The 288,358-nt window shown below is 42.0% G+C and overlaps 2 protein-coding genes and 2 pseudogenes across 5 annotated transcripts; 3 read left to right on the forward strand and 1 right to left on the reverse strand.

Annotated features, from left to right (window-relative positions):
* Positions 1 to 4,475: 4,475 nt before the first annotated feature.
* Positions 4,476 to 134,371, reverse strand: ADGRG2 (adhesion G protein-coupled receptor G2). Of its 4 annotated transcripts, XM_025438016.2 has the most exons (29): positions 134,228 to 134,371; positions 87,891 to 87,938; positions 73,906 to 74,024; positions 50,398 to 50,433; positions 47,384 to 47,422; positions 47,245 to 47,268; positions 45,793 to 45,831; positions 43,851 to 43,892; positions 41,598 to 41,651; positions 38,052 to 38,104; positions 37,130 to 37,185; positions 33,947 to 33,986; positions 33,416 to 33,453; positions 31,898 to 31,992; positions 31,293 to 31,359; positions 26,603 to 26,994; positions 23,884 to 24,055; positions 23,531 to 23,687; positions 22,307 to 22,450; positions 21,461 to 21,583; positions 20,766 to 20,811; positions 20,522 to 20,625; positions 19,487 to 19,608; positions 17,959 to 18,227; positions 14,316 to 14,415; positions 13,236 to 13,519; positions 10,744 to 10,845; positions 9,388 to 9,540; positions 4,476 to 6,221 (listed from the first exon to the last, which is right to left on the reverse strand). In XM_025438016.2, exons 3-29 carry the CDS (start codon positions 74,021 to 74,023, stop codon positions 6,037 to 6,039), a joined length of 3,054 nt encoding a protein of 1,017 aa, XP_025293801.1. In that variant the 5' UTR covers position 74,024; positions 87,891 to 87,938; positions 134,228 to 134,371; the 3' UTR covers positions 4,476 to 6,036. The 4 variants fall into 4 exon arrangements, with proteins under 4 accessions (XP_025293801.1, XP_025293807.1, XP_025293812.1 ...); XM_025438022.3 differs by lacking the exon at positions 43,851 to 43,892; XM_025438027.3 differs by lacking the exons at positions 47,245 to 47,268; positions 47,384 to 47,422.
* On the forward strand, positions 130,912 to 134,674 carry LOC112655253 (translation initiation factor IF-2-like). Its single transcript, XM_025440267.1, has 3 exons — positions 130,912 to 130,982; positions 133,603 to 133,822; positions 133,856 to 134,674. The coding sequence occupies exons 1-3, from the start codon at positions 130,912 to 130,914 to the stop codon at positions 134,672 to 134,674; spliced, it is 1,110 nt and encodes a 369-aa protein (XP_025296052.1).
* A 56,393-nt stretch (positions 134,675 to 191,067) lies between these two features.
* Positions 191,068 to 191,167, forward strand: LOC112656020 (U6 spliceosomal RNA; annotated as a pseudogene).
* A 28,162-nt stretch (positions 191,168 to 219,329) lies between these two features.
* On the forward strand, positions 219,330 to 221,544 carry LOC125754671 (40S ribosomal protein S2-like; annotated as a pseudogene).
* Positions 221,545 to 288,358: the final 66,814 nt, after the last annotated feature.

Raw genomic sequence — 288,358 nt, forward strand, 5'->3', positions numbered from 1 at the left:
TCTTTCAAAGAACCAACTCCTGGTTCTGTTGATCTGTTCCACAGTTCTTCTGGTCTCGATTTCATTGAGTTCTGCTCGAATCTTTATTAACTCCCTTCTTCTCTTGGGTGTAGGATCTATTTGCTGTTTTTTCTCTAGCTCCTTTATGTGTAAGGTTAGCTTTTGTATTTGAGTTCTTTCCAGTTTTTGAATGGATGCTTGTATTGCGATGTATTTCCCCCTTAGGACTGCTTTTGCTGCATCCCAAAGATTTTGAACGGTTGTATCTTCATTCTCATTAGTTTCCATGAATCTTTTTAATTCTTCCTTAATTTCCTGGTTGACCCTTTTATCTTTTAGCAGGATGGTCCTTAACCTCCATGTGTTTGAGGTCCTTCCAAACTTCTTGTTGTGATTTAGTTCTAATTTCAAGGCATTATGGTCCGAGAATATGCAGGGGACAATCCCAATCTTTTGGTATCGGTTCAGACCCGATTTGTGACCCAATATGTGGTCTATTCTGGAGAAAGTTCCATGTGCGCTTGAGAAGAATGTGTATTCGGTTGAGTTTGGATGTAAAGTTCTGTAGATATCTGTGAAATCCATCTGGTCCAGTGTATCATTTAAAGCTCTCGTTTCTTTGGAGATGTTTTGCTTAGAAGACCTATCGAGTATAGAAAGAGCTAGATTGAAGTCACCAAGTATAAGTGTATTATTATCTAAGTATTTCTTCACTTTGGTTAATAATTGATTTATATATTTTGAAGCCTATACTTTAAGGGCCAACTCAGTTCTTCACTCCTAAAAGCCCTCCCCATTCTCTGTATTTCCATACAATTTGTTTGTAAGAACTTAGGTTTCGGATTCCAATCAGGGTTCTGCCACTGACAAGTGTTGTGAGCGTTAGCATGTCATCACAGCTGTTTGAAATTCAATCTCATCTGTAAAATGGGGATAATAGCACCTACCTCCTAGGGTGGCTAACATCAAGGGGATGAATGTAAAGCACTTAGCATCATGCCTGGCTCATAAAAAAAGATCATAAATCATAGCTGTTTTCATTTAACATCGGACAGTGTTGTTATTTTTGTTTTCAGATGAAGCATGCTTTTCTAACTGGATTGTATACTCATTCAGTCTTTGAGGGGCGCCTGGGTGCCTCAGTCAGTTAGGGGCTGAGATTGACTCTAGGTTTCTGCTCCAGTGGTGATCTCAGGGTGGTGATGAGGGACCAAAAGGCTAGCTGAAGACAAACCACAATCTGACACCCTGCAAACCACCACCCCCTCCCAGGTGGGATACGCCTGGCTTCCTCCAGGAAGCTCCCAATTGTCTTAATGCCTTGCTACAGGGAAAAATAACCTTCACTTGTCCATGGCAAGGCCTCCAATATCTTGTCCTCTTTAGCATATGAAAGTTCTTTTGAAAACCTCCCCTTTTCCTTACCTTCCCCAACTCCGGAAGTATACAATCAGCCATACCTCACAACCCTCCTGCTGTGTCTGGAACAGTGTTGAACATATAGTTGTAACTCAGTGTCAAATGAATGAAAGAAAATCAGTCTTGCTAACTGGGTCCCCTTAACCGAATTCACTTTATAAATTCCATACCATAAATCTATGTCACTCAACTAAAGCACCAAACCCTTTATCATCTCACATACTTTTTTCTTACTCTTGGCTCCTAAATAATGTAGCAATCCATGTGATGTGCCTGCATGCAGAATTTGCAATGGTCTAGGGGTAAATAAAATTAGACAATAAGTTATCACCATTAAGTCTCTTTTGGAATCAGAATATGTACTCTTATTAGAGCTCATATACTCTGCATCAAAAAGCTGGGATCATTGCTTCATTACTGTTTTTGTTCACCCTGAATGCTTCTTCAAGAATGTATTTTGCAACCAGAGTGGGAAATAACTGATAACCTTTGCTCATTACCTGGCATTTCCATTCAGTATAGAAACATTTTCAGTTTATCTCATTCTTAGTGAATTCTTCTATCCAACATACACCTCTGTTGGTGTATAGCTAGCCCACATTCTTAAGCTTTGGTCTATGCTTTAATAAATATTATCAAATAAGCTATATTTTTTTCCATAAGCTTGAAATTCAAGGATAAAACCAAGAATGAAAGCTACTACTTTTTAGCTTTTAAATTTCCATGCAAATTTTGGTCCATAAGCTGTGCTATATAAAAGTCAGACTCCTATCTTAGTGGCCTATGTCCCTAAGATACAAAACTTCCGTATCTTGGTTTCCATATCCATGAAGCCTTTCTCTGGCTGTGATCCAATAGAAACCTGTCTCCAAGTCATTTCTCAAATATTTGTCAAGAATCAGATATGGGGGGCACCTGGGTGGCTCAGTGGTTGAGTGTCTGCCTTTGGCTTAGGTCATGATCCCAGGGTCCTGGGATAGAGTCCCACGTCAGGCTCCCTGCAGGGAACCTGCTCCTCCCTCTGCCTATGCCTCTGCCTCTCTGTCTCTCTTGTATAAATACATAAAACCTTAAAAAAAAAATTCAGATATGGAACATGATGGGATATGTTATTGTTTCTGAAACCAATTCATGATCTTTGTAAACATGAAAGCCCAAAACTGGACTCCAGGGTAGTACCACCCACATAAGACTCCTCTGACCTCATCCAGAGGGTCTGCCTCATTGTCCTACCACAGGGGCTTAGGCCAATGAAGTTTTCCCAGAGAGCCACATGTCTGTGTCCAAGGTAGAAACCATCCAGTGTTTCTTCTGGAAGGCTCAATTTTTTTACTCTAAATAAAAGCATTCCATCTCTGATACAAAGGAGATGGTCCATTCTGAATGAATTTTCTGAAAAGAACCAATTTGCCAAATTTTGTTATTTCCATGACAAATCTTTGTGGACCAGAGATAATTTTCATTGCAATATTTTAAAGAATGTACAATTTGTCTCTGTTCCAGATTCCTGTAGCTGGTTTGAGACTAAGAGGTAAAGAGTAGAGATACCAGGAAATGTAAGATTTCTTCTCAGTGAAGAATCTATAGATATATTTAAAAGAACATGTTCTGGAAGAATGTATTCAATTTTGTGTGCCCCAACATTTTGATGCTGTACCTAGAAAAAAGAAAAAGAATCTACTGACAAGAATTCTGCCCATTAAAGATTATGTTTTTATGTCCATCTGGTCTTTCCTTCTTCCTGTCCTTCAGACTCTAACAGCATCAGTTGGAGCTGAGGCAGAGACAAACTGAATAGTCCTTAAAATGGAGAAATGGAGAAAAAAATGATTACACACTTGTCCATTCAGTAAATTGTTCATTCAGTAAATTAGCCCTTTGCCAAAATGGCCTTCAAACTAATCTGCTTTCTAGGTGACCTCATTAGATACAACCCAGTATCCCAAATGAAGCCATTTCACCATTTTTGCTGAGAACAGTCCTGATGCTGCTCACTGAAGCTCAGAGTTACTCTGTGGGATTAATGATTTCAGTGTGTTTTTGGGAAAAACTTCTCAAATGTTCTGAGAAAATTCTTCGTCAAATACTGGTCACTGCTGTGATGCTCCTTGCCTCCTCATACTAGCATTTCTGTCTCCTTCAGTGGAGTCTCAGATTGTGAGACCAATTGTTTTTTTAAAGAGTTCATTTATTTATTCATGAGAGACACAGGCAGAGAGAGAAGCAGGCTCCATGCAGGGAGCCTGATGCGGGACTCGGTATGGGGACTCCAGGATCACACTCTGGGCTGAAAGCAGGTGCTAAACCGCTGAGCCACCCATGGATCCCCTGTGAGACCAATTTTAAACTCAAAGAAGGATGCTTCTCAGGAACATTCTCTCTGTCCTGCCCCTTATCTGCAAGAAGTGAAAAAAACAGACGAGAATTTGGCTTAAGGACCACAGCCCTCAAAAAAAAAAAAAAAAAAGGTACCGGAGCCCAGACACAAAACACAATAGGACAAATGAGAGGGCATGGACAGGATCTAAACAACACTGGACACTGTGCATCCTTTGGGGTACACTTTGACTACATCATCTCCAGGAGTCTTGGTCTCTGAGATCTCATACCCAAATCTCAAGTATCTCACCCCCTTCCTCATCAATTTAATCCTCAAGATCTCTGAGGCAGCTGAGCATAACATCTCAGAGACCTCTTACAAATCAAGGCCAGCTTCCCCAAGTTGGGCCTCCCCCATAATAATCAGCTCCCCCAGAAAGTCCTAATCCTTTCCTGAGGACACAGAGACATGGAGGGGGGAATGCAAATGTGGGGCTGTGTAGGCCAATGGCAACATGTGTTAATAAAGAGGGAATCTTGGAAGAGTGTAAGGGGAAAATGAGGAAGAGATCTCAGAAACTGATCTCTTGAGGAGGCACCTTGCTCTAGCCTCACAGTCACTGTGTGTCTGCTGTCTGTCAGAAGATGTCACCATCACATTCATCTTAATCAGGCCACTCCCATGCCACGCCCCCAGGGAAAGATCACAGGCGCCTTTTCAGTGAAAACTTTCAAACTCAAAGGACTGAACTACAAATTTATTTTGGTGATTTGAACATTTTTGTTGATTTTTAACATAAATACAAGAAAATTAAATAAATCAGAAGAAATATTGCAAAGGCAAATCAGCACTCACAGAGGTGTATTATATTATTACTGTGGTTAGTCGGGGATACAACATTCACTTGAAATATATGCAAGGGAACCATCGTGAAAGACCTAACTACAGGGTTTTGCAAGGTTCCTATTCAGGACACACTTGAGGCATTGCTCAGGCAGCAATAGGTGGGAAGCAAGATAAACCCTTTACAACTAGGAGCAGTCAGGGTTTGATACATATGGCAACAATAGCATTGCAGGATAGTTCCCAGCAGCTGCTCCCCCTTGTCACTACACATTCTTCAAGACTTGACACCTTTTAAAAAATAATTATAGCTCTGGCTGGGCCAGAATGTACCAGTCATAGCAACTAATGTACTATGCAGTTGCCCTTTAAAGAACAGCAATATGATTTTTTTTAACCTCATATACATCTCCTTTAAAAATGAATCCTACTCTATTCCCCTTTTCTGAAAGGCTCTGGGGATCTGAGAAGTGGCAGTGTATGTATCTCGTCCACATTCACAATTTTCTTGACAGATGGTCTAGATTACAGTTCTATCCCTCTCCGGGGCCAAGGTACTAAGTTAATCATCTTGGTGCAGATTTCATAATCTGGTGATCAGGGATGAGGTCAGGAGAGGGGTATTGGTATTGGATGCTGTGCGTGGTTGTACACATGGTGCCCTGCATGAGGGTGTACCCAAGTGATGAATGGAGCTAAAATATGGCCCCCACTTTGTCTGCCAAACCATAAACCCTCGGAGCCTTGTCTGCCCAGTGGAGGGCACCTCTTTCCAACTCGCTCAAGGCCCCATATGAGCTCACTGTGGCACTGTCTGCTTACATTTCTCCAGTCTGGCTGGCATCGTTATTTCTTGATTTCAGTGAAGCATCTATATTTCACATCCCATATAATCTCCAAAAGGAGCTGTAGAATTCACTGAACCAGCAAGGATTTTCTGAATTATCACATTAGACGCAATAACACAACCACGATTCCACAAAGAAATCAATTTACACAGTAGAAAATAAATACAAAAAATGTAGAAGGCATCTGACATGTGCGTCACTAAAATTTAGCTTATTTACAACAAAGGCAGGCACAACTAAACTCACCAACAGGCTGAAGTCAACAGTTACCTTATAGGACGTAATCAAATATGACTTAGCCTCTTTAAAATGCGGCTAGAAGTGAACTACTTTGATTTTTAAATGAGACTTATTCTTACTGTGTTGTTTAAACCCAATCTACTTTTTAAATGAAGGATAAAAAAACCAAATGGCAAATGTCTAAAAACCATGTATAATGTCTTGGTTTCCTCTTCTAATAACCATTGCCCTCAATCAGCATAGGCTCCTCCAGAGGTTGCTGAGTATAAAATTAGTTGATTTTCATACATCTCACATTGTGTAAAAGGTAAAATTGGACATTTTCACACCGTCAAGCATCATGCTTTGATTTTTAGAAAAAAGGAATCACATTTGCTCAATAAAGTGTAAGCTTCCCCGCTTTGAAGTCCTTCTGAGAGCGATACGGCTTTTACCATGGCAGGAATCTTCTTTCTCATTAAACATGTGCTGCTTTCCAGTGAAATCATGAAGGCACACATCTCCATTCTGAACAATGAAAGAAACACCATTCTTCTCGGTAGAAGCATTCCCTGTATAAGGAAAGACAAACTTGGTGTCATGGAGTATCCACAGAAAGCAATCAAATAAATCAACAGTTAAACATCATTTTATTCTGAAGTAGGTTCACGCAGTACATGTTTTTTAATATAGTTATGATATATTGTCATGTTTTACTTTTCATTCCTTCCCTAAAGCTGCTCAAAGTAAGCAAAACAAACTGGAGAATGTACCAGAAACCAGTTCTCTATGGCAAATTTTTTAATGAAATGATCAAAATATGAAGCAAAACAATATATTTGATTTGAAAAGGCCCACTTCCTAACTCTAGTTGATTGTATTATCGAGTAGCAGCTTATGTGTAGTATAACCCAATATAATATTCTGGTCTCCCCCAAAAGATTAAGCTTAACAGAGATCCCCAATATGTTCCCTTACCAGGTTTTTGGTTCCTTAAGAATCCTATAAAATAAGACTTTGTACCAGACAAACCCAGAGCAACAACAGTCATGGCCAAGAAAAAAACGTCTCCGGTAGACTAAATCGGCCCCTCTGACTAAATCAGGACAGGAATGACACCCACAAGGAAACCACCAATTACAACCTCAGAGCCCAGGCCAGGTGGAGCTGGGCATTCTAGAGACATCAAAGTTTGGACCTAGGCCTTCCACACCACAAACAGGCCCTGAACTGTGTGTATGCCAGTAGGATGGAGCCACAGCTGCTGAGACCCTCTGGCTACTTGGCACCATCCTCCTGGCCATCATACAACTGGAAGGCAATCTAGAATGCTGACTAACAGGGTGCCTGGGTGGTGTCATCGATTGAGTGACCAACTCTCCGTTTTGACTCTTAGTTCTCGACCCATGATCTCAGAGTCATGAGATGGGGCCCTGTGTCAGGCTCCACACTCAGTGCAGAGTTGGCTTGAGATTCTCTCTCCCTCTCTCTGTCCCTCCCACTTATGCACACTTCCTCTCTGTTTAAAACAAATCTTTAAAAAAGAAAGCTGAATAATAAGCCCATTTTTTCAGTTGATGCTATAATCAAAGGAATAATGATTAACAGTACTGAGAACATTATAAGTACTATCTCATTTATTATACTACTTGTTGAGTGCTATTATTATCCCCATTTCACAGACGATGAAACTAAGTTTTCAGAAATCAAGTGCTTTGTACAAAGTTATGCAGCTCAGAACTGATGGAGTCAATATGTGACATTTCTTTCAGACTGTGAGTTTGTGGCCCCATGAGCCAAGTGAGATGGCTGCTGGCACCCAAGCCTCCAAGGCATAACCAAATATGTAGCGTTCACACCAACTAGGTGATGGATATGGTTAACACAGCCCAAATAGGACATATGACTGAGACAGCTGTCCTGATTTAGGCATTTTGGTTTAAGGACATTTTGGTGCAGGGACAATTTGACCTGGTATAATAAAACACTAAACTTCCAGCTTCTTTATTGGAATTGCCTAGCCCATCCCTCATCCATCCCAGATCCTAAGTGTGCAGCCTGAGGAGTTGGGGATGTCTATCTGATGAGCATGTATTTAAAACTTGGCCATTTGGGTGGCCGAAAATGTACCCCCACCCTTACTGTCGGCCATCAAAATCAGCTATGTCAAATCAGCCATGTCAAACAGCTGTGCAAAATGTTGCTTCAGAAAAGAAAAGTGTTGCCTCAGTCAAATATGATTCCCCAAAGCATGGCAACACAGGCTAGGCAAGGGAGGCTTCATCTCTGAGTTGTTTCTAGAATATGGAAAAATCTGGCTTTAAGAGCTCCAAACATTTCTGTCCAAGCCAACAGGCTTTCTGATATGTTGTGATTCTGAGGATTCACAGTGGCTTACCTCACACCTCTGATGTGAAATCAGCTTGCTTTCTCATGTTAACTTCTCAACCAGTCTTGATTGCTACTACCTCTACTCTGTTTCCTTACATTGAGTGATTCTCGATAGAGCCATTTGTCCTAGAACCCAGAGCTCTTATCCTGGCATCTACGGTAAGGAGCTAAAGCCAGATAGTAGGTGTTTCTCATCTTCTACAGCAATGGTTCTCAATGAAGGGGAGATGGGTGATTTTAGCCCTCAGGGGACATTTCACAATGTCTAAAGACAATTTTTGGTTGTTACAACTGGGGGCAGAGTGGGTAGATGCTACTGGTATCTAGTTGGTGGAAACTAGGGATGTTGCTAAATGTCCCCAACTGCACAGGACAGCTACCCCACCCCACCACAAAGAATAGCCTAGCTCCAAGTGTCAATTGTGCCGAGGTTGAGAAACTTCGATTTGGAGGCATTCTATTGTATTTTTACATTCTGTATAAACCAGCAGGACCTTCCATCTTTAGGAGGTTGGAAAACTATTTGACAGGTATATGAACCTTCTCACAAATTTATTTGAATTCATCATGAAAATAACCAATATCCTAAAATGACGAATAAAGGCAAATTCTCCGGGAAGGAGAAAGTAGAGGAGCAGAAATGTAAGCTTTTATGAAAATGCAAAAGATGTATTAAGAAGCCAAAGAACAATGAAACACATAAGCTTTTATGAGTAATGGACAGCCTAATTGTATGAAAGAAAGAAAATGTAATGGATGTTTTAGCTGGAAATGTCAGAATTAGCATAAGAAGGCGCTGCAGCAATAATCTGTTCACCTATTGGTGACATACATGGTCACCAGTAATGGTCACAATTCATCTTGGCAGTATTTAACATAATAATGGGGATCTGGGCACTGCCACAAGGCAGCCATGCTATGGAAAAGAATGAACAAACATGACAAACAAAAAATAGGAAGGTTTAAAAGTATTGAAAATATGTATGATTGTAGATGTATTAAAAAATCAATATGGTCTTAACTATTTTAGGTTCTGCTTGCACAGCAGGAGGACAGCACTAAGGTGTTTGGGCAGTACTTAAATCAGGATTAGCAACGTGAACACTTTTAGGTCATCATTAAGTTCCATCGTGAAAAAGCTAAATCTTAAAAAAAAAAGTTCTGTTATTTGCTCTAAAATGAATAAATTTGGATTAATAAGCTTTCTCTTCTATAAGGGAGCCACATTTTGATCCACTAGTCATATGTAATTTTTCCCCTTTGCTTAGCAAAAATGCGATGAAAGGATAAAACTACTTTAGTACAATAAACACTAGCTTGAGAAGTGCTATGTTGAGAGATACGTACCATTCCCGCTCGCAAGGCCTGAGCAATCGCTATTCACCAGCAGCGTGGTGGAGTGCGTGGAATTACTGTTTGACTGTAAGGAATTCGAAGAGCTGGACACTCCTTGGTTTACAGTCTGCTTCTTTAAACCATTAGTAGCAGTTTTACTCCAGTCTACAGCAGAATAAGCATTTCAGAAAAACAGGGCGGAATGTTGAAGCTCAATGCAAGAGACAGATCACAGTGGAACTCGTTCTGGCAACTGCTTCCAGATCCCACTTCCACTTCTTACAAAAGAAGTCACACATTTCACACATTGGTGCGAGAAAATGTCTTTTCATTTAACACTACATATATTTTGTCCTTTAAAGGAACACTGGGTTAAAAGTAACCTATATTCTCTTGGATTAAAGGCCATGCTCGTTTGATTGTGTCTATAAATACCCACTGAGTTAGGCAGTACTCCAGAGCCAAGGGCTGTCTTAACAAGAACAAGACAACTGTGTTGTGGTGACTGGTGGTTCTTAAATGACTTTAAACGACTGAACTATAATATAGGTACTGCCATTTTCTGAGTGAATATCTCAGGCAACCAGATCTTTGCCATACTGCAAAGGCTGTATTCAGGGGTGGTATTCATGGAAGAGGAATTAATGTTTTCAAACAGTACTTCATTTTTCTTATTTTCTTGAAAATCAGCAATTTGCTCTACAACTCAGCAGGGCACACCTGAAAATAACTTCAAAATAACGAAAGGTATGCTGAAGCTTATATACAAAGTCTGGCCCAGTAACAAATAGCAGCAGACAATCAGGACCTATGGTAAAAAGGTTGAGCCAAGACTTTTTTAAATAAGAATTAATGTTTTATTAAAGAATTCTAGAATTTTAAAATTGTTTTTATTTTAATTACAATTAGTTAACAGTGTACTATGAGTATCAGGTGTGCACCATAGGGATTCAGTACGTCCACACAACACCTGGTGCTCATCACAGCACGTGCTCTCCATAATCCCAGCATCTCTTTCACCCCTACCCCTACCCCTCAGGTCAAGACAAGTCTCAAGAGGTCATGAAGGCAAATATGAAAAATTATTCCAGGCAAATGGAAAACCTTAGCTCAAAAGGAAAGAAATTCTAAAATTTCATTCTTGTTTCATTTAAACAGCAATGAGCCCGTTAATCCTCTTGGCTCACAAAGTTCCCAGATATGAGCAATTATTTTTTATTTCACTAGGTGTCCCCCCCCCCCAACATTTACAATTGGGATCCATTCACTGATTTCCAGATGGGACAGCCTTTTGGCATTGATTGCTTTAGATCTTAACTTTGTGTCTTTCCCTCAAGATTTAAAGAGGAGAAAAAGGTAACTCTTTACCAGAATTTTCAGCCAGCCGTAACTTTCCACAACAAAGATACCGTCTCCATTGCTTTCTGACGTTCTCTTTTGCTACACAGTAAAAGACGAATATGAAAAAACCTACAGAGGAAAGAAAAATCCGTAACATAGTTAGTTCCAAACTAAGACCTGAATGTCATGAGCTTCCTTTGCACAAAAGATAAAATCTTTGGCAGCTATAGTGCACAAAAGATAAAATCTTTGGCAGCTATAGGCAAAGGTAAATTTTGCAAATTGAAAAAAAAAAAAAAACTAAAGTCCTACGAAAGTTGGCTATTGAAAGGCACCCTGAAGGGACTCTCTTTGTAAGATTAAAAAAAAACAAACACTTATAAAAGGATTGATAACTCCCTATTTCCAAAATTAAACTGTCTCTCCTCTCACTTCCCATCCTTGGCACTCCCTATCTTTGGAAGTACAAGCCATCCACTCAGGATGCCAGCTCAGATCTAGACTCCTACTTCCCCACCCTTCCATATATTTATGATCCATTTTCATGTTCTGTCAAGTGCCACATCCTCTTCTGTCTCAGATTCCTGGCTCCTCCTCTCCAGCCCATGGCAGAGTCCCTTGCCTGGGCCCTTCCCTCTTCCTCCCAAGCCTGGTACCCCGCAGTGATGTCCTTGCCTGCCTTCCAGCCTCCCTCTAATCTGTTCGAGGAAATTCTCCACGAAGAGAGTAACACACAGACCTGAGGAGGCACTTGGGTTCTGCCTCCCACCCACAGTCTTCCTGGTCGTGCGGCACAGGGCCCCTCAAGGCATTTGCCAATAACTATTTGCTGAATGAATGAATTTCTGAATTCTCCCTCTCCTGAAACCCCAATGGATCTACTTTAAAATCTTCCTTTTAAATATTAGGTTTGCTTCTAGTACAGTACAATGTCCTAAAAACTGCTCTCCTGACTACTATACACCTTTGTTTATTTGCCACCCTTGGGTAGCCCCCCTTGGTTGCATACGGGGAGAAACGACAAGTATGCAGGAGATCAAAATGGGCCTAAGTCCCAAATCAGAACCTAAACCCATCTTTCCTTTACTCAACCCTAAAGCCCTGAGAATTAGGCATTAGTTCCTTTTTATAGATGAAATAGTGCATTCCTTTCATTTATTCATATTCTAATGAGAATACATTCTGGGGAAATGAAGGCAGAGAGGCAGGTTTGGTTTCCACAATAAATATATGAGGATAGGTACCTTGCTTTTGTGTTTGTGATTACTGTGATTTAGGCATATTATTTTTTTCTCTTTTAGCATGCTATTATGGCAAATAAAACTTTTCTACTTAATGCTATGTAGTATTAACACCTGGATATACCACATCAGGAACTGATACATTGTAAGTTAAAATTAACAAGGGCGCCTGGATGGCTCAGTTGGTTAAGCATTGACTCTTGATTTCAGCTCAGGCCTTGATCTCAGGGTTGAGATGGAGCCTGCATCGGGCTCCACTTCTCTTCTCTCTCATCCCCTGCACCCCTACCTACTCTCAAATAATAAATCAATAAATCTCTAAATAAATAAAATCTTTTTAAAAAAACTTAACAAACTGCATGTGACCAGCAAGCGTATTGACTGGCTTCCTCCAAATAAGAACAGAGAGCTAAAATTCAGTCTCAGGTTAGGATTTCTTTGAAAACCAGCAAAATGATCTACCACCTGACAGAACTATGGGAGGACTCTAGGGGAGTTGAAAGCAACAGGAAGAAAAAGATGAAAACAAGCAGAATGAATTAAAAAGGGAGGCATCCCAACAAAGGATTTGAAATAAAAGGAAACCAAGGGACATGAATTATCGTTCACCCACTTAGCATTTAATGTCAAAGTACTTCCAATACAAATTAATTGCAGCTGACAAGTCTTTTATAACGCTGATCTTTAGTAATTTGCTTTTCTAAACAACATAACTTGATGGGTTGGGAAATGACTGCAGCTAGGCTTGGAGAACAAATGGAAAACAGTGAAGAGGCTGCACAGAGCCCGCCCCCGCCCCGCCCCCATCCCACGGGTTTGCCCAGCACAGTAACTTCTCGGGGTGAGCCGCTGGGCCAGGCTGTGGCCACTTGGCTGTTTGATGTGAAGATGATGGTAAATGTGAAGTCAACAAACAGACCTAGAAGGTGGGCGTGGCCAGACATCACAGGGACCTTTATGGTTAGGTTCACTTTTCAGTATGCACTTTCTACCTCAGTAAGATTTACAACCAAAAAGAGGGGCAGGGAACCAAGTGAAGGAAGACTGACTCCCATAACGAGCTCCTGGCAGGTCCCCTTCAATATGTTCTCTCTGAGGAGACAATATGGATAAGGAGGAAAAAAAGCACCCATTTCTTCCAAGGCTTTCAAAGGTGAATTGGGTTGTCAACAAGTAAGTCTGAAGCTACAAAATAGGCCACTTTGCAGATACTCTAACTTCCAGACATTTTTAGTTCCACTGGGATCATTGGTCCATGGATCGTGCTGTAGAGCTTACCTTGCAATGTGTTAAAGATTGCAAAGAGATACATGAAAGTGACGTTAACTGGTCCCCAGGCAAAGAAGGCAAAACCCCAAGTAATGCCCAGTAAAAATGTAAGGCCGGCAACGCTCCTGAGGTCTTGAATACTGGTTTTCCGCTGGGCTCCCAGTTGTTTCTTCTTTTTAATTCGACAGAGCTGAACCAGGACCACAATGAACATGCTGACATTCAGCAAAAAGATCACACAGAAATATCCCACAACTGTAATATAGAATACAGCATTGCTGTTGATCCAGCAACTGGAATGTGGGGGGAAAACAATGGGGAACATATTACAGTGCTGAAATATGGTTCAAAATGATACAATGAATCTATATCGTTTTACTGAAACATTTCCTAAAAGTACAAGAGATATAAAAAAATATAAAACCAGCTGTTCTCCAATACCCACTTAAGGTTCTAAGGGGAGAAAAAAACCTAAGAGTTTATTTTAGGACACTTGGTGATTAGAAGTACTTTAAAAATATTCCTTGAAAACAATCAGGACTAAAAAAAAGAAGGAAAGAAAGAAAACAAAACATTCAGGATTTTATCCCCTTAAAATCCTATCTATGAGTCTTTACTAATATAATGTAGCTGGCATTTCATGTTTATCAGACACTTAAAAAATATTTTCAAAATACCTCCAATTACTTTTTTTAATACTTAAGTAGTTGTGTGATGGAGCACCTGGGTGGCTCGGTGTGAGCATCTGCCTTTGTCTCAAGTCGTGATACCAGGGTCCTGGGATCGAGTCCTGCATCAGGCTCCCCACAGGGAGCCTGCTTCTCCCTCTGCCTATGTCTCTGCCTCTCTCTCTCTCTCTCTCTGTCTTTCATGAATAAATAAATGAATAAATCTTTAACAAGAAAAGTAATAGCGTGGCATTTCCAACTAGCTTATCTCATTACATACATAATTGCGAAGACTGCTGTAAATGTGACTGGATTTTATTAGGATGAGAGTCAGAGTCGATATGCTGATTACATACTCCACTTTGTTGGATTATTCTGTTTTCCAGTTCACTTAACATTCCCTCAGGGGCTTTGTACTCACAAGTCATCAGGTGAGCCATTGGGGAATTTCCCATAGGATCCAAGGCCATAGTTATTCGGGGATATAGCCAGGACGATGGTCACAACCACAGCGGGTACCCCTGGAAGATGGGAAACATCAGTCACACAGAGCTCTAATAACCAAGGTCGGTGAGAAGAAAGACTAGAGATTACATTCTATTTTCTTCTGGGAGCAAACTGCTGAGCTGTTCACCAAACCCAGTTTCTCTTTCTCCTTGGCACATGGCTGGACCTCTCCCAGCCTGCTTTGCAGCTAGGTGTGTGTGGGCACAAAACTAGGTCTTGGTCAATGGGATATGGACAGAATTGATTTGCTCTACCTTTAGGCTGGTCCCATAAAAACTTTCTATGAGGGATCCCTGGGTGGCGCAGCGGTTTGGCGCCTGCCTTTGGCCCAGGGCGCGATCCTGGAGACCCGGGATCGAATCCCACATCAGGCTCCCGGTGCATGGAGCCTGCTTCTCCCTCTGCCTGTGTCTCTCTGCCTCTCTCTCTCTCTGTGACTATCATGAATAAATAAATAAAATCTAAAAAAAAAAAAAAAAAAAAAAAAAAAAACTTTCTATGAGATCCTCTGCTCTTTTTTCTCCCAAATTCAGGGCAACTTTAGAAATCCAGTCTTGAGACCACAGACCTCTACACTCCTGCTAACTGGACTGTGCATGAGAAATTATCGTCTCCTGAGATTTTTGTCGCCTACAGCAGCTAGAGTTACCCTTAATTTATACACATCTGGAATGGAATTTTGAGGCTCAGGTGGCAGGCAAAGTGAAGGACTCCCAAAATGTAAACCAAATAATCAACATATTAAGATTATCAGCAACTCCTAGCAAATCTTTCATTATGAACCCCAAATCCTCAACTGATTAGCTGGAAGCCACTGATGGATTGAGGAGCAGACCTGGTTGATCTAGGGGTGTTGACTGCCATTATACTGGCTCTCTCAAGGGCCTACTGGCACTTCCACTAAAAAGCACAATGACAAGGCTCTTCCCAGGTCAAAATGGCGTCTGGCTGGGAAGGAGTCCCTCTCATCCCCCACCATGCCATCACCCCTCACCCCACTCCATGTGGGCATCTCACACCCTGAGCACGCAGACCCGCCTCACATCCATCTCAAGGCTCTGGTAAATAAAAAACAATTCCTCCTCATAGCTGGGGTATCTGGTACAATCTAAAATAATATTTCGTTTAATTCTTTTTTTCTTTGTACCTTACAGAGACACTGACATATGATGGCTTCCTAAGTGAAATACTTTCCTAAAAATAAAATATTAGGGTTGTGGAGCTTGTCCAGGACAAAGAACGTGACCTTGGGTATTCCAGAAAGACAGAATCCATGCTCAATGTCAGAAGCAATGATTTATTTTTTCTAGGAAGAAGTGACTCATCTTTCTGGAAAGGTGTTCTGTTATTCTTTTTTTTTCTTTTTAATTTTATTTATTTATGATAGGCACACAGTGAGAGAGAGAGAGAGAGAGGCAGAGACATAGGCAGAGGGAGAAGCAGGCTCCATGCACCGGGAGCCTGACGTGGGATTCGATCCCGGGTCTCCAGGATCGCGCCCTGGGCCAAAGGCAGGCGCTAAACCGCTGTGCCACCCAGGGATCCCTGTTCTGTTATTCTTGACAAAGATATAATGACAGGTGGGGTGACAGGGGTGGTAAAGGGTCTGCAGTACTATTGTGTAGGGAATATCTGAGGGAATATTTAGCCTGAAAAAGAGGATAGGGAAGGATGGCGGCTGTAATTCAGTGGGAAATATACACATGAGAAATCAGAAAGCCAGGCTGGGCTTTTCTCAAATTGAGTGAATTGGGTAAATCAATGTCATCATTTTGAGCTGGTTTCTTTCCCTGGTGCTAGCAATAACTGCCTTGTGCTAACCTCATTGGCTTGTCTTTCATGGGGTTACTTATGTGAAAATACACTGAAAAAGGGTGTTTATCTTAATGTTATATATTACTTGTAGATTATCTAAAGGGCTCTCTGGCAGAGAGGTGTTAGCTTATTATTTTTTTAACTTAGAGAGCAAAAACAATACCACTGGGTAAGTGCCACCAGAGAGCTAAGTGAACTTAATGGGAAATCAGAACTGCAGGGCTTTAGAACATGGTTATTGGCTGCCTTGTAAGGTATTAAAAACGAGACAACAGGCCTAAAATTGAGTCACTTATGCTAAGCCCCAGGTCATGAAACTGAGACTTGACTTAATTACAATTTCAGCTCTCCCAGAAATGGAATCTTAAACCAGTCAATCAGGAATCACATTATTAGCACTAGTTAGGTAATCTGCCTGATAGACTCCTCTGTTGAGTCCCCTAAAGGAGGATAACCTTGCAATAAGGAACCCACTATTTTGCCTAGCGTAACTTGCTTATTCCTGTTCCCTTCTACCTATAAACATCTCTCATTTTGTTTTTTTTATTAAATATTTTTATTTATTTATTCATGAGAGAGAGGCAGAGACACAGGCAGAGGGAGAAGCAGGCTCCATGCAGGGAGCCCAATGTGGGACTCGATCCCAGGTCTCCAGGATCTGGCTCTGGGCTGAAGGCTGCACTAAACCGCTGAGCCATCCAGGCTGCCCAACATCTCTCATTTTGTACAGCTCCTTTCTATCTGTGAGACTGGATGTTGCTGATTCATGAATCACTGAATAGAGCCAATAAGGTCTTTAAAATTTAGTCAGTTGAGTGCTCGCTTCAGCAGCACATATACTAAAATTTAGTCCGTTGAATTTTGTTTTTTTTTTTTTTAACAAAGATAATGAGCTCCCTAATAATAGAAGTGTTCAAGCAGAGGTTAGATTATCTCAGCCAAAGCTAAGTTCAGTCAAGTTGATGGGGCTCCTACATTTGGTGGAGAGTTGAATGCAGGAACCTTCATGTGTGATGTCTCAGACTTTGTGACATGTGTGGTGTCTAAGACTTTGTGACCCACCACCAACAGGTGACATGATCTGAAAATTGTGTCAGTGAGGCAATGAAGTCACAACAGGTTTCAACTGTATGTTCATCTCACTCTGCTATTCTTAGCCCAGTGTTGAGTGTGTGTATGATATCTGAGAGATCTAGAACCAGTGAGGCTAGCTGGGAGGTCAGGGATGGAAAGCTTGGCCTCATTATCACCAAGCTCACATCTTCAATTTACTGAGCACCTTCTGTGTGCCAGCCCTAAGTCTAGTTATTGCAGATACAGAGAATATTCATAGCCCTAACCTCAAAGAGTTTAATGTTCATAACCAATATACAGGTATTCTAGAAAGAGACTAGACATGGTTGGGGTGCCTGGGTGGTGCACGTGGTTAAGCGTCCACCTCTTGGTGTTGGCTTAAGTTGTGATTTCAGGGTTGAGATCGAGTCCCCCACACCCCCGATTCGGGGTCTGCACTCAACACGGAGTCTGCTTAAGATTCTCTCTCCCTCTGCCCACCCCTATAAAATAAATAAATAACTCTTTAAAAAAAGAGAAACTGGACAAGGGTAAGGACAATATAGCTGTTTTAGAAACCTGCCAAGTATGACCTGCTTTATCATCATCTGTATCTGATTAAAGACCAAAATACTGGAGAAAAAGCTTTGGAGAAAGCCTAGGCCATGTGCAAGCAAGATTATACATACCCCAACCGACAATGCAGAATTTAAGGATGTATTTCCGGATATAAGTATTAAACACTTTCACGAGGGCCAGATACATATGAAATGCTTCCAGGCCCATCCATGTGAATGAGACCAACAGAAAATAATGCAGAAATACAGCCACTGAGATGCAGAGGCCTCGCATGTTATACAGGGCTATCCAAGAATCCAGGAGGAATACCACGTTCAGCAGGAGAAGAGCTGCACACAGCTGGATGAGGATTTTCGAAGGGTAATCCCTCCGAACCTTTCTAAAAGGAAAGGACAAGAAAAGAATTAGCATCACATTCTGACAACCCTTATGTGAGCATATCTAAGAAATTTATTGTTATTCTTTGGTAAATGTCTATATGCATAAATTTCTTCTCTGTGTGTGTGCACCAGGGGCAGGCATTAAAATCAACAACCATAACAACAACAAAGGAAAAATCAAAGCAGAATATCCTCTGTCATAACAATATGGAAAATTTATATTTACATTTCTGTGGAACTTTTTATATGCTGACGGCTGACTCACCCTTTTGAATAATTTGTAGTGGAATCGATGGAGCACCCACCCTCATTTCTCCCAAACTACTTCTAGGAGCACTGCTGTTGCTTCTCATACAATAGGCTCCTATATTCAGATCTTCAACACAGAGCTGGTCCCATATTATGTTATTAGTTAAAATGAGATCATGGAAAGAAGAGTTTAAACTATAGCTAAGTGAAACATGCAGAGGAAATTAGAGCTCATTGATGACATGTGCAAGTCTACATGTGTGAGATTAGACCTGGTGAAATCATTCTGAGTAATGGCTGGCCTGATGGTAATTTAGTCTCATTAATCCTATTTCCAAAGGTCAACTAGAAGATCTGTAGTGACAGCTAAACTCTGAGTTTGGCACTGCAAGGAAATTTGTGCATTTCCTGATCAGTGTCCAAAATCTAAACCCCAGACCTTACATACTGTTTGATTTACTTAATGTAATAAAAGTGCCTATATTGCTTTATTTCCAACAGAATTTATTGGAATCCCTCCCACTCCCCAAAGTGGCCCCTCAGGTAAACCAAGAAGGAGATGCTATCATTTAGAATGTCATTCTTGCTGCACTTGTGGAATATTTATCTTTTTCAGTGAGGCTTTACACCTTTTCTTCATCCTCATCCCCATACCTGCTATTGTTTTTAATCTTTTGTGTTTGCCCTGTGTAACTTCGAAACTTAGTAACTTAAGCATAGCTCATTTGCTGTACATGAAGCCATGGTCTAAATCAGATTATAAGCTCTTAGCTTTCAAGGTCCTGCATCAATCTTTCATTTCACACTTAATGTCAGCTAGGTAGCAGGTATCATTCTAGGGTAAAAAGATGATTAAGACACAAAAAGTCCCATGAAGTTTTGCATATAGGTGGCACCATTATATGGTATGTAGCATAAAGTAGGCCAAGGAGCACACTTAGTTAATACATTTTGGCAACAGAGGTGAGTACAGCATCCTATAATCCAAGTTTCCAGTGTGGATACTCACTCAAAGGCTAAGTAGGTGACCAGAGTAACCGAAAGAAAAATTGATGAAAGCCCACAACCAATATATGTGATAAATGTCAAAGCCATCATCTGAGCAGGTGGCAAGGATGTTCGAGATAGGTCCTGGAAAATAAAATACTGCTTTCAAGACCAAGTATTTTAAATAAATAAAAGAGCTATGATTTACATTTATTGAATGTTCTAAGTGCCCAACCATGGCTCATTCAACAAACATACGAGGTAGACACAATTATTATCATCAAGTCAAAATATGAAAGGGAAGGTTAACCAGAGATGTTAAATAATTTGCCCAAGGTCACTTAAGTATGAAATGGAGGAGCTGGGATCCAAATTCTGGTCTGGCTGACTCTAAAGCCCATGTCCATGATCAGTACAGATGATTTCATTTGGCTTCCCATCTTTAACAAAGCAGCCATCTGATCACCAGCATCCTCTGCCACCTGTCAGTATTGGGAAGCGTATCCTATCAGCAAGGCCTTGGCATTATGATGCACTGGAAAAGCACTGGGCTAGGAGCCTAAAGAGCTGAATTTGGCTTCAGACTCTTCTATTTCTTAGTTCTATGACTGTGGACAATGGTCTAACAAGTCTTAATTCTAACTTCTTTTTTTTTTTAATTCTAACTTCTTAAAATGACAATAGTAACACCCCATTCCACCTATCTTGTAGGACGTTGAAGAGACTACATAAGATAACTTAGGACAGAGCATTTTATGAAAACTTTAAAGTACAAAGTAAACAATTTTTCTTACACATTTTAATCTGAATTCCGTAGGCCATGCTATTTAAAAGAGGAAAACTTATGTATAAAAATACACTGGGGATAAAAAAACTTCCATGTTCAAGTATTTTCTTTCAACTACATTTGCTCATTGGAAGAGTAATTTCATTGATCTCTAACTTTGCCACAATATCACACCTGCTAATCAGTCATCCATCACATTAGACATCATGGTGTGACACCCAGCTACCCTTCAGACCCAGAATCTAAAGCCAGGTAGTGTGGGGTTATTACCAGCAAGACACCAAAGCTTGTAAGGTGGCTGCAGGTACAGATGGTTTCATTCAGCTTCCTGTCTTTAACAGAGCAGCCGTCTGAAGACCAGCCTCCTCTGCCACCTGTGGGTATTAGAAAGAGTATCTGTCCTATCAGCAAGGCCATGGCATCAATGATTGCCCCTTCCTCCTCTGTCCTCCTCCTCCCTCTGCCCCTGCCCCTGCCCACTCAGGACTGAAAAAAGGTAACGACCAGAACCTACCATTTCTGCCCAAGTCCCAAAATACACATCTCACTGTTAAGTCTTCCTGCAGCGGAAAGATAAGTGACAAATAATTAATTTATTGAAATGAAGAAACTGATAAGCAATCAGAAAAAAATTATGAAATTTTTTATTTCAGAATATCACTCTTGATTTTTGGAGAATTCTTATTTTATTCTAGTCCCTAGAAGCAAGCAAGTCTCATATAGGTCAGCATTTCTTAAACTCAGCAATTGTGCATAGAAATCACCTTGAGGCTTTGCTAAAATGCACATTCTGATTCAGGGGGTCAGCGTGGGGCCTAAGAGTCAGCATTTCTATCAAGCTCCCAGATGATGCTGAAAGTACAGGTCTGCAGGCCACATATGAGTAGTAAAGTCATAGATAATGCTCAGTCTTAACTGAAATGAGAGATGTCTTCTCTTTGGGGGTGAGAATCAGACCTGTAGCCACAGACCTAAATGCACTAAAATTGGGGGATTGATGATAGCTGGCTTTTGCACTGCACTTTGTTAGAAATTAGGTGGTCAGTTATTAGGCATGCTAAGATCCCACAGACAATATGATCCTAGTCTCACACACTGCCTTAACTGAATTTGGGATTCGGCTGGATATCCTTTCCTTAGGCCAAGTCTGACAGATGTGCTTTGTGCAAGTGTATCCGGTCATGAATAGACCAGACAGGTCTCTCCCACCTGGCTCGGGTTGATGTGCTTTAATGTAATCGTCACATTTCTTGTCAAGTTCTTAACGGTCAGGTTTGCAACACTGGACGATATGACGTAGCTGATCAGAGAGAAGTTCTCCAGGGAAGGGTCCTAGCACACCAAAGAATCAACAAGATGGCAAGGGTAAAAATGAGATGTCATCAGAGAACTTTAGAGCTGGAAGGGACCCCAAAGACCATTAAGTCCACACCATTGATTTTATAATCTAGGTGAGAAATCAAGAGTCACAAAGTGACTTTTCCAAGGACTACAATTAGAAACAGAGCTTACTCTACTATACAGTGCTTTAAATACAGACTTAAATTTCACAAACTGACACAACAGGACCCTCATGAACTGTAAAGGGAATAGAACATTACGCCACTTACACTGTGTATTCTTGAGCAAGTTAACCTTTCTGCACTCCCTCTCTCTCTGTGTGTCTCTTATGAATAAATAAATAAAAATTTTAAAAATTAAAAAGAAACTGCAGGGGAACCTGGGTGGTATAATTGGTTCAGCATCTGAGTCTTGGTTTCAGCTCAGGCCATGATCATGAGGTCGTGAGATCGAGCCCCATGTTGGGCTCTGTCCTTATCGGGGAGTCTGCTTAGAGTTTCTCTCTCTCTCCCCCTGCCCCTCCACACTACTCTCTCCCAAATAAATAAATTAATTAATTAATAAATCTTTCAAATAAATACATAAAAATAAACTGCAAAAAATTATAAATAAATAAAAACAAACTGCAGCTTTCATGTGAAAAAAAAACAAACAAACGAAACCGCCCCACTCCAAAATAAAACTTAAACAAAAAGCAGTGCTAATTAACTTTACCTGAAACAGGGCAGGTGTTTCAAAGAAGTTGAACTGAACCCTGGAAGCAAGCTCCACATCATTAGCTGGTAAATTACTCATCAGTGATGAAGGCAGAGTAATAATTCCGATACTGTTCTCAGGAGCCTGAGTTTCCAGAGAAACCTGAAAATCAAGGAAAAGATAATAAAAATGCCTGGGGCTAGTATAATGAAGAGATGGAAAACACAAGAACTAATTAAGATGGAGGATCCTATAAAAGCATTTATTTGTGGTACCTCTGTAAAATTGGTTCTTATTTCTCTGATGCTATGAAATTGGAAAGGATGTATAATAGGGAGATGAGGCCTCAGAGCAGGAAAGGGAACATTTTAAAGCTACACAGAGGGATCCCTGGGTGGCACAGCGGTTTGGCGCCTGCCTTTGGCCCAGGGCGCGATCCTGGAGACCCGGGATCGAATCCCACATCGGGCTCCCAGTGCATGGAGCTTGCTTCTCCCTCTGCCTGTGTCTCTGCCTCTCTCTCTCTCTCTCTCTCTCTCTCTGTGACTATCATAAATAAATAAAAAATTTAAAAAAAATAAAAAAAATAAAGCTACACAGAAACTATCAGAAAGTGTAGGATGCTATATGTCAATTATAGCTCAACAAAACTGGGGGAGGGGGAGGTGCAGGGCAACTGCAAACACCAACTCGGCCACCTGTTAGGACAAAGTCTTCATAGAACCACATGCACTAAACTCATAAAGGGAAGACTATAAAAATTAAATTAAAAGGCAAGAAAGGCATGATTTGGTCTGATTTGGGCATTTCCAACCCCTAATCCCTCTAATAGGTGGATAGAAAACACTAGAAGCAGGATTGATACACCACTACTGACAGCAACGCAGTCGAAACACTTGTTAAAATGTTGCAATGCCTTGATAAGTAGCTGATGTCCCCACTGTCTTGCAACTGCCTAGAACCCTCCACTGGACACTTCTTCCCACCTGAGCCCCCTACTTCCCCACAAAACTTCTACAATATAGCTGCTAGAGGGTTAACACTGGGCACAAGGACCTCTCAGATCTTGCTCCCGCTAAGATCAATGTCCTGTTTCTGATTTTGTGGTGCCTCACTGTTCTAGATGTTAAATATTTTGAGTATCACCCTTGACTATAAGCAGTACCTGCCTCCATCATGAAGTACATGGAGACTACAATCATATACAAGGAAAGGTTTTTACCACAATAGATTAGGATGTACCTGAAGATTTGCTGGGTCTTGGGCAGCAAAGGTAGTTGTGTTGAAATTACTAGCATTGACTCTGATCACCGCCAGAGCCAAAGAAGGGGAGGTTAGAGTTATGGTCTTGGTTGAAAAATTCAGTTGTAAACCGATGTCATCCACTATTTTTAGCAATCTGTAAAGATAAGTGGTAGCTCAAATTCAGCACTCTCACTTCTCCATTCTAAGCAGAATATGCAGTAGCAATTGAGCCAGTCATCATGAACCTCTTACGTGGAAGAAAAACACTTGGCTATAATTAATCCTGATAAGAAGTATCGTTATCATTAGAGGGTCCCCTCTCCCGACCACATCAGTTTGCTAAGTCATACCTTTGGGCCAGAGGAGCCAGCAAGGCAGGTGGAGAATGAAGGAGTTTACTGACATGATTTATCATTTCTCCCGCGAAGTTAGGCTCCAAGCTGCCCAAGGATAGAGCCTTCTCCATTTGGGACACTTGGTTCTCAAGATCAGAATCACTGATGCTGCTGGTATGAACAATTTCTATAATAGAGAACAAAATAATTTTATGAACACATAATGGAAAAACCACTAATAAAGAGACACAACATAAGACTCTATGACCTGGCCAACCTACTCTTGGGTATTTGCCCCAGGGAAATGAAAACATGTCTCAAGAAAACTTGTTTGTGAATGTTTATAGACGCCCTTTTCGTAATAGTCCCAAACTGGAAACAACCCAAATGTCTATCAACTGAAGAATGGATAAACAAACTGTGATCCATCTATATAATGGACTATTTATTACTCAGTAATTAATAGGAGCCGCTGATACCTGCAACAACATAGATGGATCTCCAATTCTCCAATGTATTATGTTAACTGAAAGAAGCCAGTCTCAAAAGGCTGCATATGATTCTCTTTAGATGACATTTTAGAAAAATTGAAAGTATTGGAAAACAAAACAGATCAGTGGTGGCCAGGAGCTGGGGTCTTAGATAGGAGTTGACTACCAAAGAACATAAAGGAACTTTGGGGGTGGTGGAAATGTTATACATCATGATGGCAGTTATGTGACTATGGGTGTTTAATCCAAACTAATGGAACCATAAACATTTCATCTATCCATAGATCTGGATGAATTTTACCACATGTAAATTATACTTCAAGAAACCTAACTGTGGCTCCTGGCTAGCTCAATGTGAAGAGCATGTGACTCTTGATCTCAGGGTCATGAGTTCGCACCTCATGTTGAGTGTAGAGATTATGTAAAAATAAAATCTTAGAAAGAAAAAAAAGAGAGACACCTAACTGAAAAAAATGTAAAAGCATATCAGTGTATTTAGTGTGTATTTATATAAGTATAAATATACTTCTATCTAATTTATATCATGTGTACAGGATTTCACATGGTTAACAAGTGGCTCTTTTTGTGAAAAAGAAAGTATCATGAAATTAATAGCTCTATGACCACCTGTAAAATGGTTTTCAATAGTGTTTTTAATTGGGAAACAATGCTACAAACCTGTCTAGCAACAAGAAAGTCTCTTAATTCCACCACCTAACACCCTATTTCTTATTTTGCATGTTCCCTTCTAATCTTCATCCATGTGTTATACTGCTATAAACATAGTGTATGAACTATTTATTGTTGCATTTTCATTTCACTCAAGACTGTAAAGATGCCCCCCCCCCCGCCCCGAGTTTAGAGTTTCGTCTAGCTGTTCTTATGCCTGGCTGCGAACAGTTATCCTGCTAAGGTGGCTTACAGTACCTCTTTAGTCCTCTCTTGTGGAACTGTTAGTTTGTATCTACTTTTTAGCCATCAGGTAATACTCTCACATCTTTTGTATGTATGTCACTTTTGTCCTGTTGTCTCATTGGCTAACGAACTTCAATTTTACTTTATTCACCATCAGTCATTAAATTTTCTCTAAACTGAAGCCCCAATGATTTTATAACGTGGCCTAAAATGTCCGTATGTATAAAGAAAATTGAGAGAGCAGTGCAGATTCAAAGAACTATCAAGTCATTTGACAGCCACTCTCAGCCTCCTGGGGATGCTCCGGGGGAGGAGGCAGAGACCACACCCTGAGCTCTAATCTGTCACCAAGAACTTGGTTTTGTCTCCCACTCCCCCAATAGAGGAAGGTCTGCTCCTTACTCACTAAATTGAACCTTCACTGCATCCAGAATTCTGTTGCATCTTCTGCTTCTTGTCTTTATCTCTTTACCTCCAAGACTACTTTGTGTGTGGGAGCCCTCTGCAGGTTCCATGGCATTCTCCTATAGACCATCCTTCTAAACCTAGTGCAGCTAGTGTGACTATTTCCATCTTAAAGTCATGGAAGCTGAAGTCAGGAAGAGCTAACTGGCTTATCCCAGATCATTGCCAGTGAGGACTCAAAGCTAGGTCTTCTGAATGTTTCTCCCCCACTCACAGCAACCTGGGCTCAGTCCCACCTCTGTCACTCTGCGATGAACCTTTTCTCAAGAATGCTAAGTTTTTCTTTTGTCATCTTTCTAAATGGAATTACTGTATTTAATAGTACAAAAGTTTTGGGGGGCTCCCAGGTGGCTCAGTTGGTTAAGCATCCAATTCTTGGTTTCGGCTCAGGTCATGACCTCAGGGTCCTGGGATTGAGCCCCGCACTGGGCTCCACACTCAGCAGGGAGTCTACTTGAGATTCTCTTGTCCTCTCTCTCTCTGTCCCTCCCCCCACCACGCTCTCTCTCTATCTCTCCCTCTCTCTAAATAAATCAATCTTTAAAAAAAAAGTTCAAAAGTTTCCTATTCAGAATGTTGAAAACAGTGACCTAATAATCTTTTGTAGGAGAAAGAAACCTATAAATAAATAATAAAATGAGATATGCCTCAGCTATTTCTCCACTCTCTTGGTCAAAGCAATCAAACTCCGCTATATCTATGTTCTATGAAAATCTTCAGGAAATCTCTCGAAATCAAGCAGACATCACAAAAAGAAAGTTTGACATGGTCTTATTACAGATATCTTGATTTGGCAGGCTGGCATCTGCATTTCAGGAAGCCAGATTATAACAAACAGCAGCAGCGTGGCTCCTCATATTTACCTGTCTTGTCAGGAGGTGTGCTGGTCGTGATGACATTCACAGGGGCAGACGTGGTAAGAGAGGAAAGTGAGGATTTCATAGGTGGTAGTGTGTAGGAAAGATCAGTTTGGTTCATAGAAGAAGAGACTGTTCCAGAATTGGGTGGCATGTCAATGGCAGGGCTGGAAGATAGGGAAGCTGAAGGCTGGGGAGAAGGAAGCTGAATCACTCGTGTTGGAGAGGGAGGGCTCAGGGTTACAGGTGGAGGATTTAGAGGCTCAGCAAAAGAGAAGGTACTGGAGACCTGGGATAGAATAGTGGTCTGGGGAGCAGCTGGGATGGAATTTCTAGAAGAAGAAAATGGTGAGCCATCTGGATGACCAGCAAGACATACAACAGGATCCTGCAGGTCGCTAAAGGAAAGAATCAGAGAGATGCATGTGAGATACGAATGGGTCACAGAGAGGCTAATCTCCTCCTCTGGCAACCATCTGACACCACCAAGGTGACTTGGCTCCATCAGGGACCTGCCACTACTCCCAGCCTCTGCCCCTGCGTGCCCTCTGTGCCCTTGCCACCAGCCCCTGGACCTGCCCACTTCTACGACCTGGGAGAAGATTATGCAGGCGAGAGGCTCTTCTATGAACTGCCAGTTCTGGTTCACTCACTCACCACTGCTCTTGGGCTCTTGTGCCTTATCATTTATCACTCAGTTGCCGAGATCCTGGAACATTTCTACGTGCTTCTGGAGGAGGGGAGCTGTTAAATGCTGCTACCCACCTGGTTGGTTTTCATATATTAGGGCTCTGTCTCATATGTTTGCTTTAGATTTTACAAAATGTATTCTCAAAAAAAGGTAGAATCTCATGCCCAAACTGTTCCTAACATACTGTAAAGTTCTCTAGAAATTTAAATACCAAAATATAATTTTTCTTTAATGTTCAAATCCACATTAACAAAACCAGCTCATCATTTTCAGAACAACTGATTTGACTTTGAAGCCAAAGCATATCCATTTCAAAACTATATTTGCACAGAATAGATTCATAAACTCTAAGTCAACTCAGTATTAACATGAGGTACAAAAGGGTATGGCATAAATTTTAAAAGCGGCCTTAAATATACCAATAACAATAAACTGTTCTTCAGGTTTTTCCTGTAGCTTTTGCAAAGCACACAATTCAGTCAATTTCATTTACAATCTTCTGTGTATTGATCCATATTAGAAAAATGTGCAAAAATCATTATTAATGACTTGGAGAATGGAATTTTTTATTTTGGCAAATACTCATACTGGTCTTAGTGAGTCACAGGTAAGCCTTTCCTTTCCATGAAACCTCAAATTTAGCTCACTCACATGCAGTGTAATATTGGCTGGGAAAGGTAGTTCACACTGCCTTTTTTTTTTCTTTGATGTACTGAATTTTGTTTCAAGAAAATCTTGAACTGAGGTCAATAACACATAAACTTCTGTGAAATTGATGAACGTAGGAATCTGTCTAATTAATTTTAGACTGCAATAGCCCAGGATGATGCTAACTGGCACAGAGTCTAACTGGCACATAGTAAGTGACCAGGAAATGTTCATTGAATGAAATAATGAATTAAGCTGGGGCCAAAGGGGTCCCCAGTTTGTAAACCAGCTATGCCCCCAATGTTGCTTTAGCCCAGTGGTTCTCAACCTAGGCTGCACATGAGAAAACCCAGAGGACTTTAAAAATATAGAGAGATTTCTGTGGCCTACTCCCCAGCATCTGTTTTGGTTGGTCTTGGTGCAGCGGTGAGGTTCCCAGGGCCATATATTTTCACAGCATGGAAGGTTGAGAAGAACTCATCTACTATCAAGATCTACCAGTCTTGGGGTTAGGGGAAGAGCAAGCAGAGGGGGGCAAAAAATTATTACCTAGGGAAGCCTCTCATGGGTCCAGTTTTATACGGTGATCTAAGAGCACCAACTAGAATGTGTCTTTAGAGCTTCTCTTGGGTGAGAGGACCTAGGAATATTAGGTTGAGGAATTCAAGGCAGGTCATGCCCATAAAAAGAAATGCTGGCTCAGTCTAGTCTGGCCAGACAACTGCCAGAAGCCTCGCTACACAGCCTGAGGTTCAGGACAGCAGTGCGGACGAAGGCGTGCCAGACAGTCAGAAAGCTGATGAGTCAAGGAGCCTTGCCTGAGGCTCCAGATCTCCTTAGTCTTCTAGGAAATCACCCAACTGCTCTGAGACTCATTCTTTGAATTGTATATGGTAGCAACTCATCAGGCCAAGTCATGGCAAAGGTGCTTTGCAAAGTATAAATTAAATTTCCTTCTTGCATCTGGGGTCCTACAGCAACCAAATCCCCCAGCATAAGGGTTCCCATTCACTGGGCTCCAGCATGAAGAGGCTACCCTCTCTCTAATGCTCTTGGCATTTCTGCTACTCAGAGCCCCCCATCTGTTGGTAGAGGCACACCGGGAGAGGCCGAACAGTGGTGGGCAATGGCAACCATACATTAGAAACCTCAGAGCAAGGACGCCTGGGTGGCCCAGCGGTTAAGTGTCTGCCTTCGGTTCAGGGAGTGATCCTGGAATCCCAGGATCAAGTCCTACATTGGGCTCCCTGCATGAAGCCTGCTTCTCCCTCTGCCTGTGTCTGTCTGTCTCTCTGTCTCTCATGAATAAATAAAAAAAAAAAAAGAAACCTCAGAGTGCTTTAGCACAGGTGCAAGGGCTCCCACTCCAAACCAACCAAACTGTTCTCTGGGGTGGGTGCAGGCATCCACATTGGTTTTAATATGCTTCTTCACCCAAGTCCAGCCTACATACAGTAGACTGTACTGATCTTATATTTAGAGCTTGAGGATTTGTATACATGTATACACCTATATCATCACCACCCAGATCAACACCAAAAAGGCCACTCTGACGTATCAGTAGGTTTTAAAAGGGCCTGACAGGGTATCTGGGTGGCTCAGTCTGTTAGGCATCTGTTTTACACTCAGGTCGTGATCTCAGGGTCCTGGGATAGAGCCCCACGTCAGAGGGGACTCTACTTCTCCCTCTCCCTCTGCCCTTCCCCCTGCCCGTGCACTCTCTCTCTCTCTCTCAAATAAATAAAATCTTTAAAAAATTTTAAAAATAGGGCACCTGGGTGGCTCAATCGGTTAAGTGTCTGCCTTCAGCTCAGGTCATGATCTCAGGGTCCTGGGTTTGAGCACCACATTGGGCTCCCTGCTCAGCGGGGAGTCGCTTCTCCCTCTGCCTCTGATCCTCCCCTTTCTCGCTCTTTATCTGTCTCTCTCTCTCTCTCTAATAAATTAAATCTTTTAAAATTAATTAATTAATTAAAATAAAAGGGCCTGAGGTATTTGCAATGTGCAGCCAATCTTAAAAACCAATGTATTATAAACACCCTGAGCCATCACCTAATTCTAGCCTAGTGGTTCTCATATTTAGTTGCACATTAGAATTACCCCACCCAGGGGGCTCCTGGGTGGCTCAGTCAGTTAAGTGTCTGACTCTTGATTTCAGCTCGGGTGATGATCTCAGAATCATGAGATTAAGCCCCACATCAGGCTCTGTGTTCAGTGGGGAGTCTGCCCCTCCCTCTGCTCGTAGTCTCACTCTTTCTCTCAAATAAAGAAATAAATAAAATATTTTTTTAAGAAGTCACCCCACCCAGGAATCCTGAAAAATCTGGAAGCCTGGGCTGTACCCCAGACCAATGACATCACCATTTCTGAGGGTGGGAGGCAGGCCTTGGTGCTTTTAAAACTCCCCAGATGATTCCAATGTGCATCCAGGGTTGAGAACCACTGCTGTATGATCTAGACCCACTACTCAAAGTGGGGTCCATGAACCAGCAGCCCTGGCTTCACCTGGGAACTTGTTTGAAATTCAGAATCTCAGGTCTTTCCCAGACATGCTGGATTAGAATTTTAACAAGATCCTCTGTGACTAATACACTCAGCAACTCCTGAGAAGTGCTGATAGGGCTCACTTCCTTATTTTACAGAGGAGGAAAATATATATATTTTCCTGAGACTATATAAAGGACTCTTAAAAACTGATCAGGGGCTCAGTTGGCTAAGCATAGGACTCTTGATTTTGGCTCAGGTCATGATCTCGGGTCATGAGATCTAGTCCTGCTTTGGGCTCTGTGCTCAGTGTTGAGTCTGCGGGAGATTCTCTGTCTCTCCCTCTGTTCCTCCCCCTGCTCTCTCTCTCTCTCAAACAAAGAAACAAACAAATAAAATCCTAAAAAAAAAAAACCCAACTGATCAGATATTCAGTAGAAAAAAGTGGGAAAGACACGAACAATTAACAAGAAAGATATAAAAAATGACCCCCAAATACATGAAAAATGTTCAAATAGTCCTCATAAGAGAAGTGCAAATTAAAATACCACTGAGATACCCTTTCTCAACTACCACACTGAAAAAATATGATGGCATTTGGTTAGTGAGGCTGGGTGAGGGGCAGGGGCCAGAATATTTGTAATACTCCCCAGGTGATTTTAATGTGCAACCAAGATTGCAAACCATTATTTCAAGGTAATGGTCCAAATAGAAACTTGATACAACAAAAAACTGCATTTCCCCTAAAACTGAAAGCCCTTCTTCGCTGTTAAAATTCCAAACTTCCTTAGCCAGCAGGGTGATTAAATATTATTATTATTAATTATAATAATTAATAATTTTAGGAAAAAAGTCAGCATGTTTGCTACATACCACTGCAGTTTTCCCAACTCTTCCGGGGAGGAAGGGCAGGGTGTCCTGACAGAACAGCAGCACTGCTCTGGAGACAACAGAAAAGAAAAGAAGAAAATACATGGTCAAGAGTAAGGCAAGACAGATGCTCAGATCCACCAAATATTATGGTTCCTACACTGGCTGTATTTTATAGTGCATTTGTCTAAAACAGATGATAAAATAAAACTGGATACTATTATATTGACAATCATACATACATAATAAGTGCTCAAAAATATTTTTTGAGTAAATACTTTGGGGGAGGTTATATACATGCAATATCAGTTGCTCTTCAGCAGCTCCTTAGAAGAATTTCGAAGTAAATAGAACCAGTAGCAATCTATCAAACACTCCAAACAGAGGTCTCCCTCTCTCAGTAGGGTTTTTTCTATCATGTTTCAAATACAGTATACTGAAACTTTATTGAAAAAGTGTGAAAAATCACTTTTTAGAGCTCTCCAAAAACTGAGAGTCAAAACAGAAAGCTGTAACATACTTAAGTTTATCGATTGTATTTTCAGTTTTAAAAAGAACACATAAAAGTCATGTGAAAACAAACAGCAATAAAGGCAGAGACAACTTACCCATTGGTTGGATCTTTACTTTTTTCAAAGCAACCATTATAGCACATATGTTCATTGTTTTATTCATTTTTATTGTGAATGTACAATTTAATGTGCTGTAAAGAGAAATACATATAACCAGAATGTTACTAAACTGGAAACCTACCTACATATTTGTAAATGCTTTTTCAAGTTTGGGAATGAGGAAAGGAGACACTGATGCTGTGAACTTGCAACGTCAGCCCAATAAGCCTGTGAACACCCACGACTCTCAACCATGAGACATTTATAGAGGTTTCCAGTTGCAGAGGTTGCAAACCAGAGACCCTCTGACCACACAACTACTGAAACATTTTGCCTGCAGGAACTATGATCTGGCAGGGGTGTAACTTGTTTGCAAAGACAAGCATCTCAACATCTAGAGTGTTACCCTCAGCTAGCTACTCACCTGGTATCTATCTGTAGGCATTTGAATTTCCATCATGGAAGCCCTGTCATATACCAGCCTAGGTGAACGTTGAGGTCTCTTAAATCCAAAATCTCTCTGGCAATTCAATCTAGATTATCAGATAACTAGCAATTTAAGACATTACTGATTTGTTTTGTTTTACTTTAGTCTTGATTTATGTGAAAAATTACTAATGTTGCAAATAACAAAAAGTGGTAAGTGAAATAAACTAAATATGTATAGTGGATAAGGATTCAATCTATAGTTTCATGAATAATTGCCACTATTTGTACCAAAGAATAGCCTCATGAGCAGAAGCTGTAATTTTCTAGGTCCTGCACTCTGATAGGTCGCCCAGGATTCAAGGGGCAAGATTACTGATTTATATAAGTCATTCGCTTATGCAGCCAAGACAGCCGATGGACACAATTTATAAATGATCATCTGTGCAATTTAAATAATTGTTGGGTAATCTCTGATTCACCTTGCACACTTTTCAATCTATTCCTCTCTCTCCTTCTTCTCCCAAGCACCATTATTATACTGCTTCTTCTCTGTCTGGCCTTCACTAGGCTGGACCCCTGGGAAACATTTCTTGGTTATATCGGCAGCCCTTGGGGCTAAGGACACTGATAATCCTTAGCATCGCCACACCAGAGGCAATGGCCCAATCCCACCCACCCCTCTGTGAGTTATAAAAAAATGAGAAGATGGGGACACCTAGGTGGCTCAGTGGTTGAGCGTCTGCCTTCAGCCCAGGGCATGATCCTGGAGTCCCAGGATTGAGTCCCACATCGGGCTCCCTGTGAGGAGCCGGTTTCTCTCTCTCCCTGTGTCTCTACTCCCCCGCCCCCGCTCTGTGTCCCTCATGAATGGATAAATAATTCTTTTTAAAAAAAAAAAGAAAGAAAGAAATGGGAAGATAGATGTGACAATGATGTGTTTCAAAGAATAAAACCATATATCCAAAATGTCATGAATATGTATTTATTTTAGAGGAAAATATTTGAATTTGCAACCTAAGACCCCTCAATACTTTATTTCTCATGAATAGAGAACTAATACGGATAAAAGTATTAAAAATGACTGACCTCTGGGCCTCTGCTGTAGCACACACTATAAAGTAAGTCTGAAACAAATAAAAAATATACTGGTTACTTTGACAGTTGAGAATGTCAGACAAACAACCCAGGACTTATCACAGCATCATAGAATCTTAGACTCACAAGAACCCCTAGGGATCATCCAATTCACATTGCTATCAGATTCCTGTTGTATCGTCAAAGCTACTTGGAACAAACAGGCTCTGCTTGCATCCTGCTACTGTCGAGGAACTTGCTACCACACAAAGGAGCTCATTCTGGAGCCCTCATTTTAAGAAGCTTTAGGTTTTACATGAAGTAAAATCTATCACCATATAATATCCATCTATTGTGATTTCCAGTTCTGATTCTGGATCCCTCCCATTCTGATTTCTGGAGTATGGCACTAGTCTATTCAATCTTTAATAGGACAGATTTGGGAAAGTTTGAATACATCTCTCCTCAGGAACACAGAACTCCGTGCCTTCCCCCAAACAGAAACAGTAATTATAAACAAAGTATAGGATGTACTATGATTACCTCACTTAAGGTTTGCAGGGTTTTGTTGAGCTCTGATCGTCTGTTAATAAAACGAGAGAAATTGACATGAAGGAGATCACTGGTGATGTTAAATTCAAAACAAGTTAGATTTTTAGCAATTAAATTAAGCCTATGGCATTTATTGCTTCCAGTGTTCACTTTGAAGAAAACACTGGGTATACTAAGCGATTCCCACGTGAGAAAAATAAATTATTTATATGACAAGGGAAACTAACCAGTCAGAAGCTGTATAGTTCCAGCCAACAGCAAGATATAAATTATGGTTGAACAATCTTGTTATTCATTAGGCTCGGGCAACCCCCCAGGCAGCTTCTTCTGGCAGAGGGCCCTGGGAAGAGCTGGCCAGAGGTGAAATTTCTGAAAGGGGCCCACCACTCAACGTGGGGCCCTGCACCCCTGATTTCTTCCTCACTCCCTCTCCACCTGCCCTCTCCTGTCCTCTATCTAACGCTCTCCAGTCCCTGATCCCCTCCTCACCACTCCTCTTTAAGACCTTTCCTCATTCCTCTCCTCCAATCCCACTCCCAGTAACACTTGTAAACACTTCTTTTTAAGATTTTATTTATTTGAGAGAGTTCACAAGCTGGGGGGAGGGGCAGAGGGAGAGGGAGAAGCAGACTCCCCACTGAGCAGGGAGCCCCACGTGGGGCTCCATCTCCAGACCCCGAGATCATGACCCAAACCAAAGGCAGATTCTTAACTGACTGAGCCACCCAGGCACCACCCCTCCAACAACACTTTTATTTCTTCTATGTAGAAGAGCTTCACAGGAAGTTAGGATAAAAGAAATCATTAAAGAATTCACTCTAAGAAAATCCCTATTGGGCAGCCCAGGTGGCTCAGTAGTTTAGTGCAGCCTTCAGCCCAGGGCCTGATCCTGGAGACCCGGGATCGAGTCCCACATCGGGCTCCCTGCATGGAGCTTGCTTCTCCCTCTACCTGTGTCTCTGCCTCTGCCTCTCTCTCTCTCTGTCTCTCATGAATAAATAAATAAAATCTTAAAAAAAAAAAAAAAGAATTCACTCTAGAGGAGCCGGGGGCGGGGGGGGGGGGGGCGGGGTGCTCAGCAGGTTAAGAATCTGCCTTTGGCTCTGATCATGATCAAGATCTAGGAGTCCTGGGGTCAGCTGTGTCTGGCTTCCTGCTTAGTGCGGAGCCTGCCTTTCTCTCTTCCTCTGCCCCTCCCCTCGCTTGTGCTTTCCTCTCTCAAATAAATAAAATCTTTTTAAAAAGAAGACAAAGAATTTACTCTAAGGCAATTGTTCTCAACTGGGGGGAGGGGGGCATGCAGGGACAGACTCTGCCCCTCAAGGGACATTGGGCAACATCTGGAGAGGTTTTTGATTGTCACAATTGGGGGCTGGGTGTTACTGGCGTCTAGTGGATAGAGGTTAGGAATCTGTCACACCACATAATAGAGAGCTGTCAGCTCCAAAATGTCAATAGTGCCAAGGCTGACAAGCCCAGCTCCAAGGAATGCACAAAAGTTCTAGATGGTTCCAGGGAAGGTCTGAAGGAAAAAAGAGAAGGACTGTGGCAACAGTAGGTAGTCACCCGGCTTTTCTAGCCAGCAGAAGCCACCTTTCTGAGGGTCTCCCTGGCCCCTGCAATCAAGTCCCACCGCTCTTCTTGCTCTATATTTAGATACACAGAACATCCTTTGGTACCCTGGATATGTCATGTTCACTGGAGGGATTGTACTGTATTGTTATTTGTTTGTATCCTATGTCTGTCCTGCCAGACTCTAGACTCCTGGTTCTAAAAATTGGCCTCATGCTGAAACTGCCAGGGGGCATTCAAAAATACCAACATCCGTGTCCCAGCCCCTGAATACTGATCTAATTGTTACAGATTGTGCCTGGACACCAGGACTTTTAAAAGCTCCCTAGGTGATTTTAATATGCAGCCAGGGTAGAGAACCCTTGTTCTAGAATGTTTTCCATCCTGAGCGTTGGGTTTATCCCCAAGGCCAAACACATAGTAGGTGCTCAACAAATGCACCGTGGCTTTAAATAACTCCTCTGTGTTTCAAGTCTAGTCATTAAGTTGTGTTCTATTTAGAAGTTTTAAAAATGTTATCCTATTAATATTATTTCCTGTCTAAAGTTTAAGATACTTTTAGGACATTGATATCTCCTGCTCTTTATTTCACACATATACTTTGAATAGCTAGGGAAGCTACATTTTTATCAGGAGTTCATAAAATAAGTGGAAAGGACAGAAATACCACTCCAGTCCATCCCAGTTATCACTAGTTTAACTGTTTGCCGCTACACATTCAGGGGAGCCCTTGAGATGTTTGACATCCATCAGGCGGAGTCCTAAGGGTCCTCTCCACCTATGCATTGCTGACTCATCATTGCTGACTCATTGCTGACTCAGTGGAAGCAGTCAAGTCAAATGCTAATTGAAAAGATGACCCTTAAAAAAAAAAAGAAAAGAAAAGATGACCCTTTAGAAGAGTTTTGTTTTGTTTTGTTTTGTTTTGACCTAGGAAAGGTTTTTTTTTTCTTCCATGTCATCATAGATACTCCCAAAAGCTTTTGGATTTGGTTCAAAAGTTGAGGAGACACTCGTTTGAGAGGTAGTAGCAAGGTTGAGAGTAGATGGATTTTATCTAGGATCCTATGCTGCTTCCCTGCACAAGGGTGAAGACATAATGTTTCCCCTTCCACTGACACTCAGGTAAGATGGTCTCCAGGCCTAGACTGACATTTTGACCTTGTGTCTGACCAGGAGCATCTATATTTGTAATGTATTTCTCTCACTGTCCGTGCTTGTCCCTGGAAGCTGGTACCTACTTCATGAAGAACCCCCTCTGATTTTTGAATGACTGATACTTCATGAACACCTGAACAAATGGAATACATGGCATCCTACCTCAAACTCTTCTTCCAACCTTTCTGGCTACCAAATCATACTGCAGCTCAATAACCAGTGAAAATGGACCTCCTACATACCTTCAGAGCATCAAAGAGAACAGCCTCATGGGGCTATTACTTGATGACAAGTGACCACCGTCTATTTGCTAAGAACTTGAGAACTAATTCTTTATAACTTTTGGGTCTATTTCCTATTCTCAGTTCCCAAGAGGAAGATAGCTCAACAAATATCTTTCCATTGTTGATGCCATAACTTTAAATCAAGCAGCAGATTACTCACTTTGATTCCCTTAGAGATGGGATTCCAGATAAGGTGCCATTAGCCATATTTTGATTCTGTTAGGAACACAAAATCATTAAGAATACAACAAATATTGTCATGTGTTTTTTATATTCTCTAACAAGAAGTTGTTCTTCAATTTCATTGATCACCCAAAAAAATACACCTCAAAGACTGAATACTAATTGCATGGAGTATTTATTGTCTAGCTAATGATGAAATACATATTGACTGCGCTAGTTTTTGTTTTTACATTTCCTATAAAAAATATTCTGAATCAGCAAGTCTAATGTGCTAATTAATTTCATTATTCCAAGGGTTCCCCCAAAAGAATCCGATTAAAACTCTCCCCATGAAAAGCCCTGGACTTAAGTACAAGATCCCAATGTAAAGAGGGAACTTGGTAGCAGCCTTCACTGCATTTTCTAGCACCCTCAATCCTTGCCTGGCACATCGTAGGTGCTCAGGAAATAGTCACTGAAAGAACAAACCATATTTAGCTGGGATCCTCTGAACCAATCTAGGTCATGGGAAGTCTGATACTAATGCATCTGAATCCCCCATGGGGTGAAAAAGGATGAGATTCATAAGACTACTCTTAGATTCAATATATTACTTATTGGTAATACCAAGTTTCTCATATAATTTAAAAATTTTAAAGGCCATAGGGTTCCATCGTGTAAACATTCAGCAGCAAGCTTAGTAAAAACTGAAATAGGCTGATTAACAAAGCACCATGATTATTATGAAGTCAAACCCTCTTGACAAAGTCAGTGATTCAACAACACATATTTTATTTAAATTTTGTCATAAAAGTAAATATGCTGAATACCATGAATAATCTGAACCTTAAAACAAATCTTTAAATTCACAAGCACTTGCTTTTTAAGATTGCAGTAAAAAAAAAATCTTTAAAACCTACCTGAGTAACATTGCTTTCTTCATATTGAAACATTATCTCACCTCTAAAAAATGCTAAAAATAAATTTGCAAAACAAAGTTTGAGATTTGCATCCTTAGAGCTTAAGGATTAATACAACACAGGAAAAGATTATCAGATTATTTTATAAACAGTTTCATCAAATTCTTTGCAGGGACTCACATTGACTGTCTTTCCTATTAGAATGTTACTCAATGACCATCAATATAATTTTCAGAAAATGTGAACCATAAATTCTATGCAGGAATGCAGAAAGAGAAAAAACCTGTCTCCTTGTCTAGAAATTTTAATCCTACATGCTGCTCATCAGAGCTTGGCTTCCCATAAAGATGCTAACTTGGGGAATTGTGGCTCTGACATTAAAAATCTTTTTGGGTTGTTCTAGTTACAGTTACATACAAAAAGGCAGGAGGGAAAAAGTGTTTCTCAGAAATTAAGTAGCCTTAGGAGAGTCTATTTATTCCTTGCTGCTTGTGCTTTTTTTTTTTTTTTTTTCCTTTTTAAATATAGCTACCAAATGCAATCTCTTCCCTAGGAACAAAGTTGAGATTTTTGCATTGGATTTTGCATACCTGAATGGTATGCAGGGAGAATCCTTTCTTCAGCTGAACAACTCATTGTGGCTTTCATCCCAGAAATGCCAGAAAATCCTGTTCTTAAAATGCTCACTTGGGAAAAACAGAACTCAATTTCAGTCAACCTATTTTCTACAGGGTAGACTTGGAGGGGCTCCGACTTGATCAGAAAAAAAGAAAATACAGAGTCCTTAACAGAAGTACACTGTGTGCACTTCATAATCTACAGAGACAGAAAACTGGCCTCTTGAGCAGAAGGGCAAAGAGGTCATACAAACTGGTGCAGGTGTCAACCATCTTTTTGGTATCAGATCAGATATTTGAGGTCTGGTGGGCCATCTGTTCTATCAGAACTAATCAACTTTGCAGTTGTAGCATGAAAGCAGCCAAGCAATATGTACATGAATGGCATGGCTATATTCCAATAAAACTTTATTTACAAAAACAGGTGGCAGGCATTATTTAGACTATGGGCAGTTGTTTGTCAACACCTGAGCTGCAGGGCTGAATGCCTTCTCAGCTCATCTTTTATAGCAACCCAAGGTACAACTGATTCCCACAGCCAAGTACCCAATGGTCCACTTCTACTTAAAATAGCCGACAAAGCCACTGGCCCAGTGATTAAGGGGATTTATCTATTTTGGCGACTCTTCTACTGAGGACCTCAACTTCTGCAGATGGATACTGAAATCTCAATTTATGCAGGATATAATTATTAAAAGTAAAGATACCTGAGATATACATAGATTATACATAGATATACATAGCTATTAAAGATTTATTCAGTGTGTCCATGCATGTGTGCGCATGCCGACACCTACAATCCCTCTCCCCCATCTGCCCGTTCTCCGAGTTCATCCCTCAGGATGGGGATGGACTGCATGCTGAATTTCATAAATGTGCTGGGAGCACAGTGGTAGCAGAGCAACTGGGAAGCTTTTGACCCTCAGCCTAACTCTGCCTGGTCCGCTCCCAGTTTTTTCACCAGCCTCCACTTCCCTTAAAGGAACTCAGATTGGAACCTGCGAGGAGTGAAGGTTTCTAGTTTCTGGCAGGATACCATGGAATTTCTGGTGCCAAAAGAATTGGTTCCCTGATGAGGTTGTTTTCACCAGACACTAAAACAAATGGTCAATTCAGTCGCTTAATTGGGGAAAACATTACTCCAGCCAGCTTCCTGGCATCTGTTATTCAAGATGACGGCTTTTTTTTTTTTTTTTTTTTTTTTTTTACTAAATGTTCAATTTTCAAAGTTATCAAACACCATGTAGACACACCACTAAACTAGACATTAGTCACCAGTCCAAAACGCAGATGAAGCGTAAAAATAATGAAATTATAGAGATTTCAATGAGAGAAGGGTAAGGGAAGAAGGAGGGAAGGGGAGTTACACAATGTATGAAAGTGAAATGTATCTAACAAGTGGTTTTTTTTTTTTTTCCCTTCAATCAAAGCCAGCTAGTACCTTCCTACTAAATTCTACCTGGTGGGGATGCCTGGGTGGCTCAGCAGTTGAGGGCCTGTCTTTGGCCCAGGGTGTGATCCTGGGGTCTCGGGATTGAGTCCCACATCGGGCTCCCTGCATGGAACTTGCCTCTTTCTTTGCCTGTGTCTCTGCCTCTTTCTCTCTGTGTCTCTCATGAATAAATATAAAATAATTAAAATAAAATAAAATAAAATAAAATAAAATAAAATAAAATAAAATAAAATAAAATAAAATAAAATAAAATAAAATAAATTCTACCTGATGCAGCCTATCAGCAGAATGCTCATATACATAAAGCTCACATTAACACAACAGAAAATGTTTGTGGACCATTCCTTGAACACAAAGTTTTCTTGTTTTCTAATACTACCCAACTTTAACTTATTTTACTTGAAATTGTTTCCTATGTTTTTCAAACAAATTATTAAAGGAAACAGAACAGAAGGAACAGAAGAAAAGGAAAACACTCCTATAAGGATTGTTTTTTAAGATTGCAATATTACAAAATACTTTGTTACCTTCCTCTTCTCTCTTCCCATGATCCAGTTCTTCCCTGCCACACCATGTTTTTATGTTTTTCACATCTGCTTTCATTGGTTTTAATAAGGGAGCCCAGGGAGCCAACTCGACATGGCAAAAATGGTTGTTTCATTCCTTCTGGCCCATGGCAGAAGGGAAAATATTCCCATTTCAAAAATAGCGTGTTCTCAAGAGATTTCCATCTTAAATTTAAAAATTAGTGGACAGGGCAGCCCTGGTGGTGCAGCAGTTTGGCGCCGCCTGCAGCCCAGGGTATGATCCTGGAGACCTGGGATCGAGTCCCGCATCGGGCTCCCTGTATGGAGCCTGCTTCTCCCTCTGCCTGTGTCTCTGCCTCTCCCTCTCTCTCTCTGTCTCTATGAATAGATAAATAAAATCTTTTAAAAAATAGTGGACAGTCCGGCTTAAAGATGGCAAAATGCACTCTGGGCACTCCTGGAATTAGCATCCAGTTAAACTACGTGTACATGAGGTTTTCAACAATCTAGTAGAGCAGCTCATTTTACTTTTAGTAAAAGACAACATCCTATTTCTAAGCTATAATACTTCAGGTCCTATGGAAAAGCTTGAGGGATTTACATACCAGAAGTGGATTTCAATAATTAAGGACATTGCTAGTTATATCCATGAATCAATTCTAAAGGTATTAGTTATGGATTTAAAGCTATGGTGGAAAATATTTAGTGTAGAGCTTCATGTTCTCATATTAAGGAAGTTAATCCATCATCTCACTAAAGCAATGGGAAGATAATTTCAGGCAGGTCTAAAATTTGCTTTTGTTTTCATTTGGGACCTCTTAGTAGCCAGGCGATATGAAAAGAGACAGATCAGAGAGATACACATCACATGTTCAACAGGAGAAAAACAAACCTTTTCTCTCTATGGAGCTCATTTATCTGGTAATGTGTAATGTACACAAGAACTAACCTGAGTCATTGCAAATAGATGACAAATTGCAGATATTTCTCTGGGGTTTGACTCCTGCAAAGAAAATAACCCAGCCGGTTAAACATGTCAACACCTACACTTATCTCCTACATTGTCAAGAGAATTCACAAATTCAGGCATCAAATGTGGACCAAAAATATTATAAGTTGGATATAATTGGCTGGATGAATTCCACAAAGACTAAAGGAATAAGAGTGTTTTCATTTTTTAGTTGGTCAGCTATAGAACTTGATTCTTTACTATTCTTTAGTATGTCACTGTCTGATCCCTTACTCCTCCCTCAAAATTTTTGTTGTCCCATGTCCAATCAATCCCTCTTCTGTCCAACATAAAAAGAACAGTGTGATTGCAAATTGAGCATAGAGACTTTAAATGCAATAGCCCTTACTGATAGATCCTCTTTCCTTCTCTGGGCACGGGAGTCCATGAACCCTCTAATGCTGGTCTTATTTCCTTATGCAAATGTATGTAAAAAATAATATTGATATCATGATGTCATCACACATAGGCAAAAACCACAAAATTTAAAAACTATTTGCTCAACAACTACCATATTCTACAGACTTTGGAAGGTTCCAGATACAGACCCTGCTCTCAATGAACATGCAATATAGTAAGTTATAATAAGGGCAAAATGGAGTGACAGCCAGGACAACAGACCACATAGGCGTACAGAGGAAGCAGAGATGAATGGGAGATGAGATAAAGCCATGTTAGAACAAAAAACTTCATACATATTCACCTAAAAGGCACTTTCTCCTTTGGTAAAAGGAGAAGTACGTATCTTCTTTGATTTGAAAAGAGCCCAAGGTTTACTCCCCTAAAAATCTTGCCTTCATTAATTTCATCCTTTTGGTGAAGTATAAGAAATCTATAGTAAATGTGAGAGGCAAATGCTGATAATGTATTAAGCAAAGTGCCAAGGAGAAAAGGTTGTTATATTAAGGGATATTTTGCTGTCCTTGTTAGGTCTGGTTTGGTCAGAATTATGAATGCAATGCCTGATTGCTATTTTATTTCTGTTGTACTTTATGAGTGCTTAATTATTCTTAAGAGAACAAGTTCGGACACAAACTAAAATTACAACTTGTGTTCATGTACATGAAATGGTTTCTGCCAGAATGACCTAGGTGACATTTGTGGTATAGGCATCATGCTTCAACTAAGAGTTTTGATTCTGTGAGCAAACTGAATTTGGCTCCCCAAAGTTACCTGACATGTTTCACAGCAATGTTAATCACACCTGAAGAGGCAGATTTCATTTTAAATATACTTGCTTTAGATGGTGAGTAGTAATGCTTTAAGTGTTCTCTACAACCATTGGTCTATTATTGTTCACTAAGTGTTATATGCCATCATCTCATCTTTCTCTAAGTTTTAGGGGTGCCTTTGTTTCCAGTGATATGTGTCTTTTGGCTATTCATTAATCCTGAGAATTTTTTTTTCCTATTGCTAGGACTGTTATCTGTCATTTCCCCCAAGTACATGGCCACAGGTCATCCTTTAAGTCATGAGTAAGAAAACTTTGTAAAGGGTCAAAAAGTAAATATTTTAGGCTTTGTGGACCATATAGTGGGCCACAACTACTCAACTCTCCTGTTCATTGTATTGGAAAAGTAGCCATAGATTAACATGTAAACAAATGGACACGGCAGTGTTCCAATAAAACTTTATTTACAAAAATAGATAGTGGGCCATATTTGCCCCCCAGGCCACAGTCTGCCAATCCCTGCTTTTCATCAACCAGAAGCCTTTGTTAAAAATATCACATATTCCTACTCTTGCACTAGGTACTTAAAACTACATCCCTTTTTTTTATTTCAAGAGTCTGAGGTTCACTCCTCTAAGACTCTTTCCCTCATAAATTACATCCCAATGATAACCACTAGCACCAGCCTTTTAATCTCCCATGCTTCTTAACCATCTCAGAAACACTTGTGTAATAATTTCCTTTTATCTGCATACATGCTCATGTCAGTTATCTCTTTGTTTGCCTTATCTCTCCCCAAACTAGAAGATTCTTAAGGGTGGGCACTGTACCTGATCATGACTACATAGCCCCAAACACTTAGAACAACTTCAGGTACCCAGTGCATAAACATTTATTCATTAAGAACAGATTTCATTTTTAAAAAGTAGGAAAAAAGAGAAAGAAAACATAAATACCAGCCATTTGTTTGATTTTACTTTAGTTATAAAAAACAAATTCTTGATATTGATAGTAAGTCATACCTGATGCATTGAAGGTTTTTACTATAGTGATTTTAGTTTTTTCTGCAAAGAAGCAATTTAAATATTAGAGCAGAACTGTTCCTTGTTTTTAAAAAACAATTTTCCACGAGTACCATTTTAGTGAACTGCTAAGAAGATCATACTGTTGACATCTTTCAGACTCTACTGGTCATCCCAGCAGCAGAATAAACGGGAAGAGCATACACAGATCATATAGCATTGGAATAAGGTGGGTCTGGGATTTGGATTCCCATGTTTGCTGAGTTATATTACACCCATCACACACCCCGCTGCTTGTGTAATTCTACTGCAGTTTCCATGCGCTGCTGATAGACAAATTAACGTGGACTTACACATCAAATATGTAGAATTAAGTCACTATCAGAACCTTCACGTGACAAGTTGTAAAGAAAAGCTGATTCAGAATAAGACTTAATGGAAACACAATACGTAAAATACTGTATACTCTACAATCAAGAAAGTGTCCTGCTATTTTCTTTAGGAGCTAATACAATATTATCACCATTATATGGGTAGATAAAATTATTCTCAAAGAGGTTAAAACCACTCAACTACAGTCATGCAGTGAGCTCACAGCAGAACCAAGATGGAACTGTTCAAACCACAGGCAAATATTAATATACTCTGAAGCAGCAAACCTTAGATATATCTTCCCAACACACCCTGGGGACAAAGCCCATGGTTCATTTCTCAGATAATGGAGAACCAGGTTCAGAAATCCATGCTTTAAGGTGGCCAGTTGGAAGAGGCTGTATTCAGGGCACAGATTTGCAAAGATCTATCTACTAGGGTGAGTGGCAAATTCTGAAGAAAACACAAAGCTCAGATCTTGGAGAAGCACTTAAGCATGATGACATTACACCAACAGTTTCTGGAACCTCATTTGTGTTATGTGTTATTGGTGAATTTATGTTTCAATGTGGGCCTGACTCATGGGTAATGGCTGGTGGTAATTATAAAGGCTGATGGTATTTTGCATTATCATTAAGAATCTTTTAAGTATATTATTTGGGTTGCTCTGATACTTTTCTTCCCAGAACAAACAAAACACATCTGTGAAATGAACTTCTGGTTCTAGTAACATAAGTGCTTTTGGGGAAAAATGTTCAACATCACCAATCAAGAATATAAAATAGAACCAAAGGAATTGAAAGATCTAATAATATATGATATAGTCTCAGCTCTTAGCAAAGGTATAGTGACACATTCTCATTCACTGCTGGCAAGAATGTTGCTGGGTACAAGCTTTCAAGAAGGTAACTGGGCAATAGGTAGATCAAGGACCTAACCTATTAAATTCAATCCTTAGAACGCATCCTACAGAAATCAGGAATGAATGCAAAATGTTGGCACAAGTATGTTCATTGCAACAATTTCTATTAAAAAAGTAAAAACAGCTTTAATAATGCTCAACATATGGTACACAATGGAATACTATCAAGTCATTAATAGTAATGGACGATGGAAAATGCTTATAACTTAATATGAAGTCAAAAGGGCAAGACATAAAAATATATGCTATGACTATTGTTTAAAAGATTATATATGATCCTGAATGGAAATATACCAAATTATTAATAGGAATAGTCTTAGGAAAGTAACATTAAGAGATGATTTCTATTTTTTCATTGTATTTTTCTATATTCTCCATTTGTTATGAGCTAAGATATATTACTATTACACGATTTTTTTAAATGTTATTTTAAACGGAGTGCTATGGCCGTTAACAGTTTGGAAGTTCAGCAATGAGGTAACACCAGAATGTCAATATCAAAGTAAAAGGAGTAGTAAATCAACAACTGAAGGCACAGGAAGTAGGCAAGGAGACAACCTTTAGCAACCCAGAAGACTGACCACACAAGGGAGAACCCAAGAAGACACAGAAGACAAGCTAGTATATTTAGAAAGAACTTGATATTACCTGTTTTGTTTAAAGTAGATAATACGCTTGAAGTAGCATCTGAAATAAAATAATAAAAATTAAACCTAAGTATTGACATGATTAACAAACACATGTATCTTCTAGGTTCCTTAAACATTTCACTTTTCCCCAATCCCAGGGAAGCTAGAGTTTTGCAAAAGCCAACTGACACTACCATGTATTTGCTGCCCACCCCACCACATACTAGCCATTCTTCAACCCTCAGACACAATTCCTGAGCGACTATTCATTTAAAATGTGCTTCCTGAACATAGGTTGTGTCTAAAACATAGCAACATTCCTGTAATTATTAGACTTAAACCCATTTATGTCACTTCATATTTTGTTCCTTTTTACTCCATTATAATGCAAGTCCCTAAGGAATATGTTTCTAGTTAATACCAACTTTATAGCCCTGTGGATGCTTAATGGTACACTCTTCTAAAGCAATCTTTAAGTAATTCTAGTTTTAAATTGAAATTCTTGAACATTGCATTTAACTAACTTTTTGAAAAATCTCATTTTGATTCGTTTCCCTTAAAATCCAATTGAAACTCTATTCTAATTGCTATTTCTTTAAATAAATATCATTCTGTAATTTATTATTCTGGATGAAACATTAGGAGCGAAAAACACATATTACATTACCACACTTATAAAACCACATACAATAAATCCAAAAACTACTGCCAAAGCTATTTTGAAGATTTTCTTGCAGTGTAAAAAGTCATTAATCATAAAAACAATAATACCTTCTCCTTCCCATTGGACCAAATATGAATTTAAACCAGTTTTGATCAGTCTGAACTCCATCTATGATTGTTTAGCAACTTAACCACTAACCACATGGTGAGATTTTTATTTTAATTAAGTAAGGGAGTGTGAAAAGTGTTGGGGTTTGCCTGCACAGAGATAAAAGCAGTCTACTCACAAAGGGGAGGGCACAGAATGGGTTGACCTGTCCACCTCCCTCAAACACAGCCTCTTTCTCCATCATGATGAAGCAGCCAGGTTTGTTTTTGATCATGTCATACTACTTAAAAATTGATAAAATTATCTGTAAAAGGGCTGTCTTTAAAAACTCTGTGCCTCCAAATTCATGCTGAATCATACTGAAGTCACTGGATGTGCTTTCCACATTTAAACAATCTGCCATATAAAATGTACTGGCACTGTGTTGAAGCAAGAGAAATAGGGTACTCAAAATGTGATCAGTATTTCTTCTCTTTTACAGAACAGTTAGCGTGGTTAGGGGCTGGCCTCCCTCCGTGATAAGAAGAATGTTTTCATTTAACCTAAAAGTATGGCATGCTCTGCAGGGTTGACAGTTTGTGGGTTTATTTGATTTGGTGGGATTTTTTTTTTTTGTTATTTGAATATGAAAACCTTCAATACCATTCATTATATCTATAATTCATATTAAATTTTCACTTGCTTCAGAAAAATTCTTACCATTTAGGCTTGTAGTTTCAACCTCTTTGGCCCCGGGAAGGGGGGGGAGGGGAACAATAGAAAGGTATAATTAAATCCAAAGCTTAACAAATTGGGCTAAATCTAGGTTTGAATTTTTTCAAAATCTTGCCTGGAGTACCATTGGAGTAGGGGACAAAACCAACAAAAGATGATTCAACTGTAAGAGGAAAAAACAACAAAATTTTCAAATTAATATTTTGAAACAATTATTGATTGAATTCTAAGGAGTTAAAACTTTTGAGATAGAATTATGAAAAGAAGTAGACAACATGCTTTCAGACCAATATGAATCCGCAAGCCCCATAATCACTCAGAGAATATACACTTAGCCAGAGAATTATGGAGAAAGAACCCAAGAAATGAAATGAGTGCAGCTGTCTCATTTTACAGATGAAGAACTTGAGACATCCCTCAAAGCCTGCTCCTACCTATGCAATATTATGGAAATAACTTTAGAAACCACAGAAAAATATGTGACATACCACTTTCAATTTTTTTCAGCCAGAGAATTCTCAAAAACATTCTATATTTTATATTTTAAAATATTGCCAAACTACAATTATAAAACGTATAAGCACATTGGCTCCATTTTGTCATACTAACACCTGGCAACACTTCCCATTGTGAATTGAGGATTAAAAACACAAAACAACAACTCTGCTACCATTCAGTACAGTACCACCTAACACAATTTCCTGGTAAGTTATTTTAAAATATGGCTGCTATTGGGATGCCTGGGTGGCACACTGTTAAACGTCTTCCTTTGGCTCAGGTCATGATCCCAGGGTCCTGGGATCGAGCCCGGCATTGGGCTCCCTGCTCAACAGGGAACCTGCTTCTCCCTCTGCTTCTCCCCCTGCTTGTGCACTCCCTCTCTCTCTCTGTCAAATAAATAAATAATAAAATCTTTAAAAATAAAATATGGCTGCCATTAAGGCAATCAATCAAGTTATAAATTTCCCATGGAGTAAATCCACTAAGCTAAGAGGTCAATCTACTACACACATTTTGCATGTTTAAATATTTAAAAGATCCCATGGCTTGACTTCTATGTATACACAGGAAAAGTAAACAAACATTTTACAAGACATACAAGCTTTGTAGTAGGCAGCCTGATATTCAGTGGGTAAGGACAACATTTGGGTGTGTCAAGGCGCTTGGCTGGCCGGTGTGTTTTAGACCACTCATGCGTTGGCTGAAACACACACACCCTGTCTGTCCTACATTATTGCTTCCATATGTTGTCAGTTACTACATTTTTTTTAATTACCAAGGATATTTCTTAAGAAATATGACAGTTCCTGAGCAATAAGATTCAAAGTGTGGATATGGAATCCTTTGGGGAATCTTTTGGGGGAATCTTGGAGCAAAACAAAATAATTGGCCAAAGCTGGTTGTTAATGAACGAGTATTAATTCCTCTGAAAGGTGATGAATGGTAAGAAGAAGCCTGTGTACACAATCCCCTGCAAGTCCCTGAATGTGCACAGGGTCTTACATTCCAGTTAGTGCAGGGCACCCAGAACCCAGGCTTTGACTGGACCCAGTGTGTGCCTTCAAATCTCCATAACCCATATTTCCATGCAAACAAGATTTGGCTATGATAGCACCATGATGAAGTCTGAGGATGGTAACTGTACTAGGAGAAAAATACAGTGGTTCATTTTACCCTAGGAGCTTAACAGCAAGGGGGCAAATTGGCATAGTCAAAAAAGCTTAGGCTTTGAAGCCTTGCAGCCCTGGCTTGAATCTTTGCCCCATTACTTAATCACTCATAATAATGATCGTTATTACCTATTAAAGGCTTACCCTGGGTCAGGTGCATATGTTATCTCATTTCATTTTCACAACTACTCTATGAAGCAGGTACTATTACATTACCCTATTCATAGATGAAAGGACTGAGGCACAGAAAGGTGAAGAAACTTGCCCAAAGCCACACAGCTAGCAATGGGGTAGGAAGGTGGTGGCCAAGTCAAATACAAGTAGTGGCTCCACAGAATATGTGAACGTGAGCAAGTTTTATCCTCTCTGACCCTCAGCTTTCCTTGTCTAGGAATATAATAATTCCTATACTGTGGGACACCTGGGTGGCTTAGTGATTAAGCATCTGCCTTCGGCTTGGGTCGTGGTCCCGGGGTCCTGGGATTGAGTCCCATATCGGGCTCCCCACAGGGAGCCTGCTTCTCCCTCTGCCTGTGTCTCTGCCTCTCTCTCTCTCTGTCTCCCATGGATAAATAAATAGAATCTTTAAAATAATAATAATAATAATTCCTATACCATAAGACTGGAAGCTGAATGAGAGGTCTGAAGACTTCCAAGCATGTAGTATGTGCATAAGAAGTAATCTATCATTATTAATTTTATTTAAATGAATTAACAACAGAAGCTCATTTTGATACAACTAAGGATAGCATGTGAGTGGACTCACTCCTTACCATAAAGGATTGTTCTACAATATATGGTATACCAGAAAGAATGCAGGAGGCAGAAAAGCCATTTGCTGCCTGTGCATAACGGGGCCAGGAAGCTGTGTGACCTTAGGTAAGTTACTCGGGCTTCACTATCTTGTCACCTCTCACCATACAGGGCTGGACCATTTTATCACTGAGTTCCAGTTCCGGTCTGGCTAGCAGTCTCAAATGTGGGTTCTACTGGTTCCTGCCAACAGGATCCTAGTTAAAACTCTCTCTTTATTTGCCTTCCCATTCTCTGGGGACTAAGCCCTCAGAAGTCCTTTGAAAAGTGTTTGTTCAAAAGCGACTGAGGAAGTATATTTAAGAGAACATCTCATCCCTCAAATATGCAGGAACATTCGGCAGGTTTACATTCTTGATACTCTTCAGGAGACCTGTGAACTAGACTAAAAATAATGTTGAAGAACTTAAGCAGGCCTCCAAATGAAAACCCAGAATTTATTCCTCAGCTTTGTCCATAAATGTGGGGGGACCAAGATGTCTGTCCTCTTGTCTATGTGTGCTATTGACTTTTCAGTTGTAGGTTTCATGACAGAATTGAATCAACCTGCATGGAAAAAAGCAATTTTGCTGTATCTGACTACATGCCATACTGCATGGAGAACTTTTGAAATATTTTCCTGAAATTCCCCAAAGCCATGAAAAAATAGTCTTACCAGATGGTGATAACAAACTGGAATTATCAGCATTCTCTGTTGAGGAAAAAGGTTATTTAAAGTTAGTTTGTGCATGAATTTGTAGATGAACATCTTTAACAGGACTGATGTAAAATGAGTTCCAAATGGCTACCAAAAGAGGGCAGTGTATTAATTTACTATTATCTTCAACCGCCTCATCAGTACTTCTCGACTCAATTCTCTACAGACACATCTCTGGTGAAGCAATTCTTCCAATTTAAATGGTGACGGTGCTCTCTCTATTCTGTTATATAATCACAAATATAAGTGTATTTGAACTTAAAATGATGACTAAGAACTTCAATTGTCAGCTAATATTCATTAGAATTTGTAAAAGTAAATGGGTGCCTGGGTGGTTCAGTGGGTGAAGCGTCGGACTCCGTTTCCACTCAGGTCATGATCTCAGGGTAGTGGGATCAAGCCCAACCCCCTCAGCAGGGAGTCTGCTTGAGATTCTCTCTCCCTCTAAAATAAATAAATAAAAATCTTTAAGAAAAAGAAAAGAATTTGTAAAAATAAAGGTATACATCTGCATAAACTAAACTTTCATTAACCGTGCTTCCTTATTAGCACAGCCTTTACGGTATACCTAGTAAGCCACTACTTCTTTCTTAGGAGTTAAACCAGCTCAGATGCCTCTGGGTTTATAACAAGTTTACAAGAACTGCTGATATTTACTTTCCGAGGATGCTCAGATTCCTTAAAAGGGATTCTATTTTTTTCTCTCTAAAAAACAACACACACTTACGGGAGCAACTACAGATAAATTACTGATAAACAAAAAAGAAAATTAAAACCACCTATAATTTCACCACCCAGATATAAATGACATTAACATTTTGGCATATATTCTTTGCTCACTCTCTTTCTCTATGTTTATATGTCTATGTGTATGATATGTATTTATACGTGTGAGAAAGATCATATTACATAATTTGTAACCTGATTTTTCTCATGACAGTATATCTTGAACATTGTTCTATATCATTAAGCAACTTACCACAATAACACTTGTGATCACTGTATAACATTTCATTGACTGGATATACCATTAATTTACACAACAAATTTCACTTTAATGCATACAATTTTTCATGATTATAAACAATGTTGCAATAAATTTGGCTAAATTTTTGCAATACATACTTGGCTGCTTCCTTCAGAAATTCCATGATTTTGATTGCCAAAATGCCCTACAGAAAACAAACCAATTTATACAACCCTCTGCAGCACATGAGTGTTACTTTCCCAAACTCTCACCCATGTGAGGTATTATTTTAAAATTTAAAAAAATGTAATTACAAAGGAATGATTATTTCTATAGTGGGTATCTTAAAACACAATTTTAGAAAAAGAATATGTATGGAGGTGCCAGGGTGGCTCGGCTGACTGGGTGTTGGGACTCTTCATTTCACCTTGGGTTGTGATCTCAGGGGTTGTGGGATCAAGCCCCATGTCAGGCTCCCTGCTGGGCAGGGGAGTCTGCTTGAGATTCTCTCTCTCTCTGCCTCTCTCAAGAGTGCTCTCTCGCTCTCTCTCTAAACTAAATAAATCTTTCTCTTTTTTTGAAGATTTTTTAAAATTTATTTGACAGAGAGAGAGAAAGAACACAAGCTGGGGGAGGGCCATAGGGAGGAGAAGCAGATTCCCCACTGAGAAGGGAGCCCAATGCGGGGCTCAATTCCAGGACTCCGGGATCATGACCTGAGCTGAAGGCAGATACTTAACTGACTGAGCCACGCAGGTGCCCCAATAAATCCATCCTTTAAAAAAATATGCATATTTGGAAATTAAAATTGCACAGTGAAACATAGCTGGTAGGCTCCAGGAGCCCATTTTCCTGAAGTGGTGGTAGGGTACTGATTATTTTCTGGGATCATTAAAATACAATTCTGCTTGAAAACAAGACTGAATGAGTGCTCAAGTTCCCAATTACTCCACAGCCAACAAGGCAAATGTATGCACAATGGTTAGTGCCTTGATGCTTCAATTTAATTGGAGTTGCCTCCTCTTAGTCTCTGTCCTCCAATATCTCTCTCGGGCTACTTTAACATTCCACCAGTTAAAGTGTCTGTTAATGGCTTAATTTTTAAAATACTCTTAGGAGCACCAAGGGAAAATCAGTCATACACACCTTAGTATGAATTACCTCTAACCAGCTGAATTTTTCTGATCATGTAGTAAAGACCTACCATACTGCACCATGTTGAAAAGTACTGGGAAGAATCAATATTCAGTATGGGCTACTCTGAGAATGGCACTTGTCAGTGTGGGTAGGTGAGGTGGAGTGGGCCAGGACTGTGGCACAGGCAGAGAAGAGCATGAAGGCCTGAGGAAGAGTTGCATACCAGGAAAGAGGGGTGGAGAGTGATGTTCAAGGTCAACAGAGGCTTATACTGCTGCCTCTACAAATTTACCAGTGGCTGACCATAGCCGCCAATAGTTCCAACCTCCTACACTGCTAAATCCTCTGACCCCATAGGCAGAGCTGGCCTCTTCCATCTTGGAACCTTGCAGGGCTCCCAGCAACAATCTACACTGATGAAGGGAGGAAATCTGGTTAATAAAAGCCAGAGATTCTCAAATTGTTATTGTCCACTTTTTTTCTTTTGGCATTTTTTTTTTCTTCTAGGGGCCTGATTGCTTAGTGACTAACATTTTATTCATTTTTTTCTGTCTCTCATTATAATACTCCACATCACTCCTCCTGGTCCAAAACAGAGATGTTCCCATAGGCCTTACATTTTCCTGACTATCAGCCTGTTTCTCTTGGGTGCTCTCCTAATTCACTTCCCATTTCTTACAACCAAAGAGGTGGTCGTCATTTCCACTGAGTCATATAGTTGAGCTCCATGCCATTCTTAGGAGACAAAACATTTCCATTGTTACAAGGATTCATAAACAAAGAAAGGAAAAACATTTAAATTTTTCAGATTTTCCTTTGGAAACCTACAAAGAGCACATTTTAAAGCATTATTCATTTATTGAAGTCTCCATTTAAGTCAATAAATAAAATTATTCGGGGTGCCCGGGTGGCTCGAGCATCCAACTCCTGGTTTCACCTCAGGTCATGATCTCAGGGTTGTGGGACTGAGCCCCGAGTCGGGGCTCCATACTCAGTGGGGAGTCTGCTTGAGTTTCTCCCTCCCTCTCCCTTTGCTCCTCCCCACCCTGCTCCCTCTTCTTTTTCTCTCTCTAAAATAAATAAATCTTTTAAAAAATTAATACATAAATAAAATTCTTATGGTCTGTCTATAAAATTTACCCAGTTATGACTCTAGTGATTTTTTTAAAACAAAGTCCATATATTCCAATTATGATGAGCAGGAGTTTGGCATGCATATGCTTAGAATGAAAGCCAAAGACAGCAACTGGAAACTCAAGACACCAGCCTCTCAACAGAGTCTCTTCTCCTCCGTCACCTTCCTGGCACTTTCTTTCAGCTATTGTCACCACCTCCTCAACTCCAATCCCATGCGGCTAAGTGTGGTCTAAGCACTGCCATGTGAACGCCTTGCTGTGTTTGCCTCTCCAATTCCATATATCCCAGAACTCCTCGCTCACCACCTCTCCTCATTTCCATACCTGCTGACTTCTCGAATTTGATAGTGTTGCTGATAACATCAGCCAAATAATTTAAGGTGGAAATCTCAGTATATTAGCTCCCTGCTGCTGCTATAACATATTACCTCCACTGAACTTAGCAGTTTAAGACAAGACGAATGTATGATGCTAGAGTTCTAGGTCAGGAGTCCAATACTGGTCTCACCAGATTAAAATCAGGGTGTCAACAGGCTACATTCTTTTCTGGAAGCTCTAGGGGAGAATCTGTGTCCTGCTTATCTGGGTTACTACAGGATTCAGTTCCTTGCAGTTGTAGGACCAACATACTCATTTGCTTCCTGGCTATAAATTAAGAGCCATTCCCAGTCTAGAAGCTACTCACATTTCTCCGTTCATGCCTCATTCCTCCATCTTCAAAGACAGCAGCAGTGGGATGGAATGGGAGGGGGACTCCTTCACCTGGGGCATCCTTCTCACTCACTCTTCTGCCTTCCTCTTCCACTTTTAAGAACTCCCACGATTAGACTGGGCCCACCCAGGTAATCCGTGATAATCTCCCCATCTCAACAGTCCTTAACTTCAATCACACTTGCAAAGTCCCTTTTTTTTTTATTTATTTATGATAGTCACAGAGAGAGAGAGAGAGAGAGAGAGAGAGGCAGAGACACAGGCAGAGGGAGAAGCAGGCTCCATGCACCGGGAGCCTGATGTGGGATTCGATCCTGGATCTCCAGGATCGCGCCCTGGGCCAAAGGCAGGCGCTAAACCGCTGCGCCACCCAGGGATCCCGTAAAGTCCCTTTTGTTATATAAGGTAACATATTTGCAGATCCCAGGTATTAGGACAGGGACACGTCTTTGAGGAGCCATTATTCTTCCTACCATACTCAGAAATCCAGTTTTTTTAAACTATAGAAAATAGGAGTTGCAAGGAACCACCCTCAATGGAAAAAATAAATCCCACAGGGGTTAAGTAAAGGGCGTGGAAACCCAGAGTTTGTTTCAGCAGGAGAGCTGAGTGTACAAACCAAATGTTCACTCTTTGACTGTTACCTCTGACCCCTCCCTTTCCCCCACCCCCTACCTCTATGTCCAGGCATCCTTCCCATGCATTCTTCTCCCCATAACATGGGGCTATTGCAAGGATTAAAGAGAGATGATGTATGTGTGATACATAGAAAACAGTAGTTGATGCTTCCCGTGAGCCAGGCTTAACCCTTATATGCAATATATTATTTAAGCAGCCAACAACTCCATGAGATATGTGAATTCATTAGCATCAATCCATTTTAGTGCTTGAGAAACAGTCCGGGTAAGGTGTACTGGGCCCCACCAGTAATTCACTGTACAGCTGACATTTGAACTCAGGCAGTCCAACTTCAGAGCCTACCCTCTGAGCCTCCATTCTGTCCTGCTTCCAATGACAAACTCTGTAGACCATAAACTAGTATATAAATGTAGGGTATTATTATTAATATTCCCTAATTTCTCCCTCATCTGTCCCTTCTTTCCATGCCCACTGCCAACTTCCAAGCCCAGGTTTTGATCACCTCATATGTGACTGAAATATTAGATCCCCAGAATCTTCTCATTGGAAAGGATCTTAATGTTCTTTACATTTTGACTTCTTGCCCATTGCACAAAGCCCTTCAACAAAAGCATACCATTAGCTCTCAATCCCAATTCGGCTCCCAGGCAAGTTCAATCTTGCCCACATAGTGAGAATCACACCGGAAGTTTTTGAAAGTTTGAATAACTAACCAACATTTAGAAATCAGGTGATTTCAAATGGAATTCCATATTTTCACCCTTTCAAAATTGGGAGTTTTAGAAGATGACCTGTTTGGGTCAGCTCTCTGACCCTCTAAAGCATGCTCTGGCTACAAAAGCCAGTGGAGGTGGCTTTGTCCTCTCTTTATCCTAAAGTTTATTCCTTGACTACACCATCCACTTGCTGTTTGTGGGACATACACTACTGGGCACTTTACTTAACTTTTCTACTGTAGGTCTCAAGTTCTTCCCAACTAGATGTGAAGCTGCTCGATGCTTTATTATTCTCTGGGAATCCAATGCAGTGCCCTGCATCTGGTAGATGTTCAGAAATATTTGGGGACTGACTGATGACATCACTAAGGAGTCTCCATCAGTCAAGGATGAGTCTGGAACCCAGGAATGGTAGTTGAAGAGCAGGAACTTAACACAAATAGTGCAAGGAGGCAGGACCCTAGGATACAAGGCACAGAAGGGGAAAGATAGGGAATGGAGCGGAGAGTAGTGAGACAGAGCCTATGAAGGAAAGACTTCAGAGTATTTCTTGGATAGTTATTATCCAGAATCTGAAGTTTGTCGTAACTGCCAAACACAGCAGACAGATTGCTTAGCAGACCGTACAAATGTGTGCTAAAACGGCCCTTCAAATACGTGTCACGAACAACATAAAAAAATGCAATGATGCTGAGCCTTCACTGCCTACAGCAGTGACCTCAGTAACAGATCCTTTATTGGCTTTTTCATTTTTCCTAATGCTCTCTTCCTGTTCCCTCACTCCTGATTCCTGAAATCCCCTCCCCAACAAACTACCTGCATGCAAGTCAGGAGAGGTCACGGCTGACCGTTTCTGACATTTTCATTTTGCTGCCCATTCTCTGATGCCAGGGGGGTTGATGCTTATTATATCTCAAACCCGTGACTGTTAGAGCACGAATGAGGATTTCCTTCCAACACACGTGCCCCAAGTTGAATGGGAAAGTTAAAGGCTTAATCTTTGAGGAGTGGATCTAAATAAAACATACGACTAGCCCCCCCTTGCATAAATATTTTAGACGCAGCTGAAACTTGTAATCTGGTGGCCGTCCTCCTCTGGATTGAATTACTATTCCATAGAGAGATGATTCAAAACTAGGCGCCACGCCTAGGCACTCATATATGGGAACCCCAAACAAAACAATATTGTTTTGTTATTACATTGGCTCTTCAGGGCCCGGAACAACAGATATTATTCCAAAAAAACGTATTTTCAGATTTTACTACATAACCAACCAAATGAATGAAAACAATTCTCCTTGGCACAGCCAAAGAAAAGTGTTTACTTGAGCTGTGACCATTTCACGTCACACTGCTCAGTAAGTACTCTGACATAACATTTTTATTAAATGATTAATAATGACATCATTAGAGAAAACTTCAGCTGTGAGCTAATGGAACTTCCCAAACAATCGGCAATTCTAGGTGGGCCTTGGTCTTTATTGAACACTTCAGTGAACACTGGCTTTTATTGAACACTTACTAGACTGCCTTACTTCTACATGGAAACACCCCACATACTCATGACACAGAGGACGTTCTAGCCAGACCTCTTCTCCTACTCTCCCCTCACTCAGCCATACAGGTCTCCCTGCTAGTCTTCCAACACAAGGGCCATATTCACCCTTTGCACTTGCTGTTCCCTCTGCCTGGAACACTGTTCCTCCCAAGAGCCCCTTGGTTTATGCCCTGGGCACCTCTTTGAAATTTTGCTCAAATGTCACCTTTGCTGAGAAGCTAATCCAGACCACTCTATTTAAAATCGAACATTTGCCCTCTTTGCCTGACCCTTTCCATCCCTTTATCTCCTTCCATCGAATGCATATGTACATATTTATGCAAGTGTATAATTTTGTAGGTGTGCACACTCATATGCGGTGCTAAGAGTGGGCATCTCCTAACACTTTGTGCCCTAGACCCTTCACTTGCTTCATCTTAGTCCCAGCCCTGTATAATTGGTAAGACTTTTTTTGCCTCCAAAAGCCAATGTTCGCTCCTGTGGGGGCAATATTTCTCCTGGAGAGAATGCATGCTCTAGGTTTATCTCTACTTATTTTCAGAAGAGATGTGGCTTAAGAAAAGCAACTTTTGCTTGGCCGCCCCTCTCCTCCCCAATTCCCACTCCTGTCTAGGATAATTCTGCTGTGAGTTAGGTGACATAGTCTTCCATGCCAAAGCACCTGTAATTTATGGGGTAGCCAGAGTTTCTTCTGATAGTTTTAAGTGCAGAAGCACCTGGAAACATAGAGGTGGGGGCTCTAGAAGTTAGGGTACAGAGAGTTTTCTAGTCTCTTTCAGTTCTTACCACTCTTTGCCATCTCATAGTCGAGCAGCGACCCCCTTGGCATCTTAGTTTAGGTTGTCTGGGGGTGCAGAGCCCAAGATAATGACTTGGATGCAAAATAGTCTCCCCACTCTCCCCAGCCCCAGCACAGAACAGTATGTATTGTTTTATATAGCTCCAAAATACATGAGGCAGCCAGAGAGGAGGCTGCTGCAGTAGACTGGCCAAGACACGCTGAGAACTTGAATCTGTGCTTGGGAAACTGCCATGAAAAGAGGTTCAACAGACACTCTAAGGTAAGATGAGAGGATGGGGGGATCCCCTGGGAAGTTGGGGTGTGGAGGAAACAGGCATCAGCCTCAACAGTCCATGTGACGTTGCCCTGAATCCCTCAAGCGGTAAACAGGTCAAGAAGCTAGTCTATGAAGCCCAGATAGCCTAGGTCCAAATCCAAGACTTATTAATTCTGGACAACTTCTGTAATCTGCCACTAGGTAACTGGACAACTTCCTTACACCACCTGCACTGCAGTTTCCCATCCAGAAAACAGGGATGAAGATAATCACAGTAGGACAAACTTCATAGGTACCATTAGAGCACCAAGGAGCACACACAGGAAACCCTGCTCCCATCCATAATGAACACAATCATGCCCTCTGTTCCTCGTCTTCCACGACCTTCCTAAAACTGAGTTCTCCCTTCTATTGAACAAACCCTCCACTTCACTTTCTTTCCATTTCCTTTTAGTTGCTTCTGTTTTTCAAACACCCTCGGGATCACTTTGGAAATATGAGTAGGAAGTCAAAGAAAGGGTTTCAGGAGATCTGGTGACTCTAATTTCTGTTTCTCAAGCTCTTGCACAAAGTCAAGACCCAGCAAAGTTTCAGAGCAAAAGTGAAAGGCGCAGCCAATCGTGATGTTATTAGGGTGCCCTCTAGTGGGGTGCACAGTCTCCCCAGGGGTCACTGGCTAGCTTCTAAAAATTAACGCTAGTTTCTTTTCTAATTCTAATAATGTGCGTGTATGTAGTGAAAATTCGAAACCACAGAAAAGTAGAAAGAAAAACTTTCAAAAACTACTCATAATCCTTCTGCTCAAAGATAATGTTGGCTGGCTGCAAGGATCTTCAGAACATCTTCGGGCCAGCTGCAGAACAGAAACAATTAAGTAGAGCCTTGGGAGATGTTAGCATCATGTTTTATTTAGAAATATTAACAGATACAAAATTGAGCTCGTTAGCATTCCAGGATGTGTGGTGTCTTGGTGATGTAGTATCACGGTGAGCCAAAGCTGGATTTCCCAAAAAAAAAAAAGAAAAAAAAAAAAAAAAAAAAAAGCTGGATTTCCCAGAATTCCCTTTTCTGTATGTTTCTGGATTGTGTGGGACACGAGAGCTTCGTGTGGGAGATGTGGACAGAAGCAGAGCAGTAGCTGCCTCCCCTCGTTAATGTGAGGGGGCTGGGGCCCCTGAGTGGCTCAGTGGTTGAGCCTTCAGCTCAGTATGTGATCCCGGGGTCCTAGGATCGAGTCCCACATCGGGCCCGAGTCCCACATCGGGCTCCCTGCTTCTCCCTCTGCCTGTGTCTCTGCCTCTCTCTCTCTCTCATGAATAAATAAATATATTTAATTAAAAAATAATAAATGAATTCAAGTTAAATAAAACGAAAATCCAGTTCCTCAGTCACGTTTCAAGTGCTCAATAGCCACATGTGCTTGGTGGCTACTGTATAGGGCAGCACAGATACAGAATACTCCCATTATTGAAAAAAAATCTCTCACTGGCTGGTCTCTAGTGATAATAGCCATTTTTAATAGAGTTCTTACAATGTGTCAGATGCCTTACAGGCATCTCTTCATGGGTTAATTCATTTAATCTGCGTGTGGTTCTGTGAGAGATACTGCTACTTTACAGATAAGGAGATTGAACCACAATGACTCAATACCTTGATATAGTCAGAGTTAATAAATGGCAAAGTTAAGATGCCCAGAAAGCCCACAGCCTATAGTCTTCACCGTATGTCAAACTGTGAAGGTCTGAGTGGCCGGGGCTGGCACAGAGGGAACGAATGGCTCTAGTGGGCCTTCTGCACTTGAAGACTCTCTCCTGATCAGATGAGAAGCATCTCAGTACGGACCATAATAGACTCCCCCAGCTTGGACTGTATGAACCTGGGTTCTTATATGATCTCAAGAAGGAAGAGATGCCTACCTCACCCCACCCCCCTTCCAATGGCAGAATGGGAGAGATGTACCAACAACCCTGGTCCAAAGGGTCATAGATGTATTAGTTAACGTAAGACAAATTGCTCACCAATTAAATCCTAAAATTTCAGGAGCTTAAAAAATAGAAGTTTCTTTTCCATACGTAAAGTGCAATCAGTGGTCTAGAGTGGAGAGTAGGGTGGGGCAGAGAGAGGGGCATCTGCTCCATGCAGTCGCTGAGGGGCCCAGGAGGACAGAGGCACTGTCATGTTTAAAACGGAGAGCAACATCCAGCAGGCAAACAGGGAATGAGAGAGAGTGAGGGGAATCAGGCAGGAGATTTGTAATGGCTAAGCCTGGAAGGGGCCAACATTGTTTCTACCCACATCGGTTAGCCAGAACTCAGTCACATAGCCACTCCTAATGGCAAGGAAGACTGGGTAACAGAGTCTAGCTGTATGACAAGGAAGAAAAAAATTAAAGTTTGGTGAGGTGCCAGCCAGTCTCTGCCCCACTGATTTAATTTGAGTGCCATGGAGTAATTAATATCCATTAAACTAATGATGGGGCAAAATTAATGCTAAAATTACTCTGTCCAACCACTACTTTCTCTCTTTTTCTTTGTCATGATATTGACAAGATCAAAAGTCAAGGAATCAATAGGAATTGGAGGTGGAGTCCCTGCCACTTTGAGGCTAAATATATGAATTCCCCTTCTTTGTGACTCCCCTCCCTAGTTTTTTGCTCCCAGCAAACATTCATATTATGATTTTTTCATGACCCTCAAGAGCAGGACTCCCATATGACAAACCACTTCTATAAACAGCTACATACTGGTAAAAGCCACTAACAAAGGCTGAAAGTACGGATATTCCTGTTGTAGCCTACTTAGTTGGAAAAGCTGTATTTTGGGGACGCCAGGGTGGCTTAGTTGGTAGAGCTTATGACATGATCTCCAGATGGTGAGTTCAAGCCTCACATTGGGCAAAGATTACTTAAGGAAATTTTAAAAATTAAAGAAAAAAAAGGAAAAGTTGTATTTTTGAGTTACCTCTATTTTGAGGCCATATCCTTTGCTTAGCTCTTCTGGATAGAAAACCACTAGCAGGGCAGCCCGGGTGGCTCAGGGGTTTAGTGCCGCCTTTGGCCCAGGGTGTGATCCTGGAGACCTGGGATCAAGTCCCACGTCGGGCTCCCTGCATGGAGCCTGCTTCTCCCTCTGCCTCTCTCTCTCTCTCTTTCTCTCTCTCTGTATTCTCATGAATAAATAAAATCTTAAAAAAAAAAAAAGAAAACCACTAGCAGGCCTTTTGGCCTTTGTATATTAGTGGCTCATGTTCTAATGTCTTCACCTTGTATTGTCTTTGGTTTGTCATGAGCATTGAAAGATTGATCTGGAGGTGATCTCCCTATGAATAAAGTACCCAGGTCCATTTATTTCCGATGGATGAATGAGCATGCCTCTTTAACCAAGCTTTAAGTGTGATTAAGAGACTGGGCTCCTGAGGTAGACTTACTTGGGTTCAAATCCTGACTCTGCCTTGAGTAAGTTCCTAACATTTCCCTGCTTATATTTGTGCATCTGTAAAATGTGGGTGATTACTTTGCATAAAATTATATTACATTTATGAAGTATTTTATCACAGTTCCAGCGATAAATTGTAATTGTTATTAATAACAGATTATGATTCTGTGCTTTTGGATAAAGTTCACTTTTAGGTAATAATCTAGTTTTTTTTTTCTTAATGCAAACAACAGATCAGTAACTCATAGAGTGGCATTTAAAAAATCATGAAGCTGGAGCACCAGGGTGGCTCAGTTGGTTGAGTCTCCGACTCTTGATTTCAGCCCAGGTCATGATCTCAGGGTCATGGGATGGAGCCCCGGGTCGGGCTCTGCTCAGCTCAGGGTCTGCTTAACCCTCTCCATCTGTTCCTCCTCCCACTCTCTCCCAATCTCTCTCTCTCAAATAAATAAAATCTAAACAAAAATCATGAAGCTAGTTTCTTTCCAAAATTTGCATGTATATGATTTCCATCTAACCATAAAACATTCTTATCATTCATTAATGATTGATTAGTGGGACTCTCTATTACAACGCTGTTTGTCTAATTCAAATTTCCGTAGCTAGGATGAGAGGAAGGCATCTCCCAGAAAGATCATGGGGTTCCATCTCTGCATTACACGTCATGAAACTGAAGTTCATAGAAATTCATTTCAGAGGTTAAGGAGACTTGAAGATGACCAAGCACAATTTTTTAAATCTAGAAAATTGTTCAAGGTAGTCACTTGGACTAGATATCATTATTTCAAAGTATTTATTTATCCAAATAGGCTGCATGAGAAAATTAGAGTGTGATTTTTTAAAAAAATTATATTTATATTAGTTGTCTATTGCTGATCACAAAAACTGGATACAGTTAAATAGCTCTTTGTTCAACACAAAAATAAGGAAAATTTTTTTCTTAAAAAATTCATTTGAAAGATAGTATCTTTTAGGACTTGGGAGCTCACTGGAAGAAATGAATTACAAAATAGGTCATGGGTAGGGAAAAGACTAGAGGCCAAACTAGTCATCACCCTCAGGCTGTAAGTGAGGAAGCAAACTCAGAACCATGAAGGGATTTGCCCAAAGTTTACTCGTTTCTTACAACTTTTTAAAAAAGATTTGTTTACTGGGCAGCTCAGGTGGCTCAGCGGTTTAGCGCCACCTTCAGCCCAGGGCCTGATCCCAGAGATCCGGGATCGAGTCCCATGTCAGGCTCCCTGCATGGAGCCTGCTTCTCCCTCTGCCTGTGTCTCTGCCTCTCTCTCTCTCTCTCTCTGTACCTCTCATGAATAAATAAATACAATCTTTTAAAAATAAAAATAAAAAATAAAGATTTATTTACTTTATTTGAGAGAAAGAGAGCATCAGTGGGAAGGGCAGAGTCAGTCTTAATAGACTACACGCTGAGGATGGAGCCCAACACGGGGCTTGATCTCAAAATCCTGAGATCATGACCTGAGCTGAAACCCAGAGTCCAATGCCTAACTGTGCCACCCAAGTGCCCCTATTTGTTACAATTTTTTAAGGCCTATTATGTATGCCACAGATTGGAATTATATCCTGGCCTCAAACTCTATGTTTACATTCTAGTGATATTATGCAGGTCACTTGAAAGTTTTAAAATTCTACTTCTAGGGTGCCTGGGTGGCTCAGTCAGTTAAGCATCTGCCTTCAAGTCAAGTTGTGATCCCATGGTCCTAGAACTGAGTCCTGTGACAGGCTCCCCACTCAGTGGGGAGTCTGCTTCTTCCTCTCCTTCTGCCCCTCCTCTTGCTCATGCGTGCTCTCTCTCAAATAAATAAAATCTTTCTAAAAAGGAAAATAAAATTCTACTTCAAAAATATCCCATAACTGAACATTTTTCACTAAGTCAAACCCATCCCTTCCTGCCTGTCCACTAAAACCCAGAATGTTAGACTTTACTGTGGATCTGAATCAGTGTAATAACAAAACATATATCAGGAGCAAGACAAAAAAAGACTATGCAGTTGAAATACAACAGAGTATAAGAATTATGTGTTCAGTTCTTATTCCTCCAATTAATGAGATAATTGTAAGCAATTCTAATTTATTCATCAAAGCAAGACTATAGCCCATTTCATAGTTTTCATTTCTTCTTTAACAAAATTCTATACTATAATGAATACTACAGCAACAAGGAAGTAACTTTTCCTTCAAGTCAGGTGTATTCCTAAAAGAAACTAACACAACTGCCCCAGACATCACTGCAAAAGCATCCTTGACTTATAATGGTGTTTGTTTACAGCACTGTGATCTTATGAACACAAGACTTTTTACCAAGATCAATGTGTTTCTCATTATCTGCTTGAAGTAAGAATACACCTGCATCAAGGTACATTTCAATAGCATGTTCTCTTGGAGTATCAACTTTCTCTCTAATAGATTAGAACAGTGGAACTATTGCTTTTATTCTTTAGATCTCCCTCAATCTTTATCTGGTCCTCTAGGGGTACAAACTCATCTCAGGATGAATGAATATGGCTAAGTTTCAGTCAAAGTCGTATGAAAACCATTTTCAACTGAAAACCATTTTCAACTGCTTTCAACTAAACACTGAAAAAATGGTTAAGGACACAAGTTCTAGAATCCCACTGCCTCCACTTTCTAGCTGTGTGAACTTGGAAGTGACTCAAACTGTCCAAGTCTCAGTTCCCTCATCTAAGAAACAAGGGATTAACATCTGATTGTCACTATTGTCAGGAAACATATGAAGCATTTAAAATGATGTGACATGTAGCATGACCCTTGAACAGCATGGTTTTGAACTGCATGGGTCCACTGACACACAGATTTTTTCAATAAATACAGGCCAGTACTGCAAATGTATTTTCTCTTCCTTATTATTTTTCTTTCTCTTTCTTTCTCTTTCTTTCTTTCTTTCTTTTCTTTTCTTTTCTTTTCTTTTCTTTTCTTAAGATTTTCTTTATTTATTTAAGAGAGAGAAAGCACGAGTGGTAGGGAGGGGCAGAAGGAGAGGGAAAAGCAGGCTCCCTGCTGAGCAGGGAACCTGATGTGGGGCTCAATCCCAGGACCCCGGGATCATGACCTGAGCTGAAGGCAGGTGCTTAACTGACTGAGCCACCCAGGAGCCCCTCCTTATGATTTTCTTAATAACACTTTCCTTTCTCTAGCTTACTTTATCATAAAAATATAATGTATAATGCATATAACATACAAAATATGCATTAATTGACTGTGTATGTTATCAGTAAGGCTTCCAGTCAACAGTAGGCTATTAGTAGTTAAGCTTCTGGGAAGTCAAAGTTATATGCGAATTTTTGGCTGTACAGGGGTCAGGCACCCCTAACCCTCATGTTGTTGTTGTTTTTCAAGAGTTAACTATAAACCTTTGTAAAGTTAACTCTTTTCTTTTTTTTGAAAGAAAAATATTTTTTTATTTTAAGAAAGATAGACTATCTTTTTTTTAAAAAAAAATAAATTTATTTTTTATTGGTGTTCAATTTGTCAACATACAGAATAACACCCAGTGCTCATCCTGTCAAGTACACTCATATTCATTAGAATGCTTTCAGGGGCAAGTCACAGAATACCCGATTAAAAGTACCATAAACACTAAGGACATTCAGTGAGCCCACTTAACAAGAAACCCAAAAGCAGACAGTTCCAGGGTTGGTCCTGCAGCTGAGGGAGACCCAGGTCCTTTCCATCCTTCTGTTCTTTCATCCTCAGCATGCTGTTCATTCAGGGACTCAACGTCTTCAAAATCTCAGGTCACCCACATTTTCCACTGGCACTTGCTACCTCCTCTCAATGTTCTGAAGACAGCTACCACTGTTTCAGATATCAAATCCAGACACAAAATTGTCTGGATACAGCACTATCCAGCAGAACTTGATGATGGAAGTATTCTGCACCTGCACTGTCCAGCCCAGCAACCTCTAGCCCCCTGTGACTACGGAGCACTTAAAATGTGGTTAGTGTGACTGAAGAACTGAATTTTTAATTTCATTCAATTTTAATTAATTTATATTTAACAGCCACATGTGCTGCCTACTGGCGATCATATTGGACAGTGTGGGTCATGAGGAAGAACTATTTCTCCTCGAGTCTCAACTGAAGAGTGGGGAAATTTCTCCCAGCAGATTTTTCCCATTTGTCTTATTGGTCAAAAGGGAGTCACATGCCCACTCCTAAATCAAACACTGACAAGGAACAGTATTTCCACAGTTGGCTTAGAACAAATAGGATTTACTCCTGAGTGATGTGGAAAGAGGTGAGTACCCTATGAAGCCAGGGCTCTGCCAACAAGTAAAAAGCAAGGAATGGGGGTGCCTGGGTGGCTCAGTTGAATGGACACCTGCCTTCAACTCAGGTCATGATCCCAGAATCCTGGGACTGAGTCCCAGGTTGGCCTCCCTGCTCAGCAGGGAGCCTACTTCTCCCTCTCTCTGCCTCTGCCTCTTCCCCATGCTAGTGTACTTGTGTTCTTTCTCTCTCTCTCTCTCCCAAATAAATAAATAAACTCTTAAAAAAAAAAAAGCAAGGGATGGTTGTCATATAAATGATGGTATGTACTACACCACTTCTGCTTGTTTTAGAGATCAGGGATGTGTAAACTACAGCCCACGGTCCAAAGCCCGCCCACCAACTGTGTCTGTAATAAAAGTTTTATTGGTGCAAAGCCACGCCTATTTACATATTGCCTATGGCTGCTTTGCCTACATCAACAGAGTTGAGTAGTTGCCACAGAGACTGTGTATGGCCCAATATTCCAAAAATATTATCTGGCTCTTCATAGAAAAGGTCTGCCAATCCCTGGTCTAAAAGGACATTCCTTATGATTAAAATCACCACTGTTAAGGATCTTGGCTACAGCATAGTCATATGGCCAAAAGCAAGCTCTCTGTGCATGCTGGGGTAGAGGACAGAGTTCTGGAGAACTGCTTTCAGAACTTTGATACTATTTCTTGCTGAATAACTTTGAAATTTACCCATTGCTTTAAGCTTCAATCTTCTCATCAGCTGAGGGAGGATAATGCAATGCTCTTGGCCTATGTCATTGGGGACATGGCGAGATGATGTATGCCCAGGTGCTCTGTAAACCATGAAGACTTACACAAATATCCAGTTGGGTTGCAGCTGCTGCTCATATTTTTCATGTTCAGTATTAGGAGCTGTTGCTACTGGATCCTACCATGAGATATTGGGACTTTTCCATGAAGGGCAAGGCAAGGCTAGCACTGGCAACTGGCTGATTTACCAGTCAGGAAAAACCACTTCTGGAGCTTTTATCAATTTAAAAATCAAGAGATACATTGGCTTCATTATAACTTGAAGAGCCTTTGAAACTACTTTATGTAAAAACAATGTGGTTTAAAAAATATTTTTAATTGTTTCCAATTTCACATTAAGATTTTTGAATAGGAGGGGCACCCTGGTGGCTCAGTTGGTTAAGTGTCTGATGATTTCAGCTCAGGCCAGGATCTCAGGGTCCTGGGAGCAAGCCCTGCATCAGGCTCTGCTCTCAGCGAGGAGTCAGTTTGAGGGTCTCTCTCTCCTCTCTCTTCCTCCTCCTCTAAAATAAATAAATATATTTTTAAAGAGTTTTGAATAGAAGAGCAGCCTTAAAATGAGATGGCCAAGGGATGCCTGGGTGGCTCAGCGGTTGAGCATCTGCCTTCAGCTCAGTGCGCGATCCTGGGATCCGGGATCCAGTCCCACATCAGGCCCCTTGCGGGGGGTCTGCTTCCCCCTCTGCCTGTGTCTCTGCCTCTCTCTCTTCTCTCATGAATAGATAAATAAATAAAAATCTTTATTTATTATTATTATTTTTTAAATAAAAATCTTTTTTAAAAAATGAGATAGCCGAGATGAGTGGTTCTCAGTTCGAAGCAGACTCCAAGGATCCATGGTAACCCAGGACAATGTATTAGGAATCTGAAGACCGTCCCTACCGGGTAATTGAACTCACAGAATGTGAAGAGTGTGAAGGAATCCTAACGTGCAATCAGCTGACCCTCTTTATCATATGGAGGAAAGGAAACCATTCTGCAAGGGTAATTCTAGCCAACGGACAGCCACTTCATTGAGGTCTATGCAAAACATTAGAGGAGTAACCTATGTTGTACAGGAACTCATTAGGTTTAGATGAGGGTAATGCTGGTGCTGTAAGTTAAAGGGAGAGGCCCGTGTTTTAGAGTATCTCTAGGCTTTAGACGAGAGTCACAAATCAAAACCAAACAACCAGAAATTATTGAGCACTTACTATGTGCTAGACTATGGAGGATACAGAAAGGAAAAAGTTGCCACCCTTACCCTCAAGGACCTCACTAAATATTTCTTCATACCTGAAAAGATAAAACCAGAAGGAGGAGCAGAATTCAGGATATGATGATCACCTTCAAAATCCATAGCAGAGTATCCTAACACATCTTAAGTGTTTAAAATGTATTCATTTTAGAGTTAGTTTAAAATTCATAAATAGAGTTTAGATGTACAAACAATAGCAACAATAAACAAACACAGACACACAAAAAAATGTTCCTGAGCTTCCTTTAATGTCTAAGATACCTCCATTCCAGAGGTATAAGAAAGGGATCCTTAAACCTGATTATTTAAGGTAGCTTTCTCTCTTTTGCTCTACAATGATCTCCAGTTAAATTAATGTCTTTTAGATAAATGCACAATTTTTGTTTAGCCTCCTCTTCCTTCTGGCAATCAAGATGGCTTCCAGATTGGGAATGGGGTGCTAGTGTCCTTCTGGCAGCAGGGAGAGGGCGCCCAGGTCTGTGAGACCACTCCGTGTTGAGCACTGGATTCTCAATGGCCTCTCCAGAGATCTCCCTCACCCTGTGGGGTCCCTGAGTATCCAGTTGGCATCCACCACTGAAGGCTGTGTCCACTGCACCCATGGTCTATCCTCTCAGTAGCCCACCCTGGCCAGGGGTGGGGGGGCCCTCTCTTGCTGACCCAGGTCCCCTCAGGTCTCACCTCTGAGTGTCTGTCACATTCTTCATCTGGACCCTGGTCTAAATTGTCCACACCATCACTTTCACAGCCCTGTCCCTGCACCTGGTTCACAACACAGCTACCCACAAGGAACATGAGGGCCATTTAGAATCTCTACCCTGCCCACAAGAGACAAGAAAGACTTGAAAGAGACACTGTCTCCAGCCTTCTCTCTACCTAAAGACACTATGTCACCATCTCTCATCTCTACCATGGGCCCCATGTTGATGTACAGGCTGCTATGAGCTCTGACGAGGAGTTCTAAGTGGAGAGTGGGACACAATGGCCTCTACTTTCAGTTTCCCCCTCAACCAATCCAGAGCCTTTACTGTTCCCTGTTACCACTTCTACCTGCCAGGGAAAGAGTCAGGGCCTACCAGAAGTGGCCCAGTGCCCATGTGGGGGTAGTGGGAATGTGGGAGGCTGTAAGGTTGGCTGGACATCAGATCAATGCCATGGTATTTATCATCTCATTTGCACAGAGTTGAGAGAGGAGTACAGCACCCGGTCTGGTACTGGAGGACTAAGCCAAACAAGACAGGTTCCTTGCCTTTTAGGAGCATGATAGTCTACCCTCCCATAGCTTTACCATGTGCTGCCTAAGTTAGAACAAAGACTTGGATGGACAAAACATGAGAAGGTAAGAGGAAACAAGATAGTGAGGTTTTAGAAGAGGGGAATTATAAAGGAACCTATCACTGGAAATGCCTGCAGCATAGAAAGATCTAGGCCCAGACCAGAGAGAGAAAGTTGGGGATTATAGCTCATGAGCTCACCAAACTGGCTCAAATGTGTAATTGTTTCCAAATGGGGAAGACAATTCTGCAAGGATGAAATTATAACCATCTTCCACTATTATGTCATCTCATCCTCTGGAAAATAGTTGTACCTAAAAGAAGACCTCCTTCAAAGACAAAAAAAGAAAAAAGAAAAAAAGGCACTGGCACAGCCCAGGAGAACTGGAGGCTAGAGAAGTATAGTTACCTATCAAAGCTCATGTGGGCCTCGGGTAGACCAGGGATGATTCCCTCACACATCACCAAATTACACAACTGAGAGATTAAGGTCTAAGGATTCTCTCTGTTGGCCAGCGGCCTAACAAGAGAGTGTCAGACCTACCTCTTCTTATTGTCAAGATCTACTGAGTCATGTCTCAGGCTTCCAGGGTGAAGCTACTGTGTTTGTAGTCCAGATCCCCCAGAGCCAGGGTAAATGGCTGCTCTCCGGCAGCTTACCCCGGCTCTCTCTCCATCTTCCCTCCACACCTCAGTGACACGTATATTCAGGCTTCAGACACTTTCAAGGCAGCCTCGTGGAGTATGAACAGTACCAGCTACAGAGTCTAATGGGGAATCCTCTGAGCTAGGAGTCCCTATGCAAATTACTTAATCTCTCTGACACTCAGTTTCTTCATCTGCAAACTGAGACTAAAAGTTATCCATGATGAGTGTTTGTGAGGATTAAATGAGATGATATACATAAAGTATCCACCAGGGCCTGGCCCAGAGCAAGTCCTCCATCCTCATTACATTTCCTCCCATTCATTTCCCACCCGCCCCACCAAAACCTCCTCTTCCTCTCTCACCTGGCACTGACAATGCAAGAAAAGGACTCGTGATGCAAAGGACGTACCTAATGCTGTAATATAAGTGAAAAGTATGAAAAGATATGGCTAAAGAGAAAAAGAAGCACTAGAGAGAGAGATTTAATTCTTCTGAAGAGATCAGGGCAGGTTTTATAGAGGTAGGACACAATCCAACAATCTACTAGGTGTGTAGCACACAGCTCAGCATCATCTCAGCAAGGGACAAGGAAGCTGGCACAGGTCAACACCAACTCTCATCCCTCACTAATTTGGAGGGTTAGCTCCCTGGCACTTCTGGCTTGTTCCACGCACTGTCATATAGGCATAGATCCTTCTTGGTCAGAGAGACATGGGGAGCCCTCGGCATGCATGCACTTTCCTACTCACCTTACCTGCCTCATTTTAATCACTTTTACATACACTTTTTCAAAAAGACTTATTTCTACCAAGCCGCTCTGGTTTTGATGACTGTTTTCCCCTTATGTTTCACTTTCCTTCCTCATCTACCCCTGTGGTGGAAAAACCACTGAAATGTGAGACTGAAGATCTAGTATCTAGTCTGGCTCCACCACTTCTCAACCAATCACATCCCTGGGGACATTTACTCATCAGTAGAGTGGGGACATTGGACTTCTGCTCTGCCAATCCCACAGTGATGTTTTAATGCTCCCAAGAAGATGATGTGCGAGCATAGTTTACATGGACATCACAATACCACAACAGAATTTGCACCCCGTGATATTTATCTGGAGGAGTTTGCTCTGCTTGCTTACGTCTTTGAGGACCACAGGCAGTCTTCCTCAAAGGGTAGTCTCTGAACCAATCACATCAACATCACCTGGGAGCTTGTTAGAAATGTCAATTCTCAGGTCCGGCCCTATACCTACTGAATCAAAGACGCTGGGGGAGGGACCCAGAAATCTATGTTTTAACAAATACTCCAGGGGATTCTGATATTTTAAGAACTGATGTTTTCAGAGTTTGAGAACTCTGGTTTTCTGATTATGAGCACAAAATTCAGAGCTGGCCACAAATCTCAGTCAGCCACTTCCTCGAACAACTTACTATCTCTCTGAGACTCAGTTTCTTGATTTGGGAAATGGGGCTAACACTAGGATCTCTCCTTCATAGATGTGGTTGAGAAGCTAAAGAGAGTGAGTAGGTATAAAGCACGGCGGGGGGCGGGGGGCGGGGGAGACACAGGATCCAGAACATTGTAAGCAGTCAGTATACGTTTAGCTCTTACTGTTTCTTTTTGTAAAGTATTGTGGCTTTTTGACATGTCCCAGGGCCTGCTTTTTGAAGTATTGTCAATTGTGTTTTAGCCTGTTGGGAGGTTTACCATTTAGTTTGCGTGTGTGTATGCTGTGTAGGTGTTTTGTTTACATGTCAGTGTTTGCTGCTCGTAGATACTTGCTTTCTCCAATGAAGATTCCTTGATCCTGCCCCTCTCCTCTGAGTAAGAAAGGTATTTCTCTGTGTGCCCTTAATAATTCTTTTTAATAACATTCCTGGGGCACCTGGGTGGCTCAGTCAGTTAAACATCTGTATTCAGCTCAGATCATGATCCCAGAGTCCTGGGATGGAGCCCCAAGTCAGGCTCCCTGCTCAGCAGGGAGTCTGATTTTCCCTCTGCTCCTCCCCCTGCTTCTGCTTGTGCGCTCTCTCTCTCTCAAATAAATAAATAAAATCTTTATAAAAAATTGCTGGCAAGAATTCTATTTACATAGCATTGTATTTTCTGGGCTGTGGTACCTACAGATGCTGCATCCAGGATTTCTGACCTTTTTGCTGCCTTCCTTAGGTAACGTTTCTCCTGGTTTCATTCTAAAGACCCTCTCTTCTGAAAACCATGATGCTTCATTTGGCTGATTCTCTACCTCCTTTAACATTTCCATGCAGAAGTGCCTTCAAGTATATACTTCTAAAAACGAACACCAAAAAATAGACCCTCACATATGTGGTCAATTGATTTCTGACAAAGGTGCCAAGACCATCCATCCAAAGGGGAAAGACAGTCCTTTCAACAAATAACACTGTGAAAAGCAGATGTCAACACACAAAAGAATGATGCTGGGTCCTTGCCTCACACATATACAAAAATGAACTAAAAACAGATCAAAGCACCTAAACACAAGAGCTAAAAGTCTAGAATTCTGAAGAAAATGTAGGAGAAATCTTCATGACATCAGATTTGGCAGTGATTTCTTGGATAAGACAGCAAAAGCACAGGCAAAAAAGTAAAAACAGATAAATTGGATTTCATCAAAAATAAAAACTTTGGTGCATCAAAGCACACTATTAAGAGAATGAAAAGACAATACAGAATTGGAGACAATATTTGCAAATCATATTATCTGGTAAAGAATTTAATATCCAGAATATATAAAGAACTCTTAAACTCAACAACAACAAAAACACCCAAACAACCCAATTCAAAAATGGGCCAAAGGTTTGAATAAACATTTCTCTAAAAAACAGACATTGTGTCCAATAAGCCCATGAAAAATGTTCCACATCACTAATAATTAAAGAAATGCAAATCGAAACCACAATGAGGTACCCTTTCATGCCCATTATCAAAATAACAGAAAATCATAGTGCTGGGGAGGAGAGAGAAACTGGAATCCTTTTTTTTTAATTTTTATTTATTTATGATAGTCACAGAGAGAGAGAGAGGCAGAGACACAGGCAGAGGGAGAAGCAGGCTCCATGCACCAGGAGCCCGATGTGGGATTCGATCCCGGGTCTCCAGGATCGCGCCCTGGGCCAAAGGCAGGCGCCAAACCACTGCACCACCCAGGGATCCCAGAAACTGGAATCCTTGTGCTCTGCTGGTAGGATGTAAAATGGTGCTGCCACTGTGGGAAACAGTGTGGCAGATCCTCAAGAAGTTATCATCTAGCAATTCCACTCCCAGGTATATGTACCCAAAAGAACTGAAAGCATGAACTCAAACTTGTACACCAATATCCATAGCAGCATTATTTACAATAGCTGAAAGGTGGAGATACCCCAAATGTCTATCAACACTGAATAGATAAACAAAATGTGGTATATATACACAATGGATTATTATTAAGCCTTAAAAGGAGTGGAATGCTAATACATACTATATACCATGGATGAACCTTGAAAGCAATCTAAGTGAAAGAAGCCAGGCACAAAATGACAAATACTTTATGATTCTACTTATCTGAGGTACCTGGAAGGGCAAATTTATAGAACTAGAAAGAATGGAGAGTACCAGGGACTGGGAAGGGGCAGGAATGGGGAGCTACTGTTTAAGATGTATAGAGTTTCTATTTGAGATGATGCAAAAGTTCTAAACATGGATAGTGGTGATGGGTGCACAAAATTGGGAATATATTTAATGCCAGGGGTTCAATGGTTAAAATGGTAAACTTTATGTTATGTTTATTTTATCGTAAAAAAAATCGTAAATGAATACACATACACAGAGATAAAATAGGGAAAAAAATGAAAAAAAAAAAAAACCCAGGCACCTTACCTTCCAAGGATGCAACCAGAACAACATGAAGACAAATGATAATTAGAAATATCTTGAACATCAGTAAAATTTCTTCAAGTCTGCCAACATGGCCCCACTGCCTGCCAGAGAAAAACATCCTGGAATAAAGTAAGGGGAAAACATATCATCAGAGCATGCCATAATCACAACACAGCAATGCCCAAGAGATCAGTTACTTAACCAAGGCAACCTGCAATCCTGCTTCCTTTAAATTACTCTGGTTCCAGAGAACTGGCAATCCCAGATGGGGCACTGGCTACTAAAAGCAAAACCTATGTTTATTATGGAAGGACCACCCAGTGGGATATCATATTACATTAAAAGCTATTTTAAAAAAACAACAACCAGAAACAGACTCATAAATACAAACAACAAACTAGTGGTTGCCAGAGGGGACAGGCAAAATAGGTGAAGAGGATTAAGAAGGACAAACTTCCAATTATAAAATAAACAAGTCACGGGGATGAGAAGTGCAGTATAAAAAATACAGTCAGTAAAGGACAAACATTATATGGTCTCATTCATTTGGGGAATATAAAAATTAGTGAAAGGGAATAAAGGGAAGGAGAGAAAATGAGTGAAAATTTCAGTGAGGGTGACAAAACATGAGACTCCTAACTCTGGGAAACAAACAAGGGGTAGTGGAAGGGGAAGTGGGCGGGGGGTTGTGGTGACTGGGTGACGGACACTGAGGGGGGCACTTGGCGGGATGAGCACTGGGTGTTATGCTATATGTTGGCAAATTGAACTCCAATAAAAAAATTTAAAAAAATACAGTAATATTGTAATAAACTTGTATGATGTCAAATGGTAACTACACTTAGTGTGGTGAGCATTTGGTAATGTACAGAATGGTCAAATTACTTTGTTGTACACCTGAAACTAATATAATATTGTATGTCAACTATACTTCACTTAAAATTTTTTAAAAAGATAAGCAAGGTGGTCCCTTGGTTATTGAAAACATCAATACATGCAAACTATCAAGAGAAGAAATTTAAAACGCAAATCGCCGCATATATAATTATCACCACTATATAAAGCCTGGTTGAAAACTATGCTAAGAATCAGAAGGGATGGGACGCCTGGGTGGCTCAGCGGTTTGACTCAGGGCGTGATCCCGGGGTCCCAGGATCAAGTCCCACGTCAGGCTCCCTGCATGGAGCCTGCTTCTCCCTCTGCCTGTGTCTCTGCCTCTCTCTCTCTCTCTGTGTCTCTCATGAATAGATAAATAAAATCTTTTAAAAAAATTCAGAAGGGGTCAGAGAATCCTGTTTTCTTCTATTTATGTCTTATACTGTAAAAGGATTTCCTCTTTATTACATACAAGTTCATCATCATTGCTTGCATCTTTAGTAATCAGGACAGAGTTAACATTTTTTAAAAAGCAAAGTTCGTATCAAAACTGAATTTAAGGGCAGCCCGGGTGGCTCAGCAGTTTAGCACCGCCTTCAGCCCAGGGCGTGATCCTGGAGTCCCAGGATCGAGTCCCGCGTCGGGCTCCCTGCCTGGAGCCTGCTTCTCTCTCTGCCTGTGTCTCTCACGAATTAATAATAATAAAAAAAATCTTTAAAAACAAAAGACAAACTGAATCTCTAAGAGCCTCATTTACCATTCGCGGATTCATTCACTCAGCAAATATTTACTGAGGGGCAATTAAGGAAATTTCTGGAGGGGGCCTGGCACGCAGCAAGACTCGCAAATCCTGTGCTGGGCTGCGTCTCGCACGATGAGGGGCTGACGGGGAAGCCGGGCAGGCAGCGGGCGGCGGGCGGCGGGCGGCGGGCGGCGGGCGGCGGGCGGCGGGCGGGCAGCACCAGCAGCCGAGGCGAGGCGGGCGCGGGGTGCTGAGGCGGAAGAGGCCCGCCGGAAGTCGCAGCCTGCGCGGGCTCGGGCACGGGCTCGGGGAAGTGAGAGCCCCCCGCCAGGCTGCCTGCGCAGGGCGCGGGGCAAGGGCCGGGACCCAGCGGACGGCACTCGCTCCCACAGCGCGCCCGGGAGCCCGGCCGCCACCGCAGCTTCCGGCGGCCTCGGGTCCAGGCGCCCACCGCCGGCGGGGAACGCTAAAGGGCGCGAGATCCAAGGCTGTGGCTCTGGCCTGCGACGTCTGAGGGACTCTGGGCAGGTTACTCTCCGGGGCCAGGCTTCCCCATCTAGCAAACTGCGACCACGGCGCCAGCCCCGCTGTGTCGCTGCGCTAAGGAAGCCCCGTGAGGCCGCTAAGAATGATATTCCTCAGCCATTAGAAACGACGAATGCCCACCATCTGCGTCGACGTGGATGGAACTGGAGGGTATGATGCTGAGTGAAGTAAGTCAGTCGGAGAAGGACAAACATTATATGTTCTCATTCATTTGGGGAATATAAAAAATAGTGAAAGGGAATAAAGGGGAAAAGAGAAAAAAATGAGCAGGAACTATCAGAGAGGGAGACAGAACATGACAGACTCCTAACTCTGGGAAACGAACTAGGGGTGGGGGAAGGGGAGGAGGGCGGGGGGTGGGGGTGACTGGGTGACGGACACTGAGGGGGGCACTTGGCGGGATGAGCACTGCGTGTTATGCTATATGTTGGCAAATTGAACTCCAATTTAAAAAAAAATGCTAGCGGGCCTCCTCACTCATTCGGCCGGCAGGGGCCTACTTTGCACCTAGCTCGTGCAGGGTAAAACAGGGCAGGGTTACGGAGACGAGGGCATGGAAAGACGGGGGTAAAAAACAATTTCTCAGCCTCAGGGAAAAGCTGGCAACCTTTTTTTTTTCTTTAAGATTTTATTTATTAATTTGACAGGGGAAAAGAGAAAGAGAGAGAGAGAGCACGCGCGCATGAGCAGGAAGGGGAAAGGGAGAGGGAGAAGCAGACTCCCCACTGAGCAAAGAGCCCTATGCAGAGCAATGCAATGCAGATGCAGAGCGATGCAGATCTCAATGCAAAACTCAATCTCAGGACCTCAGGACCATGACCTGACCCAAAGGCAGATGCTTGACTGACTGAGCCACCCAGGTACCCAAAGCTGTAATCTTTAAGGATCCTGTAACTTCATAGCCATCACCAGAACCAGGGAGGTAATTCTTTCCTTGGAAATGGCATGATAAGGCCTTAGACAAGAGGCAAGTCCTTCTCCTTTCAAAGAGGACTCACATTTTTTTAAATCAATAAACTATATTATCCATTAATAATACACTGTGTTAATAAGTTGTAAAATGCCTCTGGTTTGACTCTCCACTTCAGCACTTTTATCCTCTGTTCATAATGGCATATTATTGACCCTCCCAAATGAGTCACTCAAACCAGAATGCAAAGATGTAGCAATGTCTCTCTAGAGGAAAATGTAAGTGTCTGCTACAGCTACACACAATATTGATGAATCTCAGAGATATAAAGTTAGATTAAAAAGCCTGACATGAAAGAATGCATATTGTACAGAATTCCATTCATATGAGATACAAAAGCAGGCAAAACTAATCGATGGAGCAAAGAGCAGGTAGGGTGGTTATCCTTGAAGGGGATGCGGGTAATAATAATTAGAAGTGGGCATGAAGGGGTTTCTGAGGTACAGGTAAATTCTGTGTGCTGATTACATGGGTGTGTTCAGTTCCTGAAACTCATTGACATGTACACTTAAGCGTGTGTCACAAAAAGTTTCATTTAAAAGTTTAAAAATAAAAAATTTATAAAAATAAAATAAAAGTTTAAAAATTAATCTGTTTTTTTATTTCTCAACTCAGTTCCCCCTCCAAAAGCACTGCTATTATTATTTTTTTAATCTATAGTTTGTGAATCAAACCTCTACCAAAAAATTCTCTCCTATACAAATGCCTTGGCTCAATTCTACCTAGAATTTGTAAAACAGACTTAGAAGATATACTATGCAAGTACCTAATTTTCGTTCTGGAAAGAGTATCAGGGCAGTTTTATTTTTGGAAAGGAATTCAGAATTCACCTAGCCTCATACACTTATTCTACATATGAAGGAAGAAGCCCAATATGCTCTGGGAGATGGGTCAAGGCCATGTGGCTATTTGGTGGGACTCCTACTCTTTCTACCAGGCCACAGTACTGGCCTCCTGAGAAGGTATCTCCTTGGAAGTAAACTTCTGAGTCCATCAGGTGAAATGAATCGACAAATTCAAAATTCTGTTATATAATTTCAAAATTTCTGCAAACTCATTCTTGAGCTTTGCCAACTCCTAGGGCAGGACCTCCTAAGTAGTATATAAGATAGGGTCAAAGTTAAATTAGTCATGGTACACAGTGACTGGTTATTATGTGCTGTAACTTGGGCCTCTGATCAAAATAAAGGCGTGAGCCTTTTCACTGAAGAGAGCTTGTACTCAACTCTCAGATGAGAGCAGGAAAGGCCAGAATGAGGGGTGATTCCAGCAACCATCTTGAAAAAAGAGTATGGATCAAGGACTTAATACAGACCAGACACCACTGAAAAAACTGCTTTCAATGGTCAAGCCTGAAATATCTTTCCTCAAGACTGAATATACATTTCCTAATAGAAGTTCTATGGTATTTAAAATAATGCAGCTCCTACTGCCTTCTTATAAGCTAGAGAACACCCTGTTAAGCCATAAAGTCCTAGGATCATTGATCAAAGAGGGAAATCTATGGATTTTGAAAGCCTTATTCATCATATGTGAAAGTCATTTCTATCTTTTTGAGCTAGAACTTTTCTTCAGCTTGTGGTTTAAGTTGGGTTTGCTCGGATCCCTGGGTGGTGCAGCAGTTTAGCGCCTGCCTTTGGCTCAGGGTGCGATCCTGGAGACCCGGGATCGAATCCCACATCGGGCTCCCGGTGCATGGAGCCTGCTTCTCCCTCTGCCTGTGTCTCTGCCTCTCTCTCTCTGTGTGACTATCATAAACTAATTAATTAATTAATTAAAAAAAATTTTAAGTTGGGTTAGCTCAATGCTATCCGGATCACCAAGAAAGATGATTTAAACAGCCACTGATGCTTAGCAAATTTTCATGGTGCTAAAGATGGCTGGTAAGATCACATCAATTGCAAAGAAAACTATCTGCTGGCATTTAAATGGTAAAATCTAGACCTTGCCACTAGACAATCACTCATAAAAGATTATCCAAGCTTCACCTTGGTCCCAGGCCCCCTTTAATGGTTGTGGAAACTGATGTGAATGGCAGCCCCTGGGGTTGTACGGTACACAAGCAACATGACTGGTATACCATGGCCCTGCTTGTAATCCTCCAAGAAATTCTTCTAGATCTCTTCAATTTCTTTAAAAATACTATCACTCATCATATTTTCAAAGACATATTTTAAAGTATGTCATCAGTGTAACCCTGAATGGCAATAAATGATAAATTTATCTATCTAATTGAAGAAGAAGATTTAAAAGTGTGTGTGTGGGGTAATAGCTTGATACCACCTTAGGGTAGGTCTGGGTAAGGGGAATACTCTATTACCTCTGGTTGACTGGTATACCATGGTATATTTGATTATACCATGGTGGCTATGATATATGCAATGAGCAATATTTTTGACCTAAGTAACAAGAGGTGTGGTAATTATTCCCTGAGTCTCCTAGAAGACTTTGTGCCTTTGACATATTTACAGAGTTATAAGTATTGGTTAACCAGACTTGTACAAGGGGAAATTTAAAAGGGAGGTACTGAAGAGGATCTCAGTGCAATTAAAGCCATTGACTTGGATCATTTAACTGTCAACAAAGTCAGAGATCTCAAGGTTGCTTTTTTTTATTCCCTGGAGTCTCTGGTTATATGCTTAACTACTCTAAAAAAGGCACCAAGAAACTGTTAGTAAAAGCATAATTAGGGGATCCCTGGATGGCTCAGCGGTTTAGCACCTGCCTTCGGCTCAGGGTGTGATCCTGGAGTCCCGGGATCGAGTCCCACATCGGGCTTCCTGTTTGGAGCCTGCTTCTCCCTCTGCCTGTGTCTCTGCCTCTCTCCCTGCCTCTCTCTCCCCCCCCCTCTCTCTGTCTCTCATGAATAAATAAATAAAATCTTTAAAAAGAAAAAATAGCATAATTAAATTTTATTTGAACTCTTCTAAAAGACCCTGATACAGCAAATACCTCAGAAAAAAAAATTTCTTCCATGTTCCAAGAATATGTTGGGTTCAGTTATTTAGACCAAACATTCTGCTGAAGACAATAAAAAATTACAAATGAAATATTAAGATCATTTTCTTAAATAAATCAAAGAGCTGACAAGATAGAAAAGAATCCCCAGGCCAAAGGTGAAGTGAAAACAGGAACTCAGAGAGGTAATAGAAACAAACCATTTATGCCAGAGGTTATGGGCAAACCTGAGTTCCAGATATGAAATACAAAAGTTCAGAGACATGGAGAAAAAAAATGCAAGGTCTAACATACACTTAAAATTCAAAAAAGAGTTGGTTAAACATCTGCCTTTAGCTTGGGTCATGATCCCAGGGGCTGGGATGGAGCCCTGCATCAGGCTCCCTGCTCAGTGGGTTGCCTGCTTCTACCTCTCCCATTACCCCCTGCTTGTGCTCTCTCTCTCTCTCCATCAAATAATAAAATATTTTTATTAAAAATTCAAAAAGGAGGGTAAAGTCAATGTTTGAAACTATAATGATTGAATGACCCCAAACTGGTGAAAAACATCCATCCACAGATTCAAGAAGTCTAAAGAATCTTTACAAGAAATAAAAGGAAATCTACACCTAGACACAAAATAGCGAAACTAAAGAAAACCAAAGACGAAGAAAAAACCTTATAAGTGGCCAGAGAAAACGAGGCAGTTAGCCTTCAAAGGAGCATGTAATCTTTTCAGAAGAAATAATGGAAGTCAGAAGCCAGACAGAAACTAGGATATTGTTCACTACCTGCAAATACTCCCTGAAACAAATCCTGAAAGATGCACTCAGGCAAAAGATGTAAGATCTGAGATGCAACAAGGAATGAAGAACACAGAAAATGGTTAGCATATGAGTAGGCCCATTCTGAACACTTGTGATAAACAGGTCAAGAGTTTAAAAGGAGGTCGAGGGGTGCCTGGCTGGCTCAGTCAGTGGAGCATGTGACTCTAGATCTTGAGGTTGTTGAGTTCAAGCCCCACATTGTGCGTAGAGCTTACTTTTAAAAAAGTTTTTGAAATTAAATAAATAAATAAAAGAAGGTCCAATTTGCCCTTATTCTTCCACTAAGGCTCCATCTCAAAATATAAGAGGTTTGTGCACATGTATGTGGACACCCCAGCCTGTACATCCAAACTCCTCTCTCTCCCTGTAAGCAGCTACCCCTTGGTCATCCCTTAAGTCTAAAGGTATGGACATCTGCAACATGACTTGCCCAGGAGAAGAGGCCTGCTTGGGTCCTGGAAATAGGCACACAATGACTGGATAGGGAATTCCAGGGTCCCAGGTTCCCACAGCAAGATCTAGGAACATGGGTTGGGGGAAGAGTAAGGCAGGTTCCAGGTGGGCATCATTTCTTTATGTCACACACTTCTCACCCTTGGAGTGAGGGGTATGATTAGGGAAGGGCCAGAGAGGGCACTTCTAAAGCATGAGACAGAGGCCAGAGGCCCCAGGTGCCCAAAGCCAAGGGTGGCACTATATACTGGTAAATCCAAATGAATGGGTTTTTTAAAATTATCTTATTTTATTAAAATTCAATTAACATAGTGTCTTACAGGTTTCAGATATAGAGTTCAGTTATTTATCAGTTGCATGTAACACCCAGTGCTCATTACATCATATGCCTTAATGTCCATCACTCACGTACCCCATCCCCCCACCCACTGCCCCTCCAGCAACCCCAGTTTGTTTTCTATAGTTAATAGTCTCTTAAGGTTTGTCTCCCTCTCTGATTTTGTCTTATTTTATTTTTCCCTCTGTTCCTCTATGATCCTTTGTTTTGTTTCTTAAATTTCACATATGAGTTAAACCATATAATGATCTTTCTCTGATTGATTTGTTTAGCTTAGCATAACAAATGAAGGTTAACTATATAAAACATTAATAATAATATCTTGCAGGGATAAGTGAAACGTGATAGCATAAAAATGACTATATTATTTACATATACATTACATAATATAGGAGATATATATCTCAATTAGGAGATAAAAAATGAAATTAATGAATTAAAATCTTGGGACATCTGGATGGCTCAGTGGTTGAGTGTCTGCCTTTGGTTCAGGTTGTGACCCCAGGGTCATGGGATCAAGGCCCACATCAGGCTCCTTGTGGGGAGTCTGCTTCTTCCTCTGCCTATATCTCTACTCTCTCTGTGTGTCTTGCATGAATAAATAAATAAAATCTTTTAAAATAAAACAAAGAAGAGAAATTAAAATCTTCTAAGATCCTTATATTAGAGGAGGCTAAAGGTATGGATTATCTTCAGACAGTGAAAAAGTTGGGTAGATGCTGTGATTTTTATAGCAGCTACTAAAAAATAGAGATGGGGTACATAACTTCCTAACAAGTGGATGGTGGGGAGGGCTTTAGAATATTCAGTCAATTTGAAAAAAGGCTCCAAAAGGGAGCAAAAGAAACAAAGAATGATTAGGAAAAATAGAAGATGGTAAATGTAAACACACATACATAGACACACACACACGAATCAATGATTCATTAAATATAAATGGACTAAATGATTCAATGAAAAGGCAACAATCATCAGACTGGAAAAAAAACAAAATCCAAATATGCTATTTATAAGGACACAACTATAACATAATGATACAACATGTTTGAAAATAAAAGAATGGGAAAGATATGTAATGCTAATACTAATCAAAAGAAAATACATTTATACTAATATCAGACAAATTATATTTTAAAGCAAAAAGCTGTACCTGTAAATAAAATGGTTCATTCATAAAAGGTTTGATTCAATAAATAGAAAGATGACAAATTTACATCTCTATCATTATTTGGTAAAATTCAAATAAGTCATTAAGGATATAGAATATTGAATGACAAATTTAACCAATCTGACTTAAAGACCATGTATGAACCCTCTACTACACTTGGGAGTATTTATGAAAACCAAGTCATATATGAAGTCTCAGGGGTGGCCTGGATGGCTGAGTCGTTAAGTGTCTGCCTTCAGCTCATGTCATGATCCCAGTGTCCTGGGAACAAGCCCCTCATCGAGCCCCTCATCGGGCTCCTTGCTCAGCAGGGGGTCTGCTTCTCCCTCTCCCTCTGCTGTTCCCTCTGCTTGTGTTCTCTGGCGCTCGCTCTCTCTCTCTCTCTGTCAAATAAATAAAATCTTAAAAAAAAAAAAAGAAGTCTCAAAAATGTTTTACAGAATTGGAGAAGGGAAAAGGAGCATGTTCTCTGACCATAAGACAATTAAACCATAATAAAAAGATAAATTGTTGGAACGCCTGGGTGGCTCAGTGGTTGAGCCTCTGCCTTCAGGTCAGGGTCTGATCCCAGGGTCTGGGATTGAGTCCCACATCGGGTTCCCTGCAAGGAGCCTGCTTCTCCCTCTGCCTATGTCTCTGCCTCTCTCTCTCTGTGTCTCTCATGATTGCATAAATAAAAATCATTTTTTTAAAAAAAGATAGGGCAGCCCTGGTGGCTCAGCAGTTTAGTGCCACCTTCAGCTTGGGGTATGATCCTGGAGACCCAGGATCGAGTCCCATGTCGGGCTTCCTGCATGGAGCCTGCTTCTCCCTCTGCCTGTGTCTCTGCCTCTCTCTCTGTCATGAATAAATAAATAAAAATCTTTAAAATCAATCAATCATTGTTATTTAACAAATAACTTACAGGTCAAAGAAGAAGTCATAACATACATTAGAAAATGTTTGACTTGATCAAGAATAAAAAGACTGTATTTCAAAGCATGTGGGATAGAACTAAAGATCTTTAGAGTGAATTTACATTTTAAATGTAAATTTAATAGAGGAGTGCCTGCTGGCTCAGTCATACAGCATGTAACTCCTGATCTTGGAGTTGTGGGTTCAAGCTCCACACTGGGTGTAGAGATTAGTTAAAAATAAAATGTTTTAGGGGCTTCTGGGTGGCTCAGTCAGTTAAAGGTCTACCTGAGGCTCAGGTCATGATCTTGGGGGCCCTGGGATCAAACCCTGTATCCCTGCATCGCCTCCGTGCTCAGTGGGGAGTCTGCTTGAGATTCTCTCCCTATGTCTCTCCCCCCACCACTCCATTCCTTGCTCACACCCTCTTTCTCAAGATAAATAAAAATTTTTAAAAATAAAATATTTTTAAAATAAATAAATAAATGTACATATTAGAAAAAGAGAAAGCAGGACATCTGAGTGGCTCAGCAGTTGAGCATCTGCCTTTGGCTCAGGGCGTGATCCTGGGGTCCTGGGATCAAGTCCCACGTCGGGCTCCCTACTGGGAGCCTGCTTCTCCCTCTGCCTGTGTCTCTGCCTCTCTCTGTGTGTGTCTCTCATGAATAAATAAATAAAATTTAAAATAAAATAAAATTTATTAAAAAAAAGAGAAAGGCTTTAAATTAATGAGTTAAACTCCTTCTCATTAAGTTTGTAAAAGAACAGCAAATTAAACCCAAATAAGAAGAAAGAAAATAATAAAAACAAAAGCATAAAACAGTGATACAGAAAAAAGCACATAAAATACAGGTTATTAACACAGCCAAGATTGTTCTTTGGGAAGACAATTCTGGCAAAATTAAGAAGAGGGGAGGACAGAAGGAGAGGGGAAGGAAAAAGAAAGAGCGAGTATCAGCAAATAGCCAATGAAAAGGATTTAAAAAGCAACATAACTGAAAATGCTATAAATATACAAGATAGGGCAGCCCGGGTGGCTCAGCGGTTTAGTGCCACCTTCAGCCCAGGGCGTGATCCTGGAGACCTGGGATGGAGACCCACGTCAGGCTCCCTGTGTGGGGCCTGCTTCTCCCTCTGCCTGTGTCTCTGCCTCTCTCTCCCTCTCTGTGTCTCTCATGAGTAAATAAATAAAATCTTTAAAAAAAAATAAACATACAAGATAAAAGGAGTTTAGGGATAACATTATTCAATAATTTTGAAACTCTAGCTAGAAATGGGCAAATCCCTATGCATATAACCATCAAGAAGAAATAAATATGAATATATGTATAATCATTAAAAGTCTCAAAAATTGTCCCAAAGACAAAGAAAAGTCCAGTCCCAGATGTTTTCACCCATGATTCTATCAAATATTTAAAAAACAAGAATTCCAATCTCACAAAAACTCTAAGAATAGAGAGAGAGAGTACAGCCTAATTCATTTTTACCAACCTAAGATAACCATGATGCCAAAACCTGACAAGGAAAGTCCTCGCACTTTTTACTCATTTTATAAATCAAATGAGACTATTTACAGAAGTCTTTGGAATGCTCACAGAAATGTCTAGCAGCAATTTCAAATCTTGTAAACTGGGGTAATCTGAATAAATACAGGACAAAAGGAACCATTCCGAACTTCAGCAACAAAATTTTTTGAAGATAAAGTCACCAAGAACTAAAGCCAACAATGCTGTAGTAAGAGAGATGACAACTCATGTGCCCAAAAAAGCCCATGTCCTAATAATGACAACAGAAACTGGGTTAACTGGTATGTGATGCATCTGAACTCCAAGATGGCAGCCTTGCATATCATTGGTCATAGCACAAAGTCAGGTCAATGGGGAACCATCCAGCATGAGATGGTAATATGAAGCTTTCATGTCTCTAGAAGCAAATGGAAGGAAGGACACGATTTGTTTGGTTTCTGCAGTGCAAAGTGATTTCCTTAATAAGCATTAAGTGCTTTCTAACTCAGGGGGGAAAAGCTTTATTCAATAAAATAAGTGAATCAATATCAGATGTGCAAGATTAGAAATAAACTGTGCACTTAAAGTAAACAAATACAAAACTCTGTGAAAGGTCTGATATTTTCCACCTCCCTCACTCACATCCAAACTCCTCCACTGTCCTACCTACAATCGGCCAGCCTCTTTACCCAATGCATGAATTGCCCAAGGCAAAGCGAAAACCTGCTTGTCTCTCCCCTCATTCTTTAGGCTCCTTTCCCATGCATGATAAATATGATGAACAAGAGCTTGCCTGGAAGAGCCATCTGTCGGCCTTCGAACCCAGGCTCCACCACTTAGAGTGTAACCTTCATCTGTTCCTTAAGCTCTCTGGACCTAAATTCTTCATCTAAAAATTGAAGATGATGATAGACTCTACCTCATAGGGTTCTATAGAAATGAAATGAAGTAATATAATGAAGGTCTTTGTATAGTCAAGAAGTGTGAGCTATTATTATAAGCATAATTATGAGACAAGTTTATAGTATACTCTGGTCCTAAATGTAAATAGATCGGGGAATTATTTCCTATGATCAATCATCTAGTTCATAAAAATGTGTTTAGGTTCTATTACATGCAAGGTACTAAGCTTGGGACTTAGGATACTACAATAAACAGGACAGATATCTTTCCTGCCCTCAAGAACTTATAGCCTTATGACCAATGAGCTTAGATTAATTGGTCATTGGTGTAGCCAAATAAATAGCGAGTTTAACTTTCTCTTCATGGTCCATGAGACTCAACTTAGCCTGAAAACAAAAACAAGGCACCAGAACACAATATCCTTGTATATATAGACTCTCGGTCTCCACCTCACCCCAAGCCCAGCAGCATGCAACTCCACCCATCGCAGGCACTCAAAAAAGATTTTTTAATTGATTTGGTCTGGAATCTGTGACTGCATAATAATTCCATCAATATGTAGAAGAGAAAAATAGGAGACTCTCCTTAAAAGCATCCTCAAGATGGTGACCTGCACTGGGAGATGGGGAGGAAGTACATGGTTTGTATCATCAGAAGATCATAGTTGATTAGAAGTGAGGTACTGAGAAAAGCGAACCAGCCACCAATATTTTGTGCCTTTCCTTGCTTTTGTCATCACATCATGCCAACTCCTGCTTCAAGTCACAGCTTGGCCATTTACTAGCTGGGTGATCCTGCTCAGATACTTTAACCTTATCTATAATAATAAGGTATCAGCATTTAACATAATAACCATGTTGTTATTTATCATTTAAATTACAATAGGATCATTATAATTTATATTAATTGCAATAAATACTTGCATTGGTTACAAGATTTCTATTGTTTACAACAGTGAAGTCCCAGAAATAACCAATATTTACGAGTCTCAAAGGAAACAGAAAGTGTAAGTCAGTAGTGGTTTGAAATTTTCTGTATAGGGGCACCTGGGTGAGTCAGTCGGTTAAGTGTCTGCCTTTGGCTCAGGTCATGATCCCAGATCCTGGGATCAAGCTCCACATGGAGCTGCCTGCCCAGCAGGAAGCTGGTTTCTCCCTCTCCTGCTCCCCCTGTTTTTTCTCTCTCTCTCTCTCTCTCTCTCTCAATCTGTCAAATAAATAAATAAATAAATAAATAAATAAATAAATAAATAAATAAATTCTTTTAAAAATAAGAAAATAAAAATTTTAAAAAATAAAAATTTCTGTGTAGAAGAGAGTTAGGAGCAGAAATCTGGTTGGGAGGAGCCTTTGGAAACTGCATGGGCACAGCACTTTAAGTAAAACAGAGAATGTTCAATAGCCCACTTCAAAGCATGAGGAGAGCTGTTGGAGACAGCGAAGCCTGTCCAGGGAGAAGGAAGGAAAGGGAAAGAGTGAAACCAAATCCCAAAGAGATTCTCTGGAAATGATCATTTTCCCTCCCCAGATTTTACCGCACCAAGTGACTTCAAAACATGTACACATTTCTGAAAGTTCTTAAAAAACAAATGGATTAGCAAAGAGAAATGGGTCCGCAACAGAATCCCCAAGGAAAAGAAAATGTCTGAAGAAAAAGGCTCCAAGTAGGAGTGAGGACTTAAAGACAAAACAAAACAAAAAGGAATACAGTGGTTAAGGGGATGGGGATTTGAAATGGAGAGAGGTCATTTGAGAGAAATAAAGAAAACAACCAAACATGTTCGTTATGTCTACAACATTATCATGTAAAAAAAAAAGCCTCACTCACCTGACAGCAGGAAATTCAAAAGAAAAGCTGGAGAGACTCTGCACAAATCTGAAAATGAGAAAAAGAAAATTAGATCAATGGAAAGTGGGCCTTCTCGGCACCATAATGCTTCAAGCTACTGTCAGCCCCTCGGCTGTGGCCCGCAGACCCTCTGCTTGTATACCAGGGCTTGAACTTGGAAGCAGAGATAACAAACGAAATGGAGGAAGTAAACCCTGCTCCTCAGGAACTCGTTTTGAACTGGAAGACCAGCTGGAAGCCCATGTTGGGGTTGACCATGTTAATGTTATAATAGCGTCTATTACTGCTCTGTCTCAGGCTTCATTAACAGCAGGACAGGGGTACTGGACAATGCAGTGACTGGATCTGGGGGGGGGTGCGGTGGGTAGTCTCTTCTAAAAATCATTCTTTGTTAGATGCTTTAACATGTTTTTGTGATTTAACTTCCCTAGAACCTAAACTCGTTGGTACCAACAATTGGGCCATTTATGTCTCTTGTGCCTCTAAAGCCAAAGGTAGAATTCTTTCTCCACAGAGGGGCCAAAAAGAGAACTCTATTGATTTTTAAGTTTGGCTCAGAGTTGAAAGGGGGTGGTGGGGGTAACTGGCAACGATAAGAATGAGGGACAAGACAGATGCATACCAGCAAAAAGGAAGAGTATGCCCACCCAAGGCAGACCACATTATTGACAACTTGACTTGTATCTTTCAAAATATTCCATTATGCTTTACTTCAAAACCAAAACACTAGTATAGCTATCAATTCGAAGAGGACAGTCATGCCACACAATGGTATCCCCTCATGTGAAATACAAGAATAATGATTTTCAAATCAAGATGTGTGAGAGGAAACAATCTGTAGGTGATCTTGGAACCAACTGACCTACTTCTGGTTTCAGTCAACAGACTGAAATGCTCAGGGAGGAATCCAAGATATAAATTAAGTGAAGAAATAAGGAGTCATGTGAGTTTCTATTGATCATGATACATTCTTTAAAAAAAAAAGTAGTTGTTGGGGCACTCAGCTGGCTCAGTTAGTGGAACATGTGACTCTTGATCTTGGGGTTACGAGTTCAAGCCCCACAATGGTTGTAGAGATTACTTAAAAAAATAAAATATATATTTTTTAAAAAGTAGTTCTTGGGCGCCTGGGTGGCTCAGTTGGTCTGAGCATCTACCTTCGGCTCAAGTCATGATCTCGGGGTCCTAGGACAGAGCCTCACATTGGGCTCCCCGCTTATTACCAAGGAGTCTGCTTCTCACTCTCCCTCTCTCTCAAATAAATAAATAAAAATATTTTTAAATGTAGTTTTTAATAAAGCCTGATATGTCAGAAAACTTCATTAAGCAATGTTTAAAGAAGACAAAAATGAAGGCCAAGCATGTCATCCTGTCTTAAGATGAACAAATTACAAACACATGGCACAATGCTCAAGTGGAATGAATGTAGGATTAACAATTGAAAAACATTCAAATAATCAAACAAAGAAACAAATTGATTGTGACTTGAGTATGGAAATAATTTCACTTCACATTTGTGTAAACGGAAGATTTTCTACCTAGGGATTTTTGATGAAATTTCACACCTCTAGCACATTACCTCTTCAAAACCTTTTTGACAGCAACAATGAAGCACACTTCATGGTTCCTGGTCACCAAATTTATTAATAAACAACAACATAAGGCTCTCTTTGCTCCTTTGGAGTACTTTCAGGTAGAAAAAGAAGTCCAGCAACAACAAAATTTGTTTTGCCCAATGAATGAAAAAATGTAAAAGGCTAGTAATATTCAAATCTGGAGAGCACGTGGGGAAATGAACAGTCACATACACTATTGGTGGAAATGTCAACTTTGAGAGAATAGTTTAGTTAGGTTTTGAAAATGTTAAGTGTGCATACCTTTTGATCCAGAAATTCTCATTCCAGAGGTTGTCTGCACAGAAATACTGACACACAAAAAAGCTGTCATTGCAGCTTTGTGTAAAGGGGGGAAAAAGCCTAAATCTCCATCAGTGGATGAATAGATACATAAATGATGGTCCATCCATATTATGGAATATTATGCAATGCTTGAGAAAATGAAGTTGATTTACACGTATTGACATATAGAGATTGTGAATACATGTAAGCCAAAAGAAAAAAAATCAAGTTTCTTAATAATACATATACTAGGCTCTGTTAAGAAACAAGCAAAACTATATATATGCATGCTTATTTGTGTAGTGACAAGAATGCGCACGAAAAAGCCTGGAAGGAACCCCACCAAGCCTCTACAGAAGCAGTGTGATGGAGGAAAAGGATGGAGCCCAACAGAACATAAGACATGTATTTGTGTATCACTTATGCAATTAAATACATTTCTTATAGCAAAGAAAAGCAGAGAGCAAGCCATCCAGGTTCTCCAGAAAGAGCTCCCAAATGGAGCTCAGAGGGAGGCTAAGTAGGAGGTAATACCATCACTCACTCAGCTGGAGGCCATCTCCCCTGGCCCTGCCCTAATCTAATTAGAAAGGCCCCAATGAAAGCACAAAGACTTCTGGTTGCAGAGCCAAGAAACCAGCCTCCCAGCCGAGGAGCAGGAACTCACTTGAGCAAGTTGTGGAAAAGAATGTCAAAAGTAATGATGTGCAATGCTTGATGGACAGAGAAGCCTAAATGTAATGAAAGAACTGCACATCCTTCAGCCCCGGGGCCCTTCCTTGCCACTGTCGCTGCACACCCACCATCCTTTATCTCCCACAGAAACTAAACAGCAATCAGGACCCAATCACCACCAGTCTCCAGGAACAAAACATAGTGACTGCCAATGTTCAGTCTTCTTACATCATTGAAAGGAAAGGGCAAGTCACAAAAGGAACCGTATCGACTTATGTAAGACATGGCACAGAACAGAAACTTCTCAGAGAAGAACAGCAAATTCACCAACTGCTAGGATTAACTGAAACCTCCCAGTTGCAGACTGCCCCAAACCATGACATCAGGGAGGCTGGAAATTCATCCAACTTCCTCTATTTATCAAGCTGGCTGAGAGCCAGGGTAATACCAGAGTGAGCAGGGGGGAAAAAGGGCAAGCAGAGTGTACAAGTGGTTTGGGTGGGAAGGAAATGATCTCTGTATGTAGTTAGAGCCCTGTTTCAGTATCGAATAAGCTCTGAGAGAGGCAAGCCACATCGAAGAATCAGGACTCCTGTGCTCGTAGACTGTCAGAGGCCCTGGGTGCTGGCCACGGGGCCCAAGCATCCTGGGGATAGTCAACAAAACAGGCCAAGTACACAGGTAACAGCCAGCCAGCCCAGACGGTTGTACCACTGCCCTCGGGGGTGATACAATGCTGGTCCAAGGATCGATTAAAACAACAACAACAACCCGCTGGTCACATACAGCATCCTGAAAGACTCAGCACTTCACTTGAAACCTAATGACTAATTAGTGGCCCAAACTGAGGGGCAGAGTGGCTGACAGTTCCTGGTGTTGACACCATCATGGAAGAAAAGACCAGAGAACAAAGAGGCTGTGATACTTTGGGAACAAGGGCAGAAATCAGCAAAGAGAAGCTTCTCCACACTAGTAGGAAAAGCAAATTACACAGATAGAGATGATGGTGAAGGTTAGGCTTGAGGGCTTATACAGGAGAAGGTCATGGATATGCAGGTTCTTGACTGTAGAGTAGTACGTATTACCATCGAGGGATTAACAGGGTGATTCTAGAACCTTCTGGCAGCCCCACTGCTGGTCAGACCTAACCTAATAAGATCTTTACCTACAAGGACTGGTGTGTTCAGTTCTGGATGCCACCATTCAAGAAGAGTTCAATTGTGACAAGGCTTTGGAAAGCTCTCAAGATGTTTCATTCAGCAAACATTTACTGAATGCCTACTACATGCCAAAAACAGGGTGACTATGGTTGTGCAGGTTGCACCCTGTACAAGGGTACCTGGCCAAGAGAGCCATCAGAGCCTGAATCCAAAATGTCAAGTTTTCCAGAAGTGACAGCTGTGGGCTCTGTCACGGGCACAGCAGGAGCTCTGAGGAAGGATACTAAACCAGTAAGGGGAAATGGACCCAAGAGTGTTTCCTCCAGGAGGTAAGAGTCACGCTGCATCCCAAAGAATGTGCAACACCCTTTACATGAAGAAATGGGAAAGAGCATTCCAAAGAAACAGCCTAAACCAAAGCACAGAGCCAACAACTGGCATGGAGTGGGCAGGACTTGCAATCAGTAGGATGTTGCTGAAGCATGAAGGGCGAAGCAGAGGATGGCCAGGAGGGCCCTGGAGAGATGGAGCAGAAGGACAACGGAACATATTAAGAATATAATCTGAACTGACTGGGAAAAACTCACACAGCACGTCCACGTGGAGGTTGTGGTGGTCTCCAGGTAACAGCTGCTAAGTATACAGGCAGCCACAGAAAGAAAATGGCGGCTGGGTGTTCTCCAGCTCTACCATGGGCAGAGAGGATGTCGAAAAGGTGGCTTATACCATAGGCCAAGACATGTTAAACAGGAGGAAGAGTGTCCTGGTGTTGATCATTGTTCTACTGTAGAAGTGACTAGGGGAGTGCTTTTGGAATCACTTTCTGAAACATCTAAAAAGATGACCTCATAGTCCCTGTGGTGATCATGCTGAGATGGAATGAACCAGGCCAGGAAAAGTAGCTGGTTAGCACCATGCTATTTTTCTCTGTAGCACTCAAAGCTTTCCTTTCTCTCCTCCCCTCTCCCCATTGATCTCTTTGGTGCACTTCCCTTCTCGTTTTATTGCATCTCAGACGTACTGTGGGGTCTCTTAAGAGGGTTTGTTGTTGTTGTTGTGTTTTGTTTATACAGATTGAAGGGTTGTGGCAACCCTGCATTAAGCAGGTCTATCAGCACATTTTTCCAACAGCATTTGCTCATTTTGTGTCTCTAGGTCATCTTTTGGTGATTCTCACACTATTTCAAATGTGTTCGTTATTATTGTATTTGTTATAACGATCGGGGATCAGGGATTACAAGTTGCTGAAAGCTCACATGATGGTTAGCATTTTTTAGCCATAAAGTATTTGTGAATTAAAGTGTGTACGTAGTTTTTTAAGGCCTAATGCTATTGCATACTTAATAGACGACACTGTAGTATAAACATGACTTTTATATGCACTGGGAAGCCAAAAACTTCACTTGACTTGCATTGTTGTGGGGGTCTGGCACCAAACCCAGAGAATCTCTGCAGTATACCAGTACTCTCCTTCTTCCTATGGCATTCCCTCTTTCCCTCCCCTCCCCTCCCTTAGCTGGACACTTGCCAAACTATGCCAGGGCCTAGAATGTGAATGGTTACCTCTGTCCAGAGCTGGAGAAGCAGTATTGAAGACCACATGGTAAGAGACCCACCTTGGAATGACTCCCTGATAACCACACCCAACCCTCTGAGGGAGGCACCCACAGCCCTCCACTGGACAGGGTGGAATGAAAGGTGTTTCAAAACAGGGCATGATTTTCTTTAGTGTACAAATAACGACCACCTTAAAAGTCAATGCATAGGCAAGGATACACCGACTAATTCTTTCTCAGAGCATTAGTTTATGGTTTCACAAAACACTTTTAATGCAAGTCTTGCAGTAAGCTGTATTCAGGGCAGCCCGGGTGGCTCAGCGGTTTAGCGCCACCTTCAGCCCAGGGCCTGATCCTGGAGACCCGGGATCGAGTCCCATGTCAGGCTTCCTGCATGAAGCCTGCTTCTCCCTCTGCCTGTGTCTGTCTGTCTGTCTCTCTCTCTCATGAATAAATAAATAAAAATCTTTTTTTAAAAAAAGCTGTATTCAGCTGAGTGAAGTAAGTCAGTCGGAGAAAGACAAACATTATATGTTCTCATTCATTTGGGGAATATAAATAATAGTGAAAGGGAATATAAGGGAAGGGAGAAGAAATGTGTGGGAAATATCAGAAAGGGAGACAGAACGTAAAGACTGCTAACTCTGGGAAACGAACTAGGGGTGGTAGAAGGGGAGGAGGGCGGGGGGTGGGAGTGAATGGGTGGCGGGCACTGGGGGTTATTCTATATGTTAGTAAATTGAACACCAATAAAAAATAAATTAAAAAAAAAAAGCAGAAACCAGACGTCACATGTCCAGGATCTTTTATAAAGGGAATCTTCTTCAGATAATACAATGTATTAGAAGGTATTTGGGGTCACTGCTAAGTCTAAGATTCTAATTTCTGAAGGGAAGAATTAGTTACACCTTTTATAAGATAATTAAAGATATTTGATTCTGAAAAAAAAAAAAAAGCTGTATTCATACAAAGTTAACCGGAGGTAAGCCCTCTTCCATTTCTTTGCAAACATATCACCAGGAAAAGTGAATTTACGTAACTATCACAACCTCAAATCAATCCCAACTATCATACCTGACATTTTCTCTTAACTTCTCTTCCTACTGGGTAGTAACAAATGCTGGGCATTTTTCTCTACCTAAACTATGTTTTGATATCATATTTTCAATAATGAAATAAAATTCAACGAAAGCATACACACATGAGGATAAAAACCAAACAATTGGGTTCTACCCGGGAATGGGTTCCACCAAGCAACTAAGAAACCACCACTTCAATCTCTCCTTTGCTTGTTAAAGTGTAGGACACTTGGGACGCCTGGGTGGCTCTCTCAGGCTCAGCTGTTGAGTATCTGCCTTTGACTCAGGGCAGGATCCTGGAGTCCCCGAATCGAGTCCCACATCGAGTCCCACATTGGGCTCCCCGCATGGAGCCTGCTTCTCCCTCTGCCTATGTCTCTGCCTCTCTCTCTCTCTCTCTCTCTCTCTCTGTCTCTCATGAATAAGTAAATAAAATCTTTTTTTAAAAAAGTATAGGACACGACACTATATTGAGGCTAAGCATAAAGTCTGGCACATTAAAGTCTTTGTTTCCAAATATCTTTGCCACATGAGATGGACTTAATTGTTCCTTACTCCAATTTTGGAGACTAAAAAACAAAGAAAACTTTGCCCATAAAGGTTTCATTGTTCCCATTGGAAATGAGTAACGAGTTACATTATTATCCAGCTATATTTGACAGATAAAGTGTAGAATACAGGAACCTGGTGATTTATTAATATCATTTTTTAATTCAGCGTGAGAGCCTCACACTCAACCTCTATGCTGTTGTGTCTCTGCCAACTGTGGCCACAAAAGAAATTTCTAGTCCTTCCCTTTGGTAGTAGATTGCAGTTAGCCATATATTCTTGCTATCTCAGTATGCTTGTTCATCTGCAAGGTGACTTTACAGGTCCTCCTATCAAAAGGTGGGGTCTGTCTCTCCACCCCTGAACCTGGGCTGGCCTTGCCACTTGCTACGTCCAATGTGACATCAGCAAATGTCATACAAGCACAAACTTGAAAAGTGCTTGGGCACAGAAGTTTGCACTGTCTTTGCTGCTCTTGAAACCTCGAACCACCACGTAAGCACATATACAAGCCTGAGCTAGCTTGCCAGATGGAGAAAGCACATGCCCAGTCACTTGCCACTGTGTCAACCCCCAGGCATAGTTGTCGAGTTGACTGGCAGCTGATTGCAGATTCATGAATGAGCCCAACTGAGGCCAGCAGGACCATCTAGCTGAGCACAGGCCACCTGCAGACTCCAGAAATGACAATTAATGAAATGGCTGTGGCTTTACGAAGCCACTAAATTTGGGGGCGATTTATTACACAGGGAAAGCTAATTTATATACCTATTCTTTCTTCCCCTCCTTCCTCTTCACTCTTTCTCTCCCTTCTCTACCCTTCATTCCTTTCATTATTTTCCCCCACTGCTTCTTGCTTTCTTCTTTTCCTAATACAAATACTACAAAGTATCCATTTAGGGCCCATTGGTACAAGTCTCTGACCTGGGCCAGCTCTAATTCACAGCTTGCCTCCTTTTTTCTCCTAATCCACTCCTTTTGAAGCCCGCCAAGCCAACTCTGCAGACTTTGCAAGGTCTATGGCCCCACTCATAAAGTGATTCAGCAAGATATAGGGGCCAGCAGGCCATAATCTCCCTGAAGGAGTCATCTATCTGTCAGTGTGACCTGTTGAGTGGGCTACTAAGGTGTTCTAGCTCTCCCCTCTGCCGCCAGAGGGGAAGTGTCATAAGAAAATGTATCTTTCAGGGCACCTGGGTGGCTCAGATGGTTGATGGTTGACCTTTGGCCCAGGTCAGGATCTCTGGGTCCTGGGATCGAGCCCTACATTGGGCTCCATGATAAGCATGGAGTCTCCTTGTCCCTCTCCCCCGGCTTCTGCCCCTCCCCACGCTCTACTTGGTGGCCTCCGTGCTAGAAAAGAAACATCTAGGTCCTCCAGAGGCCAGGCTCCCACATCACTGGACTCTCCAGGACAATTCATCCCTGGAGCCATAACAGATAATCTAATAAATATCCACAGCTTCCTGACTGAAGACAGATTTATGTGCAAAACGTCTTCAGATCCAACTATCTGAAAATAAGGTTTCCTCTATGTAGGATACACATTTCTTCCAGTTCATTTCTATGTCAGAGTGTGTGGTTGTGGTCTATGGTCCCCGATCAATTTCTCTCCTCAACCCCAATCACCACTTGGTACCAGGTGCTTCACTGGGTACTTTATATATGTTATTTCAAGTTGCCCTCAGAACTGCTGGAAAGTAGGTGTTAATGTCATTTCAGAGGTGAAGAATCTGAGGTTTAGGCAGGTCAAAAATCTTGCATGAGGGGCATTTGGTTGGTCCAGTTGGCTTAGCATCCAACTCTTCGTTTCAGCTCAGGTTATGGTCTAAGGGTTGGGGATTGAGCTCTGCATTGGGCTCTGCACTCATCAGGGAGTCTGCCTGAGATTTTTCTCTCCCTCTCCCCCTCCTGCTTGTACTGTCTCTGTCTCTCTCTCAAATAAATAAATAAATAAATATCTTTAAGAAAAAGAAAGAAAGAAAGAAAATGGACCTTTCAAACCAGACACCCAAGGGTTAAAGGGCACAGCCCAAGACCCCTTCTGTCAAGTGGCTGCTCAGGCTAAGTAAGCAGAAAATATATATATAACTACAGGAAACAACGCACTGTGAGTGGTAAAATGCTGAGATTTCCATTTGTTTACTACAGGAATAAAAGACAATCAATAGGATCATCTTGCTAATGACATCAAACCACTCAGTACGACTCAGAAGCCAGAAGGTCATTTCTTAAAATGCTTTTCTTTCCTCTTCCATATTTATAGTGTGCACTTTATTCCCTTTCTAACTTATTTTTCCCCTAAATGATGTTTTTTCAGACTTTTAAAAGCTTACTTTTCCCTGCTGGCCTGGAACCTACCATTTGTTTGTGGTTACAACATTAATGTTTAGAAAGGTCAAATTAGATGTCAGGGTTGGATAAATGTTCGTGTGTGTGTGTGTGTGTGTGTGTGTGTGTGTGTGTTTGAGAGAGACAGAGAGACACAGAGAGAGAGGTGTTTTTTTGTTTTTTGAGAGAGGTGTTTTAAATGGGACTGTCTCCCTTAGGATTCCCTGGAGAAGTGGAGAAGTTCTCTTCTCTAGGTGCATGTGTGAATGTCTTTCGAAATTGAGCACCAAAATGTCAGGTGGACAGAAATTTTAATGGTTTCTATCAATGAGTATAAATTGGAAGTAGACCCTCTGGTACACATTTCTAAGATTTTTCTCAATATCTTAATGCTCTTGTTGGCAGAGCAGAGAAGACTGTTGCCTCAAACATCTTCTGATATTCCCCTTCCTGTGTTCTAAAACTATCTTTAGCTTCCCCGTTTAGAGAATTACTTTTCCTCCTTCCCATCTGCTAATGGTAATAACCTCTTCCATTTGTACAAGGGTTTATGATAGACAAGCTGCTTTTGCATACATTATCCCAACTGACCCACAGATGTTTATAGAAGAGTTGCCAAGCAAATTCCTAGCCCCATGCTAGGTGGTGGGGATACACTGGAAAGCAAAGTTAAGTCCTGCCTTTAGGAAGCGTCTTGTCTGGTGGGGAAAAAAAGATGTGATACAAAAATTAACACCAAGAAATGCAAAATTGCAATTGTGTTAAGTGCCGCCAAGAAAAGCCTGTGGCCCTCTGAGTGAAGACAGTGGAAATCTGACCCAGGGGGTCAAGGAGGCTTCCCTGCGAAAGTTATGTTAAACCAGAAGGATAAGTGGGAGAAGTTAATCCAGAAAAGAGGCAGGGAAAGACCATACAAAGTACAAGCAGTGTGTGCAAAGGCACTGCAGCAGAAAAGAGAGAGAATATGACCTATGCAAGGAATTAAAACCATGTCAGAGAGGCCAAGACACAGAGGGCCGGAGGAGGACTCAGAGATGAGGCTGAAGGAGCAGGCAAGACTCTGCTCATACCGGCTCTTGGCCAAGGTGAGGATTCGTGTCTTGTTCTCGGGGCCATGGAAAGGCACTTAAGGATTTTAAACCGAGGGTGATATGTTCTCATTTTGACAAGATTGTTCTGGCTGTTGAGTGGAAACTGGATTAGAGGGGGACAGAGTGCAAGTGGGGGTTCCAGTCTAGGATTTCTACTCTCAATCTCAAACACTGTTCTGAAGGTCTGAGCAATTCGACAAAACAGAAATCCAAAGATGCAATCAAGGAAACAGAAACTATAGGTTTATGTCACACACACACACACACACACACACACACACACAATGGAATTAAGAGATAGGAAAAGGAGGAAGATTCAAAATAATTATACAAATCAGTGTTCCCAGAGTTCAGCAAACTTTTTCTGTGAAGGGCCAGATAGCAAATATTTCTAGCTTTGAAGGCTAAAGGATCTCTGCCACAAGTACTACAAAATGTAAACAAATGGGCATGGCTCTACACCAATGCAACTTTATTTTCAAAACCAGGGGGCCGGTGGGATCTGGCCCATGGGCAGTAGTTGGTCCAGCTCTATACCAATGAGGAAGGGATGGTCGTATTTGAGAAGAGAGCCACTGGCTTGGTGGAGGATGGTGGTGGTGGTAGTGAGACATAGACATATTTGAGAAGTACTTAGAAGGAAGCATTGATGAGGCCTCGTGTCTGGATTGGCTATTCAGGGTGAGCCAGTGGAAGGCACAGCCTAGATTTCAGTTGAGGCGAGAGAGGCTCAGAGCTTGTAAACGGCCAAGTGTGGACTAGAACCCAGCTCCTCTGGCTTCCGCACACCTGGTCCAGCATGCCTTCCAGCCGCAGCCACAGTCACAGCCTCTCTGGTAGTCCCAGCCACAGGTCCTCTACTGGCCCCAGCAGAGCACCAGCGCTCCCCTGCTGCTAGCTCACAAGTGTGCAGGATGCTTCCTCCAAGGGCTTTTGGCTTTTGCGGCCACATACAATTTCTCCAGGGTCAACATCAATTCCCAGACCTCTCCCTCACGTCAGTCCCTGAGGGCCAACTTGGAAAAGAGTCAGGTATCAACGCCAACAAAAATGCACAGCTGACGGTCAAGGCCTAATTGGGGGCAGGAGCACAGAATGAAAAAACCAGAGTGGGAATTAACCAGAGACCAGCCCTAAGATGAGCTTAGGGGCACCACGGTGGTCCAGTCAGTGAAGTGTCTGACTCTTGGTTTTGGCTCAGGTCATGATCTCAGGATCCTGGGATGGAGCCCCACATTGGGCTCTGTGCTCAGCAGGGAGCCTGCTTCCTCCCTCTCTCTCCCTCTGCCCTTCCCCTGCTCGTGCATACTTCCTCTCTCTAAAATAAATAAATAAATCTTTTTTGTGGTGGGGAGAAGATGAGCTTACAGTCAAGTGTCTGGTGAGGATGAGGAAGGGCAAAGGCAGGAGGAGGAAGGGCAAGCCCAAATGTGAGGGGCAGATCTGAGAACCAACACCTAATGCCACCAGGGAAGGCACGTAGAGTGATGTGGGAAGAGAAGGAAACCAGCTCTGGAGCTCTGAGTGGTAGGTACACAGGCCCATCTTTGCTCTTGCTTTCCAGCTTCGCCCCCTCTACTTACCCCTAGCATCTTAAAATTCTGTCCTTGCACCTGTCCTCAAGGGCTACACAAACCCAAGAGGTCTCTAGGGAGATAGAGAGAGAATTTCACATTGGACTGCTGTCTTAGAATCTCTAATAATATATTTTTTAAATTTAAATTCAATTTGCCAATATACAGTATAACACTCAGTGCTCATCACATCATGTGCTCTAGTGACATTTTTATTTAAAGACCCTACTTGTTCCATGGAGGCCAAAAGGAAATTAACAACTAAGATCACAGATGACAAAAATGGCACTCGGTATTCCCCTCTCCCCACAAAGAAAGACAGCTTCAAGGAGAATATATAAATCGGAGGAAAGAGGTGCCTGTGTGGCTCTATCAGTTGGGTGATTTCAGCTCGGGTTGTGATCTCAGAGTCCTGGGATGGAGCCTCATGCTGGGCTCAGCACTTGGCACAGAGTTTGTTTGTCCCTCTCCATCCCCCTCCACCATCTCTCTCGCTCTCTTTCTCAAATAAATAAATAAATAAAAACTTAAAAAAAAAAGTATCAGAGGAGGAGGTCAACCAAGGAGAGGAACTAGAAAACAAATAACTAGGTCCTTAGGCCTTCCTATTTGTATTATCAAACCGTAAATGTGGCTCTTTGGTGGCCAGATAGAAGAGAAATCAATCATATTCCCTTCTGAACTCTTATCCATGAAGAAAAGAAAACAAAAGAATTGTTCAAGGTTGGGGTGCCTGGCTGGCTCAGTCGGTAGAACGTGCAACTCTTGATCACAGGGTTGTGAGTTCAAGCCCCAGGTTGGGTGTAGAGATTATTTTTAAATGAAATATTTTTTTAAAAATCCTTTGAGGAAGCCAAGTTTTCCCTAAGCTAGTCCTTAACGGAACCCTCTTGAAGGCTGGCCATACTCAGTCTCAGTCTCTCCACTTTCTGTCTTCCAGCCTCTCTCGAATGGATTTCAGTCAGGCTTTTGGGCTGCTCCTGTCAAGGTCACCCATGACTTACTTCCACCTACTAAACCCAGCCATCACTTCCCAGTCCTCCACTTGTCCTTTCAGCAGCCTTGGCCGGCTATCACATCATCTGCAGTTAGTTGTGGCTTCCAATTAAGACTCTTCAGAGTGGGGGCACTTGGGTGGCTTAGTGGTTGAGCGTCTGCCTTTGGCTCAGGTCATGATCCAGTCCTGCATTGGGCTCCCTGCAGGGATCCTACTTCTCCCTCTGCCTGTGTCTCTGTCTCTCTCTGTGTGTCTCTCATGAATAAATAAATAGCATCTTAAAAAAAAAAAGGACTCCAGAATGGAAGCTAGTCTGTTTGCACAGGGAAAGGAGACATGGGCAGGTTCTGTGAAGGGAAGAAACATCTCTGAGTCAGCTCCTATGCATGGATGAGTGGTGTCAGACAACGTGCTCATAGTCATAAGAACACTGCTTTGAGGCCGCAAAGATGTTCTGTGTCAGAGGACCTGAAGATGATGGTGACCTGGAAGGCTCACGAAAACTTGCCTAGAGTAGGAGCCCTCTGCTACCTTAAAAGTTCTTAGTTTTTTTTGTTTGTTTTAAAGATTTATTTATTTATTTATTTATTTATTTATTTATTTATTTATGCATGAGAGACACAGAGAGAAGTAGAGACATAGAGGAAGAAGCAGGCTCCTTGCAGGGGGCCCAATGTGGGACTCGATCTCCGGACCAAGATCTCACTCTGAGCCAAAAGCAGACGCTCAACTGCCCAGCCACCCAGGCATCCCAAAGTTCTTAGTTGTTAACTGCTGTCTAAAAGACCACCTCTCAAGGATCCTTTCTTTAAAGCACTGCAACCCATTACAGAACACAAATACCAACTACTATGGTCACTAACAGGTAGGGGTGACTTAACCGATCAGGCCAGCTTTGATGGTGAGTTGGGATACCACAGGCACAGATGACTGGGTGGGGGGGGGGCAATGGGGTCAGGCATGGACAACACAGGAGCATTGAAATAGGAACCTGCTGTTAACTGGGAGAGGGCAAAAGGAGAGGGACACGGAAGAGTCTCCCAAGGAGGGGCTCTCCCTCTAGTATATGTCTGCTCGGTGGCTCCGTAGAAACTAGAAGTCAAGGCCATTCTAAGCAGCTCTCGTCCATCCAGGAAAATCTCCCATTTGAGACTGGCCTTCTCATTTTATTTTGTTTCCTCCCTCATCAGGATGTTCCCTTAAAGCATCAACACCACCTGCTTCTTTTGCTTGTGTTGCCTTCAAATGACTACTTGGCTCCTCCGGAAGTAGAGTTATTTTTGCAGACTGGATGGTGTAAGATAGGGTGGAGAAAGCCTGGAATGGTGGAAACTCCTCTCTCACCGGCGAACTTGGCTGTGGCACCATGCCCTGGCCTCACACCAGGGCAGGCCATCCATTTTCTTCTTCTTTTTTTAGTACTATCCTCTTTGACCCACCCAGTGCTGTGATTTGTCAGTGTGTTTTTCCAGGAGAGCTGGCAAACGACTTGACAGGTTCAATGGTTTTCATTGACAGCCCCAATAGAGTCCTCTGAAGACTGCAAAACTGGACACACAAACAGCCCATAAAAACCCTACCTCCCACAAGCGTCTGAACACTGCCTTTTCCCAAATGACCCTCCAACATGATGCAGCATGGGTGGCTTCACACTATTTTTTTTTTAATGATTTTTCCAAAACGGAGGTGTTCCGAGTGATGTGGGAGTATTATTTTTTTCCCTTGCAGGACAAGTCTAAAGTCCCCAGATATTTTGGGAGAAATGGGAATATAACTCATCAATGAAGTGACTCTCAAAGCTAATCACCTGCCACCAGGCAGACCCCAACATCTCCATGAACCATGAGATGCACTGAGCCTGCTGGTTCAAAGGTCTGTGAGTCACTGTAATACACTGCAGGGAAAGCAGTGGTGATATACATGTCATCTAGTTCGGCCTTGAACTCTTATGAGGGGTCAGCAAACTTGACTGCAGAAAGGCCACTCTCCAGAGGCAGAGACTCCAAGACCTCCTGCCATCCAGACGCTGACCAATAATCCACACTTTGCTAGTCAGCATATGGAATGCCAAAAACCTTCTACTGGTAAAAGTAGTGACTCAACAAGAATGATAAATAGGACGTGGAGGAAAAGAGCAAACATTATTTCTCTCATCTGAAGTGTAACAGTCACATAGGTTAGTCTCAGGGATGGATGGAAAATTTTATAGTAAAAAAAAAGTGCACGGTGAATACAAAACAGAATATTTCAGACGGTCTCCCAGGTTCTTCTTGGAAAGGGTCAAGCTGAAAGGAAATGGACCAAAATGGGAAAGTCAGGTTACAGCTAGTGGGCTTTGTCAGGAATATTCACTAACTTGATAACTCCCTGTAAACTGTCAAGAAATATTAACCATAGTGAAGAAAGATCACCATGCCCACTCATGAGTAAATGGCAGTCATTTCAAGGGACATGAGTGCCTGCCTTTGAATTCTGGCCATGCCACTTGCTGCCCCTAAAACCTTGGGCAAGTAAGGCAGTCTCTCTGTGCACCTCAGTTTCTTCATCTGTAAATGGAGAGAACAGCAGTAGTGGCCATCGCACATGCGTTGGGACACATAAATGTGTAAATACATATGAAACGCCTAGGGGGTGCCTGGGTGGTACAGTCAGTTGATTGACGGACTTCTGGTTTCCTGGTTTCAGTTCAGGTCGTGACCTTGGGGTCCTGAGATCAAGCCTTGCGTCTGCTTGAGATTCTCTCTCCTTCTCCCTCTGACCCTCCCGCTTGTGCTCTCTTACTCTCTCTCTCTCTCTCTAGATAAGTAAATAAATCTTAAAAACAAACAAAAACACCTAAAACGACCCCTGGCACATAACAAATGCTCAATAAACAGTTACCAGTATTATAGTTAGGAATATAGATTGAAAGGGATGCCCGGGTGGCACAGTTGGTTCAGTATCTGACTCTTGGTTTCGGCTCATGTTATGATCATTCAGGTCATGATCCCAAGTTGGTGGGCTCTAGCCCCAAGTCTGACTACGTGCACAGTGGGAGTCTGCTTGAGGATTCTTTTCCTCTCCCTCTGCTCTTCCCCCTGTTCACATGTTTTCTCTCTCTCAAGTAAACAAATAAATCTTAAAAGGGGCACCTAGGTGGCTCAGTTAAGCAGCTGCCTTCAGCTCAGGTCATGATCTCAGGGTCTTGGGAGCCAGCCCCGTGTGGAGCTCCCTGCTCAGCAGGGAGTCTGTTTGTCTGTCTCACTCTGTTCCTCCCCTTCCCCTGCTCATGCTCTCTCTCAAATAAATTAAATCTTTCCCAAAAAAGAAACATAGATTGAAAAATAACACTTGATATGAAAATGATCCTGCCTGAATAAAGTATGCTCATGCAAGTAAAAACATATGTACAACGTATCCAAATATATGCTGTTAAAACTCACATTCACAAGTATTATAAACTGCCTTTAGTCATTCTATAGTAATAATGCCAAGGTATTGACAAAGCATTGTCACACATATAGGATATTGCAAAAAAAGGGAGGCAGAGGGAGGCAGCAAGATGTTTTTCCAGAGTCATGGTAAGAACGGCCAATGACTAATGTTAGCTGATGACAAGTTGCAGGACGCAGTGGTCACAGATATTCCATGCCTTTCTACCTCAGATTCCTTACCCGTAAAACAGGGATGATCATTGTATTTGTGTCTTCAAGTCCTGCTGTGCAAGTGTTAAGTACAGGACAAGTGCTCAGCAGAGAGCCTGGCTCACAGCACATGCTCAGGAAGATTAGCTCTCCGTGTTCTCACTGGCTTTAACTCTGCTAATTGCTTCACATGCCAGGGCAGGGGATGTGCCCCTCTCCAGAAGATACCATGCGAGCAGTGGCCCACAATCCTGTCTGCACTCTTTCCTCCCTGGCCATCCCACCCTGGTCCAGCCCCTCTTCTGCCTCCCTTCCCTGTGCTCTGCTCCCCATTCCCAGCTCCCCATTCCCAGCTCCTCATTCCCAGCCCAGCAAAGGTGCCCCCAGGAATGCAACCAATAGCCTCACTCAATCCAGGCCTCTGAAGGCCCAAGGAGCTTCCAGTCTCCAAAGGCACTGATTGCCACTTTAAATAAACCAACTCGGATGGTCGAATTATGGACTTTGTCATTTGTTAAAGGCATTTGGAGACTAGAAGAGAAAGTTTATTTGAGGGGCCAGGGCCACTTTCGGGGATTGATTCTCTCGCAGCCCATAGGGTCATCCCCACCCTGCCACCAGTGGAGGACAGCCTCAGCGCCTGGAGGGGGGCAGGCGCTGCCCTGCTCAGGAGCCTTCCCATTCAACAAATATTTAGTGAGTAAACATCACATGCCAGGCACAGCGTGACGCACTAGGAACACACCAGTGAGCAAGACAGATACAACCGTGTCCTTCTGGAATTTACATGCCAGTGGGGCGCTCAAACACATAAAAATGTAAATGGACAATTATATGAAACCATGACAGGTTTTAAAAAGCGCTGTGAACCAACACAGGGGATGAATCATGTTCTTAGAGGACACGGCAACACTGAGAGAATGTGCAACTCACTCCTTATTATAAAGAAAGTCAGCAGAGAGAGACTAAGTCACCACATGATCATTTCAATTAAGATGTTCACGTTGGCAAGAGTCAGGCAATGCTTTGCCAACGTGCTGGGAAACCCTAACTCCAAGTGAGGGAACATTCTTCTTCACTTAGCTGCTCCTCCATGTTTTTTCTTTACTTCTAGAGCCAGGACTAGGTCAGACTAGGGCTTTGATATTTTCTCTCAGATTAGCTTCAGATGAAAATGCGGAGGAGAAGAGTTTATCTTAAAGGGATCAAAACTATAATACTTAGAGAACACAGTAAATCTTCATCTGCTTATGAGCAGCTTAGCTGAAGTTATAGGAGTAGAAAAGATACTCCCTCTAGAAGCTGATATGAACGTGCTTTCTTAGTACACCTCAAAATGCCAAATCTGGGGGGCGGTGGGGCTCGGGCTGGATTATATTTGCTTCATTGAGGTTTTCTGGAATTTCTAAAATTTTAACAATAAAGATACATTATTTTTAAAAACAGAAAAATAAATCTTCTTCGGTATAGTGTATGGGGGTGGTTTCTATCCCAATAACAGTAAAATAAAACCACACTAAAAACATTATCAGGGGCACCTGGGTGGCTCAGTGGTTGAGCATGTGCCTTTGGCTCAGGTCGTGATCCCCGGGTCCTGGGATTGAGTCCTGCATTGCTTCTCCCTCTGCCTATGTCTCTGCCTCTCTCTGTGTGTCTCTCATGAATAAATAAATAAAATCTTTTTAAAAATAAATAAACAAAATAAAAACATTATCAGCTGCTCAGCTAAATCTATAGGTTATTAGTAATAAGTACCAATTAGAAAATCAAAGCAGGGAAGCGAATAGGAAGCAGGTGTGGCAGGGGAAGGCCGTTTTTGAGAGGTGGCCTAGGAAAGACCCCTGGAGGCCTGCTAGGGGCTGATGCCTTCCTGGGCCCCGGAAGACGGCTCCCTGGATCACCCGTTAACCCAAACAGGCAGCATTACTTCTGACCCCAATCAGCCTGGACTTAATGGAACCAAGCAATGAGTCGGAGAAAAATGAAATGATGGGTTGGCATGGCATCGACATAAAGGAAAGCCAAGGTCTACTAAATGTGGGTTAGGGTCTCGCAGGATTCTTTTTTTTTTTTTTTTTTGGTCTCGCAGGATTCTAAGTGCTTTGTTCAAATTAACTCAATCCCTACAATGACCTATTTAGGGTAGGTATTATAATTTAATGTCTAGACTGGGGTACCAGAGAGTAAAAGGAGACACTATTAATGCAAAGGAAACAGGCATACATCGGGGCTGCCTCAAGCAGCCCCATCACCACCCCACCAGGAAGGCATATTATTATAACTGCTTTATAGAAAAGGAAACTGAGGCACGGCACGGAGAGGTTAAATAACTTGCCTGAAGCCACAGAGGTAAATTGTGAGGATTTGAATCTGGATGACCAATCTTCAGAGCCCCCACTCTTGATGCCCAGTTCTGTATCGCCTTTCTGTGTTTTGTAAGCTAGGGAGCTTAAAAACCTAGGTTGTGTTTATCACCTGGGGTAGGAAAAGGCACCAGTCAAATGCCTCCACTTGACAAGGTCTGCAGCCCTAGACAATCAGAGTAACCTCCCTAAGCATTGGTCAGTCACCTGTAAAACAAAGCTACTGAAACCCACTTCACACCACCACTGCAACACTTAGATGAGGCAGTGTTTGTGAAAACATTTGGAAGCTGAAAAGCATAACAGGGACATTAATTCTAAAAAGTTAAAATATATAAAAATCTGCATTTTCTCTGCAAAAGGCCAAATAGTAAGTATTTTCAGCTTTTCAGCCCATATGATCTCTGTTGGAACTACTGAACTCCACTGTTGTAGCAAGAGAGCAATCACAATCTATAAATGAAGGGTGTGGCTGGTGCCAATAAAACTTTATTTATAGAAACAAGTAGAGGGCCACAAGCCATTATAGTTAGCCAATCCCTGATCTAGAGAAATGCTATTTAAAATAGCAATTCTGGGACACCTGGGTGGCTCAGCAGTAGAGCATCCAGCTCAGGGCATGATCCTGGGGTACTGGAATTGAGTCCCACCTCAGGCTCCCCATAGGGAGCCTGCTTCTTCCTCTGCGTTTGTCTCTGCCCCTCTCTCTGTCTTTCATGAATAAATAAAGTATTAAAAAAATAAAATTGCAATCCTTCAGGGTGTCTGGGTGGCTCAGTTAAGTATCTGCTTTCAGCTCAGGTTATGATCCCAGGGTCCTGGGATGGAGCCCCACATTGGGCTCCCTGCTCTGCGGGGAGCCTGCTTCCCCTCTTGCTCTGCTGCTCCCCCTGCTTGTGCTCTCTCTCTCAAATAAATAAATAAATAAATAAATAAGATCTTTAAAAATAAAAATTGCAGGGACAGCCGGATGGCTCAATGATTGAGCATCTGCCTTCGGCTCAGGGCATGATCCTGGGATCCAGGATCGAGTCCCACGTCGGGCTCCCTGAACAGAGCCTGCTTCTCCCTCTGCCTGTGTCTCTGCCTCTCTCTCTCTCTGTCTCTCATGAGTAAATAAATAAAATCTTTTTAAAAATAAAAATAAAATAAATAAAATAAATAAAAATCGAAATCCCTCAATGCTCCCTGTGCCTGTTTTCTGATTCATTTTCCTCCACTATCTAACATAAGGTCTATTTTACTTATTTATTATCCGCTTCCCCCACCAGAAAATAAGCTTTGTTGAAAGCAGAGGTTTTGTCTGTTTGGTTCACTGTTGAGTCCCCAGTGCCCCGCACATAGTAGGAATTTTATCAGTATTCATTGAAAGGACAAATGGATGAAGGAACAGAGCGATCTTGAAGGAGTTGGACATATTTTGGGGGGGGAAAGGCCAAATCCATGGCCATGGGGGAAAAAAAAGGAAACAGAAAGAATATCTAAAAGCCTAGAGGAAGAAAAACTACTCCAAATGAACTCAAGTTTGTGATTCCTTTGTAGGCAAAGGCAAACAGGATTACAGTTTCCAAAAGTTCCACCACTTCACTTTTATGTCATGCTAATTGCTTCTACGCTTTCGGCGTTACACCATTTTCACTTATAAAAGGTTTCTTGGGATTGCTCTACTTTCGGATACCATGGGAAACCTGTATTTCCAAAAACAATTTTGTGGGTTGTGAATATTTGGAAGAACTGAAAGCCTTATAAAACAATCTTCAAAATAGCTGGTTAAAATCTAAACGAGGGCATCCAGGTAGCTCAGTCGGCTAAGCGTCTGTCTTCGGCTCAGGTCATGATGTCTGGGTCCTGGGTTCGAGCCCCACGTCTGGCTCCCTGCTTGGTGGGGAGTCTGCTTCTCCCTCTACCCCTCCCCCCAGCTTGTGCTCTCTCAGTTGCTCTCTCACTCTTGCTCTGTCTCTCAAATAAATGAATAAAATCTTTTTTAAAGTTTTGAAAGAAAAATGAAATCTAAATGGATTATTGGCTTGATTTCAATTTAGGGAATAGCTTGAGGTTTGTTGCAGCTCACCTAATTATGTGTGTGTGTGTGTGTGTGTGTGTGTGTGTGTGTGTGTGTGTTTAAGCCCTCTTCTCTCCCCCACCACCCTGGCAATTGCAGGTTCAGTTGTTCACTGGGAGTCATCTGGGGAGCAGCAAGGAATTGATTCAGCGGAGTGTGCAGGGAAACACATTTGTCCCTAGTTTGGCTCAGGTCTTGGCAAGTTGTATTGTCATTTGTTCTACTTGTTCTTCATAGTTCAATTCAAGCTCATGGTTAAAGTTAACAGCAAAATACTGCTTCACTGAATAGGCACGTTTCTAAGAAGATTCTTTGCATAAAGCGCATTACATCCGTATTTTGAACCAAGCTCTATTATAGCACATTGAATGAGCTACTCGATGTTCGCTGGTAGAAAGTACTACATCATTTCTACAAAAGCAAATGTGCATGTCTAATGCACAGCTCACAACCTAAACAATATTCAGCTTCCCAGACACACTGCTTAGCAAAAGTCTGGCGTGACATTAGAGTAAACAACACTGGCAAGATGCTTCTTTCCGCTGATCCTCTCTTGTGGTGCACTCAGCTTCATGTCTGAGTGCCTACTGCGAGCCAACAGGCAGTGAGGCTCAAGAACTTTGTTGTTAGGCTCATGAGTAATCGTTTCACTGTGTCCTTACTTCTTGAAGAAATAAATTTCCACTTACTGATTGATTTAATATGGTAACTGTGAAAAGAGCTGGACCCAGAGTCAAAAGACTTGGCTGAAGGACTGAAGGAATGAAGAGAAAGGAATAGAATGAAAAAAGAAAAGATGAAAATGAGGAAAGGAAAAAATGAAGAAGGAAAAGAACAAGGAAGGAAGTTCTGATTCACGACAGGGAGGACCCTTGAAAACATGATGCGAAGCAAAAGAAGCCAGACACATAAGGCCATCGCTGCATGACTCCATTGATATGAAATGTCCAGGATAGGCAAATCCTTAGAGACAAAAAGTAGATGAGTGGTTGCCAGGAGCTGGGGGGGTGGTGGGGGATGCGGAGTGGCTGCTAATGAGTCAGGGCTTCTCTTTAAGGTAATGAAAATGAGATGGTGGTGATAGTTACACAACCTTGAGAATATACTAAAAAAACATTGAATTGCGGGGAGCCTGGCTGGCTCAATCAGAAGAGCATACGACTCTTGATCTTGGGGTCGTGAATTTGAGCCCCACCTTGGGTGCAGAGATTATTTAAATAAATAAAACTTGAAAAAACCCATTGAGGGGCACCTAGGTCACTCAGTCATTGGGCATCTGCCTTCAGCTCAGGTCGTGATCCCAGGGTCCTAGGATGGAGTCCCACATCGGGTTCCCTGCTCAGCCTGCTTCTCCAGCTCCCTCTGCTGTTCCCCCCACCTTGTGCTCTCTGATTTTCTCTCTGTCTACCAAATAAATAATAAATAAAATATTTTAAAAATAAAAATTAAAAACACATTAAATTGTACACTTTAAAAGGGTGAATTTTATGATATGTAAATTATTTCTCAACCAAAAAAGGGGAGACAAAAAGAAAAAGTTAAAAATAAAAAAAAGATCTGGCTCTGCTATTGAGAACTTTTGTGAGCTGTGGGGAAAGCATTTCATTTCTATAATATGTTTCCTCATCTGAGAAATGGGGGCAATATTATCCTACCTCCCAAGTGGTTGCAAGGTGTAGATGAGATTATGTGAAAGTAATTTTGGGAAAAAATGTACAATACTACAGGGACTCCTGGCTGGCTCAGTCAGAAGGGCGTATGATTCTTGATCTCGGGGCTGTGAATTCAAGCCCCATGCTGGGTGTGGGGATTACTTAAAAATACAATCTTTAAAATAATGTGTAATGCTACAAATTCAAGACGATTTCACTCCAATCTTAATGAAGTTCTCCATGGAACTTTATGGTAATTCTAAGGTATATATGTAGAAGCATGGCCAAGATAAATTGACAAAGAAAAACAAAGAAGGAAGGCTTCACCCACCAGACACCAAGACTCATTAGAAAGCTGCAGCAATCAAGGCAATGTAGTATTCTCTCACAATTAGACAAATACAACAAGGAGGCAAAGGCGAAACTGGAAGCAGATTCATGCATATAAGGGCACTTGGTATAGCAAAGGAAGTGCCAGGGTAAAAGACATTCAGGAGGGCAAGCATCCTGGGACAACTGGTTTTCCAAGTGGAAAAACAATAAATTCCAGGGCAGCCTGGGTGGCTCGGTGGTTTAACGCCACCTTCAGCCCAGGGCGTGATCCTGGAGACTTGGGATCGAGTCCCACGTCGGGCTCCCTGCATGGAGCCTGCTTCTCCCTCTGCCTGTGTCTCTGCCTCTCTCTCTCTCTCTCTGTGTGTGTGTGTGTCTCATGAATAAATAAATAAAATCTTTTTAAAAAAACAAAACAATTGATTCCTCCTTCAATTCCAATTAGACAAATTATTTCAAAAGCCAATATTTAAAACTTTTAGTAGACAATACAGAAGAATATCTTTACGTCTTCAGGACAGGAACACACAAAAAAAGAGCAAATCATAAAAGAAAAAAAAAAAAGAAACTTCACTACATTAAAAGTACAAACTTTATCTGGGGCAGCCCGGGTGGCTCAGCGGTTTAGTGCCACCTTCAGCCCAGGGCATGATCCTGGAGACCCGGGATTGAGTCCCATGTCAGGCTCCTTGCATGGAGCCTTCTTCTCCCTCTGCCTGTGTCTCTGCCTCTCTCTCTCTCTGTTTCTCATGAATAAATAAATAAAATATTTTTTAAAAAAGAACAAACTTTATCAGAACACAGCATAAAAAGTGAAAAAATAAGCCACGGACAGGGGTCACTGTCTACAACACATATCACAAAAAATTGGTTTCCAGAATATATGAAGAACATCTACAAATCAATACAAAAAATACTAACCTGTTAGAAAATAGGCGAAAAACTGGAACTAGAATTTCACAAAGATGAAATTGAAATAGCCAGTGAACACCAGTAATCAAGAAATGCAAATCAAAACCAAAAGACATACAATATCATACCTACCATCTCAGCAATAGTCAAAAGTCTGATTATGCTGTGTTGGCAAGGATTCTGTTGCTTAGGAAAGTAATCTGGCAATATCTAGTACAGTTGAAGAGGCATATATCCTACCATCCAGCATTTCCATTTCTAAATATAATCCCTAGAGAAACATTCTTGTATCAATACAAGCAAATGTGTTCAAGGCTGTTCATAGTAGCTTCATTTTTAATAACAAAATCTGAAACAACCTAAATGACCATCAACAGAAGAATTTATGAATACATATTTACATAATGGAATACCACAGAGAAATGGAAATGACCTAGAACTACATGGAACAATGAGGACAGATCTCACAAAAAAATGTTATTTGAAAATGAAAATTGCAGAATAGGACAGTAAAAAGAAATCAGTCATGTAAAGTTTAAAAGCATGCAAGTAGCATTCTCTTTTGCTTAGGGAGGTATACATATGTAGGATAAGTGTAAGGAAGTATATGAGAAGATATACACCAATTTCAGGACAGTGCTTACCTCTGTGTACTTTTTTAAAGCTAATGTATGGCCACGGTGGAGGATCTCCTGATGACACCATTGATGGAGCAGGTCCAAAGTAGATGGGATTCTAAGATTTTTTTTAAAGATTTTATTTATTTATTCATAGAGACACACAGAGAGAGAGAGAGAGAGAGAGAGAGAGAGGCAGAGAGGGAGAAGCAGGCTCCATGCCAGGAGCCCGACATGGGACTCGATCCCAGGTCTCCAGGATCACACCCCAGGCTGCAGGTGGCACTAAACCTCTGCGCCACTGGGGCTGCCCAAGTAGATGGGATTCTATGCACTTTCCTCAGCAGAACTTAACCAGCACTGATCTACCCTCAGTGGGTCCCTGTAGGAACCAAGGCCACATAGGGGTCACAGCCATGGGCCTGCTATACACAGTGTTCTGATTACCTGAGCCAATTTTCCATAAGCAGCTAATCCCAGCAATAACCCATAAGAAGAGCTCACTTCACCTCAGGTACCATTTTGATTCTAGCAGAGGAAGAAGCTACAGTACCAAAGTGGAAATATCCTGGTTAATAGAGAATTACCATTGAGTAACAAACAGTAACTAAGACCATCAAAATCACAGTTAATAGGAAAATCATCCCATAAATGATTTAATCTTCAATAATTCAAAAAGTACTTTAGACTCTAGGAGCACATAGGGGCTTTACAAAAACATCTGTTGTCATTATACATAATTTTCTGAAACAAACAAACAAACAAAAAATTTTCTGGCTAACAGAACGTCCATGTTGATAGAGGGCTGGATAAACCAAGGATAAGTTATACTTCTCCCTCTCCCTTTGCACAGAGTCAAGAGGACTCCTTCTTTAAAAGATAGTGTCTTTCCAGGGCTCCTGGGTGGCTCAGTCAGGTTAGGTGTCAGACTCTTGATTTCAGCTCAGGTCATGACCTTAGGGTCGTGAGGTTGAGCCCCGCATCCGGCTCCACACTGGGCATGGAGCCTGCTTAAAATTCTCTCTCTTTCCCTCTCCCTCTGTTTCTCCCACCCCTCCTTCCTCTCTTTCTCTCTCAATTAAAAAAAAATTAGTAAAAAATAAATAAAAGGCAGTGTCTTTCAAATCACTTACACATCCAAGAAAGCAGGGTAAAGGGGCACCTGGGCGGCTCAGAGGTTGAGTGTCTGCCTTCAGCTCAGGTCGTGATCCCGAAGTCCTGTGATCAAGTCCCACATCGGGCTCCCCGTAGGGAGCCTGCTTTTCCCTCTGCCTATATCTCTGCCTCTCTCTGTGTGCCCCTCGTGAATAAATAAATAAATAAAATCTTTTAAAAAAAGAAAGAAAGAAGGAAAGCAAGCAAGTAAGCAAGCAAACAGGGTCAAATGCTCAATTCTCTCATTTTAAAGGTTATTTTATGGGAACGGATAAGAAAATAATTCTAAAAACAAAAAAAAATTAAATTAAATTAAAAAAAAAGAAAAGAATTCTGAGGACTTGAACAGGCCTTGGCAAAATCAACAGACAGACACTGCTTGGAGAAAACCAACTTCATTTTTAGTACCCTTTCTGTCCTCTCAGTGAGGCCCATTACCTCCCACCCCCGTATGTGTCCAGTGACCTTATACTTTTTGAATCCCTATCTGCTCTTAGAAGACCTCACATCAAGGCACATAAACCAAATTCTATGCCCATTCACATTTTAACAATTCTTTAAACCAAAGGAAGACTCTCTAATTGTGGAATTTTAGGATTCTGTTAGATGAACAGGAGAAATACTGGGGTAGGGGGAAGCTGGGCACAGTTATTGCTAGGACAGACTGGATTGTATATCCTAAAAAGTCTTATGTTGAAGCCCTAACTCCCCAGTGTGACTGTATCTGAAGATAGGGTCTTTAGGAGGTAATGAGGTTAAATGAAGTCATAAGGGCGGGTCCCTAATCCGATTGGTCTGTGGCTTTATAAGAGAAAGATCTCTCTTTCTCACAAACTCCACACCCCCCTCCACCCTACTGCCTTTGAGGCAGTACAGCAAGAAGGTGGCAGTCTGCAAGCCAGGAAGAGCCTAAAGTCACAGGGAAGCAGTCACCTAGCCATCCATCCTTGATGTTTTTACAGATGTTTACATTAAAGCTAGCCCTGTTGATGTAGCATGTACCCTTAAAATATCAAACCTAAAGAACCAAGGGAACCCCAAGAGGTCCAAAGGAAGACATGGGCATTCATTCACCTGGTAGGCAGCACACCCTGGTAGAGGTACAGCAAGATTGTGAGAAATCCAGTCCAGAGCGGCAGGTCAGGCCACCCTTCCAAACATCGCTGCATGTTGTGAGTTGCAACCATGGAAGGAACCACAGAAAGGGAGACTCTGCATACAAGGTCTTGAGGAGAGAAGGCTGGGTCATAGCATACTTGTGAACATACAGATGAACTAAGAACCCCAATGTGGGCGCAGGCAGTCCTTAAATGAGGCTTGAATTATGCCAAGGTTCAGACCCACATCCAGTCTGGGGAAGGCAGCAGGAGGAGGCAGCAGCAGGCAAGCTGAAGATGTGGCTAAGAGGAGCGCTAATCCTTGATGCAAAATTTGGAAAACAGGTGTGGGTACACCCTTGAAATTTAATGTCTTCACGGTAAAAGGATGGTCCAAGAAACAGCTTCCTGTCCCAAGGGGCTGGGCAGAGAGCCCACAATAGAGAATCGCAGGGAGAGAAGCATGGAGTAGGATGCAGCCAGGATGAGGTGTGGGGACCACAAGATGTGGTCAAGAGCTCTGGGGCAGAACTCAGACAAGCACCCCACTGCGCGGGGATCAGAAAGACCAGGATATCATCTCTGTTGACATGATCCCCAAACAGCCCAGAAACACAGAAGCACTCTCTCCATGATCAGACATTTTTCTAGCCACCTAAATGGTTAGTGTCATGCCAACAAAATAACTAGACGCTGGTGAAACCCCCTAGAACACACTCCACAGGCCTCCCATGCTGTTTTCTCATAATGGAGTTATATTAAAACAAACAAAAGCACCTTCTGACTGCTAGTCTCAAGAAGCCTGTCATAGTTTGGGTTCCTCCAGAAGGTGACTGAGGAAGGATTCAAGAGCAAGTAGTTGGTAGACTTGGGATGTGACTCCAGTGAACAGGAAAATGGGGAGTGAGATGGAAGCAGGAAGGCAGCTAATACAGGTACATTACCTAGCCAGTTACCACTGGGGGCAACTGAAGATCAGTCCTGGTGAACTCTGGGAGCCATACAGAATGCCCATCTGTCTGAGTTATCCCACTTGTGGGCAAAGGAGCTGAACTATTTATCTCCCAACTGTCATCAGCCATTGGTTGAGGGCTGCTCCCAGTGTTCATTCCCTGGCACTCCCAACCTGCCCCATGGGCAAGCGGTGGGGGGGGGGGGGGGCTCCAAGAAATACCAGCTGGTGGCTGGAAGGCAGCTGCTGTGTACTGAAGTAGTCAGGGCCAGGGATGTCGAGATGGACACCCAGTCTCTCTAGAACAAATGTTGAAGCCAGGAGAGAAGATGGTGATTTCATGTCTCCCTGCCTCACACCTTTCTTCAGTTCAGTAGCTGGGATTTAGAGTGTGTGTTATATGTGTTTCGGGTTGGTGTGCATTTGAGGAGATCAGTGATTTTTCTTCAGGTGTTTGGAATGTGTGATGAGAGACTAGATGAGAGAGGTTGAAAGGAGTTTCTACTTGAGGATAAAAGAAACATTCAAAGAGCACTGGCTTTGTCTGCCACTCTAAAGAGGACTGCATGTGGCTGGTTCCTCAGCCAGTGCTGGGAGGACTAGCAGAGAGGCACTGGGGCAGGGATGTTTATCATTTGTAAATGGGCAACGGACAAGGGTTCCACATAACCCCCAATTGTGCTCCAAAGCCCTGCTGTTCAAAGTGTGGTCCCCTGAAATCTCCAGCTCCACCCCAGAGCTAGAGAATCCGCATCTTATTTTAAAAAGATCCCTAGGTGATTAGTTCCTACATTTGAAAAGCACTGCTATAGATAATACTATCCCAAAAATGTGCTCTCTATAGAGTTCATTCAGTGACTCTGTCTCCCACCAAAATCAAGTGGAAGGTATTTGCCTGATTTGTCTATATTCGCTCTATCCAGTTTGTGGAATAAACTTCAGATTTGCTGAATGGAGTAAGTGAATGCAACTTGGGGCAATGGAAGAAAGTGGTGTCTGCTGAACCAGTGTAGTCATAACAAAATAAAGCATACTTTAGTTTTTCAAAACTTACAATTACTTCTTTCTGCTCTTCCTTCCTTTTTCTTCTTGGCAAAATTAGGAACCAGTACTTAAAAAACCTGTACCATTCCAAATCTATTCAGGTAGGTAAACCTTTGCCTCAACATCTGCAAAATACATTTAACAGTTTCAGAAGTCTTCCATTTCAAAATAATTGTGTGTGTGTGTGTGTGTGTGTGCTGCAGGAAAAGAAAAAGCATACCAAAATTCTTAAGATATTTTTTAAATGACTCTGGATATAGGTAGTTAGTAAAGGAATAAGTGAGCATAGAAACAGACTCTCAGAAAAAAATGAAAGTAGAAAAACAACTGATGCTAAAACTGAATTCAAGTTATGAATAAAACGCTAGAGGGGCATCTGGCATCTCAGTTGGTGGAGCATGTGACTCTTGATCTCAGGGTCGTAAGTTCAAGCCCCACGCTGGATGCAGAGACTGCTTAAAAAATAAAATCTTTTTAAAAAATGAATAAAAAGCTTCAATATTGTATACAGATAAAGATGTGTGACTATGTCCAAAGGTGGCTACTAATCCTAATTGCATTCAGAGGAGAAACTAATGGACAACTTGTAAAAATGATTAGAAACGGTTGCCCTGGAGTGTGTGGGTGGCTCACTCAGTTAAGCATCTGCCTTTGACTTGAATCATGATTCCAGGGTCCTGGGATCGAGTCCCAAATCAGGCTCCCTGCTCAGTGGGAAGCCTGCTTCTTCCTCTCCCATTGCCTCCTCCCCGCCCCCGGCCCCCTGCTGCTTGGTCTTTCTCTTAAATAAATAAATAAATAAATAAATAAATACATATTTTTTTTTTTAGGAAAATTGGAGCCCCTGGGTGGCTCAGTCGGTTACTGGCATCTGCTTTCAGCTGGGATCAAGATCCCAGAGCCCTGGGATTGAGCCCTGCATGAGGCTCCCTGCTCAGTGGGGAGCCTACTTCTCCCTCTCCCTCTGCCCCTCCATGCTCTATCTCTCTCTCTTAAATAGATAGAATCTTTAAAAAAAGAAAGAAAGAAAGAAAGAAAATCATAAGGAAAACATTTGCAGTACTGTATTGTAAAAAATCCAATATAAGACCTACACAGTTCAAAAACCCATCGTTGTTCAAGGGTCAAATATATATGTAAAGCACTCTTTTAGGTATTAAAGGGAAGCAGAATAGGACACTCCAAAATGTGTCTGTTTGGCATAAGGATTCTCTTGAGGCTGATAACTTTTAAGAAACAGCAGACACAGGAGGAGCTCTGAAAACCCAGAAGTGAGCCTTTTGTAAGGCATATTTATTTACATTTACAAGGGCAATATCAATTTGTAAGGGTGTTTCCCTTTGTGTACCAGGAAGATACCTAAACTCTAGAAACTCTATCAATGGAGAAGGTAAGGGCTTAGATCTTCATAAAAACCTTACCCTTGTCTATTGTGGTTTTCCTGGTAACCTCCCATAACTGGCTCCCCACCACCCCAACATCTTCTTTTGTCTTTAGCTGGAGATGGCATTTAAGATGATGTCTTGCACAATTCTGGGGAGTTACTCAATTTTCTTGGGTCTCTCCCATGCATCAGGAGGTATACATGTTACTAAATTTAGTTTTCTGTTAATCTGTCTTTTATTCCAGGGAGGGAGGGGGTTGATGTCTCAGCCAAGAACCTGAAAAGGTAGATGGGAAATCATTTTCCTCCCCTACGATATTTACTGGGTAATGCACGCGTGTGTTCATCAAAAGATATGTCCAAGAGTGTTCCTCCCAACACCAATTAATAAAAGCCAAAAACTATAAACAAAGCCAATGGCCCATTGACTGTGGAAAGGACAAATTGTGGTACAGTCATAAATAGAATATGGCAACTGTGACCCCACACAATAATAGAGGAATCTCATAAACAGCACCAAGTGAAAGAAGTCAGATGTCCTGTGTATTACCATATATGTGAAATTCAAGAACAGGCAAAATGCATCTGTGACATTTGAACCAGAATAATAGTTACTTCGGGAGGTAGTGACCAGAAAGAGCTGTGAAGGGGGCCTTCGGTTGCTGCTCATGTTCTGATTCTTCACATGGGGGCTGGTAGCAGATGTGTGCAGTTCATGAAGTCACTGAGCTGTCAATTTATACTATGTATGATGTGTATTTCGATAAAAAGCTAAATTTTAAAAATAGATGTAGGGGCACCTGCATGGCTCAGTCGGTTAAGTGGCCAACTCTTGATTTTGGCTGAGGTCATGATCTCAGGGTTGTGAGATGGAGCCCCTGAATTCAGCAGGGAATCTGCTTAAGATTCTCTCCCTCTGTCCCTCCCCCCATTTGTGTGCTCTCTCTTTCTCTAAAATAAATAAGTAGGGGTGCCTGGTTGGTTCAGTCGGTTGGGTGTCTGGCTTTGGCCCAGGTCATGATCCCAGGGTTCCTGGGATCCCTGCTTCCTGTTCCCTGCTCAGCGGGGAGCCTGCTTCTTCCTCTCTCACTCCCTCGACTTGTGCTCTCTCTCTCTCTGTCAAGTAAATAAATAATAAAATCTTTTAATAAATAAATAAATAATAAGTAAATCTTTTAGAAAATAATAAATGTAAAATATATATATACACATTTAATCCATTTTTACAGATGAGTCAAAAACAGTAAGACTCAATATATCCATATCCATGAAATGCTACCTGACACACTTCTCTACTCTCACTACAGATGGATGATTAGTCAAAGAAAATGACTAATAATGATGCATAGATGATAAATATCACAAGAGTGAATAATGGTACATAGCTGTGGACTCATGTGTGAACAATGAGAACAATGAGAATTTGATTCAATTAAAAAATATAAATGCTACTGGGTCAAGGGTAATGGTTTCTCCAACCAAATATCCTAAAACATGTGATACATTCTGTCAAAGTTAATCACCTATATAACAAAATCACTAGTTGAGTTCATTTGTACTGATTTTTCCTGGAACCTTTAGTACCATATAGAATCCACTACAAGAGTTTACAAAAAATCCACAGCAGGGATCCCTGGGTGGTGCAGCGGTTTAGCGCAGCCTTCAGCCCGGGGCCTGATCCTGGAGACCCTGGATCTAGTCCCGCATCGGGCTCCCTGCATGGAGCCTGCTTCTCTCTCTGCCTGTGTCTCTGCCTCTCTCTCTCTCTGTGTCTCTCATGAATAAATAAAAAAAAAATCTTTAAAAAAAATCCACAGCTAATCTTCAAACAATCCTCCCCCCTTCCCCGCTTAAAAAAGGAAAACCACTTCAGAACACATCCTCCCAATCTTTCTCTCCCTCTCCCACATATTCAATTCATGAATATCCAGTGGGTTTAGAAAATTCACAGGTCTAAATGCCAGGATAAACATGTCAATTTTTTAAAAGATTTTATTTATTTATTTATTTATTTATTTATTTATTTATTTGAGAGAGCATGAGCAAGGCAGTGGGGGGGTGGGGGCAGAGGGAGAGGGAGAAGGAGGCTCCCCTGCCAAGCAGGGAGGAAGGAGCCCAATGTGGTGTTTGATCCTGGGATTATGACCTGAGCTGAAGGCAGATGCCTAACTAACTTAGCCACCCAGGCACCCCACCATATCAATTTTTTTCTTTTTCTTTTTTTATAATCTGCTCTAATTTAGCTTGTACTTCTTTTTTTTTAAGATTTTTTAATTTTATTTATTCATAGAGACACACACAGAGAGAGGCAGAGACACAGGCAGAGGGAGAAGAAGGCTTCATGCAGGGAGCCCGATGTGAGACTCGATCCCGGGTCTCCAGGATAATGCTAAACCGCTAAACCGCTAAACCGCTGCGCCACCGGGGCTGCCCTCAATTTTTTAAAAAGATTTGTTTTATTATTTTAGAGAGAGAGAAAGAGAGAGAGAGTGGGGGAGAGGCAGAGGGAGAAAGAGAATCTCCAGCAGACTCCACACTGAGAACAGAGCCCAACCGTGTAATCATGACCTCAGCCAAAATCAAAAGTCGGCCACTTAAACGACTGGGCCACCCAGGCACCCCAAACATGTCAATTTAAAAATCTGAGAATCAATCTTAAGTTAGGAGGGCCAGGAAAGTCCCACACTGAAAAATGTGACACTGTTGATTCCTGGAATTCTAGCACTGCTTTTTTTTTTCTTGGCAAAATGTAATTCCCTTTTGTCTGGAATCTCTAATAATTCGGATCCTAGGGATGCCTGGGTGGCTCAGCGGTTGAGCATCTGCCTTTGGTTCAGGGCGTGATCCCAGGATCTGTGATCGAGTCCCGCATCCGGCTTCCTGCGAGGAGTCTCCTCCCTCTGCCTATGCCTCTGCCTCTCTCTCAGTGTCTCTCATGAATAAACAAAATCTTTAAAAAAAAATCAGGATCCTAACACATACATATGCATCTGTTTATCAAATCACTGTTCTCACCAGAAGCTTTTGGACTTAACCCAAGAAAGAGATGGACACTCATGTTAGAAAAAGAATATTTAGTGTCTTCCAAGTGCTGGAAATTATATTAGGCAATTTAAATGTATCATTCATTCATCAAATATTTATTGAATACCTACTATATACCAAATACTATTCTATGCACTGGGCATAGAGTATGGGTCCTGCTTACATTCTAGCTTAAGGAAAGAAGGAGAGGAAAGAGAGGAAAGGGGGAACAATAAATATACAAATAAACAAGAAAACTAATGTAATGATAAAAGCGCAATGTTGAGAATTGAAATAAGATGAGAAGGATACAAAGGGTGACTTGTTGGTTATTCTAGATCAAGTAATCATAGGTGATATTTAAACTGAGATATAGGGGATCCCTGGGTGGCTCAGTGGTTTAGCGCCTGCCTTTGGCACAGAGCATGATCCTGGAGTCCCGAGATCTAGTTCCACATCAGGCTCCCTGCATGGAGCCTGCTTCTCCCTCTGACTGTGTCTCTGCCTCTCTCTCTCAGTGTGTGTGTGTGTGTGTGTGTGTGTGTGTGTCTCATGAATAAATAAAATCTTAAAAAAAACCTGAGATATAAATGATGAGAAACCAGCCATAGGAAGATTGGGGAGGGGACAAAGAGAACATTCCAGGGAGAAAAGTTAATACAAAAGGAGCTTGATGTGCTGGAAGAATGAAAAGGAGGATAGTGATCCTCAACAGGTACAGGTGAACAGCAGGGGAGGGACATCCAATTAATGCTTCTAAAAAGATGCTCTAGCTGCTGTATGGGAAATGGATTATAGGAGGCCACCACAATTATCCAAGAATGAGATGGTGGCAGACTGACATAGATGGAGGAGTATATCTAGGGATATACTTTGGGAGCCAAACTGACGAGATGCACTGATGGGCTTTGGATGTGGGGCATGAAACTTGTAGGCTTGGGACTTGGCAACTGGATGGATGGTGGTGCCATAGACAGAGATGGGGAGACAATCAGATTTGGCTGGCAGGTGGCAGGGAATCCCATTTTGCTCTGAAACACTGAGTTCGAGATGCCAAGTCGATAGCCATGTGGATTAGTCTTTTTCTGTTTCAAGATTTTTAAATTTTAATATTCAAAAAACCTAAAATATTTAAGAGCGTGATTCTCTCTGTGCTTTCTTCCCCATTTTTCATTTCTATAGTTCCCATTTAGGAGCCTTTTAATGTTTCAAGTTCCCCCCAAAATTTTCAACATTCTTAGAATTGGCCAATTGATCAACATTGTTTTATAGTATTTCTCGATGATATTTTTGAGCCAGTATAAAGGTCTCAAAGCTATTTTTTAAGATAATGAGACTGACTCTACATTTTAATCTCATAGAAGTTAGTGCAGTATGAATGCCATGCTAAGGAGGCTGGAGTTCACTTTTTAAAATCAGTGTAAATGCATGAGTTCTGGAATCTAATGTACAGCATGGTGGCTTCAGATAACAATACTTGTATTGTATACTTGAAGTTTGCTAAAAGGGTAGATCCTAACTGTTCACACACACACCAAAACAAAGGTAAACTATGAGAGGTGGTGGATGTTAGCTTGAGTGTGGGGATTACTTCACAATGTATACCTATATAAAAACAGCGAATTGTACACCTTAAACATATACAATTTGTGTTCAGCAACTATACCTCAATAAAGTTGGGGGAGGGAGATAGTATATATAATTTTTTTAAAGACTTTATTTATTTATGGGATGCCTGGGTGGCTCATCAGTTGAGCATCTGCCTTTTGCTCAGGGCGTGATCCCAGGGTCCTGGGGATCAAATCCCGCATCGGGCTCCCTGCAAGGAGGCTGCTTCTCCCTCTGCCTATGTCTCTGCCTCTTTTTCTGTGTCTCTCATGAATAAATAAATAAAAAATCTTAAAGATTTTATTTACTTATTCATGAGAGACATAGAGGTGGAGACATAGGCAGAGGAGAAGCAGGCCCCCTGTGGGGAACCTGATGCCGGACTTGATCCCAGGACCCCAGGATCATGCCCTGAGCCAAAGGCAGCCGCTCAACCACTGAGCCACCCTGGTGCCCTATACAACATTTTTAAATGAACGGATTAGTGGATCTTTAAGGTCACAGCTGCAGGTACTGGCCTCTAGAGGAAACATAAAGCCATGGGACTGGGGTGGGGGTGGGGGGGTCATCTCAGGAGAAGCTGTAAAGAGAAGAAAAGGAGTCCCCGGGCCCTGGAGGGACACTGACCTTTGTAGGTTGAGCAGAGAAGGAGGAGTCAGAAATGAAGGCTTAGAATAATTAGAATAAGTTACCAGCAAGAGTAGGAAAGCATAGTACAAGAAAGTATGCAATGGAAGCCACAGGGAGGAAGAGTTCGCCGAAGGCGGTGATGACTGACAGGATCAAATGCCACTGCAAAGTCAAGCACAGTCAGAGAAATGGCGGCTGCCATGTTTGGGAACGTGGTGTTCACAGAGAACTGATGAGAAGAGAATCAGGACAGGACTCTGATTAGATCACACCTGGAAGACTGTGTGGTGATGAAGTATGTGTGGTCTCTGAAGAGGCTCCTCTGAGAAGGGGTGACGAGTATTGCGGGGGTGACAGGTGGGGGCTGTGGAGCCAGAGGGGATATTATACATTAGAGCACTGACTGTAAGCTAATGGAAATGATCCAGAAAAGAGAGAGGGTGCATTGAAGCAGGAATGAAGGAGGGAGACAGGGCATCTGGGTGGCTCAGTGGTTTAGCGCTGCCTTCAGCCCAGGGCCTGATCCTGGAGTCCCAGGATTGAGTCCCACGTTGGGCTCCCTGCATGGAGCCTGCTTCTCCCTCTGCCTGCATCTCTGCCTCTCTCTCTGTGTCTCTCATGAATAAATGAATAAAATCTTTAAAAAAGAAAAAAGAATTACAGTCTTCACAATGTGAGAACAAAAATAATGAAGTACAAAACACTGGAGAAAATAGGAATTCAGGAGTCCATCTCAATAAGAAATACATGAATAAAAAAATCAATGGGGAAGAAGGAAGGAGTCTTGTTGAGGGCCACCTGGCAAATGGGGAGGGAATATCAGAGTTGGAAAATCATTATTTTCAGCCATCCTATTAAAGACTGGATCAGGCAAAAATCACCCCTGTGTGCTAAACCTAGAGAGAAAAACTGATGAGGAGCAGGCTACGTGTGTCCTTCCCCAGATGACTCACTTGGAAGGAAGAAACCAGTACCGACAAAGTGGAGAAATTAGACAACACCTTGACCAGGGGATCAAAATTAACATTCACCAAGGTGGAAGAGATAGACATCCATGTAGAGGCCACTTCTAGGCAAACAGGCTTGACCAATGGACCGCGGAGAGGGCCAGAGTGACCCCCTGGCTGAATACAGACAGGCCCATCAGGCAACCCCCCCAAAATAGCCCCAGGCCCTAACTAATGGGCTACTTACAAGCAGTTCTCAAAAAGGGGAACGTTCCATATGTCACCATACTTCCTCATCTTCCCCCTTTAAAAACAGCCCCCAGCCACTGCCTCACTGCAGACCCTCTCCTCTGCTGTCCGCCCACCGCTCCCTCTGCTCCCTCGGTGTAGCCAATAAGCGTCTATCTCCTCTATTCTGCCTAGGATGAATGCTTTCAACTCCTGCGCCACAGACTCGACTGTTGGCCCCCATCAGATCAAGACACCCCATTCAGGCACCAGAATCCGGGCATCGCGGGCCACCAGCTGTGATACCCCGAGGACACAACATCATCTTTTCAGTATCTGACCCAAAATGCATAATCTGTATCTAGTCACAAGAAGCATCAAACAAACCCAAAATGATGAAGGTTCTCTAAAAAAGAGAGGGGGCCGGTCTGTCTGTATCCTAAATACTGAAGCCGAGAAGCATTTGCCACCCCAAGATATGCCTCTTTGGCATAAGGGGATTATTTCTAAGAAAAGCAGATGCAAGAGAATCTCTGAAAACCCATTAGACGTTACCTTTTTGGAAGAGGCACTTACAAGTATCAGGGAGACCTCCACCTGTAAGGGTGCCTTCCTCCGTACCAAGGGAGGGGGCTGCTCTCTATCTTTAGAAACCCTTGTCAGTAGAGAAGGCAGGGCTTAACTCTGCATCACAGCCCTATGTGTTTACTGGGCTCTGCGAGTCGCCTCCCAGAACTGCCTTTCCCCCTCTCCCCCCAGATTTCCTTTGGGCCTTAGCAGGAGATGGGGCTTAAGGTGCTGACTTGGGCCATTTCGGTGAGTTAGTTGTCCTGGATCCGTGCCATGTATACAGGAGGTGCACGTGTTCTTCAAGTTCTTTGTTTTTCTCTTGTTAATCTGTCTCGTATCATGGGGCGGCGGGGGGGGGGGTGCAAGGGAAAATCACTTTTCCTTCCCCACAGCACCAATGTCATAAAAGACAAAGACTATGGAAACGTTCCAGACTAAAGGCAGCTAAGACACAAGATCACTAAATGCCCACACCTCTAGAGCAAATCCTATGCTAGAAGGAAAAAATGCTGTCAAAGATGTTATCACGTCTATTGTCTAACTTGGAAGACAAAGAGCAGATTAGGTAAACAAACAGACAAAAACAAATGGCAGATTAGGTAACAGTATAATATGGATGTTAAATTTACCGAAGTTGACGGCAGCGCTGTGGTTATGTGAGAGAATATTCTTATTCTTAGGAAAACCATACTGAAGTGCTTAAGAGTAAAGCCATGCTGCATGTAACATCCTCAAAGGGCTCAGACAAGGGATGTGCGTGCAGAGCATAAAGCAAATGGGGTAAAATGCTAATAGAAGAATCTGGATAAAGGGCATATGGGCATATGTACAGTTTTAATTTTTGCAACTTTTTTGCAAGGTTTGAAATTATTTCCAGATAAAAAGCTTTGATTTATTTAAAGTAAGCTCCACACTGAGCATGGGGCTTGAACTCACGACGGAGATTAAGAGTTGCGTGCTCTACTGTGTGAGCCAGCCAGACACCCCTCCACATAAAAAGCTTTTAAAGGGGGCAGAGGAGAAGGAATATGTCCTTAAGAAGGCAAAGAGGATAAGAGGCCCAGAGCCCAGAAAAGCAGCCAGTCTCTGGCACACTGGGAAAGTCTCATTCAGTTTCACAGCACCAGTGGGGAGCACCATGAGTATTCAGTATTTGTAGGAATGTGAGCATGTTGTGGGTTTGTGCACCAGGGATCTAAGTAAAGTAGGCTGCTGTCTAATGAGCCAGAGTCAGCAGCTGATTTAGGAGTGCTGAGAAAATAAAAGGTGTCAAACAGCTGTTCTGGAGAAGAGAAAAGGAGACCTACCACCCAAGCATGGTAGGCTTGCTGGGCAATGCTGGAAGTCCACTTGAGGTTTACTAGTAAGGTCAAGACCTAGACCTAGACGTCCGTATTTATTCTGAAAACTCCCCGAATGGTTTCAGTGGGCAGCCAGCTTTCGGAACTACTGCACTAAGGCAGGGTTTCTCAAGCCCAACACTATGGGCTTTTGGGCCACATCATTCTTGGTTGCAGAGCAAAGGGGGAGAGGGTCTTGTGCATTATAGGATGTTTAGCAACATCCCCGGCCTCTACTCACTAGACACCCCCACCTCTGCCAGTCATGACAACCATAAATGTCTCCAAACGTTGCCAAATGTCCTCAGGGAGCCAAAAGCGGCCCTGGTTGAGAACCACTCTGTTAAGGAATAAAGGCCATAAATACGACGTGCTTAAAAAGGTTCGGAATTGGGTGTGCTCCTTGTTGCCATGAGCACTGTAGGTAAGAACACAGACTCTAAAATCACATGGTCTGTGTTCAAATTCCAGATCCGTTATCTTTTGGGATGACCCTGGCCAAGTTACCTAGCCCCTCTGTGCTTCAGTTTCCTCATCTGTAAAATGATAATAGCACCTGCCTCCAGAACTTGGAAGGACTAAATGGGTGAATATATGTAAAGCAGTAAGAGCAGTGCCTGCTCATTAAATATTAGCTATTAGCTATCATTATTACCATCACGGAATCAGAAATGGAGTAAATACCAGATGTCTGTTGATTAATGGACTGTTTTTTTTAAGATTTTATTTATTTATTCATGAGAGACACAGAGAGAGAGAGGCAGAGACAAGGGCAGAGGGAGAAGCAGGCTCCATGCAGGGAGCTGGACGTGGGACTCGATCCCGGGTCTGCAGGATCACGCCCTGGGCTGAAGGCAGGCACTAAACCGCTGAGCCACGCAGGGATCCCCGATTAATGGACTGTTTACATTAAAATATATTCCATCCTTAACCAACAGAAGGTGCTACACTAAACCAGAACAGAAAGACAGAATTCATTGAATTTCTCTTAGGATTAGTGGCCTGATTTCTTCCAGTTTCCAGGCACACTCATTCATCCGGTTGACAAATGTTTATTGAGCACCTACTATGTCCCCCTGTTCTAGGTCCTGAGAACACAACAGTGAGCAAGTTACACAAAGTCCTCGCTCTCTGGGAACTTATATTCTAGCGGGGAAAAGAAGACATGGAATCAGTAAACAAATAATCAAATGATACAATTGCAGATAATAGTTTTATGAAGGAAACAAAAGCAGGATGCAGGACGGGAATTCACAGTGGTAAAGAGGGAATGTTGTTTTGGAAGGACGTTCAGAGAAGAGAATGACATGGCAACAAGTTAGGCGATCATCTGATGAAACGGTGCTCCAGAAGAGCAGCACCGCAAAGCTGGTGTGCTTGGGGAAGGGTGAGAACAGGGGTGAAGGCTGTACAGGGCCTCAGAGGCTACAATGAACAACTGGGGTCTTATTCGAAGTGTGGTAGAGATTATTAGAGAGCTTTGAGCAGGGACGCCTGGGTGGCTCAGCGGTTGGGCGTCTGCCTTCGGCTCAGGGCATGACCCCGGGGTACCGGGATCGGGTCCCACATCAGGCTCCCTACATGGAGCCTGCTTCTCCCTCTGCCTGTGTCTCTGCCTCTCTATATATATCTTTCATTAATAAATAAAATCTAAAAAAAAAGAGAGAGAGAGCTTTGAGCAGTGGGTTTACAAGACTGCATTTATGACCTGTTCTGTGGGGTCAAGGGTGGATGCTGGTTTAGAGGCTACACAGTAATTCCAGAGACAAATGTCTCCCTTTGCAGGGTAATAGGATCTGATATAAAATGAATCTGTCTAGGACCCAGTTCAGCAGTTTGGGGGCTTAGAAACTAACAGGACAGAGGGTGTTTCATGAAAGAGTGGTTGAATCCATTTGTAGGGCAATGATCACCATTTTTTTTAAGGTTTTATTATTCCAGGAGCCCGATCCCAGGAGCCCAGGATCATGACCTGAGCAGATCATGACCTGAGCCAAAGGCAAACGCTCAACCACTGAGCCACCCAGGCGTCCCTGATCATCATTTTTAAATGAAATAGGACAGATGGAAGAAAACGGAAGATATCAGAATATACTGCACAAAGGCAAAATGCATAAGACTGTGAGATTCTATTTCAATCATATATAGGTAGGTTATACCAGGCTGAGCTATAAAATCTACTTCTCACTATGGATGGCGGGCCGGAAAGTTTGTAAACACTACCAAAAGCTACCTTATTTATTCATAAGGAGCTCATATAATCTGTCCCTTTATTTTCTCCCTTTCTCACTGTAGCTGGTATCCCCCCAAATGAGGACATTATAAAAAGCTCCAAAGGTAGTATCTTCATAGTCTAAATAAAATGATTGATTTATACTACACTTACCTTCTCCTCCAGGGAGATCAAAATATGACCCTCCAAAGAAGCTGGGAAGAGTGACTCATCTCTAAACTGTTGGGCTTTTTCAATGGGAAAAAAAGAGTCTAAGCAGAATATGAAATTTTAAAGTTAAACTTTAGACATTTAGAAGCTCCACATGCAAAGAAACTTCCTTGAAGGTAGTAAGAATAACCACCGGATCTCTACAGCAAGCATAATACCCAGTAGTAAAGTGTTAGAATCATTCCCATCCAAATCAGATACTCCTGAACTGTGCCCTAGAGGGAAGCCTAGCCACTAAGGCAAGCAATCCCTATATTGTTTCATTTCCAGACAGTCTGATTGTCTACTTTAAAAATCCAAGAAAACTGACTGGGAGACTTTGAACTAATAAAAGTTCAGTAATGTGGCTTGAATATGATAGACCTACAAAAAAATTTAATAGCCTTTCTACACAAGAGTCTAGTAATTATAAAATGAAATGGGGATAAATGATATAATTTCTAAAAGCAATAATAATTACACTCACAAAAACAATCTAGGAATTCACCTGACAAGAATGTGTAAGACCTACAGTGTGGTATAGGCATAAGGACAAACACACACACAGATCAAGGGAACATAACAGAGTTCAAAAATAGCCCCACACAGAGACTCCTGGGTGGCTCATCAGTTAAGTGTCTGCCTTCGGCTCAGGCCGTGATCCTGGAGTCCCAGGATCAAGTCCCACATCGGGTTCCCTGCGTGGAGCCTGCTTCTCCCTCTGCCTGTGTCTCTGCCTCTCTCTCTCTGTCTCTCAAGAATAAATAAATAAAATCTTAAGAAAAAAATAAAAGCACACAGGGGCGCCTGGGTGGCTCAGTAAGTTAAAAGTCCAACTCTTGGGATGCCTGGGTGGCTCAGCAGTTAAGCGCCTGCCTTCCAGCTCCGGGCGTGATCCTGGAGTCCCAGGATCAAGTCCCACATCTGGATCCCTGCAAGGAGCCTGCTTCTCCCTCTGCCTGTGTCTCTGCCTCTCTCTGTGTGTCTCTCATGAATAAATAAATAAATAAAATCTTTTTTAAAAAAGAGTCCAACTCTTGATTCTGGCTCAGGTCACAATCTCAGAGTTGTGAGATGGAGCCCTGTGTCAAGCCACACTGGGTGCGGAGCCTGCTTAAGATTCTCTCTCCCTCTACCTCTGCCCCTCTCCACTAGCCCCTTAAAATAAATACATAAATTAATAAACAAACCCACGCATATACTGTCAATTGATTTTTGACAAAGGGGCCAAGGGGATACAAGGAGGGAAGTACAGTCTTTTCAACAAATGGTGTTGGAACAACTGGCTATCTATATGGACAAAAGTGAATCTTGACCTATACAAAACTTAACTGAAAGGAAGTCATAAACCTACTTATAAATGACAAAACTAAAAAAATAAAAATAAAAAAAATAAATGACAAAACTATAAAATGTCCAGAAGGAAGCACAGGATAAAATCTCAGTAAACGTGAGGTAGACAAAGATTCATCAGACAGGTTACTAAAATTGCAATCTATAAAAGGAACAAAACCTGATAAATTAGACCTATCAAAACTGAAAATTTCCGCTCTTCAAAAAAACATCAGTAATTCCACTTATATGATATATAAGTCAAATAAAATAGTCAAAGTCATAGAAACAAAGAGTAGGATGGTGGTGGCCAGGGGCTGGGGGAGGGGGAAATGGGGAGTTAGTGTTCAGTGGGCACAAGGCTTCAGTTGTACACATTGAATACATTCTAGAGATCTGCTATACATCACAGTGCCTATAGCTAATAGTACTATACTATACACTTAAAAATTTAGGAGGGTAGATCTCAAGTTAAGGGTTCTCGAATCACAATAAAAAGAAAGAAAATGAAAAGGCAAGCCACAGACTAAAAGAAAATATTTGCAATATAGGTATCTGACTTGTATCCAGATATGATCTGTGAAGAACTCTCCCGATTCAATCAGACAAACGATACAGTCTTGAAAAACAGACATTTCAGAAAAGATACACAAATGACCAAAAAGCACATGCAAAGATGCTCAACATCACTAGTCATCAACGACGTGCCAACTAAAACCACAAGTGCTGCCACCACAAACCCACTGGAATAGCTAAGATAAAATTAACCGACAATACCTAGCACTGCTGACGAGCATGCTGTGCAACTGGACCTCTCATGCACTGCTGCTGGTGGTAGTGCACTGCGGTGTGGCCGCTTGGGAAAAGTGTGGCGCTTTCTGGCACAGTTAAATTTACCACACAATCCCTCCGCAATCCCACTCCTAGGTATCCACCAGAGTGGAATGAGAGTGTAAGCTGTATGTGAATAAATATTTGGCCCCAAATAAACTTGGCCCTGTTTATAGCCACCGAAAGTCAGCAAAAGGATAAAAAAAAAAAAAAACTGTGGAATAGTACTCAGCAATAAAAAGGAACAAATTATGGATTCCCACGACACTGATAAATCTCAAATGCGTTGTGCGAGGTGGAAGGAGCCAGACTCAGAAGGCTACATCATGTGTGGATCCACTCACAGGGCATTCTGGAAAAGATAAACTGATAGTAACAGCAAATAAATCAATGGTTGCCAGGGGACGAGAATGGTGGAGGAGGCTGACCACCAAGGGTCAATAAGGAATCTTCTGGAGTGACCGAATTCTTCTCTATCTTGCTACAGTGCTCATTAGATGCCTATATGTATCTGGCAAAACGTATAGAACTATACACGAAAAGGGTGAATGTTATTATACGTAAATTATACCTCAATTTCAGAAATATGGAATCAACTCAAGAATTAATTAAGTAGTTTTATAAAATGGAACAGAGTGTTCACAGAATCTTATTTGACTGAGAGGATTTATTTTATGGTAATTTTTACCAAATGTTTAGCCTATTTCTTAACTTCCACTACCCCCACCTCATACCATGTTCCCAAAATAAGTTCCATGTGAATTAAAGACCCACATATTTTAAAAACCATAAACATCTTAAAAGAATTTTTTTGCCCTCTATCTTGAGGTAGGGAAGGCCTTTCTCAGCAAGGCATCGAAACCAGCTCCCGGGTTTTTACTAAAAGCAGAATCTCATTTCTATCCTCTGAATTATTAACATCACAGAAACACATTCTCTGCCCCCCCCCCCCACGCAACATTTTTTTTTTCTTCTTTAACGGTGCTCTTCCGAGTTTGTAGCAAGTATTTGAAAGGGACTTGGCATTCTCAGGCAGCAAAATGGAAAAATGTGTTTGCCAATTTCTCGTGAGCAATGAAAGCATCAGGAACCTACACAGTGATGTCCCCCTCTGCGTCCCAGACCAGACTCAGCCACACCACAACCACACCAGAGCCCCCAGAAGGAACACGCAGGCCACGCAAAAGCAGCTTCTTAACTGGCTCCCTAACACCTGAGCAAACTCACTTTGCCATTTCTGGAAGGCTGTTCATGGTACCAAAACCACGGCTTTCCTTTCCCTGCCAAACCCACCAATGAAATTCCTTTTCTCAGACGTTTTTCTCCCTCTGCTGAACAAAATCATGTCCATAATTAAAGTTCAACTTCTTTTTCTTTTCTGTTTCCAACCTTTTTTTTTTTTCTAGAAAATCACACACACCTGGAATCTGGGGCTTGGGCAAGCATTATCCATACAGAAAACACCCTGCATTTCTTCAGTATTTTTCAATAGCAAAATCTGCTCTATCCCCCTTTTAAGGAAAGTCACCTTGCAAGGATGTGGGAATGATAAAAGCAGCGGGAATACGATCAGGGCTTGGCATCGCCCCGAGGCCCTGTAAAACAATACTCCTGAACAGCTATAAAATTTGGCCACTTTTTGCTTTCCAGCTTTGCATTTGAGTTGTAAAAGCAGCCAAACCAAGCAATGTCCAGCTCCTTTCAGATCTTAATTAAGCAAAACTTTGAGATACTAGACAGGGCTCCCCAAATCCTTTGGGAATGACACATACTTTGTCACTTAATTTACAAATTGTTATGACGTCGAACTTAATTGCATTGCCTACTAATGATTCTGCTCTTAATAAATTGCTAACTATTAAAATTAATAAAGCGGTAAGTATTGGCATATGTATAGCTGAGGTTACACTCACGGGCTTATCTCTTCAAACAGCCAAAGAGAAGGGAAGAAAGATGGGAGGAACTGCAACATCAGCTAGCCTTTGGCTTAATAAATCTTCACTCTCCATCACCCACCAGCTCTTAAACCTGATCAAAGAAACGGGTCCTTTTTCTGCCTACGGGGACTATAGACAGGATCAGCTACATCATTTGTGAGGACCCGGTGCAAAATGAAAATGCGAAGCCCGGCGTTCAAAAATTACCAAGAATTTCAACAGCGACAGCAAAGCATGTAAACCGAGTACAGGCTGCACGTCCGCGAAGCCAGCTCGATCAACGGATAATTTATTTGGCTAGTAAGCTGGTAAGGAAAGTAAAGCATTTCGCTTCTGAATGAAGAGCAATTTCCTGTGTGTGTCTAGGGTGGAGCTGGGACTATAAGGTCTTAGGACTTCTTCTACCGATCTCTCACTTTTCCTAAGGTTTTCAGCCTGTTGGACAAAAAGGACCTCTGCAGTACCTACCATATAAAATGTGGTCCAGGGAGCCGCAGCATCAGTATCACGTGGGGGCTTCTTAGAAACGCACACTGTCGGGCCCCACCCCAGACCTACTGAATCGGAATCTGCATTTTAACAAGATTCCCAGGGGATTCGTGGGGGACAAGACAAACTAAGTGTCACTTTCCAGGAAGCTACGGAAAACCCTCTGCCGCCTGCCTCATCTGACTCTGGCAAAGCCCATCGACTCTCCTCCTCTTATACATACTTCCAGGGCCTCGAAAGGGCAAGTCCCTGTTGGAAAGCGGTCACTCGAGACCTCCAGCCTCTTCCTTCCCCACCGTGCTCACCCCCAGGCCTCGGGCTGTAGCTCCATCCCGCCGCGCGCCCCGCCACCTGCTCTGGGTCCCGCCACACAGCGCTGCGCGGAGCCGTCGGGTCCCGAGGCGCGTTCGCGCTCCGCTAGCTCCGCCACACCCCACCCGCCCGGGGCGGTAAACTGAGACCCCAAGGGTCTGGTCTCCAAGACCGCCCGCGCGAACAAGATCCGTGGCTCCGCTTCCCGGAGGGGCGGGAAGAGTTGGAGCCCGTTTGAGGCTTCTGGAGACACACGCCGGCCCCCTAGCCCTCGGAGAACGCGTCGCCGGAGCCCCTTTCCCGTGGCGAGCACTCTCCCACGTCGGGGGGCCGGGCCCCGGGGCTCGGCCGCTCTGCCCCTGCCTTTCAGGGCGGCCGCGGGCTCCGAGTCGGCGCCGCAGCCGAGCGGAGGGGGCGTTCGCCCCGCTGTCCGGTCGCCCTCCGGGTCCAGGCGCTCCGCCCCGGCCGCCCGCGCCCGTCGCCAGCTCCCGGGCTGGGTCTCAGGAGCCCGCGGGCGACTCTTCCCTGCGCCGCGCGCTTACCTGCCGATCCCGGCAGACGGACTGGCTGCGGGCGCCCTCCGACACTCCTTGTCCCCTCTCCCCCGAGCCGCGTCCCTCCCTCTTCCCGCCGGCTGGGCGCCGCCCCCGCCGCTCCGGGACCGCTCGGCCGCCCGCTCTCCAGCTGCCCTGCGCGGCGTGGCGCGTCCGGCGCTCGGCGGCGGCGAGGCTGGGCGCGGAGGCTGGGCGCGGAGGTGGGGAGCGGGCGGGGCGCCGAGGGAGGAGGGTGTGAGCGACTGGCGCGGCTGGCCGAAGCCCGGCGGGGAGCTCGGGCAGGGGGGCGGGGAAAATCCGGCCCGCGGGCTGGGCGGCCCCCCCACCCCCGCGGCGCCCCTGGACTCCCTGGACCGCGCGACCCTCGGATGCCCCGCGTGCGTTCGGCGCGCTCCTGGGAGACCCTCAACCTCCAACCACCCCCCTCACCTTTAGAGGTCGCCCTGGTACCCACATGCCTGTCCCACCATTTTCAGCACCGTGCTCTGTGATGCGTGGGAACCCCGAGGTCTCCCCTCTGCCGCAGTAGCCCCAACTCAGAGATCATATGTCAGGCCACTGGCGGAGAGGAAAATGTCCTGGGAAAGGTTTTAGCTCCATGGTTATTTGGTGAAGCGCAGGTTACAGCGGATACCTTAGAAACTGGGATCCCCAGCCCTCGGCTTGCTGAATGTATGTGTTGGAGAATGCGGAGGTGGTATATGGAGTGAGCTGTCTCTCGTCCCTTCTATCTTTTCTGTTAGCATCTCCTCCCTGAGCACGTTGACAGGGTAGGAACCAGATCTGGATGGGACTTAGAGATCATCTACCAGCTTGTCAAAGTACCCCATGTTACAGATGGGAAAATGGAGGCCTGGGGGCCTTGACTCCGATCTACAATTCTAATTACTTGTAGTTAATACAATTCCAATTACTTGTAGTTACGAGGGGGGAAAAATAAGCACTCTGAATTCCCTCTCTGCCTCCTTTTACTGCTGCCCAACTACCCACTTCAGCCCTACCCTTTATAGTCAAATAGCATCTATATTTGCAAAATGCTTTATCACTCAAAAAGGCACAATTCTCTTTCATTAAAACCTGCAGGAGAATAGTCCATTGTTCTTTACCACCGAACCAAGCTTCTAGATTCTGAACTGCATTCACAGCTCTAGAGAAGGTGTTTATAAAGTGCAGGTCTGCAGAGCACATCCTGGCTGACTCTGCCATATTAGATACAACCCCAGGTAAGATGTACTCTGCTTTGCAGGAGGGGTTGAGTTTGTTTTGCAAACGCCAACTTATTAACACTCACAACATTCTAGCTGGATAAATGAATGGAAAGTGTTTTCAGAGAGACTTTTGACTGGTTGGATTAAGGGGGAGTGGAGATCCGGAAGCTCATCCAGGTTACATAACAAGTTGGAGGCAGAATTATGCTAAGGGGGAAGACAGTATATTTTAATAAACAGGTTTAATGATACTCCAAAGGATTAAATTGTTTCTCTTTGCATTAACTTCACAATTGCATATCTTCGACTTACTGGAAAGTAGACTTCATATTGTGTACAGCCACCAAAAACCTCAGACACTGCTATTTGGCAGAACCTATTGAAACTCAGCATACGACTACCCCATGTCCGGCAATTGCCCTTCTAGGTGTATACCCAACAGAAAGGAGTGCATATGTTTACCAAAGGATATGAACGAGAATGTTCATAGCAGTGTCTTTCTAAGAGCTCTAGATTAAAAGCTACCCAAATGTCCCTCAGCAGTAGAACGGATTGAAAACATTGCGGTGGTATAGTCACAAAATGGAACACCAAACAGCAAGGAAAAAGCATGAACCATTGCTACAGAGTATAGACGGAATTCACAAACAATACCGAGCAGAAGAAATCAGACATGAAAGCATATGTACAATGTGATCCCGTTTATGCAAAGTATAAAACAGGCAAAACCAATAATCAGGTTAGTGGTCATTGAGAAGTTGGTGACTGGAGGGACTTACAAGGGGGATCAGAAGGTCATGTCTGCAGGTGGTCTTGTTTCTTTATCTGGGTGCTACTTACATGGATGTATTAAGTTTGTGAAAATTCATTGAGCTGCTCGTCTATGATATGTGCACTTTCCCTACATATGTTTACTTCAAGAAAAGAGTTAACGTCTGTATAGATCATATGAAAAGTTGCTTGAATTTCTAAAGTAAGTGTGATGCTGTGATGCCAGAATAAATATAGTTTTCCTTTAAAAAAAACTTTGCTGTTGGGGCACCTGGGTGCCTCAGTGGTTGAGTGTCTGCCTTTGGTTCAGGTCGTGATCCGGGATCCTAGGATCAGGTTCCATAGCAGGTTCCCCATGGGAGCCTGCTTCTCCCTCTGTCTATGTCTCTGCCTCTCTCTCTCTCTCTCTCTCTATCTCTCCTTTTCTTTCTCTCTCTCTCTCTCTCTCTCTCTCGGTCTCTCATGAATAAATAAATAAAATCTTTTAAAAAATACTTAAAGGAAATATGTCTAAAACGCAAAAATGAGATGCTCCTTAGCCTAAAATTAAAGTTCAGATTTTGATGCACTTCCACCCAACCTTCCATTCCCCTTGGCACACACTGTCAGGTCAACATAACTCTGCCATCCTTACTGAAGGAAGAGGAGAGAGGCTGGGACTGAAGAGGTGGCTGGCACTCCAGCCATGGTGCCCTCGGCCATTTCTGTGAGAGGGGCCCTGGTCACACACCTCCGCAGGCACTGTCCAGTGATATGCAAGGAGGCTGTGGGTGCTCGGGACTTGCAGTTCAATCTTAAATCTATGGGAGCACAGTCTGGAGGCTGCTGTCCCAGCAACTCGAGAATGGGCGATTTGGATCTTGCCCCACAGGGTCTTTGAGCTGGTGATAGGGTTTGAGCCCCAGCATCAATCGATCAGGAAACATGGCAGAGACTGACCAGGGAGGACGGAAGACCTTGTCCTCCTCACCCTTTCCCTCTGGTGGACTCCTGCGTGTGGGCTCTCACAAAGGGAAGTGGCAGAAAAGGATAGCTCACCATTGCTCAAGGCCCAGATCTCTCCTTAGAACTTCAAATGCAACTTTACCTGTGACCAAATAGTCTACCAATATACCGCACAATGGTCTCTAACAGATTTCTTATTTTCCAAGGGAAATGAGCACAAAGACAACATGGGACTTGGGGGCAAGTCAAGATGGCAGGATGAGAAACCACAATGATGATGACAGCCGTGATTGTGATGAACACTATACTTGCTCCATCCTGGGCATGTTAGATTCTTCCCTAGTTTATACTTTGATTAAATCTTCATGGAAACCCACTAAGGATTGTCCAGCTGAGGAAACTAAGGCACAGAGAGCCACAGCTGATAAGTGGTAGAGCCAGGAGTGGAGTCCAGCAGAGTGTGACTCTCAAGCCCCTGCTGTCTGAAGGCCAGACACAAAAGGTACAGTGTTGAGGTGGCAAAGCACTAAATAGAGAATCAGGAAATGAGGGGTTTGGTGTCTACCAATTTTGCTACTAACTAATGGGTTGTAGTCACTTAGACTGTACTGAGTCTGGGCCTCAGTTTCCCCATTTGTAAAATACATAGGCGGTGATAAGGTCAATCAAAATTCTAGTGGTTGGGATGCCTGGGTGGCTCAGCAGTTGAGTGTTAGGCTCAGGGCGTGATCCTGGAATCCCGGGAGGGAGTCCTACATCGGGCTCCCTGCATGGAGCCTGCTTCTCCCTCTGCCTGTGTCTCTACCTCTCTCTCTCTATCTCTATCTCTGTCTCTCAAGAATAAATAAATAAAATCTTTAAGTAAATAAATAAATTCTAGTAGTAATGCCAAGGGTTGCTTTGGGATACTTTGGGCCAACATTCCAACACCCTAAATAAAAGGCATCTAACAACATGGCCCCCACTTCCCACACAATGGTCATCTGATTACCAGGACTGAATTTCTCCTTTCTAGAAACTCTAGAGCTACCATTGCTTAAAAGTCCTTTCTAGCTTAAATCATTCATCCATTCAATAAACATTTATTTTACATGAATGTAGCCTAGGTTATGCTGCAGTAACGAACAACTCAAAATCTCTATGGTTAACACAACAAGTTTTTGTCTTACTCATACTAAGTGTTCATTATAAGTCAGAAGGGAGAGCTCTACCTGCTGCAGTCACTCAGGGACCCAAGCTGTCTGAGTAGCCACCCTCTCAAATGTTACTGATTGCTCAGCCAGAAGAAAAAGAGAGCTCTGGACCACAAGCATTTAAATGCTTCAGCTCAGGCTTGATGTGCAACGCTTTCTGCTCCCAACTCATCAGCCGGAACTGTTTGCAGAGTTGCATGCAGGCACAGAGGGCCAGGCAATGCAGCCCTATAAGGACCCAGGAAGTGGACAGGTAGAAATGCTACCCTACTTACTATGGCTGGACCCTGGACAGATGAAGATGAGCAAGAGGTGATCCCAGCCCCCTAGGCACTCACAATCAAACCAGAGAAGCCTCTGGCCACACCATTCCATCCCCTGTATTGTAGGCTTTGGTGGATCTGGGTGAAAACCCAATCACTGCCGACGTGAGTGACATCACCATGTGATACAGCAAAATTTTTCTCTAGAACATTGCGTTAGTTGTAATGGTGATGAACCGATTGCACAATAGAGAAGATAAATAAATCACACGTTCTCGTGGGAGGCAAAAGGCTCTCTCCTGTGAAAATACTGAATGAAGACAGTTGGACATGTTGTCATTCTGTTCGATGAAAGTTACAAACAGCAGTTTAATGAAAAATGAAACCAGACTTTGGCTTCTAGCAAGATGAGGATGGTGGGACCAGCCCTTTCTGAGAATGTGTCCCAACTTGGGAAGAGCTGAGCATGGCCCCATGCCAACACAAATAATCCCAGAATCAAGAGGAAACTAAATGCATCCCAGTAGATCTGCACACTGGCATTAGCTTGTGCAACTCACCACCACCCTGCCTGCAGTGAACAATCCAGGGCCTTGGGGTAGAGACTGGGGGAGGAAGATGAGCCCATCTCTTAAGAAGTGAGACAGGGGACAACTCCCTGGGCCAGGTCACATTCAGCTGAGTCGTAATTGAAGTTCTCCAAACAGAGTTGGCCCTGTTTGTTTCTTGGAGGAACCCACGAAGTCCTGGCCGTGCAATTTATTTCTTTCTTAATTATTTTATTTTATTTTATTTTTAATTTTTTTAAATTTTTATTTATTTATGATAGTCACACACACACAGAGAGAGAGGCAGAGACACAGGCAGAGGAAGAAGCAGGCTCCATGCACCGGGAGCCCGACGTGGGATTCGATTCAGGGTCTCCCGGATCGCACCCTGGGCCAAAGGCAGGCGCCAAACCGCTGCGCCACCCAGGGATCCCAATGATTTTATTTTTAAGTAATCTCTACACCCAATGTAGGGCTCGAACCCACAAGCCCAAGATCAAGAGTCTCATGCTCCACCAACTGAGCCTTCCAGGTGTCTGCTCGCCATGCAATTTTAAACCGAGTCTCTGGTTTACCCTTGTCTGAAACCACAGGGCATATTTCAGGAGAAAACTCTGGACAGATACACCCTTCTAACACCTTCATTTGTCTTATATGTCCATTTTCTCCCTTGAGGGAGATACTTTGAGACTATGCAAATACCCTGTTTCTCCTCAAATCTCTTATTAACGTGAGCATCTATCTGTGGGTCATGCCTGCAAATGATTACCGTGCTGTGCTGATGGTAGTTTACTATTTCCCCCATGGCTTCTACATTCATTCATTGGAATTCTTCTATAGGAAGAGCTGTTACCTTCTCTCTTATGACTTTATTTATTCAACTATTCAATTTACTTTATATCACTATGAACTCATAGATAATTATTGGAGTCCTTGAGTTATAATCCAATGTTATCGCTTTGTTGTCCAACTGTCTTGGCTTGTCAGTCACTGGGAGCTCTTTTAGGCTGGCTCCTGTGTCCATTCCTCTTTGAGAACTTCCTTACTTTCTGAAACCACAGTATATTTCAGGCTCATCTTGTATATTACTCCTTTTTTTTTTTTTCATTTCACCTAAGAAGATGCCTTAAGTCCCCTTCCCATTTAAAAATAAGTATTTGTGTATTCTTAGCCAATTCACTGACTGGGGATTCTCTACATGAAGTGATGCTCCATTTTATTTGTCCTAAGCTGCTTTTTTCAGGTTATAACAATTGATCTACCTGGATCTAGTTTTGAGGAACTTAATGAAAATAAAAATATCTGTTAAGTAAATACATCCTTCATCCTAGAATATTTTTGGTATGCCCATTGGCCCCATACTTCCTTGATCTCATCTGTAGTTATGACATTTTTGGCTATAAGTAAAAGAAACCACAAATCCAACTGGCTTAAATCATAAGGAAATGTGTTATTTCAGGAAACAGGAAGACCAAATGCACAGTGCAAGGATTCTGGTTCCTCTTCACCGCGATCCTTTCAGCTCTGCCCTCAGCCTGGTTTCCCTCATGATCGTAGGTTGGCAGTCAGTAGCAAAGAGGGCAACAGGTCACCTCGTTTGTGCTCATCAAGAAGGCTAAGGGAAGGAAGGAGAGGAAAGAACAACAACAAAAAAATATATATATATATATCTTCCTTCAACTATGGCTTAAATAGCCTTCTCTTTACTCAAAGTGGGCCAACTTAGGTCCTAAGACTACCTCTCCACCAATTCAGGGGCCAGGGGGAATGCAAGAAACTGATTGGCTTAAGCCTGAATTCAGGAACCAATCACTAACAAGAGGAATGTGATTGGCATGACTGACTGGTGAGGACAAGTGGTTCTCAAATATAAGCCTGCATCAGAATCACCAGGAGGGCTTACTAAAATACAAATTGCAGGGCCCACAGCCCCAGGGTTTTGGTTTTTTTTTTTAAGATTTTGTTTATTTATTTATGAGAGACACACAGAAAGAGATGCAGAGACATAGGCAAAGGGAGAAGCAGGCTCCCTGCAGGGAGCCTGATGCAGGACTGGATCTCAGGACCCGGGGATCACACCCTGAGCTGAAGGCAGACGTTCAACCACTGAGCCACCCAGGCATCCCAGCCCTGGAGTTTCTGATTCAGTACTATTGGGTGGGGCCTGAGAATTTACTTTTCCGATTATACATTTATAACAACTTTCCAAATGTTGTTGGGGACCACACTTAGAGAACCGAGGGGTAGACCCATCAAACTAACTCTGCAGCTAGGGATAGGACCAGTGTACTCTGAGTCACATGGCCTGCATGGAGGAAGGGTGAATGCCTGAAAAAAAACAGGGCAAGAGAAGAATAGATTGAGGGTGGACCATCAGCTGGTGCCTGCCAAACTATCGCTCTTCAAATTTTGATGTGCAAACATCACTTAAGGATTTTGTTAAAATGCAGATTCTGAGACACCTGGGTGGCTCAGAGGTTCAGTTTCTGCCTTAGGCTCAGGTCATGATTCTGGGGTCCTAGGATTGAGTCCAGCATTGGGCTCCTCACAGGGAGCCTGCTTCTCCCTCTGCCTATGTCTCTGCCTCTCTCTACGTGTATCTCTCATGAATAAATAAAATCTTTAAAAAAATGCAGATTCTCTTTCAGTAGGTCTGGGGTGGGGCCTGAGAATTTGCATCTCTACTAAGCAATGCTGATGCTGCTAGTCCAGGGACCCCACTCTGAAGAAGGCTCTATGCCCCCTTTCCCTGGTTTCAGGTCTTCCATAGCTACATGCTCTGTATTAACATCCTAACAGACTCCCCTGCACTGCATCTCAATTATGAACAATCCAAATGGCTTCTTAGACCAGTACACAGCAGTTCCTGTCATCTACAGAATCCAGCTCAGAATCCTTTGCTTGCCATTTATAGCCCATTAGGATCTTTCCTCTACCTTAGTCTTCTGTGTGAACCCTCAATTCCATTCAGAATCCCCACACACCCGCCTAGAATATGCCTTGCCCATTTCCCTAACTTTATCTTTGTACTTGCTCTACGTCTGACCCAAATTGTCTTTCATCACTCTCTGCTTCTTTGAATCCTACACTTCTCTCAAGGGCAAGTTCTTCAAAGCTTCCTCTGCCCTCTGCTCTATGGATTCCTTTTTTTTTTAAAGATTTTATTTATTTATTCATGAGACACACACACACAGAGAGAGACGCAGAGACACAGGCAGAGGGAGAAACAGGCTCCACGCAGGGAGCCCGATGTGGGACTCGATCCTGGGACCCCAGGATCACGCCCTGAGTCAAAGGCAGACACTTAACCACTGAGCCACATAGGTGTCCCTGCTCTATGGATTCTATAATTATTTGCCTACCCCTAGAGTGCCAGGAAGCTTCAGCTGTCCTTCCTTCCCCTAAATTCCCAAACCCTCACTGTCTGCACCACTCATTAAGCTCTGATGATTCTTGGCCTTGAATGTTGAGTCTAAGTTGCAGTTTTAGTTGCCAGTTAGAACTGAAGTTCCTTGAGACCAAAGCCTGGTTCTTCCTTTTGCCCCTAGAGTGTTCATCCCTGAATCTGGGTATAGTAAATGTATTTATCAAGTAAATTTAGGCCAGGCTGCAGTGACAACCCTAAAATTCAATGGTTTAACTTGGCAAAGGTATATTTCTCCATCGCATGAAGTCTGAGGCAGGACAGGATAGCCTCCTCCATCTTCAAGGAAAATCATCAGGAACATGTGTCTCCATGATGGCGGTGGCAGGGAAGAAGGGGGGAAGGAAGCACCGGGGCTTAAATGCCACAGCCCAAACGTGATACATGTCACTTCACTTCTGCTCACAATTAATTGGCCAGTATTAGTTCTATGGCTCCAACTTAACTGTATGGAATATTTGATGACATTTGTCTTACCATAGTAGGTATCAGTAGTTTTTTTTTTTTCTTTTCCTTTCTTTTGATTTTCTTTTTAAATCATCTCTATACCCAACTTGAGGTTCAAACTTCCCAACCCAGAGATCAAGAGTCCCATGCTCCACTGACAGAGCCAGCCAGGCACCCCTCAGTAGTTATTTCTTGATTAATAGTCTGAATCTTGGGGTGCCTGCATGGCTCAGTGGTTGACCATCTGCCTTTGACTCAGGTGGTGATCCTGGGGTCCTGGGATGGAGTCCTGAATTGGGCTCCCTGCAGGGAGCCTGCTTCTCCCTCTGCCTATGTCTCTGCCTCTTTCTCTGTGTCTCTCATGAATAAATAAATAAACAAAACAAAAAAAAATAGTCTGAATCTTTTTCTCAGGGTCTTTTCCAGCTTCAAGAGATCTTTCCTGAGGATTGATGACAAAGACCACACCGGATTCCAGTGAGGCCTTCCCTGACTGCCTTGTTTTTTATGTTTTTTTAACTTCCTCCTTCACCATACCCAGCTCTCTCTCTCTGCTCTTTTCCTGCTTTATTCTTTCTCCATAGCACTAATTGCCAACCAGCTAATGTTACTTACTTGTTTTGTTTATTGACTGTGTCCCCTCAAAAAACAGAAAACAAGTTCCATAAAGGCAAGGATGTTGGGTTTTGTTTTGGCTTGGTTTTTTACTATGTTTGTTGCTGCTGTGTCCCCCATTGTCTAGACCTGTGCCTGGCACATGGTTGGTATTCAACAAATAATGAATGAATGAATGTGTGAATCATGGATTTATATGAGAGGAGGTGATGCTTTTGTTTTTTGTTTTTTTTGTTTTTTTTTTTTACCAGGTACCTTCCTGGAGGGCGTTGGCCTTGCCAGAGTAGATATACCACAGGACAAGTGTATAATGACTAGTAAAAGCTTATCCTCTGTCGGGCTCCCGGTGCATGGAGCCTGCTTCTCCTTCTGCCTATGTCTCTGCCTCTCTCTCTCTCTCTCTGTGACTATCATAAATAAATAAAAATTAAAAAAAAAAAGCTTATCCTCGGGGCACCTGGGTGGCTCAGTCAGTTAAGTGTCTGCATTTGGCTCGAGTTGTGATCCCAGAGTCCTAGGATAGAGCCTCGCATCTGCATCCAGCTCCTTGCTCAGTGGGGAGCCAGCTTCTCCCTCTGCCTGCTATTCCCCCCACTCATGCTCTGTCTCTGTCAAATAAATAAAAAATAAAATAAATAAATAAATAAATAAATAAATAAATAAATAAATAAAAGCTTGTCCTCTCTAAAATTGCTAGTGCCAGCAACTTCCCTTGATCCTTTGCTCTGCTACCTACTATGACCGTCTGTATACTCCAGAGTAGGCAACGGCAACCCTAAAAAGTCTTCAGAAATATTGGTGCCAGGGCCTTTCTTCTCTTAGGTTTGCCTCTGGATAGGCCAAGTCCCCGGGGCAGGCTGGACAAATCATCGGAAAGCAAGCTACTAAATAGAGTTTCCAGGGACACTCTGGAACGCTGCTCATCTCTCCCTCCACCTGAAAAAGAAAGTTCAAAAAACGCAAGTTATTCTCCAAGTCACCAATTTGAGTGCCCAGTTTCCCTCCAAGGAACTTCCGCCCGGGCCAGAACAATGATACAACCCCATTCTCCCAGCTGGAGAGGTGGGACTTGGGAAAAACTGCCATCCCTTGCTTTTTCCTTCATCTTCTTTATTCCTTCACTCCACAAAGCGAAATGTGATAGTAGCATAATTTCTGTAGCTTTTCTAAGAAATTCCTCTTTGCTGGCACATAAAAAGGACTCTCCTGGATCCCTGCCATTGGCCATGGAGCTTTAACACATTGTTGTTGGCTCAGCTGGGGAGCCAAGATGAGTAAAATATTCTCCAAACTCCTGTGGAAACACACAGCAAGTGTTTCCAACCATACTGTATTATTTGACCCAAAATATTTTTCCCCCTCCTATTTGCCAATCCATGTGTTACTTCCCTCAAAACTCCAAGTGACCTTCCTTTTCCAAACCCCATAGCCCTTGGATTACTAGGAGGGTCTGAGGCCACCTCTAAATAGTTTGGTGATCTTCAGCAAGCTACCTCCCATTTCTGAACTTCTATGTTCCCGTCTCATGGAAAGAGATATATTAGAACAGAGTTTCTCAGACTTCCATGTGGATCAAAATCATCTGGAGGGCCTATTAAAACTGATGGCTGGGCTCTCCCTCCACACTTACTGATGCAGGAGGTTTGGGGTAGCATTTCAGGATTTATATCTCTAACAAGTGGTCAGTGGCCCAAACTTACTGGCTCAGGGACTCCACTTTGAGAGTCACTGTATTAGATGAACTCAGAGGTTTAGGTAGTTGTTCCTTTAATTAATCTGTAAGTCTGAGTCAGGGCTCTTTGGGATAAATGACAGAAATTTGACTCAAATTAGCTGAAGTAAGAAAAGGAAATTTATCAGCTCACATATCTGGGAAGGACAGAGGTGGAGTGGATTCTTCATACAGCAATTCAAATTATGTCATCAGATTTCTTTTTCCTCTCTCTCTCTCGGTCTCTTTCTCTCCCTTACCCTCTCTTTCTCTCCCTCTCTCAATAGTTAGTTCCGGTGTCATCTTTTTACACAGGACTTCTTCCATGCTACACAGCATGAGGCATGGCTATGGACATTTCTAGCTTATCATCAGCCAGGGTAACAATCACAGCGAAGAAATAGAACTTCTGGTTTGGCATATGATAATGCCAGGGACACATTCTCATTGGCCTGGCTTGGACAACCATATGGTGAAGAGGATAAAGTATTATGATTGGCTAAGCCTATGTCACATGCCTTCTCCTGAAGTCGAGATCTAGAGCATTAGGGTGGGCAGCACCCTTCCCAGGTGTAACATCTGTATCTGTCATGTTCATTGCTGTATTTTCAGGATCTAGGACTTAGTGCGTAGCTGGTGATTAACAAATATTTTTTGAGTGAATGGATGAGTCATTTCATGAATGGTGTAAACTTTTCTTAGTGAATCCAGAAATCTTCAAAATTGGTGATCCTATGCACTCTGGGGTAGATAGGAAATTTCTTGACATTTTCATACAACTTTACAGGACCGAACCAAAGTACCCTTTGTTCTTTTCCTCTTTCTTTTTTTTTCTCCCAATAGAGACTAGAATTTTGCTAAGACCCAGCATATCCTCTACCCTTTACATTCTTTTGGGTTTCTGAGGCTCCTTTTATCCTGCTTTGTCTTTGGAAACATAGTTGTGCACCTTTTTCCCTCAAAATAATGTAAATCACTTTTATTTTTTTTAAACTTTATTTATTTATTCATGAGAGACACAGAGAGAGAGAGAGAGAGAGAGAGAGAGAGAGAGAGAGAGGGAGGCAAGACACAGGCAGAGGGAGAAGCAGGCTCCATGCAGGGAGCCCAACGTGGAACTTGATCCCAGGTCTCCAAGATCACACCCTGGGCCAAAGGCAGCGCTAAACCACTCAGCCACTGGAGCTGCCCTGTAAATAACTTTTAATTTAGATTTCTTTAGTGTCTTTGAGTGAGTGCCCTGTAGGCTTTGTAGTTGATAGTTTAATAAGGTTTCAATTATCAGGTTTTTTTTTTCAACAAAGATGAACATCTCCCCATTCCCGTCCCCAGGCTGTACTGCGGTGCCTTCCTTTTAGGATATTGACTGAATGAGGGAACCAGGGTTCTTTGTTACAAACACTGACTGTTGAGAGAGAGGGGGTACATTTAATTTCTTTATTTGTAAAAGAAGGGTTGGACCAGATCAGTAATACTCTGAATTTACTACCCATTGAAACCATCTGGAGAATTTGAAATAAATACTGATAATAAGGCCCCATCCTCAGAGAGTCTGATTTTTTTTGTAAAGGTTTTATTTATTTATTCATGAGAGACACACAGAGAGATGCAGAGACACAGGCAGAGGGAGAAGCAGGCTCCCCACAGGGACTCCATCCCAGGAGCCCAGGATCACGACCTGAACCAAAGGCAGATGCTCAACCATTGAGCCACCCAGGTGTCCCTGGACTGTTTTTTAATGAAAATTTATGTATTCCCAAAGTCACTCATTATGAAAGATGTAAAATACAAGTTATGTTTTCGTTATAAGGGGAAATACTCCATAACCAAGTCTTGAGTTTTTTGTTTTGGTTTTTGGGGTTTTTTTGGATAAATTAGATCTAATCTATTTCTGCATTGCTTATCTTCAGTGCCCATGACAGCCATATACTCCTTTTTTCAGTTCAGAAAAGTAAAAATGCATTTCACATAACTAGGATTGTTTTTTAAAACTACCTTATTTGGCAAATATATTTAAAAGCAGTTTATTCAGGGGCACCTGGGTGGCTCGGTTGTCTGCCTGACTCTTGATTTTGGCTCAGGTCATGATCTCAGGGTCCTGGGAATGAGCCCCACATCGGGCTCCCCACTCACTGGGAAACTGCTTCTCTCCCTCTCCCTATCCCTCTCCCTCTGCCCCTCCCCACACTTGCTCTCTCCCTCTCCCTCTAAAATAAATAAATAAATCTTAAAATGAAATAAAATAAAAGTAGATTTTGTATTTTCTGGACTTAGAGTTCACCATATTCTCAAACAGATTCAGAAATCAGAACAACCCTAAACCCTGTGTTCAGTCAATACGGCATCTGGCAACAGACACTTCAAATCAGTCTCATTTTTTTGTTTGTTTGTATTTTCAAATCAGTCTCGTTGTATAAGCTCCTGATAAAAGTTATTTCCTGATACTTCTAATGCTTCATTTTTCCTTTTTGTCTTTTGCCTAGAAGGTTGTTAAATACTGTTATTGACCATGGATTTTCAGAACCAGATCCATTTCTTTTACATTCTTATAGCACAAGAGTTGCCCAGGAAACTGGGGCCTGGCGCCTCGGCCCAGCCAGACCCGGAGAAGTGGCCAAAGGTTCTTAGTCTTGTCACTAGAATGAAGTCAGGGACAGACACGCAGCACAGCAGATGAGTAAGACAAGCGGGAAAGTTTATTAAAGCCAGAAGTATACTCTGGAGATCTGAGAGCAGGCGAGCTCAAGAAAGAGAGAGCTGCACACCCTGGGGCTTGAGTTTCTATCTTTTATTGACTGTATTAACTAGAGGGTGGAAGATTTATTTATTCTTTGGGGTGGGAAGCAGGATTTCACGTTTTTTCTTCCTAATTTGATCAAGCGTTCCCTGTCATGGTATCTGCCACCTTGGGCCTGTCTGGTTTTGCCGGCCCGGGCCTGGGGCCTTCCCGGTAGCCAGCCAGGACTTCCTCGTTGCTGATCTCCAGGTATCCTGTCAGAACCTAACAAGCAGCAAGAGAAGTCAGACACTGAGATGCAAGGAACTTGATGTTCTGTGGGAAGGAGAGAAGCCCTCTATTTTCTCTGCTGGCCCAACCCCCGTGATGAAGGTTTGGAATATAGGTGAGGTCCTGAGCAGGTGACCAAGAAAGGATTCTTGAGACATCTTTGGTGCAAATTGGTGGCTTTTTTTTTAAGATTTTATTTATTTATTCATGAGAGACACACAGAGAGAGAAGCAGAGACACAGGCAGAGAGAGAAGCAGGCTCCATGCGGGAAGCCCGATGTGGGGACTCGATCCCGGATCACGTCCTGGGCTGAAGGCAGACGCTCAACCGCTGAGCCATCCAGGCGTCCCCCTTTTCTTTTCTTTTTTTTATTTTTTAAGATTTTATTTATAAAATGGTGGTTTTATTAAAGTATGAGGACAGGACCACTGGGCAGGATGAGCTGCTGCCCTAGGCCTGTGAGGGATGACTGATTATATACTTGCAGAGTTGGGGGAGATTAAGCAAAAAGGGAGATTTCAAAAGGATTTTCTTTTTTTTTTAAGATTTTATTTATTTATTCATGAGAGACACAGAAAGGGAGAGAGAGAGGCAGAGAGAGAAGCAGGCTCCATGCAGGGAGCCTGACATGGGACTCTATCCTGGGTCTCCTGGACCAGGCCATGGGCCAAAGGCAGCACCAAACCACCGAGCCACCCAGGCTGCCCTCAAAAGGATTTTCATATGCTAAGGAGGACCTACAAGATACTGGAGGCCTTGCCATTGTCAAGTTAGATTGCTTTTCCCTCTAGCAAGGCATTAACATTAAGATAATTGGAAACTTCCTAAAGAATGTCACACATATCCCACCCTGGGTGGGGGTTGTTTGCGGGGATATCAACCATTCTTTGTGCAGCTAGCCCTGTTCCCTCTTTCAACCCTAATCCCTATTCGATTCTGGAATACTCAAAGTCCTTGGCTGAGGCCACGTGTTGTAGTTTTGGAATATAGGTGAGGTTTGGTGGGGTGAGGTCCAGAGCCGACAGCCAAGAAAGAATTCTTGAGACATCTTTGGTGCAGTCTGGTGGTTTTATTAAAGTCCAGGGACTGGACCCGTGGGCAGGAAGGACTGCCGCACCGGGGTTGTGAGGGGTGGCTGATTATATACTTGCAGAGTTGGGGGAGGTAGGGAAAAGGGAGGTTTTCAAAAGAACTTTTTTTTTTTAAGATTTTGTTTATTTATTCATGAGAGACACACAGACAGAGAGAGGCAGAGGCATAGGCAGAGGGAGAAGCAGGCTCCTCACAGGGAGTTCCGACCAGGATCAAGTCCCACATGGGGCTCCTTGTGGGGAGCCTGCTTCTCTCTCTGCCTGTGTCTCTGTCCATCTCTCCCTCTCTCTCTCTGTGTGTCTCTCCTGAATAAATAAATAAAATCTTAAAAAGAAAACTCATATGCTGAAGAGGTCCTACAAGATACTAGAGGCCTTGCCATTGTCAAGCTAAGGCTGTTTTTTCCTCTAGCAAGGCATTAACATTAAGACCGTTGGGAGCTTCCTGGAGGAATGTCACATATATCCCACCTGGGGGGGGGCGGTGTTTGTGGGGTGTCAGCTGGCCCTCTGTCCTCAGCTAGCCTTCTGCTCCCTCATCACCTGCATCTAAAAGTGTTGATATTTAGCACTCTTGGTCCAATGGAAGAGAGTTGATATTGGCTGCTGAACTTCATGCCTCTGAGGAAGGGAGCCACCGTGGGCACTGCTGGGAACGAAGAAGGTTACCAAGACCCTTCTCACTCCTTTCCCCTCACTTAGGAGGGCAGAAGTTCTTTTGGTACAGGCTTATAAGTTAAAGATAGTCCTTTGTAGGAACAGAAAAGTTCTCCCTTCTCCCCTTCTAGGTTCTTTTTTTTTCTTTTTGAAATTTTATTTATTTATTTGAGAGAGAGACACACAGAGAGCGTAAGGGAGAGCAAGCATGAGCAGGTAAGGGGCAGAGGGAGAGGAAGAAGCAGACTCTCCACTGACCAGGGAGCCCCACACGGGGCTCGATCCCAGGACCCCGGGACCATGACCTGAACCAAAGACGCCCAACCGACTGAGCTACCCAAGTACCCCACCTTCTAGGTTCTTTGGCCAGACTAACATTTCAATTGCTATAAGATATATTAACGAGAGAAATAAACCAAAGTTTAATAACAGGTATACTTCCTGCAAGTACAGGACAGACCCAGGGAGCTGAGTAACCCCGAAATGGCCCAAAGCCATCACCTTAAACACCATCTCCAGCTAAGGCCTAAAGGAGGTGCTGGGGGGTGGGGAGACAGTTCTGGGAGGTGACCAGGAAAGCACAGTAAACAAGGGTAAGGTTGTCATTCAGATCTAAATCATTGCCTTCTTCATAAATAACAATCTCTAGACATTTAGAGTCAACCTCCTCTTCCAGGTACTGGGAGGGAGACACCCTTACAGATGGAGGTTTCCCTCCATACAAATGGAGATAAATGTAAATATCTCTTACAAAAGGGTAACTCCTACTAGGTTTTCAGAGCTTCTCTTGTGTTTGCAGTTTCTTACAAAAAACCAACTTAAAATGATCAATATGGCAAGGAAGGATATCTTGACTATTTTTTTTTAAAGATTTTATTTATTCATTCATGAGAGACACAGAGAGAGGCAGAGACACAGGCAGAGGGAGAAGCAGGCTCCATGCAGGGAGCCTGACGTGGGACTTGATCCCAGGTCCCCAGGATCACACCCTGGGCCGAAGGTGGCGCTAAACCGCTGAGCCACCCAGGCTGCCCTAAACCAGCAATTTTAATTATAAACACATCCCTCTTGAAAATTGATTGTGCTACTTTTACCTTTTTAAAAATTTCCCAGGTTTATTGAGATATAATTGACATATGACATCATGTAAGTTTAAGACATACAACGTGTTGGGGTAGCCCAGGTGGCTCAGCGGTTTAGCGCCACCTTCGGCTCAGGGTGTGACCCTGGAGACCTGGGATCGAGTCCTGAGTCGGGCTCCCTGCATGGATCCTGCTTCTTCCTCTGCCTGTGTCTCTGCCTCTCTCTCTGTGTCTCTAAAAAAAAAAAAAAAAAAAAAAAACGTACAACTTGTTGACTTGATACATGTATAGATTGCAAAATGATTACTGCCTTGGTTTGGAGTGTTGGGGTCTGAGCTGTCGACCAAGAAAGAATTCTTGAGAGGGCTTTGGCGCAAGAAGGTGGTCTTATTAAAGCCCAAGGAGAGGACTCCTGGGCAGAAAGAGCTGTGCTGGGGTTGTGAGGAATGGCTCATTATATACTATGGAGTTGGGGGTATGTGTGGGGGTAAAGACAAAGGGACCTTTCCAAAAGGACTTCCACATGCTAAAGAAGACAGCAGGACCCTGGAGGCCAAGCTATTATTGTGGAGGCCGAGAAAAATTAAGACCATCCCACCTAAAGTTTAGCATTAGCACAAGTACAGCCATCTTAGGCCCCTGTGAATAAGAGCTGAACATTATGGGAAAAACTGCAGAATGTCCTCAATGTCCTCGGCAGGTAATCCCATATCAGAAAGACAACTGAGCCCAAGCCAGTGGCAGAAAGTCCCATATTAGAATGAGAACAGAGCTCAATGCCCTTGAAAGCCCCACATCCGAATGTAAACAGAACTTGGAGAAATTCTTCCACCCCTTCTGAAAATCCCCTAGACCAGCCTATTAAAAACCCAGCTGTAACCCACTTCGGGGTCCAAGTCCCTGCTCCGCTGTGTCAGGCACACTTGGACCCAAGTTCGAGCTTGCTAATAAACCCTCGTGCGCTTGCATCGGTGTTGGCTCCTTGGTGGTTTCTCAGATTCACAATCTTGGGCACAACAATTATCAGGCTAAGGTCGTTTTTCCTTTAGCAACGCATTAACATTAGGACAGTTGGGAGCTTCGGGAAGGAAAGTTATACTCTGCCTACCTCAAAAATCTGTCAATGGGCTGCAGGTTCTAAGGACATTAATTTTGTCTACATTTTCTTTTGCCTTTGTTCCTCCCATCAGTTACCACAGAAGCATTAGCTACCATCTCCATCCCCTCGAGAGGAGAGTTGGTAATTTCACAAGATCCCCAGGTGGTTTATATGCACTTTCAAATTTAAGAAACACTATTCTAGATACCTTTACACAATATCTTCCTATTCTATATTTTTCCCTCAAAAAACCAAAAAAAAAATTATAGCCTTTAATTTCCCCTCATTTTGAGGGAATATTTTTCCCCTCATCTTCCCCCTTGATTTTCTCATTTTTAGTCACCGTTTTATTCATCATTCCAGAAAGTGATTCTGCGTACCAAGAGGACATAAGAGTGTTCCTCAGCACCACCAGGGACTATGTGTAAAACCATCAGTCACACCCCTTATGAGGCAACTAACTTCTCATTGTCAGTGTGTTTTTTGCATCCTAAAGGATGGCCTTTGCACACAAAAAATATTATTCAGAGGCTAATTTGATTCTTGGAAATAATATTTGCTTCAAATTAACAAATTTTAAAACTTAAAAATAGATCTTACGCCTTTAAGTTCAACTTGCAAATCTTGTTTTGTTTATAAATATAATTGGGTTTTATCAATAATTTTACAGGGACTTTTACAATTCATCAATTAAGTTCTTTTAAATACCCTTAAACCAAATTTATACATTTAACATTTTAGTTTCTGTTTAAGTGCATGAATTGTTTCCTAACAACTTCCTTAAGAATGTCCCTGATTCTAGTAAATGTAATAAACAAAACTTCTAAGTAAGTCCTTTCAAATATTCTAATACTGTTTGCAAACTTGGTAATCCAGTCATCACAAGCCTAAATCAATTCCTCATCTATGTATTTTAAATTAGAAACATAAAGCTAATCTGTTAGATAATTAAATATTCAAAATTATCTTAAATATTACAAGTAGATACCCACAAAAAATTCCCACACATATGAAAATATTAATACTATGGGTTTGAGTTATTTATCTATCCCTATACTCAACCGTAAATCTTATTAGGGTTAAAGCAGTGGTTCTCAATAAAGGGTGATTTTCCCTCCCAGGTCACATTTGCCAATGTTCAGAAACTTTTTTTTTTCGTCAGTTGGGACGGAGGAGAATTTCTGCTGGCATCTAGTAGGTAGGGAGCAGGGATGCTGCTAAATATCCTACAATGTGTTGGACAATCTCCCACCAGAGAGAGTCAGGCAGTACAAATTATCAATAGGGCCAAGGTGGAGAAACCCTAGGTTAAAGGTACTATTTAAGGAGACAAGTATGAACCCAACCAAGTGTCCATCAATAATTGAATGGATAAAGAAATGTGGCATATGTATATATATATACAGGCATACACACATATATACACATATAAGGGAATAGGACTCAGCCTTAAAAGAATCAGATCTTGCCATTTGTGACAACACAGATGGTACTAGAGGGTATTATGCTAGGTGAAATAAGTCAGACAGAGAAAGGCAAATACCATATGATTTTATTTATATGTGGAATCTAAAAAAAAAAAAACACAGAACAAATGAATAAAAAAAAAGCAAAAACAGACCCACAGATACAGACAGTAAACTGATTGTTGCCAGGGAGAAGGAGGCAGGGAGGATGGACAAAAGGGGTAAAGGGGAGTGGGAGGTCCAGGCTTCCAGTTATGTGATGAATAAGCCACAGGGATGGAAAGTACAGCACAGGAAATACAGTCAATAGTATTGTAATAATGTTGCATGAGGACAGGTGGCAGCTACACTCATGGTGAGCACAGCATAATTTATAAACTTGTTGAATCTTTATGCTGTACACCTGAAACTAATGTAACATTGCATATCAACTATGCTTCAATTTAAAAGAAGCAAAAGAAGACAATTACGTCATCATAAGAAATTTGGAGTTACTCCCCAAGTGAATCTTGAGGTCACCTTCTCAGTTGACTGAGATTTTGATCAAAATGTGAGATCTGGAGCTACGTACATTCAGAGTGCTCTTTCCTACAACCCAAACTGCCTCACAGCGCCCCCTGCTACATATGGAGTTTTTCATAGTTGCCATCTCAATGGGCAACTCCAAGTTCTGATCCCGTAAACATAGTTAGTTTTGCTCTCAGAATCCCCTGAGTAAATTCAAGTCAAGGCTTATTTACTTTTGTAACTGTTTTTACCTTTTTCATCTGATAAATCATTGAAAATCTGAGACCCTTCAATCCAGATTGCCATATTGTCTGATTGGATTTACCTAATCTCTTTACAGCTTCACTCTTACGAAATGCTATCCTATAGGGCTGAAACACTTAAATGCCTCTTATTGGATTCTGTATATTTGTCAGGTTTACTCAAGCTATATAGTCAAGTCCTAAAGTTATTCTAATGCCAATTATGATAAGAAGCCTATATATTTATGTAAATAAATTAGCAAAATTATGCTATATTAAAATATTTAATATTATTATATAGAAGATGGAATATATGATATATGTAATACAAATATATTATATATATAGAAATAATTTGTATTACTGCATGCCTATCATGTGCTGGGTACTAATGTTTTACATTCAGTATTGCTCTAGACATAAGAACTGTGGTTTAAACTGCTGGTGGGGGACACCTGGGTGGCTCAGCTGTTGAGCGTGGCTGCCTTTGGCTCAGGTCATGATCCCAGGGTTTGGGATAGAGTCCCACATAGGGCTCCCTGTGAGGACCCTGCTTTTCCCTCTGCCTACGTCTCTGCCTCTCTCTGTGTGTGTCTCTTATGAATGAATAAATAAAATCTTAAAAAAATAAAAATAAAAATAAACTGCTTGTGGGTTCTTGTCAACCTTTCTTTCTATGTCCTTAATCTACTCAAGGTTGCCTATCCATTCATTCAGCAAGTTTTTATTGAGTACCTAATGTGCCAGGTACTGTGGGAGGTGCTGGGCATAAGGTGATTAGGACATACACATTTGCCACTTTCATCGACATTACATTCTAAGGTTGTTTTTAGGATTAAATGAGATAATATATAATAGCCCTTTATACCTCTTAAATCAGCATGCAAATTCTAAAGATTCAGGCACACAGTAGCTACAGCAGACTCAAGTGAATTCTAGAAAGTTTCAATTCTTTCTCTACAATAAAAATCCCCGGGACACCTGGGTGGCTCAGTGGTTGAGCATCTGCCTTCAGCTCAGGTCGTGATTAAGGGGTCCTGGGATCAAGTCCCACATCGGGCTCTCCGCAGGGAGCCTGCTTTTCCCTCTGTCTGTGTCTCTGTCTCTCTCTGTGTGTCTCTCATGAATAAATAAATAAAATCTTAAATAAATACAGGTGCAAAAATCAACAAAATACAAATCCAGCAACATATAGACAGTATTATACACCATAACCAAGGGCAATTTATCCCAGGAGTGCAGGTTGGTTTAACATGCAAAAATTAATTACTCCAATACAGTATATTAATAAAACAAGGACAAAACAACATAATCATCTCAATAGAGGCAGAATAATCATCTCAATAGAGGCAGAAAAAGCATTAAAATCATTCAACTCCTCTTCATGATAAAGCACTCAACAAATTAGGAATATAAGGAAATTTTCTGAACCTGATAAAGAGCATCTGTGAAAAACTCCCAGTTAGCATTATACTTAATAGCTTCCTCTAAAATCAGGAACAATACTTCAATTCAATGTTGCACTGGAGGTTCTAGTTATGGAAATTAGGCTGGGGGGCGGGGGGAGGGAAAGGCAGCCAGACTAGGAAAGAAGTAAAACCATCTCTATTTACAGATAACATGATTTTATATATAGAAAATCCCAAATAATCCTCTAAAATCTATCATTTAGTTATTTAGTTATTTATTAGAGACTATTTATTTATTCATGAGAGAAACACAGAGAAAGGCAGAGACATAGGCAGAGGGAGAAGCAGGCTCCCTTTGGGGAGCCCAATGCAGGACTTGATTCTAGGACCCTGGTATCACAACCTGAGCCAAAGGCAGATGCTCAACCACTGAGCCACCCAGTCGTCCCTCTAAAATCTATTAGAACTAACAAAGTAGTTAAATAGATTTTAGGATATGGGGTGCCTGACTGGCTCAGAGCATATAGTTCTCGATTTCAGGATCATGATTTTGAGCTTGAGCCCCACACTTGGGGTAGAGTTTACTTAAAAGAATAACAAAGAACAATAACAAACAAGAAAGAAATACAAAAGTAAAATAAAATCTTTAATTTTTTTAAAAGATCTTATTTATTTATTTGACAGATTGAGAGAGAGAGAGAGAGAGAGAGAGAGAGAACAGAAACGGGGGAATAACAGTGAGAAGGAGAAGCAAGCTCTCCACTGAGTAGGGAACCCGACATGGGGCTCAATCCCAGGACTCTGAAATCATGACCAGAGCCAAAGGTAAACACTTCACCAACTGAGTCACCCAGGTCCCCCCAAATCTTTATTTAAAAAAAAAAGATTTTATTTATACGAGAGAGAGGGGGAGAAAGAGAAGACACAATCTGGGGGAGCAGCAGAGGGAGAGGGAGAAGCAGGCTCCCCACTGAGCAGGGAGCCTGACTCAGGACTGGATGCCAGGACCCCAGGACCACAACCTGAGCCAAAGGCAGATGCTTAACCAACTGAGCCACCCAGGTGCCCCTAAAATAAAATCTTTTTTTAAAAAAAGGTTTGGGGCACCTGGGTGGCTCAGTCAGTTAAGCATTCAACTCTTGATTTTGGCTCAGGGTCATGGTATCAAGCTCTACATTGGGCTCCATGTTCAGTGGGGAGTCTGCTTGGGATTCTCTCTCCCTTCCCTCTCTCTCCCTTCCCCTACTTGAGTGCTGTCTCTCAAATAAATAAATAAATAAATCTTTAAAATACACAACTTTGCCTTTTAAAAAATAAGAAATTAAATAAAAATTTTAAAAAGGTTTCATGTTAGGGGATCCCTGGGTGGCGCAGTGGTTTGGCGCCTGCCTTTGGCCCAGGGCGCGATCCTGGAGACCCGGGATCAAATCCCACATCGGGCTCCCGGTGCATGGAGCCTGCTTCTCCCTCTGCCTGTATCTCTGCCTCTCTCTCTCTCTCTCTCTCTCTGTGACTATCATAAATAAATAAAAATTTAAAAAAAGGTTTCATGTTATAAAATTGATATGCAAAAATCAGTTGTATTTCTATATACTTACAACGAGTGATCAGAAAATGAAATTTATTTTTTTAAGATTTTATTTATTTCTTCATAAGAAATGCAGAGAGGCAGAGACATAGGCAGAGGGAGAAGCAGGCTCCTCGCAGGGAGCCCGATGTAGGACTTGATCCTGAGATTCCAGGATCACACCCCAAGCTTTTGAAGGTAGAAGCTCAACCACTGAGTCACCCAGGTATCCCCAGAAAAGGAAACTTAAAAAGCAATTTCATTTACAATAGCATCAAAGAGAACAAAACACTCAATAAAATTAAAGAAATTAAAAATTTATATTCTGAAATACAAAACATTATTGAAAGAAATTAAAGACCCAAATAAATGGACAGATCTCCTTGTTCAGAAGAACTAATATTGTTATGATGGCAATAGTTATCAAATTGATCTACACATTCAAGGCACTCTATCAAAATGTAGGCTGGCTTTTTTACAGAAATTGATAAGTTGTTCCTAAAATTCATATGGACATGAAAGCAACTCAGAATAGACAAAATGATCTTGAAAAAGAGTAACAAACAAAAGAATAACAAATTTACACTCAAATGAACCAATTTCAAAACCTATTACAAAGCTACATTAATCAAGAGAGTGTGGTGCTAGCATTAGGACAGATTAATGGCATAGAATTAATGAGAGTCCAGAAATAAATTCTCACACTTACAGTCAATAGATTTTCAACAAAGGTGCCAAAATAATTCAACAGGGCAAGAATAGTCTTTTCAGTTGGTGGTGCCAGGACTGTTGGATACCCACATGCAAAAGAATTAAGTTGTATCCCTACTTTACAAAGATGTAAATATAAGAGCAAAAGCTATAAAACTCTAGAAAACATAGGCCTAAATCTTTCAGGTCTTGGATTAGGCAATGGCTCTTAGATATGATACTAAAAGCACAAGCAACAAAAGAAAAAATTGATAAATTATACTTTATCAAAATCGAAAACTTTTTCAAGAAAATAAAAGGACAACTCACAGAGCTTAATTAAGAAAATATTTGTGTAATGGAGATAAAATGATTTTCCCTCTACCCTTTTAGATTCCTGGTGGAGACCCCTCTGTAATAAAAGATAGATTAACAGGAGAAAAACAAACAGATGTCTAATAACATTTATACCTCCTGTACACACAAGAGAGACCCAGGACAACTGAGTAACTCCCAGAAATGGCCTAAGCAACCACCTTAAATAAATAACATCTTCAGGTAAAGACAAAAGATGTTGTGGGGAGGGAGGGGCCAGGGAAGGGGGTGGTGCAAAGATCTGGTAATGGGAGGTCACCAGGAAAGCACAGTAAACAAGGGTAAGGTTATGCAGACCCAAGTCCTTACCTTCTCTGCTGATAAGAGTTTCTAGAGATATAATCATCCTTCTCTTCCTGGTACGGAGAGAGACACCCTTACAGATGGAGATTTCCCTTATACATGTAAATGTTTCTTATAAAAGGGCAACTTCCTGGGATCCCTGGGTGGCTCAGCGGTTCAGCGCCTACCTTTGGCCCAGGGCGTGATCCTGGAGTCACAGGATCTAGTCCCACGTCAGGCTCCCTGCACGGAGCCTGCTTCTCCCTCTGCCTGTGTCTCTGCCTCTCTCTCTCTCTCTCTCTCTCTCTCTCTCTCTCACTTTCTCTCTCTCTGTGTCTCTCATGAATAAACAAGATCTTTAAAAAAAAAAATAATCAGCCCCAGATAATCAATATGTCAAAGAGGCATATTTTGGTGGCAAATCCTGCTCCCCTTCATTTGCAAATCCTATATCTGACAAGGGACTTATATTTAGAAAATATAAAAACTCTTACAGCCCAATAATAAAAAGATAACCCAATTAAAAAATGGGCAAAGGATCTGAATAGATATCTCTCCAAGGATATACAAATAGCCAATAAGCACAATGAAAATTTGTCCATCATCCTTAATCATCAAGGAAATGCAAAATGAAACCCTAATGAGATACCATTTCACACCCACTACAATGGCTACAATTAAAAGGAGAGATGATAATATGATTGTAGGGAAGAATATACAGAAAGTATTCCAGTGGGAATATAAAATTGTGCAGCTATTTTGGAAAACAGTGTGGCAGTTTCCCAAAAAGTTTCACAGAGTTATCATATGATGCAGGATTTTGCTCTTCAGTACATACCCAAGAGAAATGAAAACATATATCCACACAAAAACTTGCACATGAATGTTTATAGCAGCATTATTAATAATAGCCAAGAAGTGGAAAGAACCCAGATGTCCATCAACTGATGAGTGGATAAACAAAATATGGAATATCTGTACAATAAAGTATTATTTGGCCGTGAAAAGTAAGGAGGTACTGGTACATGCTACAAGATGGATGATCCCTGAAAACATGAGGCTAAGTGAAAAAAGTCAGCATAAACATATATTGCATGATTTCATTTATCTGAAATGTCCAGCCTAGGCAAATCTATAGAGGTAGAAAGTAAATTTTAAATGCTTACCTGGAGCTGGGGGAAGCAGGCAGGGAAAATGAGAACTGATTGCCAATGGGTAAGGGGTTTCTTTTTAGGGCGATGAAATGTTCTAAAATTCATTATTGGTGAACAGTTAGTTGTACAACTCTGTGAATATATAAAAAACAATTTTACACTTTAATGGACAAACTGTATGCCTTGGGAATTATATCTTTTTAAAGATTTATTTATTTATTTATTTATTTATTTATTTATTTATAGCACAGGAGCAGGGGCAGGGGCAGAGGGGGAGAGAGAGAGAGAATCTCAGGCAGACTCCTAGCTGATCGGGGAGCTCCACGTGGGGCTTGATCTCACAACCCTGAGATCATTACCTGAGCTGAAATCAAGAGTGGGATGTTTAACTGACTGAGCCACCCAAGTGTCCCTGTGAATTATATCTTAATAACGCTGCTATTGAAAAAAAATTAAGTAGCCATTGGTTAAGTCCTTATCAGCTGGAATGATCTAGAAGTGATTTACCAAAATGAATACATCAGAGATGCCCAGCATGATCAAAATTGGTAAGCCCTGCACAAAGTGTTTTCTTTTCAGTTATTTCTATAGGATAATAAAACATTTGTTTTGTGTGTGTCTGTGCATTTATGTACAATCTGCATGTAGTCCATATGTTCAAACAACCACACATCAAAACTCCAAAAATCTTGGGAGCCACTGCTTCAGATTAATATTGTATTCATTGTGAGAATACAAATTTCCCTCAGTGTTCTATAGGGGCAGAAAGCAGGCCACCTCTAAATGGGCTGCTCTGGCACTAAGATTATTTTTATTATTTTTTAAGATTTTATTTATTTATTCATGAGAGACATGGAGAGAGAGGCAGAGACACAGGCAGAAGGAGAAGCAGGCTCCCTGTGGGGAGCCCAATGTGGGACTCGATCCCAGAACCCCAGAATCATGCCCTGAGCCAAAGGCAGACGCTCAACCCCTGAGCCACTCAGGTGCCCCCGCACTAAGATTATTTTGAGCTGAGTCCAATTGAGATCCTGTGGGCTCAAGAGAAACTTTTGTCCCTTCTTTAACCATGCAGAAGAATCTAAATTGGGTTTTTTTTTCTCCTAGAATAAGGGTTATTAACAGAGATAAATTTTATTTGAGTGACCCATGTGTATGGTAGGGCAAACATCTAAATACCATACATCTGCTCTTCTTATCATCCTGTGAAGTTCATTCCTTTCCTGTGAAGTCCCAGACACCTACCCCCTGCTCCTATGTTCAGAATGACATACAGACCTCATTTTGCCTGTTTCTGGAATTTCCATGTCGATATGGATTCTTCCAATACATATGCTATTAAATTTGACTTTCTTGTGTGTGTTTTTTTAAAGATTTTATTTATTTATTCATGAGCAACACAGAGAGAGAGGCAGGGAGAGACAGAGGCAGAGGGAGAAGCAGGCTCCATGCAGGAAGCCGATGTGGGACTTGATCCCAGGACCGCGGGATCATGCCCTGAGCCGAAGACAGATGTTCAACCACTGAGCCACCCAGGCGTCCCTGATTTTCTCATGTTAATATGTCTCATGTCAATTTGATTCTTAGTCTAGCTGGAAGGACCCTTGAAGGGGACAGGAGTTCTTGCTCTCTGACAGTTCTAAAAGATGAATTATTTTTGAAGTTTCATTATCTTCCTGCAGGTTTACTCATATCTTAGAACTTTTATAATGGGAGAAAAAGGAAAAAAAATATTAAAGTAGAAAAGAGAGAGAGGGAGCGGCACCTGGCTGGCTCAGTCAGTAGAGCATGCAACTCTTCATCTTGGGGTCCTGAGTTCAAGCCCCATGTTGGGTAGAGAGCCTCCTTAAAAGATACATAAATAAATAATTAAAAAGAGAGAGGGAAACAAAGAGATAGATGGGGACAGAAAATTGTCCACATTCCCCACTTTGACCTTTTCTTTTCTGTTCTTCTGATACTTTCAGAAAGAATACTTCTTTTTTACTCCTTTTGTCCTATTTAAATCCTGCTTTCATTTTTGTTCTTTATTTACAATAATTAGATGTTTGCCCTGCCATGAAGGTAAGACTTTCAGATCAAAGTTATCTCTGGTAGTAGCTCACTTTCCAGGCTACGACCCCTATCTGAATTCTTTTAGGCAGTGAGGAAGAGGCACAAGTTTTCCTTGAGTCTACTAAGTCATGATTGCCTTCAGTTCAAAATAATCCACATTATTTTGAACACATTTTGGCACATTTTGGGGTGGCATATTCTGCTCCCCTTCAACCTCGAGGAACTCATAACTTAGTGTTTCTCAACCTTTTTTTCATTATGTCCTCTCAATGTGCTTTCGTTGACCTTCCTCCCACTCTATAGACAGCCCCCCAGACACACGAAATTTCAAATCCACAAATATATTGCTTACCTGCTTATGTATTTGTGGCCCTTTGCAGGGCCATGAATTATTGTCATATCTAAGATTTTTGGTCCTTTGGAGACCACATGACTCTCTTTGAGAATGCATGGGTTAGCGGGAGAGAGTAGTGGAAGGCAAGGCAGCTAGATGCTCAACCACTGAGCCACCCAGGCCTCCCTCATCCAAAACTATTTAAATGGCAAGAGCCTGTGCTGGAGGCTTTTGGGGATAGAAAAATCAACAAAGCATTCGCAAAAAAGTAATCCTTCCTTCCTGTCTTCTTTCAACCCTGCCTCCTTCCTTCCGCAGGTGCTTCTTGATTAACTAGTAAGTGCCAAACACTGAATCTTTTCCTTAGCTTTCCTTCCCTAACCTGGTCTTATTTCTTTTCTTTCACTCTTCTCAGATTCCACTGCTTTTCATGCTCTCCTAAAATAATTTGTTCAGGTCCCTTATCTCCACTAACACTCAAATGACTGATAAAAGATTGAAAATGTTATCCTTCTATGACTGAGACCACTGGTTACCTTTCTTCCTTGGGTACCAAATCTTAGTTTTATTCTAGATTTCACTGAGACCAGTGACAAGATTCTATTATTCAACCTATCTTTCAGCCATGGTTGACTAATGTGATATAAAGAGAAGTTCTTGAATGGGATATTCAGGAAGCCTCTTTAGAAGGGGATACAAACTAGCATAGGCCTTTTGCCTCTCTTTCTTCCTTCTTTCCTGCTGGCTGGAACACATATGTGATGACTTGAGCTCCAGCAGCCATCTTAGACTCTGAGTGGAACTTGGAGATAGAATGCATGTGCTAAGGATGATGATGCAAAAAGACCAAAGGGGACTGGGTTCTTGATGACCATGGGACTTCCTTCCCAATGTTGAACTACCAACTCCGAAATGTATTATACATGGGATGCCTGGGTGGCTCAGGGGTTGAGCATCTGCCTTCAGCTCAGGGCATGATTCCGGGGTCCTGGGATCGAGTCCCACATCAGGCTCCCTGCAAGGAGCCTGCTTCTCCCTCTATGTCTCTGCCTCTCTCTCTGTGTCTCTCATGAATAAATAAATAAAATCTTTTTTAAAAAATGTATTATACATGAGGGAAAAATTAACTCCTATGGGTTTAAGCATTGTTATTTTGGGTTTTCTGTTACTTGCAGCCAAATCTAATATAAACTACTACCTTTCTGTGATGGTATTTTCATTTCAACAGGCATTGAGAGTTTCACCTAAAAGAAACTCTGTCCGGAAGTTTCAGGCAGAAATCAGCAGATAGGATTTTGAGGTCTTAGATCTTATTTCAGACCTTGAGATCACCTTTCCAATGTAGTCCAATATCCATAAAATTAGCAGCTATGTTTTGTAATATTTTCTTTTTTAAAAAAATATTTATTTATTTGACAGAAAGAGAGAGAGAGCACAAGTGGGAGGAGCAGCAGGGAGAGGGGAAGGGAGAAGCAGGCTCCCTGGGAGCCTGATGTGGAGCTCATCCCAGGACCCTAGGATCATGACCTGAGCCAAAGGCAGACACTTAACCAACTGAGCTACCCAGGTGCCCCTTGTAATTATTTTCTACCTTAGCAACTCTGCAATGTTATTTGACCTAAGATAACATTTAAAGCGCTACTTTCTTATGCAACCATTTATTTAAATGATTAAGTGCAAAAATGAACACTTTAAAATAAGTATATAAAAGTTTAATTACTAAGTTGATTGGTTCTGATAAAAATCTCATATCTTTCTAAAAATGCAATGCAAACTTACATAATGTTGCAACCTGTATTTTCGGCTTGTTTCCTGGGCTTGTGCTGAGGAAAGGAGAACCAAGAACTGGGCTTTGATAAAGTCACAATTATCTTCACATGTGCGTGCCCAGGGCCGAGCACGTCCAGGTGGTGAGCTGGTGCCTAGAGCAACAGAGCTCTACCCAGAAACTATCTCTGCTTAGTCACACCACCATTAAAAAAAAGTCAACCCTATCAACTTGGAAACTATACGTAAGAATTCCAGTGGCTAAGAAAATATGAATCATGAGGGTTGGGAAAAGGAAAATTGGATTACGTTTATGTGATATTTAAAATCTATTATGTGTGGTTGTCTTACACATTATTTGATACTGAGTTATGCCTGAGGATATAGACAGATTCCAAGACAAGCTTTTAAATATATTTTCCCACCTAACTTCTAAGAAATTGGGAGCCAGTGTGAAGTTGCAACTCAAATCTCTATTTCCAATCTGTGCTTTTATTTTTTCAAAGATTTTATTTATTTATTTGAGAGAGAGAGAGAGAGAGAGAGAGAGCATGCACTCAAGCAGCACGGAGGGGCAGAGGGAGAGGGAGAAGTAGAATCCTCACTGAGCAGGGAGCCCGATGTGGAGATTGATCCCAGGACCCCGAGATCATGACCTGAGCCAAAGGCAGATGCTTAACTGAGCCACCCAGGTGACCCTCTGCTCTTATTTTAAAAACATATTAATTTGCCTAAACCCGAGAATATTCATCCCTGGGGTGCCTGGCTCACCTCAGTCTGTATAGCATGTGACTCTTGATCTCCAGGTCGGGAGTTCAAGCCCCACACCGAAGGCAGAGATTACATAAAAAAATAAAATTAAAAAAAGAAAATTTATCCATATATGATATGAAATTATATCATAAATATTCAAGTTTTCCCAAGAATGCAATTGAGCTCTTGAACCCTTTGAGCTGCCAATAAAGTTCTCCACACAGAACTTGCTAAAGCCGTCAACAGTGTCTTGCTCTAAGTTGCCTAATCACATTTTCCAGAAATGCCCCCAAATGTTTATTTTGGTTTAAAAGGATAAAAATTGCTTTCCAGTTACTATAATGTGTGCTTGTGTCACACTGAACATCAGCCCTTGAGACTTTTTAGCTACACATTTGTGAATAAGAAGAGCAATCCCATGAAGAGGATTGATATTCATCAGTATGTATATATGGCTACAGAAGATGGTTTCTACAGCCAAAGGTCAAATTAGTCAGTGCCCACCCAAAAAACAGGTAACTTCATGTGTAAGAACACTTCTTTTCAAATAAAGCCAAATAGCCATTTCAAAACAAACACAAACATAGCATTTTTTAAAAGGTAGTAAGTAAAGAAATTAAATGGACCAGGATCTTTGGCAGATTTAACGTATTAGTCAGAGTTCCAGCAGGAAACAGAAGGCACACTGAGCTGGGATCTGCAGAGATAATTTAATGAAGACACTGTTTATATAGGTGTGAACAGGGTTAAAGGAACCGGCAAGAGAAGTCAGGGCCCCCAGATACCAGCAGCAGTGGGAAGCTCTTATGACTGTTGGGTTGGAAAGAAGAGAAAGAAATGGTATTTCCAGCTCCCAGTGAGAGCTGGTACTCTGGAGAGGGGCTGACAGAGGCTGTCATTGTAAGGGAGGCAGCTGCTGCCATAACCAGATAGAGGGAGAAGAGGGAGCTGGGAAGAAATATCCCAGCCTGGCTGGCCTCAGTCAGGCCCAACCTCTCTGTCTTCTTGCACCCTTCCATCTCCTGTGGTGACTCCCTTGGCCAAATCCAAACAGAATCCAAAGGATATGGGAGTTTGGGGCACAGAGCGGGGCCCACATGGGCCAAGAATGGATTAGGAGAGGGATTCAAGTAGAGAATAGCCAGCATATTGGGACGCTTGGGTGGCTCAGCGGTTGAGCATCTGCCTTTGGCTCAGGGTGTGGTCCCGGTCCCAGGCTTGAGTCCCACATCGGGCTCCCCACGAGGAGCCTGCTTCTCCCTCTGCCTATGTCTCTGCCTCTCTGTGTCTCTCATGAATAAATAAATAAAATCTTCAAAAAAAAAAAAAAAGAATACCCAGCATGCTATAAAATGTGTAAATGGGAATAAAAATAGTACCTATATCCTAAATTTGTTTTGAAGATTAAATGAGACAGTGCCTGTGTAATTCTTTTTTTTTTTTTTTTAAAGATTTTATTTATTTGAGACAGAGAAATAGCACAAGCAGGGTGAGCATCAGGCAGAGGGAGAGGGAGAAGGAGGCTTCCCACTGAGCAGGGAGCCCGAGTGGAGCTCATCCCAGGACCCCAGGATCATGACCTGAGCTGAAAGCAGATCCTTAACTGACTGAGCCACCCAGGTGCTCTAGTGCATATGTAATTCTTAACACAATGCCCGGCGTAAAAGAAGCATCCAATTTATGCTATTTTTTTTATTGTATGCCCTATTGAAGATATAGACATACTTATTTGTTTCAACTTATGGTCAGTTGATCAATTGATGTTAAGATTTAAGACCTCTCGGGACGCCTGGGTGGCTCAGTGGTTGATCGTCTGCCTTTGGCTCAGGGCATGATCCCGGGGATCAAATCCCACATTGGGCTCCCTGCATGGAGCCTGCTTTGCCTCTTTCTCTCACTCTCTGTCTCTTGTGAATAAATAAATAAAATCTTTTAAAAAAATAAAAAGATTTAAGACCTCTTATGGCACATGGCTGGTTCTGTGCATATAGCACACAACTCTGATCTCAGGGTCATGAGTTTGAGCCCCATGTTGGGCATAGAGCTTACTTAAAAAAAAAAAAAAGATCTAAGACCTCTTGAACATGATTCTGAGAGCTGGTTTACACAGATGTCTTTTTAAGCTGCCTTTTTCTTTAAAAAAGATTTTATTTATTTATTTGATAGAGAGACCATAAGCAAGGGGAGCAGCAGAGGGAAATAGAAAAGCAGGCTCCCCACTGAGCAAGGAGCCCGATGCAGGTTCCATCCCAGGACCCTGGGATCATGACCTGGGCCGAAGGCAGATGCTTCACTGGCTGAGCCATCCAGGTGCCCCAAGCTGTCTTTTTCTATTAAACTTCATAACTTCATATCTTATAACATAGCAAGTGATGTATCAGATAATAACTGCATCTCATCTAAGCCTGTGTACTCACATGATGCATTCAGTGATAAAGCAGAAACCAAAGAATGTAGGGGAACTTTTCTTCCCCTCTCTGGAAAAATATGTTAAAAGTCTAATTTTTTTCTCTTTTGATTTGCAGAAGGACTCATAAAACATTAGCATTCTAGATTCTTCGGCTCCCAGAATTCTTTCCCAGCTGCCTCTGATGCCTGAAATTCTTCTGTAGAGGAATAAAGCTTTTCCTTCTGCAACTGAAGTCAAGACATGAAATAAAAATGGCCCTTGGGAAAAAAAAAAAAATGGCCCTTGGGAAAAGAGCATCTTGGCCAAGAGATCGGCCGATTCCCGGGCAGCAAGTTTTGATACATGCAGAAAGGGAGTGAACAGGCTTCCTTTAACTACCCAGGCCCTGCTGAGACTGACCTAGGAAAGATAAGTGGGAATGCTGTCCACTGGCTGTGCCAGGGGAGGAAGGCTCCTGAGGCCTGAGCTGAATTAAAAGGGGTGTGACTCAAGGCAGTCTGAGGCAGTGTAGCCAGCTGTAGGGGAGAACCAGAATAGTTCCTGCCCGGAGCCAAGGTCAGAGCTGGGAAGTCAATTCCATGTGTGCCATCCAAAAGGTGAAGCCAGGACAGAAAACTAGTGTGGAATGTGAGTTTTGCCTAGGGGCAATGGTCAAAATATTTAACAACAGGTATAGTAAGATAGAGATACAGATACAGAAATATAATATATGTAGATGGAGATAGAGACATTTGGATATATTGATCCATACTATACATCAATCAAAAATTAAATGCATATAAATCCTTTTATTCTCTCACTCTGTATGTTTATATATTATATATTATAAAACTGCTTTTTAAATCATTCATCAAGGGGTGCCCGAGTGGCCCAGTTGGTGGAGCGTCTGACTCTTGATTTTGGTTCAGGTCGTGATCTCGGGTTGGTGAAATTGAACCCTGTGTTGGGCTCTGTGCTCAACGGGGAGTCTGTTTGAGATTCTTTTTCCTTTTGCCCTTCCTCCAGCTTGAGTGCTTTCTCTCTCACTCTCTCTAAAATAAATAAATCTTAAAAAAAAAACATTCATCAAGGGATCCCTGGGTGGCGCAGCGGTTTGGCGCCTGCCTTTGGCCCAGGGCGCGATCCTGGAGACCCGGGATCGAGTCCCACGTCGGGCTCCCGGTGCATGGAGCCTGCTCCTCCCTCTGCCTGTGTCTCTGCCTCTCTCTCTCTCTGTGACTATCATAAATAAATAAAAAAAAAATTTAAAAAAAAACATTCATCAAATAGTTTTAATAATTTCTGTTATTTTAAGAAAATCTTTATGTGGTCTTTTGTATCACATGGTCTGTTACTGCCAAATAATGCCTCCGAGTGATTTGGGGCAGGGAGCAACATCAAATTCTGCTAACAGCTACATTATTAACTTGATAGTCATTAGGTAGCTTGTAGTCTCAAGATAATTCATCTTAATATCATATTGTTCATAGTGCTGATGCTTCTTTCAGCTTTTGCTGAACCTACAGCATTGACATTGGAAGACTCTCTGGCTCTTATTCTGGGTGAGAATTTTGTAGATTGAGCATCTTTCTTATTTTCATGACTAAGTCCTGAAAATCACTTATTGGAATTTTATATAAAATTGGTTGTCTTATTTTTAGAAATTTTTGTTCTCCTTCAATCCAAAGAGATTCACAAACACCATTCAGTCAAAGTTTTAATATTACGTGTTTTTTCCCTCATATTTGTCATGGAGCAACAAATCCATTTTTAAATAATTTTTAAGGCAAATGAATAGTATTTCTTCTTGGAATTGATAATTGCCTAGTTTCAAAGGGTATGTCTTAATTCTCCATCTATAATAATATCATCCACCTCTTTTAAATCTTTGATTTACTTATTTTATATGCTCAGCAACATTTTGCTTTCATCATATTAATCTGCCAGCATTAATATCAAAATATTTCTTTTTCGGAGAGCTGAAAAAAGTGACATCTTAGGAAGAATATCACTGGCTTAAGCCAAATCTCTTAAAAATCTTAAAATTTCCAAAATATTTAATTAATCCCACTTAATAATTTCTATGAAAGTGACCATACAAGGCTAGATATTGTCCCCAAACTGCTTTTGCAGATTCTAATCTTACAGACTGCTCCAGAAGATCCAAATATTCTCCCTTTCACTACTTCAATTTCCAGATTTACAGTTGGTTTTTTATTAGTTTTTTTTTTAAGATTTATTTATTTATTTATGTTGGACATAGAGAGAGAGAGAGGGAGGCAGAGACACAGGAGGAGGGAGAAGCAGGCTCCATGCCGGGAGCCCGACGTGGGACTCGATCCCGGGACTCCAGGATCGCGCCCTGGACCAAAGGCAGGCGCTAAACCGCTGAGCCACCCAGGGATCCCGTTTTTTATTAGTTTTAATTTTATTTATTTTTTAAAAAAGATTTATTATTTTACAGAGAGAGAGAGAAAACGCAAATGTGGAGGTAGGGGCAGGGGGAGGGGGAGAGACAGAATCTTAAAGCAGACTCCCTGCTTTAAGTGGGGAGCCTGATGCAATGTGGGGTTTGATCTCATGACCCCGAGAGCATGACCTGGGCCCAAATCAAGAGTCGGACGTTTAACTGACAGAGCCACCCAGGTGCCCCAGTATGTATGTATGTATGTATGTATTTATTTATTTATTTAAATATTTTATTTATTTATTCATGGGAGACACACACACACACACAGAGGGAGAGAGAGAGAGGCAGAGACACAGGCAAAGGGAGAAGCAGGTTCCCTGTAGGGAGCCTGACATGGGACTCGATCCCGGGTCCCCAGGATCACACCCTGGGCTGAAGGCAGTGCTAAACTCTAAACTGCTGAGCCACCTGGGCTGCCCCAGTTTTTATTTATTTTTAATGTAATCTCTACACCAATATAGGGGCTTGAACTCACAATCCTGATATTGAGAGTTGCATGCTCTACCAACTAAGCCAGCCAGGAAACCCAGATTTTTGGCTGTCTTATTTAATTCTTTTCAATTATTACTTTTTGTATGGCAGTATATTATAAAATTTATGGGGAAAGGATTTTAAATGTTCTACTTCAGAGAATGTTAAGCTTTTTCCATATTGGGCCAGATGGTAACTATTTTAGGCTTTGCAGGACACGGGGTGTCAGTATTAAGTATTCAAGTCTGCTTTGTAGTGGGAAAGCAGTCATGGACAACATGTAAATCAATAGGTGTGGCTGGGTTCCAATAAAACTTTATAAACACTGGAATTTGAATTTTATGTGTTTTTCATGTGTCACAAAATATTTTTCTTCTTTAGTTTTCAGGCCATACAAAATCAGGCAGTGGGTCAGATTTTACCCTGATACACATTTTTATTGCATCATCCAGAGATAACTGAGTGCAGTGGCTTATTTCCAAATTAAAATATCCAGAAAGAGGGCAGCCCCAGTGGCCCAGCAGTTTAGCGCCGCCTTCAGCCCGGGGTGTGATCCTGGAGACCTGGGATCGAGCCCACATCGGGCTCCCTGCATGGAGCTTGTTTCTCCCTCTGCCTGTCTCTCTCTCTCTCTCTCTCTCTCTCTCTGTCATGAATAAATAAATAAAATCTTAAAAAAATATATCCAGAGAGATTCCTAAAATTTTGGCTAAAGCTCATTTCTTCTCATCAGGTAATAAGGGTTTTTTGGTAAATATTTGTCATTTGTATCATTTTTTCCCAAGCACCAACAATACAGTTTAATATATTACTCCTTTTGCTTCTATAATACCAACAAAACCCATTAAACTTTATTCAGACTTGAATTTCATAATTTAAATACATTATTAAAATACTTTTATGCAAAATAGTTGAAACTTAGATAATTATTGAAATTTGTGGCTCCTTGTTTCATATGTTTTCTTTAGAATTATTTCCTCGTTTTACTAGGTAAGTTTTATAATAAGGAGAACTTGAAGTCTTGATTGCATTGATATGCTCACATCAATATTATTCTTTCCTTGATTAGGAAATAAGCTTGATTACTTTTAACTACACAGTGACATTGTTTAAAATTCTGATTGTGTTTCCTAAATGTTTTTCATTTGCTTTTTTGACATTTTGAATAGTTTTGGGATGCTTTTACTACTTAAAAAGCTTTATTTAGGGAATAATTCTTTTTTTTAAGATTTATTTATTTATTCATGATAGAGAGAGAAGCAGAGACACAGGCAGAGGGAGAAGCAGGCTTCATGCCGGTTGCCCGACTCCAGGATCGTGCCCTGGGCCGAAGGCAGGAGCTAAACCGCTGAGCCACCCAGGGATCCCCCTAGGGAATAATTCTTGATGTTATTTCTAATTTTTCTTCATTGATAATGGTGAGCTTTTTACTTGAACCATGAGTTTGAACAGAGCATGATTGGCCACTTTGATAAAAATACATCTTTGGGGGATCCCTGGGTGGCTCAGCAGTTGAGCATCTGCCTTCAGCTCAGGGCATGATCCTGGAGTCCCGGGATCCAGTCCCATATCGGGCTCCCTGCATGGAGCCTGCTTCTTCCTCTGCCTGTGTCTTTGCCTCTCTCTCGTCTCTGTGTCTCTCATGAATAAATAAATAAAATCTTTAAAAAAAATCTTTGGCACTTCCAAATTTTAGCAATACAACTTTTGAGTCCATTTGCATTTAACATTTATGTCATTAGAAATAATAAGCTACATGTATTTTTTGTTGAAAATATCAAGCTGGTTATTTGTAGAATTACAAATTATTTTACTTTGAACTTGTGATTCTTGCACGGTATCAAAGAATATTTCAGGCTGTTTGTGATTTTTGCTGCCAGAAGATGTAACAGGCTGCATGCAGTTCACTATTGAAATTGTTTCTTTGTTTTCTTTCAAATTCAAAAAGATTCATGTTGAAGATATTTTAAGGGAACATTAAGAAAGTTATCCAGATTTTATTGTTTCACCATTCTCTAAAACCTCCTGAATTTATTAATATCAACATACTTCAGGGACGCCTGGGTGGCTCAGCGGTTTAGCACTTGCCTTCGGCCCAGGGCGTGATCCTGGAGTCCCGGGATCGAGTCCCGGGTTGGGATCCCTGCATGGAGCCTGCTTCTCCCTCTGTCTCTGTCTCTGTCTCTCTTTCTCTCTGTGGCTCTCATGAATAAATAAATAAAATCTTAAAAAAAAACATACTGCACACTTACCACATTCACGTTACAACATACTAATAACAAACAACACATGAATGGAATTATTTAGAAGCCACTGCAACTAAGTGATTTGAGGATAATAAGAAAGTAATGGTTTTTCTAAAGCACAGAGTAAAGAAAATGCAATTCAGCCTTCCGTATCATTCATGCTTCACACATTTTTCATCTATATGTCTCTACACACACACACACAAACAAGATTAATGAATTGTTTAATATTGCAAAATGTTTGCCAGTCATTGTGTGCAACCACACTGAATGCCACAGTAATTCATGAGTATCTTTGGAAATCCAACTTTATTTTTTTAAAAGATTTTATTTATTTATTCATGAGACACACACAGAGAGAGAGAGAGAGAGAGGCAGAGGGAGAAGCAGGCTCCATGCAGGAAGCCCGACAAGGGACTCGATCCCAGGTCTCTAGGATCACACCCTGGGCTGAAGGCAGACGCTTAACCACTGAGCCACCGGGGCTGCCTGAAACCCAACCTTAAAGAAGAAGGGATGGGAAAGAGTGGATGCCTGAGATGAGTAGTGGAAGTGATACTTCATTATGAAATGATCTATTACATTCATTACATGTGACAGAAATGTTAATGGATTAACTGGTGTTTTCTCTTGCCTAAGCACTTCCATGACTGAGATCTTCTCTGTACTCCAAAGCTATAGCTGTTTTTTGAGGTCCATTGCTGTGCAACTACAAACTCTTACAAAGACTGGACATAGCTAGCTGCCTTTAGTTTTAAGGACACAGGGTGAGAGATGTGCAGAAGCATTTCCCTGGAGCCTGAGTGGTGTTAGTCACGAGAGTAAATGTTTTTGGCCACAGGGGATGCTGTGCCAGGTTGAGCAGTGGATACCTCATGGCAGTGGTGTCCAAGTATTTGATACTTCTTTTGGGGATGTGTACTTGTGATATCTGTGGCCCTCTGAAGCAAGAAAAATCTTGTGTGGATCTAACAACCTGAATATGTGTCAAGAGTTGTACTCGATGCTACAGTACACAAGTTAAAAAAAAAAAGTCAAGTTCTCCAGAGATCGGTGGTGGAAGACAGTCAAGGAAACTGGACAGTGTGCCGAGGACCACGCTGGAGATGGGCATGGAAGCTGTGGGCAGCATGGGGAGCACCTAGCCTAGCCAGGAGGAGGGGAGGGAGAGAAAGGCTGGAAAAGACTTCCCAGAGGATACTGAGTTTGAAGAAGGGGAAGTAAGGAAGAAAAAGAGGGAGAGCATTTCAGGTAGAAATAATGGCAGGGGAGAGAGGAGGGAAGCAGGCAAATGTGGCCTGTTGCGGTTGGGAAGAGACTAGGAGGCCTCAGAGGTCATAGTCAGAGGTTTGGATTTAATCATGAGGGCCATTTGGAGCCACGTAAAGATAGAAAGCAGAGGAATGATATAACCACATGCCCATCTCCAAAGGAGTCCTTGGCAGCCAGCTAGAGGACCAAGGCTGGGATCCAGGCCAGATAAAAAAAAAAAAGCTATGCACAGTGGGGGGGTCGAAATGACAGAGGGGACAGGTAGACACTCTAGACAGTGGTGGCTCAATGTATGTAGGGGGGAAGGAGAGGGAGTTGGGATGCCTGGGAGGCTCAGCAGTTGAGCGCCTGCCTTGGGCCCAGGGTGTGATCCTGGGGTCCCGGGATTGAGTCCCATGTCAGGCTCCCTGTGTGGGGCCTGCTTCTCCCTCTGCCTGTGTCTCTGCCTCTTTCTGTGTGTCTCTGAGTCTCTCATGAATAAATAAATAAAATCTTAAAAAAGAGAGAGAGAAAGAGAGAGGGAGTCATCGAGAAAGACTGCCAGGTTTCTGGGTTTTCTGGTTCTGGGTACTGGTTGGGCACTAGCATTATTCCTCAAGATGGGAGATTTAGGAGGTCAAGAGAGAATTTTGTGGAAGGGGAGTTCAGTTTCTGACATGCTGAGCATGGTTACATCCATGGAGAACTGTCCAGATGGGCTGACTCCCTGGGTCTGGACTTCAGGAGAGTGGTCCAGGCAGGAAAATGTAGATTTCAGAGGAGAGGCCCATCTAAATATGGGTGGTGGTGGACATCTCGGGAATGGACTCATCCATGGAGAAAGGCCTGGCTGGGGAGAGGGAGGGAAGGAGGAAAGTGGAGATGAGGAGTGAGGAGTGAGAGGAGGGGTGGGGCGAGGGGAGGAGAAGTGAGAGGAGGAGAGTGAGGGAAAGACAGGGCAGGACCCGGGAGCAGAGCAAGATTTAAGGAGAGAGGAGGCCACCACAGGAAACCCATGGAGAAGACAGAGAGAGAGCAAGCAAAGATCACAGGAGGGGAGGAGAGAGCAATATCACCTAAGTCAGGGGAGGAGACCTCTGAAAGGAGGCAGTGGCCAGCCCTGTGGTGTGAACTGGATTTGGCAGAGAGGTCCTTCACTGGCTTAGGGGGAGTGCTTGCAGCGGCTTGCCCCACTTGCCCAGGGTTGAAGACTAACCAACAGGGGGTTGAATAATGAATGGGAGGTGAGAAGTGAGGATCAGAAGAAAGACGCTGGATCTGGACCGAAAGGGAAGGAAACGAATTGGCCATAGCAAGATGAGAGGCATTGAAAAGAGGGTTTGATTTGAAAGAGTTTAACACTAGATGAATAAAAGGCAGAAGAGCTATGGGGGTGAAAATGCAGAAGAATCGGGTGACTGAAGCCCTGGGAAGGGGGGGGTCACCCTTCCCAGGGTGGATGGAAGGTGGACACCCCCTGACAGAAATGGAAGGAAGACTGTAAGGGAGGGAGAGAAGGAATGCGTCTGACCTGTGTTGGGCAGCATGAAGGAGAGGGCCTTCTGCTTGGCTCCCCTACCCCCAGTGAGCTGTGGGGAGGTCACAAGCTAGGGCAGAGGACTTCGAGTGTGCTGGGAACGTCTGAAAGTGTCACTGTGGATGGCAGGGAGGGAGGATGCAATCAGAGTGTGGGACCGTGGAGTCAAAGATTTTAAGATTTTGGGTAAGTGCCTCTAGTTCTCTCCAACTACTCTGCCTGGCTTTACTGATACTGCCAAGTTGTGATGTCATCAAATGGGAAATTAAAACTAGGTAGCCTGTATTTTGGGCCTGGGATTTTCCAGTTGTTTCCTGCTGCTTCCTACACATGGCCAGTCATTTAACATTGAGAGTCAGCTCTCCACAGTTCACACAATCCAACCTTGGCGAACCCCAACAGTCCTCCCTATATCTATCACGCAGGGTTGTAAATTCCTAAACCAGTCTTTTATTTTTTTAAGTCATCTCTACAGCCAACATGGGGCTCAAACTCATGACCCCGATGAAGAGTCAAATGCTCTACCAACTGGGCCAGCCAGGAACCCCTGAGTCCCTACACAAGTCTGGTTGGTATCTGTCAACAGAATTTGCATAATCCAGCTATCAGTTCCCGGAGTCCTGTCAGGCTAGCCTCGGAGGAGGACTGGATTCCCCACTGGCCCCCTGTGAAAAGTTCCCTTCATTATGAAGATATTAAGTGCCTTTACGGTCTGATTTCCAAAGCTGCCAACTCGAGTAAGGCCCCTCACATGTTCACCCAGTCCCAATAGGTGGGATGTGTCTCAGAGCCTGGATTTATTCCTAGTCCCTCCTCAGGCCTGGATTGCTGTCTGGGCTTCTCTCAATCTGCCAATTCCCTTCTTTGCTGCTATGCACGCACCACCGGCAGCACCACTAGGTTGGTTCCATAGGGCATGGTGGTCACCTGGTCAGTTCCACCCATGAGATTCCTTTTGACAGGTGTTTCCCAGCAGCAGCAGCCCCTCAGAGCTGGGCATTCTGTGGACTAGATGCCTCTGCCCAGAGCCTTGGCCCTTCAGGGTGGGACCCAGCCCAGCAGAGCCAGGTTGTGTAGCCTCATACTCCCTGGCCTCCCACATGCATAGGCCTCCACTTGTGGAGTGTCGACCCCCTCACTGTGTCTCCAGCAGTCTCCGGCCTCTGGAGGCAGATGGACCCATGGTCCTAAGCACTTGGCAATAGGATATCCATTCCTTCTGGTGAGCAGGCCTGTTATGTCACAGGCTGTAGACACTCCAACCAGCCAGTTACTTCCCGAGTGACCAAAGGTCTGCATTTTCAGCATAGAATTGAAAAACATCCCTCCACCTCCCTGGGTCCTATTGATCAGTTGAGACAGAGACTAAATGCTACTTCTTCCATGCAGCCTTCCTTCATATATGTGAATAAATGTCATTTTTTTCCTTCTCCAAATAGCCACAGAATCTCACCTGCGCTTCAACTTCATTCATTCATTTGTTCAATAAATGTTTATCCAGAATCTTCTGGGACTACGCTCTGTGTCAAGTGCTAGAACACAAGAATAAAAACACGAGTCTCGGGATGCTGGGTGGCTCAGCAGTTGAGCGTCTGCCTTTGGCTCAGGGCGTGATCCCAGGGTCCTGGGATCGAGTCCCGCATCGGGCTCCCTGCATGGAGCCTGCTTCTCCCTCTGCCTGTGTCTCTGCCTCTCTCTCTCTGTGTCTCATGAATAAATAAATAAAATCTTTAACAAAACAAAACATGAGTCTCTTACCTCATAGAACTTTCCGGAGTAACTGGGAAACAGCTGTGTACATGAACAATTTAATAGTAAAAAATTGCTGTGTGGTTGATAGTATCGTTGTTAAGAATGTGGACTCTGAACCCAGATTGCTTGGATTTGAATCTCAGCTCCACCAGTAACTGCCCGTGTGAACTTGGGTCACTGCCTTAGTTTCTCTATCTCTAAAATAAGGTAGTAATAATAATGACCTCGTAGAGTCTAGGCTACTGAACATGTTCTACAAATGGCTTCCTATTATTATTGTTGTTATGATCATTTTAATCGTTGTAAGTACAAAGGGAAATTGGAACACACGATTAAATTTAATCCTCCTAATTTCATTATTATTATTTTTAAAGATTTTATTTATTTACTCATGAGAAACACAGAGAGAGAGGCAGAGACAACAGGCAGAGAGAGAAGCAGGCTCCATGCAGGGAGCCCGACGTGGGACTCGATCCCAGGTCTCCAGGATCAGGCCCTGGGCTGAAGGCGGCGCTAAACCACTGAGCCACCCAGGCTGCCCTCCTCCCAACTTTATCCTGGAGTTCTTCATCGGTGAGTCTAATCTCCCCCACCAGATTCTAAGGTCTTCCAGGGCAAAGGGGCAAAAGAAAATGAAGGAAAAGCTGTCTCACCCAGAGATGCCACGTTTTCATCCTGGGCTTTACGTTTATTCCTTCCCACAGAGGTCATCTGGGGCTTGGCGTTTCTACTTCCATGATGTAAATGTATTTTCAAGGGTTGGCTACTTGGCTGTGGAGTTCACTGGGTGGACCTCAGCACTCAAAAATCCATCCTGGGAGCCGTTAGCACTTTCCCACCCCTACCCCTCTAATAAACTGAAAGAGAACAAAAAGATCCGCTTTAAGGTCCACAGATGTAAGCAAGTATTGTTTCCCTAAGAAAGTCCCTTCTCTCCTTTTGAAGTAAATCGTCATTAACCTATTATGGAATTTTCCAGAAATTCTTCAAATTTCTTAAATTTTGAGTCATGTGGTTCTGAAAATAAAATATGTCATGCTGGTTTTAATTTCGAATGGCTTCCAATTTGAAGTCCTGGCAAGTTTCTATTCTGGATCGAACCCTAGACGGACTTTGAATTAATTCTAGTAAATGATGGAGATGGATAGCTTGCTTGTCGCCAGCTTCACTGAAGTAAGTTAAGGCACGTTGAGTTCATATGTTTTTCTTTCCTACCTTGGGTATCACATGCCTAATGCTTTCATTACTATAATTTCCAGTCTTCTGTAATCTCATTAGAGAAGCGTTTTAAAAATGCAATTGTATAAAGATGTGCAGAACACTCCTCTTTAGTTCCTCAAGTAAATCTGTGCTGTGGAGAAGAATTTTAAAAGGGGCATTGATTAAAAAATGGAATCAGATACAGGCAAGAATGCAAAGGGTGCTCATAGGTAGGGTGGCCTATTTTTGAAGGTGAAGGAATCACAGAATTTGGAGAACAAAGTCCAATCAGAGCTCTTCCCACCCAGCTACTTACAGAGTGCTGAATCCCATTGACAGGATCCAGGCCTGCTTGAGTAGCTCCGGAGAGAAACAGGCGTCTGCATATCAGACTGTCGGTGCTCTACCCATATTCCCTTGACATTCACTCTTCACCCCTGGATTCCAGTGACTCTGTGCCAGGGAGCATTTTTTTTGTTGGAGCACATTGGGCTTATAGACAGGGCAAGCCCTGAGTGCTGGCTAGTTAGTGTTTCTGGAAGCAGTCTAAATCAACAGTGGTTGGGGAATTGGTGAAGGAATCCTCCACCTTCCTGGTCCCTTGTGGGTAAAAGTCTGAGGCGTGTCTCCTCTATCTTTCAGAGCTTCCCAGTGGGATTGACCTCCAGTGACCCACACTACAAACTGGCTTGCTAACACACCCGTGACTGTCTTCATTTCTCTTCCTGTTTCCCCTCTCCTCAACCAGTGTTTCTGGAGATCACCTCTCACAGAAGCAATTTGCACTTGAATCCTTGTCTGCTTCTGGAAGGATCCCAAACTAAGATAATTCCTAGTTCTGCAAGTTAGGTGAGGTCTTTCCCACTTGTCTCTTCAATGATTTTATACATCTGCCAAGTGGTTGGGACCTGAGATCTCTTTTCCTTCCTTTCTTAGCACACATTGCTCCCAGATCTTCCTTCTTCGTGAAGCAAAGTTCAGAGGTATTGTTCCCCCTGCTCTAAATCCTTTACTATTACCCCATTCTCTAAGTAGTAACAAAAGTCCACACCCCACTCATAATCCGGCCCATACCCCTCCCGAGGCTTTGACCCACAAACCCTTGAATGTGTAGGGTGCTCTGCTGACCTATCCTGCTCTCAGTGGCTAAATATTTGTAGAATCAGAAAACATAAAGGAAGGTGAGAAAAGTCGGCTGGGTATTATACTTCTTTTTTTAATAAATGTATTTTTTATTGGTGTTCAATTTGCCAACATACAGAATAACACCCAGTGCTCATCCCATCAAGTGCCCCCCTCAGTGCCCGCCAACCAGTCACCCCCACCCCCCACCCTCCTCCCCTTCCACCACCCCTAGTTCGTTTCCCAGAGTTAGGAGTCTTCCATGTTCTGTCTCCCTTTCTGATATTTCCTACCCATTTCTTCTCCCTTCCCCTCTATTCCCTTTCACTATTATTTATATTCCCCAAGTAAATGAGACCATATAATGTTTATCCTTCTCCGATTGACTTATTTCACTCAGCATAATACCCTCCAGTTCCATCCACGTCAAATTTGTCGTTTCTAATGGCTGAGGAATATTCCATTGTATACATAGACCACAGCTTCTTTATCCATTCATCTTTCGATGGACACCGAGGCTCCTTCCACAGTTTGGCTATTGTGGACATTGCTGCTAGAAACATCGGGGTGCAGGTGTCCCAGGCGTTTCACTGCATCTGTATCTTTGGGGTAAATCCCCAGCAGTGCAGTTGCTGGGTCGTAGGGCAGGTCTATTTTTAACTCTTTGAGGAACCTCCACACAGTTTTCCAGAGGGGCTGCACCAGTTCCCATTCCCACCAACAGTGCAAGAGGGTTCCCCTTTCTCCACATCCTCTCCAACATTTGTGGTTTCCTGCTTTGTTAATTTTCCCCATTCTCACTGGTGTCAGGTGGTATCTCATTGTGGTTTTGATTTGTATTTCCCTGATGGCAAGTGATGCGGAGCATTTTCTCATGTGCTTGTTGGCCATGTCTATGTCTTCCTCTGTGAGATTTCTGTTCATGTCTTTTGCCCATTTCATGATTGGATTGTTTGTTTCTTTGCTGTTGAGTTTAATAAGTTCTTTATAGATCTTGGAAACTGGGTATTATACTTCTATCTTTGTCCCACTTAAGAGAAGTTCAAAGTACTTTTTTGCACTTACACATTTTCTGTAAATAGATTAGAAACAGCTTTCCCTTGCCTCCCCCAGTTCTCTCTTTCCTGAGATAGGGCTCTTATCAGTTCAGTTAGAACAAAACTCCACGTGCATGTCCTACTGTAGTTTCTTTCTTTTTCTTTCTTTCCTTTTTTCAAGTAGGCTGTACACTCAACCTGGGATCAAGAGTTGCATGCTCCACTGAGTGAGCCAACCAGGAGCCCCCTACTGTAGTTTCTTTTTTTTTTAAGATTTCATTTATTTATTCATGAGAGATACACAGAGAGAGAGGCAGAGACACGGGCAGAGGGAGAAGCAGGCTCCATGCAGGGAGCCCAATATGGGACTCGATCCCAGGACTCTGGGATCACGCCCTGAGCTGAAGGCAGATGCTCAATCGCTGAGCCACCCGGGTGTCCCATCCTACTGCAGTTTCTTATACTGGAATTAACTTTAATTCCAGTAAAATTAAACCACTGATTTTCTGATTGCTTTTCTGTTTTGTTGAAGTCACAATAGGTACTGTAATGATAAACATTTCACAAATGCAGACAGAGGGAGGAAGTGTGTATGTTGGACTGAGCAAAATAACCGGCCTCAGTCATAGCTTGGCTCTGCCCATAAGCACTTGGGCAATCTTTTTTTTTTTTTTTTTTTTTTTTTTTTTTTTTTTTTTAAAGATTTTATTTATTTATTCATGATAGTCACAGAGAGAGAGAGAGAGAGAGAGAGGCAGAGACACAGGCCGAGGCAGAAGCAGGCTCCATGCACCGGGAGCCCGACGTGGGATTCGATCCCGGGTCTCCAGGATCGCGCCCTGGGCCAAAGGCAGGCGCCAAACCGCTGCGCCACCCAGGGATCCCGCACTTGGGCAATCTTGAACAAATCATGGAACTTCTCTGAACTTCAGCTTCCTTATCTGTAAAACCAGAAAGTTGTACCTGAGATCCATTCAAGAGCTAAGATGCTACTAACAAGCCACCAGGATTTGAGGTTTTAGTTGTTGGGGATGAATAGGTTGGTAGGTAGATTCAAAGGCTCAGAGTCTACTCTAAATTTGTTCATGAATCTCATAGTTTTAGTTTAGTCAGTCCAAAAATTCACCTAATTTTTGAAGTCCTTAAAAATGATCAATGAGTGTTACTCATCAGGACATGAACTAAAGTCAGCTACGGTCTTTGCTTCCCCCAGAAACTCCTGTCTCTTCCCTTCTGCCAGTACCTTCCTGACCTTCAGGCTGGATGACTATAACATGCTTAACTTGGTCCTGGCTTTTTTTTGAGATAAATAAATATTAATGTGAAACAAAAACCACACACGTAATAATGTTGGGATTAATGAGGTGCTGAATTGTGTTCTTACTTTGCTATTGTTGGCAAGTGTGGAATTCAGCTGAATTCAAAACTGTGGAACCATTTATAAAACAGAAACATTAGTCTAAAGTTTTGCATCCACCATGTGGCTTCTTATTCTACCAAGGTGGAGTAGCAGGCCCCCCCCACACACACACACACACATCTGGGAGGCAGGGCAGGCAGTGCAGGTGTGGTGTGGTCTGGGGGCTCTGGGTAAGCCCCACTTCCAGCCTCCATGTCTGGTCAGTCACAAAGGAGAGCAGAGGAGAGGAGAGGAAAGGAGAGGATTGTTCTCACTTACCTAACTCTTGTGAAGGTGGCTGGGAAGGGTTGTCCATTAGACCATTGTTGGCCATTAAATTCTAAACTCTCATTGTGTTCCAAGATTGGTCTCTAAGCAGAGCTGAAAGGGGATCTGAATTAAGCCTCATATGTGCAGTTTCTCACAAATTCCAATAGTCTTTGGGAAGATGTTATTAGTCCCATTAGACATACGAGGAAACCACGTCTCAGAAAAGTGAATGATCCACCAAGGTCACAATTCAGAGTTTAAACCAAGGCTTCTGGCTGTAACTGCAGCTGTCAGATCCTACCCTTAGAAACACAGGAATGCGGGACGCCTGGGTGGCTCAATCAGTTAAGCGTCCGCCTTCGGCTCAGGTCATGATCCCAGGGTCTTGGGATTGAGCTCTGCATGAGGTGTGTGTGTGGGGGGGGGGGGTCCCTGCTCAGTAGGAAGCCTGCTTCTCCCTCTCCCTCTGCCTGCTACTCTGCCTACTTGTGCATGTGTGCTCTCTGTCAAATAAATAAATAAAATCTTTAAAAAAAAGAAGGAAACAGAGGAATGTGTTCCCACATGTGCCTTTTCTTCTGTCCTCTGTGGCAGGTGGGAGTGAAAGTTGGAACCACCTTTGTGGAAGGCAATTTGCATTATGTATCAAGACCCTTTAAAATGTTTATACCTTTTGGGGTGGCTGGGTGGCTCAGTCAGTTAAGCATCTGACTTGATTTCAGCTCAGGTCATGATCTCAGGGTCATGAGATTGAGCCTCAGGTTGGACTCTGAGCTGGGCCTGAGTGGGATGTGCTTAAGATTCTCTCTCTCCCTCTCCCTCTGCCCTTACTGCCCTACCCCTACTCACGTGCACACTCTCGCTCTCTCTAAAAAAAAAAAAAAAAGTTTATACCTTTGGACTGTGTAATTCCTCTGTTTTGAATCTTCCTGAAAGAAATTACCTGAGATGTGGATGATTGCCAGAGATAATGCAAAAAGGTGCTATTACAGTATTATTTATAATCATGAAATGCTCTAAACTCCCCTTCTAGGAAAACAGCTAAATCACTGCAGCAGGGGCCCCAGTTAGGCCAGAACAGAGAAGCAAATATGTTTGCTGTTCCCTCCTTTGAGTATAGGTCTGAATTAACTCATACACATGGCCACTGGAGCAGAAAAAGCATTAACTGAAGCCCACAGTTGGAGTTTAGATTATACTCCAGTAAAAAAAAAAAAAAAAAAGATTATACTCCAGTATAGTAGATATACTTCCGGTAGGGAAGAAGAGGATGCCAACAAAAGCCAGCATGTAGGAAAAGACCACAGCGCCCCTGAAAAATAATTGATCCTGGAGAAGAAAGAATTTGGTGTGATAAAGTGGTTTTAGCAACACAGCTTGAGAGTTCAAGAGAAGTGGAACAAGCTTTCTCCTCCCCAACATTCTCCACCATGGCTTATCAACCCCCAGCTTTGGACCTTCTCTTGGGCTCTTGTCCTGATGATCAGTTTGGCCTTTTGACATATCACTAATCTACCCTTGGCTTGCTTTTGGACTACCTTCTCAGTTTAAGTCTCACCCTGGCCTGCTGTCTCTCTCCTTCTATTGGATACACACAAAGAAATATCTAGAAGCCATGAAATTAATGCTTGGGAAGAGTTTTAAGTGGAATAGGAATAATCTTAAGTAATGAAGGATGAAAAAAAATCCATGTATATACAAGATGATTTTCATTATAAAAATGCCTTCAAGGGTAGCCCGGGTGGCTCAGCAGTTTAGTGCCGCCTTCGGCCCAGGGTGTGGTCCTGGAGACCCGGGATCGAGTCCCACGTCGGGCTCCCTGCATGGAGCCTGCTTCTCCCTCTGCCCCTCTCTCTTTCTCTCTCTCTCTCTGTGTATGTCTCATGAATAAATAAATAAAATCTTTAAAAAATGCCTTCAAGATATTAGAAAGAAATATGTTAAAGCCTTAAAGCAGGGTTATGAATGACCTATATTTTGTTTTTATTTAACTTTTCATTTTCCATAAACATGAAGGTATTATTTTATACTTACAAAAGGGAGGTATTTAAAATGTGCTCTTTTTCTTCCTCCTAAAAGGCAGGCAATGCACAAATCTATTAAATGTGGGTTGAAAAATAAATGGAATTGGCCTGGAAGTCTCTGAAGCAGCCCATCTGGTTTAGCTGTATTGGATGAGAACCAGTTGACTGCTTAATTTGGCATCAGCTTGGGCCACTGGTGCTTTTACGCTTCCTCAGGGAGAGAATTGAGCTGTTCTGTATCTGGAAAACTGAGATGGTACCATTCTGATATAGGTGGTCCAAGGGGAATAGTTTTGTATGATGTGGCAAATTAATGTTTGCAAAGAAAATGCTGTTCTGTTCTTCAAATGTTCTCAAAAATAGCTTATTGAGACTAGACAGGCTCCCTGTCCAATTGCAAAAGAACTTTCAGTTCTCACTTGAATCAAACGTTGATCAATAAGCCAAGTGCAACTGAAGATTTAGTTAGATATGAATATAAGCAAGCACATACATTTATAGTCTAAATTCAGAATTTACCACTTGAACCTAACCAACTCCTTTTCACTATATAACAATAATTTGTTTTAACATATTTATGCTCTCATTTCTTCTTTAGTCTAAGAACCATTAGCACTCATGTATTAAGTTTTATATTGTTGCTTTGCACAAAGTCAAAATAATGCATAATTTTTCCTTCAACTATTATTGCAATCATAGTTTTAATTTTATCCACTTCTTCTTCTCTGTCTAAACATAAAGATACACCATGTATCACAGGTACTTGTTAAATATATAAGAACCAAAGGATTTGGGGCACTCCAATCAGCATCTCTAGTTTTATGGTATGATTTCTCCTCCCTGAATTTTTGCTTCCCTTCACCTCCCAGTCCCCAAGTTGTTTCATTTGCTGTAGCTTGAATAGCTAACTAAGAAAAGTGATTTTTGTCTTCCTTGGCACTGCCTGTGGAGGTGGCAGCCATCTCCTATTCAGCATCATGGCTGCCCTCAGACCTCTGGCGAAGCCCCAGATCATTAAAAAAAAGGACCAAGAAGTTCTTCTGGCCCCAGTAAGACCAATGTGTCAAAATTAAGTGCAACTGGTGGAAACCCAGAGGCATTGACAAGGGGGTGTGCAGGAGAGTCAAGGGCCAGATCTTGATGTCAGATCTTGATGCCCAACAGTGGTTATGGGAGTGACAAGAAAACAAAGCCTGTGCTGCCAGTGGCTTCTGGAAGTTTCTAGTTCACAAGATAAGGAGCATGAAGTGCTGCTGGTGGCAACAAATCCCACTATGCAGAGATTGCTCATAGTGTCTCCTCCAAGAAGCAAAAAAGCCATTGTGGAAAGAGCAGCGCAACTGGCCACCAGAGTCACCAATCCCAATGCCAGGTGCACGGTGAAGAAAATGAATAGATGGCTCATGTGCATGTCATATTTTTGTTAATAAAATCATAAAACTACCCCCCAAAAAGCAGTTTTAAAAAAAAGTCTCATAGGCTCCTTACTCCAGCACATAAATACTTTCATGCCTCTATCATGTTAAAACAACACTACAACAAAAAACTTCCAGGTTAAAATGAGACCTGATATTGATAAGCTAAGGATAAGTAGTACACTGCTCTCAACCTCCAAGGGTGGGAAAGGAGAGGGGCCCCAAAACTCTGAGTGCCACCAGCAAGAGCCACCCTCCTTCTCTGACACTCACAGCCTCACCATTACACTCTGCCTTGAAGACCACTGAGGCTCACCCCCCCTCCCCTCTCTCTGTTCACTGAATTGTGTCCTCCCAAAATTCATGTTAGAGTCCCAACCACTGGTACCTCAGAATGTAACCATATTAAACTGTGTTTAAGGTTTTTAAGGAGGTGATTCAGTTTAAATGATGCCATTAGAATGGGGCCCTACTCCCACAAGACTGGTATCATTCATTATAAGAGGAAGAGGTACCAGACGGGCAACTCTGAATGGGCAGCAAGATGGCAGTCATCTGCAAGCCAAGGAGAGAGGCTTTGGCAGAAAATAACCCTGTTGGCACCTTGATCTTGGACTTTCAGCCTCCAGAACTGTGAGAAAATAAATTCCTATTGTTTAAGTCCCCCAGTCTGTGGCACTTTGTTATGGCAGCCAGAGAGGACTGATACAACCCCCATCGTTGTTTGTGTCTGAAGCCCAGCACTCCCACATCACCTCTCTTCACTCCAACTCTCAAACCACATGGCTCCATACAGCTTCTCATCCAGTGTTTCCAGGCGGCATGTTGGAACTCGGTAGTGGATTATGAAGTCAATTTCATGAATCTCAACCAGCATGTGAAAGATTAAATAGAATAAAACAGAAGAGAATAAAATATGGCAGAACAGCACAGAAGAGGATAGAATGAAATAGGAAATATCTGAATGTACTCCATGTAGCAAAGGCAAGTATTGCTCTTGTGAAATCTTTATTTCCATTATATATGTATATATGTGCATCCTAAGTCTGTGTTTCATTCTGTGGGTCATGGTAAAAATAAATGTGGAAGCAACTGACCTAATGTGACCCCATATTCTGTCTCTTCCCAAATTCCAATTCTCTTTCATTCTGGTCTATCATCAGCAGAATCCCCCCTGCACTTAGCCTCCTCCAAATGTTCTGGTCAATCTGCTCAAACCAAAACTAAAAAACAAAATCTCACAAGCATAATATAACTGAGGCAATGATAGATGTTATGCTCTAAGCAGGAAAACTTTTTTTTTTTAAGATTTTATGTATTTATCCATGAGAGACACACACAGAAAGAGGCAGAGATACAGGCAGAGGAGAAGCAGGCTCCATGCAGGGAGCCCGACACGGGACTCAATTCCAGGTCTCCAGGATCACACCCTGGGCTGAAGGCAGGCGCTCAACAGCTGAGACACCCAGGCGTCCCTAAGCAGGAAAACTTTTACTTAATTTTGACCCTCATTGGATTGATGTAGAATAACTCTGCATTTATTTTTGAAGGAAAGAACAAAATAAAACTATGTATGAAAGGCTAGAAATTTAGTACAGAAAATTATATCTAATGTTAAAGTGCAAATTTCATAATCGTAATTTTTCACTGAATTTCTTCCTTCTAAAACGTCATTAATGGCAAGATGAACCATTAATTTAATGATGGCTTTCCTTTTTTTTTAAGATTTTTTTTTATTTATTTGAGAGACACAGAGAGAGTGAGAGAGAGAGAGAGAGAGAAAGCACAAGCGATGTGAGGGGCATCAGTAAAAGCAGACTCCCACTGAGTAGGGAGCCCGATGTGGGGACTCGCTCCCAGAACTTCAGGGATCATGACCTGAGCCTAAGGCAGACACCCAACCAACTGAGCCACCCAGGTGCCCCACAATGGCTTTTCAAGAAAAAAAGAAACTCTATAGAGTTGAACTGTCCAATATGGTAGCCAATAGCCATATGTGGCTACTTAAATTTCAATGAATTAAAATTTATTTTTTTAAAGATTTTATTTATTTATTCATGAGAGGCAGCGACATAGGCAGAGGAAGAAGCAGGTTCCTCCCAGGGAACCTGATGCAGAACTCCATCCCGGAACCCCTGCCCGAGCCAAAGACAGATAGATGCTCAACCAGTGAGCCAGCCAGTTGTCCCTGAATTAAAATTTAAAATCCAGTTCTTTAGTCTCACTCACTACATATCAAGTGCTTGGGAGCTATATCTTCTATATTACAGGACATTTCCATCATGACACAAAGTTCTAGTGGACAGCACCACTATAGAGTTTTGATGAGTAAGGGGTAGGATGGGAAGAAGGCTTGAGGGCAGCTGTGGTTTGGGAAAACACTGGAGAGCAAGTTGCTTTGGAGGAACTGGATTTTTTAAAAATGTTTTTTAAAATTTATTAGAGAGAGAGAGAGAAAACATGAGTGGGGTAAGGGGCAGAGGGAGAAGCAGACTCCCCACTGAACAGGGAGCATGCTGCAGGACAGGATCCCAGGACTCTGGGATCATGACCTGATCCTAAGGTAGATGCTTAACCAACTGCACCACCAAGGTAGCCCAAAGAAATGGATTTTAACATGTGGTGGGTATGGATTATCATCAGATCTTTACTTATTTTAAGGGAAGGAAGTAATTATCAGAACTGCATAAAAATGGAGCTCTACAACAACAGATGTATCAATACAAAACAGCAAGTATAATGATTTTTATTAGGAGCTTGCTATCATCAAGCACCATGCTAAGTGCTTCACAGAATATCCGTGATTACAACCTAGAAAGTAAGACTTAGCCATTTTCACAGATGAGAAAATTGAGGGTCACAGATTAACTTCTTCAAGAGTGGACCAAGGAAGTGGCAGAACAAGGATTTTTTTAAAGATTTATTTATTCACAAGAGACACAGAGAGAGAGAGAGAGAGAGAGAGAGAGAGAGAGAGAGGCAGAGACACAGGCAGAGGGAGAAGCAGGCTCCATGCAGGGAGCCCAATGCAGGACTCGATCCCGGGACTCTGGGATCACACCCTGAGCCGAAGGCAGAGGCTCAACCACTGAGCCACCCGGGCATCCCAGAACAAAGATTTGAAGCCAGTTTCTAGCCCTCATTCCCATCCTGTTACACCAGCAGTTCTCAACTGGAGATTGGAGACATAGGGAACATGGGAGGGGGTGTCAAGAGAAGCTGTGACAGCACTTGGACCGATTGGAAAACCAGACATGCTTCCTACTCTCAGGAAACCCTTTCCTGAAGCCCTTCCTCACCCTCCCGATGCTCTCTCCTACATCCTCTCTGTAGCCATTCAGAGACTACAATTTTCAGTAGAGTAGGGCTGAGGCCAGAGGGGGTAGCACAAAGGCTGTTCTAGACACATAGAACTAGATGTGTGAGTGGGATGTAGAGCCAGGGAATCTGAACTTACCAAAAAGCACTCCAGGTGATTCTCATTTGCATGCTCTAGGAAAGAAAATTGTAACACCATAAAAAAGTTGGCAGCAAACTTGGAAGTCACTTAAATATTTAGTTAAATGAGGGGCACCTGGGTGGCTCAGTGGTTGAGCGTCTTTCTGCCTTTGGCTCAGGTCATGATCCCGGGTCCTGGGATTGAGTCCCACATCGGGCTCCCTGTGAAGCACCTGCTTCTCCCTCTGCCTGTGTCCCTGCGCCTCTCTTCTGTGTCTCTCGTGAATAAATAAATTCTTTAAAAAAATTTATTTTTTTAAGGCACAGGGACACAGGCAGAGGGAGAGGCAGTCTCCATGCAGGAAGCTCGATGTGGGACTCGATCCCAGGTCTCCAGGATCAGGCCCTGGGCTGAAGGCTGTGCTAAACCACTGAGCCACCGGGGCTGCCCGAATAAATAGAATTTTAAAAAATATATATATTTAGTTTAATGAAAATAATTGTTGCAAATATGTTTAGTAAATCAAAGCCAAATCTTGAAACTATATAGTAAATATAACATAATAATTGTCTGAGTTTTATGACCCCAGATGACATTAGTAATGACAGGAATTTGTGGGAAGTAAAAGCAAAACAAAACACACAAAAATAAAACTCACTTCATTGTTAAATGGATGACCTAAGAAAGTAATTTTGCTCTTCCTATTGAGCACCAGGGAAATGTAGGTTCAGGGCTACATTTAATGAACTTAAAGGTAATCACTACTAGAATTAAGAACACTTTCCAAATTACCACTAAAGAAAAGAAAACAGAATCACAAAACAAATGACAAGACAATGTAGAAAATAGCAAAGAAACCTAAAAAGAGGGTATGAAAAAGATTCCAGAAATAAGAACAAACACATCGTTTCTTACACTGATTATAAATGGTTTAAGCTCTGTAATACAAAGATGTTCACGTCAGGCTAAAAATAAACAAAATATGATCATGTGCTGCTTAAACAGGACAACCTAGAACATGACCACCCAGAAAGGTTAAAATTAAAAGGGTGAATCAAGACACGCCAATCAGGGACACCTGGGTGGCTCAGCAGTTAAGCATTTGCCTTCAGCTCAGGGCGTGATCCCAGAGACCCAGGATGAGTCCTGCGTGGGGCTCCCTGCATGGAACCTGCTTCTCCCTCTGCCTATGTCTCTGCCCCTCTCTCTGTGTCTCATGAATAAATAAATAAAATCTTGGAAAAAAAAAAGAAAGACACATCAATCAAAGGTGAACAAAAGAAAGCATCAGCAGTGATATCACTAAACAGAGGACTCAAGATAAATACTCATACTCAAAATGAGTATTTATCAAATACTAGGATGAGGGAGAACTTTACAAGCTTAAAACAATGAAAAATATCTCAAAGATTTTTTATAAGGAAAAAGTTCACCAGACTTCACTACATAAACATTTAAAATGTTTGAATTGCTAAAAGCAACACAGTCAGTTGAAAAGATACATAACTAACAGAAAAATATTTTCCACAGATGTAACATGGAGTTAATATTTTTCATATATAAAAAGTTTATGTATGGGCATCCCTGGGTGGTTCAATGGTTTAGCGCTGCCTTCAGCCCAGGGCATGATCCTGGAGACCCAGGATCAAGTCCCACGTCAGGCTCCTTGCATGGAGCCTGCTTCTCCCTCTGCCTGTGTCTCTGCCTCTCTCTTCTCTGTGTCTCTCATGAAGAAATAAATAAAATCTTTTTAAAAAATTAAAAATAAAATAAAAAGTTTATGCAAATCTCTAAGAAAAATATTGAAGATAGGGAATTCAAAAAGAAAGACACTGACTCAGTCAATCTAAATCAAAGAAATTAGACGCTCAATGAGATTACTTGTTTTTCCACATTAACTGTGTTATTTATTTATTTTTAAAGTTTTATTTATTTCAGTAGTCTCCACACCCACTGTGGGGCTTGAACTCACCACCCTGAGATTGAGAGTAGCATGCTCTTATGACTGAGCCAGCCAGGTGCCCCTGGCATTAGTCATTTAAAAAATCCTATCGAGAGCACTGGAGGAAATATAAATTGGGATCTTGTTAACTGGATGTGATTCCAGCACAAGACCTCCTGTACTTTTAATATTCACTCCTGTGCTCGCTTAGGCAGAGCATATACTGAAACTGAAATGATACGGAGATTAGCACGGCTCCTGCACAAAGATGACACAAATCCGTGAGGCATTCCATATTTTTTTTTAAAAAGTTCATTCTTTTTAAAACAATAACTCCACCTCTGGGAATCATGCCTATGGACAGAATCAGAGCTGCCCAAGCCAAGATTTATGAACGAAGATTTTTCAGAAAAAAATTCCTATAGTTGGTATAATTTTGAGAGAGCCAGAATATTCAATGATGGTGGAAATTTATTGCATTGCATTTCATTTCATTTCATTTCATTTCATTTCATTTCATTTCATTTCATTATTTCATTTCATTTCATTTCATTTCACTTCTTTGAGACAAGGTCTTACTGTTGTCCAAGCTGGAGTGCAGTGGCTATTCACAGGGGCGATCTCACTACTGATGAGCACAGAAGTTTTGACTTGCTCCATTTGGGACTTGGGCTGGTCCCCCGCTCCCTGGGAGGAGGTCACCATATTGATGCCGAACTTAGTGCAGACACCCTATGGGCGTAGTTTACAGCAGCCCAGAGCTCCTGGGCTTGGGATTTCCTCTTGCCTCAGCCTCCTGAGTAGCTGGGACTATAAGGAGTCCCCCATTGTGCTCAGAGATGGTGGAAAATTTTTAGAAAAGTGTGGTATATCCATAAGGCCAAGCATTCTGAATCATCAAAGTTATATTTGAGAAATTATTGTTAAAATAAAGATAATGTATGGTGTAATGTTAAGTTAAAAAAAAAGGTATGTCATACTCTATAAACTGGATACTCAATTGCATATGTGGTATCGCCTCAACTAAATTAATAGTGTTTGCCTTTGAGTAATGGGATTAGAGGCTGTTGGGTTTTTTCTGTTTCAGAATACTTTTCTGTACTTTGCCAACTTTCTACACTGAGCACAGGTTTCTTATATAATCAGAAAAAAATCTGAATAGTCTCTTCAATAAATGGAGTTGGGAAAACTGGATATTCACATGCAAAAATTTATATTGTATGCCTATCTTATACCATACATAAAAATTAATTTAGATGCTTTAAAGACTTAAATGTAAGACCTGAAACCATAGAACTCCTAGAAGAAAACATGGGGGAAAAAAATAAAAAAAAAAAAAAAAAGAAAGAAAACATGGGGGAAAAGCTCCTTGACATTGGCCTTAGCAATGATTTTTTTGGATAGAACACCAAAAGCACAAGCAACAATAACAAAAATAAACAAGTGGGACTACATCAAACTACAAGGCTTCTGCACAACAAAAGAAATAAACAACAAAATGATAAAGCAACTTATGGAACGGGAGAAAATATTTGCAAAACATTATTTGATAAGGGGTCAATATCCAAAATATATAAGGAGGTCATGCAACTCAATCGCATAAAAAAACAAATAATCTGATTTAAAAATGGGCCAAGTACCCAAATAGACATTTTCCCAAAGAAGACATACAAATGGTTCTCAGGTCCATGAGAAAGTGCTCAGCATCACAAACCATCAGGGAAATGCAAATCAAAGCCACAGTGAAATATCAGCTCACACCTGTCAGAATGACTATTATCTAAAAGACCAGAGAGAACAGTGTTTGCAGGATGTGAAGAAGAGGGAAACTTCTTGCAATATTTGTAGGAATATAAATCAGTAGAGTCACTATGGCAAACAAATGGAGGATCCTCAAAATAATTAAAATAGAACTACCAGCAATTCCATTTTTGGGTATATATCCAAAGGAAATGAAATCACTATCTCAAAGAGATATCTGCACCCCATGTTTGTGCGAAATTGTTAACAATAACCAAGTAATGGAAACAACCTAGGTGTCCACTGATGGATAATGAATGGATAAAGAAGATACGATATATATATATATATATATATATATATATATACACACACACACACACAGATATATGTATATGTATATAATATTATTCAGCCATAAAAAGGAAGGAAATACTACCATTTCTGACAACATGGATGGACCTTGAGAGCATTATGCTAAATGAAATACATCAGACAGCGAAAGACAAATACTGTATGATTTTACATGTGGAATCTAAAAAAGCTGAAATCATAGAAACAGAGTAGCATGGTGGTTGCCAGGGGCTATGGCGGGTGAGAGAAATGGGAAGATGTTGGTCAAGGGGTATAAATTTCCAGCTATAAGATGAATAAGTTCTGGGGATCTAATCAGAGCCTAGTGACTATAGTTACAATATGTATTATAGGGGCACCTGGGTGGCTCAGTTGGTTGAGCATCTGCCTTTGGCTCAGGTCATGATTCCCAGGGTTCTGGGATGGAGCTCCACATCAGGCTCCCTGCCCAGCAGAGCCTGTCTTTCCCTCTCCCTCTGCCCCTCCCTACTGCTCCTGTACTCTCTCACTCTCCCACTCTTGCTCACTTTCGCTCCCAAATAAATAAATAAATAATCTTTAAAAAAAGCCAATACTGTATTATATACTTGAGTAAATCTTAAATGTTCACCCCACACACCCACCCACTCCCACACATACCACAAAAGGTAATTCTGAGAGGTGATGGATGTGTTAGCTAACCTTATTGTAATTATTTCACAATATATGCATGTATTAAGTGATCACATTGTACATCTTAAACTCACACAATGTTATGTGTCAATCATATGTCAGCAAACTGGGGAAAAAAGAGAAAAACATGAAAGTACAATAAAACTATCTTTAGATTATAAATCATAAAAAAGGAAAAAATCTGAGTAGAAACAAATTGCTTTCATTCTGCAAAATCTTTAGTTATAGCCCTCTTTTATTAATCATGATTCTTGGCTGCGGAGACTGCCTCTGGCAATCTTGAGCAAAAGTTAATTTGTTAAGGATTTGGGAGACCAAAAGAAGGCTTGGAAAAGCCTGGTTAGCACTGAGTGGTCCCTCATCAGTCTTCAAATTTTTCTATCACTCAGGTTTCAAAGTCCCAGGTGAGGGCATCCCATGATCTAGCCTAGGTCACAGTCTCCATCAGGGTGAGGGAGCTGGCCTGTTAATTTCCACTGGGGCAGGCAGACACCAGCTCTCCCCAAGACAAGGCAGAGTGGGAGAAAGGTCAGCCCCTAAACTACTAGGGTACTGTTGGGAAGGGGGATGAAATCATATTGAACTGAAATGTGATGTCATGACTATGCATCTTCTTTGGTAACTTTGCTTCCGGCATGCCTTCTTCACCATTCCTCTCCTATTCATTCCTTATCTCCCTGAAATGAGGCATCTGCTGCTCTATTCCTTTGCAATCTCTTCACCCAAATCACCAATTGAACGGGACTGTCGGAGCCAGTGGATGTTTCTCAGGCCTTATCTTTCTAGATATCTTAGTTTGGGTTCCCCTTGAAGCAGAACCAGAGACAAGAATTCAAGCGTAAGTTTATTTGGGAGGTGAGCCCAGGAAATAGAGGCAAAGGAGTGAAGAAGTGAAAACCTAAGGGAAGGAAGTCACCAGAGTGTGCGTTATCACACAAGTTAGTGCTATGGGCAACCAGAGCTTAATCCTGCTCTGGGGAACTCTGGGAAATGGCATAGGACATGCATCTCAGAGTTATGTCACCTAAGGGGCAAGGGAGCTGGGGTAGCTATATACCAACTTCTGTCAAATTGTTGGTGGAAAGCTGCTTGAGGGGGAACGATGCACCTTAATTTCCCGGCACTCCCAGCCTACCGTCCATGAGCAAAGCAGACTTAGGAAGCCAGAGAAAGTCCAGAAGCAAAGAGACGCAGGGTCTGGCAGTTGGAAGTTCTGCTGCGGGACTTGATCCCGTGACCACAGGATCACGCCCTGAGCCAAAGGCAGATGCTCAACCGCTGAGCCACTCAGGTGTCCCAACTTGTGACTCTTTTTGGAATTCTTCCTTCCCTTGGATACTGGAACATACCACCCCACTTGTTTCCTGTCCTCTTCTCTTGCCACTTCCCATTCTTCTTCTCGTCTTTTTCCTATACTTAGATATTGGTGATCTGTCTTCTCATCCCACACAATCTTCTCATCAACCTCAACACATGCCGGCCACAAATCCCATCTACAGATGGACTAATCTGGATTGATACTGCTAGTCCTGCTCTTTTTGGTGGATTCTAGACCCAACAGCTTAATGAATGTCTCCACTTGGTCTCCTGAGCACCTTAACCCAACAGGTCCAAAACTTACCTCTCCAAACCTTATCTTCTCTCTAAATTCCTCTCCTCCCTGAGTGTTCTCTCTCAAAATGGCGTATTATCCATCTGGGTTGCCAAGCCAGAGATCTAGGATCATCCTTCCTTCATTCTCCTTCTCCTCACCTCTGATGCCTAATCGGTCACAAAGTCTTTACAAACCTAACTTCTTCTTTTTTTTAAAAGATTTTATTTATTTATGAGAGACATAGAGAGAGGCAGAGGGAGAAGCAGGTTCCCTATGGGGAGCCTGATGTGGGACTCGATCCCAGGGCCCTGGGATCACGACCTGAGCTCAACCACTGAGCCACCCAGGTGCCCCACAATCCTAACTTCTAATCTCTTTCCTACCCTCTCCACCTTTAGGGCAAACTACCTTCATGCATTGTGCTTGACAAAGCAAGGTATAGAAGGGACTCCTGGATTTTCCCTTAACCTTCCATTTGCTCCTTTTGGGCTCATTCCAATTCCTGAGACTTTGTGGACTTTGTTCGTGTCCCTCTGGCTTAGAAAAACCTCAGCTTCCCTGGCTCACTTCAAAGTGTTTGGTGCAACCTTAGAGTTGGACTTAACCCCAGGATCTTCCCATTCTTGGTAGGATTCTGATTCAGTTAGGATCCAGTTCAGTAATGAATTACTGAAATAAGAAACAACTGGGGCTTACAAGCTTGAAGTGTTTTTCCTTTCTTATATTAAAAGAATATCTCTAAAGGAGATCAGGGCTAGTGTGCCTCCCACCCACGGGTCTTAGTTTCTGCTTCTGAGGGGACCCACATTAAGACAAAGGGGTAAAGATTCACTTTGGGGCATTTGATTCAAAATAATAATTCCCCTGAGCACAGTTCTTTAACAACTTGGTTAATTTTCAGGCATACATAAAGAAGCCCTGGGAAGGTTTTCAACAAATTACTTCTGCATGTGGAACTATTACACCACACAGCCATGTAGCAGACTAGAAGATTCCTTCTGAGGGGGATCAGAGGCTTTTCCTTTTGGGGTTCCCAGGGACACTCCTGTCCACGATCCCACCTACCACCACCGCGCTCTAACTTCTCAGCATCTTCCCCTCAGGCCTACTCATTCTGGAGCCCAGAAACCAGCCTTCTGGCTTCCCCCAGGATTTATCCCCCCTAGTCTCAGCCCAGGTCTAAAACTCACCCATTTTCCGAGGAAGGTGTCACTGAGCTGTCAGTCCCCAGAGCTGATTGCTGAAACACCTGAGGTGTTAAGTGCTTATAATAGCTTGCTGAGTTAATCCCTCCCAGGAGATATTTACATCTTAATGGGAACAATCTGGAACCAGTGTTTTTTTCTCCACTTGGCTCTCAAAGACAATGGTGATTATCTGAACTGGCATGCAAGGGTAGATAGATGAGACTCTTCAGGACTGTAGGTTACCAGCCGGGAATTCTGGCCTGAGAGCCTCTTCCCCCTACTCCCACCTTAGGTCCTGCTGGCTGCTCCCAGAGCTAAGGGGTCTTTATTCAGCCACACCTGTCATCCACACTGGCACAGTGGTATGGGTAGAGAAACCACCTTACACCCTTGAGGAAGGGATTACCCAGTGGACCAAGGCAAGATTGAAAACCAGTGCCTAAAAACAGAAAAAATTGCTTTTTTATTGGGAAATTTCCAAAACCACATACAAGTGGAGACTACAAGTGATCGTTTTGGACTTAACCCAGATTCAACAACCAATACCTTGCTATTCTTGTTCTATCAGGTACTTCACATCCTCGTTTTTTTTTCCCACCAAGTTTTCTCTAAAGCAAATCTCATATCCTTTCACTTAAGTGTGTATCTCAAAAAAATGGAAGGAAGGAAAGAAGGAAAAAAGGAAGGAAAAGATTTTTCTTCTATAGCCACAATGCTTTTTATCACGGTTAACAAAACAAATAATTCATAAATATTATCTATTGCTCAGTCCATATTTAGATTTCTAGATAATTGGGAAAACAGAAGTACTTTTTACACAGTGGGACCTTTTTACAATATGAGTAGACAAGTTTATAGTAATAAATTTGGGAAGCAGAAATAGACCCCCTCAGAACATCCAGTTGACCCAAACTTAGGTGGTGGAGTCTGGATAAGCTGCAAAAGCAAATTATCTTCTGATACTTCTTCAGTCCAAAAAAAACTAAAAGTGTTCTTCCAGGCTTCATGGTGTGCTCCTGTTCACAGGATCTTGTAAGGTGCTAGAAGGTCACTTGTACCCACCTCAGAGGGTTCATATCAGTCTCCTTCTGAGGCAATGTAAATAAAAGACTCTTTATACATTCTAAGGGGAAATATTATAGTGTCCACTTGTTGTTCTTTGTATCAAAGGCTCAAGGAAAAAAAATATGAGGATTTGTACATTTGTACATGAGCCAGGAGTTGTCCATTAACTTTCTAAATGATCCAGTCACAGTCTACTGAGTTTGAAAGAACAGCCAAAGATGAAAGAGCTTATCCTGCTCAACTGGAACTAGGGAAAAATGGTTTGGGACAGTAAGTGACAAGTCAGAGAAAGACAGAAATCACCATAATTCCTACCAGCTTGCCTAGTAGATATTTTGCTGTAATTTTCATCTGTTACAACTTCTTTGCTGCAAAAATGAGCCTGGCCTAGTTATAGCTAGCACATTTGACTTTTCATCACATCCTGGGTTCTATTCTCAGGACTCGATATGTCCTAGCTCATCTTGTCCCCACAACCCTATGAAGTAGATATAATTATGATTCCCACTTTTACAAAGGAGGAAAGGAAAGTACAGAGAAGTTCGAGGATAAGTTGTGCAAGATTACACGAGCAGTTATAATTGGCAGAGGCAGGGCTTGAACCCAGGGCATCCAGCTTGGGATGAGATGCTGAGATTTTTGTACATATGATCTCATCTGATATCATTGCCTTCATTGCGTAGCTCTGTCCCAACACTTTCACACTGTCTAAATTAATTTCTGCTTATTCTCTTGTTTTTCCAAATGAAGCTGTGAGCCCTTTGAAAGAAAAGGCTGCTATGTTCCCACAGTGCTTACCTAGTAAATGCCAGACCTTCATTAAATGTGAGATTTTAATAATCATGGATTCTTGCATTAATTTTGATTTCTTAATTATTGCATTAAATTATTATATATTTTTTGATTATTGAATTTTTTTGGTGTCTCCTCGTCTCCTTAAATTTTCCTCCTGTCAAGAGTGCCTCACTTGCCTCATCCTGGCCTAGGCCCCAGGCACAGTGGAATAAATGGTTAAGTTCACATGCCAGTATCTACCTTTTGCAGGTGAAAAAATATATAGAGTTGCTACTCAACGAATAATGGAAAAGACAAATATAAAAACAAACATCAAATCAACAAAGCTTAAAGTTGTTAAAGACATTGTTTCTAGGAAATTCTTTGTGTTTGCCTGAATCATCTGAGGTTAGCTATCTCAGTTATTTCAAGCAGGTTGTTAATGAGGTCACAGCCATTGACCAATCCTCTTAAAAAGCCCTTTGAAGAGCATGTCCTGCTAACAATGACTCATTCATTAAACAAACATTCACTGAGTACCTACCGTGTACCAGGTTGTATGTCAGATGCTGAGGATACAGAGATGCAGTCAGGACCTGCTTTTTCAAGTAGAGTGGAGGTGAAGAAAGTCAATAGGTAAGAGTTCATAGGTCTACCTGTAGGATTCATGAAAGGCTTCTCAGATGGGGCCAAGAGAGTGTCAGTTTGGAGTTGGAGTGTTTGAAAGGGCCCAATAGAGAACTCTCCCCAGCTTGAGATCTGAATTACTTATAAAATAAGACAAAGAAGTTGGCAGTTAGAGACCAAAATATTAACTTTATCCCTGGTACAATGGATATTGGAGAATGTGGCTTACACCTGCCAACAAGTGGGCTTCCCAATGCTGAATCCCAGAATTAGACTGACCCACCCACCCAGCACCCCTGGACCAAGGCAGACCCTGCCCGCTGCAGGGACAGAGCTTGCCTCTGGAGTTTTAGAAGAGAATGGGGGCTTCCTAGGGGCAACTTGTACCCAAAAAGTAGTGATTGGATGAAGCATGCCTACTGTTGTCTATATGGTATAAACAGTGAGATGCAGAAATGAACTGTAATCCCTCAAGGTGGTTGGTTAGCATTTGAAACACCTAATCAGGAATGCACATTCCAGAGAGCACTAAAAAAATATTGTTGTCTAAATCTATACTGAGATGATTTGTTAATAAATATATTAGAAATAATTTTTCATTGATGAAATAACTGGTATTTGATATATATATATAGAAAGATTATATATTATAGAAAGATTATACTGGCCCAACTGCTTTTTACACAAATGAAGTATAAGAATCTGGTAAGCTGGGCAGCCTGGGTGGCTCAGCGGTTTAGCGCCACCTTCAGCCCAGGGCATGGTCCTGGAGACCCGGGATCGAGTCCCACATCGGGTTCCCTGCGTGGAGCCTACTTCTCCCTCCATCTGTGTCTCTGCCTCTCTCTGTGTGTGTGTCTCTCATGAATAAATAAATAAAATTTTTAAAAAATCTGGTAAGCTGAGCAGTCTAATATTGCTAAAGCAGTGCCCTGGGTCTAAATCTCCCTTGGTTCTATGCTCACCTTTTCATGGAGAACTTAGTTGGAGATTAACTCTAGGATTGGCTAGTCCCATCACCAGAATTTTGCTATATCCATCTTAAGAGTGGGTCTTTCCTCGTGGAAATAAGGCATTATGCTAAGTGAAATAAGTCAATTAGAGAAAGACAATTATCATATGATCTCATCCATATGTGGAATTTAAGAAACAAAATGGAGGAACATAGGGGAAGAGAGTTAAAAATAAAACAAGATGAAATCAGAGAGGGAGACAGACCATATGAGACTCTTAATCACAGGAAACAAACGGAGAGTTGCTGGAGGGGAGAAAGGTGGGGGTAGCTGGGTGATGGGCATTAAGGAGGGCACACGAGGTAATGAGCACTGGGTGTTATAGAAGATTGGTGAATAACTGACCCCTACTGAAACCAATAATACATTATGCTAATTAATTTAATTTAAATTAAAACAGTCAACCAACCAACTAACCACCCAACAAACAAAAAGAGTAAGTCTTTCCTGTAAGGTGGTTGTTGGAATGTGGAAGGACCAAAAGTGGACCTTCCACAAACTTACAAGAACATGTGGCAGGACTGTTTTTGTGCCTACTTGCTGATAAATATACATTTGGTGCGATTTGGTGTAAGACTAGCTTTCATTATAATAGGCCACGTAGTAGCTAAGTTTTGAAGATGGTAATGTATATTTCACCTTCCTACTTTCTTTGCTAGAACCAAAAGAGCCTGACCACTAAAGAACGGCCAAATTGGCTTAGGTCAGTTCAATACATCCTTCCCAAACTCACTAATCAGGTAAATCACTCCTCCCCAACCTCTGGGGTGGAGAGGGCAGGAGTGTTACCCTAATAGACATCCCTTCACATGGAGGGGCACCTGGGTGGCTCTATTAAGCATCTGACTTCCACTCAAGTCATGATCTCAGGGCCCTAGGATCAAACCCCCGCATTGGGCTCCCTGCTCAGCAGGGAGCCTGCTTCTTCCTCTCCCTCTTTCCCTGCCCCAACTTGTGCTATCTCTCTCTCTCTCTCTCTCTCTCTCAAATAAATAAATAAAATCTTTTATAAAAAAGTCACTTCACATGGAAAGGAAACTCAGTAGTAGGGAATGAGAGTCCTCCACTAACAGTGGACAAACTAGTGTTCTAGGCAATGGAAATAGCATAAATTAAAACAAAAACACAGAGGCTTGATAAACACATTCAGGAAATTATAAATCATTCAGTATTCCTGAGTATAAAGGGCAACAGGAGGAATGGTGGGGGATAGAAGCAGATATCAGGGATCTGTCACAAATCCATACAAAAATTTAAAAACTATCTAGTGGTTCTAAGTAGGGTGAAAACAGGATAGGATCTGAATATTAGAAAAACCGCCTTTGTTGGCAATGTGGTGCATAGAACATGAGGGGAAGGCAGCAAGACTGGAGGCAGGGATACCAAGACAGTAAGGAACTGCTGTTGATGAAATGGTCTGATTTAAAACAGTGGAAGCTGGACATCTGGGTGGCTCAGCAGCTGAGCGTCTGCCTTCGGCTCAGGTCATGATCCTGGAGTCCTGGGATCGAGTTTCGCATCCAGCTCCCCACAAGGAGCCTGCTTCTCCCTCTTCCCACGTCTCTGCCTCTCTCTGTGTGTCTCTCATGAATAAATAAATAAAATCTTGGGAAAAAACATAAAATAGTGGAAGAGAGATGGCAAAGAAGGAAAGAACATGAATCATGCTCAGGAGAATTTGGAAAGACCTAGTGATTGAGTGGATATGTGAGGGAAGGGAGTATCTTGATCTATCCAGCCTGCTATAACAGAATAACAGAATGGGCGGTTTATAAACAACAGGAATTTATTTCTCGAAGTTCTGGAGGCTGGGAAGTCTGAGATCAAGGTGCCAGCAGATTCGGTGTCTGGTGAGAGCCCACTTCCTGGTACATAGATGGCTGTCTTCTCACTGTGCCCTCATACGGCAGAAGTAAGGGAGCTCTCTGGGGTCTATTTTATAAGGGCGCTAATCCCATTCACGAGGGTTCCCACCCTCATGACCTAATCACCTCCCATGGCCCCACCTCCTAATACCATCACTTTGAGAGTTGGGTTTCACTGTATTAACTGGGGGAGGCGGGCAGAGGTGGGGACACATTCAGTCCATAGCAGAGACAGGGGCTTGTAATGTCATCTCCATTTTCACAGTATACAAGTGGGCACAATTTACAGAGAAGTATTCAATCTACAAATAACCTATTGAGTCACAAATAGATAAATAGCAAATTGATTGTAGTAACTATAGGTGGTAGATTGAATCTCCAGAGGTGACTACCACAAACACACATTTCCAAGGGTAAATCCTTCTCTGTATGTTCTGTATATAGTGCCCAGAAACCAGGAGTGCCTTAATATAGGTTTCTTATGTTTGGTAGATCATTAACTTCTTGGCAGTGCCTGGCATGTGGTAGTCTCTCAATAAATAACCTGCTGAACAATCTAGAAGAAGCATAATACCCCTGTGTGTTAGTTATCCATTGCTGTGCAGCCAGTTACCCTAAAAGTTAGCATCTTAAAACAATGAACATTTATTATCTCACAGTTCCTGTGAGTAAAGAATCAGGAAACAGTTTGGCTGATGGTTCTGGCTCACAATCTCTCACAAGGCTACACTTGAGGTGTCAGCTGGGACAACAGGCATCTGAGACTTGATGAGGCCAGAGGAGCCCCTTCTAAAAATACTCACAAGGCAGTTGACCAGAGACTTTAGTTCATTGTCATGCAGGCCTCACCATAGGGCTGCTTACACCTGGCAGCCCCAGAGCAGATGATGATGATGGTGGTGGTGATGGTGATGGTGATGATGATGGTGAATGAGTGAGGGAGGCCTCACTGCCTTTTATGACCAAGTCTCAAGTTGTCATCGCTTGTGCACTATTCTGTTCATTAGAAGCAAGTCACTGCTAAGTCCAGCCACCACTCCAGGGGAAACGAGTACACAATATCTGGGGATCCCTGGGGACCATCCTGGAGGCAACCTGTCATACCTTGTGAATTGTTTTTTTTTTTTTTTACTTTTTTTTTTTTTTTTTTAACCTTGTGAATTGTTAACCGACTGTGCAAATAGCAGCCTCCAAATGCTCCCACAAATGTGTTCTTTGCTGGGAAGGTAGTTATAAATTATTTATCAGCCTTTCCCTCATAGTTTTGCAAACATGGTAACACTATTACCTCTTTGCTCCTCAAATGCAAAGGGCACTCCAGCGGGTAAATGGACAGTAATGACAACTACCTCTGCACCACAAAGATTCCAGGTAGGCGCCAATGAATTGCTTTGAGGCAGTTCTTGTTTGTGTCTTCGAGGTGGTCCCTTGACTAGAATGAAAGTTAGGTTTGTATTTCTCAAGCCTTTCTCTATCAACCTGGGAAAACTAGATACCAATCTCAGCATTAAAAAAAAGTATTGACTTGAGTAGTCCATTTTATTTAAACCTTTGTTCTAGGATGACCTGTGAAGACAGGCAAAGTGTTGCTACAGTCCGGAATTTTTAGGTGAAAGTGGTCAGTGTTTACCAAAGAACAAAATGTAGATTGGCTTCAGGGAAGGAAAATATTTTTTTTTCTTGGTTTCAAAACACACACACTTTCTCTTTCATAAAAGAAAATTACAGCAAAAAAAGTTAAATGTTTTGCTTGCCAGTGAATCTGCTAAATAGAGATTTTGGCTGGTTTTGCCGGAGGCAAAAGTGGTCCCCTGTGAAGATTTTCTAGTTGGCAAGCCTATATGGTCATCTGATGGGTTAGTGAAATGGGCCCTTTGTCTGTTTTTATTTTTATTATTTTTTAAAAGATTTATTTACTTTGAGAGGGAGAGTACCTGCGTGCACACACGCAAGCAAGCAGGGGGAGGGGCAGAGGGTGACTCTCCAGCAGACTCCCCATTGAGCATGGAGCCTGACGTGGGACACCGGGGGTTTGATCTAATGACCCTGAGAGCCCACATGGAAAAGTGGGAGAAACAATTGTTCCTTTACAGGACAGTTGAATAAAACTATCCCAATAGAGAAATGAAATTTGTCCACTTGCTATCAAACAAAGACACCCGAAGGGAAATTTTCCCAATGATGCTGTGGGTGTGAAGGCTTTCTTTCACACAGCCTTTCCCCGAAAACGGTTTTGTGCAGTGGCTGCCAAACCTGGTCCAGATGTTTTACATCAGTCTTCCGAGATGGCATCTCTGCCTAGGCTGGCAGAAACTCAAGTTTGCTCTAGCTGAGTTTCCCCAAAACTCTGTACGTCCAAGACCAAATGCAATCTTCCTCCTTAGACTTCTGTACCACCTTGGCAAACTCTGCGTGGCCGGTAACCTTAGCCATTAAAAATGCTTTTAAATCATTTCTGTGTAATAATAGATTAAGATTTGTCCTTTGAAGTCTGCGTCTACTTGGCATTTCGGATATCACTTAACAAACTCACACTCGGCTTTTGTGCTCATATGTTGGGCCATGTGTCCACGGGACCTATTGAGTTTTTACTTCAAGGCTGGAATGAGTGGATGCGGAGCCAGTCTATCCACATCAATACTTCCTTGGAGAATGGTGCTTTTATCAGGTAGCATTTTCTCTCTTTCTTAACCAGTTCTCTTCTCTAGCAAATGTTTCAGTAACCGTTTATGTTGGCCTTGACCGGTGCGTCTCAAATCTTACTATGGATATGGATCATAGAAAGTCTTGCTCAAAGTGCAGATTCTGATCCACTTAGGTCTGGGGTGGGGCCCGAGAGTCTACATTTCTAACGCGTGTCCAGGTTATGCCAATGTTGCTGATTCCAGTCCTACTTTGAATCTCGAGGAACTACAACTACATTAATTGGGATTAGAGGCAAAACTGGCTTTGCTCTAGTGGAAGGCCGGTTACTCCTCTTAGGCAAGCAGCTTGGAGGGTTGAGACACAACAGCTTCTTACCTGAAGAATCCTTCTCTCCTGCTGTCTCTCTCTCTTATGAGGCAAACTCTTGAATATCCCTCTGGCTAAATCCGTTTGAATAACGAAAAATACTGTTTGAGCAACGTTAGATCAATAAACACATTCCCTGTTTCTAATGACTGGAATAAGTAATGGAAATTGGATGGACATTTTTAGCAATTGTTTTTTCTCTTTAAAATGTCAGCACATTAGCTGTGGTTTATTTACTTTGTTTGAAGTGACCTCCAGTGCTGCTCAGGAAACACTCTACAAGCTGCTTTAAGAGAATTAATCATATTGAATTAGTGATTGGTTTTTAAAAGCCTTTCTAATGGCAATACATTCCCAAGGACTTTTCAGGGTCACTTCATAGCTTCTCTCTCTATCAATCTCTCTCAATAAACTGGTCCATGTTTTCTACAGACTCTAGAAATCTTCCCAAACTTGTTGATTAATATTTATAATCAGAAGTAGTGAGGTAGAGGAACTTAATTTCTTTTATTTATCATGCATGCGCATGAGCAGGAGGGGAGGGGCAGAGGCAAAAGGGGAAGCAGCCTCCCTCCTGAGCAGAGAGCCTGATGTGGGGCTCAATCCCAGGTCCCTGGGATCATGACCTGAGCCAAAGGCAGACACTTAACCGACTGAGCCACCCAGGTGCCGCAGAAACCCCATTTTTTTAAGGATGCTCCATCCAGTTCCAAGCACACTGGCTAAGAGAGACGGGGTAGGGCATCAGCGGGTGGAGGACTGGCAGGCTAGAGGAGAATCCCCTCTGCTACTCACTGGAGAGCTTCAGGCAATTCCAAAGGACTGGCCTCAGTTTGACACCCACTCTTTAGTTTCCTATACTATGCTCCCTTTTAGGTCTTTTTCGTCACCTGAGGAATGTGGGGTCTACAGAGAGGGGAAAAAATGATTTCCACTGGATCTTTCCTTGGATTATATTTATTTCTCAGGATCTTGTAGACCCAAGACAGAAATAATACAATTTCACAATTTTTATCTAAGTTACTCCAATGTCTTGGCAGGTAGGTTGTGAACATTTTGTTTTTTTAACACTCTAATAAGGGAGATCTGTAGGTGACTTTCTTTGTTTTGTTTAAGTAGGCTCCACTCAGCATGGAGCTCAATGTGGGGCTAGAACTCACAACCTTGAGATCAACCTGGCCTGAAGAATCAGATGCTTAACGGACTGAGCCATCCAGGCACCCCTGACTTTCTTTGAATTGTAATTTCACAGTTCATCATTTCCCTTACTTTTATTAAAAAGAAAAAAAGTAGTAGCTCCCTTTCTGCTACTTTACCTTAGAGAAACTTTAGATACTACATCACCTGGCTCCAGAGCCTAGCATTGCTTCATCCCTAACTATCTGACCTTGACTTAAGATCACTAAAGTCACTTAGCCTCAGTTTCCTCACCTGAAAAATGGGCATAATAATATACCTCCTTTATAGGGAGTCTAAAGAAATATTACCTGGCACAATAAAAGGTACTCAGTAAAAGTTACCTATTGTTTTAGTACCGTTCAGCTCAAGGAACTGCAAAATGTCCAACATGGATCGTTAAACATAACCTACTACTAGGTTCTTTCCATGTGATTCTAAAACCAACTGACCATTATCTGCATGAAGTCAGTCCTGTGGTTTGGTGGTGTGACAGGATAGTCATGTAGGCCTACAACATCAGAAGATAACAGATGTGTTGTTTTTACCCACCCTCTAGTCCATGAGGGCTTGAGTGAGAACAGAAGTGATGAAAATACTTTGCAAAGCTGAATGTCCCACATTGAAAACACACACAATGATAATTGCCATAAACTACACTAATACACTACAACCCTGGATTTTATTTTTAGTTTCTGGTTTTCTAAACCCTATTTGCTACAGGTCAACCAATGTTCAAGTGTACATAATGCCACTGCCCTGAATTTGGTGCTGCGAAAATTTAAAAGATGATGTAAGACAAGGCTTCTGCCCTCAACGATTTGACTATCTACACCAGAGATCAAGCATCTGTGGCTCACTATAAGGACAATAGAGGAGAGGTACTCCAGTAGATTCAGAGAACCACAGGGGTTTTCGAAATGCTGTCATAATAATTAAATATCACCTGAGGCATCCCTATGTAGAATTTGGCTTTACATCTTAAAGAATTCTGGTTCATTCTCACAATGACCAAAAAAAGTTTGTGTCTGTGTTATATATCTGTGTGTGTGTGCGTGTGCACACACCTGTGCGCATGCACGAGCAAACTGCTGTCCTAGTCTGGGTCTAAAACCACTATTTTTCTTTCTTTTCCCATTTATTCAACGAACAATGATCAAGAGCATGTTACGTGTGTTAGGAGTTGTACCCTATTTATTCCAGTCACAACTGTACACACGAGTCCTGAGTCCTTCAGACAGTAGCTTTACCTAAATGAATAAATTAGGGTAAAAATCCTTCATTCTTTTGATTCAGTGAAGTATCTGTGTAGACCAATTTCATGGTGCAGAATTTGTTTTAGAAACAGGCACTGGGGTGCCTGGGTGGCTCAGTCAGTTAAGTGTCTGGCTCTTGATTTTGGTCGAGGTCATTTTCTCAGGGTCCTGAGATTGAGCCACACTTTGGGCTCTGCGCTCAGCAGGGAGTCTGCTTGAGATTCTCTCTCCCATGCACTCTCTCTCTCTCTCTCTTTCTCTCTCAAATAAATAAATCAAAGAGAAAGAAGAAGAAGAAAGAAGAAGAAGAAGAAGAAGAAGAAGAAGAAGAAGAAGAAGAAGAAGAAGAAGAAAAGAAGAAGAAGAAGAAGAAGAAGAAGAAGAAGAAGAAGAAGAAGAAGAGGAGGAGGAAGAAGGGCATCAAGATGCTGGAGAAGAAATCTGAGATTGTTATGCAGAGATGTGTACCAAAACCAGAAATGATTATCAACCCCTTTTACCATAAAAGCAGTATGTGCTGCCTGTCTGAATGTTCCAGTATCATTTTATTGGTACTCACTGTATTCTCAGAGTATTAATTGCTACCCAAAGAAAGCAGAATCAGGTTACAATCAGATCCTAACTTCAGGAGCACTGTAATAATATCCCAATTTGCTGGATGCTGCAGGTAAAATCAGCAGTAGCCGAATAGATGGGGCTGTTTTATGTTCAGCTAGAGCACACTCAACCTTTGACAGGAGATCTGTTTGGTTAAACCCTTGACCTCTCTGAAAACTGCTAGAGGATACACTGAGGCAAATAGTTTAGGAAAGTTCAGAAGAGCAGTAAGTGCTTAACGAACATATTTGATCCCTTGACATTTTAGCCCCCATTGGTCAGGGATGATCTTTTTGCCCTTGAAATCACCTTGGAGATAACATGATTTTTCCCTTGCTACTCAAAAAATAGCTTTACTTGTCATAAAATGAAGTGAAAAACCTCCCAGCCCAAGCGCATAAAAGGCTTACATGCATGAGCCTTATCATGATCTTTCCTACTGTAGTTCTGAAATTAGTCCCGAAATTTCACTAAAGATGCTGAAAATGTCCCTTTTGCATTTCCTTTCTAGATTGTTCCCTCTTTGAGCAATGGTTACCGGGGTCTTTGAGAATGACTTATGTGTGCTAATTGGATTAAAGGTGAGATAATGGAAGAGATATTTTTTCAATATCCCAGTAACATTCTTAATCTAAGAAACAGATGTTCCCACACCTTTTTGCATCTTTGTGTTCAGTGATTACAATAAGAAGCTTTCAGAATCTTCCAAATGGTTCAGATTCATTTTCCACATAGTTGGAAGTGGGAAGCCACCAATATGAGGACCTTGAAACTTAAATGTAATAACTAGGAGGTAGAAGAAGGTAGAGAGGGAATAAAGGACTCCATCGAGTTGTTCCTAGTTGTAGTTTCTATATTTCTTTTGGTGCTCAAAGTCATCCTTCCGTTTCATTCATTTATTAAAGCAGCTAATGCTTTTTATGATCTCATGCACACAGAGAAAAATATTAAAATGCATTTACCAAGTGGAAAATGAAAGAATTCTGGCTTAAGTGGTCATACTACCTTCATTATAGATAATTCTTGCACTCAAAACAATATAAAAAAGCAGTTTATCATCTATCCATTAGAAAAAAAGTGCTAAATTTAACACACAGATAAAACCTTCTCCTTTCACGATAATTTTGTCTTAACTTGCTTTTCTTTCACCCAACAATGTTTCTACAAGTCTTGTAGGTCATTGGTATTTGAGAAAATGGCACGGAGGTGGGGGTATGATTCTTTTATCATCAAAATACAGGTCATAATGAAAAAATATAATTTCTCATGATCAGGTTGTATTTCTCTAATTTTTATTTATTTTTTATTTTGAAATATTTTTTATTTGTTCATTGATGAGAGACGCACAGAGAGAGGCAGAGACATAGGCAGAGGGAGAAGCAAGCTCCCTATGGGGAGCCCAGTGCAAGATTCGATCCCAGGACCCCTTGATCATGCCCTGAGCTGAAAGCAGACACTCAACCACTGAGCCACCCAGGCACCCCTGTATTTTTTTTAAAGCCACAAAAATCTTATTACAGTAGCACCCTGGCTGAAAGTGTTAACAAACTTAGTTTTCTTTTTTTTTTTTAAGAGTTTATTTATTCACGAGAGACACAGAGAGGCAGAGACACAGGCAGAGGGAGAAGCAGGCTCCCTGCGAGGAGCCTGATGTGGGACTCGATCCCAGGACCCCGGGATCATAACCTGAGCCAAAGGCAGACGCTCAACCACTGAGCCACCCAGGGGCCCACAAACTTAGTTTTCAAAAAGTTTAGTAATAATAATAATAATGGGAAAAATCCTTTGGCTGCATTTATCTGTAAGAGTGACTAATCTGGCATTAGAAAAGGTCACATTTTCCATAACTGATCAAAGAATGTGCAGGACATCTGTCTACATTTGATGTTATACAAAAGCCTTGGCATGCATAGAGATGGAGGTTCTTGGGTCCTGCACCCAGAGATTCTGATTCATCAAGTCTGGGGGTTTACCTGGGAATCTGCTCTTTTAACAAACTGCCCTGGGTGATTCTGAGGTTGGTGGTCCAGGGATCACTCCTGGAGAATGGCAGTCTTGTAGCTTGTCTGAGATTACAATGGTCCAACTCTGCCCTGCCCCGCACCCTCTGCTAACACAGCTCTTACTAAATATCCTCTAACAAAGATCTTCGGGAGGATGACTTTCCTACAGCTTCAGTATCTCAAAACATATTCTGAATTATCCTCAATTATGACAATTATGTTTGGTTAAACACCTTTGAGTTATTCTCTAAAATCCTCCTGCAATTAGTGAATACACAGGGGCATATCTGGTAACTGTTTATTAACCACATTATATATTTGGCCAGAACGTCTAGCTAGATAAGACCAGTGGCGCTGCCTATTCACCCAGTTTTGAAAACCAAATGAAATGTTAGAATTCAAACAAAGGGCTCATAGCCTATCACCATTATATATCAGAAAAGTGATTGTATCACTTAGAGAAAATACTCAGAGATGGTGCCTGTATATTACAGAGATGTTAAAAGGGTAGAAAGGGTTGAGTTGAGACAAAGACCTGGCTATTTTGACAACTGATACTGATAGTATAGTCTGTTTTGCTGAATTTCATTGTTTATTCCTTCTATTTATCTTCCTAAATCAATTTAGATGTGTTGACTCAAGCGATGTTTGAAAAGGCTTCTGGTGAATTCTGGACTGCCTTTGAATAGTTCATCCCTCATCACAAACACCTGGAGGCAGGAAGGCATCAGGAATTGGCTGCACCAGAGAATGGCTTTTCTTCCCCAGGGTGAATGCTGGACCCACTCTGCAAAGGAGGCCAGACAAGCTCTCACAAATAAGGTACAAGACAGAGTTCCTATGGGAACCAACCATTTACTTCCTTTCCCCTCTTCCTTTCCTCTGTTGGCACCCTGCAGAAAAGAAAGGAAGTGTAGTAGAATGTATTACTGGTTCCACAATTCTTCCTTTTATTCCCTTCACTGTGCTATACTTCACTAGGTAGATTATGCTTCTCTGTCCCATGGATTTTGAGTTGGCCGTATGACTTACTCTGGCTAAGGGCAAGTGGTCAGAGGTGATGATGAATGAGTTCTGATCCAAGATGCTAAAAGGCACTGCAACTTTCTGCCAGACTTTTCTTGTACTTCTGTCATCTACCCTGAGAAGAGCGTGCCCCAGGAAGCTGCTGATTTCAGAATGAGACACACGTGGAGCAGGCCTCTATCTGATTCATAGCCTTAAACAGAGCTGCCATAACTGACCCATAGACACATGACTGGGAACAGTAAGTGTTGCTTTAGTAAGCCACTAAGATTGGGGTGGGAAGTTGTCTGTTATGCAGCAGCATCATAGCATTAGCTGACTAATACAGGTGGGTAACTGCCAGTTACCCAGGACTCACTCCTTATCAAGCATAATTTACACTAACTCCTTTAATCTACAAAATTTCTGGGGCACCTGGGTGGCTCAGTGGTTGAGCATCTGCCTTTGGCTTGGGTAATGATCCTGGGGTCCTGGGATTGAGTCCCGCACCAGGCTCCCCATAGGGAGCCTGCTTCTCCCTCTGCCTGTGTCTCTGACTCTCTCTGTATCTCTCATAAATAAATAAATAAAATCTTTTTAAAAATCTACAAAATTTTGAGGTCTATTGATGTTTCCATCTTTCATGAAACATCTGCCTAGGGACACCCGGGTGGCTCAGGGTGTGATCCTGGAGTTCCTGGATCGAGTCCCACATCGGGTTCCCTGCATGGAGTCTGCTTCTTCCTTTGCCTATGTCTCTGCCTCCCTCTCTGTGTGTCTCTCATGAATAAATAAATAAAATATTAAAAAAAAGAAAGAAAGAAACATCTGCCCAGAGAGGGCAAGGACCCACAGCTAAGAAGTGACTGGGCCAGAAATTCAAATTCACATATTCCCCTGTCCAAATCCAGTGATTATTCCATGGCTGTTTCCTACCTCCCAGCAGTTTACACCACAGGTGGTAGCAATACCAGCAATATAAGTAACAATTTTGCTCTTTTATGAAGGGCTTTACAGTTTGATGCATTTTCATGTACTTTTCTTCATTAATAAAAAAATGTCCAGTTACAAATTGAGGTAGTTCTGATTAGCTCTTCTCAAGATTGAATCATAGCCCATGAGATTCAAATGGAAAGTATTGTGCTTTAGAAACCACAGGAAGGCTTAAAATAGACTGGAATATTCTGAGGTTATAGGTATGAGAGAAAATGTACCAGATAAAAACCAGTTGAGCCAGTGTTTGGAGCCTTTCTTGACCAAAGCAGACAGACTCCATAGAAACTACTCAGGACCTCTCCTCTGACCACATTCCGAAGGCATCACCAGTATTGTCACCGTTGATGCTTAGAAGGGGCAATATTTTCCAACTCTGGCTGCACATTACAATCACTTGGGGGCTTAAGGAAAACAAACATCTGGGCACTGCTGCCAAACAAACTCCATCAGAATTTCTGTATTATGTACATCTGTATGTTTTTAAAGTTCTCCAGGTGATTCTAATATACAGCCAGAGTCATATCCCACTATACTAGAAGATGGGACACAGAAAGTGTATTTGCTGACATTTAACATTAAAAACCAATTCCAGGGGCACCTGGGTGGCACGGTCGATTAAGCACCCTACTCTTGGTTTCAGATCAAGTTTTCATCTCAGGGTCATGGGATCGAGCCCCACATCCAGCTCCTCACTCAGCATGGAGTCTGCTTGTCCCTCTCTCTGCCCCTCCCACTCTCTCTCTCTCTCTCTCTCTCTCAAATAAATAAATAAATAAATAAATCTTTAAGAAAAAAACTCCAGTCAGTGGCCCGCACCTGGAGATTGGAGTGAGGTTCAGCTTTGTGTGTCTTTGAACTTCCCACACAGTGGCTCCCCTACTATTGTTCTTTATCGTCTCTTCTTCCTTTACTGAATCCAGACTTAGTTGCCGACATCCATATCTTTTTTTTAAAAGATTATTTATTTATTTATTCATGATAGACATAGGGGGAGAGAGAGAGAGAGAGGCAGAGACACAGGCAGAGGGAGAAGCAGGCCCCATGCTGGGAGCCCGACTCAGGACGTGATCCTGGGGCTCCAGGATCACTCCCTGGGCTGAAGGCAGCACTAAACCGCTGAGCCACCCAGGGATCCCCCCGACATCCATATCTATGTCAGTTTCTACAGCAGTGTTTGCCAAGGGCTAGACTCTAAAAATCTGTAAGAGTTGGTAAGAAATTCGCTACAACTGAGATCAGCTAACTTAATGGGAGAGGTGTCACGAGCTTCACTAGCCATCCAGGTGTCCCCATTTATCCCCAAATCATGGACTCCTGTACATCACTAACCATCCCCCCAACCAATCCCTGGGACTTCATAGGACCAGTGTCTCTTCAAGAAAGTATTTGCCCACATTCTCGTGAGCCATCTTTGTTGCCAAGTACCTAGTTCCTGACAGTTGCCACGTAGACACCTGTTTCTCTTCCGTGAACTGTCATTCTGCATTAGTAGCCACTCCAGCCCCTGCAAGGCCATTGCCATATGGCAGAGTAGGGGAGGAGGAGCATGACCTCTTCTTGGGCTCAGCATGTCAGAAGGTCCCTGATGAATGGAGTCCCTTCAGCTTTAGGCCCTGACCCCTTTATTTCTAAGGTCTCAGAACTTTCATCAGATCAGGCACAAGGCAGATACCAGGCCAAGGATCTGTGCCCTTACCCTTCCTCTTTTTGTCCCCAGGTGAAAGGCACCTCAAATCAGCTCAAGTAAGACTAGGATGACAGGTTCCTCAGCCTGGTGGATCTGCTGACACAGACTACTGATTTGGGACTCAGCAGGGACACCTTGTTTCACAAGGACCCTTCATGCCCTCTCTGTAGCTCCTCAGTAAATCCAGTCCAAGGTAATGATGGGCGTTGGAAGCCACAACTCTATTGTCCTAAGGTCATTGAAAGTTGGTGATCGGTCTCATATCCAACTTGAGAGCACCAAACCACTAGGCTGAGGTGGCAAGCAATGTTCCCAGGCAATAGCTCAGAAGGGAGTAGAGGACTTTTCATAATACTTGAGTATCCAGACTCATCTACAGGGAGATCTTTGAACTTCTTCCTACCATAGAAGCTATGTTGGAACCCAGCCTCGGTCCCACTAAGTCCTTGTGGGAAAGAAACACTTCAGGTGGGTAATGGTGAGTCTATGATGGAGAGAAAGGGACATGAATGGGAGAGGTGATGGGGAGGGTAAAGGGGGAATAAATCTGATTCTGAAAACAGCTTGAGATTTAAAATGCAACTGGAAATCAGACCTGGAGGCAAATTCACTCAATGATTGATGAGTGAATTCAGGAATTAAATAAACCTAGTTCCTTTTAATATGATTTCCCCCAGAGAATAATCAACAAAACTCTAAAAAAGATAGCTCCAAAGCTATCTCATATTTAATTATCCCTAATTCTGTGCCGTACACAGAGGAAGAGAAGGAAAACAGAGGTTTCGACTTCATGGCTTCTATTTATCCAGTGAAGTGGCCAGATTCATGGCCTGGGACAAGGAGGGGAACCATTGTCTTGTCTGATACAGAGATGAATTTTGTGGCTGTTTTGATTATAATTTTTGATCTGGTTTCAAAAGTTCTTCCCTATGGAACTTACTTGAAAGAACTTGGCCCAAGGCATTTGGAGTGATGAAAGTTTTTTATAGGCGTGCTTCTTAAGCAAACAAAAGTTAGTGCTTTCCCTGGCAAAGCATTGCCTGTGTGACAGTGGATGAGATCTTTCTCTCTCAAAGGCTGAAGTGGGATAAATGGGGCATTGTGGATTGGGCTATCCCTCTCAGATATATAGGAGTGGCTGGCTGAGTCCGTGGGTGTGCAGGAGTGGTGAGGACTCTTAGAGTAAGTCCTTTTCATCGAACCCTTCCCAGAAGGGATTGCCCTTCAGCAGAATGTCCCATGGAGTGGTTTCTCACCCTAGATTTCAATTTCCTCATTCTTGAAGGTTTCTACAGAGGAAATCCATTTCCTGCTTTCACTTGCTCTCCACACCCCCTTAAATGGGTGATCCAGAAGATGCAGAGGCCAGAGAGCCAAGGACACTTTGTTCTGATGCCTCCTACAAACTGCACCTTCATGTAATACTCATCAGTCACTCTGCCTTTGAACTCCTGTCTGGAGGCAAGCATGAGCTCACTGAACCCATCTCATATGCCTGAGTGAGTTGATCATTTTCTCTTATTGTTATTAACTCATCAGGTTGATGTTTGTGATAAGAACTGGAAAAGGATGGAAGATCCAGAGATATCAGAGAGTTCCTCTTTGATCTCCTGGAATGATGTTTTTTTTTAAAATATGCATTGTTTATTTGAAAATATTGATCTCAGTCTCCTAACTCTAGATACTATTTGACCACACATAGTGCCCTTTTGAACTGGTAATTAATATATAGTATCCATAGAGAAAAATTTAAATTCCAGCTTTATTATTTAATAAGTTTGTTACCTTGAGCACCTTACTTAACTTTTATGTGCCATTTGTAAAATGGGGACAAGAAATCGTCTACCTCGGGGGCACCTGGGTGGCTCAGTGATTGAGCATCTGCCTTTGGCTCAGGTCGTGATCCCAGGGTCCTGGAATCCATTCCTGCATCAGGTTGCCTGCAGGGAGCCTGCTTCTCCCTCGGCCTATGTCTCTGCTTCTCTCTGTGTGTCTCTCATGAATAAATAAAATCTTTAAAAAAAATGGAAGGATAAATGTTAACGTGACATCCTTCGTACCCCAAACTGCTAAGAGCTAGGAATATTTTAATTATTCTAGAAAACAGTATGCTTCCCAATCTTCTTGAATAAGATAATGCAAGTTGTGTTTTGTTGGACTACATCCATAATATTAGGGTGTTCTGTGAAAAGAAGATTCAATAGTCAAAATAGTTTGAGAAACCCTGGATTTAATAATGTCAAACCGATTTCTTTACTGGAAAACTTCTCCTGTCCCTGAACGTACTAATGGGGTAGTGAATCCCTGCATTGGTCAAGATGAGCTAGGTTATACTGCAATAAAAACAAACTCCCAAATCTCGGTGGCTTAGGTAACAAAAGTTTATTCCTCGCTACCTCTGCTACACATCATCTTCATTTGGGGACCTAGACAGAAGAAATAGACTCTATTTTTTGTTTTTGTTTGTTTGTGGTAAATACTCCAAGGTTGATACATTTACCTACTTGGTAAGGTCCACGAGAGCAGGGACCTTCAATAAGTATTTGTGGGTCAGTTGGGTGAATGAATGAATGGATGGCTGGATGATGGATGAGTGGATGGACAATGGATAAACAGACGGAGCAGTGGGTGACAAGGGACTTCCCTCTTCATGGCTCAGGATCTCTGTAAATGGAGTGGAAAGAGTGTGGACCAGGAGTCAGGTTCTCCAGACCCGATCTAGTTTGAGGCAACCGCTCCTTGTGACCTTGGGCAAGGAGAATCATTTACATTTGAAGTGGGCTTTAGAGTTTGCAGTGTGCTTTAACTGTATTTTTTCCTTAGATCTTGAAAATAACTGCAGGATGAGTAAGTCTTAGCTTTGTTTTACAGAGAAGGAAACTGAGGTTCAAAAAAATTAGGTGGCTGCACCTGAGTGACACACACAATGACAGAGAAACATCATATGAGGGAATATCTCCCCCAGGCTGTACGACCCTCTTCAGTCCGTTTTTTTTTTAAGAATTAAAAAAAAATTAATTTTTAATTTAATTTTTATTTTATTAATTTTATTAATTTAAATTTTTAATTTATTTTTTAATAATTTTTAAAATTTATTCATGAAAGAGAGAGAGGCAAAGACACAGGCAGAGGGAGAAGCAGGCTCCATGCAGGGAGGCTGATGTGGGACTCGATCCCGGGATTCCCGGATTCTGGGATTCCGGGATCAGGCCCCGAGCCGAAGGCAGACGCTTAACCGCTGAGCCACCCAGGCATCCCCCTCTTTGTTTCTAAATTTTGAGCAAATGGGGATCCCTGGATGGCTCAGTGGTTTAGCTCTTGCCTTTGGCCCAGGGTGTGATACTGGAGACCTGGGATCGAATCCCACTTCATGAATTAGTAAATAAAATTTTTTAAAAAATAAAATAAATTCCGAGTGAAGGAAGACACCCTTATACCAGGAGAGTGTTTTAGGAAAGCAACTTCCACGGTGATTTTACAAAATAGTGTCAAACACTTCAGTGCTAACTCATTGATGCTAATTAAATGAATTCCCAGGAAATATGTATAATATTGCTGAGCTCAAATGACTTTTACAAGACGGGAAATGAATGTATTTTGTCTCAACCGTATTCCAGATGCACTCTCTACAACGTAATGTCTGTTTCAAATGATAGGTTCTTTTTCTGTCAAATTCATTGTCTTTGAAAGCTAGAACAATGGACTGTCAACTGCCAGAGAAGAGCCAGGCAGTCGGTAAACAACATGGGGTTTAGTTTTATTCCATAATTTACTCATCATGGAATTTGATTGATTCTTTTAAAATGCCTTTGATGGTGACTGAGAGAATGGTGGTATTTGAGAACCTTCTAGGGGCTCTGCCCTGAGACTGAAGAGGGTGTGGGGGAAACTTGTGGCTGTCTACAGGGGTAGACAGAAGTCAAAGCAGCAGCCACCAGGGTCCGAGTGCCGCCCTCGCCTTGAAATACTGGACTGGGAAATCAGATGTGCTGGAGGTTTTGAGTTGTCAAAACTTTCTGTAAACCAATGTAATCAAGACCCAAAGCTCCCCCATTTCAAAGGCCTATGAAGAGGGTTAATTATGGTCTAGAAAATTCTGCATGAAGAGTACTCAAAACATTTGAGAGTTTGGCAGTGGATGATTTCTTCCCTTCACTCTTGACAGGTTAAGTTTTGGACTCAAGGTATATGAATTTGGGATGTGCAGACTTTTAAAATTCTGCTGTGAAAGATATAGTCCCTACCTGCTGGGAATTTATTCTCCATTAAGCAAGCAAACAACTCACTTATGTAGAAAGTCAAAAGCAGATGAAACATATAAATGAGTATAAAGAAAATGGAGCTATGCTGGGACCCAATATTTTCAGCTCTGGCTGCTAGCTGACAAGCCAGGGGCTCTAAGAGAATTTGGTTAGTGTCACCCCGGGAGGACTTCCTTTGGGAACACGTTTGGAGACGACAGTCCAGAGGGCTCCGTAGATGTCTGATAAGTGCTGTCACACTAGGCCCTGTGCTGCGAAGGCCCTGACTGTGGCTTAATGTTCTACAATTGTCACATTGACATTCTTAATAATTTTATCTTTGGATTTGTGTTTTGTAAGTAAAGTCCTGTGGGACAGTGGAGCACTTGGGGTGCCAGCATTTGGAGCCTGACCCACCTTGAGTCTGCCTCCTGTCACCTCCCCACCTTCCCCAATGGGTTCTTGATCAATCCCCGTCAGTATCCAGGTAGCATTGGGGGGAGGGGGTGGAATGGTGTGGGTAGAGTGGGATAGGGGACTGGTGCCCAGGAAGGAGACCCACATTCTACCTGGCGCAGGTGCAGGAATGTCAGGGTAGGGGTCAGGGTTGGATATGTGCCCCTCATGGAGTCTCAGGTGGTGTGTGGCAGGAGCCAACCCAACCCTGAGCTTGCAGCACTGTGGTGGGTTCAGCAGACAATCTGGTAGGTATGGAAGTTGCTATCCCTTGGGGGTCTGTCACAGGCTCTAGGAAGGGGTACTGACTTCCTGGCTGGGGCTGGGACACTGCACGTGGGCCCAGGGGCTGATGGGAGGGGGCACCTGGCAGCCAGCAGAGCCCATGCACCCCATCACAGAATGGGATCTCCAGGTGCCTATGAGAGTTTAGTGTGACATGAGATAGAAACTAAACACACACACACAGAGCACTAGAGAGCAGAGGACACATTTTATGTTTCAGGACCTAAATGGTACTTTTTTCCTGCTTTTTGAATAAGGGCCCTGCATTTTTATTTTGCCCTAGGCCTAGCAAATTATATAGCTGGCCCTAGACTACAGAATATGTTTTCAATAGTTACAATAAAAAGAGAGGGAGCCACATCCATCATCTTGCCACAGACTGGCCGGGAGAGTGATGCAATGTCCGCTGGTCTACAAATCCATTAAACATATAAGGGGCCCCCCTCAACCCCCTTATATACTTTGCTCCCATTGGCTGTGGACTCACACTGTGCTGCTTGCTATAAGACATGGAAGCAAGGATTTTTTTTAAAGATTTATTTACTTATTTGAGAGAGAGCAAGCAGGAGGAGAGGTAGAGGGAGAGAGAGAGAGAAAGAGAGAGAGAAGCAGATTATCTGCTGATCCCGACATGGGGCTCGATCCCAGGAGCCCGAGATCATGACCTGAACTGAAATCAAGAGTTAGATGCCTAACCACCTAACCGACTGAGCCACCCAGGCACCCCAGGAGCTAAGATTTTTAGTTTACCTGCTGCTGGTCCTGATCCTGACACTTAAAGATCAAATTCTCATCATTTTGCATTTAACCAATTTGAGCTGTCTCCAGCTCCCTCTTGTCTTCCTGCCTTCAGGCACTTGTGCCTTGCTTGCCTTCCAAGCCAGCTGAAATACACTTGCTAAGATTCAGGCACAGGCAAAACGTCCTCATTTTAAATGGTTTTGCTCCACAAATGGGTGACAGCAGGACAGAGATGTTCATGAGACTTCTCTGCATTGCCATGGTGGAGTAGTATTTGGTGGAGGGGAAAGGGAGGAAAAGCAACATATTTGTAAAGTACTACAGAGTTACTACCGTTCTCCTCCTTCAAGTGTAGACATGGAAGCCTGGTAATTAATCTAACAACTAACCCAAAGACTCACTTCAGTGGACGAGCCTGAGTCTACTGACACTGTCTGTAGACTGACACCTGATGATGTCAGACAGTGGGAAGAAAAAAAATATACTTTCTGCTTTGAGATAGTTAGAGGCATTTCCCATTCTAAATCAAAAAAACAAAACAAACTGAAAAACTCCCATGAACTTCAGTTTCAGGATTCATAAGTAGCTCAGGAAAGAACGGTTGGGTTATCTCAGCTGTGCTGAACATTTTCTTCGGCTACTCCCATCAGCGATTGAGCTCATCAATTTTGGAAGCCGTCCTACTATGTCTCATTAGGCTGTTTGAAACTATTTATGTCAGAAAAATAGCACTCTTATTTTTTCATTGCTAATTAATGGATTAAAAGTCCACTCTAACCGTGTTAGAATCTATAGCCCAGGAAGAAGATGGTCCTGGCCTGGTGCCCAGCTGCATCTGACACCACCCAGTGCTGCCAATGCCTGGCCATCAGTGTACATTATGAGGGATACAACCCAAAGCCACTGATAATACATCTGGAGTGGTTGCTAAATTTAGAGGCATCCATTAGTGGACTCTTGTTTTTAACGAAATGGAAGTTTGTTATTTAGAAAAATTTGTTTTGAATTATTAATCTGTGTAGAAATAAGAAATACTTGGGTTTTTAAGCCAGATCAGCTTGGGTTCACAAAGTCATTCTGCCTATTTTAAGATGAGGGAAGGCCATCTGTTTGTCGGGAAGAGAAGTGAATAGCTCTTGAGTACCTTGTAAAGTAGCAAATGATGGACCATTTTAAGTGGGTTGGTTTAGTTAAGTCTACAGTCAGTTCAATGTTTTAACTATTTATAGACTTTGCTCATAATGTAAAATGAGCATCAACTGTAGTTGTGGCGGCAGATGGTTGTGCATTGCCCTTGCTCAGTACCTTAATTCTAACAGTGATAGCTTCTACTTACTCAGTGCTTGTTATGACCTAGGAATCACATCAAATGCTTTCAATATGCTATTTTGTGCTCCCAACCATCTTATGAGCTAAATAGCATTATCTCCATTTTATAGACCAGGAAACTACCATTTAACGGGGTTAAGTAACCTTCCCAGGATCTAAGAGCCATTTAAGGAACAGAGACTTGGCTTTATCATGTTTACAGACTCCTAAATCTAGGCTCTGGGGTTTGGAAAAAAAAAGGGGGGGAAAGACCTAGAAAAATTACTGAGTTCTAAAATCTCAAGTGATAAAACTTAGATAATTTTTATAACACCAGTCCTTCTGCTGTATTGGCAAACGTGTCAGAATCCACCTTGTTCCAGAGGAGAGACATACACGCACACACATATGCACACACATGCACGACAGCCCTTGGCCATTCACACCAGGGCAGTCAGCAGACACTCCTATTCTGGGATCCTTTGTGCTCAGAGCCAAGTAGAAAGATAAGCCAACTGGAGAAGTACTCAGAGCACCAATCTATAAGGACGATAATATTCGCAATGGAAATTAGAAACATGGTATCCACTGCCATCCGTGGGGCCATCATCCTGGCCAAGCTTTCCATCTTCCCCGTGCGGTGAGGCTCCTGGAGGAACAAGATCGGCAAGCCCCACACTGTCCCATGCAAGGTGACCGGCCGCTGTGGTTCTGTGCTGGTGCATCTCATCCCTGCCCCCAGAGGCACTGGCATTGTTTCAGCCCCTGTGCCCAAGAAACTACTGATGATGGCTGGTATTGACGACTGCTACACTTCGGCCAGGGGCTGCACTGCCACTGTAGGGAACTTTGCCAAGGCTACTTTTGATGCGATCTCCAAGACCTGCAGCTATCTCACCTCTGATTCCTGGAAAGAGACTGTGTTCACCAAATTTCCCTATCAGGAATTCACTGACCATCTTGTAAAGACCCACACCAGAGTTTCCGTGCAGAGGATCCAGCTCCAGCTGTGGTTACCACATAGTTTCATATAACAAAAATAAAAGTGAACTAAAGCTTTTAAAAAAAAACTCAGATCTCCACATGTGACTGCTTTCATAACCATCAAAATATACATTGGTCCCATTCCAGCCAAGTAGGCAATGGAAACGAAAAAATGATCTTGGTGCCAGGCCTGCTCCCCAACTGAAAAATTGTTGTGTTAACATTGAAAAAAAATATCATTTGAAGTACACAAAATTCTTGGTCTGCCTTGAGGTCCAGCATGTCTTGGTCCAGACCTGCTTGTGCTATGGATGGTAGACCCCGCTTCTGACACCAAATTATTGGAGCCTCAAGCACTATGTGTAGTCTTCCATTGCAACCACACTGTCTTCTTGCTCTCTTGTGTGAGGGCCAGTGCATAAAGTCCAGTGCTTGTCTCTGCATCTGAGGAGTCATATATCTTAACTGAGGTAGGATCTAGTTCCCATATTTATAAATTCTCACATTTAAATGGCCATATTATTTCTATTTTATTTTTTTTTATTGGTGTTCAATTTACTAACATACAGAATAACACCCAGTGCCCGTCACCCATTCACTCCCACCCCCCGCCCTCCTCCCCTTCTACCACCCCTAGTTCGTTTCCCAGAGTTAGCAGTCTTTACGTTCTGTCTCCCTTTCTGATATTTCCCACACATTTCTTCTCCCTTCCCTTATATTCCCTTTCACTATTATTTATATTCCCCAAATGAATGAGAACATATAATGTTTGTCCTTCTCCGACTGACTTACTTCACTCAGCATAATACCCTCCAGTTCCATCCACGTTGAAGCAAATGGTAGGTATTTGTCATTTCTAATAGCTGAGTAATATTCCATTGTATACATAAACCACATCTTCTTTATCCATTCATCTTTCGTTGGACACCGAGGCTCCTTCCACAGTTTGGCTATCGTGGCCATTGCTGCTAGAAACATCGGGGTGCAGGTGTCCCGGCGTTTCATTGCATCTGTATCTTTGGGGTAAATCCCCAACAGTGCAATTGCTGGGTCGTAGGGCAGGTATATTTTTAACTGTTTGAGGAACCTCCACACAGTTTTCCAGAGTGGCTGCACCAGTTCACATTCCCACCAACAGTGTATGAGGGTTCCCTTTTCTCCGCATCCTCTCCAACATTTGTTGTTTCCTGCCTTGTTAATTTTCCCCATTCTCACTGGTGTGAGGTGGTATCTCAATGTAGTTTTCATTTGTATTTCCCTGATGGCAAGTGATGCAGAGCATTTTCTCATATGCATGTTGGCCATGTCTATGTCTTCCTCTGTGAGATTTCTGTTCATGTCTTTTGCCCATTTCATGATTGGATTGTTTGTTTCTTTGGTGTTGAGTTTAATAAGTTCTTTATAGATCTTGGAAACGAGCCCTTTATCTGATATGTCATTTGCAAATATCTTCTCCCATTCTGTAGGTTGTCTTTGAGTTTTGTTGACTGTATCCTTTGCTGTGCAAAAGCTTCTTATCTTGATGAAGTCCCAATAGTTCATTTTTGCTTTTGTTTCTTTTGCCTTCGTGGATGTATCTTGCAAGAAGTTACTATGGCCAAGTTCAAAAAGGGTGTTGCCTGTGTTCTTCTCTAGGATTTTGATGGAATCTTGTCTCACATTTAGATCTTTCATCCATTTTGAGTTTATCTTTGTGTATGGTGAAAGAGAGTGGTCTAGTTTCATTCTTCTGCATGTGGATGTCCAATTTTCCCAGCACCATTTATTGAAGAGACTGTCTTTCTTCCAATGGATAGTCTTTCCTCCTTTATCGAATATTAGTTGCCCATAAAGTTCAGGGTCCACTTCTGGATTCTCTATTCTGTTCCACTGATCTATGTGTCTGTTTTTGTGCCAGTACCACACTGACTTGATGACCACAGCTTTGTAGTACAACCTGAAATCTGGCATTGTGATGCCCCCAGATATGGTTTTCTTTCTTAAAATTCCCCTGGCTATTCGGGGTCTTTTCTGATTCCACACAAATCTTAAAATAATTTGTTCTAACTCTCTGAAGAAAGTCCATGGTATTTTGATAGGGATTGCATTAAACGTGTATATTGCCCTGGGTAACATTGACATTTTCACAATATTAATTCTGCCAATCCATGAGCATGGAATATTTTTCCATCTCTTTGTGTCTTCCTCAATTTCTTTCAGAAGTGTTCTATAGTTTTGAGGGTATAGATCCTTTACATCTTTGGTTAGGTTTATTCCTAGGTATCTTATGCTTTTGGGTGCAATTGTAAATGGGATTGACTCCTTAATTTCTCTTTCTTCAGTCTCATTGTTAGTGTATAGAAATGCCACTGACTTCTGGGCATTGATTTTGTATCCTGCCACGCTACCGAATTGCTGTATGAGTTCTAGCAATCTTGGGGTGGAGACTTTTGGGTTTTCTATGTAGAGTATCATGTCATCGGCGAAGAGGGAGAGTTTGACTTCTTCTTTGCCAATTTGAATGCCTTTAATGTCTTTTTGTTGTCTGATTGCTGAGGCTAGGACTTCCAGTACTATGTTGAATAGCAGTGGTGAGAGTGGACATCCCTGTCTTGTTCCTGATCTTAGGGGAAAGGCTCCCAGTGCTTCCCCATTGAGAATGATATTTGCTGTGGGCTTTTCATAGATGGCTTTTAAGATGTCGAGGAATGTTCCCTCTATCCCTACACTCTGAAGAGTTTTGATCAGGAATGGATGCTGTATTTTGTCAAATGCTTTCTCTGCATCCAATGAGAGGATCATATGGTTCTTGGTTTTTCTCTTGCTGATATGATGAATCACATTGATTGTTTTACGGGTGTTGAACCAGCCTTGTGTCCCAGGGATAAATCCTACTTGGTCATGGTGAATAATTTTCTTAATGTACTGTTGGATCCTATTGGCCAGTATCTTGTTGAGAATTTTTGCATCCATGTTCATCAGGGATATTGGTCTGTAATTCTCCTTTTTGGCGGGGTCTTTGTCTGGCTTTGGAATTAAGGTGATGCTGGCTTCATAGAACGAATTTGGAAGTACTCCATCTCTTTCTATCTTTCCAAACAGCTTTAGGAGAATAGGTATGATTTCTTCTTTAAACGTTTGATAAAATTCTCCTGGGAAGCCATCTGGCCCTGGACTCTTGTGTCTTGGGAGGTTTTTGATGACTGCTTCAATTTCCTCCCTGGTTATTGGCCTGTTCAGGTTTTCTATTTCTTCCTGTTCCAGTTTTGGTAGTTTGTGGCTTTCCAGGAATGCGTCCATTTCTTCTAGATTGCCTAATTTATTGGCGTATAGCTGTTCATAATATGTTTTTAAAATCGTTTGTATTTCCTTGGTGTTGGTAGTGATCTCTCCTTTCCCATTCATGATTTTATTAATTTGAGTCTTCTCTCTCTTCTTTTTAATAAGGCTGGCTAATGGTTTATCTATCTTATTAATTCTTTCAAAGAACCAACTCCTGGTTCTGTTGATCTGTTCCACAGTTCTTCTGGTCTCGATTTCATTGAGTTCTGCTCGAATCTTTATTAGCTCCCTTCTTCTCTTGGGTGTAGGATCTATTTGCTGTTTTTTCTCTAGCTCCTTTATGTGTAAGGTTAGCTTTTGTATTTGAGTTCTTTCCAGTTTTTGAATGGATGCTTGTATTGCGATGTATTTCCCCCTTAGGACTGCTTTTGCTGCATCCCAAAGATTTTGAACGGTTGTATCTTCATTCTCATTAGTTTCCATGAATCTTTTTAATTCTTCCTTAATTTCCTGGTTGACCCTTTTATCTTTTAGGAGGATGGTCCTTAACCTCCATGTGTTTGAGGTCCTTCCAAACTTCTTGTTGTGATTTAGTTCTAATTTCAAGGCATTATGGTCTGAGAATATGCAGGGGACAATCCCAATCTTTTGGTATCGGTTCAGACCCGATTTGTGACCCAATATGTGGTCTATTCTGGAGAAAGTTCCATGTGCGCTTGAGAAGAATGTGTATTCAGTTGAGTTTGGATGTAAAGTTCTGTAGATATCTGTGAAATCCATCTGGTCCAGTGTATCATTTAAAGCTCTCGTTTCTTTGGAGATGTTTTGCTTAGAAGACCTATCGAGTATAGAAAGAGCTAGATTGAAGTCACCAAGTATAAGTGTATTATTATCTAAGTATTTCTTCACTTTGGTTAATAACTGATTTATATATTTGGCAGCTCCCACATTCGGAGCATATATATTGAGGATTGTTAAGTCCTCTTGTTGAATAGATCCTTTAAGTATGATATAGTGTCCCTCTTCATCTCTCACTACAGTCTTTGGGGTAAATTTTAGTTTATCTGATATAAGGATGGCTACCCCTGCTTTCTTTTGAGGACCATTCGAATGGTAAATGGTTCTCCAACCTTTTATTTTCAGGCTGTAGTTGTCCTTCTGTCTAAAATGAGTCTCTTGTAGACAGCAAATAGATGGGTCCTGCTTTTTTATCCAGTCTGAAACCCTGCGCCTTTTGATGGGGTCGTTAAGCCCGTTCACATTCAGAGTTACTATTGAGAGATATGAGTTTAGTGTCATCATGATATCTATTCAGTCTTTGTTTTTGTGGACTGTTCCACTGAACTTCTTCTTAAAGGGGAATTTTAAGAGGCCCCCTTAAAATTTCTTGCAGAGCTGGTTTGGAGGTCACATATTCTTTTAGTTGCTGCCTGTCTTGGAAGCTCTTTATCTCTCCTTCCATTTTGAATGAGAGCCTTGCTGGATAAAGTATTCTTGGTTGCATGTTCTTCTCATTTAGGACCCTGAATATATCCTGCCAGCCCTTTCTGGCCTGCCAGGTCTCTGTGGAGAGGTCTGCTGTTACCCTAATACTCCTCCCCATAAAAGTCAGGGATTTCTTGTCTCTTGCTGCTTTAAGGATCTTCTCCTTATCTTTGGAATTTGCAAGCTTCACAATTAAATGTCGAGGTGTTGAACGGTTTTTATTGATTTTAGGGGGGGATCTCTCTATTTCCTGGATCTGAATGCCTGTTTCCCTTCCCAGATTAGGAAAGTTTTCAGCTAGAATTTGTTCAAATACATATTCTGGCCCTCTGTCCCTTTCGGCGCCCTCGGGAACCCCAATTAAACGTAGGTTTTTCTTCCTCAGGCTGTCGTTTATTTCCCTTAATCTATCTTCATGGTCTTTTAATTGTTTGTCTCTTTTTTCCTCAGTTTCCCTCTTTGCTATCAACTTGTCTTCTAGGTCACTCACTCGTTCTTCCACCTCGTTCACCCTCGTCGTTAGGACTTCTAGTTTGGATTGCATCTCATTCAATTGATTTTTAATTTCTGCCTGATTAGCTCTAAATTCTGCAGTCATGAAGTCTCTTGAGTCCTTTATACTTTTTTCTAGAGCCACCAGTAGGTGTATAATAGTGCTTCTGAATTGGCTTTCTGACATTGAATTGTAATCCAGATTTTGTAACTCTGTGGGAGAGAGGACTGTTTCTGATTCTTTCTTTTGAGGTGAGGTTTTCCTTCTAGTCATTTTGCTCAGTGCAGAGTGGCCAAAAGCAAGTTGTATTGGGAAAAAGAGAAAAAGAGAGGAGAGAAAGAAGGAAAGAAAAGAGAAAGAGAAAAAAAAAGGGGAAGAAAAAGAAAAAAAAAAAAGAAAAAAAAAAGAAGAAAAAGAGAAAGAAAAAGAAAGGAGAAAAAAAGGGGGTGGGGGAAGGAAACAAATCAAAAAGCAAAACAAAACAAAAACAAAAACAAAAACAAACAAACAAAAAAAGAACCACCGGGGAGTATCTTCTGATTCTGTGTTCTTTAAGTCCCTTGGCTTCTCCTGGAAGTTGTCAGTCTAGCTGGTGTTCTGGGGGAGGGGCCTGTTGTGCTGATTTTCAGGTGTTAGCAGTTGGGGGAGCTGCTGTGCCCCTGCCTGGTGCAGGGCTCGGTGGGGGTTGTTTACCCCGTGAGGCCGCAGGAGGAACAGCCCCAGTGGCGGGGCAGCTCTGGAAACCTGGATTCAGCTCCGGCAGGAACTCCGTCTGCAGGGCCTGGAGGCTCCGGGGCGGGGCCGCTGATCTGCTCAGCTCGGGGCAGGAGCGTCCTCGCTGTCCTGGGCCCTCCCGGCCTCTGCCTGTCCCGGGGGAGGCCGGATCCTGGGCTGTGTCCCGGCGCCCTGTGCTCCGGAGCCTGCGCTGGCGGATTCGCGCTCCCGGGCCGCGCAGCCCCCTCCGTGGAGCCGCCGCCCGAGCCCCTCCGAGCTGCTCCTGGAACCGCGCAGCCCCCTCCGCACGGAGCCTCTTCCTCTGCCCGAGCCCCTCCGAGCTGCTCCCGGGGCCGCGCAGCCCCCTCCGCGGAGCCGCCGCCCGAGCCCCTTCAGCTGCTCCGGGTCCCGCCGGGTCCCGCCGTGCGCGCTGCAGCCCTTAGGGAGCTCGGCGCCCTCTCCTGGGGCGCAGTTGCTGTTACTGTCCCCGGGAGCCCGAGGGCATCCCCGCCCTCCTGGGTCCTGCTCCAACTCCCCGCGAGCCCCTTTCCTCCCGGGAAGGTCGGTGCAGCTCCTGCGTCTCCGGGACGGGGCTCTCCTGTCCTGGGGACACTTGCCCCGGCCTCAGCCCGGCTCCTGCGGGGCCCCTCCCCCTTGGAGGCCTTTGTTCCTTTATGTCTTTTTCCCCGTCTTCCTACCTTGATAGATGGGCGAACTCTTCTCACTGTAGCATTCCAGCTGTTCTCTCTTTAAATCTCAGGCCGAATTCATAGATTTTCAGGATAATTTGAAGGTTTTCTAGGTAGTTTGGTGGAGACAGGTGATTTGGAGACCCTACTCTTCCGCCATCTTGCTCCTCTCGCTTCTAAATGGCCATATTATTTCAATTTTATTCTCTTGCATGAAAATTTCTTTTTTGAAAATTTATTTATTTATTTATTTATTTATTTATTTATTTATTCATTCATTCATTCATTCATTCACTTATTCATTTATTCATGAAAGAGGCAGAGACATAGGCAGAGGGAGCCTGATGTGGAACTCCATCCCCAGACCCCGGGATCATGACCTGAGCCAAAGGCAGATGGTCAACCACCGAGCCACCCAGGTGCCCCTTGCATGAAAATTTCTGTTGCAAAGCGGTATGTTCTCTTCTTTTCTTTCATTGAACTCTATTTTGTCAATATTCTTTGCTTTGGGTCAGACTTACTTTGAAAAATATACAACAAAGAACATTTTTGGGAGGAACTTCAGTAGTCAATTGTAAACATTGGAACTTTAAAAGACACTGTGTTTTCTTTGTTCCCTGATGATTATATACAAGTTCTAGGCCTGATCAATCTAGAAAATTCTTATTCTTAAGAGAAATGTCTATGCTGGCAAGATACACTCTGCTTCATCACAGGTGGAATATGTGCAAAATGTGCCCAAAAAGGTAACACTAGGTGGGTTGCTCAATGAAAAACTAATTGGCTTCTCTCGCAACATGTTTTACTAGGACATTGGAACATTATTTTATTGGGTTGTATTTGGGTGTTCCTTTCCTATTCCCAAAGTATGACTTCTGAGAGAATATGAGGATATTAACTTAACTCATGGTCACTGCTTTGAGACATCAGAAGGAAGGTAAAATTTTGAAATCAAGGAATGTGTTTTTGGAAGATCACCTGGAACCTGCTTCTTTTCTTTCTCCAAGGAAGAAAATTTTGAAAGGGTATTAACATGTTATGGGGCCAGGAGCCCTGTAGTCTTTGCTGGAAACAAAATTTGAGTCTTTTTAAAAGACAGGATTATAAAAGAAAAATGAACATGACAAATATTCCAGCTATCAATTGCTGTGTAACAAATTACTCCCAAATTTAGGGTGTTAACACAACCATTTCATTTTGCTCACCATTTTATGAGGAATTCAGGGAAGGCTCAATGAGATCTCTCACACGATTATGTTCAGATGTCTGTGTGCTCACAGTTATCAGAACCTCAGCTGGGCTGGACATCCACCATGGCTTGTTCACAAGTCTGGCAGTCGATCATGACTGTCAGCTGGGAGTGCAACTGCAGATCTACTGGAGTACCTACATCTGGCCTTGCCATGTGGTCTGGGCTTCTCACAGCATGGTGGCTGGGTCCCAAGAGGAAGCTATCTGGTGAGCAGGTATTCAGAGAGAACTTAGGAGAGGCTTCAAGGCTTCTTCTGACAAGGACTTGGAAATCTTACATCATTTCTGACTCGTTCTCTTGCTTCCAAGTAAGGTCAGCCCAGATTCAAGATGGCGGAAGGGGAGAATTAGACCCCACCAATTTATGGAAGGATAGTCAAAGAATTTGTGGCTATCTTTTTTTTAAAAAGCTTTTAGTTATTTATTTACTTACTTATTTATTTGTTTGTTTGTTTGTTTGTTTGTTTATGAGAGAGAGTGAGGGGGTGGGGGAGGAGGAGGAGCAGAGGGAGAGAGACAAGCAGACTCCGTGCTGAGTATGGAGCCAGACACAGGGCTTGATCCCACAATCCTGAGATCATGACCTGAGCTGAGCTGAAACCAAGAGTCAGAAGCTCGACTGACTGAGCCACCCAGGCACCCCTGTGGCTATCTTTTAAAACTTCCCTAACAACCGATTCTCGGCCTTTTGGCTAAGATCAAGTGAAAATTTCCCCAACAAGGTTAGCACTGGACACATGAATGAATGAATGAATGAATGATACCCACCTAAGCATACCTAGAAGAAATGCTCTCTAAAATTCTTCTTTTTATAAAAAAATTTGCATTTATTCTGAAATATTTTAGGTCCAAAATTAAGACAGTGGTTTTGTCTTGTGAAAGGGTCTACATACACTAAATTCTCTGCATAAGGTAAAAGGAAGGAAAGAAGAAGAATAGAATGAGAGGCAGAGCTGTCATCTACCCACCTGGCAGGTATTCACCTTCCCAAATGTTTCCCCCTTCCTCTATTTCCATGCCTGAAGTCCCTCCAGTAAGGGCTTTTTCTTCTATTGAGTCTTGAAGAGCTTCTACCTATAGAAATAAACTATTGTGGTACAGATACCACTTAGAGAAGAATATCCCAGTTTTTAAAAAAATATATCGTCCCTTGGAGATTAGATTGGGAGTGCAGATGAAGAGGAAATATTGGGGGGGTGGGGGATGGAGGTTACTAAAGATATCAGAGCTTAAAAAAAAAAAAAAGATATCAGAGCTTTTCTTACTCTGATGACTGAGAACAAGAGCCTCCATACCCTGGAAGAGGGATATAGGACAGGCTAGAAGCAAGAGGAAAAAAATGAATGGCAAGGTGAAAAGATTCTAAAGGTTAACTTCACATTTCAAAATGCTCAAAACTGGCCCAGGAAGAGGAGTAGACAGGTTGTTAGTAGAGTTAACTTGACCTACCAGGGAACTCCTAACAAAGGGAAGGGGGAAGGAAATATGGAGGAGCTCTTTTGTACCAGCATACATTCACATATCAACCATGACAACAACCCTTTACAAAGACAGTATCACTATAGAGTCACCTGGGTGGCTCAGCAGTTGAGCATCTGCCTTCGGCTCAGGGCATGATTCTGGTCCAGGGATTGGAGCGAGTCCTGCATCAGGCTCCCCGGAGGGAGCCTGCTTCTCCCTCTGCCTATCTCTCTGCCTCTCTCTGTGTGTCCCTCATGAAGAAATAAATAAATAAAATCTTTAAAAAAAAATAGTATCACTATGTCCACCTCACAAAAGAGGAGGGCAGAGCCACAATGTATCAGGAGTCGGGGTCCCTGAAGAGTCCATAGGAGGCGGCTCAAGCAGAGCACTCCTTGTAGATTGTGATCAGTGTGAGAGAGAAATCCAGTGAGTATTCAAGGCTTACTTATTACAAAACCATTGCTACCTTTAACTAACACCGCCTCACCACCAGTCACATAGACAACATATTTCTATCGGTAATAATTCTTTAGGGGTGGAGGGAGACATGGAGAGGAGGACAGGTATGGAAGAATGACTTAGGAAAAGTGTATGTATAGTTTTAAAATCCCCCATGGTCTAATCCTTCCTTTGCCCTGTTCCCTGGGTAACATGTTGTCCTGGGGCTACAAACCATTGCATTTAAGGTTTGGGGGTTTTGTTTGTTTGTTTGTTTGTTTGTTTTGAGAGGGGAGGAGGAATAGGGGAAAAGGAAAGAAAGAATTTTAAGCTGGTTCCGTGTCCAATGTGGAGCCGGGTGAGGAGCTTCACCTCATGACCTTGAGATCACAACCTGAGCTGAAATTAGGAGTCAGATGCTGAACCGACTGAGCCACCCGGTTGCCCTGCATTCAAGGTTTTAAGGTAGGAATGCCACATGACTGGAGGTGTGCAGTTAGGACAAGTCTGGCAGTGATATGTGGGACGTGTCAGGTGGCATGGGGGGGCGGGGTGGAGCAGTGGGTGGGAGCCAGGTGACACGTAAGGATTATCCTGAAATTATTCCAGTGCCGGAGCTGCAGGCCACTCTGACGAACCAGCTGTGGGAAGCCTATAAAGAGGTGCCAGAAAGGTGCAGGAAAGATCAGACATAGAAACATACAAGAGGCTACAGACAGACTGGGTCTGCGGCCTGAGGAGAGAGAGAGGAGCTTTTGAACTTTGGGGACTGGGAAAATGTGTGATAAGCAGATTACCGCAAGAGTCAGTCTTGCTCAATAGATTGGTGATGTCATATACATAAATGATTTTGGACAAAGATTTTATAAATCATTTGGCTAAAAGGCAGCAGTCAGCCTCTGCCACAGTTGAAGGGATTTCTTTCTTTTTTTTCTTTAATATTTTATTTATTCATGAGAGATACAGAGAGAGAGGCAGAGACATAGGGAGAGGGAGAAGCAGTCTCCATGCAGGGAGCCCGATGTCGGACTCGATCCTAAGACCCCAGGATCACAACTCGAGCCAAAGGCAGAAGCTCAACCACTGAGCCACCCAGGCAGCCCTGAAGGGATTTCTTTAATCCTTTCTACTGAAGAGCTAGCTGACAAACTGCTCTCTTCCCTCTAGGGCGTCCCAGTGGACAGGACTCAAGATGAGCCACAAGGGCCTCATCGGATCCCAGAGAGACACTCCTAGATTCTTTGACTTGACCAGCATGGATTTCAAGCTCTTCTATCGCAGCAGCCCCTCCATAGTCGGTCGCTGGCGCAGTAGGCCAGCCGTTCTCGGGTGCTCCAGATGCCCCGGGCTCTAGCCCTCACCTTTGCTCCCTTAGATGCGACGTGGGCCCCCTTTCTCCACATCTCTGCAGGAAACACTTTCCAAAGCTCCCAAGAGGCCCTCCAGAAGTCTCTCAAGGACCAGGTTAAAAGTGAAGGAGGGTGTGATTCTTCCATCCCCAAAGCACAAGTAACAGTTGTCTTCTTCACAAAGGCCCTTCCTCTCCACACCCTGACCTCTTTTGATAACCTTGCTCTGGCTGAGGGTCCCAGAGCTGCAGGAGCAGAACCTGGAAGCGTCCCCTAAAGCTCCTGTCTGTGGGGTTTTGCCTCTGGCTCACTTTCATATCTGACAACACTGTACTGACAGCTGAAACTGAGGGGGAAATGTTCCATTCCAGCCAATTGCTTGCTAGCTAGACAATAATGAATTTTTAAGAATCATAATTAGTGCATTAAAAAAAATCTCAGCCATCATTTTACCAAGTCCAATGATTTGTGTGTGTTGTGATTTTTGTTTTTTTTGTTTTGTTTTGTTTTTCTTGTTTGTTTGTTTTACCAAGTCCAAGGGTATGTATGTATGTATGTATGTATGTATGTATTTATTTATTTATTTATTTTCCAATGGTATTTAAATAGATCCTGGCTTCTTCAACTAAGTCCTGTGAATATGCTGACAATCAGTGTAATTTTTCTCTGATCCTTGGCAATTTTTTAGCCAGAGATCACTTTTCATCAGGTAACTGATACAATTTCCAAGCCATCTCCAGGATGCATAGGGCCAAGTACAATAAAATATATTTTTGCATTTCTTACTCCACCCCAATTAATCCAAATGGAGAAGAAATCCTTTGGGAAACAATTTCTGAGGAACAAAAGCAATTTCTAGTGGCACTGAATCAACTCCAGTGCCAATACTATTTAGTGTAAACTCTTTTACCAGTGGAATGTTTAATATAAACTGTGGTTATGTTCATAAAAGTCATGCTTAAACAGATATTTTAATTATAGAGGGAAGAATGTTTGGTATTCCTCTCTTAGTGGTTTTTACATAGTCCACTTTTTATGTATCTATGTATTTTAAAAGATTGTAATTTTTAAAAGATTTTATTTATTTATTCATGAGAGACACACAGAGAGAGGCAGAGACATAGACAAAGGGAGAAGCAGGATCCTTATAGGGAGTTTAATACAGGACTCGATTCTGGGAACCAGGGATCACGACCTGAGCTGAAGGCAGACCTCAACCGCTGAACCACCTAGGTGCTCCTATTTTTTTTTTTTTTTTAAGATTTAATTAGGGACGCCTGGGTGGCTCAGTGGCTTAGCGCCTGCCTTCGGCCCAGGGCATGATCCTGGAGTCCCGTGTCAGGCTCCCTGCATGGAGCCTGCTTCTATCTGTATCTCTGCCTCTCTCTCTCTGGGTCTCTCATGAATAAATAAATAAAATCTTTTAAAAAATACAAAATAATAAAAAAATAAAGGTTCAATTAATTTATTTGTTAGAGACCCAGAGAGAGAGAGAGCAGGGGAGGAGCAGAGGGAGATGGATAAGCAGACTCTGTGCTGAGCATGGAGCCCAATGGTGGGCTTCGAGATGGTGACCTGAGCCAAAATCAAGAGTTGGATAGTTAACCAACTGAGCCACCCAGGCTCCCCTATTCCACTTTTTAAAAGACAACATACATTACTTCGACAATCAGAATATATTTTTACCCATGTATAGGCTTACATATGACACACTGACATATTTAAAGGGTGAGAGAATGAGATGGAAAATTCAAATGGTCTTTACAATGGTGTCCACTAGAAATACAATGCTAAACACATAATGTAATTTTAAGTTTTTTAGTAGCCATGTTAGAAAAGTGAAATGAAACAGGTAAACTTAATTCAATAATGTATTTTATTTAACCCAATGTATCCAAAATATCATTTTGACATGTAATCAATATAAAAATTATTAGTGGAATATTGTAAGTTCTTTTTATTGTATTAAGTCTTTGCAATCCAGTGATTATATCACACTTATGGCACATCTCAATTCAGACTAGTCTCATTTCAAATACTCAAGAGCCCCGTGCTTATAGTGACTATTGAGTGGGTCAGCACAGCTCTATAATCTCAACAATGATCTTATAATAGACAAATATTAAAGATCTTATTAGGCCTTGTTGATTGGACATGAATTTGTTCTTGTGTGCTTGATAAAAATTCTGGGAAAATTCAAAATGTTGCAGAAAAATTAAAAAAGAAGTCAGTTATTTAAGGAGAGCATTCTCGTATCTGTCACCCTATAAAAGTTATACTTACAAACTGAACCTCTTCCTTCCCTTTAATGATTTGTTTAGTTCCAAAGCTGTGTCTAAACAATAATTGCATCTCAAAAGCATGAGAAAACCCTGAGGAGAATAGATTAGTTGCCATCATCATCTGAAGTATGGAGACCACTGCTCTCCAATATTTATTGGTACTTATCTCTTGAGGTAACACCTTCAAATCAATAGTTCTTTTCTATTTTTAATGTCCTGCCATTAATCCATTCTTGTGTCCATTTTTCTTGCTCAACAAAGAATGTGCAGAAGCCTGAGTGTTTTTCTAGCGGATTTATTTTCCCTCGGTAGGCACAGATTGTGTTTCTTCTGGAGTCTGCATTGGGATTTAAAGATTGGCAGTGTACTTCCATTTTAGACAAAAGGGAAGTAATTCTACGGTCTGCTGCATAAAAAATAAAACTTGGATCTTATGAGTCTCTTAGTATTCTGGTAAGAAATACGTAACATTAAGGTTGCCCTCTTAACTATTTTTAAGTGTATGTTTCAGTAGTGCTAAGTATATTCGAATTTCTGTGCAACTTTATCCATCTTTGTGCATTTTTTTTCATGTATTTTAGAGAAACAAGTAGGTTCTCACCTATGTGGATGGGTCGATTTATTGTCTCAGGTCTCAGAGATGGTTGGATGAGGGATTTAGAGTTAGGTCATGGGCCTGTAAGGAGCCAAGGAGGCACAAACTCCATCTGACCCGCGGTGCAATGGAGGCAGATGAGCCATCCTCTCCCGTCATCATGAAGTTACAGGATGGGGTGACGTTGGGAGATTACAGGATTATCTTTTCTACATTACTGCTTGAATCTCAGAACACTCGGCAAGGGTCAGGATGGCCACCTCTGCCCCTAATGTTTCTCCTATGACATTCCCAGTCAGCTTGTACCCTTTTGCTTTTAGCTATCAGAAGGTGTGTGAGCCAGACACACACCTGAGGGTGTCTGAGGGTGACAAAGCCAGAATATACACACCTCATTTCAAAAGCTCAGATCTTTCAGTTAAACCACGTTAGTATAACCTGTTCTGAAGGACCCAATAAAGTTTTTTTAGGCACTGATGTTCAGAAATTTGCACCTTAATAGGCTCCCACATTAAACAATGGTTGGCTTGTGACTCTCCTAAAAAGTAATTTTCAGGACGCCTGGGTGGGTCAGTCAGTTAAGCGTCTGACTCCTGTTTTTAGCTCAGGACGTGATCTCAGGGTCATGAGATCGAGCCCCAAGTTGGGCTCCATGTTCTGCACAGAGTCTGCTTGAGTTTCTCTCTCCCTCTATTTCTGCCCTTCCCTCTTGTGCTCTCTTTCTCTCTCTGTCAAATAAATACATACTTTTTTTAAAGGTAATTTTCACTGCTAGAAACTTTCTTGGCCAAGGATGTAAATAGTTTGTTTCTATTTTGACATGTCAGTGATCAAATGATAAATATCCAACTGTATGAATTTTAGATTGCAGCTGTTGACCTCAATTTGGCAATCTCACTAAATTATTTCTTAGTTTCCCAGAGATATTTTTTTGTTACCAGCTTTGTATTTTGAAAAATTTTAAACTTAACAGAACAGTTGCTAGAATAGTACAATGAACAGCCTATACCTAGATCTGTCAATGGCTAATATCTTGTCACATTTGCTTTTTTTCCTCTCGCGAGAGCCATATTTCCTTACTAAGGTGAAACTGAAATAACGGAAGATTAACCATTGTAAAGCCAACAATTCAGTAGCATTTAGTACATTCATAATGTTGTATAATCACCTCTCTCTATTTAGTTCCCAAACATTTTCATTCCCTCAAAAGAAAACCCTGTCTCCAGTAAGCAGTCACTCCCGTTCACCTTCTCCCCAGACCCTGGCAATCTCTAGTCTGTTTTCTGTCTCTATGAATTTGCCTAGTGGGGATATTTCATATGAATAGAATCATGCCAGGGACGCCTGGGTGGCTCAGTGGTTGAGCGTCTGTCTGCCTTTGGCTCAGGTCGTGAGCCCAGGGGTTTCCTGGGATCAAGTCCTACATTGGGCTCCCTGCAGGGAGCTTGCTTCTCCCTCTGCCTATGTCTCTGCCTCTCTCTGTGTGTCTTTCATGAATAAACAAATAAAATCTTTTTTTAAAAAATAAAATCATGCCATAAGTGACCTTTCTGTGTCTGGCTTCTTCATGTAACGTGCTCGAGGTTAGTCTGCAATGTAGCATGGATCAGTACTTTTACCACAGATACTGTTAATTGAGGTTGTAAATTGAGTATGGGAGAGCGTTCCATCACTTATGTTCTCCTACTTCTGCTGCACCCCACAAACAGGTGGGATAGGATCTCATAGTCCCTTAAATCCCATAGTTCCTTTCAAATCAAGTGCTTCTTTGGGCAAAGGGTGGGTGTTAATTCAAATATATGTGAGTTCACATCTTATAAGCTTCTTATTTCATAGCTTAAAATGGGCCTTAAGCAGAAAATATCCAAAGATAACCACACTAACTAGCTAAATAGCTCTGGATATGTTGCTTAATTTCTCTAGCCCTCAGTTTCTTCATCTACAAAATGACCAGACTGGATCCAAGCCCTAAGAGCCACTGTAATGAAAATTGTATGATTCTATTCCCCAGACAACTAGCTTACACTTTTCCTACATCTATTATTCCAGAGAGCTACATTTCCTCTCTGGTGTATTAGAGCAAAATTGATATTGATGAACCACTGGCTATGTGACCCTGGAGTTTACAAACTATAGCTTGGATGAATTTACAATTCAGTTGGAGCTAAGAGATAGATGAACATATGACAAGAGGGATATTCATAACCAGAGGACAAAGCTTGTTAAGAGACATGAAATATTCAACACTGAACCACGCACATACCCTGTAAGGAAACTGGTAAGAATGCCAACAAGAAATATCGGCCTGCCCTCACTCTTCTCACGTCACTGCCCTTTTTGATTTGGTCAGTCGTCTGTGGGTCAAATGGCTATAGAATGCTTCTGGAAAGCTAGTAGCACTTCCAGATTAAAGTTTACCAAGCTGGTACACCAAACAGAAGATTCTTTCTTGAATTTATTTTTAGTACTGGAGTTTTAAAAATTTGTTCCAATATTTTATTATGAAACTTTCCAAATACATAGCAAAACTGAAAAATTTTTACAGTGAACCCTTATATACCTGCCTCCTAGAGTCTACCATCAACATTTTACACTACTTGTTTTATCACATATTTATCCATCCTTCAATCCATTCACTGACCCAACTTATTTTTGGAAGAATTTCAAAGTAAATTACAGACATTGGTATGCATGCAGTTAATTCGAATTCAGTATTAGTTTACCTTTTTTTTCTTTTGTTTTTTTTCCTTTTTTTTCTTTTGATGTAAAATGTATATACGATGAAATATACAAATTTTAAAGTGTGCATTCATTGAGTTTTGACAAATGCATACACTTGGGTGATGCAAAATCCTATCAAGGTAGCTAACATAGCATTTATTTTTTTTAATTTTTATTTATTTATGATAGTCACACAGAGACAGAGAGAGAGAGAGAGAGGCAGAGACAGGCAGAGGTGAGAAGCAGGCTCCATGCACCAGGAGCCAGATGTGGGATTCGATCCCAGGTCTCTAGGATTGCGCCCTGGGCCAAAGGCAGGCGCTAAACCGCTGCGCCACCCAGGGATCCCAGCATTTATTTTTTAATTTAAATTTTTATGTAAGTATGTTGTTTTGAAAAATACAGTAGCATGATTAGTCTTAAACTGAAACCCTGCCTGCAGTCACCTGTCCCTCCTCCCAATCCTGTTTTCTGCTTCTCGAAGGCAACCCCTTTCAAATCTTTTTACAAGTTTCTTTAATAATTATATATCCTTGTATAGAGTTTTATTATTTTTATTTCTTAAGTTTTCCATTTTAGAATTATCTACTGGTTAGCTACTATGGAAGATGATGCTATGGTTTCCCCAGAAAACTCCAAAAAATCTGTAATTAATAAGAGAATTAGACAGCTTTGCTGTATATAAAAAAAACTACGAAAAGCAATTGTATTTATATACAATAGCAATCAGTAGAAAATGTAAAAAGAAAATTGTAGTTTCTAAAAGTATAACATATCATAAAATAAACATGACAAAAGATAGATCTTTCATGAAAAAGTAAAAATTCTGCATTGTAAATTAGCAAAAGAAGTCCAAATCATTGAGGAGAAATACCACATTTACAGAGAAGCAAATTCAATATAGTAAAGAAGGCTGACCCCAAAAGGTGTGTTCGTGGAACTCTACAAGCTAAAATATTTGTTGATGATCAGAGAAGCAAGAACAGTCAAAACATTGCAAAATAAAGAAAAAGAGGAGGAGCTCATCTTACCATTATCAAGAACTACCTGAAACCCATAGTAATTAGGATGATGTGATATAAACCAATGGAAAAGGATAGATAGCCCAGAAAAGAGATCTCGGAGGAGGAAGAACCACTCCAAGGACCTTTTCTGTCTGCCTACCACTGTTACATGAGCACGAAATACATTTCTACTGTGTTTTGGCTATTTTATGATTTTGGACCTGTTTTATAAAGCAGTCAACCTGTTCTAATACAACTTCTTTTTTATTGTTTTTTTTTTCCTAGATTTTATTTATTTATTTGTGAGAGAGAAAAAGAGCACGAGAAAGCAAGCAGGGGGAAGGAAAGGGACAAGCAGACTCCTCTTGAGTGCATGGGGTGAGGGAACTCTATCCCACAGCGCTGAGATCGTGACCTGAGCTGAAATCAAGAGTCTGATGCTTGACCAACTGAGCCACCAAGGCGCCCCTACAACTTCTATTGCTTTAGTGGTCACCCTGTGAGTTTTGATATGCAAAAATAACATCAATATTTACATTAATATCTTTGCCTTCCTGTTTAAAAACACAAGGACTTAGCATACTTTGACTTTTATCACCATCTGCCTGATGTACATGCTCCCGTTATTGGATGTTATGGTTCTATTTTTCAACCTTATAAAACATTATTGCCTTTGTACTCGTGATGTTTTAGATTGCTCACAAACCTGCTTAATTTGTTCATTTTCTCTTATATCTTCAACCTTCCATCTGAGATTGCTTTCTTTCTGTCCATGGTACATTCTAAATAAACTCTTTATGGGGACCTCTGTTGGTGTGTCAAATTGTCAGTATTTGGAAATTTCTTTATTTTGCTTACAGTGTGTGTGTGTGTGTGTGTGTGTGTGTGTGTGTGTGTGTTAAGATTTTATTTATTCATTTGAGAGAGACAGAGCAGGAGCCAGGGATGGCAGGGTGGGGCAGAGGGTGAGAGAGAAGCAGACCCCCTACCGAGCAGGGAGCCTGATGCTGGCCTCAATCCCAGGACCCTGAGATCATGACATGAGCGAAAGGCAGACACTTAACCATCTGAGCCACCCAGGCGCCCTGCTTACAGTATTTTTATTTGGTGTTGGGGGGAGTTCAGTTATTCACAGTTCCTGTAAGCAGAGTGAAGTAGACGCTTGTCAGGGTGCTCCTGTGTGTCAGCAGGAGGCAGGCAGTGGGGAAGGAAATGTGACATTACCCCTAGGATCTCCCCATGACATGTCAGGAGACTCGTGGAGCTGAGAGCAAGAAGGCACACGCTGAATCAGGTTACCCAGTCACCCAGGAGTGGGGAAGAACCATCCATGCCCTAGGTGGACCTAGACCTCCTAGGGCATGGGCTTCTGGTCACCTAGCTCTAACCAGATATGGACCTGAAGACAACACCCTGCTGGCCTGAAGAAAGCTCCTTACAGCAGCCAGGAGTAGTAAAACCATAGAACAAGGTAGAAAGGCTCCTTTTTCTAACCCCTTCAGGGTGACTTTCCTTCTCTCTCAGGAATTATGTCCAGTGATTTCCATGCCAAAACCAGGGCACTGGCAGAGTTCTTAAAAGCAAAGTGGAAAAAAGTGAGATCTACCCAGATTGATCCTATTCCAAGATAATTTCTTCATCCATCTAATGCCTATGAGATCTTACAGCTGTGAGGTTTGCTTATGCTATGAGGTCTGTTTTGGTTCCCTAAAGGAGTGTTTCCCAAATAGTGATGCACCCAAGTAACCCGGGTCAGATGTTAAAATTATAGATTATGTCAACTTTAGTAGACATTCTGAATTCTTACCTCTAGGGCAGTGCTATCCAGTGGAAATATTATGCAAGCCACATATAGGCGATTTTACATTTTCTAGTCATCACATTTAAAAAATGAAGAGAGTGACGCCTGGGTGGCTCAGTGGTTGAGCATCTGCCTTTGGCTCAAGTCGTGATTCCGGGGTCCCGAGATCGAGTTCCGCATTGGGCTCCTTGCAGGGAGCCTGCTTCTCCCTCTGCCTATGTCTCTGCCTCTCTCCCTGCGTCTCTCATGAATAAATAAAATAAAATAAATAAAAAATAAAAAAATGAAGAGTAACAGTGAACGTATCTTCAAGAATGTATCTTCTAAGTTCCCTGGGTGGCTTAGCGGCGGAGCGTCTGCCTTCAGCTCAGAGCACGATCCCGGGCTTCCGGGATCGAGTCCCATATGGGGCTCCCCGCAGGGAGCTTGCTTCTTCCTCTGCCTGTGTCTCTGCCTCGCTCTCTGTGTCTCTCATAAAAAAAAAAAAGAATGTATCTTCTAGTACTTAAACAATATATTTAATTTTAATAATGTATTTTATTTAAATACATATTTGAAATAGACTTTATTTAACTTAAATATATTTTATTAATTTTAATGGAATATTTTATTATTTAAAATATAAATATTTTGCTTATATATCCAAAATATTATCATTTCAACATGTGAGCAACAAAAAATTCTTGAAATGTTCTACATTCTTATTTTTCATGCTAAATCTTAAATTTCTATGTGTATTTTATACTTACGGCATATCTCAGTTTGGACCAGCCACATTTAAAATACTTAGTAGGCACAAATGGCTAGTGGCTGCTATTTTGGACAGGGCAGTGCTTGGGAAAGGCCTAGAAATCTGTATGCTCGAAAGCATCCCAGGTGATTCTTATCAGGTAAGTTCAGAAAATGCCACTTTAAGGAATGATGAATACCAAACAATGAGCTTTTGAGCCATTCTGGTGGCCTCATAGATACATACGTAATGTTGGAGTAGAAGGGGCCTTGGGAGGCACGGCTACAACTCCCCCTCTTATAGATGAGAAAACAGAAGTAACTGATTTGCCCAGGCCACATGGTCTGCTGAAGTCAGAGCCGGAACAGTAATCCAAGTCTCCAGATGTTCTGTTTTTAATTCTTTCCAGTGCATTTATGTGTGTTCTTCAGACTGAATTATGAGGGGGAAAAAACTGTCCAAGTGACATCTTACCAATCTGATGTATCTCCAACTTCAGTCCACACTTGATGTTGATTCAATTAAAAACTACCACGTATTGAGTGCCTGTCATGTGCCAAGCACTGTACTGTGTGCTATATATACATTATGTTTAAACCTATAAATATTAGGCCTGTTCTAAGGATGAGAAGAGTGGGAACATGTTCAAGCTCACAAATGGTAAATGGAAGGAAGCGAGTTTGAACTAGGCTCTGGCTTCTAGGCCATGTCCTTTCCAGCCTGCGGTCCACATAAACAGAATGTCCCGCCTATACATGCAGCTGAGGCAAGAGCTGGAGGCTCTGACACTGCACCAAGATGGCATGAAGATCTTCCATTGGCTTGTGACCCAGTCAGTGCTTCAAGTATCAGGCCTTTCCTGTTGCTTGGGAGCATTTCTCCACCATAGCCCACCTTTTCAGAAGCGTTGCCAATCTCCCTCAACTCACTGCTACAGACAGGATCTTCTTGTTCTCCCAGCCCTCATTTCACGGAGGGAAAAATCATCTTCTCCTTTGCCTTTGCTTTAGCCGCATCTCCATCCATACCTGGATGGCACCCAAATCCTGGGCCTGCCTCTGCCCTCACCAGCTGTGAGACCTCACACTTCATGTGGCTGTACCTAAAGCTCTGGAGGTTGGATTCCCAGGTTCTCAGTTCAAATAGGCTGGGGAAGATTCCTCACATACAAATTTGCCATTCCTTGGATTTGGAAAGTACATCCATTGGAGGAACATGATGTGGTTGCCATGCTTTTGTATTTAGTTTGGCAAACATCTAGGAGACCTTTCAAGTATTTGGGGTTGGTATAATCTGGAACCTAGTCATTAATTTGGAATTGAGTGGGTATTTTCAGGAAAATGAAATTGTCATGTTCTGATTCATATGTACAGAACTCAGAGGAAAAAGTGTGTGTGCGTGTGTGTGTGTGTGTGTGTGTGTGTGTAGAAGGTTGGTGAAAGTCTTTAAATTGATACACTGTGTTCAGAATAAGCAAGGTCATTCTTCTTCCACTTCACAGAAGGATGAAGAGCTTAGAGCAAATACAATTTCTCCTCTTCACCCAGACCCCAGTGCTTTTTCAATGAGTAAAATCAGTTTAAAATCTGCAATAAACAATTATTGAAATTAGCCTTTCAAGAGGAAGAAATTCAAGAACAGTGTGCAGAGGGATGGATACAGAAAGTGGGGACAGCCACAGGTCTTTGTCTTTGGGACTGGGTAAATGCGACTGACCACATGCATAGCCTCAAGGACAGACCGGCAGCGTCAGCAGCACTGGGGAGCTTGTTAGGAATGCAAATTCTTGGCCCCCAGACCCACTGCATCAGGTGCTCTGGGGATGGGGTCTGGCAATCTTCGATTTAACTTTGATCCTGCTTTTGGACAGCAGTTCTCTACTACTAGTATATTGGACTTGTACTATGGAGGCATTTGGAGGGGAAACTCAATGCCTGGACCCTACCTCTGAGACTTTCTGATTTAATCGGTTTGGAGTGGGGCCTGGGTAGGTGTACATTTAAAACCTCCCCAGGTGATTCTAATGAGCCCCTAATGCCCAGAACCACTACTTTAGGGAATGGCACCCAAATCCTGGGCCCGCCTCTGCCCTCACCAGCTGTGAAACCTCACACTTCACTTGGCTGTACCTTAGTTCTTTTAACTCTCAAAAGGCACCAGGAGGCTAGTCGTTGTCCCTGATCTCTAGGGCATCCTCCAGCTCTGACAAGCTTGGGACCAGCTGCTCATGACTACTAAAGCTTCCTCTTAAGTTCCTGTCTAGTGCTGGTCACTGCGGGCGGGGGGGAGGGGGAGCAGGGGGTCATGTCACACAAAGCATCCGGGAATGAAAAGGCTGGACTGACCACTGAAAATTGACGTTCCCAAGGAATTGATGTGACCTGTCCAGCTTGCAGAAATAACCATCCAGAAAGTCCCCAGTCTGCTATCATCTGGAATGATAGATCAGTGGGAAGAATTTAGTTTTATTTCCCTAAAGCTTTTGATAGGACACTTAGCAAAGGCTTCAAAAACAAAGTCTTTTTATTTTATTTTATTTTTTTAAATCAATGCCCAGAAGTCAGTGGCATTTCTTTTTTTTTTTAAGATTTTATTTATTTATGATAGTCACAGAGAGAGAGAGAGAGAGAGAGAGAGAGAGAGATTGAGAGGCAGAGACACAGGCAGAGGGAGAAGCAGGCTCCATGCAGGGAGCCCCACGTGGGATTCGATCCCGGGTCTCCAAGATCACGCCCGGGGCCAAAGGCAGGCGCCAAACCACTGCGCCACCCAGGGATCCCTTTATTTTATTTTATTTTAAAAAAACAAAGTCTTTAATTAATTAATTGATTGATTAATTATTTAAGAGAGAGAGAGAACATGAGTGTGGGGAAAGGAGCAGATGGGAAAGGAGAGGGAAAGAGACAGAATCACAAGCAGACTACACGCTGAGCTCAGAGCCTGACATGGGGCTTGATCTCATGATCCTGAGATCATGACCTGAGCCAAAATCAAGAGTCAGATGCTTAACCAACTGAGCCACCCAGGTGCCCCTGAAAAACAAAGTCTTATTGTCACCATAGAAGACTTTGTCTTGCCACTCAAAGTGTGGTCCATGGATGGGCAGTGTCAGCATTACCCAGAGCTTGCTAGAAATGCAGAGTCTCGGGTTCTACCCTAGACTTACTGAATCGAAACCTATATTTCAACAAGATCCTTGGGTGACTCATAGGTACATTAAAGTTTGAGAAGTAATACTTGGAGTATATGGGAGACTTTTTAGATTGAGGGCTGTTATAGATTGAGCTATGTCTCCCCCCAGAATTCATATATTAAAGTCCTAACCCTCAATATCTCAGAATGTGACTGCATTTGGAGATAGGGCCTTTAAAGAGGTAATTAAGGGTAAGCGAAGTCCTAAGTGTGGGCTTTAATTTAATATAACTGGCATCCTTATAAAAAGAGGGAGAGACACCAGGGATGCCTGGGCACAGAGAAAAGGCCATGTGAGGAAATGGGATGAAGGCAGATTTCTACAAGTCAAGGAGAGAGGCCTCAGGAGAAACCAAACCTGCTGGCACCTTGATCTTGGATATCCAGCCTCTAGCACTCTAAAGAAATACATTTCTGTTGTTTACACCACTCAGTCTGATATTTTATTATGGCAGCCCTAGCAAATACAGGGCCTCTGCTAGAATCTAAGAATTGTGAGATTTTGTTCACTGATGTATATCCCTGGGATCTGGCACATAATAGGCATTCAATGAAAATTTGTTGAATAAAAATAAATGATGAATTCCTACTCATTTGACATAATCAATCCAGGGACATGTCCCATAGAATACACCTTCAAGATGGAATGATTATAGGGTGTTCTCATGTTTAAAAAAATGGTGTAAAATGCCAAGGTATATCTTTCTCCAAATAAAGCCCTCAAGAGATCTAAAAAATTGGGGGCACCTGGGTGGCTCAGTCGGTTAAGCATTCAGCTCTTGATTTCAGCTCAGGTCATGATCTCAGGGCTGTGAGATCGAGCCCTGAGTTGGGCTCCATGCTAGGAGTGGAGCCTGTCTAAGAGTCTCTCTCTCCCCCTCCCTCTGTCCCTCCACCCTGCCAATGATCCCTCTCTCACTCTCTTAAAAAAAAAAGAAATCTGAAAATTGTACAAAATCTCTGGCACTTATCTTCGATTCTCTACACTAACCTCTGCAGCACATTTTGCTATGTGACCAGTATTGAGTTTGTTTCTTTTTTTTAATCTCAAAGAAGACTTTGACCTCTCAAAATTTTTCCCATCTTTACTGAGGTATCATTCACCAAAAAAGGTTTTATATATTTAAGATGTACGATGTGATGACTTCATATATGTATATCTTGTGAAATGATTACCACCTTCAAGCTAATGAACACGCCCATCATCTCACATGGTTACCGTTTTTTTGTGTGTGTGGTGAGAATACTTAAAATCTACTCTTTTATCAAGTTTCAAGTGTTCAATGGAGTTTGGTTTTTTTCAGAGAGAAAGAGAGAGAAAGAGCATGCACTTGCAACTGCGCATGCAGGGTGTGGGGAGGGGCAAAGGGAGAGGGAGAGAGAACATCCCAAGCAGACACCACGCTGAGTGCAGAGCCTGGCAGAGCTCCATCCCATGACCCCGATAGCATGACTTGAGCTGAAATCAAGAGTCAGATGCTGAACTGAGTTACCCAGGGACCCTTTCCATACAGTATTATTAACTATAATCACGATACTATGTATTAGATCCACAGAATTTATTTATCTCATATCTGAAAATTTGTACACTCTGACCAACCTCTCCCATTTTCCCTACCCAGCCCTGGAAACCATCATTCTACTCTCTGCTTCTATGAATGTGACTTTTTTAGATTCCACATACGTGACAGCAGACAGTATTTGTCTTTTTGTGCCTTTTTTCACTTAATGTAATGTCTTCTAGGTTCATCCATTTTCTCACAAATGTCATGATTTCCTTTTTTTTTATTAAGATTTTAATTTTTTTTAAGTAATCTCTACACCCAATGTAGGGCTCAAACCCACAGTCCCAAGTTTAAGAATGATATGCTCTACCGACTAAGCCAGTCAGGTGCTCCAGGATTTCCTGCCGAGCAGGGAGTCTGATGCAGGGCTGGATCCCAGGGCCCTGGGATCATAACCTGAGCCTACGGCAGACACTTAACCTACTGAGCCACACAGGTTACCCTATTCCACTCTTCTTTATCCATTCAACCATCAACAAATGCTTAGGTTGTTCCCCTTTCTTGGTTATTGTGAATAATGCTTCACAGAACATGGGAGTGCAGATATCTCTTTAAGATATTGAGTTTGTTTCCTTCCAATATATACCCAGAAGTGAGGTTGCTGGATCATATGGTAGTTTTATTTTTAATTTTTTGAGGAATCTCCTACTGTTTTCCACAGTGGTTGCATCAGTTTATATTCCTACCAACAGTGTAAAAGGATTCTTTTTTCTCTACAGCTTCTCTAACACTTGTTATTTCTTGTCTTTTTGATAATAGCCATCCTAGCAGGTGTGAGGTGATAGCTGATGGTGGTTTTGATTTGTATTTCCCTGATGATGACTGAGGCTGAGCATTTTTTCATGTACCTGAGGGCCATTTGTATGTCTTTTCTGGAAAAAATGTCTATTCAGATTCTCTGTCCTTTTTAAAATTAGGATTATTTGCAGGATGCCTGGGTGGCTCAGCGGTTGAGCGTCTGCCTTCTTCAGCTCAGGGTGTGATCCCGGGTCTGGGGATCGAGTCCTTCATCGGGCTCCCTGCATGGAGCCTGCTTCTCCCTCTGCCTGTGTCTCTGCCTCTGTGTGTGTGTGTGTGTGTGTGTGTGTGTGTGTCTCATGAATAAATGAATAAAATCTTTAAAAAATAAAATAGAATAAAATAAAATTAGGATTATTTGCTTTTTATGCTATTGAATTGTATGAATTCCTTACATATCTTGGATATTGACCCCAGATCAGATATATGTGGACCTGTTACCCAAAGCTTGGGTAGATGTGGTTCCTCCTGGATCCCTCGATGGATAATGCTGGTGGCAGCACCAAGGCCAAACGTGACTGCAGCCAAGTCCACAGGGGAACAGAACTGTCTCTGGGTCTGGGGCGAGGACCACAGTCTGGGTGTCGGCCCTAGGTATAGGCCTTCCTTCTCAAAAAGGTCCTCCTCAGTGTTGAAGCTCCACCAGGGCTTTGCAACCTCTTACCTGGATCCCAAAGCTGCCCCAAAGACACTTTGTCCCTGGATGGCTGCCAAATTTCTGTTGCTTTGTTTGGGAGAGTTCCTATTTTGCCATCTTGCTGATATTATGCCCCCACCCCACTGATCCTTCTCAAATTTGTTTTTACAACTGTGGCTAATGCCTCCCTAGGGAGGAAAGCAAGTCTTTGAATTCTTTGTTTACCAAATATGAAGTTATCTGAAATCACAGAGATAGAAACAGAGATTGTTTATACCTAAAGCCCACCCAGCTCAGATGTTCTCCTGGTAAAAGGCTATATATAAAAGGAAGGAAGTGACCCCCCAGATCCAAGCATAAAACACTTGTCAAATAAATTACATTTCAGTCTTACAATGGAATACTATGCAGCTGTTAAAAATTGGGGTGGCTCTAGATAGTTGATTCTTGAACAACACAGGTTTGAACGATGCAGGTATACTTATATGTGGATTTTTTTTTTATAAATACAGGCCAGTACTGTAAATGCATATTCTCTTCCTTATGATTTTCTTAACAACATTTTCTTTTCTCTTGCTGACTTTATTCTAAGAATACAGCATATGATACATATAACATAAAAAATATGTGTTGATATACTGTTTATGTTATTGGTAAAGCTGCTTTCTGATCAACAGTAGGCTATTAGTAGTTAAGTTTTGGGGAAGTCAAAGTTCTACATGAATTTTTGACTGCTTGGGAATCAGTGCCCTTAACTCCTGTGTTGTTCAAGGGTCAACTGTATATTTTAGAGGTAACAACTTACTAGACCTAACAAGAGGAAAAACAATAAGCTTTTTGCATGTAGAAAGGGGATATTTAAACTTTTAAAAAGATTTTCTTTATTTGACAGAGAGCGAGCGAGTACAAGCAGGGGGAGCAGCAGAGGGAGAGGGAGAAGCAGGCTCCTGTCTCAGTAGAGAACCTGACATGAGGCTAGATCCCAGGACCCTGGGATCATGACCTGAGCTGAAGGCAGATGCTTAACCAACTGAGCCACTCAGGCACCCCAATATTTAAACTTACTTATGCTTGTATATGCATAGAATATATCTAAAGGACAAACAAGACTAGTTACCTTTGAGGAGAGAGTCTAGGGTTCTAAGATAGAATATAGAGTTGCTTTTCATTACATGCCCTTGTGATTTGTTGGCACATGTTACTTTGTAGTTGTATTTTTTTAGGGGGAGGAGCAAGATGGCGGAAGAGTAGGGTCCCCAAATCACCTGTCTCCACCAAACTACCTAGAAAACCTTCAAATTATCCTGAAAATCTATGAATTCGGCCTGAGATTTAAAGAGAGACCAGCTGGAATGCAACAGTGAGAAGAGTTCGCGCATCTATCAAGGTAGGAAGACTGGGAAAAGAAATAAAGGAACAAAGGCCTCCAAGGGGGAGGGGCCCCGCGAGGAGCCGGGCTGAGGCCGGGGCGAGTGTCCCCAGGACAGGAGAGCCCCGTCCCGGAGAAGCAGGAGCTGCACCGACCTTCCCGGGGGAAAGGGGCTCGCAGGGAGTTGGAGCAGGACCCAGGAGGGCGGGGATGCCCTCGGGCTCCCGGGGACAGTAACAGAGCAACTGCGCGCCCAGGAGAGTGCGCCGAGCTCCCTAAGGGCTGCAGCGCGCACGGCGGGACCCGGAGCAGCTGAAGGGGCTCGGGCGGCGGCTCCGCGGAGGGGGCTGCGCGGCCCCGGGAGCAGCTCGGAGGGGCTCGGGCAGAGGAAGAGGCTCCGTGCGGAGGGGGCTGCGCGGTTCCAGGAGCAGCTCGGCGGGGCTCGGGCGGCGGCTCCACGGAGGGGGTTGCGCGGCCCGGGAGCGCGAATCCAACAGCGCAGGCTCCGGAGCACAGGGCGCCGGGACACAGCCCAGGATCCCGCCTCCCCCGGGACAGGCAGAGGCCGGGAGGGCCCAGGACAGCGAGGACGCTCCTGCCCCAGCTGAGCAGATCAGCGGCCCCGCCCCGGAGCCTCCAGGCCCTGCAGACGGAGTTCCTGCCGGAGCTGAATCCAGGTTTCCAGAGCTGCCCCGCCACTGGGGCTGTTCCTCCTGCGGCCTCACGGGGTAAACAACCCCCACTGAGCCCTGCACCAGGCAGGGGCACAGCAGCCCCCCCAACTGCTAACACCTGAAAATCAGCACAACAGGCCCCTCCCCCAGAACACCAGCTAGACTGACAACTTCCAGGAGAAGCCAAGGGACTTAAAGTATACAGAATCAGAAGATACTCCCCGGTGGTTCTTTTTTTTTTTTTTTTTTTTGTTTTGTTTTGTTTTGCTTTTTGATTTGTTTCCTTCCCCCACCCCCTTTTTTTCTCCTTTCTTTTTCTTTCTCTTTTTCTTCTTTTTTTTTTTTTCGTTTTTTTTCTTTTTCTTCCCTTTTTTTTTCTCTTTCTCTTTTCTTTCCTTCTTTCTCTCCTCTCTTTTTCTCTTTTTCCCAATACAACTTGCTTTTGGCCACTCTGCACTGAGCAAAATGACTAGAAGGAAAACCTCACCTCAAAAGAAAGAATCAGAAACAGTCCTCTCTCCCACAGAGTTACAAAATCTGGATTACAATTCAATGTCAGAAAGCCAATTCAGAAGCACTATTATACAGCTACTGGTGGCTCTAGAAAAAAGTATAAAGGACTCAAGAGACTTCATGACTGCAGAATTTAGAGCTAATCAGGCAGAAATTAAAAATCAATTGAATGAGATGCAATCCAAACTAGAAGTCCTAACGACGAGGGTTAACGAGGTGGAAGAACGAGTGAGTGACCTAGAAGACAAGTTGATAGCAAAGAGGGAAACTGAGGAAAAAAGAGACAAACAATTAAAAGACCATGAAGATAGATTAAGGGAAATAAACGACAGCCTGAGGAAGAAAAACCTACGTTTAATTGGGGTTCCCGAGGGCGCCGAAAGGGACAGAGGGCCAGAATATGTATTTGAACAAATTCTAGCTGAAAACTTTCCTAATCTGGGAAGGGAAACAGGCATTCAGATCCAGGAAATAGAGAGATCCCCCCCTAAAATCAATAAAAACCGTTCAACACCTCGACATTTAATTGTGAAGCTTGCAAATTCCAAAGATAAGGAGAAGATCCTTAAAGCAGCAAGAGACAAGAAATCCCTGACTTTTATGGGGAGGAGTATTAGGGTAACAGCAGACCTCTCCACAGAGACCTGGCAGGCCAGAAAGGGCTGGCAGGATATATTCAGGGTCCTAAATGAGAAGAACATGCAACCAAGAATACTTTATCCAGCAAGGCTCTCATTCAAAATGGAAGGAGAGATAAAGAGCTTCCAAGACAGGCAGCAACTAAAAGAATATGTGACCTCCAAACCAGCTCTGCAAGAAATTTTAAGGGGGCCTCTTAAAATTCCCCTTTAAGAAGAAGTTCAGTGGAACAGTCCACAAAAACAAAGACTGAATAGATATCATGATGACACTAAACTCATATCTCTCAATAGTAACTCTGAATGTGAACGGGCTTAATGACCCCATCAAAAGGCGCAGGGTTTCAGACTGGATAAAAAAGCAGGACCCATCTATTTGCTGTCTACAAGAGACTCATTTTAGACAGAAGGACACCTACAGCCTGAAAATAAAAGGTTGGAGAACCATTTACCATTCGAATGGTCCTCAAAAGAAAGCAGGGGTAGCCATCCTTATATCAGATAAACTAAAATTTACCCCAAAGACTGTAGTGAGAGATGAAGAGGGACACTATATCATACTTAAAGGATCTATTCAACAAGAGGACTTAACAATCCTCAATATATATGCTCCGAATGTGGGAGCTGCCAAATATATAAATCAATTATTAACCAAAGTGAAGAAATACTTAGATAATAATACACTTATACTTGGTGACTTCAATCTAGCTCTTTCTATACTCGATAGGTCTTCTAAGCACAACATCTCCAAAGAAACGAGAGCTTTAAATGATACACTGGACCAGATGGATTTCACAGATATCTACAGAACTTTACATCCAAACTCAACTGAATACACATTCTTCTCAAGCGCACATGGAACTTTCTCCAGAATAGACCACATATTGGGTCACAAATCGGGTCTGAACCGATACCAAAAGATTGGGATTGTCCCCTGCATATTCTCGGACCATAATGCCTTGAAATTAGAACTAAATCACAACAAGAAGTTTGGAAGGACCTCAAACACATGGAGGTTAAGGACCATCCTGCTAAAAGATAAAAGGGTCAACCAGGAAATTAAGGAAGAATTAAAAAGATTCATGGAAACTAATGAGAATGAAGATACAACCGTTCAAAATCTTTGGGATGCAGCAAAAGCAGTCCTAAGGGGGAAATACATCGCAATACAAGCATCCATTCAAAAACTGGAAAGAACTCAAATACAAAAGCTAACCTTACACATAAAAGAGCTAGAGAAAAAACAGCAAATAGATCCTACACCCAAGAGAAGAAGGGAGTTAATAAAGATTCGAGCAGAACTCAACGAAATCGAGACCAGAAGAACTGTGGAACAGATCAACAGAACCAGGAGTTGGTTCTTTGAAAGAATTAATAAGATAGATAAACCATTAGCCAGCCTTATTAAAAAGAAGAGAGAGAAGACTCAAATTAATAAAATCATGAATGAGAAAGGAGAGATCACTACCAACACCAAGGAAATACAAACGATTTTAAAAACATATTATGAACAGCTATACGCCAATAAATGAGGCAATCTAGAAGAAATGGACGCATTCCTGGAAAGCCACAAACTACCAAAACTGGAACAGGAAGAAATAGAAAACCTGAACAGGCCAATAACCAGGGAGGAAATTGAAGCAGTCATCAAAAACCTCCCAAGACACAAGAGTCCAGGGCCAGATGGCTTCCCAGGAGAATTTTATCAAACGTTTAAAGAAGAAATCATACCTATTCTCCTAAAGCTGTTTGGAAAGATAGAAAGAGATGGAGTACTTCCAAATTCGTTCTATGAAGCCAGCATCACCTTAATTCCAAAGCCAGACAAAGACCCCGCCAAAAAGGAGAATTACAGACCAATATCCCTGATGAACATGGATGCAAAAATTCTCAACAAGATACTGGCCAATAGGATCCAACAGTACATTAAGAAAATTATTCACCATGACCAAGTAGGATTTATCCCTGGGACACAAGGCTGGTTCAACACCCGTAAAACAATCAATGTGATTCATCATATCAGCAAGAGAAAAACCAAGAACCATATGATCCTCTCATTGGATGCAGAGAAAGCATTTGACAAAATACAGCATCCATTCCTGATTAAAACTCTTCAGAGTGTAGGGATAGAGGGAACATTCCTCGACATCTTAAAAGCCATCTATGAAAAGCCCACAGCAAATATCATTCTCAATGGGGAAGCACTGGGAGCCTTTCCCCTAAGATCAGGAACAAGACAGGGATGTCCACTCTCACCACTGCTGTTCAACATAGTACTGGAAGTCCTAGCCTCAGCAATCAGACAACAAAAAGACATTAAAGGCATTCAAATTGGCAAAGAAGAAGTCAAACTCTCTCTCTTCGCCGATGTAGTTGTATTTTTTTAAAGATTTATTTATTTATTTGAAGGAGTGTGTGTGCAAAGGATGGGCAGGGGCACAGGGAGAGGGAGAGAGAGTTCCAAATAGACTCCCCGCTGAGCACAGAGCCTTACTCGGTAATCAATCCCACAGCTCCAAGATCACAACCCCAGCCAAAGCCAAGAGTTGGATGCTTAACTGACTGAGCCACCCAGGCACCCCTGTATTATATTTTTATTTTATTATTTTATTATTTTAATTTTTTATTTTTTAAAGATTTTATTTATTTATTCATAAGACACAGAGAGAGAGACAGAGACAGAGACACAGGCAGAGGGAGAAAAGCAGGCTCCATGCAGGGGAGTCTGACGTGGGACTTGATCCCAGGTCTCCAGGATCACACCCTGGGCTGAAGACGGTGCTAAACCACTGAGCCACCAGGGCTGCCCTGTATTATATTTTTAATTTAAAATTTACTTAAGTGAAAATAAATAAAAATTTGAAAAGTTATTCCAGAGCTTGGAGCAGGCACAATGCCTAAACTCTCCTGCAACAGAGAGAAAAAAACAACACCTCATTCTCCCCCAGTTTATCCCCCGTGACACTATTCCTGCCTTATAATTACCCAGGCCCCAAAGCCATAGTTCGTCACTGTGGTGCCTGGTCTCTGGGTCCTGTTAACAGCAATTTTCTTTCATTGTCTTCCATTCAGTCAATTCTTTGACCAACGTTTAAAAAAATATCCGTAGAAGTTGGGGGCTCCACTATTGGAACCATTACAAAGAAATCTAAAATTAACTCTTCATCCATCCAGTAGCCCTCCCACCCCCACCTCCAGCATAAGAAACTATTATATTTTTTGTTCCCCTCTCATGAAATAAGTGTGTTTAAGCACTTCCTTTGCTGAAGAGCTGTAGGAAATCCCCCATGAGGGTTCAGAGGGCAGATCTTCAGCAGCCCCAACCCCCTAGAACACAGAGCCCTAAATTTTAAAATGAGCAACAAGTAACCTCCAAACGCCCAAGATAGTGGTTGTCACCAGGCCTTCTGTTAATGCTCTGGGCTCTGTTCCTGAAACTAGTGATTTTTTTTTTTTTAAAGATTTTATTTATTTATTCATGATAGTCACAGAGAGAGAGAGAGAGGCAGAGACACAGGCAGAGGGAGAAGCAGGCTCCATGCACCGGGAGCCCGACGTGGGACTCGATCCCGGGTCTCCAGGATCGCGCCCTGGGCCAAAGGCAGGCGCCAAACCGCTGCGCCACCCAGGGATCCCGAAACTAGTGATTTTTAAACTTGAGTATGTATCACAATCACCCAGAGAGTTTGTTAAAATACAAATGACTGGGCCTGGGCTCAGAGTTTCTCATTCAGTAGGTCTGGGGTAGGACCCAACCATTCTTATTTCTATCAAGTTGCTAGGTGAGGCTGCTGGTCCTGGTCTGGGGACCACACTGAGAATCTAAGAATTCTATGGAATTAACCTAAGGTGCTGACCTTGACTAAAAGTTTTACTAATTCTTTAAAATGTATATATTCTTAACATCTTTATCACAAATATACTGCATATTCATTAGAGGAAATTCAGTTTAAGAATGAAAAGTAGAGGTATGCCTGGGTAGTTCAGTGGCTGAGTGTCTGCCTTTGGCTTGGGTTGTGATCCTGAGGTCCTGGGATCGAGTCCCACATCGGACTCCCTGCATAGAGCTTGCTTCTCCCTCTACCTATGTCTCTGCTTCTCTCTCTGTGTCTCTCACGAATAAATAAATAAAATTTTAAAAAGAAAAGTATGTAACCCATAGTGCTAACATCCAGACCTAACCACTCTTGACATTTTTTTTGGATCTACCATTTCTAATAAGCCTGGTTATCTAATTCCCCAAGCCACTACAGATTGGAAGTTGCTATCCAGAACATCAGGTGAGTTATGGGGCAGCTAAAAATGTACCCAAAGATGGCCTTGATAAGTGGCTGCTGGGAGCCAAGCAGGGGGAGGGAAGTTTGGATGGACACTGAACTACATCACCGCATGATTGAACACATGAACATGTTCTTCGCCTTGACCCCATCATCTGCACAGGGCATTCTGGGACCTCCACGGAGAAGCATCTATTTCAGCCGGTAAGCATGGCTAGGGAAGAAAGAGAACTTTCTGAAAGAAAGGACTTGAGCCCCCGCTGTACCCTAAAGGGAGAGCTAGAAATGAGCTGGCAAAGAGATGGGCTAAAGATATTCCATGTCTGGGAACAGGAGGGGTAAGGCCGGGGAGCTCCTGTATGCAGGAGGAGCCCAAGCAGAGCTTCAACAGAGAGATACAGAAGGTTAGAGGAAAAGTATGTCACCACGCGTGCTGTGGCCTTTATCCTACAGGCAATTGGAGGCCATTGAAAGATTCTCAAGCCACAATATGACACGAGCAGGTGCATATTTTATTTAGACTATCATGAATGTGCAGAATGGACATGTGACTTTTCCAGTAGTCCAGGCAGAGGTGATGGTGAGCTCTGGAAATGGGGCAGTGGTAGGAGAGAGAGAAATAAAGGAGGGGAATACTCAGGTGACAAAACCATCAGGGCATGGGGACTGACTGCGGTGAGCAAGTGGGAGATGAAGCTGTCGAGGCTGGTCCTCTGAGGGGCCGTGTGGTTGGTGGCACCCCCATCTGTGACAGAAGAGGTTGGAAGTGGTGCTTGCTCCGGGTGGAGGATGTGTTCAGGCTGAGTCATGGTGAGTAGAAGTTCGAAATGATATATACACCCCTGGATGAAATCATTTTCCATATTCTCTTTTTAAAAAATACTTTATGTATTTATTCATGAGAGACACAGAGAGAGGCAGAGACATAGGCAGAGGGAAGAGAAGCAGACTCCACACAGGGAACCTGATGTGGGACTCGATCCTGGCACCCTGGGATCACACCCTGAACCGAAGGCAGACACTCAACCACTGAGCCACTCAGAAGTCCCCTATATTCTCTATTAAAGAAACCAACCAATATAGAGCACTTCAGTTTTTTAAATAAAAGGGTCAAAATGAAAGATTTGGGCACTCAAAGGAATTAGCTTCCATTTCCCAAGAATTGTGGAATATGAATTTCCTCATTCCCTGAGAAGTCATATAAATGAGGCATTGTTATGATGTAAATACGTCTTTACATGAAGTGAGTGACTTTAGGCAGCTTGTCCATCAATTGTTTATAAGAGTCTTTAGGACTTAGAAGTTGTATGTTTATTTTATGCATCTGAACCTCTACAAAACTGTTTTGGAGAAGCTTTGGCCTTAGCTCAGCTTTTCAATGACTTGCTTAGGGGGCAGAGGTGAGTGTAATCATCTTCTTAGAACACAAGTGGATTTCCTAGAAAAAGAGCGCAGGGAACACTATGAACAGAACTGCCTTATGCCTTTGGGACAATCTATTCACCACCCCCAGGTCACTTGAGAAAAAGAAACCAAAATTCAAGTCCAGAAAGAGAAGAGGGAAGGAAGGACAGAATTACCAGAGCCTCCACGCACGTTTGCAGGTCGGGGCCACTTCAACGTTTGCCACAAACCAAGGTGAAAAAGGAAATGGGGCTTCCATAGCCCTATTTGCAATATTATGGGATGTAGAAAGTCTCAAAGAGTTTGTTAGCTGTGTTGTTGTTGTTTTTACATTTGGTGACCTTCAGTGAAGCGTCTCAAAAGCCAGGCTACCTGTTAGAGAATTCCCTTCAAGGGGGCCTCAGTCCCAGATGCACCCTGGAATCACCAGGGGATCCTTAAAGATCGGATACCTGGGCCCTATGCCAGGAGGGTCTGATATTACTGATCTGGGGTGCAGCCTGGGCAGCAAGATTTTTTAAATCTCCCCAGATGATTGTAATATGCAGCTAGTCTTGAGAAGAAACACACTGAAGCCACACGGCAGACAGCTTTTTTATCTTTTCCACAGTAGACACTTCTTAATGTGCACTTGGCAGAAAGTACGCAATCGAATTTACAAGATCTGAAAACATTCGAGTTAGGACAAAAGTAAAATAAAGGGAGAAGAAAACCTCCCAGTTTTGCTCACGGGTTCACAGCTATGCCAAGCCCACTGGACAAAGGGACAGCAGGCCATTGGCTACCAGTAGGAACCCCAGAGTCAACATGACAGGATGCATACCAAGTGCCAGGTGCTTGTAAACTCTCTGCTTGTGCTGTTCTTTCATTAGTTGAACTGAAATTGAGCTAGATTCCAAAAAGTGAGATTCCGTGTAACTATCACCAGGGTGGACTGAGAATTTACCAAGTTCTGGGCACAAATTTACTAAGTCCTCTCCATTTGCAAACTCATTGGATCCCACACACAATAGTGTATCACAGATGAGGGTGTGTGGAGGCACAGAGGGTCAGGAAATTGTCCAGAGCCACAGCCAAGAAATAGAAGCCCTGAGATCCATACCCTGAACTCTGCAGCCTGCCCTTTAAACCCCCACAATACACAGCCTCTCCCAGAGCAGAGACGCTGAAAGAGGACAGTGAGGAGGGAGATAAGTCAATGCATTCACACTGGGGCTTTAGGCAGCCAGCCGCAGGGTTGGTGTGGAGGGGATACACAAGTGAGCCAGACGTATGTCTCCAGGAGTTCCCAGATTTGCATGAAAGAGTAAGGCAAAGACACAGAGACCACCACCAAAAAGTAGAGCAGGCAAAGTGCTGTAAGAGACACACAAATGAATGTGAACATGGAGTCAAAGGAGGGTAATTTCTTTTTAAATCAGTAAGGTCTCCCTGGAAGAGGCAGCGTTAGAGTAATTCCTTCTGACAGCAGCTTCCAGTCCTGAATCTGACCTCTCCCTTGCGCTCTGTCACATGGCTCCTTATAGCTGCCCAGCCCCACCCAGGCCCCTACCCCTCTCCCCTTTAAAACTCTGGCCGAGCATGGAGAAAAGCCTCTTTCTTGGCTTCTTTTGGCAAGTTGGAGCATGCTGCTACTTTCAAGAACTTTGATAAATATTAAGGCAGAATAAAAGAAAAATAGTTATGTTGAATGTATTAGTATGGCAATAGTCAAAATTCCAAGTATCAGGTTTCTGAACCCACACCCCAGGAGAAGGAAGCATATGGGTCACAAAATCTCATTATCTTCAGATGATAACCCCCTAGACCCAAAGGGCCAGTAAATCTTGTATGCACCACCTCTAGCTTCTTTCTCTTATGGCTTCTGAGTTATAACCAGCAACTGGCTATTAATTTCCTTCCTTCTTTCCTTCCCTCCTTCCTTCCTCTACCTACCCACCCATTCATTCAACATGAATTTATTGAACACCTACTATGTGACAGCCACTATGTTAAAAATTAAGTGGTCAATATTTTTCTGTGCACCCCACCACCAAGAATGAGTTTGATTCTACCCCAATGTATTAGGTTAGGGGGTACCTGAGTACCTCAAGTTAAGTGTCCAACTCTGGCTTTTGGCTCAGGTCATGATATCAGGGTCGTGAGATCAATCCTCACAACAGACTCCAAGCTGGGCCTGAGCCTACATAAGATTCTCTCTCTCCTTTTCCCTCTGCTTCTCCTCCTCCCACCCCCACCCCCACTCGTATGTGCTCTCTTTCCCTCAAATAAAAATAAATAAATAAATAAATAAATAAATAAATAAATAAATAAATAAATTAGGTTGGGTGGTTGTTCTTGATTCTTCATTCTTTTTTCTGCCAGTAACCTTACTGTGCTTCCCAGAATTGTAGAAAAATGATACTTCCCTGCCCCCATTGACTTTTGGCTTGGCTACGTGTGTGACTTGCTTTAGCTAATGAAATGTTAGCATATGTGACATTAATTAAAGGCATTCAGTGTGCTAGACATTTGGCTTGTGTGCTTGCACTTGTTATCCTTCATGAGAAGAAGATGCCCTGGGTAGCTGTTGCTCCCATAATGAGCCAATACAGGAGTAGATGTGACTTAGTTGATAATCCAGAGCTGAGCCCAGCAGAACTATAGCCAATCCACAGATGTCCAAGCCAGAAAAAAAATGTTTGCATAAACATTTTAGAGAAAATTAGAGATTACTTATTATATAGCATTTTTCAGCAAGAGCTTACTAACAGGCCAGATAAGGACTAAACCAAACAAACAAAAGAACTCCCCTGTGTCCCCCTACACCATTTTTTCTTATTACTAAGATGCTATTTTTTTGGTGTGTATGTCCCAATCCCAGGGTCCTCTGAGTTTTAGTTTCACCTGTAAACTAGAGATAACAGGCAGGGATTAAATGGGTATTGTAGATAAAGTGCCTAGTACTATGTCTGGCATACAGTAAGTGCTTAATACATGGTAGCAGTTATTGAGGTGATTTAGGAAGATAATTCTGCAGCAGCATCAAGGATGCTTAGTAGGGGAAAGGGAAGCTAAAATAACACAATAAGAGTTTGCTGTGTGCCATGTGCTACTCTATTCGAGTACTTTCTGTTTACTAATTCCAAGAAATCTCACAACCTTCCAAGGTAGGTCCGATCAGTTCACTGTATAGGTGAGGAAAGTGAAGCACAGAAAGATTAAGTAACTTTTTTAATGCCACACAGCTAGGAAACTGTTGTAGATGAAGAATTTGAATACAGGCGGTCTGGCTCCAGAGACTTTGTTCTTTTTGTCTTGAATTGAGGTATAGTTAACAAATGATATTAGATTAGTTTCAGGTGTACAACAGAATCATTGGATATTTGTATATATTCTGAAATGGTCTGTGCAATAAGTCTGGTTGACATCCATCACTGTATACAGTGACAATTTTTTTCTTGTTATGATGACTTTTAAGATTTAGTCTCTTAGCGGGATGCTTGGGTGGCTCAGCAGTTGAGCTGAATAAATAAGTAAAATTAAAAAAAAGATTTAGTCTCTTAGCAATTTTTTTAAAAAGATTTTATTTATTTATTTCAGAGACAGAGAAAGAGCTCGAGAGAGGGAGAGTATGAGCAGGGGAGAGGGAGCAGAGGAATAGAGAAGCAGGCTCCCCAGTGAGCCGAGAGTTCCATGTGGTGAGGCTCATCCCAGGACCCTGGGATCATGACCTCAGCCAAAGGCAAACACTTAACCAACTGAGTCACCCAGGCGCCCAAGCAACTTTCATTTTTTTTCCCCAAGCAACTTTCAAATACACAATACAGTATTGTTAACCATAGTCACCATGGTGCACATTACATCCCCATGACCTCTTTATGCAAGGACTGGAAGTTTGTGCCTTTTGATCCCCTTCACCTATTTTGCCTATGTCTCATCTCTGCCCACATGCAGAGCCCTTGCTCTTAATCACCATGTGTACCACCTCTAAGCAGGGAGACCTTTTAGAAGTGTGGATGAAAAGTTGATATGAACCAAGAGGCAGAGCTGGACTAATCTAGGGCCCAAGGGCCTGCAAAATAGGAAACAAATGAAAGACACAACTCAGAGAGTAAGTATCATCTAGCAAGCTAACTTGGTAACCAGTGGCAAGTAGTGGGTGTTAGATGAAGAGGCAAAAGAATTCACTCTACTGTGCATGATTTTTGGAAATCATGAGAAGATAAATTCTCAATCAGTTGTATGTTCCGCGAAATTGTGTCATGTCCCAAGAAGTTATCGTGAGACATTTGAGAAGCTTGAGACATCTTATGCAGTGGATGGAGAATCCATCTGATTTTCGACTTCATAGTTTGCTCAACTATGAAAAGACGGGTGAACTTCCATTTGGTCTTTTTTCAACCCAGAGATTCCATTTCTTCTGTAGCTATGCCAAAGCCAACCATGTCAGAAGTGTCTTCTGTGTCCAAGCCTTGAGTAGGTGAAAATTAGCAACGTCCACATCTGACTCCAATATTGAATGTCTGCCTGGATTCACCCCTTCCAAAGAAGGACTCCCTTGCACACCCTTGACCAGGACCACTCACAGCTCTTCTCATTTCCTTTGGAAACCTTCCTAAACCTTCCTTATATTGTGAATTCAGATTTATTTACTATAAAATTGTTATCACACACAAAAACATGTTTTCACTGCTCAACTGATATATTTTTCTATCTGTAAAAATTGTTTCAGCATCTGGGAATTAGGATAGGCTATCTTATGATTTTTTTCCATTGAAATTAATGGAAATATTTTTTATTTTTGAAATTTTATTTTTGAAAATATCTTTTCACTGAACAGTAAGGCTTTTAGGAGAAAATGAAGAATAGTAAGTTTGGGTCATGTAGTGGGAATTCAGTATGTGTTTGATGAATGAGCAAATACCTGCATCAGTGAGAGTCACAGGAGGAAGGAGTTTCAAGACAGAGAAAGTGGGCTGGTGCTACTCCCTGTGTCAACAACACAGATGTTTTCTTGTTCAGTCCTTTGAAATCTGAGATTATGAAATCTAGAGATCAATAATCTTGGATATTTACAGTCTCCTTCTGAAATGTTAAAATGACTAATCCATCTCCAAGCTGTACGAGGCCACCCTCCCTCACAAACCAAGCCAGTCCTCAAGACTGGATTGCGTGGCTAAAGGCCAATGTTAAAATGCAGACATTGGTTTAGAGAGGTAGAAAATGAATCAATTGGAAGCCATGTTAATGTTGGCATTTATAAGTGTCCTAGGAGGGTGGGCTCTCCTCTGTCACACTGTCCAGAGGTTGAAACTTAGCATGGAGAAGGATACATGGCTGAAAAGAAGCCCCTGAAAAGACTGCAGAGGCCACATGTAAATGCCAACCATTTCCACCCTTGAGGGGACAAACATGCAGGCCAATGTCAACATTCCAAGGATGGCAAAACGGAAAGAAAGAAAAAAACCTGGGTTCTTGATGATATCATTAAACTACTGAATGAGCCAACCTTAGAACGTCCTTCCTCTGGACTTGTTATATGAGGTAATAAATGTCCTTACTGTTTAAGCCCCTGCTACTCAAGGTATGGTATGATTATTAGTAGCATCAACATGCCAGGGAGCTTGTTAGAAATGCAGAATCTCAGGGCGCCTGCGTGGCTCAGTCAGTTAAGTGTCTGCCTTCAGCTCAGGCCATGATCCCAGAGTCCTGGAATCAAGCCCCACATCAGGCTCTCCACTCAGCGGGGAGCCTGCTTCTCCCTCTCCCTCTGCCTGCTGCTCTCTCTCTCTCTGTCAAATAAATAATCTAAAAAGAAAAAAAGGGGCAGCCTGGGTGGCTCAGCAGTTTAGTGCCACCTTCGGCCCAGGGCCTGATCCTGGAGACCCGGAATCGAGTCCCATGTCAGGCTCCCTGCATGGAGCCTGCTTCCCCCTCTGCCTGTGTTGCTGCCTCTCTCAATCTCATTCTCTCTCTCTCTCTCTCTCTCTCATGAATAAATAAATTTTTAAAAAATTCTAAAAAGAAAAAAAAAAGAAAGAAAGAAATGCAGAATCTCAACCCTACTCCAGACCTACTAAGTCAGAATCTGCAGCCCCTGGTGATTCCCAGCCACATTAAAGTTTGAGAAGCACTGGTTTAAGCTGTCTAATTTTTCCCCCAAAGATTTTATTTTATTTATTCATGAAAGACACAACAGAGAGAGAGAGAGGCAGAGACACAGGCAGAGGGAGAAGCAGGCTCCATGCAGGGAGCCCAATGTGGGACTCGATCCCGGGTCTCCAGGATCAGGCCCTGGGCTGAAGGCGGCACTAAATCGCTGAGCCACCCAGGCTGCCCTCTTTTTTTAAGCAATCTCTACACCCAGGAGCTTGAGTGGGTCAGTCATTTAAGTGTCTGCCTTCAGCTAGGGCCGTGATCCTGGAGTCCTGGGATTGAGTCCCACATTGGGCTCCCTCTTCCGTGAAGCCTGCTTCTCTGTCTCCCTCTCCCTCTGCCTCTCTCTCTCTGTGTCTCTCATTAATGGATAAATAGAATCCTTAAAAAAAAAAAAGTAATCTCTATACCCAGTGTGGTGCTTGAACTCACAACCCTGAGATCAAGAGTCTTATGCTCCACAGACTAAGCCAGGCACCCCTGGTTTAAGCTGTTTCTAATTAGATTTTTTTTTTTTTTTTTAGAATTGTCAACTAGAAAGCAAACGGATATCCTGTCTTACAAAGCGATAGCAAAGATCTTGTTTTCATATCACCACCAAGAAAAGGATGCAAGAAAAAGACAAAAGTGTTTTCTACCTATGCAAGTGTTTGGGACCTATTAGGAAAGTTCCCTGGCCCCTTATTATTATTTTAAAAAGATCTTATTTGTTTATTTGAGAAAGAGCATGCCCGGGGCAGGACGGGGTGCAGAGGGAGAAGCAGGCCCCCCACTGAGCAGGAAGCCCAACTCAGGGCTCTATCCCAGGACTCTGGGGTCATGACCTGAGCCGAAGGCAGATGAGCCACCCACGTGTCCCTCATTGGCTCTTTAAACAGCTTTATTTCCAAACAGAGAGGAAGCAGCTTATTTCATTGCAAATGCACTGTTTTGGCTTCAAGGGGTAGTGAAAACTGTTCTTAAACTCACTAAAAATGCAGGCTGTACCTCTTGAGTTGACCTAATCAGACAGGGCAAGACATGGAAAGAGAACAAAGCACCAATAGAAAAAGAAATGTTCTAAACCATTAATTTGGTTTCGATCGGTAAGACATATCAGATTTCCTCATAAGTGTACTTACTCAAGAGTCATTGTGGTACCCATCCAGATTGCAAACACATTAATAATGCAAAATGAAATAATTCTATGTTGTAAGAAAAAACACGATACTCTCATAGCATTGTTATTCCTGAAAAGACTACTCGAGTTTCTTGAGGTTGCCCAAATCAGGCGATTTCATAAGTCATTCTGTGTTTACGCTGAGTTCGAGCAACTGTTAGAATAAAAAGGCCACTAAGTATGATTAACCAAACCCAACTTCAACAAACAAATTCTGCAAGTTTTTTTTTAAAGAACCTTCAGTGTTCTGTGTTGATTGTCCCCTGTTCTGTTTTGTTTTGATTGTCTTTTGACAACAAGCTATTGGGAAATCATTTAGTTCTTTGCTTATTATGAAAACATTGTTATTAAGATGATTTCATAGCCTGCATTTTTGCCATCTCACTCATTATATCTGAGAAGTCAACAATTGAGCAAAAATTATGCTGATATGTAAAGGTTAAACCAAAGTACTATTTAATGATAATTCTCAAAAAAAAAAATGAAGGCTTTGAGTTCACAAATTTCACTGGCCCTTTACACTATAAAATCATGATATTTACACTGTGGAGTGGCTGGGAGAAACATGGAAATACACTACTGGACAGTGTGCATAAAACCAATCAAGTGGTAGGATACAAACCCCTAAGAGACTCCTCCACAAAGAAACCCAGCTGCTTCAAAATCTTGCTTTGGTCAGTTGAAATACCTATGGAGAATGATAGTCACAGCTAATCAGAAATAAGCCCTGAACTGGATATTTGCACACTTCCCATGAAAGGACTAATAGAAACCACCTAAAAGAAGTCACTTGGGATTTTTTGGCTCTATTTGTACTTTTGTCTCCATGATCTTTTCCCCTCTGGCTGCCTGCTTTAGCAACTCCGATGATGGAAACGTACTAGAGAAAGGAAAAGAAGAAAGTTAAGACACATGTCTGAGTGGTTTCAAGGGTTGACTGAAAAATCTGCCTTAAGAGGTGTCAAGGGATGGATGGTGTTTTTGCACTTCATGTGGAACTCTTATATCTGTGGCCTCCTGGACTCTGTTCTCACAGGAACCTGCCTGTTTCTCCTGTTGATGCATCTCTAACCCTCAGCATCGAGACAAAGATGAGGCTGAAGAGTTTCATGTGGGATTATCAAATACTCGGATCTACTGTATGCTTGCCATGAGACCCTCTAGCCTGTGGGGCATGTGGGGGTGCAGGTATATAGGGTTTGCTTCCCTAGCCTCCAAAACACTTATGACTGGGGCGCATTGCTAGCTCAGTCAGGACAGCATGTGACTCTTGATCTTGGAGTTGTGAGTTCGAGCCCTGCACTCAGTGGAGAGATTACTTTAAAATTTTTTTTAAATTAAAAATAAAAAAGTAAAAGACACTAAAACTGTTTTTTTTTTTAAAAAAAAAAAAAACAATCTAGGGGTACTTGGGTGTCGCAGTCAGTCAAGCATCCAACTCTTGGTTTTGGCTCAGGTCATGACCTCAGAGTTGTGAGATCAAGTCCCACACTCAGCGTGGAGACTGCTTAGGCCTTCTCTCCCTCTCTCTCTGTCTCTGCTCCCTCCTTGATTTCTCTCTCTCTCTAATAAGTGAATCTTAAAAAAAAAAAAATCTAAGCAGGGAATGGAGACTAAGTCACACTGAAGTTTTTGCTTTTGTTTCTTTTCCTCCACAATTGTATAGCTTAGAGAAAGCTTTCAGATCATTGAGCTTAGCTGTCCTCTTCTACAGAGAAACTCTTTGGGCTTCCATTTCATTTTAACTGAAGTTCTCAGATGGAAATAGGACCCTGGGCTTTTTGGTTCCCCGAGCAGTGCTCCCTTTCTGTCCCTCACTGCCTTGCAGTGAATAATCTTCTCTCTCTTTCTCTCTTTTTAAAAGATTTTATTTATTTACTTGAGAGAGAGAAAGTGAGTGAGTGAGTGAGTGAGTGAGTGAGTGAGTGAGTGAGAGAGCACGCAAGCAGGGTGGGGAGCAGAGAGAGAAGCAGGATCCCCACTGAGCAGGGAGCCCAATGAGGGGCTCGATCGCAGGACCCGAGCCGAAGGCAGATGCTTCATCAACCGAGCCACCCAGGTGCCCCACTTTTTTTTTTAAGATTTTTAATTTTTAAGTAATCTCTACAAGCAACTTGATCAATCTCCAGATCAAGAGTGGCATGCTCCACTGACTGAGCCAGCCAGACGCCCCAAATAAACTTCTTAAAATACTTTTTTCACACAGCTCCCAGGATGCCAAACTCTCTTGGCTTTCTTCCTACCTCACTGAAGGCTCCTTCTCAGTCTGCTGGTTCCTTTTCAGCTCCCCAAACTATAAACACTGGAGGGCCTTAGGTCTCTATCCTCACATCACTTCTCCATTCACCTACCTCCTTTGGAGATCTCATCCAAGTCAAAGCTTTAAGGATCATCTGGGGATGCTGATGCTCCCCCCTTCATTCTAGATTTACATATCCATCTGTGCCTACCTGGCATCTCTATTTAGATGTCTAAGAGGCACCTCAAACTTAACAAACTAACTAACCTTTGCTAAACTAACTCTCACTCTCCCCCCTCCAGCCTGCTCTTCACAGGATCTTCCTCAATTCATTAAGTGGCCACTCCATTCTGCTAATTTCACAACCCAGAAGCATGGGCATCACTCTGGACTCTTCTAATTCTCTTATAGCCCACAGCAGCTTTTATGGACTCTACCTTCAAAATGTAAGCGAGATCTGACCATTTCTCCCCACCACTACTGCTGACACCCTGAACCAAGCCACCATCAATTTTCAACCAGATTACTACAGTAGCTTTGTAACTGGTCTCACACTTCCATACTCAATCTCCTAGAGTATAGTCTTAACACAGAAGCTAGAAGGATCCTGTTAAAACAGAAGCCAGGTCATATTTCTACTCTGGCTCCAAGCCTTCCCATGGCTCCCCTTCCCACTTAGATTAATAGGCCACGTCTTTATAAGGGCCCACCAAAGGCCACCTATATGGTCCACTTGCTCGCCCTCCTCCTCCCTTCACCACCTCTGTGCCTCAGTCTCTTGCTAGTCTCTTCTTACTCCCTGTGTTTTAACATACTGACCTCCTTTTGTTCCTCAAATAGGCCCGGCATAGTCTCACTTCAGGGCTTCTGCACTTGCTGTATTTCCTGCCAGGGACTACCTTTCCCAGACAATATTTTTTTTCTTTAAGATTTTATTTATTTATTCATGAGAGACATGCAGAAGAAGGCAGAGACACAGACAGAGGGAGAAGCAGGCTCCCTGAGGGAGCCCAAAGTGTGAGTCGATCCCAGGACCCCAAGATCACCAGCTGAGCCAAAGGCAGACGCTCAACCACTGAGCCACCCAGGTGCCCCCCACCTTCCCAGATATCTGTACTGCTTGATTTTCCCAGCTTTTTCGTGCCTTGTCATCTCAGTGAGTGCTGCTTCACTTTCCATCTTGGCATTCTCTAGTCTCATTACTCTTTTGTTTTTCTCCTTTGCGTTTATCCCATCTCGATGATCATGTTTTACATATTTATTTGCTTATGGTATTAGTTAAGGTATTGCCAAATGGCTGGAAATAAGAAACTCAAAATACCAGGGCTTGAAGAACATAGAAGTGAACAGTCTGACCAGTGGAGCATCTCTGCTCCAGCCATTCAGAGATCTGGGGTCCTTCCACCATGTTGCTCTGCCATCTTCCAGGGCTTTTGTTCTCATATGCATTCTTGAAGCTGGGTCGCCACCATATCCAGGTTCCAGCTGGCAGAAAAGGGAAGGAGAACACTACGGAAGCACAGCCAAAGTCTGAAAGCCCAGTCTAGGAAGTAGCAGAAATCAGTGCCCCTCACATTTTGTCAGTGAGAACTTAGTCATGTGACCACATCCAATTGAGGGAGGCTGGAAAATGTAGTTTAGCCAAGCACTCATTTTCCAAGGGACAGGTGGAAAGTGGATTTTTGGTGGACAACCATCAAAAATGTGTTCATTCTTCCCATTTGAATAGGAGCTCCGTCAGGGTAGGGATCTTTGTTGGTCTTACTCATTTCCATATTCTGAGCACTCAGAATAGCTCCTGGCACACAGAAAGAGCTTGGTGAATATTTGTTGAATAAATGAAGGAATTGTGGCTGTGCTTCAATTTTCCTCCTGGGGTTTACAACAGCAAACATATCTCCCTTAGGAGATAAGTCAACCTAAGATTGACTTTTTTTAAAAAAAGATTTTATTTATTTATTCATGAGAGACACACAGAGAGAGGTAGAGACATAGGCAGGCTCCCTGCAGGGAGCCTGATGTGGGACTTGATCCCAGGACCTTACCCAAAGGCAGATGCTCAACCACTGAGCCACCCAGGTGCCCCCCCCCCAATTTTTTTTGAGAGAGAGAGCAGAAGCAGGGGGAGGGCAGAGGGAGAGGGAGAAGCAGACTCTGCTGAGTGCAGAGCCTGACACCAACACCAGGCTCAGGATCAATGCAAAGCTTGGAACCTTGAGATCATGACCTGAGCCAAAGTCAGACACTAAACCGACTGAGCCACCCAGGCGCCTTTTGACATTGGCTTCTTTTATTTTGTCACATGAGAGCTTAGAATTCTTCGTTCAGTGAAATGGGGTCTAAGATTTCTCACTAGTGAAGCAGTTGCAAATTCTACATCTGCCAGTGTCATACACAAGCAGCCTCAGGAAAGGGCCCCTATATATTGAAAGACAACTTTGGCTATAGGAAGAGAAGTGTTGGGATCCCTGGGTGGCACAGCAGTTTAGCGCCTGCCTTTGGCCCAGGGCGCGATCCTGGAGACCCTGGATCGAATCCCACGTCGGGCTTCCGGTGCATGGAGCCTGCTTCTCCCTCTGCCCGTGTCTCTGCCTCTCTTTCTCTCTGTGTGTGTGACTATCATAAATAAATAAAAAAAAAAAAGGAAGAGAAGTGTTTTCCGTGTTTCAGTAGGGGGTCCTAGACCAAGGTCTTATAGTAATTCAGATGATAGGAGTCAGAAGTTTTTGCATCAATACAGGACTTTATTTGAAATCTGTATCTGTTCCATGTTTCCTAACATGACAATTTTGTCATGCCCCTAACTATGGGGCATATTTGCCTTGCTAATTAATCAAAATTAAAATAATCCATAGAGCTTAGAGAGTGACCAGAGGAAGCTTCTGATGGTCTATGAAAGTGGGCTCCTGTCTCTCCTATCTCCTACAGAACCTTTCTTCAGCTCACCCACCTTTCGAGAAAGAGCATACTCACACAACTGTTTTTCTCCAAATGCTCAAAATATAGCTTTTTAAAACCTACTGAGTAACCCAAAGCTCCTTGCAACAACCTTATAGGGCCAGTCGTATTTTACCAAAAGTTTCCTAGTGCAAACAGATGCCTCTGATGTAAGGGTTGGCTCTGTTGGGCTCCAACGGTGGAAGAGAGGAAATAACCATGAAGCCCAGGAACAGAAAACAAGTTTCCTTCCTTCAAGAGAAAAAAAGATCCCAACACCATTTTCAATTTAAACTAAGCAGTGGAACAAAACATGGGACTGCAAATTTTGTCTCCTACCCATTTTTATTTATCTAAGGTTTGTATTAACATTCTCAATGGGTGCTGTTGTAGTGATCAACAACTCAAAACCAGAGAATTAAGCTCCAAAGGGTTAAGCTTGCTGAAGTCATTTAAAACACACAATAGTGAGGTGTTTGGGGAGTTTTGTTTTTCTCTTCACATGCATGGTGCAATGATTGAAACTTTTGTTTTGCTCTTCACATGCATGGTGCAATGATTGAAACTTCAAACCCTTCAAGTGATTTTTTTTAATATTTTATTTTATTTTATTTTGTTTTATTTTTCCTTCAAGTGATTTTTATAAACATAGCTAAGATCCAGGCATCATCCCATCTCCTTTTTGGAGAGTATGTGGCTAAATCACAGTATGTTGATGAGTTCTGGTGTGGAATCCGTTTTAGTAAGAAGACCAATTGCACATTTGTTTTTGGAAATTATTCTGAGATACTTATCTATGGTTCTGAAGCCTTCTTTCCAGGTCTTTTGGAAAATGGCAAGAGCTTCAAAACTCTTTAGAAATACTGACTTTTTAATTTGTATGCTCTCTTGTTGAATATTCTGGGGGCACTGAAAGGAAATATGAGAGGAAAGAAAATAAACAGAAAGAGATTCAAGACAGGGTTTCTAAAAGGAAGGGGAAATTAAGCACATACACACACAAGTCAGAAGATCCATTATCTGTGGTTAATGTTTATTTCCATCCACTTCCAAATCATTATCTTTCGGCCGGTTCTTATGTTATGCTTGGTTATCTAATATGATCATCTATTATTTCTAATCCATTCTTTCAAATGTTTAAAAAGATTCATATTTTTGCCTGAGAATACTGTTACATTTGTATTCTATTTAAAGTTTTTTTTAAAAAAAAATTTATTCATGAGAGAGAGAGAGAGAGAGAGAGAGAGGTAGAGACATAGGCAGAGGGAGAAGCAGGGTCCCTGTGGGGAACTCAATGGGGGACTCAATCCCAGTATCCCAGGGTCATGACCTGAGCCAAAGGCAGATGCTCAACCACTGAGCCATCCAGGTGCCTCTTTTTATCTTCTATTTATGTTTAATTTCATGAAAACTCTGGATAACACTACCCAACTTGGGGGAGCTGAAGGCAGAACCTACCATACAGACCCAGAGCTATAGGAGAGCATTTTACCTTGATTCCCTGTTTGGTTAGAAATTTGTTAAGACTATTCTCAAGGGAAAAAAATCTAACAGCTTCTATTAAACATATCATATTTCTATTTTCCCTTGGAAATATAATTAGCATTCTCCTTTCTTAGTTTCCTTTTCACACTTCAGTTTAGATTTTGGGTGGTAAAGGCTGCATGTTAGCCATCAATGGAAAATCTAAGTCCCCAATTTCCAAAGAGGACCTAAAAGTTGAACCATAAAAACCAAAAAAGCATCAATCATGAAATGTCCAGAATGGGCAGATCTATAGAAACAGAAAGATTAGTGGGTTCCCGGCCATAGGATAAGGGGCAGGGGAGGCGCGGGGGGGGGGGGGGGAGGATGGGAGGCTGGGGGCTGGGGAGTGGCCTCTAATGGGTGAATAGTTTCCTTTGGAGGAGGACGAAAATGTTCTAAAATTAGATTGTGATGAAGGTTACACAGTTCCGTGAATATACTAAAAAACACTGAACTGGGGGCACCTAAGTGGCCTTCAGCTCAGGTCATGATCCCAGGGTCCTGGGATTAAGCCCCACATTGGGCTCCCTGCTCAGCAGGGAGTCTGCTTTTCCCTCTCCTCGCCCCCTGGTTGTGCTCTCTCTCAAATAAATAAATAAAATCTTTTTAAAAAGCACACAAAAATTTGAACTGTATACTTTAAGTGGGTGAATTACTGTATGGTATATGAATCATATCTTGATAAAGCTGTTTAAAAAAAAGTATGAGCATAACAGACTTAAAGCAAAGCTTCAGACAGTGCCACACACGCATGCACACACACACACACACACACACACACACATCCCTTTCCAGCCTCCCTCTTACCAACTCCAGCCCCAACCCCACAAGAGCAGGACAGATGTAGGCACTCACTCAGCTGGCCTAAATGGAAAGAACAGACTCTTCAGCAAGAGAGACTGGAAACAAAAAAAGGAAATTTGGATCATTATTGTTTCCATTTGTGAGAAAAATCATTGTTTTCCTGTGTCACCACACACATTTCTTAAACACTAAAAGCAAAAGTCTGTGAGTTCCCCCAGAAACACAAGTGATAGACAAAATTTCACCCCATACATCCTTGTTCACGCCTCTCCTTGAGCAAGCAACTGCATGCCACTTATCTTCAAGGATGGACAATAAAGGATTTCACAATGTTGGAAATATGTTTTAAGTTTTATGAGAGAAGCTAGCGTGTGAGTAGGGAGGAAATCTACCAACACTCACTCCATAGAAAGTCCCTGGTATGAAATGAAGAAAATCAAGAAAGAAGCAAAAGGTATCTTCAATATTTTATCTGCATACAGCTGGTCAGAGTTAAGTCAGGTACAATGGCTAACTTCCTCGCACCCACCTTCTCTGCCCCCTTTGGGACCCTAATTCCACAAGTGAAGACGGTTAGCTGGTCTTTCAGGTGCAGAAGGGTTTGTTTGTGCGGGGGTGGTGTTTAAGATGGGGTGTGTGAGTTCATGTTAGTTATGCATTTACCACTTTCATCATAGCCTGCCTCAAAAGGGGAATACAAATCATAACCCACTCAAAATCTTCACGAGTCAGATAATTAAAGAAAACTATTTTCTTGAATATTGACTGGACATTTGATAAGAAATTAGTGCTAAACATTTTTAAGAAGTGATCATGATGGAACCCCTGGGTGCCTTAGTGGGTTAAGCATCTGCCTTCAGCTCAGTTCATGATCTCAGGGTCATGATCTTGGGGTCGTGGGATCCAGCCCCACCAGTTGGCTCCCTGCTCAACAGGGAGACTGCTTCTCCCTCTCCCTCTGCCCCTCCCCCGACTTGTGCACTTGCGCTCTCTCTCTCTTTCTCATAAATAAATAAAATCTTTTTTAAAAAAGGAAGTGATAATGGTACATGATTATACTTTCTGAAAAGAGTCTTTATCTTTCTGAGATACATACTGGAATATTTATGGATGAAAAACATTATGTTTGGGATTTGCTTCAAAAAATTTAGGCGAAGAGGAAGTAGGTGGGTGTAGAGGATGATACAAGACTGGCCAGGAGTCAATGTCACAGTGAGGGCAGCTAGTAAAGGGGTTCATTAGACTGTTCCATCTTCTTTGATAAATGGTTGATGTTTTCCATGATAAAAAGTTGAAACATTTTAAGGAAACAGATTTCCACAAACATTCTGAACAAATGTTAGGATCCATGGCCAAAGGGCACCTGGGTGGCTCAGTGGTTGAGCGTCTGCCTTCAGCTCAGGTCATGATCCTGGGGTCCTGGGATCAAGTCCCGCATTGGGCTCCCACAGGGAGCCTGCTTCTTCCCCTACCCATATCTCTGCTTCTCTGTGTCTCTCATGAATAAATACAATCTTTAAAAAAAAGGATCCATAGCCAAAGATGCAGAAAAAGGGGCATTTAGTAGAAATGAAACACGTGCCAAAATAATATTCTAAAGTTGCAATAAAAGAACTATTGCCAAGCATGAATGGAAAAGCTGCTCTATAGTCAAGTTCGAGTGGATGACAGTATTCCAGCAGTGTCTACCTCTGTCACCTATTTCAGAAGAGAGTTGACCCAAATAGGAAGTGGCCCAGCTGAAGCTAATTGGGAATGGCAGGCAGACGGCGGGTGGTGCAGGGAGCACTGGCCCGGCGGCCTCTTGGCATGTACATGCTGCCAATCGGAGAGGAGTTCCCCAGCTGAGAGCAAGGAAGGAGGGATTTAAGAAAAGAACGGAAAAACAACCTTTTTTTAGGCTGGAAATTATTCTGTTGTGTGTTTTTTTTTCTTCCTAAGGGGAAAGACAAGAATTAAAATTAAGTTCTTACCTACCTCAATAACATAAATGTCCTCTCCCATAAAATCTTTATTCCTTGACTTCACATTCAGGCAGTTTGACCTTTCTATAGTATTGACACACACTGAAATGTCAACTCACTAGCTGAAACCGATCAGGGCCTCTATTAACTGGGAATTTGCTCTATTTTCTCTTCAGGAGAAAATTCAGACTACTAACCAAAACAGTGGAGGAGGACTTGTCCTTTTTTCTCAAAGCAGTTTGATAGATTTTTTTTAATTTGGCACATTTTTATACCTAATTTGCATCCAGAGTTATAGTGTTGCATTTGTAACTGCACTCTAGATTGGGGTGTATTCGTGTACAGCGTAGGCAAGTATTTCAGGATCTGCAGGCCCAGTGGTCTCAGCTGCAGCCACGCACCTCTACCACTATAGCAGCCACAGGCCACATGTGAACAAATGGGCGTGGCTGGGTTCCAACACAACTTTGTTTACAGAAACAGGCATCAGGTCATGTTGGGCCTGCAAGCTATTATTTGCTGGCCCCCAATAAGCTTTACCAATAAAGGGCCTGTGTTAGTTTTCTATTGCTGCTGTAACAAATTACTACAAACTTAGTGACTTAACACAAATTGATCTTAGAGTTCTGGAGGTCAGAAGCCGGAAATGGGTCTCAGTGGGCCATGTCATCAATGTGGTGGATGGCCATGTTGTTTCTGGAGGCTCTATGACACAACGTCTTTCCTAATGTTTTCCAACTTCTTCAGGCTGCCAGCTGCCTTGGCTCATCTTCCTCCATCTTCAAGACCAGCCATGGCTGTCAATCTTTCTTACATCACATCACTCTGAACCCCTCTTCTGACTGTCCCCCCTCTACCTGTAAGAATCCTTGTGATCACATTGGGCCCACCTGAATAATCCAAGACACTCTCCCCATTTTAAGGTCAGCTGATAGCAACCTTAATTCCACCTCAACCTTTATTCCCCTTTGCCATGTAACAAAACATATTCACGGGTTCTGGGAATTAGAACATGAACATCCTCAGGGAGCCACTATTTTATCTGCCACAGGGCCTAATAGGAAAGAACCCATTCACTAACCACATTCTGTTTGCTCATTTTGTTGGAAGGATGAGAGTACATCAGGACCAGAAGAGTAACATTTCTGGTTTGTTTGTTTCAAATATTGTATTTATTTATTCATGAGACACACACAGAGAGAGGCAGAAACACAAGCAGGCTCCATGCAGGGAGCCTGATGTGGGACTCGATCCCGGGTCTCCAGGATCACACCCTGGGCCAAAAGCAGGCACTCAACCGCTGAGCCACCTGGGCTGCCCAACATTTCTGGTTTTAAAAGTGGGACAACAAGGGGCACCTGGGTGGCTCAGTTGGTTAAAGGTCTGCCTTTGGGCTCAGGTCATGATTCCAGGGTCCTTGGATCGAGTCCCACATCAGACTACCTGTTCAGTGGGAAGTCTGCTTCTCCCTGCCCTCTGCCTGTTTGTGCTCTCTCTCTCAATCTCTCTCTCTCTCTCTCTCTTAAATAAATAAATAAATAAATAAATAAATAAATAAATAAAATCATTAAAAAAAATGGAAAGCAGGACAACTAGCTCACTGTGATACAGAGCACCGTATATGCATTGGTGTGTCCCAGCACTGGGGAAGCAGCACGGTCAGGGCTGAGAGTGTGGGCTCTGGGGGGCAGTGATTCACGTTCCAGCCCCAGCACTCACAGAACTCCAGATTAATTCCCTGTCTTCTTTGTGGTATCAGTTTCCTTGTGTATCAAATGAGAGTCATAATTCCTACCTTGCAAGGCATTGCACACATTCAGTGAGATAACCAATGGGAAGCAACCAGCACAACTCCTACCCTCTAATGAACACTATTTCTGCACAACTATGGGATTCTACTTTGAGTCAAACCATGTGCCTCCAGGAACCACATGGAGAAAGCATGCTAGGGCCTCATTCCCCTGTGAGGCAAATTTTGGTTCTAACCCCCCACTATAGCATTATTATTATGAAGTCTAAAGCAACATTCAGAGGGCCTTAAATGAAACTATACATAAGCAGCTCGTTAATAAAACCTTCCTGAGGGTGCTAATACCTCAAAGTATTTGCTCTCAAATTACTCTGGTGCACCATCCACTGGGGACACTGCTGAGGGCTTGCCAAGTATGGCACTTGTCATATGTTAAAAATAGGTGTCAGAAAGCCATTCAATAAATGCAGCAGCTTTTATAGTCTTAAGAAATGGTGTTAAGTTGCTTGAGCCAGGGTATGGGACAAAGGTTGTTCAGATATAAAAGCAGAATTATTTTTCTCATTTTGAAAATCAATCATCAGATGTTTCCAATAAGCAAGTTTCAGCTATGTGATGCATCATACGTGTCCTCTGCCAGTAAGGTATTTGTAAAAATCTTCTTGACATCTCTTAATTACTTGTGTTTTAGAATTTTATAGAACCCAAAAAAAGATTTAGAATTTTACAGAACCCAAAAAGAGAGCAATGCCCAATGCCACCAAAAAAGACTAATGGCAAACCAGGGAAAAGGAATCCCAAATCCCACTTCGATACCCAACCACTAACACATTCATTTGTAGTATTAAATAAAAACAAATCACTCCCTCATAGAAAACTTCCATAATCTCAGGGGAAATATTGTCATATTGCATTGCATCTGAAGCATTTTTTCTGTGGTCTGTCTGAATACCAAAATCTAAAGCCTTCCTAGCTGCTCCAGATGCACACCTAGTTTGTTTTTATCCAGAAGAGCATCCAGAGTGAAGAGAACATTCTCAAATGCATTGTAATTTCAATATTCAGATGGTTTTCATGGCCGTCCATACAACAAGGAATTCTGTTCTTTGAAGAAAATGATTCCGCCTACTGATAGTTTTCTCTTTCTTCATCCCTAGGGTTTCCTGTGTTTTTTGAACTCTCCACTTCAGAGTAAATCCTTCAAGTGAAGCTTACTCATGTATCCCACAATTAACTGCCATTTCTTTTCCTTTCTTCCTTCAGATCCTTTCCACAATGTGGCTATTTCCTGCAGCAGCTAGCCAAAATTCCTCGGCCAGCCAAACTAAGCAAAAGATGACCCCTTTTTAGTATGTGAAAAGTCTTTGGAAACAGCTTCAAGATCTCCAGTGAACTTGGAGATAGGCTGCTGTCTAATCACGTTTTTGAAAATCTAATTATAATAATATAATTAGACAAGAGCTCAAGTGGATAAAATGGTCATTGGCTATTTCACTTAGCTATTTGAGTCTGTCTCAATGGGTTTGGTGATTTTCTTATAAAAATTGATTTATATATCAGAAAGGGAGACAGAACGTAAAGACTGCTAACTCTGGGAAACGAACTAGGGGTGGTAGTAGGGGAGGAGGGCAGGTGGTGGGAGTGAATGGGTGACGGGCACTGGGGGTTATTCTGTATGTTGGTAAATTGAACACCAATAAAAAACAAATAAAAAAATTGATTTATAAAACATACTTAAAAGTTATGTCCAAAGAATGTATGTGATTCAACCAAATTCCAAAATTTAAGCTATCAGAACTGGTCACAGGCATAAAAGAATGTCACTTCAGGGGCACTGGGTGGCTTAGGTCGGTTGGGTGTCTGCCTTCAGCTCAGGTCATGATTGCAGGGTCCTGGGATCTAGCCTCGCATGGCGTGGGTGGGGGGGTCCCTGCTCAGCAAGGAGCCTGCTTCTCCCTCTCCCTCTGCCTGCCTCTCTGCCTGCTTGTACTCTCTTTATCTCTCTCTGTCAAATTAATTAATTAATTAATTAATTAAAAAATTTTTAAAAAGAATGTTACTTCAGTGCTATGAATATTAAAGACTGTTCCTTTTTCACATTTATCATACTGTTGTTTCAAAGCATTATCTTATTCACATTTTTTATAGCTGACACATATATTTAAAAGTATGCAACTGTCAAAAAAAATTTTAAATGATACTACCCATTGGTAGTAAGAACACGGAATGAGCCCCAGATGCTTCTGATGGGAACTAGAATATACTTTCTACTATTTGGCACTAGTGGGTCAAAAGCCTTAAACCCATGCATCAGCTTTAATTCAGAAATTCCACTTCTTGAAATTTATTCTAATAACACCATCAACAAGACATGGGAAAATGTATACTTTTGTACCAGGAGGTTCATCACACCACTGTTTACAATATCAAAAACCTAAAACAATCCAACCCCCAAGTAGAGAAGCAATTAAATGTATTATAACATATCCCACATTATGAGATATATCTAGCCACTAAAAATCATCTATTTAAAAAAGATTTTATTTTATTTTATTTTGTAAGTAATCTCTACATCCAATGTGGGGCTCAAACTCACACTCCAAGATCAAGCATTGCATGTGCCACCAACTGAGCGAGCCAGGTGCCCCTAAAAATTGTTTTTTAAAAGAATTTGCTAAAAAGATTTAAGATGTAGTATTGAGTTAAAAAATAAATTACAGGGACGCCTGGGTGGCTCAGCGGTTTAGCACCTGCCTTTAGTTCAGGGCGCGGTCCTGGGGTCCTAGGGTCCCGGGGTCCCGGGATCGAGTTCCACTTCGGGCTCCTGCAGGGAGCCTGCTTCTCTCTCTGCCTGTCTCAGCCTCTCTCTTTGTGTCTCTCATTAATAAATAAAGAAAATATCTTTTAAAAAAATAAAAAAATAAACTACAAATAACAGGTACAGTGTGATTCCAGTATATATGTACCTTCATGTGTAATGTCTGTGTGCATGTTGGTGTGTATAAAAGAGAAAGCAAATTGAATGAAAGGACAGATCCCTAATGTACCAAAAATAGTGATAGAGATTGTCTCAGGTGCTTCTGTACTTTCTGACCTCTCTACAAAAAAGATGTATTACTTTAAAAAATCATAATGCATTGGTGTTCTTAGTTCAGGAATAAGCTTCTGCAAGAAACAATCTTTGTTTCCATTCTCAATTCTTTTGCTGGCCATTTATTGCCTGAAGTCGAGGGTCTGGTCTTAAGCACTAGACTTGCTAGATGCCGAGTCACTGAAGGCTCAAGGTGGGTCAAGATGCTGGTGTGTTAGGAGGTGGGGACAACAGCAGCCATGGGAGGGACAAAAGAGACGAGGGAGGTAGAGGGAAGAACCAAAAGACAAGGCATACAGATGGATGCTGTGTTTTCCTTGGACACAGTCATGCGTGGCCCAGAGGGTGCATGGAGGCAGGACAGGGGGAGAAAGGCCAGGGTGTGAAGCCAGATCTGGCCACCGTGCTGTGACAGGCCCTGCCCCGCCAGACCTAGTCCCAGGGATGGCCATCTGGTAACATGGAGGAATGGAGGAATCTGAGAGGCAGGCGTCTGGCTGAGAGAAGGGCTCACTTGCAGGGCTGGAGTTAGCCATGGGCCCAGAGGCGGGCCCGCATCCTAGAAAGATTGAGATACAAGTTGGGAGTGTGGGAGTCTGGGAGCATGGGATCCAGGGCCACGACTGCAGGGAATGTGGGAGTGGGGCTCAGGCACAGGCGGAAGCCCAGTTACCAGAACCAAGACATAAAGTTCAGGTTAAATTAGCAGCTATGGGGCCCCTGGCTGGCTCAGCCTGTAGAACATATGAATCTTGATCTCAGGGTCATGAGTTCAAGCCCCACATCGGTCCTAGAGCTCACTAAAAAAAAAAAAAAAAAAATTCACTAGCAGCCATGGTGACTTGATGCTGAGTCCCAGAGAGGCAGGCTACGTTTCCTCAAATCTCTCCTGAAGACATCAGAATTGGCAGGGATAGTCAGCTGGTTTAATAAAGAGGAGAGACAATGGACCCTACTTGTGAGGAAACCGGGCAGGACTGGAGTCAGAGAACTGTCAGAATTGTGCCTGCAGCAGTTTATCATGAATAAGACAAGTTAATGGACATCCTCCAGGTGGCAAAAACAAGAGGCCCTTGTCAATGTGAATCTTAGCCATGCCTGCCCAAATCTCTTTATAGTGTCCCTGCTAAAGATACAGACACACATCAGTGTGCCTTGGAGATGTCAACAGTGTGTCAAAAATAAAAGATCAGTCCATAATCATTTTATCTCTGCTTTGCCAAATAAAGGAGAAACCTGCATAAGTTGGAGATCTTAGTAGTACTATACAAAAGTTTCTAATAAAAACCCATAAGTAGAATTTCTAACTTTAAATTTCAATGAAAATGTCATGCTATACAAAAGATTATAGCTAGTCTATTATTTTTATAAAGACTATTTGCTATTTAATTTTTTTGTTTTGGAATATAAAGTTGAATTTTGCAATATTTCTTTCCTTCAGATCCAAATGTTGGGAATGCTACAGAAACAAAGAAGCACTTTTTGATGACAGTCCTCATTTGACTGGTTTTCCCAAGAGCGCAGTTTCTACGCCAATAGATCCTTAGTTCCATGGCTTATAGCTAGAGCAGCGATTCTCAATCTTGGCCTCCCAATGGAATCACTCAAGAGTTTTTGTGATTCCCACAGCCTGTGTAGCAGACAAATTATCAGACTCTCTAGACATGGTACTCAGGCATCAGGATTTTGTAAAGCTCCTCAGGTGATTTAAATCTTCAGTCAAGGCTGAGAACTGCTGAGCTAGAGCAACAATATTAATTTATGGTCCAAAGCAAGACACTTTTAAGAGTGAAAGGCAATGCTATTACTAATTACCCCAGGGGCCATAGGATAAGCCAGTTAAGTTCTGAAGACCCTTGGACATATGGTCACACTAGTTTTGGCTGTCAGCTGGTGTCACTCTGTCCCTTAAAATTTGTAAAGGAATAAAAAGATAAGCTCATATAAAAGCTCCATACACCTTGGGAGATCTAAAGGTTTCTGGAATTCTTCAAGGATTATTTTAATTACTTCTGCTTCAAATTTCTAATTTCAGTTGAATTAACATTTTCTAGCCAGCTTCTTGGAATTCTTCTCTCATCTCCACCCTGACAAAGGTCCAAAGAGAGGTCTTCTGTTTCCCTATCCCACTCCCCAAAAAGAATCTTCTGAGGCTCTGAGTGTGGCTGAATCTAGCTAGAGGAGATCATTTAAATTTTAATATTAAATTTCTTTGTTTCTGAAAAGTCCCTTGGCCATTTCTGCTGCCCAGGGCTCTACTCTCTATATTTCCCAATAATTTTGTCTTTTTTCTGTTCTATGTTCTTACTACACTCCTGAATTCTTGTTCCTTTCTTTTTTTTTTCTCTTGTTCCTTTCTTTGTAGGCCATCTCTTTAGTGCTTCCTTCCAACCTATGGCTTCAGGACTTCCCTGTCCACCCAAATCAGCTTGTCAAGGGCCTTTCTCAAACAAAGACAGTTCCTTCTTTTAGAGAAACTCAGGTACCAACTGAAAAACACGGTATTTTTGCTCACCCCACTGCACATAGACTTAGATATCCTTTGTGTCAAAACCTGCTGGGAACCCACTAGAATGGCTAAAACAAAAATGACTGATTGTGCTAAGTGCTGACAAGGCTGTGAACAATTGGAACTGTCATAAGCTGCTATGGAGAGTAGAGAATGATAAAGCACTTTGGAAAATTGACGGCTTCAATAAACTTTATTTTTTTTATTTTATTTATTTATTCATGAGAGACACAGAGAGAGAGGCAGAGACACAGGCAGAGGTGAAAAACTCCCTGCAAGGAGCCCGATGTAGGACTCGATCCCGGGACTCCAGGATCACTCCCTGAGCTGAAGGCAGGCACTCAACCTGTGAGCCACCCAGACATCCCTTCGATAAACTTTAATGCACATCTATTCTGTAACTCGGCAATTCTTCCACTAGATATTTATTCAAGAGAAATAAAAACATATGTTCCCAGAAAGACTTGTACAAGAGTGATCATAGCAGCCTTAAACATAATAGCCCCAAACTAGAAACAGCCGTATGTCTATCAACAGGAGAATGGATAAACAAATACAGTGAAATACTACTCAGCATCATAATATGGATGACACCTACAGACCTTATCCTGAATGAAAAAAAACCCAAACAGAAGATTATACATTGTACAATCCTATCTCTATGAAATTCTAGAATAAACAAAACTAATCTATGGTAATAGACATAAGAAAGTGAAATAAGAGAAATTTCCTCTCTCTTGTGCTGGGTGGTGGTTACATGGGTAAATATAATAGAAAAAAACCCTAATCTAACTATGTACTTATAAACTATGCATTGTATTATGTGTAAATTATATCTTGATTTTTTTTAAATCAGAAAAAAGAACCACCCAAAAATATAAGCCATTAGGACATATTTGGACCTTATAGTGAGTCTTTCACACCCACAGAGGAAAAGGTAGAAATTAATATTTAGGTCTTGCTGTGCACTAGGCTCTGTGTAAGACACCTCACATAGAAAAATTAGACTTCTCCCTAAAATACTAGGCAATTCCAGGAACCAAATGCAATTCTGTGACATTTCTTATCAGGCCCTTTCAAGAGCAAGCATTTCAACCATTTTAATAGTAGATGGGACTTTTAAAGAATTTTCATTTCTAGATGGACTAATAGTTTTCCCAGTAATTCATCTTGAAAATGATAATACCCACCCAATTTACTACTATAGTAAAGAAAGTATTTCTACATAAATGCCTCATGAATTTTACTTGTCCCATCTAGATTATATTTGTCAGTCGAAGGGGTTCAATTGGGATTGAAATTCTAAGTTTACATATGACAACAGTAAGTGTTCCATCAACTTGAAAGCACACCAAACAAAATAATAAATTTTCCTTTGAACCACAACAAATCTTTTTTTTTCCAAATCTTTTAATAGAATTTTATTTCAAGAATATAACAATCCAGGAAAATTCCAGATGTTCATTTTATAAAGCCAAAAGGAAGAATAGAATAAGAATAATCTATAAAACAGAAGTTGCTATTTGGGGGAGGAAAATGAAATGTTCAAAGAAAAATGGATTCAGGTTTTCTTAAGAGATAAATAGAAGATGAAAGGCTCTTGGTGAGTGAATCTATTATCCCTCTACTTGTTGACTAACTATGCAGATATGACCCTTGGCACCTTAATTTAGTGCAAAAAGACATCTGTGATTTCAAGGAATTTACTTTTTACTGTCATTCCATATTTATACAACATCTTTTGGAAAGAAATTAAAAATTCTTTACTCTCAACTGCCAGTACTTCTCCTTTATCCATTAAAGAAAGTCTAAACTTCAAGCTTGGTATTTGAAGTTTTTAATAATGAGACCCATTTGTCTAAGCTTTATCTCCTACCGCTTTTCTACACTTGCCCTTTGGTCCAGCCAACCCTATTTACTTGACTCTTCCAAATTTTATTCATGCTATTACTCTTGATAGGATGGTAAAGTGGAAAGTCCATGAATTAAGCTAATTCTTACTCCCTGGTCAATTGTTAGTCATGAGATTCACTCATTAGCCATGTGAGCTCAGGCAGGTCTCTCAACCTTCCCTAACAACAATTTTCTTATCTGTAAAATAAGAATACTAGTATCTACTACTTTTTTTATATTTTAGTGCTCTATTTTAAATTTTAAATGAGATGACTGATGTGCTTAACACATCATACAATAAATACTACTTTCCTATCAGGTTTCATCTTCACTTCTGCCTAGAATACATCACCATCTTGATGTCTTCCTAAATCCTGTTCTTCCTTTCATCCAAGTTCCATATTTTGGAACATTGTTGAACGAACCCCTTTACCATTGTATTGGCCCTTAATGCCATACTGCCTCATATTGCTCATAAATAAATCTTTAAAAAATACTATTGTACTGTTGTAATGGTTTTTAACACCTTTTACTCTTCTTACTCATTCTATTTTGTAGAGTAAGGAGTAACATTGACAGGTTTTGTGGGAATTTTTTATATACTTTTTTTAAATCACAGACTTCTATTTTTATGTTTTAACATTTTCATAATTTTGGGGGGTAACTGGAACTACATAACAAGTATGGGGGAAAATGTGCCTTGTTTCAACAGTTTTGCTAATTTTTAGGCTGGAAGACAACAGATGCCTGCAGTTTAACTTATGTTGAATTAAAATCAATAGTTCTCTAACAACAACAACAACAACAACAACAAAAAGAGAGATTGGAAGAATGGATAAAAACACATGATTCACTATACACTGTTTACCAGAGACTCACTCTAAATCCTCAAGCACAAATAGATCGAAAGTAAAAGGATGGAAAAAGATATTTCATGAAAAAGTAACCAAAAGAGAATAGGGATAACTATACTAACATCAGATAAAATAGACTTTAAATGAAAAAAAAGGTTATAAAACACAAAGGACATTATGTATTAATAAAAGTTTCAATATAGGAAGAAGATATAATAATTATAAACATTTACATACCTAATGACAGATCAACAAAATAGAAGAAGCAAAAACTTACAGAATTGATGGGAGAAATAGTTCTATAACAGTAGTTGGAAACTTCAATATTTACTCTCAATAATGGATAGAACAACAAGACAGAAGAAAAATAAGGAAATAGAGGACATAAGTCAATTAGATCTAAAAGCCGTATGTACAGAACAATATATGTACAGAACAACAACAACAGCATACACATTCTTCTCCAGTGCATGTGGCACATTCTCCAGGATAGACCATATGTTAGCCCACAAACTAAGTCTCAATAGATTCAAAAAGGTATCATACCATATCATATCTTCTCCAACCACAATAGAATGAAGTTAGAAATCAATAACAGAAGGAAACTGGAAAATTTACAGATTTGTGGAAATTAAACAACACATACTAGGGGTGCATGGTGGCTTAGTCGGTAAAGTGTCTGCGTTTGGCTCAGGTCATGATCTCTGAGTCCCAGGATCAAGCTCCACATCAGGCTCCCTGCTCAGTGGGGAGTCTGCTTCTTCCTCTGCCCCTCACCCTGCTCATTCTCTCACGCTCTCCCCCACCCCCGCTCTCTCTCTCCCAGAAAGAAAGAAAGAAAGAAAGAAAGAAAGAAAGAAAGAAAGAAAGAAAGAAAGATCAACAACATATGCTTAAAAAACTGATGGGTGAAAAGAAGAAATCACAAGGGAAATTAAAAAATACTTAGACACAAATGAAAACAAACACACAATGCAGCAAAACTTACAGGATGCAGCAAAAGCCATCCTAAAGGGGAAATTTATAGCTATAAACACATTAAAAAACAAGAAAGATCTCAGGGTGCCTGGCTGGCTCAGTCAATAAAGCATGCAATTCTTGATCTCAGGGTCATGAGTTCAAGCCCCACGTTGGTCATGGAGCCTACTTAAAAAATTTATCTCAGGGAGCCTGAGTGGCTCTGTCATTTAAGCATCCAACTCTTGATTCAGCTCAGGTCATGATCTCAGGGTCGTGGAATGGAATCCTGTGTCAGGCTCCATGTTTAATGGGGAGTCTCAGATTCTCTTCCACTCTCTCTGCTCATGCTAGCTCGCTCTCTCTCTCTCTCTCTCTCTCAAATAAATAAATAAATGTGTAAAAAAATAAAAACAAGGGACGCCTGTGTGGCTCAGTAGTTGAGCATCACCTGGGGTCCGGGGATTGAGTCCCGCATAAGGCTCCCTATGGGGAGCCTGCTTCTGCCTCTGCCTATGTCTCTGTCTCTTTCTGTGTCTCTCATGAATAAATAAATAAAATCCTAAAAGAAAAAGTAATATCTCAAATCAGCAACTGGCTTTACAATTTAAAGAACTAGAAAATCAAAGAACAAACTAAATTAAAAGCTAGCAGAAGGAAGGAAATAATAAAGATTAGAGCAGAGATAGATGAAATAGAGAATAAAAAATGATAGAGAAAAATCAATGAAACCAGAAGTTGGTTCTTTGTAAAGATCAACAAAATTGACAACCCTTTAGCTAGATGGACTAATCAAAAAAGAGAGAAGGCTAAAACTGGAAATAAAAATGAGGACATTACTTCTGATTCTAAAGAAGTAAAAAGGATTATGAGAGTATTGTGAACAATTGAATGCCAACAAATTTGATAACCTAGAAGAAATGAATAAATTCCTAGACACACAAAACCTACCAAGATTAAATCATGAAGAAATAGGAAACCTGAGTAGACATAAAACTAGTAAGGAGATTGAATCAGTAATCAAAAATCTCCTATCACCAGGTCTACCTTGTTAGAAAGTCAAGGACTCGTTTCTGAAATTAAAGGCCACATACTCTAGCATGATGTGTATCAGATCAACTCCGTACCAGTTTAGGAACCTATCAAGATCATCATTTAAGAAAATAATTTTAGGGGCACCTAGGTGGCTCAGTTGGTTAAGCATCCAAGAAAAGCCCTGGACCTGATGGCTTCACTGGTGCATTCCACCAAATATTTTAAGGAAACACTAATACCAGTTCTTTTCAAACTTCCCCCCAAAAAAATTGAAGAGGAGGAAATACTTCCTAACTCATTCTATGAGGCCAGCATTACTCTGATACTAAAGCTAAACAAAGACACTACAAGAAAAGACAAGCACGGAACAATATTTCTTATGAACACTGATGCAAAAATTCTCAACAAAATACTAGCAAAGTGAATACAGCAGCATATTTAAAAGATTATACACCATGATGAGGTGGCATTTATTCCTGGAGTGCAAGGATGTTTCAACATACAGAAATTGATTGATAAAAAAAAATAAATTTGTATAATACATCACATTAATAGAATGAAGATGGAGGGGGGAACCACATGATTATCTCAGTTGGTACCCCAAAAGCATTTGACAAAATTTAATGCCCTTTTATGATAAAAAACACTCAACAAACTAGGAATAGAAACTACTTTGCCATAACAAAAGCCATATAGGAAAAACCCACAGCAGGGGCACCTGGGTGGCTCAGTGGTTTAGTGTCTGCCTTCTGCTCAGGTCGTGATCCCAGGGTCCTGGGATCGAGTCCCGCATCGGGTTCCCCAGAGCGAGTCTGCTTCTCCCTCTGCCTATGTCTCTTCCTTTCTCTCCGTGTCTCTCATGAATACATAAATAAAATCTTAAAAACAAAAAAAAAGCAGAACAACTCCACAGCAAACATCATACTCAATGGTGAAAGACTGAAAGCTTTTCCTCTAAGATTTGAAACTAGACAAGGATGCCCATTTCTACTACTTCTATTCAACACAGCACCAGAAGTTCCAGCCAGAGCAGTTAGGCGAGAAAAAGAAAGAAAAGACATCCAAATTGGAAAAGACAAGTAAAATTATCTCTGCTCATAGAATATATGATCTAATTTGTAGAAAATGCTAGAGAGTCCACCAGAATAAACTGTTAGAACTAATACATGAATTCAGCAAAGTAGCAGGACACAAAGCCAACACACAAAAGTCAGCTGCATTTCTAAACTACAACTAAGGACCTGTCATCTCACTGTCAGCTGAATGCAGCAAGATTTTGGGGAGGTGAGGAGAAACATGAAGAGAAATAGAGTATATTCACACAATATATTTCATCCAAAATTCCACCTATTTTTTTATATAAAATTAGCTCCTGTGCGCTCATTATTGAACATTAAGTTTATGTACTCCAGAATCATGGTGTAACCCCAGTTTACATGTGATTTTTCAGAATAACTGTGAACTAGACCTAGGCCACATGGGGATTTCTGTTTCTAGTCACATTATCTTCTCATATCCACAACAGAGATGGATGGCATGACAGATATGGCTGTTTACTGCCCTGTAAGAATACTCCTATAAAGGTTTCTAGTGGGGTTAATTAACAATTGTCCTTGGAAAACAGTCTTAGCTGGAGATAACTATCACCAGGTCTACCTTGTTAGAAAGTCAAGGACTCATTTCTGAAATTAAAGGCCACGTACCCTAGCATGATGTGTATCAGATCGACTCAGTACCAGTTTAGGAACCTATCAAGATCATCATTTAAGAAAATAATTTTAGGGGCGTCTAGGTGGCTCAGTTGGTTAAGCATCCAACTCTTGATTTTGGCTCAGGTCATGATCTCAGGGTCGTGAGCTCAAGCCCTGTGTCAGGTTCCATGCTGGCTGAAGATTCTCTCTCTTCCTCTTTCTCTGCCCCTTCTTCCCCCTCACTTTCGAATTCGAATAATAATAATAATAATACTAATAATAATAATTTTATGTCTGACTTACGGTGATTGGACCAAGGTGGCAAGCTGAACCTACATGCCAGTCTCCTCTTTCCACCCTCAAAGCTGTTGAAAAGACAGGAAAAATACATACACACAGTTTTTAAAGTGATGAATACATGTCAGTGCTAGGAAATAGGAATCTTTGAAAGACATAAGGCGAATGGGATTGAATAGAAAGTGGAAAGCAAGAATAAATTAGAGATTTTAGAAAAAAAATTTGTGATCATTGAATTTTTCTGCCCTGAAATTCCTATTCATAAGAAGTTGGATAGAAGAAATAAAGGGTCCTAAGCCCTATGTTTCAAGCAGTAGGCACCCTATGGTTACAAAAATCACAGACACTAGATCCTTAAAGATGAAGATAAAGATGAAGATTAGGGTAGAATCATTACCAAAGTTTTGGATTTGAGAAGTATTTTAGCAGTTCTGAAAGAATGAGGCACGTCTGACCAATTTGCAGGCAAAGCAAGAAAGATGTTACTTATAGTGTTGGAGTGATTTTTTTTTTTAGCAAATCACTCATTCCTAGCCGTGAAAACCCGCCGTGAAATTTCACACAGCCCAAACAAAGACTTCAACTGTGGGACAAATGCCAAAACTATATTGGAAGCCTCGAGAGAACCACCTGACTTCTTCATACAGTTTCCAGCCCCTAGGCTT

The sequence above is a fragment of the Canis lupus genome, chromosome X (genome assembly GCF_003254725.2).
Source record: "Canis lupus dingo isolate Sandy chromosome X, ASM325472v2, whole genome shotgun sequence".
Taxonomy (NCBI): domain Eukaryota; kingdom Metazoa; phylum Chordata; class Mammalia; order Carnivora; family Canidae; genus Canis; species Canis lupus.

What these genes read in the sequence shown, in the direction of transcription:
- ADGRG2 (XM_025438016.2), bottom strand. Translation starts at nt 74,023, where the DNA reads ATGTTTTTCTCTGGCAGGCAGTGGGGCCATGTTGGCAGACTTGAAGAA. An exon ending in CCCTGCAAACCTTAAGTGAG is followed by an intron (nt 33,454 to 33,946) that starts GTAATCATAGTA and finishes TATTTGTTTCAG; the next exon opens with ACTTACTTTATAGTGTGTGC. An exon ending in GAGTTGGGAAAACTGCAGTG is followed by an intron (nt 26,995 to 31,292) that starts GTATGTAGCAAA and finishes TCTTTCCTTTAG; the next exon opens with CGACCTGCAGGATCCTGTTG.
- LOC112655253 (XM_025440267.1), top strand. Translation starts at nt 130,912, where the DNA reads ATGCTGTGCAACTGGACCTCTCATGCACTGCTGCTGGTGGTAGTGCAC. An exon ending in GGTGTGGCCGCTTGGGAAAA is followed by an intron (nt 130,983 to 133,602) that starts GTGTGGCGCTTT and finishes ACATACTTCCAG; the next exon opens with GGCCTCGAAAGGGCAAGTCC. An exon ending in CACCCCACCCGCCCGGGGCG is followed by an intron (nt 133,823 to 133,855) that starts GTAAACTGAGAC and finishes CTGGTCTCCAAG; the next exon opens with ACCGCCCGCGCGAACAAGAT.